General features: G+C 34.1%; 16 protein-coding genes, 1 long non-coding RNA gene and 4 pseudogenes across 31 annotated transcripts in view; 14 read left to right on the forward strand and 7 right to left on the reverse strand.

Moving 5' to 3' along the window:
• Window positions 1-2,369, reverse strand: part of LOC144573327 (uncharacterized) — a 3,090-nt gene extending 721 nt beyond the window's left edge. The window contains exons 1-7 of the mRNA XM_078323077.1: window positions 2,071-2,369; window positions 1,792-1,888; window positions 1,457-1,587; window positions 1,230-1,311; window positions 891-1,023; window positions 639-796; window positions 50-454 (exon numbers count right to left, since the gene is read on the reverse strand). Of these exons, the coding sequence (XP_078179203.1) occupies window positions 791-796; window positions 891-1,023; window positions 1,230-1,311; window positions 1,457-1,587; window positions 1,792-1,888; window positions 2,071-2,200 (579 nt within the window). The 5' untranslated portion in view covers window positions 2,201-2,369 and the 3' untranslated portion in view covers window positions 50-454; window positions 639-790. The remainder of the gene's footprint in view (window positions 1-49; window positions 455-638; window positions 797-890; window positions 1,024-1,229; window positions 1,312-1,456; window positions 1,588-1,791; window positions 1,889-2,070) is intronic.
• A 19,292-nt stretch (window positions 2,370-21,661) lies between these two features.
• On the forward strand, window positions 21,662-23,201 carry LOC144573592 (AT-hook motif nuclear-localized protein 23 pseudogene; annotated as a pseudogene). Its single transcript, XR_013518039.1, has one exon. The product of XR_013518039.1 is annotated as an AT-hook motif nuclear-localized protein 23 pseudogene (transcript).
• Window positions 23,202-29,566: 6,365 nt separating this feature from the next.
• Window positions 29,567-30,435, forward strand: LOC144573295 (uncharacterized). The gene is made up of 2 exons (XR_013517924.1): window positions 29,567-29,790; window positions 29,838-30,435. It is a non-coding gene; the product is annotated as an uncharacterized LOC144573295 (long non-coding RNA).
• LOL1 (lsd one like 1) lies at window positions 29,866-32,479 on the reverse strand. 2 transcript variants are annotated; one of them, XM_078323038.1, is made up of 6 exons: window positions 32,226-32,479; window positions 31,844-31,976; window positions 31,461-31,574; window positions 30,826-30,939; window positions 30,625-30,734; window positions 29,866-30,250 (listed from the first exon to the last, which is right to left on the reverse strand). In XM_078323038.1, the coding sequence occupies exons 2-6, from the start codon at window positions 31,899-31,901 to the stop codon at window positions 30,215-30,217; spliced, it is 432 nt and encodes a 143-aa protein (XP_078179164.1). In that variant the 5' UTR covers window positions 31,902-31,976; window positions 32,226-32,479; the 3' UTR covers window positions 29,866-30,214. The 2 variants fall into 2 exon arrangements, with proteins under 2 accessions (XP_078179164.1, XP_078179165.1); XM_078323039.1 differs by having other exon boundaries at window positions 31,844-31,997; window positions 32,226-32,451.
• An 11,853-nt stretch (window positions 32,480-44,332) lies between these two features.
• On the reverse strand, window positions 44,333-93,538 carry LOC144572974 (ubiquitin family protein). Of its 2 annotated transcripts, none has more exons than XM_078322616.1 (8): window positions 93,535-93,538; window positions 46,748-46,863; window positions 46,108-46,249; window positions 45,781-45,863; window positions 45,396-45,474; window positions 45,170-45,279; window positions 44,903-44,967; window positions 44,333-44,564 (listed from the first exon to the last, which is right to left on the reverse strand). In XM_078322616.1, the coding sequence occupies exons 2-8, from the start codon at window positions 46,835-46,837 to the stop codon at window positions 44,471-44,473; spliced, it is 663 nt and encodes a 220-aa protein (XP_078178742.1). In that variant the 5' UTR covers window positions 46,838-46,863; window positions 93,535-93,538; the 3' UTR covers window positions 44,333-44,470. The 2 variants fall into 2 exon arrangements, with proteins under 2 accessions (XP_078178742.1, XP_078178743.1); XM_078322617.1 differs by having other exon boundaries at window positions 45,777-45,863.
• Window positions 62,922-66,771, forward strand: IP5PII (myo-inositol polyphosphate 5-phosphatase 2). 4 transcript variants are annotated; one of them, XM_078323168.1, is made up of 10 exons: window positions 62,922-63,111; window positions 63,279-63,381; window positions 63,475-63,525; window positions 63,718-63,805; window positions 64,146-64,250; window positions 64,625-65,276; window positions 65,542-65,726; window positions 65,977-66,085; window positions 66,176-66,324; window positions 66,493-66,771. In XM_078323168.1, exons 1-10 carry the CDS (start codon window positions 63,082-63,084, stop codon window positions 66,668-66,670), a joined length of 1,650 nt encoding a protein of 549 aa, XP_078179294.1. In that variant the 5' UTR covers window positions 62,922-63,081; the 3' UTR covers window positions 66,671-66,771. The 4 variants fall into 4 exon arrangements, with proteins under 4 accessions (XP_078179294.1, XP_078179293.1, XP_078179295.1 ...); XM_078323167.1 differs by having other exon boundaries at window positions 62,938-63,111; window positions 63,276-63,381; XM_078323169.1 differs by lacking the exon at window positions 63,475-63,525 and having other exon boundaries at window positions 62,938-63,111; window positions 63,276-63,381.
• PIP (proline iminopeptidase) lies at window positions 69,490-72,371 on the forward strand. Its single transcript, XM_078322615.1, has 11 exons — window positions 69,490-69,643; window positions 69,826-70,007; window positions 70,322-70,420; window positions 70,687-70,797; window positions 70,889-70,951; window positions 71,046-71,139; window positions 71,233-71,330; window positions 71,417-71,518; window positions 71,630-71,743; window positions 71,846-71,920; window positions 72,072-72,371. The coding sequence occupies exons 1-11, from the start codon at window positions 69,550-69,552 to the stop codon at window positions 72,174-72,176; spliced, it is 1,137 nt and encodes a 378-aa protein (XP_078178741.1). The 5' UTR covers window positions 69,490-69,549; the 3' UTR covers window positions 72,177-72,371.
• GL2 (HD-ZIP IV family of homeobox-leucine zipper protein with lipid-binding START domain-containing protein) lies at window positions 72,574-77,306 on the reverse strand. The gene is made up of 11 exons (XM_078322613.1): window positions 77,136-77,306; window positions 76,186-76,436; window positions 75,679-75,796; window positions 75,363-75,557; window positions 74,743-75,123; window positions 74,508-74,609; window positions 74,202-74,411; window positions 73,919-74,093; window positions 73,418-73,686; window positions 73,232-73,318; window positions 72,574-73,076 (listed from the first exon to the last, which is right to left on the reverse strand). The coding sequence occupies exons 1-11, from the start codon at window positions 77,238-77,240 to the stop codon at window positions 72,690-72,692; spliced, it is 2,280 nt and encodes a 759-aa protein (XP_078178739.1). The 5' UTR covers window positions 77,241-77,306; the 3' UTR covers window positions 72,574-72,689.
• On the reverse strand, window positions 80,290-82,758 carry LOC144573455 (tobamovirus multiplication protein 2A-like). Its single transcript, XM_078323238.1, has 6 exons — window positions 82,119-82,758; window positions 81,680-81,779; window positions 81,224-81,304; window positions 81,011-81,115; window positions 80,674-80,889; window positions 80,290-80,388 (listed from the first exon to the last, which is right to left on the reverse strand). Exons 1-6 carry the CDS (start codon window positions 82,319-82,321, stop codon window positions 80,308-80,310), a joined length of 786 nt encoding a protein of 261 aa, XP_078179364.1. The 5' UTR covers window positions 82,322-82,758; the 3' UTR covers window positions 80,290-80,307.
• On the reverse strand, window positions 88,790-90,310 carry LOC144573635 (cytochrome P450 89A2 pseudogene; annotated as a pseudogene).
• A 21,272-nt stretch (window positions 93,539-114,810) lies between the features above and the next one.
• On the forward strand, window positions 114,811-116,570 carry LOC144573405 (cytochrome P450 89A2 pseudogene; annotated as a pseudogene).
• A 1,595-nt stretch (window positions 116,571-118,165) lies between these two features.
• On the forward strand, window positions 118,166-124,159 carry LOC144573000 (phragmoplastin DRP1E-like). The gene is made up of 16 exons (XM_078322652.1): window positions 118,166-118,487; window positions 119,982-120,045; window positions 120,356-120,463; window positions 120,547-120,648; window positions 120,913-120,963; window positions 121,060-121,121; window positions 121,216-121,306; window positions 121,421-121,485; window positions 121,567-121,761; window positions 121,895-122,014; window positions 122,098-122,168; window positions 122,273-122,498; window positions 122,793-122,843; window positions 123,172-123,422; window positions 123,557-123,704; window positions 123,857-124,159. The coding sequence occupies exons 1-16, from the start codon at window positions 118,350-118,352 to the stop codon at window positions 123,980-123,982; spliced, it is 1,869 nt and encodes a 622-aa protein (XP_078178778.1). The 5' UTR covers window positions 118,166-118,349; the 3' UTR covers window positions 123,983-124,159.
• Window positions 124,160-126,742: 2,583 nt separating this feature from the next.
• On the forward strand, window positions 126,743-129,687 carry MAMYB (Duplicated homeodomain-like superfamily protein). Of its 2 annotated transcripts, none has more exons than XM_078323051.1 (3): window positions 126,743-127,216; window positions 127,616-127,938; window positions 129,184-129,687. In XM_078323051.1, the coding sequence occupies exons 1-3, from the start codon at window positions 126,783-126,785 to the stop codon at window positions 129,393-129,395; spliced, it is 969 nt and encodes a 322-aa protein (XP_078179177.1). In that variant the 5' UTR covers window positions 126,743-126,782; the 3' UTR covers window positions 129,396-129,687. The 2 variants fall into 2 exon arrangements, with proteins under 2 accessions (XP_078179177.1, XP_078179176.1); XM_078323050.1 differs by having other exon boundaries at window positions 126,744-127,216; window positions 127,616-127,946; window positions 129,189-129,687.
• Window positions 129,688-131,534: 1,847 nt separating this feature from the next.
• LOC144573567 (uncharacterized) lies at window positions 131,535-139,978 on the forward strand (annotated as a pseudogene). Its single transcript, XR_013518035.1, has 8 exons — window positions 131,535-131,554; window positions 131,652-131,768; window positions 131,964-132,046; window positions 132,145-132,231; window positions 132,576-132,693; window positions 138,584-138,623; window positions 139,155-139,286; window positions 139,586-139,978. The product of XR_013518035.1 is annotated as an uncharacterized LOC144573567 (transcript).
• Window positions 139,979-147,060: 7,082 nt separating this feature from the next.
• On the forward strand, window positions 147,061-152,825 carry LOC144573049 (Aldolase superfamily protein). Its single transcript, XM_078322729.1, has 13 exons — window positions 147,061-147,195; window positions 147,296-147,407; window positions 147,653-147,731; window positions 147,833-147,908; window positions 148,029-148,112; window positions 148,211-148,315; window positions 148,538-148,618; window positions 149,098-149,162; window positions 149,258-149,327; window positions 150,464-150,541; window positions 151,631-151,728; window positions 151,818-151,953; window positions 152,455-152,825. Exons 1-13 carry the CDS (start codon window positions 147,133-147,135, stop codon window positions 152,599-152,601), a joined length of 1,194 nt encoding a protein of 397 aa, XP_078178855.1. The 5' UTR covers window positions 147,061-147,132; the 3' UTR covers window positions 152,602-152,825.
• Window positions 152,826-156,849: 4,024 nt separating this feature from the next.
• LOC144573383 (monocopper oxidase-like protein SKS1) lies at window positions 156,850-161,087 on the forward strand. Its single transcript, XM_078323161.1, has 9 exons — window positions 156,850-157,021; window positions 157,524-157,633; window positions 158,024-158,294; window positions 158,380-158,512; window positions 158,915-159,290; window positions 159,382-159,747; window positions 159,855-159,933; window positions 160,048-160,247; window positions 160,854-161,087. The coding sequence occupies exons 1-9, from the start codon at window positions 156,866-156,868 to the stop codon at window positions 160,960-160,962; spliced, it is 1,800 nt and encodes a 599-aa protein (XP_078179287.1). The 5' UTR covers window positions 156,850-156,865; the 3' UTR covers window positions 160,963-161,087.
• Window positions 161,088-188,459: 27,372 nt separating this feature from the next.
• LOC144573127 (transcription factor efuD-like) lies at window positions 188,460-195,342 on the forward strand. 7 transcript variants are annotated; one of them, XR_013517885.1, is made up of 12 exons: window positions 188,575-188,700; window positions 189,016-189,091; window positions 189,195-189,317; window positions 190,233-190,353; window positions 190,705-190,836; window positions 190,929-191,038; window positions 191,241-191,421; window positions 191,908-192,130; window positions 192,544-192,734; window positions 193,063-193,276; window positions 194,268-194,447; window positions 194,588-195,342. XR_013517885.1 is itself a non-coding variant. In XM_078322820.1 (11 exons), exons 2-11 carry the CDS (start codon window positions 189,069-189,071, stop codon window positions 194,372-194,374), a joined length of 1,422 nt encoding a protein of 473 aa, XP_078178946.1. In that variant the 5' UTR covers window positions 188,460-188,695; window positions 189,010-189,068; the 3' UTR covers window positions 194,375-195,342. The 7 variants fall into 7 exon arrangements, 6 of the variants coding, with proteins under 6 accessions (XP_078178946.1, XP_078178945.1, XP_078178944.1 ...); XM_078322820.1 differs by having other exon boundaries at window positions 188,460-188,695; window positions 189,010-189,091; window positions 191,908-192,105; window positions 192,522-192,734; window positions 194,268-195,342; XM_078322819.1 differs by having other exon boundaries at window positions 188,538-188,700; window positions 191,908-192,105; window positions 192,522-192,734; window positions 194,268-195,342.
• A 19,867-nt stretch (window positions 195,343-215,209) lies between these two features.
• On the forward strand, window positions 215,210-220,760 carry LOC144573142 (putative 1-deoxy-D-xylulose-5-phosphate synthase, chloroplastic). Its single transcript, XM_078322841.1, has 10 exons — window positions 215,210-215,537; window positions 215,699-215,824; window positions 215,902-216,066; window positions 216,412-216,562; window positions 217,292-217,563; window positions 217,657-217,930; window positions 218,393-218,700; window positions 219,299-219,580; window positions 219,999-220,283; window positions 220,422-220,760. The coding sequence occupies exons 1-10, from the start codon at window positions 215,397-215,399 to the stop codon at window positions 220,569-220,571; spliced, it is 2,154 nt and encodes a 717-aa protein (XP_078178967.1). The 5' UTR covers window positions 215,210-215,396; the 3' UTR covers window positions 220,572-220,760.
• A 479-nt stretch (window positions 220,761-221,239) lies between these two features.
• On the reverse strand, window positions 221,240-222,515 carry SGR9 (RING/U-box superfamily protein). The gene has a single exon (XM_078322842.1). The coding sequence runs from the start codon at window positions 222,215-222,217 to the stop codon at window positions 221,417-221,419; it is 801 nt and encodes a 266-aa protein (XP_078178968.1). The 5' UTR covers window positions 222,218-222,515; the 3' UTR covers window positions 221,240-221,416.
• Window positions 222,516-236,665: 14,150 nt separating this feature from the next.
• Window positions 236,666-240,129, forward strand: LOC144573144 (uncharacterized). Its single transcript, XM_078322843.1, has 8 exons — window positions 236,666-237,072; window positions 237,398-237,492; window positions 237,778-237,881; window positions 238,327-238,427; window positions 238,593-238,693; window positions 238,774-239,211; window positions 239,335-239,466; window positions 239,937-240,129. Exons 1-8 carry the CDS (start codon window positions 236,815-236,817, stop codon window positions 240,094-240,096), a joined length of 1,389 nt encoding a protein of 462 aa, XP_078178969.1. The 5' UTR covers window positions 236,666-236,814; the 3' UTR covers window positions 240,097-240,129.
• Window positions 240,130-262,293: 22,164 nt separating this feature from the next.
• On the forward strand, window positions 262,294-268,585 carry SPL7 (squamosa promoter binding protein-like 7). The gene is made up of 10 exons (XM_078322844.1): window positions 262,294-263,070; window positions 263,970-264,142; window positions 264,297-264,544; window positions 264,655-264,729; window positions 264,813-264,920; window positions 265,704-265,821; window positions 266,028-266,163; window positions 266,270-266,444; window positions 267,145-267,669; window positions 268,074-268,585. The coding sequence occupies exons 1-10, from the start codon at window positions 262,526-262,528 to the stop codon at window positions 268,368-268,370; spliced, it is 2,400 nt and encodes a 799-aa protein (XP_078178970.1). The 5' UTR covers window positions 262,294-262,525; the 3' UTR covers window positions 268,371-268,585.
• Window positions 268,586-288,358: the final 19,773 nt, after the last annotated feature.

Consider the following 288,358-nt stretch of genomic DNA (forward strand, 5'->3'; position numbering starts at 1 on the left):
ATAAAGAAATGGTAGAGATAATTGAAGTTAGATATCATGGTGTACATACTCAATATATAAATGAGCAGTTTGTGGAGAGAGTCCTGTGTGAGCCGCTTTTCTCTTTGGCGTAGATATACGTGACTCAGATGGTGTACAGAAGTGGTCCTCATGAATGTTGGAAAGCGTTGGGTGAGTTTGTGGAGGCTGGGGGAGTGCTGCTGGTACAGCTTCCACTTTGTTCACATCATATGTTAAACGTTGTTTATGTAGCTGAGATATGTTGATCTCGACGATAAAGAGAAAACGTTTTCCATAGATGTTCTCAAGAAATGGGGGTACCATTTTCCCAATACGTCTTGATTCTGCGAATACCATATCAACCTTTTTGTTGATGATATTTTCTGCTGATTTCCCTATCACAGTGAATTCTGCTATAGTCTCTCCATCAGTAACTCGCAAGATTAGACGATACCTATAACATGTAACAAAGTATTATTATATTTGACGGATGAAATTGGAGTACTATATAATTACAGATGTGTATAGGGTCAATAGTTGTGTATTGTAGATAGGTATATGTGCAGAGTGTAGAGAAGGTTATTATTAGTGCATTGATGATACATTTTACAGATTTGAAATAGGTAATCTATTAGTACCATTGAATTGTTGCTGTAACAATTGTTTGACAGTTGTGGCAGGTTGTAGAACTTCCATTGTAATAGGTGGAGACTTTGCATTCAGGACATGCAGAGTAGGACCAGCTGTCTTGGTTCACAATTCCCTCAATTTCTGCTATACAAGAGAATTGTTAGTCCTGCATAAGTTGGTGGAGAATTTGGGTGAAGTTGACATTAGAATAATTGGTAATTTGTATAACATATGTTATATATAGTAAAAATGCAACTTACTTTGTTACTGTATGGTTCGAGGGTGATTAAGTCCTTTAAAGCTATGTTTATTGGAGTTGTCATCTTTGATGGTTTCGAAGGTTGGAAGACCCTTGGTTGAAGTACATTGACAGGAGAATTTCTTTCACCGAATCTGGAAATAAAAGTTACGAAATAATGTGGTATTCATTCATAATTCAATTTTGTTCATCAGCTTTTAAGTAGTGATTATGTCAGTTATGCAGAAAATAATGAAGATCATAATGAAATGTGAAATGGGAATTGTGATGAGGAGAGAATTATATTATATTGTCACGTTAATATGGGGGAGCAATGTGACGTGTGTAAGTGCAAACTTACACCTCCAAGTATTGAGCAATATGGGGATGTATCTGGTCTGTGTATATCTTTGTTGCACTGTAAGTCTTGAGGAATGGCTCTCCTAAATCAAAACATGAAGTATAATAATATGTAAGTTATTGACAGAAGAGAAAAACAAATCAAATGAAAAGCAAGTCAAATGAGAAGGGAAGGTGATATCAATTATTGTTCATGAATAGGTAAAAGTAGAAGGTAAACAAGGTTACTGTTGTAAGATTTAAGTTCGAGAGAACTGAAAGCAAAGAAAACTAGAGAGTGTTTTGATATTTTTAAAATTGTTGTTTCGTTGATCAGGGGCAGGAAAGTAGGCCACACTGTAATTCTCAAAGTTTTGCCCCTGCAAGGAAAAATGAAATGGAAGCAGTTAAAATATGATGGAAGTAGAGTCATCTCCACTACAGATGATATTTTGAGGAAGAAAGTAGTGTAAGAGAAATTGTTTAATAATTTATTATTATAACCATGAGGCGATGTAGGCGGTGAAAATCTCAACAATTAAGGAAAGCATGTTGGAAATTTCTTATAGTAGTGAGTAGTGTACCTTATATTTTCAATTAAGATATCTCTGATATCTATCAGACCAGTTTGTATATTAATCTGTTCAATAGGTCCTATGGAAGAAATTCGACCGATTACATCTGAAAAAGAAAGAAAGAGAAAAATGATGTGCATTTTTTTATTTGGAAGAGAAGAAATTTTTGTTTAGATAGAAGCACGTTAAATATGAAATTGTTACAAACATGACAACAATTACAGAAGTTGAATTGTATATACTGAAAGTGAGAAGAATAAATAGAAAATGATTGTAGAAAGAACTTACCAATGACCACTCGAGACCCTCTAATTGTTGTACCAATATCTTCAAACTCTTTGAAGTTGAAATAAAAAAGAGGTGGTTGAACTGCAAGATTATTGATTCGGCGAGCTTTCGTCCACTTGGTCATACGCATGATGAAATTGTGACCCGTTGCATTATAACCATTGGTTGGAGTTTCAACACAAAACTGTCGGAATAAGTAGACATTACCATCATCTGGTTTAACCGGCAGAAGGCTTTGGTCGGCTTTAGTAATTTCAGCTTCAATGCCAGTTCCTTATTAAGAAGGGAGTGAAAATTAAAGTTAATCTTTAATTTCTTTAGTGCCCTCAAATTTTTCATCTATTTGTTATTTATCTTTGTAGAGTTCAGTAATTTCTATTTGTCTGCCAACTGAACGAAAATTTTCTCATATACCCTTTACTTAATAAGTTAACTATGGATGCAGTAATGAGCTGCTACAGAGGGAGTAGTAAGCAATGAATGTTGCATTGTATCTGTGGAGGACTACTATCAGCCAAAAATTATTTCATTTGATAAGGTACGGTAAGAAACAACAATAAATACCTCAGTGTCAACCAGAAGATAACGCATATGTCGACTACGTCCGCTACTCGGATATATAATATCCCATGTTTTGATGACGCGACAAATAACAGATGGGTTGTTAGTTTTGTCTGTTAGATGTTGTAGCATTATTGTTGATTCCATATGTAAAGGAAAATCAAAGAATGTAAGTGTCTATGCTATAAGAGATACATGATTCAGCGCAATAAAAAATAAAGATGATGAGGGAAGAAAATACTGATGTATGAGACCATAGAAGTAGAAATTTGTATATTACTGTTATTGCTATATTCGCAGTTGATGACCAGTTAATGATTTTGTGAAGATTGGTGGAATTGGGTTAAAAAAGTAAGAGTTAGGGTAGGTAATGTAAGGTAGTAATTTTTAGAACATGTGTTAGTACAGTTAGTGAAACAGTTTCTAGAACATGCGTTAGTATAGTTAGTCAAAGAGGTGTCAGTTGATGATACTATGGAGTTGACAGCTGTAAAATTTGTCAGAGTTAGGTGGGATAGGTGTCTGTGTGGGTAGAAACCTCAGAAATTGAGTAAAATTTGTATCATACGCTAAAATGGGTTACTATTTATTACATTTGAGTAATGGGCCTCATATTTTAATTGGGCTGCCACAATATGATGGGTTGATAATACAATACTTATTGATATGGCTGTGAAAACAATATTGTTGATATTAAAGGTTTGTTTAGGAAAATAAATTTAATGGATATCTATTTTTCTTGAAGAACAAATTAATGATTTAGTTATATCTAAGTTGCTTGAGTTGTTCCATGTTAAATAATACAACATAGAAAATAGAGAATGGAAATAATATATCATATTATTGACGATTATATTTGATAATATTACAACATTTAAAATAGAAGCAAAAAATAATGTGAACCACTTTATTTGATGGACTTATTTTTAAAAACTCGAAATAATTCATACATCAAGTTGAATAATATACAAATATTGAAAGTTTAAGTACCAACTTTACAATTTTGCTCAACTAATTACTTTTGTTTACATTGCAACATAGGTGCATATACGAAAGGAAATGTATGTTTCTAAATTTTTTGTGGAATTTTTACTAGGGAAGTTATCCAGGAAAATAAGATATTTTTATCAGGATAGCTTTGTTCTAAACCTAAATATAGTGAAACAAATATTTGCAATTTGTAAATGTTAGAAAGAAATTCACTTTTTAAGTAGACAAAAATGCATGTTACCAAGTAAGAATGCAAACCTTAGAAAAGAATAAGACAAGCAGCAACTTTTATTAGGAGAGCAATGATACCAGTCTGCAATGTAATATAAGCCGTGAAATCCTACATTGCATGATAACAATTTGTACATCTTACCAGCTGAATTTAAAAACAAATAGGAAAAATGGCAATTAAAATTAAAATTCACTTTGAATTTATTAGGGTATAGCTTATGGTAGGCATGCATTTTTGGCAGTTTCAAAAATTTGTGTAATATGTTGCAGATGCATTTAATGCGCTAGTGTAATCACTTTTGCAGTTTGATCCATGTATCATTCTAGACTTGCTGATTTACCAACAGAGGTCAAATTTGATGTTTTTAGTGCATTGCACTATACTAGTGGCCTTTGCTTAGTACTTGGCTACTGAGTTTGGACTTGGTACCATACCAGAGGTCAGTCTAAGGTGCTTTATGCATGGACATAGATCTAATTTGAGGTTTGAACTACTGTTTAGTACCAGAAATTCATAAAAGAAGATCAAAACTCCAAGACATCATTTAATCAAATTTTTTGAAATATCAACAAGCTGTTAGAGCTTGAAAATTTTTGAATTATTATTTTCTGCACGAATCTTGATTTAAATCGAATAACTTGGTCTGATGTCCATTAAACTGCCTTTGCGGTGTATCTTTTTTTTTTTTGGCATAGTGCATATCATCAATTCAGCACATTACCAATTTAAAAAATAAAAAATAAAAATTAAGTACATTACAATGTTCATATAATAGAGAAAAGCACACAACACATGAAAAAGCAAACAGTGACAGAGAGAAGCACACAATACATGAAAAGGCAAAATAACAAGAAGTCAAGAACACTGTTACATGCTGGCGCCACAATACTATGGAAGAGGGAAAGTGCAATTATCAGGGGAAATTTTTATTTATAGAAATTATTATTAAATAATAAAGAGAAACAAAAAGAACATCTGAATTTTTACATATTATAGATAGATTTGAAATTTTTAGGATCCAAACTTTGGAACCAATTTTTATTTGCCGGAACCAAAGTATTTTATTCTGTTTCAAAAAAGTTTCAGTACTTTTGTATTTAGAAAATTTTACAACTACTCTATTTCTTTCAAAAAAGAAAATCTCAGCTATTGTTTCAAAAAGAAAAGTTTCTTTTTTTGTCTTAAAAAAACTTAGCCATGTTTTCTAAAAATAAATAAATAAACAATTTGGATCCAAATTTGTTTTTCATTTCCAAAGTTTGGAACTGATTTTTTTTTTTCAGATCCATATATTGCATCTAAAAATAAGGTACTTTTTTTTTCACATATTATTTAATAATAATTGCTATAAGTAAAAAAGTTCCCAATTATCCTACTACAAAGATAGGCGTCTCATCCGAATAGCAAGTAGGTGGACCTCTGCATTACTATCCCTCTGAAGATACATACAAGTTTGTCTATGGTACATTTGGCTGATATCGTATCCCCTAAACCCTAGACCCCCATATGTTGTTAGTTGTTACTGTCTCCGTCTCTGATGTAATATGATGTCATAAAAAAAAGATTGTAAGTGGTCATAATATAAAAGTCTGATTCTGTTCTGCCTCTAGAGTCTAGACACACGATCATTTTCTAATTCCTGCATGTAGCAGGTTCGAATTTGAAGATCTCTCTCATATGAATTATGAAGGCATATTTCTTGGCAACTGCACTGCGCCATGCAGTGCTGGGCCGAATTCTGTTTGATGGAAGCAACAGCGACTGATATTATTCATTTCCTCGAAGAAATCCTTCCAGTCCTCAACCCAGTGATAGACCAAAAGAAATAAAATATTTGAATACCCATCCAGGCCCAAATATTTACCTCAATCAAATCAAGTCTCTGTGACTCTAGCTAAGACCAGGCCCATTTACTTTTCATACCGCTTCCGCCCACGGATTACAAGAGACCTTTCACTCTCTCCGTGTAGTGAACGACGATTCAAACCATTACATACTTGTAAAGTAACTCGCTACATAAAAATTACATAGAATTGATCACAAAGAACTGAAATGAAATTGGTGGCGTTTCTGTTTCAACTGTTGAAGCGGCGCTTTGAAGGGACTGATGGTGGAGCCGGAGTACCACGTGTCAATTTCCTAGTGGAAAGTGGAAACCTGATCAGAGGACGGATCTGACTTTGGAAAGCGGGAGAGTTTGCAAATGGTCGGGTCCTGTGTTGACAGCTTAGCTTGAGTCACTCTTACAATTAGACCCCGCAAAAGACTAAAATCATAAATTGTATAATTTCAGAAATATTTAATGGCCGTTTTGCCAGGAGTCAAGGAGCAGTTCAACTAATGAGCTTTCATGCTAAAAAACAAATAATGAGGAGCTTTATTTGATTTAGTAAAGTAATGGGCCACGATTCTATATATTATAGGCGCATTTTTTCGAAATCAAACTGTATGTACGTCATCTCATTCCTAATTGTACAGTACAGAGACGAATACATAATCAATGAATGAGAGTCAATGACCCCATTCATTTTTAATTCTTTTGTATTTAGATCCTATTTTAAATATAATTTAAACTAAAATATTATGAAGAGTATGAAATTGACCTCATTTAGAGTAGAAAAATTGTTATATACTTGACCCCATTCGAGTTCAATCCCATTGTCTGAAAGCCTGACTCCGCTCTGAAACAGTACAACTGAGTATTATTAATGAACATAAAATGATACATTGTATTAGACTTTGTCACGAAACGATACAATACGAGAAGGATAAGTTACATCATTAATTGTTGCATCACACGACATAATTTGCACGTCGTGTGACATTTTTCTTTTTGATAAAAAATAATATATCACAGTACATCATATGAATTAGTTTTAACAAATCATGACACGTCATGTGATATGACAATGAACGATACAATTGGCACGTTTCGGAATGCCACTTCATCATGTATAGACAAGTAGTAACATCATGACACATTTTTGACCCGTCACAATTTTATTAAGATTTTTTTAATTTTCAATTTAAAAAATAAAATTCAAACGAAAGATTAAACTATTGTTTCAACATAAAAATTTTGCAACAATCTTTTTATTATTTACAATATTTTTTTTTACAGTTTTTCATATTTTTTGACATTTTTTGCTTCTATTTTTAATGAGTGATTTAAAATTTGTTAAAAAAAGATAATTAAACATGTCTCTCACTTTACAGACTAACGCATCACTCCATTTCACAGCATGATTAAACATGACGTGTTTTCTCTCCACCATTATTGATACATTACGTGAAAGAATTATTTTTGTCATATCACATAAAAATAATATTTGTGTCACGTCGCGTCATGTCACGTGCATGAATTATAATATATTTCATAAAGTTACGTCACAACACATCATGTACTTACCACTAGAATTGTTTAAAAAAAAAAAACTCACTAAGAGCTTGGTAGCGAGTTTGACTTCAACTATCAATTTGATTTAAAAAAACGAACTAAAACTATTGAGACTAGTATCCACCACTAATGAATGTGGTCAATTAATTATCCTTATTTATTTTCGAAAATTTTGTACTTGGGACATAATTTTGCAGTATGATTTAGAATAAAATGTTATGAATAATATAAAATTGATCCCCATTCTTTTGTGAAAATTTTATATGATTGATCCCCATATGAAATTTCTGAAATTTAATCCTCATAACTTGAAAGTCTAGCTTTGTCTCTCGTTGAAACCAATTTATTTGATGAAAGATGCGTTGACATTCAAAATTTATAATTTTCAAATTAGTTAAATATAAAATCACACTGTCAAGAGACAAGGTTTATAAGTTAATGCATTCATTTTTCATCGTGTTTTATCGTATGACGTTATAATAAATTAATTTATAAATTTTGCATATAAATACATAACTCGTAAAAGAAATCAATCTCATCAATAAATTTTAAAACTAAACTCACAAAATAAAAATAACTTAATAAGCGTAAGATAAAGATACTCAAGAATTATTTACTGCATAACAATAATTTAAATAATTGTCTTGGTGGTATTAAATGTTACTCTTCCTGTGGGCCTAATCTGCAACAAATGGTAAAACAAATAGGCCTGAGGGGACAATAATTCGGGAAATGATTGGCCGATTGGGTGAGTGGTGAGTGGTGACCAAATTCGGTGGCTGGTGCCATTTGCAACTGATCAGCACGAATCTCAAAGCATGGGGTGCCCGGGTTTTGCGGGAAGCACCTTGAGTCCAGTCACAATTTCCGATGAACACAATACCTTTGTATTAATTTGGAAAAATCTTCTGTTACCTTCATCATGTTTACATCCTGTAGCGGGTTGAATTGAATAATATTTTCAACTCGCTTTACAGTTTGTCCAGACGCCTTATAGTAAGTGATCTCAATCTCCACGACTCCACCTCATGGCCGACATTGCCCACTGTGCCCTGGCATTTTGACTCCCATGCCGCACGTGGAATTCTAACAGCCTCTTCGTTTCAATAAAACTGGAGAGAGCTGTTTCTCCAAGCAAAGTAATCAAGTACCATCTCTTAATTTTAAAGAACTGGAGAGGATTTGTAGATTCTGAAATGCCGGGCGGTTCTCCCGGCTGGAGCGGCTCGGTGTTCCATGTCATTGCCGGCTCCTGCCACTGCGGGTCCGGTCCGTTAGAAGCTGCTCCGCCTTCTCTAAAATACTACCCCTAGAATTTCATACAATTATATTACATTTTCACTATTTGCAAATTTGCAATTGCAATCTGTTATAATTGATGTACGTCACTTACATTTAGATCAGGGGCGGATATGGAATTTTCGTTGGGGACAAAAAATTATCAAATTAGATTTAAACTCATTAACTAATTGGACAACTGCCTCTCCTGTTACATACTGGGTCCGCCCTAATTTTGATTATCAAAACGCTTGACATGCTATACGCATATGGGAATATTTAATAAATAATGTAGATAGTTTACAACGAATGTCAACTAGCAATTCAAACAATTTGTTCTTTTTAAATAAATTACCTTCATTTTAAATTAGTGGATGACTGTTTTAGTAAAACAACTTGCCATCCGAATTAGGTTTACACTAAAATAAAGATAATTGAACTGTTATTTGGAGCGATTTCAACTTGTCACGCCCTTCTATTTTTTTTTTTCAAGTATCAATTTTGTATTAGGGCCTGCCAATTCCCTTGATTTTCTTAGGCAAATTACATTTGCCCTTGATTCTTTCCATGAACCGTTTGGAGCATTGTTTTATTTCTTATTTTAATACCTAAGGGATCTTTGTTGTCATTCTTTATGTTGCTTTTTTGTACAAAATATACAACCTAGTTGAACTTCCGTTTATTTTTCCCAAGAGCTAAAAGCTAAATTATACAAGACAAATAACATATATTTTGACAACAAGCTACATAGTTGTTTATAATTGATCAAATAGAAACTAAAAATAATTAAAAGAGAAATTATACTAATCAATACTTTTTTAATTAATTAAAATAAAATTAACTTGTACAATCAAGCACTTAATTAAACAAACACAATTTGTATAATTGTCATCATCATTATTCATTTTCCATTGAAGAAAATGATCCATTATTTTGCTATAAAGGATGCGAAGAAGCATTTACTGCAATAGCTCTACATATAAACAATTTAGATTTTTTTTAAAAATTAAAGTGGTCATGATCACTCCTTTGTCACTCTATAATGTATGGACGTCAATTATGATATTATTTTTCAGTGTATGGCCGGTTCACTCATTTATCACTTTACAGTGTGTAGTCAGTTCACTCGTTTATTACTTTGCAGTGTGTGATCAGTTCACTCTGATATCACTTTGCAGTGTATAGTCATTCCTCATTTAACTTTTTTTAGAATCTGATATATACAATTATATTGTTCATAATCAATGATTAGTATTAATACACTTAGTATAGTTTAATTCTAATATTACATCTCCTATAAAAAGAAAAACAAACCAACATCCTAACAAATTTGCCGAACACCTATATTCTAAAATTTTCCATGAGTTGAATAACTTTGGTTTTGACAAATTAAAATTCTCACTCTCATATTAAAAATTCCTATTCCCACAAAATTCCCATGTTACCGAACATGCCCTTAATTTTCTTTAAACTTGTATATGGTTAATTCATTGTTTTATACAAAGTTTAAACTTGTCACATTAAATTTAGTAAGCTAAACCCACAACGAAATTGTTTTGGATCAAATAAATTCATCTCATGTAATAAATAATAATAGAAAGTATTTAGTCTAGTGGTAAAGACACACGGCTTTTATGTAAGAGGTTATGAGTTCGAAACTCATAAAGTGAGAAAAATCCTTTATATTAATACATAGAATGTGAAATATGTTTGATAACTTGAACCTTAAACTCGATCATATTTAAAAAAGAAAAATAAAGTATATATACAAGTATATGTGAAAATTCAATTAACTATAGTAAAGACTAGATACAATATGGAAAAACTTATGACCGACTGCTTAAATTTTGATTTTGTACTTCTGACCAATTAGTTAATGAGGCATATTTAATTGAGAAAAGGTTCTTGTCCACACTATTTTGTTCACCATCTGTTCACAATGTTAATCTAATGAACTGCCAAATGTATTCAATCTTCCTTTTATAAAAGGGACGCTAATCTCTCTCTTCACAGAAGCTTTCTCTCTCTCTCTTCACAAAAGGTTCTCCTCTCCTCAACCCCTTCCCTCCGATGACCTCTCCTTTGACAGTCTCCTCTTCGACGGGTTCTTGATCGTGCAGATCTGAATGACCTCCTCTCCTACAGTTCATTTTTCAACGGCAACACTGTTGGGTTTTGACGGTTCAAACCCATTGATTAAGTCTGTTGGGGTTTTGACTGTTCAAACTCATTTATTTGCTTAAGATGCGGAAATAACGTAAAACAAAATTTTACTTCTAACTTAAGCCAAGGATTAAACGGGATATGTCAGGAAACTTTTCAAGGCGGTCCACCTTCAGTATTCCTTTGGCATCAAAACCCAATTTAATCCTTTTACAGATCTACTCCATGATTGATTTCTAAAACTTTAATCTACTTACCAATTAAATAGATTAATATAACATATTTATACCTTGATTCCAAATTCTAATTAGAATGCAGCAGAGCGAGAAGAGCGACATCTGGGAATGACTCATCTCGGAGTATCAGACGTCTGATACCTCAATCGGTTATCCACCAGGACTAACCGGAGAGCGGTTTATTTCTTTTGCCAGAAATACTATAAACTGCGGAATTATGCAAAAACACTATTCACAGAGAAAAAGATGAAAACCCGTAAACACTAATTTTCAGTTACTCAGTTTCATCAATGAGCAAAATTGAAATACCGCGAAATTCGGGAAAACACTATTCATCGATCCCGTAAATATACTTCACAACAACCCACAAGATTATACGTCAACTACGTATAACTTTCTTTTCTCAACTGAAACACTATTTGAGAGAGAAACCGAGAAAGAGAGAAAATACCGATTCGTTTCGACACGAAACGATACGAGTGAATTAGTATTTTAATCTCTTCATGCACCCCTCTATTTATAGCCTCTAAAATGGTGTGAAAAGACCAAAATACCCCTATGACAAGGCATGCCACCTAAGGGGGTGAGGTGTTATGTGGATAGGATTGATGACGTGTCATCTGGATAGGATCGATGACATGTCATGCGGATAAGGACGAATCTGAAAAGACCTGAATTCCCTTGGCCCGAATACAATTAATATCCGTATAATTATTCTGAACAATTATATTTCTTACGGTTGTTGTTTCGATAACTTTTATACAACGTAACGTGTACGTTTATAAATTAACCGTTGTTTCTGCTTGTCATTTTTATATGAAATTTATAATTTAATTATATCACGTATAATTAATTATAAGCATCTTAATATTAATTATAATCAATTTATAATTAATCAGTAAGATTCTCCGAATAGCTCCTATATGGTGTGACCCAATAGGATCTGTGTTATGTTGGTAAATAGAGTTAAAACTGTTTTAACTTCTATAATCATGAGAGGCATCTGGCAGAATTCATCATGACCATCCAATTACACAGATGATGCTGTACTGTACAATATCACGATCCAGTAAACAATTTACTTGTGTCAGTTCTTTTGTCACATAGCTATCAGATTAGTTTCAAGGTAGGTGTGTGTGTCATCCTTGTTAACTTAATCTTTTCTTGATCTTGAGTAGATTATCAAATATAATTACTCTTATAATTATACCGCATGCAGATAATCTAACTCTACCAAGGGGCCCAGTGATGCTATAGCTCGTACAAAATACGAGGGACAATAGTACTTTTGGTAAACCATCACTTCCTCAGCTAAGCTATACATACGGAAGTGCTACCGTTATGACTGCTTTTTACAGACAGCGTTGGATAACTGTTCGCTTACAAAGGTAGGCTACAAAGTCTCAGGTACAGCAAGCTATACCAGTTTAAACCTTGAATCTACTCTCGTCTAGGGTTGCAAGTGCACAACCCTATCCGTATAGTATATTAAGGTATCGATCCTCAGGGACGGTTTAATTCAATTCTAAATTCCTACAAATCCGAGTTAGGTACTAGAAGTGTGAAGAGTTGGGTTTGGTTTGTCTATATTTCCTAATTTCAAGTAGCAATTCGATTAATAGTGAATGAAAACAATTAAAGGTTTTAGTTTTGAACAATGATAAAAGGGGCGCTCCCAGGGTTTCAGGTTTCATCTCAAACTTTGCCTCCTTTGGACCTATCATTCGACTCGCATCATCTCTGATGCGGGTCGCATGGCCCTCGAGCAGAGCTGACATGTGTTTGTATCTAAGTTGATTTCTTGTGCGAGGCTTCGACCTGTGGCTCTCACCTACTGGTATCTAACCTAAATTGATTGTCTGGTTTGCTAGAAGTATCCACAACCTTTCAATTATGGAAAATTCACCTCTCGGCTACTATTGATCATAAATCTACTTCAAATACTAAATCTCAATTGCAAGAAACATCAAGGTCAAATTACTAGAAGAGATGCTATAGACATCTAACAGTAGACAATCAAGAATCAATCAAGCAATCAAAATCAAGCAATCAATGAATACTCAAACAAAGAATCACACAAGTTCAAACTTAGATCAAATCAACATGCAACTCAAAGACAAAGTTATGAGACTACATCCTAACCCTAAGAACTAAAGATCTACTCAGTCATGATGAAACAAAGCATAAAAGAGAGATAGAATAGGCAGATCATGATGAAGCTCGAAGATCCAAGGTGGATTGGAGAGGATCTTGCAATCTTCTCTTCTCCTCTTTTTCAAGTAAGCTCCAATCTCCTTCTTCTCTCTTGATATCTGCTCTCTAAGTGTTCTGGAATGTAAAGGGGGAAAAAACTCCCGAAATTCTGGCATAGGACCTCCTTATATAGGCAACAGATCTGACTTGGGCTTGTCAGGTTTAATTTGAACTGGGCGGCAACAGTTGATGCGACTTGTATCAGGTGGATGCGACTCGCATCATATGGTCTTCAAGTGAGGGTCGCATCGCAGGTCGCCTTGGGCTTTAATGCGACTCGCATCAGGTGAATGCGACTCGCATCTAATCTTCCTGAAGTCTGCCATTTGCTTGCTTTTACCCGATTTCGCCTGATTCCTGCAGAGTAAGAACCAAAACATAGCAGTACCACATTCTATGGATATTCAATGTAAAAGGCACTATTTGTTGGTTCAAAAGATAGATTTTTGTATGGAAACAAGTCGAAATAATAGGTCTAATAATGTGATATCAATAACACTTACACATACACATCTCTTAGTAGGGACGAGGAATACCTCATACTGTAGAACTTGACACTGAATGAAAATATTAATGACACGAACACAATTCTATTTAATGTTTCATTCGGGGTCTGTCTAATATCATGTTCCTAGAACATATATCTGTGTGATTAAAATGACATATCTTGTCAATGGTATGTAAAACTTGACCATCTTTTAATCCACATACTAACCTTGTAGCGGTAATTAGTGTTCCTGCTAATTACCTCGGTCAGAGACTTTTTAAGAGTATATATCATCCGTATTATGAAGTTTCACAATTCCAGTCATGAACTCGGAATGATTCATAAATGCAATAATACTCAAGGCAACAAAATGATATTTTAAACATTCAATTCATGAACAAAGCTTTATGATAATTTATCATATTATTGACTTCTAGATTATTACACTAACAAACACCACTACTCGCCGCTCGCCGGCGCCACTACTCATTGGTGCTTTCTTCTCTCCGATGGACTTCTCCGGCATCTCTCTTAGATTCTAATGGTGAGAGACGATCTAAGACAGGCGATCTGGAGGAGCGATCTAGTGGAGAGAGATGAGAGCAAGGCGATCTGGAGAAGAGAGATAAGAGCGAGGCGATATGGAGTATAATCGGGTTATTTTACAGTATTCACTTTGTAGTTTTACAATATACATCTTGTGATTTTATAGTATTCAAAACAACTTGTTTATTTACTAATCTATTTAAGTTTCGTTCCTTCTATTGATTTGAATTGATAATCATGATTTCCTTGCTTCTATTGAAGTTTCATTTGAATTGATGTAGCCTCAGGTGTGTATGCATTATATGAACATTTATTTGAATTTGAATTGTATAATTTACTATTCAATAACGGATCTCGCATTATCTGATGGTCTGATTTGAAATGCATAGTTCGTTTTCTTTATGTCGTTGTTTTGAATTGTCTGATGTACGAAATTACATGATTCTATATTTTGTTTTACAGTATTTGATTTCACCTTCGAAAAAAGAACACGACGGAATTTTGTCGTCTCTGAAGTAGTCAATTAACATATACCACTTCAGATCTGGTGAAATATGTAGAGTATTTTTACAGGATATAATTCACATTTTTACATGATATATGCACTATTTTATAGTATTCATTATTATTGATGTTTACAGGTTTACATTATATTGTTCACAATTTTACATGATATAGTTCACTGTTTTAGATGATACATAAAGTGTTTTATAGAATATAGTTCATAGTTTTACAGTACCTACATGTAATAAATCCAATTTGTTACATTGTTTATTTTATTTGTATGCAGGATGATATCTCGAAAGAACGTGTGGTTCTTGTGACGAGGCTTCTTGCTCATCCCAACAATGTTCACAGGAGGTTGTTAATGTAGAAGTTTTATTTTTCCATAGTTTGTTTGATGCTATTTTGGATGTGGAATGATATACTTATGTTTGATATTGTGTTGTGAATATTATGGATGTGTTGAACAAATGTTGTTGAACTGATGTGTTTTGTTGAGCAATTGTGTATTATAGTTTGAAATTGTTATATTTGTAGTTAAGATGTGTCATTTTGCAGTATTGAGCTATTGTTGTTTTTATTTTTTGACTTTTTTATTTTGAATGTTCTGGATGTTGTATACATGGAACTGATTTATAGTTTAGATATAGCAATTTTACAGTATTGGTTTTTGTAGGTTGTATGTTTTATTTTTATAGTTTAAATTGACAATTTTATAGAATTGAAATTTTGTATTTTTTTATATTTTGTTTTATCGTTTTCATCTACTTATTTTACATTATTGAAAATTTATAGTTTTTACGTTTTGTTTTCACAGTTTAAGTTGACAATTTTACAGTATTAAAAATTGATACTTTTTAAATTTTATTTAATCATTTTCATTTGCTAATTTTATAGTGTTAAACATTTATAGTTTTTACGTATTGTTTTTACAGTTTAACTTGATATTTTTACAGCATTGAAAATTGATATTCTTTAACATTATATTTTATCATTTTCATCTGTGAATTTTGCATGTTTGTAATTTTATAGTTTGTACATTTTATTTTTATAGGTAAAGTGGTCAATTTTACAGTATTCAATATTTTGATGATTTATTTGTGTGTTCATTAAATCGAGAAAAAAGAATTAAAAAAATTAATTGGAAAATTTAATCTTGCCTTTTTATCACTTTTTTTTTATCAAAATAACTGCTAATAACTAACATTAACTGCCAATAACTTCATATAACTGCAATATCTGAAAGTACCGTTTGAAAGTACAATTTTTTTGTCCTGTAGTGTGTTCACACAGAAGTATGCACAAAGTTTCAGTACAGCAAGCTGTACTTTTTAACCTTGTTTGCACCTTTCGAATTGGATAGCAAGTGTACAATACTATCGGGCAGTATATTTAGGTATCGATCCACAGGACGGTTCAAATATAAACTGGACTCTACTTAAATTAATTAGGTACTAGAAGTGAGAAAATGTTGATTTGGTTTGTTTAAGTTCCTAAATTTGATTGCAATAATTAAATGACAGTAATTAAAATTTTGGTTTTTATCAATTGTAAAAAGGCATTTTCAGGGTTTCTGATTTCATCTTCCACTCTGCCTCTCAGCACCATTCATGCGACCCGCTTCCTTTCAGAAGCGACCCATGTGATGCGAGTTGCGTCAGGTATGACGCGGCCCGCGTGGGCATCAAGTGAATACAGCATGTTCAGTTTTCTGTGCCGGTTCTTTGTGTAAGGCTCTACTGACCATACCTAATGTTCCTAAACCCCAACTCTCATTTATTGGCTTAATAAACTTGGTAACAGAAATGCAATTTCACCTTCTTGGGTTTCCAACCCCTCAACTCGCGTTTATTGGTATTCAACCTAAGTTACTTGTTCGGTTTCCTAAAGGCATCCATTATCTTATGATAAATAGAAAAGTTCACCTTACAGTTACTATTTGATCTCGATGACCTACCTCAAATACTTGGTCTGGTTGAAAGAAACATCAAGGCCAAATTACTAGAAGAGATGCTATAGACATCTAACAGTAGACAATCAAGAATCATTCAATCAATTTCAACCAAGCAATAGAAATAATACTCAAACAAATAAACACAAATATCAACTCAGATCCAAATAACATGCATATTAAAACAGAGTTTCATACTACATCATAACCCTAGAAACTAAAGAAACTACTCAGACATGATCAAAAAGCAAATAAAACAAATGAGAGAATAAGAAATCATGATAAAACCCGAAGAAGATAAGTTCCAAGCCGAGCCTCCTCTCCAAAGATTGCTTCCCAAAAGGAGAGATATCTTCTTCCTGCTGTCTCCCCCTTATTTATAGCTATTTTGTGACTTGGGGAGCAAGCAACCAAGGATGGAAGGTGAATCAATCGAGATTTCATGAGATATGACAATAAATTCAGCTGATTCCTTTCTAAAATGATTTATGTGATTTTCACATTATAAATTCTGATTTATAACCTTCATAGAATTGTAGATCTCGTTGTCTTCTTTCTAGCAAGCTTTTATTTGCCTAAAACGGAGTTCGTATGACCAAGATATGGTCAAAATACGAAAAGATGTTGAAAGTTGGAATTTCCATATTTTCTCTGTCGGCTTCCTGCGCGACCCACATCACAACTGAGGCGACCCGCTTGGAGTCTGCGCGGTCCGCGTCCTGCCTCTGTTTATGCTATGAGCCAAACTTCAAATGGGCATAACTCATTATCCGTAACTCCGTTTTCAGTGTTCTACTACTTTTCGGAAAGCTTGCGAGAAGATCTATAATTTGCTCCATTTCCTGTAATTTAAATAGACTTCAGAAGTAACTTGATTCTTGATATAATTCAAAACTAAATTAAATTAAATTAACCTAATTGCATGAAAATTGGTCAAGTTATTGATATTAAATCCTAGGCAAAAGTATACATATTTCAGGGTCATCATAGTGCAAGTTGCAATCTGTTTTTAACTACCATGAGACTACTTCAAATAGTTGCTGGATGTTTTGTGATTAACTGATATATTTTATGTGATATATTGTATAATTATACAGCATGTAGAAGTAGTTTTACAGTATTCGCGCAAGTCAAAACTGTGGACAAATGGTGGACAAAAGTCTGTGAACAATTAGACGCTTCCCAGGCCAGAAATACACTTACTAATTAATAATGTTAGGGGAGGATTCTGATCATCAGACTCCAAGCGTTTTAGATTTCTTGCTCTACAAATTTTCATAATATATGTGACATTAATATTTCGGATCTAAAATCCAAACAATCAATTCATCTGGCCAATTCAAAAATCCAAGAACCTAGCTACAAAATGAACGAACTTACCAATTTAGGCAACTAAAATTGAAAATTTTAATTAGTGCACTTAATGTGACCTTTTAATCTTATTAAGGAACAAGCTCACAAATTTTTTTTTTCATATATATCAATAGAAGGAATCATTAAACTTATTTTTAAAATCAAAGAAAAATTTACGCAATAACATATGAATTTTTGAAATAACAGTGACGTTATTAAGGTGCGATACACTAGGTTATTATTTGTAGAAACAATGTTTTAAATGTAGTTCATATGCTGCTTAATTAATTAATTAATTATGCCGTCTGCATCATATACTTATGCAGTATAAAAATGCATGCATATATAAGAATATATATGCACTGCATGTTCAATATCATATTATTTATATATAGTTTTCAATCTCTTTTGGTATATATCTTATTAATGTGTTTTCTTACTTTAATTTGTTGACTAATTTTTAAAAGAATTATATATATTTTAGTTTTGATCCTACTTATCAAAATACACTTTTTATACACTATCCATATATCTTACCACATGTACAATCATATATCGGATATGCGCTATATATATACGATGTATGTTTCGATTGCTAGAGAATAATAGCATTGTTTCGAAAACAACATTTTTCTTCTTCTGAGGTACGTATGTTCACCTGTATCAAATTAAGATTAGATGTCAAGTCATCAAAATTATTTAATATTTACAAAAAAAATTCATTCAAGTTTTGAACATGCGGCCTCAAAGCACTTGTTATAGTTGGAGATAAAAGTAAACTTGATACATTTTATTGTCATATTAACCTTGCAATACAAGGGTAATTTATTTAATTACCACTCAAGAATTTATTCACATATTTACTTAGAATATAAGATCATCAAGTGGCCCCTTAATGAATCATTTGAAACGAGAGTTCAGTTATTAGAATTATTTGTCGAGTAATTAATTACAAAATATATCTTATATATATTCCGATATATCATTTGTGGAGAAAGAAAGAATAAATAAAGACAATTTATTATTTTGTAATATATATATTCTGTCCACTGTGGCAATCTGTTTCCTTTCCCACTTCTTGTTTCTGTACAGACGGCGCGCCAAATTATAAAAAAAGAAAGATAAACAACTCAAACAAAGAATTGATTCGTTCTTTAAATATGAATTCATTTATGCCACGGAATCCATGCTTTTAGTACCATAATTAAGTTAATGCATTTTTGTTATAGAATAGAACTCAATCATTAATTTATGGTATTTGGGATTACTTTTGGTGTGTACTCAGACCTTTAATGATCGTCGTTGTTCTCAGAAGAGCTGTACATGACTTCTTAATTATGATATATATAGCGCATGCATGCATGTACAAAGAAATAAAAGAGACTTAGGAACCATGCACAGTTGTATTACAAATTAAGTTGTAATATATATAACAGTTAATTATTTGTGACACATAAATCGTCTTCATATAATGATATGTATATATCTACATAAATGGAAGAGTATTCGCGAGAAAAAGAGTGACTATCTGTGAGGGTATACTGACAAAAATGTGATTTTTCTATTAGCGACGGTAGTATTCGCGAGGGTATACCGACAATATCAGTCGTGGATACAGTCCCATTCTTGTATATTATTTATTATATTATCCAAATGCCAATTGATGTCATTTTTCTTCTTCATGACACATTTAGCTCAAAAAATGTCAAAATGAATGATTTCGGATTAAATTAATCAAGTGAAACAAAAGATTAATAATTACACAAAAATATTGAATGACTACATTTTCTGGCTCATATGGATGTGTATATATATAATATCAATATGAAATAATAACGGACTTAATTGCATACTCCAAATAATATAATACAAAAAATCAAATGAATTGAATAAAAAATTTATCAAATCATGAACAGTTCCATATCCGTATTCTATGCCAAGCTAACTAATAGGTTAAAGACACATTCCATTCTTACTAAAATGGAGATGAGGTTACAATTGATATCAAAGATATTTTTATGTTATTGTTGGCGCAGATTTTCTTAATTAGATGAACGACGACATTGCAAAGTTACGTGCATACAATATCAAAGATTGCCCTCTTGGGAACATTGACCAAAAAAATGTCGCATTCCCTCTTAATTTGTATTTGCAAATGGATACCCCATTGTGCACCACAAAAAATGACCTTTCATTTTAATTTGTCTATACGGATGCAATTTAGTTTTCATTAATTGTGCTCAATGTTTTCGACTAATATATTTGGCATAAACAAGATGTCTCTCTCCCTCTCCCTCTCCCTCTCCCTCTCTCTCTCTCTCTCTCTCTCTCTCTCTCTCTCTCTCTCTCTATATATATATATATATATATATATATATATATATATATCATATGATAGGACCAATTTATCAATTTGCAGCTGCTATCAAACTGGCCATTTTGTATATATTTCTTTAATTGTACTTGCTCCACAAAAGGAGCTATTTTACAACAACCGAGGCATTCATAAAACATACTAATTTGGGTGTGAGATGAACTTGCCATCCATTATATATATATATATATATATATATATATATATATATAGTTAAGAGTATAGATACACTATGCATGGGAATTATATATTTTTCACATATATACGACTGAACTAGCTAGAACTTTATGTTCAATCCCTAGCTATATGATTCATTGTAGATTAATTAATCCAACATTTCACACATTTATCTAATTCTATAGATTTGGTATATATAATAATTTTATATAATTAATGAACCATAGTATATTTTTTAACTTAAAAAAGTTATAACATATACTATTTGATCATATATCTAATCGACGTACATCATATGTGAATTAATTATGTATCTTCAAATACTTATTATTTAGTATTCTGTTGCGAATTTGGATGTATTAATTGCACATGCATGTAGAATTAATTAATTTGTATAAGTTTAGATGACTGTGTGCAATAAATAATTTATGTGCACATGAAATGATTATTATCGTCGTTCTGACTATATATGTGTGTGTGTATCTAGCTAGCTAGCTAGATTGCTGAATGGGAATACTACTTTGCGCCACTTATCAGCCCATGCATTATAAAAATGCAACTAACGTCTAACAACTGGCTATTAATTAATTAATTATCTTGAACCAGGGTTAAGGGTTAGGTTAAGGGTTAAGACAAGGGTTAAGGATATTAAGTGGGGTGCATGTGAGCCTTAAGATGTAGGGTTTTCACTTTGCAGCGCCTGCTACTAGGTCTTAAATCTTATTAATGCTGTTGGTCGGATTCGGATCTGATTACAATCAGTACTGTACCCATTAGGTTAATTTTTTCTTTGTTTAATTTGCTTGTTCATCTATATATGATCAAGAAAAAACAAAAATGCACAATACCAAGGTCAAAAAGCTACCATATTTACGGGTTAGTTGCACTCCTAGACTTCTATATATAATAGGAATAGGAAGCATAAACCATTAACTTTATCGGATTCGGGTCATGATCAGATACGGGGTCAAAGGTGAACCCTAATGTCTCTAATTGTCCTTATCTTCTCTAGCTATTCTATTCATTCGCCTATTCTTCACTAATATTTTATGTATTCTATCAACTTCAAGGCATCACCAGCACTCTCTCTCTAGATCTGTTTCTCTCTCTAGCTGTGAAGAAGCAAGCAAGCAAGCTCTCAAACTCTCCCTTTCCTCTACAATCCCATCCTTTCTTTCTTAATTTCTTTCCTTCTCCCTACATCCGCCTCCCTTGTGCTCTTTCCTGCTTCACCTCTCATCTCCTTATTTATTCCTCCACAAATTCTTTTAATATAACCAACCCTTTTTCTTTATTTTTTTCCTTTTCCTTTCCCAAACCCACAAGCTCCCACCTTCCTATCCTTTCTTTATTCAATCCCACAACATAATAACCAAAAAAAAAACATAATAAGAAAAAAGAAAAAAAAAATATATATATATATATAAAGCACATCGCCACCAATCCAATCCTCATCTTTTGATTATAGTTCTATTTCCTCCATTTACTGTTTGCTAATCATTATTATTTTCCTTAATTTATTACCACCACTACTTCTTGTTCAATATTAATTTTTGCTCCCATATAGAAAAATGGCTGGCTTAGATCTTGGCCCCTCCTCTCACTTCTTCCACCACCAACTCTCTCAAGATGCCAACAATCACCCCACTTCCTCCGGCGATGCCGACCCCTCTTCTGGCGGAGGCCCCGGGAATGAACTCATCGTGCGCCGGCCCCGTGGCAGACCTCCCGGATCTAAGAACAAACCTAAACCGCCTGTCATCATCACACGGGAGAGTGCCAACGCTCTCCGGGCTCACATCCTCGAGGTAGCTGCAGGGTGCGATGTGTTTTCAGCCCTTTCGGCATACGCCAGACGGCGCCAACGAGGCGTATGTGTCTTATCAGCTGCTGGATCGGTGACTGACGTCACAATTAGGCAGCCGACATCTGCTGCCTCGCCTGCTCCTGTGGCAGCGTTACAGGGTAGGTTTGAGATCCTGTCTCTCTCAGGATCTTTCCTACCTCCACCTGCTCCACCGGGTGCGACTAGTCTGGCAGCCTTTCTAGCAGGAGGACAAGGTCAAGTGGTTGGTGGGGCCATAGCAGGACCTTTGATCGCTGCTGGTCCAGTAGTCATAGTTGCAGCTTCGTTCACTAACGTGGCCTATGAAAGACTACCACTTGAAGAAGGTGAGGAGGAGGTGCAACCTCCACCTGGAATGGGTCGGAATATTCCCGGAGAAAATGACAACGAAAACAATGGAAATGGCAATAGCAATGTGCCGTTTGATCAGAGCGGGAGCTTGCCTTTCTTCAACATGCCATTAGGGATGATGCCGCAGATGCAGTCGGACGGTCATGGAGGCTCCGCATGGCCACCGGGTAGGCCCTTCTAGTTTGCGCATGCATGCATGGATCGATGGAGAGATCTATTGTATCCAATCCAACTATTCATGAGGCTTAACTAGAGAGGTTAGGGATTTTTATTATTTGAAGTGGTTCTTGTACAAGTCGTTAGTGTCTCACTTTTGTTTTCTCTCCATGTCTTCTCTTTTTAATTCTCTCATTTTGTTTTTGATCCGTGGATGTGAATTGTGCACTGCTGGGATTTCTTTTTGTTTAATTAGTAAGATAAACTGTCATTTGGGTGAGTTCAAGTTCTTATTTTAGTGTTTGTATTATTTTATGTTGGTGACAGTACTGTTACTAGTGGGTTTGGGAATTATCACCTTTGTGCCCCATTATTAATTTAACACTAGATGTCTAATCTTATGGTTCTTCAGTTGTTCTTTTATTTTTTTCTCCCCATTTTTTAATTGTTCAGTCAAGAATGCACTGTTATATGCTCTTTTCTTTTCTTATTAGATTTTACTTTTCTTTTCTCTCTCTCTTTTTTTATTGGCACAGCTTCTACTTCACTTGTGAAAGAATTATTTGCACAAGCTATTAAATTTTTGTCGCTTATTAGCTCATATGTTTGTATTTTGTGAACAACATGAATGTCAACAAAAATTGAACAGGATAATATTGAGAGAAACTTAAGGACCAATAATTGGAATGCTGGGTACTGTTACATTTCCTTCACAGGTTACGCTCAAGGATATATGATCTATATATATGCCTGAATGATTGAAGATTGTTAAAATACAAAATGGGGATTAATTAAGACTAGTTACAGAGTGAACTATATATATATATAGAATGATTTACTTCTAGTATGAAAAAAATAAAACACAGATATTTAGAGTGATCTTCTAATTATTAATGTGTGCTGGAGTCCATATATAATACTAGAACACAAAAATGGATATATGCATGCTTGTAAGAAAATATTATTTGCCTTGGATATTTTTTTTATCTACAAATAATTAAATATATATATTTTCAAGATATATATACCTTCTATCTGATACTATAAATTTCAATTTTGTCATTAAATGTGATGCATATTATATATATTAAGATGCATGGCTGCATATTTAAAATTCCTTTTCACTATTTAAAATTGAATTTCATCCATTTCCTTTTGTTTGCTTTAGTTAGTTTTGCTTCTGATTTCTATGATAAATGGAAATGATTGATCAGCACATCTTTGTATTACAATACTTATTATGGCATGTGTCCCGGGCCATATGCCAATGGAAATATGCACTTTCACTGTTCACTAGCGTGCACTTGTTTTCATGGCATTGTCTCCTTGATTTGACTACATAAATATTATTACACTATTTTGTAGATGGTTATTCAAATTTTAATCAATTAATTAATTACGCCATGTACATATATACTAGGTAGTTTCTGATAATTTTTTTACACTCCAAAAGCAACTTTTTTTTTTGTCAATTATAGTATATTAATGATATATAGTCCAATAGAATATCTTAATTTTGGTTTATGTATTCCTTCAATAACCTCTTAGAGATGCATAAATTAATAGGTGCATATAAAAAATAATTTGGATGTCAATATACATTTATTTTTATCAATACCAGTAAAAGAGGATATTTATAATTGATTATATATATATTGCAACATGTAATTCATGCTCAGAAACTATTAGAAAATATAAGCAGCTGAACACATCTTCAATATTAATATTGTTTTGTTCATGACAGTGGATACTGAATCCAAAACATTTTTCAATTACCAAAAAAAAGTTTTGTCAAGTTATTTTCGGTTTCTCTTATAATAAGTTATATATCTAGCCAAAAAGTTTTTCTTGAATAATTTCCTGTCTTGCTTTTTTTTATTATTTCGTTTTCCACAACATGGCTAAAAAAATATAATATATAAAGAAATGCATGTATTTTGGATTGGCACCGGTACATTGTTGGAACTCATTAGTTAATTGGTACACCATCAACTTGAATATGCTCATGCATGCCGTGATTTTTTGTGGAATCAACTTAAGAACAATTTCTTCTTAATTATATATTCTGCAATTGCATGAAACCATGCATTTGTGTGACTAATAAGATGAAATATATATATATATATATATATATAGAAAAAGAGTATTATAAATTTGGATAATGATCTAACAATTGATGGTGTACCAATTAACTAATGAGTTCCAACTTCCAACAAACGTACCGGTGCCAATCCAAAATGCATTTATTTCTTTATATATTATAATTTTTTTAGCCATGTTGTGGAAAACGAAATAATAAAAAAGTTGACGATGGATGGAAAGCTAAGGTTTCATATATAATTAAACTCTAGCTTGCCATAAATTTATCCAATCAATCTCTTCACTAAAGAAAATCATTGCAACTTTAATTACCGTTGCAGCCCTTTTTGGTTAATTTTCCAAAAGCATTGCAGCAATAATTGAGCAAATATAGAGCGCTAGCTACTCAAATGCCGATCATTTGATATTGTCATTCATTTTAAAATGGATGTAGAATTATAACATGAATCTGATTAAGTTTTTTGAACCTGGCTGAACCCATTGTATTGAAACACTAACTAATTAACCTAGCTACATGTATATATGGGGAAGTACAAACTTTAATTTTCTCTGAAGCTTTACAAGAATTCAATAGAATTGTAAATGCATCATTTGATTAAGAGTTTAAGACCAGTGAGTTTCTTGTAATCGGCATTAATTGGAGATCACAAAAAGTTTTTTTTAACCTTTCACAACTTTGCCAGAATAAATGCTTCAATTAAAAGAAGATTGATTATTGTTTCATATCTCATTTTCACAATCTAAACCTGCTTGGATATATAATATCATCCTTTCTAATCCAAGTTTTGTCAATTGTTGTGATTTTGAGATCCTCATTAATTATTCATCTTGTTCTTCTTACTATCTTGCATTTTCTGGTGTCTAAATTTTCGATAACTTATATTTTCTAAAGAGATGTAAAACCATAATATACTTAATTTCTCGCTTTATATATATACACTTTGCTTTGAATCTTTTCCTCTAGTTTTACCTTCTATATATATTTCCATTAAGCTAATCAGACAAAATGTTTTATAGTTAAGGGATGATGAAGAAATTAACCCATTGAAGATGATTCTAGCTAGATTACATATTTCTAATTCCTATAACCTACAGAAAAGATACAAAGTAAAAAGAGGGGTTTAATTAACTACATTACAGTAGAAAAGGATTGCACAGTTTGAATCCTGATCAGGTTGACCATCCTAATGTGAAAGTTATTGATATATTGAAAGTTCTTTTTCTTTTCTTTTTTTTACTAATTCAATTCTGGTGTAAATTTAGCTGCAATTAAGAAGACATTGAGCAAAACATCATCTTTATTTATTTTTGTTTGAAAAAGGCATGAAATGCCCATTTAATTAGCATGAAACAGTAAATTACAGATTAGCTTATTATCTTAACTTCTATCTTCCTTCAGAAATCCAAAAGGGATTGATTGGTCTCAGCACACGCCCACCCGCTTCATCGATAGAACATGCAACTTCTCACAACACCTAGAGCAATTCTAGAGAGCAAAATGTCAAATGATCAAATCTCAAACTTTTCCCTAGCCTTTTGGATCCTTGACCATATACCTTGAGCAAACATCATTTATTTAAAAGAAGTTCTATCTACAGATATGCTTTACATACCAATTCCTCTAACCACAGTAGCCTACCATGACATCGCTGTCCTAGTGAACAACATATATAGAATTTGACTACAAAATTAATTATGATGAATTTTCTCAAAAGTTGGTTTGAAATACAATGACTAGACCAACCTCTTGACCTCATCTTGGTTGCTTAATGTGATATCCTTTGAAATTTTCTTTGGAAGTTGCAAGAAGGCCTGAACAGCAGGAAATAAACACACGTATGCATGTATACAACAAATAACAAAAAAAAGGGCCTAAAGTGGCTCAAGGAAGTGCAATTTAGTAAGGCGCTTGTTGTAACATTTGATCTCTCCTTTCCCAGGCTTTAATATAAAGATAAATGGGCCAGTGGCCTAGCTAGAAACCTAAGATTTTATTTATGCCACAAAAGGCTAATTTATTTAATTATTTATTTATGCCACAAAAGAAAAATTGGGCTTGTTGATGGTATGGTCTAATAGCCTAAAAAGGCTAATTTTAATTGGGCTTCCCCATGAAAGTTCAGACTAGTAAGTAGAAACCCAGGCCCAGATTATTATGCAATTTGATTTTAAAACCTTTTTTTTTTCATAACCAAATATACTGATTGAGTTGAGAAATAAATAACAAAGTTTAACTTGATGAACAATTTATAGAAATTGATAAAATTTTGATTCATATTTCATCATTAATAACATTATATATATTTGACATTTTGAACAATTTCAACGTTTTAAAATTTAACTTGATGTGGGAAAATAATAGAGAGCCCTTTTCAATATATATACCAATTTTACTGTCCATAATTCGAACTATTATTGCTTCTATATATACAGTGCTTATAACTAGCAGTTACAAAGGGTGTTAAACTGTTAATTAAACTGTTATCATCCATCATTGAAATATAACAATGAACACAAAAATAATGTGGGACCTAAGAAATAGTGACTTGTCTTGTTTTGACCTAACATGAACCACTTTAGCTGACAATTTTTAATTATCTGGCTAATTAAATGCTAGTTACGTGTATTCCCACCTGAAAATATATAGGGGGTCCGGATCCCCCTAAAGTAACCCCAGTTTTTGAGTTTAAATCCGAACTGTCCGATTCAAATCTGAACTAATCTGATATGAGGTGAAGCGCACTGAGCCCCTTTAATCTGACGGCACGATTCGAATTTGACGGTTCGAATCTAAACTAAAAAAAATGTGTTAATTTAGAAAATCCGAACTCGAAAATAGATATGGGTCGTCTATATTAGAGACGCAATTAGTTGTAACAGAATTAGCGTTGTAACAGGATTATCCTGTTACAACTAATTGCGTCTCTAATAGTCTACTACAGCTGTCTAAAACAGTAAACCATCTCATGCAGTTGCACTTGCAAGCAATAGCAGCCTACCAGCCCTTAATCAATGACCTTATCCATGGAAGTAGTCAAGCAAGTCAAAACTCTGGTTCACAAAAAGAAAAGAAAAGGGAAAAAAAGTTGATATGATTCAAGTTGATTATCTTCACCAATTGATTTGTAATGATAAATTCGATTTGATTATAGTCTTTTGTGTTCCGTTCGATTCGAATATAATCCATTTGAATTTTGAGGACAAAATTATTTTTAAGGGGGAGAATTTGTAAGACCTGGAAAATTTTCATATTATTTTTGAAATTATTATGGACTTATTTGCAATTTTTAGAATTAGAAGGTTACTTGTATAAAAATGTTGAACTAAAAAAAATGATCCAACGTGGCATTCTTCCACGTGTCTCCCATGCATATATCCCTTTTGACCACCATTAAAAATCTATTTATATGGAGTTATTTTCTTTCGGGTTAGGCTTTAAAAAAAAAAAAAAAAAAAAAGAGGGAAAGGGGAAATATGAAGAAAATTTGGGGAAAATAAAAGAAAAGTTTTGATAAATACAATGATGTTTGATTTCAAGTCTGATTGAAATTCTGATTACGTCGCGTTGATTCTGAATAGTTGTTATAGATTGATTTGGATTCTGGATTGATGACTATCAGGTAACCGGACTTCTCTATAATCTGTGTTTTCGATTTGTTTGGTTGAATTTGATGTTTTGAATCGGGTATTGGATTATGATGCTTATTTAACAGGTATTGGTTGAATTTGGTCTAAAGTTCAAATTTAATTTGTGAAATAATACGATCGTGTGTTTTGAGAATTCGTGAAATGAAATGATAAGGATATTGTGTGACTTGTTTTACTGATAACTCAGACCCAGGTGCTATCGCCGGTTAAATATGTATTTATAATTTGATTGAAATTTGTGTGGATTAATTTAGTATGTTTGAATGGTTGTTTAATTAACTCAATTATAGAGAAGTGCGTCGTTAAATAACCAGTTACTGAGCTTTATAGCTGACTCTATATTGTTTCTTGTTTGTTATTTTTGTTGCGACGTAGGTTAACGGGACGAAGGATGGATGCATAAATGCCTCTCTTGTCACGATACCTGGCCCGGCGGCAGGATCGTGACAACATCAAATTTTATTAATTTTTTTTACTATTTTTTGGATTTTTGAAAGAAGTCACTAAAATTGTAATGATACATATATTTGCATATCAAATAGGGCCAATTTTCAAAATTCTGAAAGAAAATGGTATATAAATTTTTTAAAACAGTGAAACTTGGTATCATATAAGATTTTGAAATTTATATCACATTGAACAACTGGAATCATCCATTCTGTAATGTTAAGGTGGTGATAACATATGAAATCTATAAGATACTGGTACTGTAATCCCCCTCTTCTCTAACTTATTGATGCTGTCGTTTGTTTGAAGTCTCCATTTATAGTCTAAGCTGTATTAAGCTGATTGTGTTTGCTACTACTGGAGATGCAGAGATGCAAGGTGGAGTCACTCAGTGTATCTAGAAAGAGAACCGCGTTGTCCTTATGCATTGATATTTAGTGTGTGTGTGTGTGTGGGTGGGTGGGTGTCTGTTTGGCTTGGTTAATGGCAAGCCTAATCTGGTATATTGGTAACTCAATTCTAATTCCAATTCTAGACGAGGCTGATCAGAACTCTCTATCACCTTGATTCCTCCATCAGGTTAGGTGCTGGATTGAGGGGTCCACAGCTAATTGGACTTTACCAATGTAAAATGTAAGGAAAACCAGAAGAAAATAGTTACCAGAGAATAGTATAAAATGTAAGGAAAACCAGAAGAAAATAGTTACCAGAGAATAGTATAAAATGCAAGGAAAACATTAACTTGCTTTTAAAACCCAAAATTAGATGACTGGAATGAGAACCTTCATTACAGGATACATACAAGGGAAACAGCCAGGCAGTGTTAATTTATTCCATACATTATATATTGAGAATTACTTGATAAGACTGCAAAAAGAAAGCAAACTACAGTCTATCAGAAAACAGCAAACACACCTCAGCAGTCTGAATTAACAACAACAAAAAAAAAAAAAATTACAGAAAGAAACTGGTGTATTCGGCAAGTTGAAGAGAATTTGATCTCTCCCAGAGGAGAAGTCTCTATACAAATTCTCTGTAGGTATGCGTAGTCTCCTCTGATACAAAAAAAATTTAGCAAAATTTCCAGTGGAAATTTAACTGCTAGTCTTCTGTTCTGAGCTTGGTGATGCCTGTAGGATGGTCATTAAATCAATTAGTTGTGGTACAGATTCTGAGATAAACTTCAAGAAATATTAGTGTGAGGATTACACATTCTGCAAGAATGCAATACCCCTTGCTTGGCTATCTACTGGAAAATTTGAATGTTCAGTTTTTGGTATAACGATCACCATCTTATGTTGTACTGGTACCCATCAGCATGCAACGAGTACAGGCACACTTGGTTGGCAGGGTACCAGACCAGCACAATACCCAAACCAGTTGTAGTTCTAACCTTCTTTGACGGATAATTTTGTACTTAAGGAATCAAGGTTTTCATATATTTAACATTATATCTAGTAAGATTTGAAAATTTAAATGTCAAATGTGCAAAATGTAGACCAACCCCAATAGAAGTAACAAAGTTGCAAACAGCGCACTTGACAGATCGGGCTCCATACTGGTACATGAGCAGCATATGGCAATTACCACAGTTCACATGTGCTACCTGATTTGCTGAATATACACCACCAGAATAACAGGAGAGAGATTAATAATTTCAGATCAAACATAATTAGTTGTGAAGATATGAATTAATGGGATGTACCTTCAAGGGCAAGGTTAACAGTATGACAGCATGAACATTGCACACTTGTTGCTCCGCGTATATACATTAGGAGAGTGTGGCAGCCTCCACATACCAACTGTGCCATCTCTGTTCCTGCTCTCAGAAAAATAGAATTGGCAAAATTGTAATGTGTCATAATCTTTCTGAGAAAATATGAATCCCCATGAGCTCTTTAGTTTTGTTGGTTTCATTGAGAAAATGTGTCTCTGGATAATTTTTTTTCTCGTGAACACGCAATTTTAAGTATGTTATGGTTTAGGTTCAGTTTGATGCACATATATGGTGCTTTTATTGTTTCCTTTGCTTTCGGTATTTAGCTCCATCATTTCTTCTCCTTTTCCTACATGAAAGCTAAGTTTTTTTTTTGTGTTCTTCAGTCATAAAGAAAATTTAAATATAATTTATTCCCAAAATGCATTTCATTAGTTATTTTTTCTCTTAATTTGCAGAATCCCAAGTACTTGCTATGCTCCTATATGACATGTTTTGCTAATTCAACGAATGCTCTAAGTTTCTTTTCTTTTAAGTGATCTGGCTATAATCCATTAATTTGTCATAATTTAAACAGGAAACAGTGAAACCACTTAAGCTGACTCATCTTGAGAAATGTTTACCTGGTGGGGGAACTGACGTAACGGCACTACACACAGCACAACAAACAGAGGCTGCACCAATTGGATATAGAAGTAGGTTTCTGCAACCCGAACAAACTAGTTGGCTTTGTGCTCCTAAATTTAGAAAAGTAACTTCACTTAAAATCATTGCTTCATTGCAAAAACTTAAGAACTCTAGAAACATCACAGGATATATTCAAACATACTATATATATATACTGTGTTGGTTTCAGAAAATTATCTGAAGAAATCAAGCTTATCAAGTAACTAAGAGGATAATAATTTATAAAAGAAAAATAAACAAAGTCTTATCCAAAATATATACAAGGAAAATTGAAGTTAGATTTCTCAATGTTTATAAAAAGAGAGAGAATAGAATATACCAGTTGCTGGTGGGGTAAGAGGAACTGGAGCAGGATATGGGGCCAATGGAACTGGCATTGCCTTTTAATCTGATTTTCACTTCAGCTCTTAAATTTTTTTGATAATTACCTCAAGCTAAATTGGAACCAGGATCTGCCAATTGTTCATACAACTCTGCATAAGAATATAAAGGGAGAAAAGTAATAAAAGAAAACAAAGAACAAGAAGTGGAAAATAATATATATACTGATACTTTCATGCTAAAAAACATACTGATAGTAAAAAACTGATAACACAAGCAGCATTTTCACCTTCCTTGTTCATAAGAAACAAAAAGTATCATACAGAATTTAAATCCAGACTTGATAGATCCAACAAAGAGGGTATAGTGTAATCAATCACCTTTTCACATACTATGCTGGTAAGATTAAGTGCTAAAAAGCACTGAGAGATCCAACAAATGAGCTCATTTAGAATCAGATTTGTTCATCTAATTCTCTGGTCCTCTTTCCTTTTCCTTTTCCTTCTTTCTTTCTTTCTTTCTTCCCTTTCAGTTGTTTTCCCTTTTCTTCTCCTTGTTTTTGACTTGAAAGAAAGCAGAGAAAAGAATAGGTTGAGCTCTCAGCCTCAGCCTCAGCTTTGCTTTGTGTATATATAGAAATAGCAAGCATTTATTTGTTTACTCAGCCAGAGTTTTGCTTTATTAGAAAGTTACTAATTACCAAATAAAAACAAAGGCCATTTATTCGTTTGTTTTTATTTCAGAATTACATTGCTTAGCTCCTACTATATGAGGGAGGGACATACATATTAAAAACATAAATAGAAACAAATTTTGTGTATTTTTCCATTTATTTCCACAATAATAAAAATTAACTTGTGATTTCGAAATCCAACAACTGAAATATGTGTATATTTTATGCATGTCATAAGTATTAAAAATGATAATATCATATATCCATGACTTAAAATTGATAGCGATATATATTAATTAAGTGGTTTTTGCTGGAATATAAAAAAAAAAACAAATTTTATGAAATTGATATAAAATTAATATCTAATTATAACAATATATAAATAATTAATTGTGTTTATTTTTTATTTTTGGACTTTTACTTGAAAAATATTGTCAAAAATCTCAAATTAATTTGTTTAAATCCCATTTATTTAAATAAGAATTGGTAAAATCAACAATCCCTTTCATCATCAAGATTGTTATACCTTTAGGCCATCTGAAGAAAGCGTTGGGAAAACTGTGCACAATTATCCATCAGAGATTTATCATACGAAAAGTAATGTATAAAATAATTTTTAATCGAATTCCCTTTTCCAAATGTCAACTAATATCTCTAATAGTTATTAATGAGAGTTATTAATTGAAATTTTAATTGGATCAGGACTTATTGATGATAGTCTGTTATCAAATTGCAATATAGACTTGATCTAGTATAGTAACTTTATTTAGTTTACAACTTTACATAAACTAAAAAGCAGGAGAGAAAAACAAAGGAACTGACCTGAGAAGTAAAAGCAAGAGGAGATGAATTTATTTAACCTTTAGATATCTCTGTTGAATTTAGATCCTCTCCAATTTGATTTTCGCTTTCCTCCGTGTCTCCACCAAAGATATATTAATTAATACTACCACTATTGCCCATTGTTTTTGACAAAACAATTTTCTAAAATACAACCAAGGCTTTTGCAAGACTAGACTTCTTGAAATGTCTTATTCTCAAATAAAAACACCAGCTACCATAAGAAAAAGATGTAAGTGGATCCCTCCTCTATATATATATATATATATACAGAGAGAGAGAGTGTGTGCCTAATGTGCATTCGTATGCGTAGAGCTCGATATGTATATGGTTCAAATTTGAAATTTCAAAATCTAAAATATTGATCCGAACCGTTCATTTTGTTCTCCATATTAACATGTGTTTGGAGACCAAATTTTACATTTTTCTGAATTTTTTTACTATTTAGTAACCCACTTTGAAAATTGCTAATCCAACGGTGACTGCTGATTTTATTATTTTGTTAAGCCACCGTTGGATCAACAATTTTCAAAGTGACTTAATAAATAGTAAAATAATTCAGAAAAATATAAAATTTGGTCTCCAGGCACATATTAATATGGAGAACAAGATGAACGGTTCAGATCAACGTTTTGGATTTTAAAATTTCAAATTTGAACCATATGCATATCGGGCCATATGCATACGAATGCACATTAGTCACTCTATATATATATATATATATTCCTAAAAAAAAAAAAATTCTCTGTGTATATATATATATATATATATATTGATGCTGTTGGCCTGCTGTATAATAATTTTACGGAGCCTTATCTGAAAAGAAAATATTGATGCACGTGAGCGGCCGGCGTACTAAAGCCCAAGGTGGGAAATAGAGGTTCTGGCACAGCCACGTGTACAAAAACGACTGGCCTAAAATGAGCTTCGTCGTACAATTAATACAATGTAATAAACTAATCAATTGACTCCATGGTGGGGGCCCACACACAGGAGCATCGTCCTCGATTCCTCACTTGCATTTTCTCTCAAGTCTTACCTCACCTATTTGTCACTTCTTTTGTTTTCTTCCTCCTCTGCCCTGTGCCAAACATAGGGTATTAATGGTCGGGCGGGTACGGGTACGGGTAAGTCTCGGGTACGGATAGGACGGGTACAAGGGTATTCGGGTACGGGTATGGTCGGGTATATTTTTCAAAAACCATGCCCTACCCGTCCTATACCCGTACCCGTGTACCCTTGACGGGTAGGGCGGGTACGGGTATTTTTTTTTTTTTTTGCTGTTTTTTTTTTTCCGGGTATGGGTCGGGTCCGGATGGGATGGCACCGGGTGGGCGGGTGGGAGGGAACTGGTTTTTTTAATTTTGAATTAAAGTGAACAGTACTCGGGTATAAGGTATCGGGTAGGGGTAGTCGGGTACTCGGGTACAGGTATAGTCGGGTACGGGTAAGGTCGGGTAGGGTAAGGTCGGGTATGGGTCCAAAAATGTAAGTCCGGTCCGGTTTTTGCCCCTACCCGCGTATCCGACCCATACCCGGGCTCGGGCACGGATACCCTGGGCGGCGGGCACGGGCGGGTAGGGTAGGGTATACCCGTTAAGGGTATTGTTAATACTCTAGCCAAACATACGAGTTATACTTTTATATGAGGAGGGTTCAAATGCCTCCATGGAATTGGATTTGATTTTTTTTTTTTTTCTGGTTTCGGCTTTTATCTATATTTGGATTTTGAGTACAACTAGGGTGTTCTTAAGTGTACCAACTTTATTTAGTTCTAAAATTTATTTGATTGACTTCAAACGATAAATTTAAAATGTTCAAATTCATTTTCTTTACGAGTGGTGCGTCTACATACGAAAATTTTAAATATTCGAATTAATTTTGTATATAGGCAAGTGATAAAAAAATGTTTAAAAAATGAATATGTTAAAATTAATTTATGAATCTTCTAATTTTGACCGTTTGATTTTATACTAAATTAACACATTACTCGTAAGATAGATGAGTTTCAACAGTTCGGATTTAAGCCAATCTGACAACTTTTAGAGTTAATTACAAAGAAACTTAGTGAACTTAAGAACACCCTTGTTACACTCTTAGATTTTAAGATTTAGTTTGAAATTTTCAGTTATCTTTTATTTCTATTTGACTCCGGTTACTCTATTTGGATCACTTTAATTTGAACTGTCTGCATGATGGAATTAGAAAATTAAAATTGTAAGTGATTTTTTTTTTTTTTCAAGGTTGAAGGTCAAGCTATATTTAACTATTTATATACCCACAAAAAATTTCTCCATTTGATTTTTGACATCGTTATGTAATCTTATTTTAAAAGGAGACTATAACGTATAAGTTTTAGATTTGTCACTGATTGTTTGGGTTTCGTACTTAAGATTGTGCTTCAAAAGTCGATCATTAAAGAAAAGAGAAGAGAAAGAAGGTGAGAAGCGACCAAACCGAACCAGTTCTATAAGAGAAAAATCAGAGAGAGACATGAGGGGAGTCGGGAGAAAACAAAAGTTGTACAAAATCTATTAATTATCGGTTAATTCCTTCTTTTTTTCGTTCCGTCCCTCTACATTGTAGTTTTATGAAGCACAACGTAAAAGAGTAAAGCTAAACCCTAACACATGAATTATCTTGTGTTTTATACCAGTGTTGTAAAACACGTCCGTTTAAGCTGATTAATTGATTGATTAGTCGTTAGCGGTGACCAAACCGATATGGATTTTTCTTATTAATCGACCGATTATTGCCGATTATAGTTAATTATTCTCGATTATTCCCGATTAATCGCTTAGCAGTACTCTGTCCGTCCGATAACAGCATACTGTTATTTACAACACTATTTTATACTTCAATTGTGTAGTGTTTGAATTGTTAGAGTTTAAAGTTATATAGTCTAGTTCTTATGCTAGAATTTTCCGGTATATAAAGTCGTATAACTAAGTGTTTAAATTTGAACTATAGTCGTCTAAATTTTCATAATCAGGAATTTATACTTACATAGTCGTATTTAAGTTTTTTGGTATTTAAAATTGAATCGTACAATGTTTTAGCGTGCATATTAGATGTGTGTACAACAAATATATGAACATCTTTATAAATAAATTCTCATTATAATTGTATCGCATGAACATTAATTATCAATATATGAGAAAATATCTCAATAAGTGAAGTAAAACACAAGTTGTGGTTTTAGAATTTTTTCAAAAAATGAAATAAAAAAAAGGCCGAAAAGGATATTTGCTAAAAATAAAGTACATGGAAATCGATATATAAAAGTAAAAAGGAAAAGGACTAAATGAAACCGTCCTTGAAGATGACACAGAAGAAAGAGACAATATCCTAAGAATAGATTTAAAATATTTCTTCTTAATTTTGTGCTTCAATCATACTCCATATTGTATCTCTGTTTTTAAAGTTTCAACAATAGATACAAATTATTATATCTTTATTTTAAAATGTGATTGAAGATCAAATTTTATATTTTTAGATTTTATTTAGATAGATACAAAATCACTACAATTGGTGCTGGACCATCCAATACAATGATTTCATACTTAACTAAAATAACAGTTAAAAAAATATTCAAAAAAATATATAAAATTTGTGTCTCCAACCATATTTTAATATGAATATAATGTTAAGCAGTTTGGATAAATGTTCGGACTTTGAAAAACGAGATAAGAATGTGGGGCATGATTGAAGTAGAAAAATAATAGTGATTTTAACCATACTCCAGAGAGGCTGTGGGAGGCCTCTTGGAGCCGGTACAAGGTGGTGGTTGGTGAGTCTAAATGGGTATGGTTGACCCAAATTATGGCGGTTCTGTGGGGTGTGTAGAAACAAAGGAATGCTCGTATTTTTGGTCGTCCGTCCAAATCCTCTTGGTTGCTGGCACAGGAAATTAAGGAAGAGACCGAAATGTGATTGAAGTGTTGTCGAAGATCTATTGGAATTGGTTGAGAGAAGAGATTTGATGTTTTGTTTTATTTTATTTTTCTGAAGTTGTAAGCACATCTATTTTTCCTTGTACTCATGGTAGTCGCTACCTGGTTATAAAAAAAAAAAAAAAAATTAACCATACTCTTTTCTCAAATATAACGAGTAAAAGAAACTCATATTATTTCATATTAATTAAAGATCTTATATAAAGATGATGCATGAGTTTTCAAAATTCTCTCTAAGAATTTATCTTTGATTTATAAATTAAGATAATTCTTTCCATGTCAGTAATTTAGCCATTTTATTGACATTTATTTCAGAACTTGCTATTTCGTTTCCACTGACGTGATAAAAAGAATTAATTTTTAGAATTAACATAGAAAATAATATTTAACCATTTTCTTCACATTTACTTCACTTCAATCTCATCTCAAAGAAAATATCATTTCACCTCAAAACTTTTGCAAAGGTTTTTAACTACATTTTCTATCTACATTTATACAAACTGGATTGTACAGGTTTGAGTATTTTATTAAGCAGGTTGGGTTTCTGAAATTTTTCATTTCAATTAAAGTTTAATACAATTTTTTTATAAAAATCACAAACTTATTCCATGTCCATATATAGTGTTTTTTTTAATAACACCATCCTCTGAAAAATAACAAAAATCTGAATCCAAAATTGGACCATATGGGGATGTCAAGCTCATGCATGAATACAAAACTGACAATTATGTGTGCAAACCATATTCCATAGCCCCTTCAATTTTGCACTTGCCTTTTTTTTTGGCCGACTAGTGTCTGAATAATTCATTTGAGCATATATTGGCATGCAAATCCGTACTTATTATTATTTACAAAAAAAAAATACGTAATTAATAAAAAAGAGAGATCTCATTACCACAATTTTGAGTTACCACAACTATTTTCCACATTTTCAAATTCCAATTCGTTGATCCAAACCGTTCAACATGATCTCCACAATAAAATGTGCTTCCATATCAAATTATATTTTTTTTTTGAATTTTTTACTATTTATTAAGATGTGTACAAAATTCAATGGTCTTAATTTGACTAGTTTTTGTAAAATACTTAATAAATAGTAAAAAAAAAAAATTTAAATGTAAAATTTGATCTGCAGGCACATTTTATTGTGGAGATCATGTTAAACGGTTTGGATCGACAAATTGGAATTTGAAAATATAGAAAATAGTTGTGATAATTTTATGGTAACTCAAAATTATGGTAATCAATCGAGTAAATTTCAATACCTAGGAATCCATAGCCGCTTAATTTGCTCTTTCCTCCCAAGTGAAAAAAAGAGAGGAAAAAACCCTAGCTGCCACCATTGTCGTCGCTCCTCACTTTTTTACACTTCTTCATTTCGTCTCTCTCACCTCTTCTAGTTCCTACCTCCGATATAGCGATACCTTCCCTCTCTCTCGTTTTCATCTCCTTGAATGGAGAGAAGAATGAGAGAGAAGGGAGGAAGTCGAGCGGAGCCAACCGGAGCTAAGAGTGTGGTATCATCGAAATTCGAAGCTTAGAGCCTTTACTATCATCATCTCGATCAGAGCACGGTGGTAAGCAAATCCAGTTGTCGGAGCGCGGTGGCCGGACGAAAGCGAATTCAGTTGTGGAAAGAGATAAAGAAAGAGACAATAGGGTGTTTAAGAGTAGATATGTAGGATTAGGTGATTAGAGTAATTTACGAGATTTCATGAGAATAAATGAGTTTGGATTGAAGAAGGAGAGTCAATTGACTTGTTGTAAGTACATTTTTTTATCAATAAAATTGTTAGTTGTCATTTAAAGCCACTAATTCTAAAAAAAATAAAATTGTGATAATTGAATCCCTCCTGATTAATATATACACTATTAGATATTTGAATTGTCCAATATAATGATTTATACAATAAATTGTAACTGTTGAAAGTTCATTTTTTCATTGTTAACAATTGAAAGGTCATTTGATGTCGTAAAGGAACAAACACGATTAAGTCATATTTAAAAATAAAATGAATACGGAATTTTGATCATTTAAATAAGAAAATTAAATTAATTTTGTCATGTAGTATCTCTGCCTACAAATTTTGATCAAAGTATATATGTCATCAGTTGTGTGATTTCTTGTGCAAAATATCAATCTTACCAAGTGATTAGCATTCTCTTTTGTGATTGATATATCTTATATGGAGTAGAAACAGAGTGTTTTTAAGTTCATCAAACTCTTTTATAAACTCAGCTCTAAAATCCATCGGATTGATTTAAAATTATAAATCTGAATTGTTGAAACTTATCTACCTTACGAGTGATGCTTCTACATGTGAAAATTTTTAACTTTGAAATTAATTTAGTATAAAGTTAGAAGGTTTATAAATTAATTTTAATGTATTAATTTTTTAACGTTGTTTTACTACTTGACTCTATATAAAATAAAATTAATTCCAAAATTTAAAATTTTCCAATGTAGACTCATCAATCGTAAAGTAGATGGATTTTAACAGTTTGAATTAGTCGTATGAATTCAATCCAATAGATTTTAGAATTGAGTTCACATATAATTCGGTGTACTTAGAACACCCTAGTTCTACTCAATCTTATATGATCTCATTTTGTTGACATTTTGGCGGCATGACAAAAATGAATTATGAATAGCATAAGTCAATTATAACAATTAATGAACTTAGGATTCTCTAATTATCGGAGTCCTTAAACGTAGCTTTTGAATAAATTACCGTAATTATCCGATCAATTAAATTAAATTAGTTTGGAAATTAAAAAAAGAAAGAAAAAAAAAAGCAATATTATCCGTGACCACTCAGTTCAAGATATCCATGATAGACTGAATAACTTGTGATAGGGACTTTCTTGTTACTTTTCAAGCATTTGAAACGACCTCCAAATTACGTCATTTTCTGTACATATATGTGGTGCGGCATCCTTAATTTGGTTTTGAATCCATTGACTAGTTGATTTTGCAATACAAATTAATTTATTGATATGAAATTATTAATTACTACAACGATCGAGCTTCAAGAAGATATATGAAAATGATCAATGTGGGTTCGTTTTCAACGAAAGAGAAGCAGATGAGATCTCCATGGATAACAAGAAAACAACTGCTTCAAAAATCAAAACCAATATATTCAGCTTGAACGGTTTAAAACTTTAAATATCTTTATTGCCAAGTCCATTTATGTGGCCCCACATATTCCTTGGGTGACCCCACTTGATCCACAGTAAACCAGATTAGCTGCGGAGGGTACTGATGCTCATAATGGTGTGGCACATCCAAACAGTTCATAAGAATTTTTTTTTTAGGAAAAATAAGGATCTAATCCATATTTAATTGATAATTGCGGTTACAAGAGTTTATAGTTGTAATCGAAAATAAACACAAGTTGCTCAAATAAGGTTGAGCTAAATCAAAAGCAAAGTAAATATGAAATGTAAAGAAAAAAGTTTAAAAATACAATAAAAGAAAAAAAAAAACTAAATGTTATTAGATAGTCAGACTTCTTTCGGCGGATCATCGTGGCGATGCAATATTTGTGCCACTTCTATTAAATCTATGCATGACTTGTTAGTGTTTCTGAATATGCGTGCACATCTTTCTTTTCATATGACAAACATTGTCACTAGTAAAGTATCTTTTGCCCTTTTATTGTTGTCCATCCGTAGTATGACTTCTATCAGTTGTGTTCTCATTTGTATCACAATCTTCATTCTTTCATACATCTCCGTTGCAAATGGGCACTGGCCAATCATATGTTTTATGTTAGACAATGGAAGCAAAAACAACATAATTCAATCAAATCAAATCAAATCAACATAGGAGCATCTCCATTTTACTTTTAAAAAATAAATGTTGATGTGGCAATTATAATTCTAATTAGAGAAATATGAAGTAATTGTTAATTTAACAACGTTGATAATTTGAAAAAAAAATATAACTTATTATAATTACAAGCATCAAGATGTTTCAAAACATAAATTTAGATTAAGTTCAAATCAAACCTACAATTCTTATAACTACGTATGAATATTCAAAATTAGAAGAACCAATGCAATTGTTCTTATCATTTGACAGAATTGCATGTAACAATGCCTACAATAAACATAACATTGATTAAGAGAATCATGTGGTAGCATGCAATCCACAATTTCTACTAAATATATATGCTGGCAAGTTTTAAGAATTTCTTTTATTTAAAAAAAAACAAATATGTTCAAATAGAAGCAACAATTTAAAAAAAAAAAAAATACTGTCAGTTTTAAAACAAAAAATAAAAATTACGCCAAAATATTAAAATTAAAATAGATTTGAAACAAGACTCTCTCTCTTAGCAGAATGACATCCACGGCCTATCCTCTTGCGCAGTGTATTCTCTTAAAATATGTAATGATAATTACTCACGTCACGTCATGTCACGTCACGTAATCAAATTACGACGTATTTGTCACGTTAAATACGTTATGTTACGTCACATATTGGATTTGTCTAGAGAAAAGAGACCAAAGAAAAATGAAAAAATGAAAAAATAAAAATAATAAAAAAGAACAAGCTCCATTTCATCTTTCGGTAGCCCCTCAGCAGGAAGACAAAACAAATAAAGGGAAAAAAAAATGAGGAGCACCAAAATTGGTTTAAAGGGACCACGATTTTGTATGAAGGCGAGAGACATTTCTCCCCGCATTTTTAAATGGTCCATCTATTTGTTCCAAGTCTCTAGAATCCTCTGGAATTTAAATTCTTTGTTATTTTTTTTTATACAAGATTATATGCATTCCCACTTGGTTTTCACACTTCAATCTGTTCTTCGATGGATTTAATTTCTAAATATTTATAGAAAACTATGTTACTGTATGCTCTCGAACTTCAGGTGCTTTTTGGTTTAATCAATTTATAATTTATTTTTAATGTACTAAGCGATGCATATTATATCATTATGCTATATTTCTATATTGGTAAACGAATATATTTACATTTTTTTTCTTTTGGCTTTATGATTATATTTACAGCTCAGTATTTCAACGTAGAAGAAAATATAAAAATAGTTATAATGGGAAATAGTTAGGGGTGCAAATGAATCCGGATAATTCTCTCCGTATTCACTCTGTATCCGGAGATAATTCAAACCCGGATTAAACATATGCGAATAATTGGGAATACGAATTCGGATATTTTTTTTTGCATATGGTGAAATAATGGTGGATTGTTGTAAATAACGGTATGCGGTCGTCAGACGGACAGGGTACCGCCAAGCGATTAATCGGGAATAATCGTCCATAATCGGGAATAATCAATTAATTAGTCAAAAAATTCATAACGATTTGATCACCGCCAACGACTAATCGGCCTAAACATATGTTTTTTACAACACTGGTGGATACAGATACTGATAGTTTCATGAAGGTGTAAACGGAGCGGATATCCGGATGTATCCATATTCGAATTTTCTCCCAACCGACTCCGACTTTACTGTTTTAGATAGAAGTTGTTATATAATTATCTCATATTCATTTCAATCATAATTGTCGGATAAATAATAATACGATCCGGTTTCTAATTTATTATCTTTTTTGCTGGCAATGGCGCTACAACAAAGCTATTTTTTTTTCTTTTTACCTTCATTTCTTCACTCTTCATCATTCTCCATTCAAGACTTTATCCCATGACTGTAGTCTACTTGTAGCCTCTGTTATAATTTAATTATATTCTAATCATTACAATAATGATTATCTGCTTTTAGCCTCTCTTATGATTATCTGCGTAGGCCAAAATATTCTAATATCATTACAATAATGGCACTACACAAATTCATTGTTTGCAAAAATACAAAGGTTAAAATATTGAATATTATTTTCTTTTTTGAAAGCTTCACAGAAGCTGCATAGCTGTGAATATTATTTTCTATTGTGTGATTTTCAAAACTGCGATTTGTATGACGTTTAGCATACTAATAGTGCAATTGTTAAAAAGAAAGAAAAAGAAAGAAGAGAGAGATGAGGATAGACACACTGCATAAACTTTTAAATTAAGAAATTAAGAGAAATTGTAAATTGAGAGGATTGCAGAAGAGTGGGAGCTTTGCATGAACCGCATCCACAAAAGGGATATTCCGACGGGGTCCAGTTTTCACCGAGTCTCGGATCTAAAATCACGACCACACATTAATCTTTCGCGGCTCCCATCACGCTCTCACATATCGCCAAGCATTGCTTTTAGATCTTCAAGTTCAATTATTTATACGAATCGTGATAATGATTTGCAGTACATGTGAAAAACACACAGATATATACCAGGTACAAGAAAAATTAAGAAATTAAATCTAGATTTTTTTATTGCATGCCGTAAAAATGGCACATAACTGGAAGAGGCAAACCCCAGAAACTAAGCACTGTGATACGAATAGTACGTACCGTACAAAACCAAATACAGATTTGTGGACTCTATTCAACCATACACGCCTTTGAATGAGAGAAAAATTATCACCATATGCAGACTCATTTTGAATTTTTTGTGGCAGACTGAGCTTTATTATATGAGATCGAATCGTCTGCCCCCAGAGTCATTGTTTGTGGACCCCCTAAATCCTAAATCCTAAACTCTAAACCTTAAATTCTAAACCCGGCCCTACCCTGCAGTGACTGAGGGGGCAGAATTTTCCTGCACCCGGGGGGCAGGTGATCTACTTCCTTATTATATACGGAAATATAATTTGCTGAGCATTCAATAAAGTCAATCAGTCTGATTCCACACTTGAGATTTAGCCTTTAGAAAAGAATTAATCTGAGACGTTAAAAAACAGTAAGAGCCTAAGAGGTGACCGGCTTTTAAGTTTTAACTGCCATTTACTGTTTGTGGGTCCGTCCATGCATTAAAATTTCCAAAAGATGGGCCAGCGACTATACCTTTTACAGAACTTTAGTCTAACATGTAATGCTTCTATTTGTACTGGCTACCTATAGCCAGCAAAGCTTCTCTCACTATTTTAGTAATCTGGTTCTGGTGCATTTTAGTTAATTAGTGCTTCACAAGAAACCATTATTGTCTTTTAAACTTCTAAAGTACATATCCACAGCACTCTACACAAAATTGTTTTATTTTATATACATATTTTAATTTATTTCTCTTTTTTTTTTGGTTGGGGGTGGAGGATTACAATTGACCTGCACGAATATCTCTATCCAAACGTTCTGCATTCAGCGTGCCAGGAAGTTCTCTGAAATCTTCATTAAATATTGAATATGCGCTGAAAAAATAACACCAAATCAAACTATTAAAGTAGCACTCTGATTAATATTCTGCTTTTAAGTGCAAACTGGGATACCAGACAAACAATTTTCTTTTATTTCAAGCTTCTGTTTTTCTTCCAGCATTTTGAATAGGATTCTTAATAGGCAACTATGCTGGTACAAAACAAATGCACTAGTAACAAGCAGAGAGGTGCATCTCATGCGGAGTTGACAGAGGCAGGGCAACAGAGGCAATATACTCTTACAAAAGAAATACCCAGAATTTCATAAACTTGTGTTGCACATGCAGGTGTAGATAAAAAGTATATAAGAACATACTAAATGGAGCACATACCTAAGCTCACCCTGTTGTCTCCTCCCAAGATTCAAAAGTATCAGAAGAAAGCCAGTACCTATTATCTGCATTTAATATATACTTAGTCAAGTTAATTTTGAGTTCATTTTATTCTATGAACTCATTACAAAAAGATGACTATTAGCACATCGACAGAATGTGTAGTTGATGATACAATTAATCAGCATCTAACAGGCTGGTAAATGTATGCCGTACATTCATACACCAATTAAAATAGAAAACTGGTAAATGATGGAGGTCACTTACATAAATAGGCCCAAGATCCAATTTCTGAGCAATAGGCGCTAATAAAAACCAAAGAATGATGAATGCCCATGCCTTCAGGCCCATAGAGAACATTACCATCAGCACTATATCTATTCATATAAAAATTCAGCACAAAATTATTCAAATACAACTAATTTCCAATCATATGCTTTTTTTTACTCTCCTTAGAATGAGTAATACAGATTAACATGTGTGTGTGACGTACCTGGAATTCTCAATTTGTGGCTGAGAAATGTGAAAACTTTCCTTTTCCACGGACCTGCTGTTTGAGGAACTACAAATTTCTATAAAATTTAACAAAGTTTAAAAGTTCATCCCTCTGACTGAAATAAGAAAGGCAAACTACAAAGCCAGCCATTAGTATGTCTAATATTAAATTCATCCCTCAAAGTTTAATAATTGTACAATTTTATGGTTTTTTTTTGTTGCAAAACCTCGTGGATATATCTAGCTTTATCCTGAACTTTTCCTTTCCAGAAGAGCATATATTGATATATAGCACTCAAAGAGTAGGATGCAAACTTAAAAAAATCAGGGATGAATTTGAATATTAGGTCGAAACACATGGACCAAATTGAAAATTTACCCACCAATTCTTCATCTTCATCATCAGAATGGTCATCGTGTAGATGCTTAGCAGGTCGAGTGGGCATGACAGCTACCATCAAACAGTCTTAACTCCAAAGAGAAAAAGATAAATCAATAAAGAATAAGTGTAAATAAATAGTTTAACAAACCAGAAAAAGGAGATGTACTCAGCTAAAAGCTGATAAGATTCATTTTATTTTAATCACTGGGGTACATATAGCCGAATCGTTCATAGCAAGCCTTTATTACACAACCACCTCTAATAAGTTGGTCAATCTTATGCATTGTTATGTATCGACAACAGTAAAAGAAAAGCTACTTTTCCATACCACCATGGGAGAGCCTAACAGTGGCATCTTCAACGCTATCAACACTCTGTTTATCATGCAGAGTCTTTCCACAAAGAACCAACTTTAACCGATCAGATGGTAAATCTCTTGATAATGCTATCCTTCTCCTCAATTCTCCCACCTGTGTCATACGACAGATTATTAAGAGTGCCCATTCTTATCCGACAATCTCAGACCTTTTGCATCTGGGTCTATTACGGGTTTCTTATAGTTGGTACGGGGTGTACCGGTATTCCACATTTCTAGATTTAACCCCAACATATTATACAGTAATTAGAACTCTGTTGCCGTCATTTAGATAAAAATTACATATTTACTCCAAATAAACACAATGTTAGGTACATTGTTAATTTCCAGTTGATTTTAAGTAAATCTGTGTCTCCATTCTGACTGAACAAGTAATCACTCAGCAGTGAAACCCAACCTGAACCACACATTCAGTTCTCTAAATGCTTTAACTAGGCTTTCCGGCAAGAATACAAGTAAATTCACCTCAAATGCTCCATAGGCCCAGGCATTGTTACCCAATTGAACAGTTCGCTATGGAATCTTTCTTAAATTGAGGTATATTTTATCAAAAAAGTGTGCAAAACAAATACTGATCGAGTTAAAGAGAGACCTTCATGACAGGAGGAAGGGGAAGAGAGGCGGGGCGGTAGGGACCGACGAATCGGACGGTCACCACCACTTCGTCTCCTTCCGAAGCCATCTGCCACCTCTTTGCTTTACTGATCGAATCGAAGAAGAAGAGTATTAGCCCCGATTTGAGATCGAAGAACGCACGCAGAGTATTCGTCCAATATATCATTGTAGTAAGGCCCATGGGTCAGTAATGGGCTTTTCTGGCACCCTAGAAACTAAATCTACACAGTGAGATTTACAAGGCCCATGGGTCAGTAATGGGCTTTTCTGGCACCCTAGAAACTAAATCTACACAGTGAGATTTACAAGGCCCATGGGTCAGTAATGGGCTTTTCTGGCACCCTAGAAACTAAATCTACACAGTGAGATTTACAAGGCCCATGTGTCCTCCGCGGGAAGCAGTCAGATTTAATCTGTGTTGAGTCATTAATTTAGAGATCCGAACTCAGTGATAAATAAATAATTCGAATTTAATTTAGAAATGATTCAAAATTGTACATCGAGTTCGGACTGGAGATGATCGAACGGTTCAGACCCAAACTCAAAATTTGGGTTACTTTAGGGATCCAAACTCATGCCAAGCATGGGCTGTCATGTGAAGATGCTCTAGGGCCATTTGAGTTTGAATCAAAACTTAAAAAGTTCAAATCAAATCTATCTGAGTTCTTATCGCTTCAGTTCAAAGTTTAAACCAAAACTTTTAGTGAAAACCAGGTGTTGCCTTCACAAAGGACAAGAGACTAACCCCACTATATATGTGTATTAGGCTGGGAAGTGAGAAGTGGAAACCACACGTTGCCTCCACAGCTCTTGACAGGTGATTTTTGCGATGAAAACGTCAATAAAAACAATAAATTTCTTGTCAAATATATGTCCAACATCTGTCAAGTGGGGCCCAGTTGGAGCAGTGACCCTTGGGCTGATTTAGACAGACTAATGGATAGCTTGGTGTTACTTACACAGTGAAGTACCCCAAGAAAGTGACTAGCACTAATGTGCCAAAGTTGGCATTGGATTCATTTATAAGCGGGGACATTGTCACAAGTCATAACCAATAAGGTAATAATAAGTGATTAGACCCGGGTCTAATCACTCCTAATCGGGGGTCATGCTTTTCTCAGCGCCACATATTGCAATAATAACGGTGTAATTTAACAAAAATATATTAAAGTGTATATCCAGTAAAAATAAGGAGAGGCTACTTAGGGGTGCAAACGAGTCGGATATTATCCGACCGTATCCGTATCTGTATCCGAAAATTAGATACAGATATCTGATATCCGAATATTCATACGGATACATATATGATTTTGAATTTTAATTATCCGTATCCGAATAATAGGTATATAGCATATAGTTTATCATAAATTATGAAAATATTTATGTATATATCTACGGATATCTGATATCCGATCCGTATCTATATGTATCCGTCTAATATCCGATTCTTATCCGTATCCGAAAATTAAAAGCGGATACGGATATGATTTTACTACTATCCGATCCGTATCCGATTCGTTTGCACCCCTAGGCTACATGAAAACATGTTCCCCTTGATACTGTCAAACATTTCAGGAAGGTCCAGCACAATTTTTGCTCTATACTACATGTTTAGTTTGAAGATATTTTCAATGTCTCTATTATTTATATTTCATAGAAAAGTAGTCTTCTCTAATAACAAACACAAATATCTCTTATACGAAAAATCTTAGAGTTCAAAATCTGCATAGAAATCCTATAGAAATATTTAAATTATTTAGATAACTTTACCTCCAATTTTAAATATCCTCATGATAAAAAAATATAAAATTACTTAACAAAATATAGCTGTGAGGTAATTGGGTCCGGATCCCCCAAAGTAACCCAATTTTTGGGTTTTGGATCGGGATAGTCCGATTTGAATCCGTCGCTTGAGATTGCTTCGTGATTTGAATTCATCTCTCGGGATGTGTGCACTCTACTTCGAATAGATTATCTCAGATTCAAATCAGACAGTTCTGATTTTAAACCCCATCTTTGAGTTACTTCATTGGATCTGAACTCTGTGTAATTCAGGTCATATTTTCGACATGAATGTAATAATGTAAACATAACAATATTTTAATTTTGGAGAAAGGGGAGGTAGCACAATTGGCTAGGAAAATGTCCTAGAATTGTTATATCCAAAGATCGAGAGTTCGATTCCTCCTCACGAACCTTGGTAGCTACTACCAAGTTTGAAAAAACAATATTTTAATTTTGTTAAAAGCATAATAAATAGGAGATCAATGCATGAAGTTAGGGCTGTAAACGGATATGGATTATCGGATAGATATCCACTCTGAATCCATTTATAATTTGAATCTGAATTTAAACAGATACGGATAATTTAGATACAAATCCGGATATTTACTCAATAAGAAGAGAATACTAGGATTTGAATATAGATATGTTTTTTACTAAATAAACAAAGCGGATATCCGTATACATCCGTTTTATCAAAGACCCATTATTTGAGCAATTTGAGGGGATCCGCACAAGTCACGAACCCGCACTTGCTCAATACGATTATCCGTCTGCATCCCAACCTATATTTATCTTTTTTTTTTTTTTTTTTTAGAAAAACCCTTAGGTGTATTTTATTGAAAGCCAAAGTACTTGAAACCTTGCATTGTAGAAAGCGAAAAAGAAAAAAAAAATCTGCCACTACATTGCCTCTACCGAAAACTAAAAGTGAAGAGTAAATATTACTTTAAAATTAAAAGAACCTACCTAAACTTAAATGTAAAGTTATTAAACTACCGCCCTTTTCTTTTTTTTGTGAAAAGCGAAGAGCATGAGGGGAATTTTGTAAGAAAACCCATCCCTTCTTCCGACAGTCTGGTATTCTATTACCAGTTTTGTTCTATGCTGCCCTGTACTGTACCCTCCAATGGAGCCCAACCTATATTTATCTGCCCTGGGTGTTCAGACATTTTGTTTTTTACATGTGGAATTAAACAACGACAATATTATAAATCGGACAAGCATATGGTCGAAATTTTTTTACTTGACACCCCATTAAATCTGAATTAAACAATTACCACCCAATCAGTCATATTTAAAATCATACCACCAATGCATACCCAATCAACGCATCAAATTAAATTAGGGAAGCAGCTAATAGTCCCCCAAAAATTTCCGAATATTTTCAACTAATTCTTTAAACATCAATATTAAATCTTGTAAACATCAATACTAAATTCTGTAAACTAATTCAACAAATCATGTCAACATAAAAACACGTGAAAGCTGTTAAAAACGCGTGACAGCTGTTGGAGACCACCTTCTGTGAACATACACATAGTATCCTGTGAACATACACATATTATCATGTAAATATACACATATTATCCTATAAACATAAACATATTATCTTGTAAACATATATATTGTACTTAAAATTATAACAGTTGTGGCAGTTGAAAGCGTGTTAGAACTAAGCTAAAAAGAGAAGAATTTTATATACGAGAATTTTTGAGAGACTGTAATCCGTGCACCAATTCAATGTTAATACTGAATATGCGCAGCGTTTTGCAATTCGTTCAGTACATATGTCAGCAGGTGACACAATTCAAATTGTTTTTAGTTTAATAGTTTTTGTCACCTTTTGACCCTTTTTGTAGTGGAGGAGCACGTGATATATACTTAATTCCTACTTGCTCGGTGAACTTGGTGGTAATTGGTGCGCATATATACGAAGAGTTGGATCAAGTTACAACAAGTTATTACAATTTTTTTTTATATTTTTAAAGTCTAAATCGTCGATCCAAATCGTTAGATGTGATCTCTATAATAAAATGTGCTTGGAGACCAAATTTTACATTTTTTTGGAATTGTTTTATTATTTATTAAGATGGATACAAAAACTAGTCAAATTCAGACTATTGAATTTTGTACCCATCTTAATAAATAGTAAACAAATTTCAAAAAATATAAAATTTGGTCTCTAAGCACATTTTATTGTAGAGATCACATCTAACGGTTTAGATCTACGATTTGAACTTTTAAAATGTAAAAAATAGTTATGGTAACTTGTTGTAATTCAAAAATTATTGTAACTTGATCCCTCCTCATATATGAATAAATTACTTGACACCTCTATTTTTTTTATCTGTTGAACTTGATGTGCATATTTAGTCGGCGCATCAAATCTAATTGATGCGCATCTCCAGTCTCCACACCAATTCAATTTGATGTGCCGACTCACTATACGTGGATTGTAACAATTAAAATCTAACTAAAACAGTAGTAATTGTTTAATTCTAATTCATTAGAGTGCTAAGTGCTGCCTAAAAAAATTTCGGAGCATATGAATTATGAACAGCTTGCTTTGGGCCAAATTGGGCTCCTACGTATATTATAAGAAATTACATGACAATTTTGTTGATCTTATGTGTCTACTCTCTGTGTAGATACTCATATAGCAATTTCTTATTTTATCTTATTTGATTTTAAACATTTCAACTTCTATTTTGAATTGGTCTCAAACTTTTCACTCCCAAATCTGCATATGACTCGATTATACGACAATTATTCGTTTGATCCGTGACCTAAGAGTCAGATGCTGATTGACAAAATGTAAACTTTGGTCTCCAAGTACATTTTAATATATATTGAACATTTAACAGTTTGGATCGACTGTTTGGACTTTGAAAAAAAAAAAAAAAAAACTACATCATTTGTTTCCGAAGCTAAGAAAAAACATTTTGAGCTTAGCCATTCTCTCTCTCTCTCTCTCTCTCTATATATATATATATATATTAGAAGGATTCAAATGCCTCCATTTTTTGTACCTCCATCATGCCTCCATTTTTGAAAACTTAAATAACTCGAAGGTTAAAACTTAAACGTCAAAATAAAACTGTTAGATGTGATCTATGTTATTCTCTCTATGTATTCATAAAAAATTATTACATTTGATTTTGCTTTTATATGAATCAATAAGTTGAAAAATCAACGTCTATAAATTATCCACATTAGTATACATTTTTACAAGCTCAAGATGACATCCAAAACAAAGTTGAAATGTCATAATTTTTGACACGTGCATGGATAAAATGATGTAGTTCATATCTAACGGTTTTATTTTGAATTTTAAGATTTAAATTTGAGTCATTAAAGTTTTTAAAAATAGAGATATTTAAACCCTCTTCTATATATATATATATATTATGAGAGTAGAACTAGGGTGCTCTTAAGCTCACCAAAGTTTTGGTGAGCTTAACTCTAAAACTTATCAAATCGATTTCAAATGACGAATCCAAACCGTTGAAACCCGCCTACCTTATGTGTGATGCATCTACATGTGAAATTTTTAAACATTCGAATTAATTTAGTATAAAGTCAAGCGGTCAAAAAACGTTCAAAAAATGAATGCACTAAAATTAATTTATTAACCTTCTAATTTTGACCGCTTGACTTTATACTAAATTAATTCGAATATTTAAAATTTTTGCATGTCGATGCATCACACGTAAGGTAGACGGGTTTCAACGGTTCGGATTCATAATTTGAAATTGATTTAATGAGTTTTAGAGTTAAGCTCACCAAAACTTTGGTGAGTTTAAGAGCACCCTAGTTCTACTCATATAATTTTTTAAAACAGGTCAAACTTAACATGATTGATTTTAGGTGTGAAGATCCAATCAGCATCTGACTCACGGGTCACGGGTCAAACCGACTATAGCCGTGTAACCTTACATTATGTTGAATATATTTCATACTATCATTAATCCAATAAATACGAAATATCTCTAGTCTAGTGGTAAAAAACGTTAATTAAATATTAAAAACAAATTGAACTTTAAAATTAGTTGGATCGGATTAAAGAAGTCATGACCCAATTAGGATTGCTGCTTTTCCGATTCTAACCATTCAAAATTTTTTATTCACGTATCTCTATAAAAAAACTTTTTTATACACAAATTTCAACAAATTTGAATGGTTGAGATCCGAAAAACAGCCTGCTACTTTTCTTATAGAAAAGCAGCAGAGTTCATTCCGACCCAATTAACCAGACCTTCTTGTATCGAACTTGAGAATATCGGATCCAATTATCCAACCCACTAACCTATTAAATCGGATCGGATCCAAGTCGGTGATTCACGTTCGTTGTCAAGAGCTGCATATTACTTTGTTACATATAGAGCGTAGGTAGTCTAAGATTTTTAATTATGAATAAGCAAAACAAAATACTTATACAACTAGAGAGTTACGAACTACTGTGAATTAATTAATTTGATATGTTTTGAGGTAGATAATTAATTTTTTCTTTAAAAATATATAACAATTCGATTATACATAAATACATATCTGATTTTTAAAATTCAGAAGTAGACAATTATTTATCCCTAATTCAATATAGCTTTCCATTGCTGATTATATACCTTGTAGTTTGTTTGCCCGATCATTTCTTCTTTCTAGATTTAATACAAAAATAAAGATATTAATAATGCTTCTTTTTAAAAAAAAATTTAAATAGCATGCAGAATTATATGTTATTTTATTTTAATTTTATTATTTGTGCGTTTAATGAAGTTCATATATTTACTATCCGATTTAGAAGTCCGTTTCATGATTGGCTTCTTAGTTATGGAAAGATCCTTTTTTACTTTTTTGCCCTTTGTAGTTTGTAGGAACTTTCCTTTGATATGACTTGTGTTGGAAAATTTAAGGAGTTGGATTTATGGACTCATTTAGTTTTAAGCTGAAAAGTTAATAATATAATCTACGGGAAATTTCAGCTATACCCCTAAAAAAATACAAAATTACATATATTTCCCTCTAAAATTCATAGTATCATATTTACTCTTCTAAACTTCAAAAACTCATAAATTTACCCATTTAAATGTCTTTTTTGTATTAAATCTTATTTTAAATTTTATAAAGTACCCATTTTATCTTTCATTAAATAAAAAAATATATATGGCATGTTTTAGAAAAATATGTCATTTTTATACTTCTTACGCTTACATAATGTATTAGCATTGTTGGAAATTAAAATGGAGAGATAATGTGATGAGGGTCTTGTTCAATCTATTCTACTTATCTTATTTAATTTATTTTATTTTTCTTTTTACCTTTTCTTATTTTACTTTTTCATGCTCAACTGTTTTGAGCAATTTTCTTTTCTTTATTTCAATTTTAGTTACAAACCCAATGTGACATCACACCGATGTCATAATTAAATAAGGGCATGGCCATTATTTTATTTGTTTTAAAACAATTTGTAAAGATATATACTTGATCAGTATCAAGATAACTCAAATAAAATCGGCAAGGAATTTTTTTTTTTTTTTTTTTTGACAAAATACTAAGATCGATATTTTTCAAAAGATATATATTTAGAACCATTACAACGGTCTCAGAGATACCTCTTTGCATTCAACCCTCGTTATTTTAACAAATATTAATATCAATATTTTTCAAAAATTGACAAAATGTTGCTAAGTTTGTAGACTCATGTATCTTATTACTGAATGCATGCATGTGTTTAGAGCATGACAATTAATATAAATTTCTCAAAATTTTAAACCTCCGTATGATTGATTGATTGATTCCTTGAATTTGACACATCGAGTTCTCTATTCGTTTCTTTTATTTCCCATTCAGGGACTTAAACAAGAATATGCTTATTAAAAGGACAGTGAAGACTGAAGATAGTTGTTTTATCTTTTTCTTTTTCTCATTTGTTTTGGTATCTTATGAAAGCTTGACAGGACTGGTCATGAAATGTTTATTTTTCAAATAACCCTTTTTTTTGGTATTATATATAAATTCAGGATCATGGGGTTCCTTTACTGCTAATTAGTAATTTTATGATCACAAAAACATTATAAAGGGGAGAATAAATTTGAAAATCTACACTTGGCACAAAGTTTACAAGTGATGTATTTAATAGCTAATATAAAAAGATATATTGTGAATATTGCAATATAAAAGATATATTATGAATATTGTACTAGTTATTTACTAAACAATCCCAATATTTCAATGCACTCTTGTTGCACTAACAATTAGTAGCGAGCTTGAATCAAATACTTGATTGAAAACATCAAAATTTAAAATTTAATGCTTGATTTAGGAATTAAGGATATAAGGAATGTTAATTAAACTAATAGCCTTTAAATCTTGTCCCATATTAGTACATACTTTTTTTGCGTACAAAATCCGAAAATTTTTTAGTTAGCACTAAAAAATTTGAAATTAAACAACCACCATCCAAAATCTCAAATTTGAGTTTTTACCATCCACGCATATCCAGTCTGTGCACCAATTTTTTTTGTGCGCAGATCGGGTATGCGTACCAAATTAATTTCTTTTTATTATTTATTATTATTATTATTATTTTGGTGCGCACCCTCAGTATGAATACCATTTTTTTTAGTTCTGTTCTAAATTGTTTGAAAATTTTGGCCTAATTTTTTTTTCTGTTCTATTCTATTTCGTTATGTAGTATTTGGAATTATATGTACACATAAAATTTGACGGTGAAATTGTAGAAAATAAAACGCACTTATTTAACAAACAAAATTTTGAACTAAATTTGAACTAAAAATTACTACAACAAAACCTGCTCAATAGAAGAAAAAAATTGAATTGCGGGCTGTTGAAAAACGGTGAGTTCTCAACCATGGTTTCAAAAATCATAATTGTAAGTGGAGTTGGCAAATTGATCAAGGAATCAGAATTAGATAAATATGTGAGAATCAATTGAATTGAATAAGAAGAATTTTTTAACAGTTTGTTTTGTATTAAAAAATAGGGAAATTTTTAATAAAATTAATTTGTTGAATAACATTAAAAAATTATGTAAAATAGTAATTTTTTTAGAATATTTATTTAGAAATTAGTGTAATAGAAATTGCTTTAATTAAATACAAAAATTAAATTAAAAATTTTAATTGAAACACACAAAATAAGTTTTGACTCGAATTAAATTTAAATTAGAACTTACTACGCACGCTATCGTGTCATACATTGTGATGAGAATATATTATAGATTAAAATTAATTCTTATATAAAATGATATATTATGAAAAAAATAATTATTCTACCATATATATCCATAAATGATGTTAAAATAGATTGGTTCTAAATCCAATCTTGGATGAATAGATTGGGTATTTCTGTTTATGGATTTCTAATTTAGAAAATCTCAACAATGTTTAAGATTAAAGAATTTGATGAACTTGAGAATAGTGTTGTCAATAATGGTATGTGGTCGTCGGACAGATGGAGTACCATCAAGTGATTAATCGGTATACGGCCGATTATTCGGAATTATACAGACAATTTAATATTTTTATTAAATTTATGTATATATATCATAATTTATTTAACTCATTAAATTGATCAAATAAACTTAATTTAACTTAGTTCTATTATTATAACATGACACTACGCTTATTTTTTTTCTTAACACATAAGCACTTTGCATGTATAAGTAACACATTTATATAATGAAAAAATAAATTCTAGAATTAAGCTTTTTCAAATACTAATAACATATTATTTGAAAGAAATGAAACTTTAAAATATAAAATCACTAAATTTAGTTTATGATAACAACTTTGTTTCATAAATGAACATGTCGCACTAATTGAAAAAATTACATCGGTAAGTAAGAAAAATATATAGTATATAAATAACAGAAGAATTAATCAATTTCAAAGTAAGTAAGAAGAAAAAACATATATAAAAAATATTGGATGTATGTCCAAGCACAAATAAAACTACAATACATGATTTATAAAACTTATTATCACGCACTATAAAAAAAAATCAATGTGAAAATAATTATTCACTGGAATAAATTGAAATAAACGAAAATAAATAGAAATAAACGGAAATAAATAAACGATTAAACAGTAAAACAACCGATTAATCATTTTCATTTGCAAATAGATATTTGTTAAGTATATTTGCAACGGTTTAACTACCATCAACGATTAAACAGGAGTTTAATCGGCTCTTAAAACTGTTTTTTATAACACTGCTTGAGAACACACTAGTTCTACTTGCATCTTTGATATTTGATTTTTGGTCAAACTTTGGTTTTAATGAGATTTTTTTTATCCTTGAAAACGGGAGCTAATTAATACTGATGCAAACTTTTTTGAAGGTGGAGAAAATATATTTTCAAAGCTTCTAGATAGGTTGAACATCTCTCGAACCAATATACTTATGAATTACATCCGGGGAAGGAGAGCTAGCGCAGGTAATTAATCTCTCGAACGGACGTCATATATAGTTGATGACGTTTTGCTTAAAATTCAAAAAAAAAAAAAAAATTGATTTTTAAACTTTTTATTTTTTTTAATGAAAAATTCAGCACGTTATAACTTATGTTACATATTACTTGTAACACATAAATTCTATTATAAGTTCCTATATAACACAAAAGCGACTGGCGGTGACTAATTAATTGTCCAAGGACTAAGGAGTCTAAGGAGTAAGGATTTATGACGTGTACGTAAAAGTTGCGTATATACCATGGCTTTGATTTATTCGGTCTTAATTTATGTTCCCTTCATCTCTTTGTAATCACTCAGTTCAATTCAATGTATCAAAGATTTCATCATATCTTGCCGATGAATGATTTGTGGCCAAAATCTAGTCTTTAAAAGTACTTGGACTTTTCAATGTCCCACCTCAGACAAATTAAACACTGATGTTCATTAATCCACACACTGTCATTTCAATGTTCTTTTCATGATTAGTGAGAAAATGTCACCTCAGAGTTCATCTCAGCGCACGTTTAATTAATATCATTTTTTTAATATATTACATATAAACATTTTACTCATTAATTGTTTTATATTAAGAGAAATGTTTATGTACCCCGAGTCATCAAACCCGAGCCCGTCCCCGAACTGGTTTAACTGGGTTTAACCGTCCGCTAATAACGCTAATTTATTAATTTGCCATTAATTAACGAATATCTGTTTTAACGCATTGCATATTTAATTTGATTGTTTTAAACGTTAGCTTTGCATGCTTTTGTACTGTGTTTTAATTTTGTGGACAGTTTGTTAGGAACAGTTGTAATCACCAATCTCCGAATTAGTCCCCCAGATTGTTAACAGTCATGTAATCATTAATTAACTACTTACTTGAACGTATTTTAAAGTACTTTAAAGTACAATTTAAACCCAGTTAGCTCGGGGACGCGATGGGGGATTGGTTCTAATTTTAATTATGCAAATTAACAGCTTTTGATATTTAATAACTAAAAATACAGTCTCCATTTTGAACAAGTAATCCATTAAATGAAGATTTTTCAATGTTTGTAAACACAAGTTTATATGCTTTAAAATGTGTTTGAAGAATAAATTTTAAAATGTGTTTGTAAACACATGTTTATATGTTTGTAAACACAGATTTTTCAATGTTTGTAAACACATATTTATATGTTTGTAACAAATTTTTCAATGTTTGTAAACACATGTTTATAAGTACAAATTTTCATTGCTTTGTTTATGTTGTTTTCTTGCTAATATATATTGGTTTACTTGTTTTACACACATGTTTATATGCTTTAAAATGTGTTTGAAGAATAAGCTTTAAAATATGTTTGTAAACACAGGTTTATATGTTTGTAAACACAGATTTTTCAATGTTTGTAAACACATGTTTATATGCTTTAAAATGTGTTTGTAAACACATGTTTATATGTTTGTAACAAATTTTTCAATGTTTGTAAACACAGGTTTATATGCACAAATTTTTATTGCTTTGTTTATGTTGTTTTCTTGCTAGTATATATTGGTTTACTTATTTTACACACATGTTTATATGCTTTAAAATGTGTTTGAAGAATAAGCTTTAAAATGTGTTTGTAAACACAAGTTTATATGTTTGTAACAAATTTTTCAATGCTTGTAAACACATGCTTATATGCTTTAAAATGTGTTTGTAAACACAGGTTTATATGCACAATTTTTCATTGCTTTGTTTATGTTGTTTTCTTGCCAGTATATATTGGTTTACTTGCTTTACACACAAGTTTATATGCTTTAAAATATGTTTGAAGAATAGGCTTTAAAATGTGTTTGTAAACACAGGTTTATATGTTTGTAAACACAGGTTTATATGCTTTAAAATGTGTTTGTAAACACAGGTTTATATGCACAAATTTTCAATGCTTTGTTTATGTTGTTTGCTTGCCAGTACATATTGGTTTACATGTTCACATGTACTGTTCCTGGCACATTCTACACAAATGAAGAAAATTTGTGTTGGGGGACGCCCTCGGGGATTAGTACAAATTTAGAGGTGTAAATTTTGTGCTCGAGGACGCACTTGGGGATTGGTTCCAGTTTAGATCTGTAAATTTTTGCTCGGGGACGAATTCGGGGGTTCGTTTTTGTTTTTAAAAATGAAAATTTAACTCATTTACAATGAAAATTAAACACTTGAACGCAACAGATTAAACGTTTTCTTTTATATGTTTAAATTATACGATTGTTTCACTGCATTTGGCGGTGCTTTTGTTAAATTTGTTTAACAGAGCATTTTTCTCTTCATGCAGCGAAATTCTATACAATAAAGAAAGATTGGGTACTATTATTATGCTGTATGAAGTAAAACCTAATTTTTTTGTCGCCGATATTCTAGAAAGTTGGGGGACGCGCACGGGTACTTTTTTTGAGGTACAATTATCAGTTTCCTTATATTAAATAGTTATTTTTAAACAAATATTGTACTTGTAAATACTTATCAACTTTCTTTTAGCATGCATCTTCATTCCGTTTAACGCTTTTTATATTTGCAATTCTCAGGATGTGTCAGACAATAGTATGAGATGCAATTAATGATGACCATCTACGTGACTTCCGTAATTAATTAACCTCATCACACATATTTTGAGAATTCTAGCTAACTACATGTATTAAAAGAAAACTAGCCAAGTTTTTTTTTTAAAAAAATACACAACCAAGTGGTCATATTTTTAGTATTATATGTTAAAAACAATTAATTCTGTGAAACTAATTAACAAAAAAATTCAACCAAAAACTTTGAATTAAATACGTCCAAAAATAATTAAACACAATATGCATAAACGCTTAGTGTATGTCTGGATGGGATCTAGAATAACTAGAATAGCAAAATTTAAGAATAGTAAATGACAATAGAGAAAAAATAGTGATTTTTAGATTAGTATGAATATGGTGCTATTCGGATTAGTAAAAATGTTGTTTGGATTGTACATTTGGAATAATGAATAGCTGTAACCAATAAATAATAGTGTTAACAAGGTGCTAATTAAAATGAAATATAGGCAAATGAGGTCTTCAACGAATTGTCACGACGTGGAAATAACATAAAATAGTATCAATTTTGTCATTTCGAGACTGTATTGACGAAAATCCGAGAAAGAAGCATATTTTTCGAACAGTAGCTATTTCAACTTTTACAAGGAATAGAGAATAGTAGCTATTTTAGCTATTCCGAATAACAAAAATATTGTTTGAATGCACATTGCTATTCTGAATAACCTCTATTCTATTCTAGAATACCTACTATTCTTCAGCCATCCAAACATACCAAATATTGATCAGTCCAGGACTAACTAAAACATTCAACGGATACAGACAAGAAAGAATGCATGGAGAAAAATGTGCTAAGCATTTTCAATAATAAATTTTGTACTCTGTATTATTTAAAATTTGCAATTTTTAAAAATTTATGACTAGTAGCCTCCCCATAAATTAAAATTATATGATATATTTTTTTTATAAGAAAGTTGGAGGTCTAGTTTACCATTCTATTTAATGTTCATGAGTAGAACTAGGGTGTTATTAAGTTCACCAAGTTTCTTGGTGAACTCAAGTTTAAAATCCATTAAATCGGCTTCAAATGACTAATCTGAATCTTTGAAATCCGCCTACCTTACGAGTGATGTGTCTACGTGTGAAAATTTAAAACATTCAAATTAATTTAGTATAAATTAAGTCAAGCGGTCAAAATTAGAGTGTTAATAAATTAATTTTAATGCATTCATTTTTTGAATTTTTTTTTTTGACCACTTGACTCTATGCAAAATTAATTTCATAATTAAATTTTTTTACATGTAGATGCATCCCTCATAAGATAGGCGGATTTCAACGGTTTAGATTCGTCGTTTGAGGCCGATTATTCGATTAGTTTAAATTTGAGTTCACCAAAAAAACTTGGTAAACTTAAGAACACCTTAGTTCTACTCAATGTTTATATATAGAAAGTCATATTAAAATTTCAAATTCATAAACTCTGACACAGAAGGGTGTTGTTTTGAGCGCATATATAGTAAGTTTGATAGACTTTGGACCTTCTTTTGAGTCTGATGGACACTGGAGCCGTCTGATACGATTTAAATATAGCATATCGGACCAGATCCAATATCCATCTAACCTAAAATAGATCCAAAATCCATTACACCTACACTTTTCTCATTATCTTAATTTCTTCTAGATTAAATATCGATTCTTAAAATTACATAAATTTAAAGCACATCGTCGATCAGATGATTCCGGTGTCTATATATCGAACCTAAAATAGATCCAAATTAAGTCCATCAAACTGACACCTTTCTTGTTATCTTTTGCTCCTAGATTAAATATTAATTCTTAAATTAAATAATATCTATTCATCCAATTCTCAATCTCAATTTTCAATTCCGCTCGTAGTCGTAGATATAAACTGTGAAAAGTGACGTTCATGCTCAGCCTGGCTGGCACTGTAGCTACTAGCTAGCTAGCTCGTTTCATGATTACATTTCACAAAATTAATTTATAGTTTGTACTTATATATATAAATAATAATTAGATTTGATTCTACTTGGATTGGAAGGACCTTCTATTGATGAATATATAGTTTAATTCCATGCATAGTCGGCTATACGTTCAAAACAAAACCACATGTTCCCAATCTAAAGTTGAAAACTTTGATTCCTTTTCCTTCTATAAATATATCTATTAATTTCTCTCTTGAAGTCTTAATAGAGTGGGGGGGCTAGCGAAGGATCTAGATATCAAAACATGGCTCCCCACAAAAAGGTACCAAATCAAAACATGAGAAGGAGAAAAGAGGTTGAGGCCAGTTGGTAACTTAATTACCACTATATATACTGTGCCAAACTGGATTTTGCATCTCGGTACCACAGGCTATATGCCTATATCTTCTTCACTCCTTTCTCAAAGCACTTTTTTCTTATTTGACCTTGTAAATTAGTCTTCCTTGCTTTTTGTTAGTGTAATTTGGGACCCACCAAAACAGGACCATTTACAATTTGGTCTTTTATAATTGTCCTCTGTTGGTACTTTTTCGGTTATTTGGTGCCTGGACCACCCATCACATATATTATATTATAATTGTAAAAAAATTAAATTAAATTATAAACTATCTTTGTTTTCTCTTGGTTAAGAAATTTTCTTTTCCGACCACTAACTGTTCTGTGATGGTGAACTTTGACTCAGCTATACTTACCTGTTTTGGCTCACAGCCGCTATTTGTATTTTCAAATACTAACATCTGCTTTCAAAATTATGCACATCTAATTAAAAAGCAAATTATAGGTGCATTTTTTGTGTAGGTATGACGTCGGTGCATGGTGGATAAGGCCATAAGGGGATGATATATATATATATATATCTTATCTTGGAGTTGTTATATATGTTGTTAGTTAGTCATATTTATTAACTTGATTTCTTTCTTTTGATAGGCACTGTTTGTCTACTTACCCAATCGGGTTCTGACACATGTATTTCACAAGAAAAGGAAGTTTCTTGTTTTGACAAAGAAAGGACTACACAAGTTTCTGATTTGACATTTCATTTAAGGTGCTTTCCTATCAAGAATTTTATCATACTGGTACCAGACCAAATTTAATTTATCACCTTATAACATCAAAAAGTTATAGGTGTATAAGGTATGATTTACCTGTTTAGGAACTACTGGTAAAGGTCAGGGTAGTGCACCAGTAGATGTTGGATTGAGACCTGACCGGTATGGTATTAAGATATTGCATTATAATGTGCATAATGTGGACATAATTAATTTTTTAGAATGTCTATTCAAAGGAATATTTTATTTGTTTAACTTGGATAAAGTCTATTCATAGGGAACCTTTATTTCATCAACTTGGATCCTTTTTCCTTTTGGGAAGGTACCATTCTTTACTCAAAACCACAGGTGTTTCTTTCTTCCTTTCTATAAGATTCGACTAGCCCATTTAATACAAGTACTTTCCTTCATCCATAACTGTTCTAAGCAAAGCAGCAGTGATCAGTTAATTTCTTAGCTTAGCCCATGAAACAACATAAAGCAAAGCTCTCTGAGGTAGGTCCAGAACCAATATCTTTTTTCTTTTTTTTTTTCTTTTTTTTTTCTTTAAAATAAAGAGTCAATTAGTTTACACAGTTCCTATTAATTATATATATGTTGACATGGATGATGGCTTTATCAATACTTATTTTCTGTTCTTTCTTTTCTTTTTGAACTAGAAGCCCTTTTGGCCATCCATTGTTATGAAGAAATGGTTGAACATCAGACCAAAGTTGCATGATTTCAGTGAAGATGAGATTGAAACCGACACCGATAGTGATGATGGTATTGTCAAAATCATTGAAGTTCATTGTTTCTTATGTTTTCAATATGTATTCTAGTGAAAGTAACATAGGTTACATTTTTTTCTTCTCTAAGATGCAAGTGATAGGACAGAGCATCCCTTTTTTGATTTAGTCCAGAGAAGTGGTATTTCTTTCATCTTCTTTTTCTCTTTATTTGATTGACTCTTTGTACTTTTTATTTTTATTTTTTTATTTTGGAGTTTATATGTGTTTTGAGTTGAATACAATGCAGTTAAAACTTTATTTTTCTTGGATTTGATTGACCAATCTCAATTCATATATTCATTGTCTTTATTCAATGTCAAAATTCTGTTAGGTATTGAACCAAAACCTTCTTCGACAAGGCTCCGGAGAAGAAAATCAGAAACTTTGCGAGTTACTTATATAACTAAAAAGGATGTCAGGTTTGTCTCCTTAAAAAGATCTTTAATGAATTTTATTAGCCTTTAAATAATTAAGACTCTTTTGACTGTTGTCTGGCTTCTTCGAGTTTGTTCCGGTACAGTACCTAAAATTTGGTATGCTATAAAATTTCCATTTTTGGAATTCCTTCTTTTCATTTTTTTTTTCAAAAATATCATAGTATTTTTTAAGGTTTCATGGTCAATGGAGTCGGTAAGATTTGGCCACTAAATTAAAAAAAAAAGGGAAAAATGTATAATAAGTTTGCAGAGTAGGCCATAGACTATTCTGCATTACATATTTGCAATAATGAATTTTTTAATTCTATCTTTCTTTAATTAGGTTGATGATTGGAACGTATAACGTTGCGGGTAAAAGCCCATCGAGTGAAATTGACCTTAGTGAATGGCTTTGCACAGAAGAACCAGCAGACATGTACATTCTGGGGTGAGTAAATGCTTTGCCTCTTGCCAAAAGAAAAACAAAAAACAAAAAGGAAAAATCCTTTGCCTCTATTATGTCACAAATTGTGTAATCAATGAACCTTTGATCAAAGAAAACAAGGCACACTTGACCTTAAACAGCAAGTTCAAATGACAAAAGAAACAGGAACAAAACCTACTGGAACTGGTATATAGCCTAGGTGTCACCTTACTTTGTTGATTACAGGTGTATATAGGCACAGACTTCTATTGATATTTTGTTACTCTTGCTTGTAATTATATATCTCCAGATTAGCACATTTAGTGCTTTTAAGGTACTTATTTATTTTAACTTATCTAGTCTGCACCAATTATTAAAAATATTGTAACTGCATGCAGGTTCCAAGAAGTTGTCCCTTTAAATGCCTCAAATGTGCTTGGGACAGAGGATAGAAGGCCAATTCTTAAATGGGAATCTCTTATTCGTTCAACACTCAACAAATCTCACCAAATAAGATCCATTTATAAGAGTTATAGCGTCCCTCCTTCCCCGCCTCTCCCCCCTTCACCCTCTAACAACATAGAAACAAGCACAAAAAGTGAGCACAAATGGCACTTAAATGACTTGTTAGAATGGCCTGAGTACTCACTTGAAAAACTAGTACAACCCAAGGTGACTGGTACCAAACTGAGACGAGTCGCAACAAGTGGTAATTTATCACTAAAGGGTGGAATGAAAAGGGTGTATCACAGCTCGGGAAACCTCGGCATGTTATGGTCTGAGCAGGAGGAAAAAATAGACATGCTTAATTCTATTGATGATCTTTCTGACAAGGTGTCGGATGAGGGGGTGAATGCGGTTGAAAAAAGTGAAAAAGGAGGCATCGAAAGAGAGATGAAAAAATCATGTAGCAAATTTGTGAGGATTGTCAGTAAACAGATGGTGGGGGTATATATTTCAGTTTGGGTTTGTCGAAGGCTGAGGCGGCATGTGAATAATCTGGAGGTGGTGCCGGTCGGAGTTGGACTTATGGGCTATATGGGCAACAAGGTAACATATTCTTGTCCCAAAAATATCCTTAATTAGTGCCCCTTAAAAATGAAATTCTATCTTTATTCCCCCACAAAATTGTTGATCATGTACCAATTGCGGCATATTAAGCAAGAAAAAATCATCCTCACAAAAGGTTGCAAGACTAGAATTATTATGTATAGTTTACAATTAATGCCAATAATTAATACCTCCCTTCATGACCAGTACAAAATGTTCATTAACAGTATCATATTGATTTCATTTAACCTTATACCTGGAGCAGGGCTCAGTATCCATCAGCATGTCTTTGTTCCAGACCCGATTATGTTTTGTTTGCTCTCACCTCACTTCAGGCCATAAGGTTGGGTCCCAGCAAAGAAGAAATTCTGACGTGTACGAGATTTTACAACGTACCCATTTCTCTTCTTTACTAGATCCAGAGGAACCTCAATTGATCCCTTCCCATGAGTAAGTCATCTCTATTTCTTAAACAATGCCAATTATTTTCTTTTAGTACTCTTTTATCAAATGCAGAAAAACAAATGCTATATCCATTAATATGTTAATTGCAATCGATTTATGCGTACATGATGAGATCGCACTGCAGTTCCAGTATCCACAGTAATAATGAATCATTGACACTATATTAATTATAATTAAATATATTGCCACACAACTTTGGGTGTTAAATGTAATATCTGTGGTTCACTTTGAACAGTCGTATTTTTTGGTTTGGAGATTTGAATTATCGGTTAGAGATGCCGGATTCTCTAGTTAGAGATCATATTTCAACGAGAAAGTGGGATCAGCTCTTGGAATTTGATCAGGTAATTCCATACTATGAATCCATCTAATCACTTCTAATTATTTGTGAATATGTCAATTAAGAATGATTTGTTAAATACTACTGATGAAAGCTAAGGAAAGAACTGACGAGCGGAAACACATTTGATGGATGGAAGGAAGGAAAAATTAATTTCGCACCTACATACAAGTTCGAACCCAACTCCGATACCTATGTCGGAGAAGTGCCCGGGGAAGGCGAAAAAAGGAGGACCCCTGCATGGTACACTATGTTTCTCTGCTTTTAAAAACTGTACCGGTTTGCATTGTATGGTACCAAAATAATAATACCACACTAGTATTATTGCTATCTGTGCTGGTTTTGATACTTGTCAAGTTTTTCAATTTTGGGAGATAATATTTAGTCATTATATATGTTGAATGAATTCAGGTGTGACAGGATACTTTGTTTAGGGAAGGGAATTAGGCAGCTTTCTTATTGGAGCTCTGATTTGAAGCTCTCAGATCATAGACCCGTTAGTGCTCTTTTTTCAGTTGAGGTGGAGGTGCTTGATCAGAGGAAACTTGAAAGAGTTCTCAATTTCACAAGCGCAGGATTCTCCCCTTGAAATTAAATTAATTTATAAGAATGTCAAATGTCAAATGTGAAATGGATTCTTGTATAATAGGACGATTTTTTGCCAAGGGTTATAAATTATATTATATACTATTACCTAATATTTTTTTACTTCGTTCCGAAATTAAAAAATGTATTGGAGAAAAAAAAAATTTAATTAAGACAAATACTATCAACTATCAACTATATATCAAGTAATATGCAACATCCACAAAAATATATAAATTTTTGATAAAAGATTACATAATTATAAATAATTAATTCGTATATTGTATTAGATAAACTTCAATTATTGATTAACATTTATTAATAAAATATAAAATAATTTTCAGTCATAAAGTTACATTTGACAACCACTATTAGAAAATATAATGTAAAAAAAAAATATTGTTTTGCGCTATTTATAAAATTCTTAAAGAAAATACTTGATGATTGGATATATCTTAAAATTTCTAAAACTCAATTATTAGTATGCAGAATCGTAACTGATTCATAATAGGTATTATAGAGTCTATGTCAGACACACGTGTATCCGCTGCTTTTCTAGTAAAAAAAACAACTTCCTGCTATTCTTTTCTATCTATATCTCTCTTCAAAGAAGAGGAGAGAGAGAACCACGTGGAAGAGAGAGAGGAGAGAGATACAGAGAATAACAAGGATGGAGAGAAATTGATGGAGAGAGATGGAGACACAAAAACATGGAGGCATTCGAACCCTCCTCTAGTAATATGTGTTATAAATTTTTTGTTGTTCTAGAACTATAAAAAAATTATTTTGAAAAATTCTGTTGAGCTTCATGAGTAGTATCACACTGTACGTGCGAAGACACGAAGTTTGAATTGTCTTTCTAATCGAACTTTAACTTTAAAGATCTCAAAAGTTTCATAATTTTCATGGCGTGTTTTTAGGAGGGAATATATACATGTTTCATAATTTTCATAAGTTTCAAAATCTAATGACTAGTTTTGGTTTCATTGACAAGGAATTGGTCTGTTTATTTTATTCCCAGGACACCATAATCATTATAACTTGTGTGAACATTTATATGTTAACATATAATTGTTATAAGTTATAGAAAATGTTAGAACATATTATTTTTGGCAATCCTGACGACATTTCTCAAATTAAATTAAAACATAATAAAAATTGTAGACTTGTAATCAGTGATATAAATGAGTTTTATGTCAAATTTCATCTAATTGTATCTTATTTGATATTTTAATCAAAAGTCATGCAAGATTTCAAATTATTTGATCAAATTTCATAAAATAATTACAAGCATGTTATGCATTAAAAATATAAATCAATTTTGAACACTCAAATTATAAAATTATAAATATAGATCATCAAGTTAATTTGTTATAAATTATCTAAGGATTGTGTCATAATTAATCTACTTGTTTGTTTGATTATATTTGCAAAACATATATTTGTTGAATTTTACAGTTTTCTTGTCTTGAGATATTTATTGTGCAAGTTTATGACAAGATAAAATGCAACATATACATCAATGATGGATGATCAATTGCAACATTTATCAAAGATGCAGTCATGGAGCACTTGGCATTGGATATGGAAGCATCATCTCAAGATTATGATTAGATATCTGTAAAATTGATAAAATATGCTTGAGAATGTGTCAATTTATGGTTAATCGTTGTAATGGATTAATTAAATCGCATAAAGGTATCTAAATTGTTTTGCAACAGTCATTTGTGACCATTGCACAACAGATTAAATCAAAATGACACCTCCAAACTTCCAGAGATAACCGTTGTGACCACCGTTACAACGGTTCACTAACCGTTAGGGTTTATTGGCAACCAAACTTAAGTAAATTGGCTAACCGTTGTAACGTTTCAAGCGGTTTAGGCCAACTTACCTTATTAGGTTTCTCTTTCTATAAATAGAAGCAAAATCTAGGTTTGGATTATCACTCTACCCACTTCCAACTGCTATAATTCAAATTATCATATCTAGAAAAAATCATTGTTACTTGTGCACTAAAATTTCAATACTCATACACAATCTCAAGCATATTCAACCAATACTAAATCTCTCTGTAAGATTTAGAGTGATCCTGTGTCATCAATTAACTTCCTTCAAACGCTAGAGCCTTTGTTGCTCATCTTGTTCAACCTTGAACCTTCAGTACTCGTGAGCTATTTCCGTGCTCGACTCGTGTGATTTCTCAGAAGTTTTGTAAGGACTCACCGGTTCCACCTTGTACTTTCTTTCTCATTAGGTAAAGAAAGACGCACCATCTCGAAGGTCGCGAGCCCCCAGAGACATAGGTGTTAGTGCTAAACTCCATAAACAACTCTCGTGTTAAGTGTCTCTAAACTCTACTATTTACTTTTTATATACTTGTTTAGTTTAAAATTATTTTTGTTTCCGCTAAAAATAACACATACGCATGTTAGTTAAAAGTAAATTTTAAATTTTAAAAAACCCATATTCACCACTCTAGATGCCTTTGAACCAACACTAAGCTCAAATATAAATAATTAAATGTGAAGACTAATCAACGTCAGATTAGTATTGTAAAAGACAACTATTTAAATTCGATTAATTCGGTCGATTGATTATTAGTAGTGACTAAACTGGATTATTTTTTTATTATAACTGATTATTATCATTTAAACTTTAATTAATCGTCTGACTACATCAGAAATTGAATGCAATTATTGCCTGCTGAACTGTAAAGCTCGGGTGGCTTTCGTCTTGTATGTGTAGCGGGTTGAAAAGTACCTATAATATGACCCACTAAAGTTTTAACTCGTTTAGAAGTCGATGCATGGAATCCGAAATTGGCAAAGTCGGGCAGAGCTGGAATCGTGCTTACAGTTTTTGTTGCTAGTAGTAAGGCCGATGACTTCAATCGCGCCGCGCACCATCACCTCGATCGTGTCGACCCGTTTCGTCTCTCTCTCTCCCTCCTCTCTAAGCCTCAAACCTCTATCAGGTTCTCTTTCCATCTTTCCTCCCTTTCCCCATTTATTGTTTAGTAGTTCTCTCCCATTTACTTGTCAGAATTGGGGAAATTATTTTACTAAAATTAGACAATGAAATGAAAGTAGGAGGATTGTAAATTGAATAATAGCTAGACGATTAGAGATGATTTCGCAATTTGCATTGTTTTTGTAGAAAAATACAAGTTATTTGGTCACTCTAAGGGTCTTGGTTCAACTTCAGCTCAACCAATCAAAGCAGTAATGGAGGTCAACAGAAACCTGTATCCGCAAATAGAACCATACAGTTCAGGCTTCTTAAAGGTGTCAGATATCCATACGATATACTGGGAGCAATCTGGGAAGCCAGATGGCCATGTCAGTATGCTTCATTCTTTTTTGCCATTTTTGTTTACTAGACTCTACTTTACACATTCATACTCTCTAATTCCAGTATTTATGGGTTTCTAGGTACTAGCTTCTATATTCTGTTGGTGTTAGCTTGAAATTTCTGTTATGGGCATTTTACTGTTTCGGTACCAAGTCAGTTAGCTATCATTGTGCATTTATTTGCATAAACATCATGCACAAATCAAATAGAACCAGATTAGGGTTTGTTTTCTTTAATTTTTGTGATATGAAGCTTTTTTTACCCTTTGCAACTATAATTTAGAAGTGATGTTTGTTGGCAGCCGGTGGTGTTTTTGCATGGTGGTCCAGGAGCTGGTACATCACCCGGTAACAGAAAATTTTTTGATCCCACCTTCTACCGTATCATTTTGTTCGATCAGGTGTGCTCCCTCATTTATTACTTTTATTCCTCTATTAGACTTAATTCTTCAATTCACGTGAAATACACAGAGACCAGGAGTAGTATATTTCTAATCCTGATAGTTGTGATGCTAGATGCTACATATTTGATAGTTTCTATATGCTTATTTTGTTATATCAATGATTAAAGCCTAAATAAGCCTTGACTATTATATCTTTAGCTTTTACGTTTCACAAACCCTTAGATAGTTTTTAATATTTGCTTCGCACACAAAAAATACCTCAGAGAGGTGCAGGTAAAAGCACACCTCATGCATGCTTAGAGCAAAATACAACATGGGACTTGGTGGAGGATATAGAGAAGCTCAGGAAGCATCTCGAGATCCCAGAGTGGCAGGTGTCATATTTTCTCCATTTCTTGTTGGTTTCTATTTAATCAGTTCTTATACACAATGACATTTTCTCAGGAATATAATATGTATATATAGGTGTTTGGTGGCTCCTGGGGAAGCACCTTAGCCCTTGCCTATAGTCAGTCTCATCCTGACAAGGTTACTGTGATATTTAATTGCACTTTAATTGAACATTTTTGTTGATAGGAATATGCTGTTTTCATGGAGTTAATTTTGTTATGCTATGTATTAGGTCACCGGTCTCATTCTTAGAGGCATTTTCATGCTCAGAAAGAAGGAGCTCGACTGGTTCTATCAGGGTGGTGCTTCTGCTATCTATCCAGACGGTAACTGTCCTTTTACTGTACTTAAATGCTTTCTTCTGAATGAACTATAGACTGTTGGAATTTATTATTTTATGAAAAAATTATGAAATTCAGCATGGGAGATGTTTAGAGATTTCATTCCAGAGGACGAAAGGGATGATTTCATTGTTGCCTATCACAAGAGGCTAACATCTCCTGACATAAGTGTCCAGGTACACTATACTGTTACTTTGATATGTTGATTATGTTGTTACTTTGCAATTTTGCTTTATTAATTTCCAGGTACAACTTAATGTAGGTAGCAGCAGCTAAAATTTGGACAAAATGGGAGATGATGACAGCACAACTTGTACAAAATAAAGACAACATCTTGAGAGGAGAAGATGACAAATTTTCTCTTGTAAGCATCTCATTGTAATTATCTGTGTATTTGGGGCTTATCATTTCTTAGATGTCTTAATTGAGACTAACAATACCATATTAATAATAATAATAATTTTTTTGGTTTCAGGCATTTGCAAGAATAGAAAACCATTATTTTTTGAACAAGGGTTTTCTATCTACTGATTCTTACCTCTTGGAAAATGTGGATAAGATCCGTCATATTAAAGCAGTTATTGTACAGGTTCTCAATAATTTCTATATCATATGACACTTGTTGTAGAAAATTACAATTAGTTTGATTTATTTTCTCTTAAATATAATCTAAATCTGGGTGACGTTGCAGGGGAGATATGATGTATGTTGCCCAATGATGTCCGCTTGGGATCTTCATAAAGCTTGGCCTGAGGCAGAACTGAAGGTATGTTTCATCATTTTTTTTTTTCCTGTTTTGTTTTTGGTCTAAGTCTTCTGGTGTATTAGCTCTCTTTCGGGTTTGCTAAATTTTCTTAACTGGTACATGACTAGTCCTTATTATTATTGCTATTTAATTTATTTTTAATGGAGTACAGATAATCCAAGATGCGGGCCACTCAGCCAATGAAGTTGGCACAAGTGCTGAGCTAGTGGCGGCTAACGAGAAGTTTAAACACCTTGTACTAAATGGAGTTGCATGATGGCCCATATTTACCAAACACTTTCAAGGGTTTGTTGAAATAAAATTTTGGAAACTTGCTCACTGTGAGGTAGTTGTGATTTCTGAGTGGTGTTTTCAACTTGTGTTGTTGTTGCTCGAGTCAGATATGTATGCTCGAGTTTCTTTGGAAATATGCATTATCTGGTTAAGATGGTAACACATGATATGTTCTTTATTTTTCGTCTTCATTAATCAATGTTGGTGGCAAGACTAGAACTATTCATCTATTGGCGACTTCTGACATCTGGCACAATAAACTATTCATCTATTGTCACAATATAGAACTAATGACAGCACAATAAACCTATCACCACAACACAACGCGACTTCTAGCTTTTCAGTGTGAGACATAATTTTTCATGATATGCTTAGATAAATTTAAGCAAGGTCAGCTGCACAGAAATGCAGTACCATATGATTTGCACAATTGAATCTGATAATGACGTTAACAGACAAAGTCGGATACTGGTTTAGAATTAGAAACATTCACTCATCAATCCTCACATTGCATGGCTTTCTTTATGTTATGCAACGTGCACGAGACGAGACTCGTCACTGCCTCGATCTTCTCTGCTGTTAAGTTTGCTGTAGGTGAAGGGTTTGCCAGAATTTGGAATCCAATGGTGAGTAGTGACCCACCTTCCATGCCTCCTTTTTCATCCTTGTTCCTAGTTGTAATCACTATAGGTTTCGATTCGAGTCCATCTGGTAGAATTGCAAAACCAGAGGCTAGAACTGGCACACTGCTTGAATCGCATCCGGTCATTACAGATTGCAGGCTGTCAGCTTCCACTTGAGCAAAAGCTATCGCCGACTCGTATGAATTTGTACTGCTATCTTGTAAGATGAGTCTGTTGGATTTATCCTGGGATTTCGGGGCCTGCAACTCAGGCCAAGAGATCACATGACTTATTATTGGTTAAGAACAACACTTGATGACTCGAGTATCAGCTACAACAGATACAAACTAAGCTGTACTAGTTGTATATACTGTCATTGAACCTTATTTTTAAAAAGAAAAATAAAAAAGCTTACATGAACCGTTGCGCAATTACCACGATCCTGACCCTTGGCTAAGCTCACAATTGTTTGTGTAGGCCCTCCTGAGAGCATGATATCCCACTGAAATTTTTATTACAAAAAGGATACAAATCATCAGCAATGCAAAGTTATCTTGTGTTTTTCTTTTAAGTTACTCGATATTTGTGTGAAAAAACATACATCACATCTTCTTGATTCGTCTCTCAGAAATTCAAATAAAGTGAGTGGTGAGATGGGCAAAGCAGTCGACAATACAGCGCAGGCAATCAACCCTTGAGGCTCTCCTAGTTCATTTACATTTTTACGAGACATGAATCGAATCTCCTCATTTCCCTTCGACAACTTTTGCCACGAGCGGTGGTGGTAACTAGAAACACAACTAAAGAAACCTGTAGTCAGCCTGTCTGCTAGCTTCAACATGCTTTTTCTTCCTGCTAGTGTAGATATCCCTATCAAATGAATGAATAAATAAATAAATGAGAATAATAAGAAGCAATCAAGCTATTAATTTTCTAAGAACAAGTCCTATTTTGTAGCAAGACCTCAAGGCATTCCCTGTACATAGCCTGAGTCCTGAGAGAGCAAGAAACCATCTATTGGCCTCCATTAATTCTTCAAAAGATGTCCAAACAAAAAACCTTTCTTTTGTAAATATTGTATTAAATGGGGGAGAATTATCACCGTTAGAGTCCTTGGTTGGAACATTGGTGGCCATGCAAAAGACAATACGCTCGCATTGTTGTTGAAGAGTAGCCATCCAATGCCTAGCACCAAATGCTTGGCCACCAAGAACAACCGATCGATACATGGCTGGAATTGTTCTCTTCTGCCATTCTGTATGCTCTACCCATGTAACCTATAATGTCACAAAATGTAATTGTAATTGAAGTTCACTTCCATATACAATTAAATGTTTAATCATCAGTCCCTCCCTGACCTACCCCCCACCCCTATTTAGACTTACCTTGCAGTGGCCATTAGCCTGGTCCTCTATAATGCAGCCAGAGGGATTCTTCCTGCACTTGACAAGTGAAGTATCAATGCTTTGTTCGATTTTGTCGACAGACACATCTAAGATGGCCCACTTCTCTGCGCTTAGCTTCTTGCTGTACCTAATGAAGTACAACTCCCTTGTTGGTACTAGTGGTGTTAGCATTTGTAGCTCTGCAAACATCTAAGTTAAACCATATCCGCAATCAGTATCAGTAAGTTACAATTTATTGTGAATTATAGCATGTATTTGCTGATGTTTTGGATCAAATAAGAGTACCAATTGAACGATTCCATCTTTGGTTTCAGAGTCACCAGCATGGATAACATCCAGAGTAATTGCCTTGGCAACCATACTTGGGAGTAGTGACTTCCATTGTTTCTGCACCGGTATAAGGACTATGTTAGGCACTTTACTGACATATCAATTATGGAAAAACATAATGTAACTATTAGAAAATTCCGACAAACAAATATTGAGGACCATATTAAATGAAACCCAATCATAATAGTACCACATCCAAGAAAGCTTGCACAAGGTGATTCATTTCAAGAAACACTACTCCACTCTCCCTTGATGCCTCAACAGCTTTCCAGAGCAAGCAATCTTTGCGAGTGCCTCTGGGGAATTCGCGCAGATATTCATCATAATTTAGTATGTCCCTCCCTGTTTCGATGCTTCGAACCCAGAGTGGTTCTCCAGAGGAAGCCATTTTAATGAGCTCATCCATTGCTGTTTCAGCAATCTCTAAGATTCTAGACTTATCAAGACCAAAGAGTCCCTTATAATTCTCTGGGGCCCCACTAGTCTTGTTGTTTGATACCACAGAGCATGAGGAACTCGGGGAGGCAGTTCCTTGGGCTGTTTTTCCCTGAATTCCTCTCAACTTCTCTATCTGCAAATTTGGACAAAGAATAATTTGGATTTGATTCATATATATAATATGTTTGTTCAATTTTTGAAATAGTTTACCAACTAGACTACGGGTGGCATTCTAGTTGATAAAACCAAAGTAATAGTAAAAGTCGATCTCAGGACGATCGTAAGATAGCACTGACTGTTGCATTCATCTGAGGTATGAAATGGAATATTAGATATCCAAAGATAAGTTAATGATGTCATTTATTGTACAACCTCAGCTCTTAGGCTGGCGTTCTCAATCCGCAGCTGCTGCTCCTCTGTGGTAACCCCACCATCCTTGCTTGTAGTTGCAAGACCACAACTGGGGCAACAGGCCTTATTGATTGCCTCCCTCATGGCTCGGTTCTCCTCCTGCAGCTTCTCCAGCTCAGATTTGAGTAGTGAGTTTTCATGCCTCTCTTGAATTGCCTAATGATATATATAATCAGTCATCAGTTTTAATTAAAGGATTATTTCATTTGAACAAAACATGGAAAAAAAAACTATATATTTACCTTCTTGTTTATTTGAGGAAAAGATGATATCATACCTTGATCTGTGTACGTCGGTTTTGAAACCAGAACTTGACTTGGCGGGCAGAAAGGCCCAACTGCCTGCTCAGTTGCTGTCTCTGCTTCTCATCAGGGTGCGGTGATTCTTTGAATAATCTATTCATGCAGGATTTAAAGAAGAAGAAAATGTTTTAACTATCTTGTAATTACATTCATGAGTGGTGTAGAAAAGAAAAGCAAGCAGGCCGATATTATATTGACAATCAAGGATACAAATATTGCAAAATTAATGAACATAAGTAAAAAAAATATAAGCATCCTAAAAAGATGTAATTACCGTCAAAATCAAGCAAGACACCATCAAGGAACTAAAATTCAGGCTAAAACCACAAGAAATCATATGATTTTTTTCTTTTCTTCCAATTTATAGTAATTTGAGCTGATTTATATAATGTTGTGTATTCAGTGGTCAAGAGGTTATCCAACCCTATTTTAGTTTTGCAAAAGTCACATGCTCAAAACCTAAATGCAAATATCACACTTACGCTTCCATGACCCTTATCTGCTCGGTGGTGTGTCTATGGTAATTCTTTTTCCTTTTCTTTTTGTTACCACCATCAATTGCATCCTCGTCACCGGATCCATTTGCCACCTCAGCTTCATCAGACTGATATCTGGGCCCGGTGTTCTCACTGCTTATCTCTGCCGGCTCCCCTTCATACCCACCACCTCCTGTCCCCTCATCCCCTGCTTCCAGCTCCTCTCTTGGCTTTGGTGCATTCCGGAACACACCCGCCTTTTGATTTGTAAAAGAGTTAATAGCTTGGAAACCATACGAATCTAACTACTAGTCATTGCATGCAAAGACTTATTGTTACATTAGAGAATGCCATCCCTTTATTTCTAGATTTTTACTAAATGAAACCAGAGTGGTAATTTTTGTTCTTAATATATATATAGAGAGAGAGAGAGTGAGGCTACGGTGCTATTGGTTGCATAGAGGGCTATGGTGCTACGGCTCAATATTCGAGTTTTCAAAATCCTAACGGTTGATCCGAACCGTTTATCTTGTTCTCCATATTAATATGTGTTTGGAGACCAAATTTTACATTTTTTGAAATTTTTTTACTATTTTTTATTATATATATATATGCTGGTCTACTTTTCTGATAATGTTGTTAGAATGCCGATTATTTATAAGAAAACTTCATATCTGCACCTATTGTCCATTTTCTCATATCAGGCAGTTGACGTAATGACTTATAAGATTGAAATTTTATTTCAAGGCACCAATCATTAAGAAAATAAGAGAAGTTACAATACTAACAAATGAAAGAAGAAATTAGCCCAGCCAACTTTTGCAATGCAAATAAGCTGTCATGTACATATACTAAATGCTTTACAGTATCCACATGCACAATATTACAACTTTTTTTATCATCTAAAAGATGTTTAATTTATATTGTCATAATTAAAAAAATGATATTCAACTTACAAGAGAAAGAGAGAGAGCCGGGGATGCAAAGAAGTCCTTGGTTTGGGGATCATTGGCATCCATGCCTAAATGAGAGAACTGTAATAAAGGATGATTGATGTACATTAAATATTAGATTAGGAAAAGAAAGGGAGAAGGTAGAAATATGGAGGTAAGGTGATATAAAGAGGAAAAAACAAGAGATATTATTCAGAGAAAAAGGTAGTTAATAGCAAAAGGGCTGTTAGGATTGAATGTTAGTTATGACTCTAGCTAATAGCCCTGTATTGCTTGACTTTACCTATAATGATCACGGACACCTTGGAGAAATTCCATTTCATTCTTTGGCAGATACTGTTTCATCCCTGTTCGATATCGAAACTCTTAAAATTTTACTTTGGCAGATACTGTCCCTGTTCGACAAGTCAATATTTTGATGATCCTGTACTTGACTCATCTCCAAAAATCCTAACTGGTTGTTCAACCAAAGTTTTAAGAGTCTCGATAGGAAAATAAACCTTAATTTTGTGCCGTAAATATGGTGCTGGAGTATAAAGGCCACATTTGGATTAAAAAAAATACAAGATCGACGTAAGGTTATCATGTCCTAAAAAATTAATGTCTAGTACTCTTAATATGGATCAATTTTATGTAATTACATATCGGAATCTATAGATTTATGAACCCCCTCAAAATCCCCTCAAATATGGAACTCGGTTACTTGGAGTTTACAAACACTTCCACCCTCCCCAACAAAACCCATAGTCGAAAAAATCATTTGATTTAGTTAATCCTTTAATTACATTGTCAGCTGTAAAACTAAATTAAACAAAATCCCTTTTCTTTTCTTTTTTGAAGTAAAATTTAAATAAAGATATATTCAGAGCAACATTGATGTCCCTTCAATGTTGTTGATCATAGGTCAAACCTAATCAGGCAATCTAAAATTAACTTTCATACGTGAAACTTGGACAGGCAGCATCATGCGATAGCACTGGTTTTGCTATCATAATTCTATACATCTTGTAAAAGAAATAAGAACTTAAAGATGTACCTATTCAGTCGCTCTTTCGAACAGAGAATGAGGCGAGGAGCAAACAACAATGAAGAAATAAATTTAAGTTCCTATTGTGGCAGTAGTTAGATTGATCCTAGGCGATCATCACAAGAAATGTTAATATAGTTCGTCTAAATATATATGATTATAAGGCATTTGGTAATGATGGATATGCCTTAACATTTAGCATTTAACACATGCGACAAAAGAAAAATATTTGCTAAACTGCCATTCTCACAAGATTAGTACGCATCATTGAAAGCACACTGACAAAGTTACCAGTTCTGGTAAAAAGCAGTAAGAAACTGTCATGTATTTTGTTTTCCTTCAATGTTTTCTCTTTCTAGTGGCAATGTCTGTTGTCCAGATGGCAACATAACGGCTGTGTTGGTGGTGAAAAAGGACAAGGCTTCAAAAACTTCCATCAAAATTCTTAGAAAGATAATGAATAGTACATCAAATTTAATTTGCAAAAATGTACACGCAAGTGGTAAATTAATACCCAAGTCCGATCCCTCAAACTTTTTTTTTTTTTTTTTTTTTTTTTGCAAAACAGAAGGAAGGAGTGAACAAAGCATAAGGTTGTGTATAATAAATAAAAAAGTTTGAACTGTAATACACGTTACTGCACAAGAAAATAAAATTATAATATGTGTGTAGATATTTGAGTTACATAGCCATAGCTGCTAATTATAGATACTTCCAAATCCAATCTGAGGAAGGTCTGAATGGTAGTTGGGTTGGGAACTTGGGGATAAAATCTGGTGAAGGACGGAATAATAATTCATGCACAGTCTGATGAAGTTAATTAATGGACATATCTAAAGGGGTCTCATAATTGTACGCATCCTTGTTTTCTCTCAGTAAATGAGTTTCACGCCTTGCGTTATTATTTATCAAAACATAGCTGCCAAATTAAGTTTAATCAAATATTGTAAAGAGCTTACCTCATTATCCATTGGACTCATTTTCTGAGCGCTAGCGAGTTGGGCCCTTTTCTTTTAAGTCATGGAGGCCTAACACCAACGTTTATCTTTCTTTCTTTTTTTTTTTCTTTTTTTTTTGAAGATGACTTGGAAAAGCATTCCAGCTAGGGGTGAAAACGGAGCCGGATTATCCGATCCGAATCCGGTTACTATCCATATCCGAATTATGCGGGTCGGATAATAGACAGATACGGATCCGGATAATTTCTTAGTATTCACAATATATCCGGATATGAATTCGGATAAATTCCAATACCCGTAAACGGAACGGATATCCGAATAAATCCGAATTTAACCAAACATGGAAACCCACTTTTATTTGAAAATATTCAAAAACTGCAGCTGGCGTGAATCGAGCCCAAGACCTCATGTTTAAGAACCATAGCACATAGCCACTGCACTAAACACCCTTTTGTGTAATTGAAGCATGTCTTGAATATTTAATATTGGCTATTCTTTTATTTTTCCATTCCCTACAATTTCTTCTATTCTCCCTTTTCCATTTCAAACCTTTTATTTCTTTTCTGATTTGTTTTTCATTTTTTTCTGTTATTATCTAATATAGAAAATCTTGTATCTTTATATTATTTTTGTATTCCCCACATTATTTGTATATAAAGTTTATGTGACTCAATTATCCGATCATTATTCGTTTTATATCCGTATTCGAATCCGTATCCGTGGACTATCCGTTCCGTATCTGTATCCGTTTAAGGCGGATTTGGTTTTAAATTTTGATATCCGTTTACTATCCGTATCCGTATTCGTATCCGCTCATTATCCGACGGATGCGGATATGGTATCAGCATTATCCGCTCCGTATCCGCTCCGTTTTCACCCCTAATTCCAGCACATGTGAGCCAATTTTTCATTGTCTAGCAAGAAAATTAAGAGCAAACTAATCACGGTACCTAGCTCAACTTGAAGTTGGTTTGCATGTTATATTCTGACGTGTGGTGTCTTGAATTTGGCACTTTACGAGCTCCATGGGTACATCAATGGTACAAAAAAAAAAAATAAATAAACTTCTATCAGCAAGTCATTGCTCTTTACATACATCGTAGAACATCCACAGTCTGATTAACATTTGAATTGTTTTACATTGTAACTGTAATTAAGGGCTAAAGAAACTCCAACTTTTCTTCAATTCTCAGAGTACAGTGCATCTTCCCTTTTGTTCCCTCGCATTCTCTGATTGGTTGTATGAAAAGTTCAATACGTCAATCCCATACTGCAAAGTTCGCCAAAAAAAAAAAAAACAATTATAAAATATTTCCTCAGGGTAAAAGAATCAAAAATATAATTCCTCTCAACATTCCTACAGTACTGTTTGCTTCACTAAACACAACCAGTCATTAAATTCCTCAATAATTAGGAAAATAGTAATAAATTTATAAATTCTGAGACAGAAAATAGGAACCAATGGAACTGCTCAATAACTGAAACAAACCTCTTTGCATGAAATCTGATCCACTTGAGAATTTCTCAAAGAAATTTGTTGTATATAATTCAATACCTTGTTTCTCATCCTTTGGCTCCAGGCATCATTTCTGATTGGTCGAGGCTCGAGAGTGGGCACTCCAGATGAAGGCTGGGGATTCTGTCTGTTACTAATCAACGGCTGTCGAGCCCCATCTCTTTGCCTCCCAATTATGTACTCTTCATCATCTTCATCCTCATCAAATTGTTGATTCGATAATCGCACTGCCAGAGCTAGCATGAAAGCTATTGCCTACAAATATTTTATATAGAAGTACATATTTAATTTAAAAACAAGGCAGTATATACATATTTATTTGTGGATGTACCATTGCTTCTTAAATTTTTTTTTTTTTTTTTTTAGAAAATAGTACCTCCAAAACAACAGCGCCAAGTGCAACCCACTTAGCAATTTTCCAGTGTTTCCCCAAGAAGTTATAAATTATTTCAAAATTCCCTGTTTTGTCTGCTGGAATCACCTGTAAAGTGCATAAGATACAATTAAATTCACAGCAGTTACTAGAAAATTTAATAAATTATAAACCAAAATAAATCTATTAAACCAGAAAAATTTGAAAAATGATTACATCTTTCCAGTTGTGGTCCAAGAAGATAAATGCTACTGCAACGAGCTCAACAACTATCAACACTATAATCAAGAAGGAATACTTTTGTTTGATATTAAGGAAAATTATGCTAGTAAAGAAAATCAACATCTCAAAAGTTGTAGATACAACATTTTGTATTTCACGCACAAGAAATGTAAATGAGGTAGTGCTGCATAGCTAACAATAGGATACCTCATGTTTGCTAAGCACAAGTCAATGATAAGTCTTAATAAAACCATAAAGCCTAAATAAACACCTAAACAGAAAAAAAAAATAATGAAAAACTTTGTGATTGAACCAGAGCACTACTGGTACCGGTACTGGTACTGGTACTGGTACTGATCCAGGATAGGCTAACACTTATGTCCCTAAATATTAAACAAATACAACAAATAAAGAAACAGATGTGTTTATAGAGGGTAACGATAAGGATACAAAAGACAAGCAGCATCCATTCCTTGTTACTGCTCCAATGCACCCAAAGCAAGACATAATTAACAGTAGAAGTCCGATTCCTATAAAAGCATATATGAACCTGCAGAAATAAACAAATAAAATAAATGAATTTTACATAAGCAAAAAATTATAAAATCTCGATCTCATACCAGCAAGGCCCGGTCTGCAGTATCTTACTGAAATTGTTTGTTACTATTTTTTTTTTTTTGGTAAGATGAATTTTACAAACCAGTCATTTAAAAAAAAAAAATTATACTAAAATAAAGTCAGGTTTAAAGGCCCTAATGGGCAACCATGAATTGAAAAACACAGTAAACATTGTAAGCTAATAAAAATATAATGACATGGTAATTGTATCATACGAACATCCCGAATAAGGATTCATAACTAGCAATCGAAAATCAGATATAACACGTACCAAGCTTTCTCAAGTTCCTTCAGGGTATCGTTTGATACAAAAAGAAGTAAAGGATGAGAAACTAAGTCAGAATTAGTATCAGAAGAGAGCTTTATCCATTTCACTAGCATATAAGTTCCGTAGCCAATCATGCCCAATCCAAGTATCCCAAGCACGAGATTGAGAAGCTTCAACAAGAAATCAAATAGCACTCGGCAAACCATGGCTGTTTAAATTAAGAACTGAAATACCGACTACAGGATTTACGGATATTCAAACAGAAATCAGAGCAACGGAAGCAATTGGGATCGGAATTTATCAGAATGAGACAGGATCGAGAACCAATACCAAGAAATTCTTCGTGGGAGGGAAATTGGTATAGAATTGGGTATTGTTTGAGATATTTTAACAATAACAAAGCAAAACTTGCAGGGAAAAGATCAAAAACTTTAACAAATTCAACAAGTAATTGATCAATGTTGGAAAATTGAGAAGAATCGGGGATGGGAGTTACAGTGCACCAGAGGGAGATGAAGTGGTTTGGCTGGATCCAAAATGATAGGTTAGATGCTCGCAAGCTTTCAAGACCTGCTTGATCTCCTGTAGCAAAAGTTGTGCATTCGTTCGTGCGTGGATCGTTAAAGGAGCCAGCATAATTAACCATAGTTAACCATAGTGACAAATGAATTATTCGGGTTCGGTTCGGCGAGGTCAAAAATTCGTGATTCGAAAATAATTCGGGTATAATTCGGAAATGATTCGAAATTATCTGGATCAGATATCTCAATTCTGCAAGAAAGAAAAAAAGAAAAAAAAAATGTTCTAGGAAAAATTCGGGAAAAATTTGTAAAATTCGCAAATTATTAGAGTTTAATTCGGTCAAAGTTTGGTCAATCGAAAAATTCTGCATTCGGTTCGGTATCACCAAAACAATGAATTATTCAAATTTAATTCGCAAATCTTGTGACTATGATGAACAATGGACCAGAGTTCACATAGCAGTAGATAAATTGTCATAAAAGATCATGGTCGATGATTGAGCTGTGGTCATACTAAATCCTATCCCTCACTGTGAAAATTCTCCATTCCACGGTTTCTTTTATTATGTTTCAACCTTAATTTGCTTGATTGAGTGCCTATAAATAAGAATTCGCATCCTCTCCAATACCTGATAAGGGAATCTTTCACAATTACTAGACCTGGACCGTTCTTTTTAATTTGGCACCAATCTCAAGGCCCAAAAATACTGCCTTCTATGGTGATCCGAATCCCAAACTAGTTGAAATTTAATCTCAAACCGTAAAGTGAGAGTAATCCTTTACAGTACCTGAGAGGATACAGATTCTATAAATAAAGGATAGAGTAAGTCAAAGGCAGGGTGCAAACGTATTGGATATTATCCATATGAAATCAGATTTGTATTTGAATTTTTTGCATATTTGAATGTTAGAATAATTTACGAATACAGATACAAATACATATGTGTGTGTGGATACTGATACAAAAACGAATATAATTTTAGTTTTAGAAGCGAATATAGATACAAATACAGATAATTATATATATATATATATATATATATATATATAGAGTTAGGCTAGGGTGCTATGGATAGCATAGTGGCCTCTATGCTACGGCTCAATATTCGAGTTTTCAAAATCCAAACGGTTGATCCGAACCGTTCATCTTATTCTCCATATTAATATATGCTTGGAGACCAAATTTTATAATTTTCTGAATTGTTTTACTATTTATTAAGCCACTTTGAAAATCGCTAATCCAACGGTTTTACTGTTTTGTGCAGCCACCGTTGGATCAACAATTTTGTAAAATACTTAATAAATAGTAAAAAAATTCAGAAAAATGTAAAATTTGGTCTCCAAGCAGATATTAATATGGAGAATGAGATGAACGGTTCGGATCGACCGTTTGGATTTTGAAAACTCGAATATTGAGCCGTAGCATAGAGGCCACTATGCTATCCATAGCACCCCAGCCTAACTCATATATATATATATATATAGAGAGAGAGAGAGAGAGAGATGGGCTATGGTGCATTGCAATGCATAGGCCATGGTGTGCATTGGACCATAAATCACCGATTCAAAGTCCAAATGACCGATCCAAACCGTTCATCTTGTTCTCCATATTAATATGTGCTTGGAGACCAAATTTTACATTTTTTGGAATTTTTTTACTATTTATTAAGCCACTTTGAAAATCGCTGATCCAACGGTGGCTTCTGATTTTACTGTTCGAAACAGTCACCGTTGGATCAGCGATTTTCAAAGTGGCTTAATAAATAGTAAAAAAATTCCAAAAAATGTAAAATTTGGTCTCCAAGCACATATTAATATGGAGAACAAGATGAACGGTTTGGATCGGTCATTTGGACTTTGAATCGGTGATTTATGGTCCAATGCACACCATGGCCTATGCATTGCAATGCACCATAACCCATCTCTATATATATATATATGTATATGTAGAGTACGGCTAACGCGCTTCCTCTAGCATATGGGCCGAAATGCTTCCGGTGGAAATTTGAAATTTCAAAATCTAAAAAGTCGATCTGAACCGTTCATCTTCTTCTCCATATTAATATCTGCTTGGAGACCAAATTTTACATTTTTCTGAAATTTTTTACTATTTATTAAGCCACTTTGAAAATCGCTGATCCAACGGTAGCTTCTGATTTTTACTGTTTGGTAAGCCACCGTTGGATCAGCAATTTTCAAAGTGGCTTAATAAATAGTAAAAAAATTCAGAAAAATATAAAATTTGGTCTCCAAGCAGATATTAATATGGAGAAGAAGATGAACGGTTCAGATCGACTTTTTGGATTTTGAAATTTCAAATTTCCACCAGAAGCATTTCGGCCCATATGCTAGAGGAAGCGCGTTAGCCGTACTCTGTATATGTATATATATATATATATTCATATTTAAACAAAAAAAAATCAATTATCCGTCTGTATAGATAAATAGGCGAAACCAAAATGTTGAGATTGGGGGATTGACCTTAGCTTAGCTTAGCAGTTAGCAGTCACTGCAAAGCATTTCAAAAAAGAGATTTGGAGATAAAATAAATAAGTATTGCATAATTTTATTTTGTAAGGACGACATAAAATATTATATTTAAAAAAAATAAGAAATTTTCACTATAAAATGAAAATTCTTATTTATAGAAGGTGCTTAGGGTTCAGGGAATAGCTACTGTTGAGAATAGTAAGTTAAGAATAGCTAGAATAGTTACTATTTAAGAATAGCGCTAATTCAAAGCTATTCGGAATGTTGTTTGGATTGAACATTTAGAATAGCTACTGTAGGAATTGAACATTTGAGAGTACGTTTGCTATTCCATGTTTTTGTAGGAATAGCGAGAACATCGCTATTCTCGCTGTTCCTGAGTATGTTTGGATGGATCAGAACAGCACTATTCTCGCTGTTCTCGCTATTCTCGCTACATCCAAACATACCCCGGTACGTTTGGATCGTGCAAGGATTAGTACAAGAATAGCGATTTTTGGATTAGTGGTTGAGAATAGTGCTAACCCAAGGGATCCAAGAATAACACTAACTTTGACAATTTCGGATTAGTAGAAATGTTGTTTGGATTGTATGTTTGGAATAGCCGTTTTTTTTTTCCTACCACCCTCAAAAATCAAAATTAAATGACTACCACCCGAATAATCAGATTTCAGATTCCGCCACGTTCGCACTGTGGATCTGCGGACGGATCGCCAACCCGTTCGTGAAATGGATCTGCGGACTGACCCGCTCGCGTGACCCGTTTGCACCGTGGATCTGCGCACCGACCCGTGGATCTGTGCACTCACACGCTCGCTTTGACCCGCTTGCGTCATGACCCGCTCGAGTGACCCGTTCGCACTGTGGATCTGCGCACCGACCTGTTCGCACCGTGGATCTGCGGACGGGTCAACCCGTTCGCAGATCCACGGTGCGAACGTGGCGGAATCTGAATTTCGATTTTTCGGATGGTATTCATTTAATTCTGATTTTTGAGGGTGGTAGGAAAAAAAAAACGGTTGGAATAGCAATGGAGGGAAATAATATAATAATGATTTATTTGTTTTTATCTTTTCAACTAACTTTATATTTATAATGACTTGTTAAATATATATGAAGCATCATATTTTTCAATAATACTTCAATCTAATCACAATTAAAATTTAATTAAACAATATCACACAAATCACACAAATTTAATTTTGAAATATATTTTTTACTATTTAATAATAAATTTCAAAATACTAATTTGTTTACTATTTAATAAAATTTTTACTATTGTTCTGTCGAGAATGAATAAAAAAAGGTGAAGAAGGTATTTTTTATTAATATCACTATTCTTGGTTTCTCTCAAATTTGCTAATCCACCTTTTCACCGGAATAGCAGAATAACAATATTTCCATGCTATTCTTAATTTCTATTTGGCATTTGGATGGCAGGAAATCTGGAACAGCGGAGCTATTCTTGGGTTAGAGGTATTATTAGAGGTGCTACTTTTACCCGATTACCCGGATCCGATCTGGAACCGAACCGGATCCGACCCGGATCTAATTAATTTAGATAAGGTATGGTTTAAAAAATATAACCGATTAAATTATGGGTATGGTTACAAAATTAATAATTTAATATCCGACCCGGATCCGAACCGGAATCGATACTGTAATGGGTAGGATATGGGTTTCATTTAATTATCCGACCCATAACCGAACCTAACCCGATACCCGTATAAATACCTGATAAAACATATATTAATTTTTTTACACATATTCGCTATGTTTATACACATAGATGGATGCCAAATTTATTCCTTCTATAACAGTCGCATTAATTTTTTAAATAAAATTTATTACTATAGATATATCATTCAATATTTGCCTTGATATTCTCTGCATAATAATGGAAATTTATTGCTTTCATTGATATGTCATTTCTACAAATTATTAGTATTTAATTCATATATTTTTTGAACCATAGAAAATGAAATCATCATCTCTAATATTTTACTTTTTAAAAATTATATCTCTTCTTCAATATTTTTTTTTCTAAAGTTATTTTTCTCTCCATCCTCCTGATTTTTTTGTGACATATACCCGCTCCGGATCCTGAACCGCCCCGTATCCGAACCGGACCGGATAATCTACAAACAAGTTATGGGTATATATTTACCCGGAACCGAAAGACTGGACCCGAAATATCTACGGGTAGATAGGTACCTGGATCCGGACCCGACCCGAATTGAAACAGATAAGTGTATGGATCGAAATTTGGACCCGAACACTTTTAGGGTACGAGTCCAAATATAATAGTATCCGGACCCGACCCGACCCGACCTGATAGCACCTCTAGGTATTATGCCCCCATCCAAACGCACCCTTAAATAAATTTAAAGAGAAGAAGAATAAGAAGCATTACCAAATTAAACAGACTAACCGTTAATGAGAACGATGGTGCTATTTTCATTTTCTACATGCATCATGATTGTAGGATCGGACGGTCCGGAAGCTCCTGATTCCATCAAAAAATTGTGCGCATCTGTCGGACTCTTTGACGTTCATCTGGGCCGTTAATTGTATCCATAAGATGAGATAAGAGGCCATCGGCCAATCTTCGAAAGGATGATTCGACATTTGGTTGATACGAAAACAACAATTGTTCTTCGATCTTTTACGGGCCAGGCCATAAATGATCCGTAGAACCCGTAGGAGGTATTGCTCACATGTTCTGCAAGCTTGGCCCATTAACATCTTGTCTAATTAATTCTGTGTTATTGCCATTCGTTATGGGTCCCAAAATCGGATTTGACCAAGAGAATGAATATTTTTCAAATTTACATAATGGTTTTAATAAAAATGAACGATTTTAATTAATAAAAAAAATTTACATTTTTTTTAAAATCTTTTAGATTGGTGGAAAATCACGACTTTTGGTTGGTCTAGAATTTTTAGATTAAGTGATTTTCTATCTATCTAAAAGATAATAAAAAAATAATAAAATTTGATTTTCAAGTATATTTTCATATGACAATCATATTTAATAGTTTGGATAGACTATTTAAATTTTGAAAATGAGGATATGAATTTATAGATGGATCTATCCGTAATATGTATATTATCTTCTTTTTCTAAGGTTAGATGGATTTATGCCGCTAACAATTTCATTAATTAAGAAAAATATTTACAGAGTAATATGGATATTATCATAGTTAGCCTCACTCTTAAGAAAATTAGTTTGCAACTGAAAACAAAATTAATCATGAAGATATGGATTCATACACACGGTCGTTTCTTTTCGAGGTTTGAATTGGAAGGAAACAAAATTTGCAATATACGTACTACGAGCCGTTCAGATAAAGCCATGCTCATATTTTCCTTTAAACAGAAAATTAATTTATATATTTTACAACATATATAAAAGCCTACCCGTGGCTTTCATAAAAATAAAATATATAAAAGCCTACCCGCGGCAATTAAGTTCATACCTTTTAGTTACCTAGCTAATGTTTACAAACAATAAAGGACCTCAAATTATGACGAGCAATAATTAAGCATATATATATATACCTTGGAGCTGCCTAAAGTTCACAATAACTGCACACAATTACACAACTTACATATAAAGGCACCATTACAAGCATAGATCTGCAGAAGGCCTCCACATGCTATTACCATTATCAGTACTTAATTTGTTCTAGAAACGAGAGATGTTTGGAGCGGATGTTTCATTGTGACAGTAAGCCCCGGAAGCTCCGTCATGTCAAGCTCCGCATTTTCTATTCTCTTCCAATGAAACCTCCATACGAGATTCGCAATGAAGTACTCGAGCACCAACATGGCCACCCCTTCACCTGGACAAGCCCTCCGGCCAGCACCAAATGACATCATCTTCATCTTCTCTTTATCAGTCATATTTCTTTCATAATTACCATCCATGAATCTTTCTGGCATGAAACTTAGAGGCTCCTCCCAGACCATCCCATCTCGCGCAATTTCTGCTACTGCATAGTTAATAATTGCACCTCCCGGTATGATGTAGCCATCCAAATTGATGTCTTTGTCGACAGTGTGCGGCAATAGAAAGTGCGCTGGTGGGTGTCGCCGGAGCCCTTCTAGAACTACTGCCTTCAAATATGGTATATGTTTTAGATTCTCCATCTCAATATGTTGATCACCCTTTTTGGTAAATTGTCTCATGCTGTCAAATAGCTTTTCTTGTATGGCTTCATGCTTGACGAGGTTGGCCATGATCGACTCAAGAGCAGTTGACGTGGTCTCGGTGGCAACATTTATGAACTCTGAACACAGGTTGACAATTTCTTCATCTGTCAGTCGCCTACCATTTTCTTTGGCGCTAAGAGCAAGAAGGCTATCTACATATGAATAAGGACTTCTGCTATTTTCTTTGTTGCGATATTGTCGACGCGCCGTAATGATGGGAACAATGATCTCTTCTTGCCTTTTGCGGAAACTCGATAGCTTCCACAACCTCGGCAAGAACACAAGCATCAGAACCTTAGGTAAAAGATTAAAAACACTAAGCTTTACTGCTAAACCTAGTATGCCTAGTTGAACCGCTCTAAGATCTTTCAGCTGTTCTATGTCTAGTATCTCGCCAAAGCACAAATAGGTGTAAAATTGGAAGAGTGCAAACTGAATGTCTCCAGAAGGCACAACGATATTTCCTTCACTTGCTGCCTGATGATTCAGTTGCTGAACGAGCATGTCAAGTGATCGACTAAGTGCAACAGAGGAGGAAAATGAAGCGGTAGTCATAAAGGAGGAAATGTTATGGCGAAGGAGCTGCCATTGGGGGTTATAACTAGTCAAGTTTATGGTGTGGTGGTTGGATGAGAGAGAACGAAATGTGCCAAATGGAGGTGGCCGGAATGCAAAGGCTTGGCCCTTGCGAACTAAGGTCTGATAAACCAGGTCACCGCTGGAGATAAAAATGGCAGGGGTAGAACCTACATGGAGGGTAAATACAGGTCCATATTTGTTGCGCAAGTGCTGAAGGGCTGGAGCAAGGGAAGAGAAAGAAGGAATGAACCAGAAGAGGTTACCCAAATGGGAGATTGAAGGAGGTCCCGGGGGCAATGCATGCAGCTTAGACTTGTTTTGTGCGGTGAAGGGTAATAGGAATATTAAACGAACAACAATTAAGAGGATTAGCTGGAAGAGTATTGCCATATGCATGATGACTGATTCAAAAATATATATGTTACTTCGTTTTTCATACTGCATATATATGTGTGTGTGTGTGTGTGTGTGTGTGTGATAGTTCTTCTTATATAGTTATTGTTGCTTGTATGGAGGCCATCACTGTTAGAATCTGGACTAAATATGTGGCTGTCAAAAGACCTACCTCATAGAGATATTTACTAAATTGAAAATAAAATATTAGTTTTTGTTGGAGAAGAAAAAAAAAGTCGCATAGGGTTTAATGTTATAAAATTGTTACCAGCTGTAAATATGGATATATTGTTTACATCATACAAAAATAGTATTTAATATTGCGTGATAGGGTAAAAAAAATTTCTTGCACTGAATTTTTTTACGGTGCAAACAATATGTCTTGGAATACACCGTAACAATTTTTTGATGTTATTTTTTTTAAAAGCTATCTGACTAATTTTTTTTCAGCATAAAATAATATATTATTTCTAAATAGAAATATACACCGCCATATTGATATGGAGCTCGTGTAAGCAAGCGAAATTGAAAAAAATAGAAACAAACAAACAAACAAACAAATTAAAACAGACACATATATTTGAATAAGCTAATATAAGTTGGTTCATGAGTAAAATTATTCGGATAATATGCATGTTGAAGGGTAGCTGCATGTTGTTATATGATTTCAAGAAATAACGAAAATATCATATATTTATTATTAGTGAATATTGACTATGACTAATACTTAATCCTTTTTTTTAGTAAAACTAGGAGGTAGTTAAGCTCATCTAGTTTCTTAATGAGTTTAACTTCATATCTATATCTATGGGATTAACTTTAAATGATGAATTCAAAATTCTTAAAAGTTAACTGTTTTACTTCATGAGTGACGAGTTCATCACATGATAAATTTTAAAATTAATTTATTATAAAGACAAACAGTTAAAAAAAATGAGAAATGAAATGCAAAAATATTAAATTAATTCGAAGATTTATAATAAATTTACCAAGAGAAATTAAGAATAGTCTATTTCTACTCCACTAATTTGTGGGAAATTAGTAGTATCAAGGTTTTAAATAGCGATTATCGCGTCATAGCGAAAAGGCTAAAAAAAAAAAAAACTATTGCGAATAGCGTAAATATAGTGAAAGCTATGCTACATAGCGTTTTTTGTTTAAAAAATTACATTTTATATTTCTACTAATTATAAACATTATCTAAAGTCGCATATAGCAATAAGTAATACAAAATTGATTAAGGAATTAAAATATTCATATTGAACCAGTATAAAGTCCAAATTGCTATTCAAAATATCCATAATAATATCATAAATTATATATCTTTTTTTCATTCAAAATAACCTAAGTATCATGGCATAAACTATATATTTTTTTCTATTACAAAAAAATAGGCATCATGGAATAAACTATATTTTTTCTATTTAGAAGCAAAATAAATATGGACCTTAAAAAAAATGATCTTTAAAATTAATTTTCAGTTTGGGTTTTAATATAAAGCCTATGTAGCATACCGTGCGCTACAGCGCGTAGCATGTAGTGCAGATAGCGAACCGCTATTACCGCTATAGCGGTAAGTCTTAGTTGAAATAGCACACTTTTATCCCATAGCGTAGCGTTTAAGGTCCGAAAATGCTATAACGCCGCTATTGCAGTATATAAGGTTAAATTATATGTGTACTTTCTATAATTTCAAAAACTCTAAATAAAAAATGACATGTTGTAATTGAAGTTTTCATGATAAATTTCAAATAAGTGAATATTAGATAAATAATATTGTAGCTCGAGAGTATAATACGGAACAAATTAAGATTTAGTGGTTGTGTAATTAATTGTATATCGTTGGAAATATACAATACATCAAAAAAAAAATTTCTGATGCGTCTCAAGACACATCTTCCTTGGAGGACAATTGCAAAATTAGGTTGATTTTTGGATTTCGCTTCGAAAAGAGAAATATTTATTGAAGAAAGCACAAATTTTTTTAAAAGATAATTAATTTTATAGAAATTATTATGCATTCATAAAATTTTGAAAATATTTAAAATATATAATAATAAATAACCTGATTAATTAACCGTAAAATAATATAACAATAATAATAAAATACATATATTTTAAATAAAAAAAAATAAGTATATATGACATAAGAGTCATATTTGTTTGATAAGAGAAAGCTGAATCACATGAATACAAAAATAAAGAATGTGACATTACTATCCAACAGTGCGTCGATAAAATTAAGATTGAATTAGCGATGTTAATTAGTAGTTACGTATGTACTTAATTAGTCTCTGAAGTGTCTCCATCAGACCATCACCACTCTTAATGGATGCAATTACGCCAAAAAGGTAAAAAAGATAACATAATTATTAGGAGGCGGAATCTATTTGTTTGGCTGGTGTTCACACGCAAGCGTATACACAAAGTTTCAGGTACATCTAGCTTTACCTTTTTAAACCGTGATTTAGTTTTCGAATTATGTTGCAAGTGCACAACCCTTCTCTAATAGTATAATTAGGTATCGATCCACAGGGACGGTACGGTTCAACTCTGGACCTTTACTTATCTCAGTTAGGTACTAGAAGTGAGAAAAGATTGATTTTATTTGTTTAAATTTCCTAAATTCAATGATAGAAATTGACAACAATTAAACATTTGGTTTTACTCGATTTTAAAATGAAGTTTCCAGGGTTTCAGATTTCATCCTCAACTCTGCCTCTCTGAACCCTCACGTGACTCGCATGCTTTTGCACGCGACCCTTGTGACGCGACCCGCGTGGTCCTCGAGTGAATGCAACATGTAGCCTGTTTCTGAGTTATTCACTTGTGTAAGGATCTATTGACCGTACCTAATGTTCCTAAACCTCAACTCTCGTTTATTGGCTTAATGAACCTGGTAAGGAAATGCAACTTCATCTTCTTAGATCTCCAACCTCAAACTCTCGTTTACTGGTGTTCAACCTAAGTCATTTGTCTGGTTTGCTAAAGGTATCCACTATCTCTCAATAGATGGAAAATTCACCTCTCAGTTACTATTGATCTCACATCTCGGATCTAAGATCTACCTCAAATACTTGATCTAATTGCAAGAAATATCAAGGCCAAAGTACTAGAAAAGATGCAAGAAACATTCAACAGTAGACAACAAGAATCATTCAAACAATCTCAATCAAGCAATGGAAAAATAATACTCAGGCAAATAAACACAAGAAAAACTCAGATTCAAACTTAATGCATTACAAACAGAATTTCAGACTACATCAACCCTAGAAACAAGAATGATCTACTCAAGCATCATAAATGAAGAGATAAGAGAAGAAATCATGATAAAACCGAAAGAGGAAATGGATCTATGAAGAATCTTCAAATATTCCCTCCTCAGCTCTCTTTCTTGAGTGACACTTCAAATAGCCAGTTAGTTTGAATTTCTTGAATTTTCTGAATCACTTCGTTGGTGGCAGAGAGTGGTCTTTATATAGCTTTCCCAAATGACCCATCCAATTTGGGCCTTTACTAGGCTTTATTGGGCCTCCGCCTTCTGCTCTGGGAAACTTCGATACGAGTCGCGTCAACAGTGATGCGACCCGCGTCAGAATTTGTCTGATGCGCCTCGCATTGGTTGACAGTGCGACCTGCTTGATGCGTCTCGCGTCTTGTGGTAGCGTCAGGGTGTGATGCGACTCGCGTTGGCCATGATGCGGGTCGCGTCAGAATCTCAGAATGTCATAAACTTCCCTGATTTCGCCAGTTTTTTTGCAAAATAAGAATGAAAGCGCAGCAGTACCACATTCTATAGATATTCAATGTAATAGATGCTATTTGATGGTTTAAAATGCATGTTTTGGTACGGGAATTGGTCAGAACAATAGATTAAATATGCCAATATCAAATTCCCCCAAGCTGACCTTTTGCTTGTCCTCAAGCAAAGAGATCTTATACTCTGGTACCAGGTTGGACTCTAAATGCAAATTAAATTCCTAAATGCAAAAACTTACATGAGTTGTTATTATCAAGAATTTCGAGAATCATTTTGACAATAATTTAGATTTTTCTTGAACCAATTTTAATTCACTCCACAAACCAACCACTTAAACTTCTCATTCTGAGATGTTTTGATATTTGAAAAGACTAATAACTCGAATTTATCAATATTCATTCTTTATCTGAAGCTATACCCTCGTTTTGTGGTGATTTTTACAAATTTTGTTTCCCCCAAGCTTGAAACAAGCTTAGGTCAGAAAGTTGTCTCTGATGTATTTTTTCATGAATAATTTTTCAACTTAAAAACACTAATTTCATAGTTCATACCGGTAAAAGGAAGCCATGTGAATTTTGTTCCGCGAGAAAAAATTAATGTATAAACTACCGGTATAACTAGCGCTGCTAAAAAATAATTTAGTTTGTGATTCGATTCAGGTTCGATTCGAAAAATGTGTAGTTCGCAATTAATTTGATTCGAAATGGGTTCGGTTCGAAATGAATCAAACCAGGTTCGGTTCAAAATTAATTCAAATCAAACTCAAACCTAAGGTAAGTTCGGTTCGGTTCGGTTCGGTTCGGTTCGGTTCGTTGCCACTCCTACCCATAACGAATGGCAATAACTCAGAATTAATTAGACAAGATGTTAATGGGCCAAGCTTGCAGAACATGTGAGCAATACCTCCTACGGGCTCTACGGATCATTTATGGCCTGGCCCATAAAAGATCGAAGACCAATGACTTAAATGATATCAGTTGTGACGCTCTTTTGAAAGCCGCCAGAAGAAATGACCAAAGGCACAGATACTTGTAAGATATCATGATAAATAAACTCTTTTCAAATAAAATATTGATTGAATGAACAATAAAATTAACAAACAGACGTCGCTGGCAGTCCTTGTCTTAACTCACTAAATTATAAGGTAAACGGAGTTGGTTTTGTTCCCAAGTTTCTCTCGTAGGGTCTGTTCGGATGCAAACTATTTGATGGGAATCAATGGGTTTCGGGCAGAATCCATCAATCTATCCTAAAATCCATTCGGCAGCCTTTCTTTTATCCAAATTTTTTACAATCCATTTGTTCCCTTTCTCATTGTAAAATTTTGGATTCAAAAGCAACACCTCCAATTCCATTTTTTTATTCTTTTTTCCAATCATTTTCTCTCCTCTACTTTTTCATGCTGGGACCCACTCTTCTTTGTGCTTTTCTGCCTCCCTAGTCCCTACACCACGTGGCTCTCTCTTTCACCCTCTTTTTCTCTTATCCTTATGCAGGGTTTGGATCACGGGCGGGCCGGGCATATCCGGGGACGGGCACGGATACGGTGAGTATACAAGTACTACGGGCCGGACATCACGGGTTTTTTTTTTCAAAAACCCTGTCCTGCTCGTCTTTATACCCGTGCCCGTTGTACTTGCGGGGGGCCGGGCGATCCAACCGGGGGGCCGGGCGATCCAACATGTTTTTTTTCTGTTTTTTTTACGGTGTTGTACGAATATTATTACATGTTTATAATTCGACTTTTAAAATCTGAATAGTTCAATATCAAATAGTGTATATATAAATAAAATTTGTAACTTATATATAAAAATTATTCGTGCAAAAAATTTGTATATTTATTCGGCTAAGTATAAATCTATTTATTTATTTCTTTACACGTGTTTATAATTTATTTATATCTTGAAATTTTTAGTTTACATTTTAAATTGATAATATATTTTCTAAACGTTCATTTTAAATTGATAATATATTTTTAAAACGTTCATTTATTTTTAATATGTTAAATAAAATATAAATCAAAAATATATTAAAACAATATAAACGGGTGGGGGGAGAATTTGAAAAATTTTGAAATTTTGAATATAAACGGGTACGGGTACACGGGTATAGGGTATAAGGGCACGGGTACACTCCAGTTGAAGGTGTTTACAACCCTAATACAACACTATAGTTGAAAGTGTTTAGAGCACTCTAGTAGTGTCTCTATATGGCAAAATAATATGGCATTTACAACCGTAATACAAACACACCAATTGTAGGTGTTTGGAGAACTCTAGTAGTGTCTCTAGATTGCATGATAATCGGGCATTTGCAACCCTAATACAACACTCTAAGTGAAGGTGTTTGGAGCACACTAGTAGTGTCTCTATATGACAATAAAAGATGGTAGTTGTAACCCTAATACAACACTCCATTTGAAAGTGTTTGGGGCCCTCTAGTAGTGTCTCCAGATGGCAAGATAATATGGCATTTACAATCCTAATACAACACCCCAATTGAAGGTGTTTGGAGCACTCGAGTAGTGTCTGTAGATGGCAAGATAACAGGGTATTTACAACCCAAATATAGCACTCCAATTAAAGGTGTTTGGAGCACTCTAGTAGTGTCTCTATACGGCAAGATAATATGACATTCACAACCCTAATTCAACACTCCAATTGAAGGAGTTTGGAGCACTCTAGTAGTGTCTCTATATGGAAAGAGAAGAGGGTAGTTGCAACCCTAATACCAGTGTTTTAAAATGCGGTTTTGTTCATGCATGCGGAAGGCCACTGCATACCGCATATGCGGATTTATATATGTGAATTTTAAAATAAAAATTCACGTATATATATATGAGGGTTCAAATGCCTTCATTTTTTGTGCCTCCATCATGCCTCCATTTTTTAAAACTTTAATAATTCAAAATTTAAAACATAAAAGTCAAAATAAAACCGTTAGATATGATCTACATCATTTTATCTATACATGTGTAAAAAATTATGGCATTTCAATTTTATTTTAGTTGTCATCAAGAGCTTATAAAAAACGTACTAATGTAGATAATTTTAGACGTTGATTTTTTAACTTATTGATTCACATTAAAAACAAAATTGAAATGTGATAATTTTTATGACTACGTAGAGAAAATAACATAGATCACATCTAACGGTTTTATTTTAACTTTTAAGTTTTAAAATTTTAGTTATTAAAGCTTTTAAAAATGGAGGCATGGTGGAGGCACAAAAAATGAAGGCATTTGAACCCTCCTCTCTATATATATTTATATTCATATATTTGAATTTATTTTCACATAATGACATAACGAACAATAGTTTTTCATATAAATTCTAATTAAAATATAATCAAATTAATCAAGCATATGCCGCATATTCGGACCGCATGATCGTTTTCAGTCCGCATGGCCGCATATTCAGACAGCATATGCGGCCGCATGCTCAAAACCGCATGGGAGGACCGCATGGTCATTCTGAGCACGGCTGCCGATTGCATAGGCATATACGGCCGCATATGCGGCCCATGCGATCGCATTTTAAAACAATGGCTTCATCAATGTTATTAAAAAAACTGTAAAGAATGTGTATTGATTATAGACAATTGAGTGACTCCAATCATCAAAAATAAGTTTTCTTTCTCTACAATAGATGATACCCAGGATGAACTAAAATATTATAATTTTTATTTATAAAAAGGTATTTAAAAATAATATAGAAAAATAGATGACCTAAATGAAGATTTTGATTTTTTTTAGAAGGAACCAAATAATTAATTTAGTTCTTTTAGACAATTCTAAAAGTGAATTAGTAACTTTAATGTCACACCATACCACACAACTATACAAAAACAACGCGGCCATTTTTATTAATATCCCTAAAACAAATATAAATTTTAAATATGCCCCTGCCCCCAATTTTTTTTTAAACATGCCCTGACCGCCTGGGCTTCGAGCGGCCCAAAATACCCTCTGAGGCGCCAGTCCCTAGGGCGCCCCATAAGGCCAGTGAGGCGCCAGCCCCCCGGGCACCCCATGTGGATTTTGTTTTTTTGTTTTTTGAGAGAAATCTTAGTATTTGATTTGAATAATTTTGTGAAAAAAAAAATTTAGGGTTTAGGGTTTATGTATATGTGTATGTGTATGTCAAAAAATAAAATATTTGATATATTTACAGAGTGATGTCGTAAATTTTTATAACTTTGATTTTTTATATTTTTATTTTTTTGGTGAACTATATGTATAATATACACACATACACATACACATACACATATACACATACACACATACACATACACATACACACACACACATACACATATACACATATACATACACATACACATACATATATACACATACACATACACATACACATACATATATACACATACACATACACATACATGTATAAGGTGGTTCACACTTCTTAATCATCCATGCTTCCCCTGAACTCGCAGGGGTTGCAAAAAGGCGGAACTCACAGCGCGGGTGAGTTTTACACAACACAACTAACATTGTTCGGTCCCTTTTGTGTATTATACATTCCCAGTTTCCGTGAACATGAGTCTCATTGATTTTCTTTACAAGTTCATCTATGTTGGTATAAATTTGCCCTGCGGCAAGTTCGTGATTGTATACAACACGAGGACCAAAGAAACTAATGTTTGCCTCTTCGAAAGCTGTGGTGTCGTTGAATGTGGCAACCGGATGCTTATTCTCCCGACCTCTAATCGGGAATTTTTCTGCCCTGGACAACCCTGGTACATTTGCATCACCATCTGATAAGTCATCAGCTTCCCAAACCCCTTGGTATTCATCCCCCGTTTTCATTTCCCTTTCTGGTATGGCATCAATAGCATCAACATCAATATCAATATCATTTTGATTAACGGGTACCGGTCCTGACTCTGGCATAGTTGGAAATCTAGGGATTATGGGTGTCTGTCTGGGTGGTCGTGGTAACTCTTCAGTATTTTCTGGGGAGTTGTGGTACCCCTGGTTGTCATAACCGGGGCTGTGGTACCTCTGGCTGTCATAAGGGGAGTGCTAGTGATATCCCTGGTTGTCATAAGGGGATTGCTGGTGGTACTCCTGGTGGTCATAAGGGGAGTGCCGGTGGTACCCTTGGTTGTCATAAGGGGAGTGCTGATGGTACCCCTGGTTGTCACAAGGGGAATGCTGGTGGTACCTCTGGTTGTCATAACCCGAATTGTCATAACCTGAAGGTCCAGCCCCAGTCGAACTTGAAGGTCCAGCCCTCGTTCGGGGAACCCTCTTCGAATATATGTCCATTACCGGGACCCCACAAGCTACAAATTGAGTATACACAACTCTCCACAAATTGGCATCTGTTATTAGAAACTTAACAAAGTAAGGTCTACCCCCCACGTGAGTTGTCAATCTGTGTAGCCAATTCTATTTCATACCTGTTGGGGTTTACAGATGTCTTTTCGTATATTAGCTGCTTCAGTTCCTCAAATGTGGTATTTTCATTAATCTCGAAGCCAAATGCGACTTCTTTCGTGTAATGCACGCCATCTTCATCCATTTCTAGCTTGCCGCCGACATACAGTGCAACTAACATCTCTTCTTTAACAAACTATATTTAAAAAAAAAAAATTGCAAGTATTACATGACATAATAATGGGTACAGTAATAAATAACTAATTGAAAAATAATTAAAAAAAAGTTAAAAAAATTACAATTTTTCTATAGTAGGTGTACAGCAATTGCTACAATAAATGTACGGTACGCTACAGTGCGTGCAACAGTACATTTCTACAGTAAATGTACAGTATGCTACAGTACTTGCAACATTAAAATTTAGCTACAGTAAATTTGCAACAGTAATGACTAATTATTATAATTAAAAAAAATACCTATTCACTCAGCTTCTCGCCTCGAGAGAAGTTCTCAAATCGGGAAGTGACAGAGGCAGAAAACGAATGGGTTTATATCATATTACATATGGGACACCTGGGGGGGTGGCGCTTCACAGGACCAATGGGGCGCCCCAGGAGCTGGCGCCTCACTAGCCTTATGGGCTGGCGCCTCACAAGGTATTTTGGGCCGCTCGAAGCCCAGGCGGTCATGGCATGTTTAAAAAAAAATTGGAGACAGAGGCATATTTAAAATTTATATTTGTTTTAGGGATATTAATAAAAATGACCGAAAACAACGCAACAAATTCTAAACTCTTTAATTTCATACACACCACTAAATTACAACTATAAAAAAATTAAGTAGTTAAAGAAATTAAATTAATAATTCTGTTAAAAGATGCTAAATACTCCTCTATAATTGCGGCAACTTCAGATTGCAGTCAGATACAATAAATAAATAAAATTTCATAATTATGATTATTCAAGGACTGCCAATAAAAAAATTGAAAGCCTGATAGGGCATGTATTAAAAGCCTTGTAAAATCCATCACAAGAAGAGTACCAATGTCATATGACTTCAAAATATATTTGAAAACCGTAATGCATAATTTTTGGTTTATATGCTAAGTGAAGTCATATGGTTATATTACTTTGATGTTAATTATGTTATAGTTATGAGTTGAATGTACATAAATTAATGTTGATTAATTAAAAGTTGATGAATGCGTACCATTCAAGTTGCAGTATCACTCGTAATTAGATGAGATTTCTTCATTTTTTATTATCTAATTTAAAGATGGTTAGGTAATAATTAATATTACATCATGTGCTTAATTCCATATGAATTGTTTACAAGTACATTAGTCGCAATCTATATACATTTTTATTTGTCATTCATATCATATTAATTTTAGATGCAACTATATGCTAACTATATCATACAAATAAGTATTATCTTATTAATAATTACACCTTTGTTTTTTTTTTTTTTTATTTCGGCCAAAGCCTAAACACACATTTTAGTTAACTAAATTAAATTTTTTGGTCTACTACATCTCAATTAGTTTGCCCAATCAATTAAAATTAAAATTCTTATTTGATTCGATCCAAATCAGAGAACAATCCCATTTTCTTTTTATTATTTTCTTTTGTCTATTTTTATAATAGATTAGGTGTATTAATTATATTAGTTTAGCGATAATTACACAATAAATAATACAACTGTTATTTTCATTTTAATTTTGTTTACAATTTGAGTTACTTAAGTATCTACTTATTTATCAATACTTGATCACTTGTATTCTCATTTCTAAAAAACTACTGTGCTCACAATTTATCAAATAAACTTCAAAATAATCCTTTCTTTTATTCAAATTTATGTTTGAAAATATTACTTAAGTTTTATACATTTTGCAACTAGTATTTTTATGAAATTCCCATTAGAAAAGACTTATCATACAACTTTTTACATCCTGTCACAAAGAGATCCCTAGTCAGGGACTGTTTCTAAACAAATTAATTTTTCTGTCACAGTTCAGTCCCTGAACCCTGTCAGACCCGAAATTTACACTACAAACCCTGTCATATACCAGAATTGACCCAGAGCTGTTCAGAATACTGAAAATTTACAGAACAGACCCTGGAATGTTGCAGAATTACTCTACAATGCTGCAGAAAGCTGGAAGCTTACAAAACAGCCCCTAACGGTACCAGAATCAGAAAATACTGGTACCGAATTGGTACCAGTTACAATTTATATCAATAGAGGCGCATGGTACAAACATTAAAACAAAGAAGGGTTGTCACGAAGATCATTTCCTAACCCGCATACGAAAAACAGGAAATTTCTCAATTAAAATCAGATTTGAATCGTGTTAAACAACCACAAGCAATTAACACAAATTCTTAGAAATTTCACATTTAAAAGAAGCAACTAAGTAATTTAGAACATTACCGAAAGAAATTTCAGATTCGATTCGTGCTACCAACTCACGTCGTCTCCTCCTTTGCTCTCGGCCTTGCCTCAAGCTTCGCGCATAAGGCAGCAGCAAGGAGGTTGAGTCTGGGGGCAAGCTCCGAAATAAATTGCAACAAGAAAATCCTAATCGGATTGGAAGAGATGAAAAACAGTGGAGAGAAAAAGAGAGAATGAGATAGTGAAAGAAAATCATCAACCAAAAGAACAAGGTTTTTATACACCCGGGAGAGAGAAATTCGAATCTAGAGAGAGAGAGCGGATGGGATGGAGGCGTGCGCGTGGGTGGGCGTTAAGGCAAGCGTACGTCGGGACGACTTTGTCAATTTTGGCGTGGGTGCATTGAAGCCGACGGAACAGGAGGTGAGAGTCTGAGAGAGAGAGAGAGGGGGCCGTGCGTCTTTCCTTCTCCAGGAAGGAACGAGAGGGTGAGGGAGGTGGGGTCCTATAGTAAGAGAGAGAGAGAAATGGATTTGATTTGAGGGATTTGGGGTCCACATGTAAGGGAGAAGGGGAAGCCAATCACCGTAGGGTACAAAAGGAATAAAATCAAGAGAGAAGAATGGTAGAAACTGTGTGATTTTTCGTGTGCTGGATCATTCTATTTCTTTGTTGCATCAAATTCTAGATTTATAAATTTATAATAAAGTTTCTAAAATCCGAATCGAAGTTTCCTAAAATTTCACAATTAAATTTGTATGTATATTTCGGACGTTTACTTCTCAATTTAAGATCCGAATAATTCGATATCAAATAATATATAATTATATATATTCGATTAAATCTCTAAAATTCCTAAATGAACGAGTTTTATAAATTCCATAATTTATTTGTACGAATAATTTCGTATAATTATACTCTTAATTAGAATTCAATTATTTATTTATTCACACGACTCTAATTAAATCAATTTCTTCTTTTTCTAAAATTCAAAGGATCTTGTAATAAATTTTCTAAGTTACGAATTTACTGAACAGTTATAATTTATCTATAGTGCTACATTTTATTTTATTTTATTTTTAAACTCTAAACTTTAATATACATAATTTCATAATTCATCTATATTTCAAAATTTTAGATTCGTTTTAATCAATCAGATAAAATCTGAATGATTGTTAATTTAATTAAAAAATTTATAAAGTGATATGATCAATTTAGCAAATTAATTCGTTTTAAAATTTCGGAATATAACACAATTGATTTCAATTCGATTCAAAAAAAAAAACCTTAATTAATTGGTTCGATTGAAGTTCATTATGAAACAAATCAATTCAGTTTGGTTCGAATCAATTTCAAACTAAAACTAAAACTCAGACTAGAGTAAGTTTGATTTGATTCGATTCGTTTGCAGCCCCATTAGTTCCTTTCCGAATGAGAAGACTAGAGGAAAGGGAACTACTGTACGGAGAACATTGAGAAGCAGAATGTAGCCAGCCAAACAAATTAATATCTTATCTTTTTTGCCTTTCTGGTGTAATTGCAATATTGCATCCATTAAGAGTGGTGGGATGGAGATAGTGTACATTCTGGTGTTATTCAGACATATTAAGAAGCTAATGGCTCTAAACAATCCTTAAAAAGATCCTTAATGACCTCAGCCGAACAACCTCAAAATGTTTTTGCAGAACCAAAAGTGTTACCATGGATCCAAAAGAGAAATTGACCATCAAATGATGTTAAAACTTGATATCAAACCAACTAATTAATATCAGGCCATATAGTATCAGATCATATTTCCATAAACTTGAAGTAGAAAAAATAATTAAGGAACTGTTAAAAAAAACTATCAGTCTTTGGTTTAGTGGTAAAAATAATGTTCTATATGTGAAATGTTGCATGTTCGAAATCCGAAAAAGATATTTTTTGTGGATTTAAATAATTGGGTGGCTTAATCTCCAATCTTTACCAAAAAAATAATCATTTATCATACTATCTTCATGCGATTCCTTTGCTTCATCAATGTTATTATAAAAATGTAAAGAATGTGCATTGATTATAGACAATTGAGTGACTACAATCATCAAAAATAAGTTTTGTATCGCTACAATAGATGATACGCAGGATAAACTAAAATATTAGAATTTTTATTTATAAAAAGTATTTTAAAATAATATAGAAAAATGAATGACTTAAATGAGAATTCTTATTTTTTTTTTTTAAGGAACCGAATAATTAATTTAGATCTTTAAGACAATTTTAAAATTGAATTATTACTTTTAGTTGTCACATCATGCCACACAACTACATAAAAGACGGTGTAACAAATTTTATACTCTTTAATTTCATACAGACCAGTAAATTACAACTATAAAAAATTTAAGTAGTTAAAGAAGCTAAATCAATAATTCTGTTAAAAGATGCTAAATACTCTTCTGTAATTGCGGCAACTTTAGAATACAGTCAGATACAATAAATAAATAAAATTTCATAATTATGATTATTCAAGGACTGTCAATAAAAAAATTGGAAGCCATCAGTAGGGTTGCACAAAAAGTTCGTAGTTCGTAATTTGATTTGAGTTTGATTCGGAATTTTTTGTAATTTTTCGATTAAAAATTAGTTTGTTTTGAAACAAATCAAACTAGCTCGGTTCGAATATTATTCAAACTCAAACTGAGTATAGTTCGTTCGAAATTGGTTCGTGAACTATTTAGATTTGAATCTCAAATAATACAACTAATGGCTTCAACCATCAATATTTAATAATGCAGGAACCAAACTTATATCAGAGCTAAAAATTGTTAATATAATAGTAACTTATAATAGAAAAATACTTCAGCAGCATAACAAATTAATAATGGAGATAAGTTCCATTAATTTGACTAGATCCATACTGTGATTTTAATAAATTCAGCAGTGTAAAAGGTAAGCGAATTTGAGTTGGCCCATAATTTATCAGTGTAAATTCGTGAAAGGTAAAAGGAAACTGTGTGAATTTTGTTCAGTGTAAAGAAAACTAATGCATAAACTACTTGTAGTTGCCAAAAAAATTCCTTAGTTCATGATTTAATTGATTTTAATTCGATTAAAAAAAAAATCATAATTAATTCATTCGATTGAAGTTTGTTCTGAAATAAATCAATTCAGTTTGATTCGAATCAATTTCAAACTAAAACTAAAACTCAGACTAGAATAAGTTTGATTTGGTTCGATTCGTTTGCAGCCCCCATCAGTTCCTCTCCGAATGAGAAGGCTAGAGGAACATCAGTTCCTTTCCGAATGAGAAGGCTAGAGGAAAGGGAACTGCTGTACAGACAAAATTTAGATGCAGAATCTAGCCAGCCAAACAAATAAAGAAAAGGGAACTACTGTACCCTGTACGGAGAAAATTGAGAAGCAGAATGTAGCCAGCCAAACAAATTAATATCTTATCTTTTTTGCCTTTCTGGCGTAATTGCATCCATTAAGAGGGGTGGGATGGAGACACTTCAGTGTTCAGAGACTAATTAGTAGTAATGTCACGTTTTTAATTTTTGTATTCATGTGGTCCAGCTTTCCCCCGAGATTTTTATTTTTACTCCAAAAATAATTGACTTTAATAATTATAACCACAGTTGAGCTGAATTTATAAAAATACCCCACCCGTGGAATTTTTTCACGGATCGAAATAATACCCTCTCCCCGTAGAAATTTTCCACGGTCCGGAATTTCTTATTCCCCCCGTGGAATTTATTCACGGGCCGAACCTTTTAATTCAAACCGACGCTCCCCTCTTCTCCCTCTGTCTCCGTGATCTCTCTCTTCTCGTTCTGTCTCCGTGAAGCCCACACAACACAGCCCCTCTCCCCACCGACGCCCCCCTTTTCCGGCTCCCCACCCCCGCGCGCCTCACTGCAGCAGCGCCGCCCGCCTCCATCCGCCACTCCCTGCCCTACTCCCTGCACTACTCCGGCCCTACTCCGAGCGGCGAGGTGTAGAGACTCAGTACCGGTCGTTCTATCAAAGCCGCCTCTTGGATTCCATTGTTAATCGGGTAAGTAAGCACCTTAGAAATTCATTGATTCATTTGATTAGTTGTATCGCGTTGACCGCCTCTTGGATTCCATTGTTATCGGGTTTTATGGGTTGATTTGGGCATTTATAATTTGTCTAGCGCGGGTTGTTGATTTTCCCGGTTGGACCTGTGTTGACTACGTTGCTTGTCTAAATTTATCGCTATTTTTTACAATTGGTCGGGGGCTTTGATATCGAAGTGATAAATTTTGTTGTTGATGATCTTTCGTGTGGGGCTTTGATATCGAAGTGAAAATCTTCACTTGGGAATTTACTATAAATCATTGATTTGACGAATCAATTTCGGTTGTTAATACCAACCTTGTACCAATGAGATTAAATCAGTACCAGACCTAGAACCAGCATAAATATATGTTGTTGCATTCAGTTCCAGCCTAGCACCAATTAAATAAAGATCAGTACCAATATAAATATACGATGTTGCATTGATACTCTTATAATAAAATATAGTAAAAGATCAATTGACATGTATTTCTATCGAAGCTCGGCTTGGCCAGAAAATCGTGCCTCGAGCCAGGATTCTTATCACATATCCCGATAAGCAATAGTTTCATAAAGTTGTATGACTTTTCCCAACTCCCAAACTGACGGGCAACTGCTATCTCATGACCTCTCCAAAGTTTGTTGTACTTCGGGGTTATACTGCCAAGCCTAACCCTCACACAATGTGCCACACTCCGGATGCTCATAGTGGGGTCTTCCTTAATGCTGCTCTCGATGATATATGTGATTATTGATGCCGTCAGTTGTGCATGGTCGGTCCTGGTGTACTCAGATGTGCATGTGTGAGGCGTGTCTTGCTCGGTTATCATCCATGTATCTCCTGCATTTGTTGCTCTTGCCTTTAGTTTGAAACGACAACCCGAAGTGCTACATCTAATTTCCAGCCGGGATGTGTCACTTCTCTTTGTATATGTCTCCTTGTTCTTGTCAACATGGTACTCTCTGATCTTTTTGGTCAGTTGTTTTTTGTTAGGAAAGTATTGGCCTTTTGCGAGCTCACTCCTGTATTCAATCCGACAACCGTAGTAAGAAACATCTGCTTCTCGAAAAGCAGATGAGTCATTGAAGTTTACAAACGGGTGAGTCTCAGAACGGCCACTTAATGGCATATTCTCTCTATTTTGCCTCACAGTGGGCTGTGTGTATTCTTCTTCATCTCCTTCATCATTAATGTCCCAATCTCCTTCCCCCCCATTCATCCACAGTTTGCAGATTTTCCTCCGGTACCTTGTTCATAAATTCAAATTCTGACTTATTTGGATCTTCATGTACTGGTGCCGGTCTGGGGTGAGGACTTGGTTCAGGCCCAGGTAAGGATGAAGGACCTCCATGCACAGATATGGGTGGGATAAAAGGTGGAGATTGTACTCGTGGTGGGATAAAAGGTGGAGATAGAGGTGAATTACTGTATATTTCTGGTTCCGGTTCTGCTACTGGCATTAGGATAAAAGGAGTGTGTGGTTCATAATTTGGTTGATAATTTTCTGCAACTGAATTTTGGCCTGAACTCCCAGCCACTGACTCTCCGCGAATTCTACATGCAAAAACTTTCAATAATGGGTCACCGGATCGCACAACCTGCGCGATCAGGCCTCTCAATGCCCCGTCATCACCCAATGCGATTCTGACATACTTTCCTACATGGACCATTCGGGCCTGAATCTGTAATTCCCAACGATTCCTATTATAGCCGCTCACTTCATAAATAAGCGATTGCAACTGCTCAAATGAGAAATTTTCATTGACCCAATACGTATTTACTGGAGGTTTGGAGTAACTGTTGGGGTTCACGCGGTGCTAACCAGAAACCCGTTTAGGCTTAAGTTGCGGAATGACCGTAGAACAAAAATTTCTACAGCCAACTTAAGCTCAGGATTAAACGGGGTATGTCAGGAAACTTTCCAAGGCGGTCCACCTTCAGTATTCCTTTGGCATCAAAACCCAATTTAATCCTTTTACAGATCTACTCCATGATTGATTTCTAAAACTTTAATCTACTTACAAATTAAATAGATTAATATAACATATTTATACCTTGTTTCCAAATCACAGTTGGAATGCAGACCGAGCGAGTAGAGCCTCACCAGGGAAGGAATCGACTCGGAGTATCACACGTGTGATACCTCTATCGGTTATCCACCAGGACTAACCGGAGAGCGGTTTATTTCTTCTACCAGAAATACCATAAACCGCGGAATTCTGCAAAAACACTATTCACGAGAATAAGACGAAAACTCGTAAACACGAATTTTCGGTTGCTCAGTTTCATCAATATGCAAAACTGACATACCGCGAAATTCGGTAAAACACTATTCATCAATCCCGTAAATATTCTCCACAACAACCCGCAAGATTATACGTCAACTACGTATAACTTTCTTTTCTCAACCGAAACACTATTTGGGAGAGAAACCGAGAAAGAGAGAAAATACCGATTCGTTTCTGCACGAAAAGATACATGTGAATGTGCATATATATATCTTTTTCTCTCTACCCCTCCACCCCTATTTATAGTGTTTAGATTTGGTTGCAAAAGACCAAAATGCCCTCCAAGTTCGGCCTATTTACAAGATATGCCATTGACACCTCATCCTTTTATATGTGAAATGACCAAAATACCCCTTCCACACCCTTCCACATTCTTCTCCATGCTTCTACACATGCAAGGTGGCATAGGTGTGAAATGACCATTTTTCCCTTGTGGATAGGATTGATGACATGTCATCTGGATAGGATCAATGACGTGTCATGCGGATAAGGTCGAATCTGAAAAGACCCGAATGCCCTCGGCCCTAACACAAATAATATTCGTATAATTATTCTGAACAATTATATATATATTTTTATTTCGGTTATTTGTTTCGGTGTCGATGACGTGTCATCTGGATAGGATCGATGACATGTCATGCGGATAAGGACGAATCTGAAAAGATCCGAATGCCCTCGGCCCGAACACAAATAATATTCGTATAATTATTATGAATAATTATATATATTTTTCTTGCGGTTGTTGTTTCGGTAATTTATACAATGTGTCCTGCACATTTATAAATTAACCGGTTAACTTTTATACAACGTGTCATACACGTTTATAAATTAACCAATGTTTTTGCTTGTTATTTTTACATAACATTTATAATTTAATTATAACATGTATAATTAATTATAACCATCTTATCATTGATCATAACCAATTTATAATCAATCAAAATAAGATTCTCCGATTAACTCCTATATGGTGTGACCCAATAGGATCTGTGTTATGTTGGTAAATAGAGTTAAAACCGTTTTAACTTCTATAATCATGGGTGGCGTCTGGCAACACATCATGACCATCCAATTACACAGATGATGCTGTACTGTACAATATCACGATCCAGTAAACAATTTACTTGTGTCTGTTCTTCTGTCTCATAGCTATCATATTAGTTTCAAGGTAGATGTGTGTCATCCTTGCTAACTTAATCTTTTCTTGATCTTGAGCAGATTATCAAATATAATTACTCTTGTAATTATACCGCTAGCAGATAATCTTACTCTATCAAGGGGCCCAGTGATGCTATAGCTCGTATAGAGATACGAGGGACAAATAGTATTCTTGGTAAACTATCACTTCCTCAGCTAAGCTATACATATGGAAAAACTACCGTTATGACTGCTTTTTACGGACAGCGGTAGATAGCAATCACACATACATATTTCTTAGTGGGAACGATAAATACCTCATACTTTAGAACGTGACACTGAATGAAAAACATTAATGACACGAACACAATTCTATTTAATGTTTCATTCGGGGTCTGTCAAATACCATGTTCCTAGAACATGTATCTATGTGATTAAAATGACATCTCGTGTCAGGTGGTTTGTAAAACTTAACCATCTTTTAATCCACATACTAACCTTATAGCGGTAATTAGTGTTCCTGCTAATTACCTTGGTCAGTGACCTTTTAAGAGTATATATCATCTATATTATGGAGTTTCACAATTTCAGTCATGAACTCGAAATGATCCATAAATTCAATAATACTCAAGGCAACAAAATGATATTAATCATCCAATTCATGAACAAAGCTTTATGATAAATTATCGTATTATTGACTTCTAGATTATTACACTAACAGTAACGTGCCCCATTCTGGTCAAAAATGAATTTCCCTCCAAAATGTATTGAAATTCCAATAGGCATGGCCAATAAACTACATTCGTAAATGGTAAATATTTTGTAAGTTTACTGATTTCAATTGTGAACAGTAAGGACGTATATGTACAGTATATGAACAATACAGACATATATGCATAGTAAATGAACAGTGACGACTTATATGCACAGTATATGAACAGTAAAAACGTATATGCACAGTACACGAGTAGTGATGAACAGTACATACGTATATGCACAGTAAATATGTACATCCACAGTAAATGAATAGTAAACAACAATACGTAAATGAACAGTACATACGAATATAAATAGTAAATACGTAAATGAATAAAAATACCTGATTTAGCAGCTGAACAGTAACTCCTTTCTCTTCCTCCTTCCTCTCTTTCTCTTTCTCTTTCTCTCTTTCTCTCTTTTAGAGTGAATCTCTCTCTCTCGTAGCTGAAATTTATAATGAAAAAAGCGCAAAAAAAAAGGTCTGGGCCGTGGATATTTTCCACGGGCCCAATTTTTAATCCCGTCTGTGGATTTTTTCCACGTATTTCCACCCGTGGAATTTTTTCACGGGCTGGGTATTTTTATAAATCTATCCGAAAGGTGGTCATTATTATTAAAATCAATTATTTTTTGGGTAAAAATAAAAATCTCGGAGCTTTCCCTTATCAAACAAATATGACTCTTATGTAATATATTTATTTTTATTTAAAATGTATATATTTTATTATTATTGTTATATTATTATTTTTTATTCAAAATTTTATGAATGCATAATAATTTCTATGAAATTATCTTTAAAAAAAATTAGTGTTTTCTTCAATAAATAGTTCTCTTTTCGAAACGAAATCCAAAAATCAACCTAATTTTGTAATTGTCCTCCAAGGAAGATTTGTCTTGAGACCAAAGGTTTAAATAGCGTTTGTCGCATCATAGCGGACTGATTAAAAAAAACAGCACTATACTCAAATAGCGCTGCTATAGCGCATAATAGCGCGCTATAGCACTGATAGCGTCATAGTTTTTATAGTCTGAAAATGCTATAGCGCGCTATTTAGAACCTTGCTTGCGACGCATCAGAAAAAAAAATTGATGTATTGTATATTTTCAACGATAATTAATTACACAAACACTAAATCTCCAATAATTTGTTCCGTATTATACTCTCGAGCTCCAATATTTTTTATCTAATCTTCACTTATTTGAAATTTATCATGAAAACTTCAATTACAATATGTCATTTTTTATTTAGAGCTTTTGAAATTATAGAAAGTACACATATAATTTAACCTTATATATTGTTAATTTTCCACAAATTAGTGGAATAGAACTAGACTATTCGTAACTTCTCCTGAAAAATTTATAAATCTTCGAATTAATTTAATATTTTTTTTGTATTCATTTCTCAGTATTTTTTTTAACTATTTGTCTTTATACTAAATTAATTCGAATTTTTTTAAATTTATCATGTGGCCAACTCGTCAGTCATGAAGTAGAACAGTTTTAAAAAATTTGAATTCATCATTTAAAGTTAATCCGATAGATATTGAAGTTAAACTCATTAAGAAATTTGATGAGCTTAACTACCTCCTAGTTTTACTAAAAAAAGGATTAAATATTAGTCATAGTCAATATTCACTAATAATAAATATATGATATCTATTTCATTCTTTCTTGAAACCATATAACAACAGCCACCCTTCAACGAGCATATTATCCAAATAATTTACTCATGAACCAACTTATAGCTTATTCAAATATATGTGTCTATTTAAATTTGTTTGCTTGTTTCTATTTTTTTCAATTTTGGCTTGCTTACACGAGCTCCATATCAATAAGGCGGTTTATATTTTTATTTGGAAATAATATATTATTTTATGCTGAAAAGAAAATTAGTCAGATAGGTTTTAAAAAAATAAATTACATCAAAAAATTGTTTTGGTGTATTTAAAGCCGAAATCTTTATTGTTACCATATTAAAAATAAATAAACCAAAACATCTCAAATTTTGGGGAATTCGAGTTTTTACTAGATTGCAAATTGTCTCTACAGCCCCATTTTTTTTTTTCTTTTTACAGAAAATTTAATAATAAAAAAAATCCACTATATGTAATGAGACGGAATCCAGATTGGTTTGATGTAACATTGCTTTCATGGATTCTGGATTCTCTGTGCAAGTGTATGTGTTAATTTCTTATTGCACTTTAATCTGAATGATAAAGTTAGATTTGATTGTTTCTCAATAAAAGAAAATTTAAATTTCTTACTTTTAATTAAGATGACTAGAGTTATGTATATATAATCCGAAAATAAATAAGTAAAGTTATTGTTAATATTAAAAGTTCATTCTAATTAAAATTCTCTTTGTATAATTATATATGTGACGATCTTTCCTTATAAAAGAGAGCATATTGACAAAAGACTTATTTGGATTCGGTTCGGCAAGGTCAAAAGTCCGTGATTCGGGAATAATTCAGGTATAATTCGGTAATAATTCGGAACTATCCGAATCAGAGATCTTAGTCTTTTAAGAGAGCAAAAAATAAAAAAAACAATGTTATGGGAAAAATTCGCGAATAATTCGTAAAATTCAAGAAAAGTTCGTAAAATTCGCGAATTATTCGGGTTTAATTCGGTCAAAGTTCGGTCAACCGAATAATTTGGCGTTCGATTTGGCATTACAAAAGAACGAATTATTCGAGTATAATTCGGGTATAATTCGCGAATCTTGTTACTATGAAAGAGAGCAATCTTGGTACCAACTTATTATAATTGAAGCCCTAAATATTAAGCCACATAAGATCAATTTATTTTTTATTTTTGAGAATCTATATTATGAGGTTCAAAGACTCCGTGTTATTTGGTGAGAATCTACATTATATAAAATTTATATTGAAGTTCAAAGAATGTATGGCATGCAATGGAATGAAATAGGACTCTCTTCTTTTTTTGTGTTTATCTCTCTCCCTGTTATTTCTCTCTCTTCTTTCTTTCTCTCTTAGAAGAGGAGGGTCCTCCTATTCTTTGAGAATAGGAGCAGATTTTGATCCGGCATGCAATCTTCCTCTTATTTGAAAGTGAGAATAAATATATTATTTTATAATGAGCTCAAAGAATGTGTGGCTGCGGATTTTTTCGATCAATGTCATATTAAAAATCATGAAATTTTATTTTTTAGTTATAAAATTTTCAAAAAAAAAAGAAAGTTGGGGCAGCAGAGCCAATCTACGGACTCAAGTTTGAAGTCGTAGATTGATTCTGTAGACCTCATTAATTGGGGCTGCATATTCAATTTACGGTCTGAATAAATCTCGAATTCCCTAAAATATGAGGTGTTTTGATTTATTTATTTTTAATATGATAACAATAAAAATTTCGGTATTTAAAGACATTATTTGCACCGTAAAAATATTCAGTGCAAGAAATTTTTTCTACCCGATCACGCAATATTAAATTCTATTTTTACAAATAAATAGTGTAAACATGAGCATATTGCTTGCACCAAATATTTTTGTATGATGTAAACAATATATCCATATTTACACGTAACAATTTTATAACATTAAACCCTATTCGACTTTTCTTTTTCCAACAAAAACTAATATTTTATTAGAGCTTGATAATTGATCTCCAAATAAATCACCGAGCGCATCTCCAAATAGTTTAACAAAAAAAGCTTTTAATGTTGTATAATTTTCATTTTCAGTACTAATATTTAAACATTTAAAGCTCTGATTATAACATTTTAAAATATTACTTGCAAACATTTAAACCTCTATCTGAAATCATTTAAATTCTAATTCTAGATAGTTTTAACTTCTAACTACTTTTGTCTTCAAGCCAAAAGAGAAAAGATTCCATTCACCCATCTTTTTTTTTCCTCTGATCATTCTCGTCCATTTTTCCGACGATCCATGATGAATTTTGTGAATCTAAAAATACAAATGTTTTTTACTTGATTTTCTTTTTCAAATAAGATCCATAAAGAATAATTTTTGAGTTATATTTGTGTTGTTTTTTTTCTTTTTTACCACTTTAAATCTTTGTGACTTCCAGTTTTTTATTTTTATTTTGCTTCAAAATAAGTTAAATTTCTGTTTACAAGCCTTCAAATCTTTCGTATATATCTCATTAAAAACACTTCAAATCTCTAGAATAAAGTGCATAAATCTCATGTACAAAGAATTTAAACCTCAACAATAACATTGCATGTACAAAGCATATATAAATATCATGTACAAAGCCTTGAAAATTGTAATAGTTGTAGACTGAGATTTAGAAACATGAAAATTTTACTTTAAGAAAAATAATTGACTTCAAAATTACTCAAAAGTATTTCTTCATGGATCTTATTTGAAAGATAAAATCGAATAGATAACGTTTGTATTTTTAGATTCGTAAAATTCATCACAGGTCATCGAGAAAATAGATTAGAATGATCACAGAAAAAATAAAAAAGAATGGGTCAAAATAATCTTTCTTTTTTTTATTTGAAAACAATAATAGTTAAGAGTTAAAAACTATTTAAAAATACTTTCAGATAGAAATTTAAATGCTTGCGAGTAACATTTTAAAATTAAGGTTATACACATAACTTTAAATGTTTGAATATTAGTGTTGGAAATAAAAGTTATACAATATTGAAAGATTTTTCTGTTAAATTATTTGAAAAATGCGCACGGATATGATAGCTCAGGACCAAAATATTTCTCTATTTTATTTTTAATTAAGTAATTAAATGTCTTTTGACAACCACATATTTAATCTATGATTCTAACAGTGATGACCTCCATACAAGCAACAACTATATAAGAAGAACTATATATGACACATGCAGTATGAAAAACGAAGTAACATATTTTTGAAATCAATCACCATGGCAATAATACTCTTCCTGCTAATCCTCTTAATTGTTGTTCGTTTAATATTCCTATTACCCTTCACCGCACAAAACAAGTCTAAGCTGCATGCATTGCCCCCGGGACCTCCTTCAATCTCCCATTTGGGTAACATCTTCTGGTTCATTCCTTCTTTCTCTTCACTTGCTCCAGCCATTCGGCACTTGCGCAACAAATATGGACCTATATTCACCCTCCATGTAGGTTCTACCCCTGCCATTTTTATCTCGAGCGGTGACCTGGCTTATCGGACCTTAGTTCGCAAGGGCCAAGCCTTTGCATTCCGGCCACCCCCATTTGGCACAATTCGTTTTCTCTCATACAACCACCACACCATAAACTTGACTAATTATAACTCCGAATGGCAGCTCCTTCGCCATAACATTTCCTCCTTTCTGACTACCGCATCATTATCCTCCTCTGTTGCACTTAGTCGATCACTTGACATGCTCGTTCAGCAGCTGAATCATCAGGCAGCAAGTGAAGGAAATATTGTTGTGCCTTCTGAAGACATTCAGTTTGCACTCTTCCAATTTTTCACCTATTTGTGCTTTGGCGAGATACTAGACACAGAACAGCTCAAAGATCTTAGAGAGGTTCAACTAGGCATAGTAGGTTTAATAGTAAAGCTTAGTGTTTTTAATCTTTTACCTAAGGTCCTGATGCTTCTGTTCTTGCCGAGGTTGTGGAAGCTATTGAGTTTCCGCAAAAGGCAAAAAGAGCTCATTGTTCCCATCATTACGGTGCATCGACAATATCGCGACAAAGAAAATAACACAAGTCGTTATTCATATCTAGATAGCCTTCTTGCTCTTAGCGCCAAAGAAAATGGTAGGAGACTGACAGATGAAGAAATTGTCAACCTGTGTTCAGAGTTCATAAATGCTGCCACCGAGACCACGTCAACTGCTCTTGAGTGGATCATGGCCAACCTCGTCAAGCATGAAGCCATACAAGAAAAGCTATTTGACAGCATGAGACAATTTACCAAAAAGAGTGATCAACATATTGAGATGGAGAGTCTAAAACATATACCATATTTGAAGGCAGTAGTTCTAGAAGGGCTCCGGCGACACCCACCAGCGCACTTTCTATTGCCGCACACTGTCGACAAAGACATCAATTTGGATGGCTACATCATACCGAGAGGTGCAATTATTAACTACGCAGTAGCAGAAATTGCGCGAGATGGGATGGTCTGGGAGGAGCCTCTAAGTTTCATGCCAGAAAGATTCATGGATGGTAATTATGAAAGAAATATGACCGATAAAGAGAAGATGAAGATGATGTCATTTGGTGCTCGAGTACTTCATTGCGAATCTCGTATGGAGGTTTCATTGGAAGAAAATAGAAAATGCGGAGCTTGACATGACGGAGCTTCCGGGGCTTACTGTCACAATGAAACATCCGCTCCAAACATGTCTCGTTTCTAGAACAAATTAAGTACTGATAATGGTAATAGCATGCAGAGGCCTTCTGCAGATCTATGCTTGTAATGGTGCCTTTATATGTAAGTTGTGTAATTGTGTGCAGTTATTGTGAACTTTAGGCAGCTCCAAGGTATATATATATATGCTTAATTATTGCTCGTCATAATTTGAGGTCCGTTATTGTTTGTAAACATTAGGTAACTAAAAGGTATGAACTTCATTGCCGCGGGTAGGCTTTTATATATGTTGTAAAATATATAAATTAATTTTCCGTTGTTAAAGGAAAATATGAGAATGGCTTTATGTGAATGGCTCGTAGTACGTATATTGCAAATTTTGTTTCCTTCCAATTCAAACCTCAAAAAGAAACGACCGTGTGTATGAATCCATATCTTCATCATTAATTTTGTTTTCAGTTGCAAACTAATTTTCTTAAGAGTGAGGCTAGCTATGATAATATGCATATTACTCTGTAAATATTTTTCTTAATTAATGAAATTGTTAGCGGCATAAATATATCCATCTAACTTTAGAAAAAGAAGATAATATACACATTACGGATAGATCCATCTATAAATTCATATCCTCATTTTCAAAATTTAAATAGTCTATCCAAACTATTAAATATGATTGTCATATGAAAATATATATACTTGAAAATCAAATTTTATAATTATTTATTATTTTTTAGATAGATAGAAAATCACTTAATCTAAAAATCCTGGACCAACCGAAAGTCGTGATTTTCCACCAATCCAAAAGATTTAAAAAAAATGTAAAATTTTGTTATTAATTAAAATCGTTCATTTTTATTAAAACCATTATGTAAATTTCAAAAATATTCATTCTCTTGGTCAAATCCGATTTTGGGACCCATAACGAATGGCAATAACACAGAATTAATTAGACAAGATAAGATGTTAATGGGCCAAGCTTGCAGAACATGTGAACAATACCTTCTACGGGCTCTACGGATCATTTATGGCCTGGCCCATAAAAGATCGAAGACCAAGAACTTAAATGATATCAGTTGTGACGCAATTTTGAATGCCGACAGAAGAAATGACCAAAGGCACAGATACTTGTAAGATATCATGATAAATAAACTTTTTCAAATAAATATTGATTGAATGAACAATAAAATTAACAAACAGACGATGCTGGCAGTCACTGTCTTAACTCTTAACCCACTAAATTATAAGGTAAACGGAATTGGTTTTGTTCCCAAGTTTCTCTCTTATACTATTGAAAAATGGAAAAAGCCTAGAAGAAATATTTTGTAGCTTGTAGATAATTAATTAAGCTTTTCTATCCAATTAAAAGTTCTTTATAAGAGATTCGAAAACACCAACTACAAAGCGTAATAATTATTTTTATCTTTTGGCAAAAAAAGCATAATAATTCTTCCTATCCAATTATCCAAATATAATAACTGTAAAAAAATTTGGATAAAAGGCGTTAAGCCCGTTTCATATTAATGAAACCAAAAGGTATAACTGTAGCTGTAAAAAATATATATACATAGAGATATATAATAGCATCCAATTTTGAAAAGTCAAAATAAGAGACTTCTATTCTCTGAACCTGTCAAACAAAGAAAATTTTCAGGTGAGCTCGGTGCATAATTTATTCAGTACATAGGAGGCGAGGATTGGTATCAATAGTTTTATACCTCTATAAGTGCTAGCATTAAATGATGAACCGACTCAACTAAAATCTTGGAATTCTAGAACTAAAGAGAACCAAGACCAAGAAAGTGAGGGAACTTCCACGTAACCCCGCCTTTTCTTCTTCTCCTTCGTGATTTCCTCCTCCACCTCCTCTGCTTAGCTGATTTTGATTTTGATTTTGATTTTAATTCCTGGAAAAAATTTGTTACTGTTATTTTTGCGAGAGAAACTAGAAAAGAGAGATGGCGACTATGGATAGTTTGATAGGGTTGATGAACCGAATCCAGAGAGCATGTACTGTTCTTGGTGACTTCGGTGGTAACAGAGATCTGCCGACTCTTTGGGAATCGCTTCCTTCAATAGCTGTTGTTGGAGGCCAGGTACTCTTTTGATTTTCTTTTTTTATTTTAATTTTTCCTCGCAGAATTAGGTGCTTAGTGGAGGTGTTAAGCTTGAAAACACAAGGGTTCTTTTGACAAGCTAACTATTATGAAAGCCCCTTAGGCCTTGTGTAATTACTTTTTTATATATATATATTCATATCCTCTGCTTTTTGCTTTGGGGAAGGAGCAGATACTATGGTAGTCAAGGCCAATCATGACACTAGAATTAATTTGATGGTTTTTTGCAAGGTTTTAAATAGCGCACAATAGCGTTTTCAGACCATAAAAGTTATGGCTCTATCGGCGCTATAGCATGTTATGTCATGCTATAGCGACTATTTGGACATAGCGTTGTTTTTTTTTAGCCAGTCCGCTATAACGTGATAAACGTTATTTAAACCTTTGATTTTTTGCAAGGACATTGAAAAGGAAACCACAGGATAGAGGTGGAGATTTTGATTTTCATCCCCTGTTTGTTTGGTGAGGAAACAGAAGAGGGAAATAAATCTGCTGTGATTCCAATGGAATAACAGTGTCCTGTTATTCCAATCTCAACCATATAACTTTGTTGAGATTCGTGTATGAAAAAGTTCCTCATTGAGATTCGCACATAGAAAACTTTGAATGGTTGAGATTGGAATAACATGACCCTGTTATTCCATTGGAATCACAGCAGAGACCAGGTCAATATGATCCTTGGAATAGGATTACTTCAAAGGGAAATGTGTTGAGTCTATTTTAAATGTCCATCTTATTGTCTCTTTCTAGATACATCCAATGCCTAAATTATTTTAATAGATACACATGTAAATTAACATTAAGTTAGTTGCTTAAATCATATAATAATAAAAAAAATAACCGGATGACTATGTGATTTTAATATTAAATTAGTTACTTGTAATAAATATATTGTTCTTATATATAGAAAATTAGCTACTTTTATTAACATATTTTTTTTGTTCTGTTTTATCTATATATTTATAATTTTTAAGGCATGTCTGGTGATGATATGGAAGTTCAATAATGATCATTCATGTGACTTTCGTATCATCACTCGATGAATCTTGAGATCAAAATGAATTAGATGATGTTAGAAGGAACTAATTCAATAAGAATATTTTTGCTACAAGTAACTCGTTCAATATATTTTGAAATATACTGTCACATTTTTCATTATTATATGTAAGAAGAAACTAGCTTCGTGTTAAGGATAACCACCTAATTGTTTACTGGTACAATATTTCTGTTAAATCAAATTTAAACTGGATACATTCAGGGTGGACACAAAACACTTAAAAGATGGACTCCTCTCATGATCTACTTCAAAAGAATTGTTTCCAAACTGTAAATGACCTAATTATACCGTTCAACTTATACCAGACTTCCTTTTTTTATAGGAGTTATAAAAAAACAGGAAAGGAAAGATGAAGAAGCATTATTTTTATTTATCTCACCTCTCTTACTTCATCTTTTGAAATAATTTTATGTCAGAGCTCAGGGAAGTCGTCAGTTTTAGAAAGCATTGTTGGGAGAGATTTCCTCCCCCGTGGTTCAGGTCTGATCTTCCTTTATAATTTTATCTATTATATCTCTCTTGCACATTTTTTTAAAGGGAAATGATCTTGCTCGTCCAGAGTAATTTTTCCATGGATTTACCCACCAACAACCTATTCTATCAAGCACAAAATGAGGTGTAAATCATGTATAAATTTCTGTATGCGTGAATCATGTATAAATTAAAAAATTTGCAAAGCACACACCTACGGACGACTACATGGAATAACATGACCCGCTCTGAGTGGTGAGTGAGCTCGAGACAATATATGACCCGCTCTGTTTAACCTCATTTCGTATTAATTCTACAGGTATTGTGACAAGGAGGCCACTGGTATTGCAGTTGCAGCAGACACAAGAACACGAAGCAGACTATGCCGAGTTCCTTCATCTGCCAAAACGAAAATTTACAGATTTTAGTCAGTTTTGTTTCCTTCCTATTATATTTCATAGTCTTAGCATTCGTTTCAAGGAAAATTTTTAATATAATCTATTTTTTCAGACCTTGTCAGAAAGGAAATACAAGATGAAACCGATAGAATTACTGGGAAGTCGAAGCAGATATCCCCTATTCCCATTCAACTCAGCATTTATTCCCCGAAAAGTATGTACCAGATTATACTGGCTGAGTTGTTTCTTCTCTTTTTCTGTTTTCCCTGGACCTTATATTTTTTTTCTCCATTTGGGCATCAGAGACTAATTTAAACTCAAATCCTGAACCACAAGGGCCCAAAAGCAATTCTGTAGTAGTAAGAGTTGCGTAAACCAAAATCTGGTTAAAGTACCCACTGGATATGTTAGAGTAAATCAATGAATACAATACTAAATTGAAAATTGGTATTAAGCTTGTTAGTTGTTTTCTTAACAGTTGTGAACTTAACACTGATTGATCTACCCGGGTTGACAAAGGTTGCTGTCGGTATGCATCTTCTCCCCTTTTATGTTTTTATATTTATTATTTTTATTATTAGTCTTATATTAGTATTGGTAATGTATTAAATTCAATCTACTACAGAGGGACAACCTGAGAGTATTGTTGATGATATTGAAGATATGGTGCGCTCATATATCGGGAAGGTATATCTCATATAAGAAAATTTGTAAATAAGGAAACCTGTACTCTTTTTTTTTTTGTGGAGAAAATGACAAGGTGGAAAATATTTTGGTACAGCCAAATTGCATTATATTGGCAATATCACCAGCCAATCAAGATATCGCTACCTCTGATGCAATCAAGATTGCGAGGGAAGTCGATCCCACAGGTATGCCAATAAAAATCTATCACCATTTCTTGTCTTTGTAATAGGGCTGTATTATGTTTTTTATACATTCTAATAATGATTTTTATTATTGCACCTTTTATTTACTTTTGACAGGGGAAAGAACATTTGGTGTATTGACAAAGCTGGACCTCATGGATCAGGGGACAGATGCACTTGATGTAAAAATCTTATGTTCTCATTCATTATACCATGAAACTATTGTGTAAATAAGTGTGATGACTGATAAATTTTGTAAGTAGGTCCTTGAAGGAAGAGCATATCGGCTACTAAACCCTTGGGTGGGAATTGTTAACCGGTCACAACAAGAGATAAATAGAAATGTCGACATGATTCTCGCAAGGCAGAAGGAAAGGGAATATTTTCAATATAGCCCTGACTACTCACATCTTGCTAATCGGATGGGTTCTGAATATCTTGCAAAATTACTTTCTCAGGTAAGAAGGGGGAAAATTTTAGTATCAATATCACTTCCTATCTAACTATATTCTAATGAACTCTGGGTAAGTAAATTCTCTTATAAGTAAAGGCCCTTATATATTATTCTAATATGTTTTGTTTCTGCTGCAGCATCTAGAGTCAGTTATTAAAGCACAGATACCAAGCATTACGTCTACCATCAATAAAAGTATTGAAGAGCTTGATAAGGAGTTGGATAGTCTGGGAAGACCTGTGGCTGTCGATGCAGGGGTATAATTCTTTCTCATTTATTTTCATATTTCTTAATTAACTTCCCTGTTTCATTTTCAATATAATTTTGTTGGTAATTTCAGGCAAAACTATATACCATCTTGGAACTATGCCGTTTGGTTGATCGAATTTTCAAGGAGCATCTGGAAGGAGGGTCAGCATTATTTTTTATTTTTTTTCTCTTTTCTTTTGAAGTGCATTTTGTATCCACACCCTTCTCAATCACGACAAGCTTAACAAAATTATATACTCTGATAGGCGACCTGGTGGTGATAGGATATATGGGGTTTTTGACAAGAATTTCCCAGCTGCTTTAAATAAATTACCGTTCGATAAGCATCTATCGATACAAAATGTGAAGAGAGTGGTAGCGCAGGCTGATGGTTATCAACCCCACTTGATTGCACCTGAGCAGGGTTACCGCCGTCTTATAGAGTCTGCTTTGGCTTTCTTCCGTGGTCCTGCTGAGAAAACTGTTGATGCTGTAAGCATCTTCTTTTACTTTCACCAAACATGATGGCTAAGAGTATTATTTTCTTTTTGGTTTTTTTCTTTTGTGATACACTAATACTTGGTACTGTTGAGTAATCTCATGTATTCCAATACAGCACATTATTACTGAATGATAAATAGTTTTGGCTGTATGTTTACTGTATCATGAAAACATCATTCGAATATTTTTACTTGCTCGTTGAATTGTCGGTTAGATTACAATCAATTTTTTTATGGCCATTAGCAATTTCCTTTATGAAATTCTTAATTGTTTTTTACCCTCCAGATTCACTTCATCTTAAAGGACCTGTTGAGGATGTCTATTGGAGAGTGTCAGGTAACCTTTCTATGAAATTGAATATGATCATTTACCTTGATTTGCAAAACTGGTGTGTACAGTGTAACTTGTAATTTTTTTTTTATGTTATACCAACATGAATGACAATCATAGATCTGGCATCATATAAATCATATACAAGGTTGTCATGTAAGCAGCAGTGTCATGCCTGGTGCTTGATTAATGTAATTACAGATTTACGGCCAAAAGCACAATGATTTGCAACCAACTGATACTAAAAAAAGTAGTCAGAATGGTTTTCAATTTGTTTTGTAATTGTTGCATAATAAATACATATTAAGCAAGCTACTTTAACTATTACAAATAGGAGCTTAAAAGGTTCCCGAGATTACAATCTGAGCTGGCAGCTGCGTGTTATGAGGCACTGGAGAGGTTTAAGGAGGAGAGCAGGAAGACTACTCTAAGGCTGGTTGACATGGAAGCAGCTTATTTGACAGTGGAGTTCTTCCGGAAGCTTCCTCAGGACGGTGAGATAAGACCCAGTGGCACTGGCAAAAAAGGAGGCAATGCACCGCCTGAGCCTCAAGAAGTGGACCGGTACGGTGAAGGGCATTACAGGTATGGCTCAAAATACTTCATACTCTTTATATTGCTCATTACTTATTTGTACTAATTAAGCTAACACAGTTCAGTCCGAATTGACATCTATACTCTATACAACCTTAAATTAACTTCAGGCCACCATTTTTCAGGACAATTGCATCAAATGTGACATCATACATATCAATGGTGTCTGACACGCTTAAAGACACGGTACCAAAGGCAGTGGTCCACTGTCAGGTCAAAGAAGCCAAGCGATCCCTGTTCACTAATTTCTACAACCGAATTGCCAGTAGAGCGGTACAATCTACCTCAACACTTCTGTTTAGTTTCTTTCTAAGAATCATATTTGGAAAATGCAGTAATTAATACTCTGGTTCTCTTCTATAAAATGGAAAAAAAATATTACTAGCTTATGTTTTACCAGTTCTTTTAAACTTTTGTTTTTACAGACAAATGACCTTGGTGAGATGTTGGATGAAGACCCATCGCTGATGGGGAGGCGACAAGAATTGGCAAAGAGGCTTGAATTATACCAGAAGGCTCGAGATGAGATTAATTCTGTCTATACTCGATGAAATATCGCTGAATTTTTTTTGTTCCCCTGTTACATTCATTGTATTCTTGTTTGTATGAGGCAGTTTGTACATATACTATCTTGCGTTGTTGATTTCCATGGCAAGTAAAGATAAAGGCATCATTTTACATTGTTATTGTAATGGAAATATGCTGACCTGATAACATTTGACAGAGCATGAGCATTGTGCTTCCCTTCTCTTCCTTGGAAAGTTGAATATTGTGTATTCAGTAAATCTGATTAAATGTATACATTTAAGAGTGTTAAAAAAAATACTAGGTATGAGATGAAGCAGATGTGAACAATAATGCATCCAACATGGCCTGAATCACGGGTCAGGATACCCTAAAGTAACCCAAATTTTGAGTTTAGATCCGGACTGTCTGATCAGAATTCGGGTCAATCTTGTCTGAGATGGAATGCACAGCTCTAGGGGCAGAGCCATGTGTGCTGAATGGGGTCAATTGACCTCCATTAATTTTCAATTGTTTTATTTCTATATAATTTTCAATATATTTTAGAGTAAAATGCTACGGGTACCGTAAAATTGACTCTCATTCAGAATGAAAAAAATTTATATAATTGACCTCCACCCGTGCAAAGCCCCTTTAATATTCGTGCCAGAGACCGGATCTAAACTCAAAACTTGGGTTACTGTAGGGATTTAAATTCGCGAATCACATGAGTTGATGTTTAAACTTGTCAACGCACAACGTCCTACATTTACTTCAACCTATTTATGTACGCTTCCATATAGTCTTAGATGCATGCATTTTGATTCGGTTCCTCATTTTATGTTTGTATTTTTATTTTTAAACAATTGGATGTATGAGTTGAGTCAAAATTGCTAAAAGTGTAAATTTTCCCAAAACTTAAACGGTGAGTATTGCAGAGGATCCGGACTAAGCAGGCTAGCATCTTATCGGTTGTGTTGGATTTAGTCTAAATTACAAGAAAAAAGCTCGGATTTGATGCTCAAATTTATATAACAATAAAATCAAATTAATCTTTGAACTTTCATTTAAACTAACTTAATTCTTGAACTTTTAAAACAAAACGAAATTAATCCATATACTTTTCAAAACATATTTAGTTAATTCTCTCATCAATTTTTTTACTGATGTGAATTAATTTATTTTGACACTTACATATGACCCAATTGTAAATTATTATTAATTTTCATTTTTCATACAAACTCGGCATATTCGTATATTTTGATATACTTCTTATCGACTCTGTATATTTTCTTAGTATAAAATGATTGCAATAATACTAAATAATTATTTTGTTTTACGTTGAGCATAGGGTTGCACAAAAAGTTTGTAGTTCATGATTCAATTCGAGTTCGAAAAAGTTCGTAAAAAATTCAATTCAAAATAGTTTGAAATTAATTCAAACCAAATTCAAATTAGGCCTGGTTCGTTCTAAATAGGTTCGCGAACTATTCTAGTTCGAAATTCAAAGTAACGTGAACCATTAATTTCCGCTAATGACTTATGTCACTGATGACTTAAAAGTTAAAATATAAAGCCGCCCAGCCATAAGTCATAACTTGTAAGTCGTAACCCTCGCTCTCAGCTCTAAAATCCTAGACGACTTTCACCTCTCACTTTCAGAGACTACAATCACTCTTCCTTGTCATAAAAGATTCGAAATTAAGTTCATAAAAAATTCGATTCGAAATTAATTCAAACCAAACTTAGTTCGAAATTAATTCAAACCAAGCTTAGTTCGAAATTAATTCAATCCAAGCTTAGTTCGAAATTAATTCAAACCAAACTCAAACTGGAGTAAGTTCGATTCGGTTTGATTCATTTGCAACCCTAGTTGAGCAACACATTGTATAGCAAAATGTCATTGGAAATCCTCATTGTAATTATTTATATATAATAAAATATAGAGTTAGGTTATGGCACTATGCATAGTGCATATTAGTTCGTACTATAAATTTATATTTTTTGTTTTCAAAATCCTAACGGTTTGATTCAAACCTTTTAATATGATCTATAAATATGTAACTTGTAAACTAAATTTTACATTTTATAGAAACTTATTATTATGTTTTTTATATGAGTAGAAAATCACTTGATTTGAAAATTCTGGACGGTGCAAAATATTTTTATTATTTTTATACATAGTAAACAGATTCTAAAAAGACAAATTTTATCATGTTAAACATTTCGAATCAACCAACTTTCAAATCAAAAGATTTTAGTCCCTTGCATGAGCCATATGCGTTATGCATAATTCTATAACGTCGCTCTAAAATATGACTCCATAAAATTATAGCACAAGAAACTTCATGATAAATTAAAAAAAAAGAAAAATTGTTTGCACTTGATTATTGTTCAGATGGGAAATTAAAAATACAAATATCAAATTAATTCACGTAAGCAAACAATTTGATGAGAACACTAATCTAAATTCTTTTAAAAAGTCAAGAAATTAATTTGATTTTTCTTAAAAAAAAAGTTAGGAATTAAATCGGTGTAAATGATAATTTAAATGTTTTGAAAAGTTCGAGGAACCTGAATTTTCTGAATTCGTATCCTCTGCGTTAACTCAAAAAGGAATCTTTTGAGTTAGTGAATCTTAACCATTCAATCTGTTTTACGATTCGTACAGAATAAATCCGTACAAATATTAAAGAATCCCTATATCATAAGCAGGGCGGATTGACTCCGTTTAAAATCAGACGGTTGACATTCATTAACTCAAAAGATTCCTTTTTGAGTTAATGCAGAGGATACGCATTCGAATTTTCTCGTATTAAAACAGGACAGAGCTCGGCCTTTTCCGCCATGGATTACCTCGACGAATACGATGACGCGCGGCCGCGCTACCAGTTTCGCGGCGGCGGCGGTCGTGCCTCCAGCTCGGACCCTTCCTCCGACTCCTCCGCCTTGTCCAAGACTCATCTCGCCGCCTGCTTCTCAGGTTGCCTGCTCCTCTCTCTCTGTGCGTTCTACGCTTTCCAACTCTCATACGACATCCTTTTCTCTCTCCTTCTCTGGTTCTCGCTCTCTCTTCTTCTTGCTCCATTCGCCCCCTCCTCTGCCACGGGTGGAGTCGTGTATGTCGGCGGTGGCCCTGATTTACCCGAGCCAGTCCCCTCAATCTCAATCTCTGATCCCGTTGATTCATCTAACAACAACAACCGACGGTCCAGATCCCGTAAGCAGGTTGATAGATCCTCAGTTGAGACTGCCACTGCCAGATCTTCTAATGATAAAAGGTATCTTGAAATTTCATAATTTTGTTATGACAATATTTAATAATTCTTCCAGTTCCATGGTTATATGATAGTAATCTGAGTTCAACATGGATTTATATAGTAATAGTACCATGTGACACTGGTGCTGGATCTGATCAGTGCAGCTTGAAAGCAAAATTATACCACCTTGCTAGTTTTGACTCAATTGACTGAATTTTCCAGTAATTAACCAATTTTCCAGCAATTAGCCAAGGGAAAGAAGAAACAGGAACAGAACCTTGTGATTCTCAGTTGTAATTGTTTTACTTACCGGTGTTACCTGTAAATACAGTCATTTTTCTTGAGTAATACTAATTGGAACTTTTAACACAATACTGATAACCCCCTGAACACATTAAAACATATTTGATGAAAAATCAGCTTGGACCAGAAAAGATTGGAACAGAAAGCTGCAGAAGAAAAGAGAAGAGGAGAAGAAGAAGAGAAAAGGGAAAAAGAAGAAGAGAAGGATTGGACAGAGGAGGATCTGGATCTGCTAAGAAAACAGATGGCTAAATATCCTGTGGCTGGAGATCCAAATCGGTGGGAGAAGATTGCGTCTTCATTTAAAGGGAGACATGGCCTGGAGAGCGTGATCCGTACTGCAAAATTGGTGCAGGAGATGAAGGCGAGAGGAGAGAACCCATTCGAGCAGTTTTTGAAGAAAAGGAAACCTATGGACCCTAGATCAGAAGCAGCTAATAGTGAGTTCGTTTATTTAATATTCTGGTACCTAGAATTATCCTTGTCTGGTGATGTTTGGTATATTAAATGGAAATTACACTCAGATTGGTACCAACTCCGAAGAGAGTTTATTTCATTACAATATAAAAAAGTAGAGTTTGAAATTTAAATCACATGATGGGAAATCACCACTTGCTGATGAGAATTTATTAGCAAGGAGTTAGAAAAGGTCCAAAGAAAATTCCTCATTTATAAATTTTGCCACTCAAACCTAGTTAGGGTTTTGATCCAAATTGAGATTTCGAGAGTTGAAATACTAGAACTGATTAGAGGAGATGAATGGCAATAGATAAGAGAAAGAAAACAGTTACCTTGGAGTTGGGAAGCATCCCTTCTGATTGGGTGTTGGACTTCTAGCATCCGAGTCTTTTAGTCATTTGTAGTGGTAATAAATGGGCGGATTGGGTCAACTACTCAAATGGGTTCAGGTCAGTTTAGCTTTAAGTTGGTCCGGTTGCAATTAGCCATACAGGGTGTTATATATGGTGCAAATTAGACTTGTAGCATCTAGTCCTTGTCACTTAATTTTTTTTTTAAAAACGAAAATATAGTAACCCAATGTGGACACCTAAAATTTCGTTACAACGACAAAAACATCTTTCTTCTTTCTAATTTACAAAATTCAACATTATGCCCACTATTACTGTTTTCAAACCCCTGATGAGACGAAAAGCTAGTGTACTTGCCTAGTAAAGATAAAAAGAAGCAAACACAAGCATTCATGACAGGTGCACCTCATATAAATGCAATCCCAATTCTACCTCTTATAATGGTACAGGACCCTGGCCATAGTAACCTTGCTTCAGGTTGGTGTAGGTTCTGTCGACCTGGGGGTTGAAATTTTTCAGCTCTAGTTACTTCTAGAACAAAAAGATCATTAGTTGAACACAAGTGCATTCCTGTAGTTTACCCTACCATCAATTTCCAGTCTCTTTTTATGGATCAACAGTAGGAGTCTTGTTTTCTTTTTCTTTTCTTTTTTTCCTTTTGGTGGAAACTTTTTAATTGTCTTGATTGACTGCATAAGAACAATGAGATCCAAACTGAATACTGCCCAGCCGTCTTGGGCTTGTTCTAGTGTGCGTTCCAGGATGTGGGATCCATACAGAAGATCTGGTAATGGAAGTGGTATCTTATATGATTATTCTTCTTGATTGGTATAGGATTAAACTGATAACTGACATATCTGTTTTGGTTTTCAAAAGGTGAGGTGGAGTCAAAAGCTGATTTGAAGGAGGTTTGGAGTTCAGGTGATGATCTGGCACTGCTTAATGCTTTAAAAGCATTTCCAAAGGATGTGCCCATGCGCTGGGAGAAAATAGCGGCAGCTGTACCAGGCAAGTCAAAAGCTGGTTGCATGAGGAGAGTCGTAGAGTTAAAGAAAGATTTCCGTAGCATGAAGGCACCCGAAACATAGTTAAAAATTATTTTACTTTCTAAGATGAACCTCCAAAAATGAGCTTTATCTTTGTCCCATTTTTCTGTTTTGCAAAGTTGCTTCTATTATTTTCACAGGGGTGGCATCTAATTATGAAATCAATATTTTAGTGTTTACAATCCAGGGGGTAAATCTTTAGAATTTTGTTGAAAACAAACTAATTCATTGTTCAAAAGAACCGATAGACATAAATAGACCATTTCTATGGTGGCATACAATATACAACTCTGTTATGAAACGGAAATGTCAATTAAAATTATCTTATTTGAATGTTTATGATGTTTATTGTTTTTTTAAGCTAATGCTGTTTGTAGCGTCAGCTGATCACTATCAAGATTGAATCTGATTTGAATATGTAACATTCTGTCGGAGTGAACCGTGTAAAACAAGGTATTTTGCTTCTTTCTTTAAAATCTGTTTGGGCCGCTTTGTGCTGCCCTATACACAAAATGAGGTCCCTCGTGAATTCTGACGAGTTCGGATCTTCTGAAGTAACTCAAATGAGTTTAGATCATGACCGTATGATCAAAATTTGGGCTAATCCGGTTCGAGGTGAAATGCACAGGGTTCCTTTACTATCCGTGCCAATCGGATTGTCCGGATCTAAACTCAAAATTTGAGTTACTTTAGGTGATATGAATTCTGACCCCCTTTGCAGAAGAAAATAGAAATAAGATTCTGACAACATACTTTTACAAGTAAGGACTTCGGCTGCAGATTTTTTTTTTTTTTAATAGAACTGTTTTTAAAAAATTTAACAGAACAAGCACTATATGTGAGAAAGCTATAAAAAAAAAAATCCACCGATTATAGAAATTGGTGGAGGCAAAAAACCATTTTCTCCAAACTTCACATTTATCACTATCAATAGTCTGAAAATCAGATCAGTGGAGAAAATGTTTTTTTTTTCCCTCCTTTTTTTGTAATTTTAATGCAAACAGTTCTTTTTTTTTGTTAAGAAGATTAAAAACATTTCTATTTAAAAAAAAATCCCCTGCTGCACTTAGACTTTAAAATACATTGATATATAAATAAAACGAATTTGCATTATGCATTTCTATCAAAAACATGTGATTTATAGAGTTTTATAATTGTAAACTCATGTAATGTGTTATAAATGTATTACCGTCATATACATGTATCGAAAAATGAGGTATTACTTAAAATTATATCAAATAAGTTATTTTAGCATATAGTTGACAAGTTTTGGAGAATAATTGTCAATTGTGATTAGTTTTATGACTTCAATAAGGAGATTAATTACAAATGCTAATAGCCTAATAGATGCATGTAATGTACTATAAATGCATTTTGTAGCATAAATGTGCAGAAAACTGAATGTATCATTTAGAATTATCACAAATTTAAGAATAACTATCAGATTTTGATTATTTTATTTTGGAATGAGACCATTGAAAGGCATCAATAGATGCACGCCGTATGATGTAAATGCATTCACGTATAGTCCGTTTGTAAAAATTGATTTAAAATTAGCACAAATAAATTGATTTGACATATAATTGACGGCATTTGGAGAATAATTGTTACTTTTCGTGAATTTATGACTTGTACCAATGCTTAAATTGATCGAAAGCATCAATAGACATGCAAAATGTTGATCAAGTTCATTGGTCATTGTGAGAGGAACAATCAATCTTTAATATAATTGTAATATTTATAAGTTGGGAATACAGAGGTGCACTATTTTAATCATTGGGAGAGATTTGAATTGATTGAATTTTTATTATCAATTTAAATCATATTTTAAGTACAATTAAGTTTCGAAAATGCATTATAATTTCTGCTCGTAAATTAATTTGTGCACAAATCAAAGAGTACGTACTTCAAGAATGCCCGTTACAAAAGAGTTGCTTTTTCCATCAAACAATCGGATCCCACCCACAGACTCTTTTCTTCCTCCGAATCAGTTGCTATTCCAAATCTCTCTTCCCATCATAAACCGCATTTAACCTTTTGAAGAAAATGGTAAAAAATTCCAATCTGAGGAGACAGTCAGTCGCAAACAGTCTAGAAGAAAGAATTGGCGTAACTCGGACGTAAGGTGAAGCTCTTTAAGATCACGGTATAGCAATTCTTCAATTTGTAAGACAATGCTTTTGAATTGGCCAATTTGGACAGTAAGGCATTTTTTAGGGTTTGTGACTTGGTAACCGAGATTACAATAGCTAACCTGATTCTAGGGTTTATGATTTTGTAAATTTTATGACATTTCAGGCATGGAATTGAAGCAGTTGGTAAATCAAACGAAGCAATGGATTAGTGAACAGCCGGTTGAACAGATATACGCTGCTGTAGCTGTTCTTCTTGTAACTTTTGCCTTTTTCCTCATCTGTAAGTTATTTCTACCATTATTATAGGTTCTTAACATGTTTTTCCATGCTAATTAAAATGGTAAATTTAGACCGAACTGTAATCACAGCGCTAGTAGTCATTTTACTTATTTAATTCTTAAGTCGAGGAATTTCATAAGAAGATTTTGGATATGATTTCTTGGGTATTAATTCGTTGTCACTAATTGTATTGCAGTGTCTTTCTTAAGGACTTCCAAATCGAACACTATACTTCTAGCTGGCCTCAGTGGCAGTGGAAAAACTGTTCTTTTCTACCAGGTAAATTTTAACTTAATGCGTGGTCATTTTACTTGTTAAATTTGGATAGAATCCACATCGACTATATAAGAGTCAAATTTATTTTCTCATTTTTGTAGCTTCGTGATGGGTCCCCGCCCCAAGGCACAGTAACTTCAATGGAGCCAAATGATGATACCTTTGTGTTGCATTCCGACTTATCTGAGGTAACATTATTGTAATTTTCTATTAATTATGAGCTCAAGTGCCCATTTTTGTTTGTGCTGTTAGCTAAGTGTACTTGATGCTGTACACTCCAATAGTGTAACTTATACTGTGTACTTCCAGAATTCTCGATGTAATTATTTTTTTTTTTTCTAAATGCTTTCTTGGGAGCTTTATTTGGGTGTCTACATTGTAAAGCTTAAATGGATCAAAATGTACCCAAAATAAACACATGTCAAGCTTAAACAAAGAATTATGAGATCCTTTTTGCAAGTTTGGCACTGAAGGCATTTATTGGGATTTATATTGCGACTTGTTTTCTTTTGGTTTTTTCTTGGTGAGACAGGAAAAGCAAAAGAAAAAGGCGGTACCAGTGCACTTGATAGATGTACCAGGCCATCCAAGGCTGAAGCCAAAGCTTGACGAGTACCTTCCTCAAGCTGCCGGCCTTGTTTTCACTGTTGATGCGTGCAACGATCTTAGATAGTCGAAGCAGGTAGAATCAATAAAGTTTGATCCTGTTAACTAATTTTGAGGTAATTTTGTATAGAAATGAAGAAATGATATTATTTCCAACAACGAAGAGCAAACAGCAATTCGTGAAGTTCAGTACATTTTTTGCATAATCCCTCTCCACAGGAGTATTAGCCTTATAAAGGCGATCTAAAATGTAAAAGAAAGTAATTAAAATGGATGCATAAAACATTAGATTTATTCTAGGCTGAACACGTCAGCAAAAGAAACTGACGTGGAATAACAAACTTCAGCGGAGGTGGATGAATCGTTATAACAACTCTGGAAATGTCAGTGCCTTTGTCTATTGGTTCCCCTCCAGTTCTCCCTCCTCTCCAATCGTCTCTGTTGTAGGTATTGGACCCATATTGTCAGACTCAGAGACCAACACTGCCCCCTTTTTGCTATCAACTGACAAGGGTCCACTCGCAGAGTCATCGTCAATAAAAGACCCTTGCCCGAACTTCCTGACCCGGCTGCCCTGAGTTCCTTCTTCATTTAAATTGTTCTTCCCAACGGTAACCCCCAAATTCATTCCTGTCCGTTGCACTCCCTCTCCCTTCAGAATATTCATGTCCTCATGAATAAAATTAGGAAATTTGTGATCAATCCACTCATAATCCTCCCAAGTGGCATCCTCATGAGTCTGATTACGCCAGTGGATCAGCAATTGCACTTGTGCAGCATTCCTCTTCTTCACTATGCGCCTTGCTAGGATCGACAAAGGTTCAAGCTTGTCCTTAGTGTGAGGACCGAGTATGGGTAAAGAAGGTGAAGGTATCTGTCTTTCACCCAATTTCTTTTTGAGCCGTGAGACATGAAACACAGGGTGAATTTGGTGGTAGGTTTAGTTTATATGCCGATTCCCCAAACTTCTGAATTACCTCAAAGGGTCCATAGAACCTTGAACTGAGTTTCTGGTTCTTCATGCCACTTACTGTAATTTGGCGGTAAGGTTGTAATTTCAGATATACCCAGTCTCCTACCAGTCTCCTACAGCAAAGGTTCTTTCACTCCTGTGTCGATTCTCAACCTTCCTCATTCTGTCTTGAGCTTTTTTCAAGTTGTTTTTCAGCAATGACAGTGCTGATTGCCTGTCTCTCATGACAATGTTTACGGCCTCTACCTGACTTTTGGGTATACTGCCTAGAGCTAACTGGGGAGGGGAATACCCATATAGTGCCTCAAAAGGAGTACTCTTAATAGCACTATGCCAATTTGAGTTGTACCACCACTCAGCCAATGCCAAGTAATCCTTCCACTTTGACTGTTTATCAAAAACCATCCCTCTCAGGTACTGTTCCAGGCATTGGTTCACCTTTTCAGTCTGGCCATCCGATTGAGGATGATAGGCAGTACTCATATTCAGTTTAACCCCCAACTTTCCCATCAATTCTCCCCAAAACTTGCTGGTAAATGCAGGATCCCTATCTGATACAATATCAGTAGGCAAACCATGCAACCTGTACACTTGTTCCATGAACTCCTGAGCCACACTTGCAGCTGTGTATGGATGCTTAATGGGTATAAAATGTGAGTACTTGGTAAGCCTATCCACAACAACTAGTATGACTTCATAACCCTTGGACTTAGGTAGACCGGTAATAAAGTCCATACCTATGCTGCACCATGCTTCCCTTGGTATAGGTAGTGGTTGAATGAGTCCAGGATTTGGCACATGCTCCCCCTTGTTGACCTGACAGTTATGGCATTGCTGTACATGGGTATGCACTGTCTCCTTCATCAAGGGCCAATAGAATGACCTTTTTGCCCTTTGATAAGTAGCCGTAATTCCTGAATGGCCACCCAAACTAGAACCATGCAATTCTTGCAAAATTTTATGCCTCCAATTCTCACCAGAACCCACACAAATCCTGCCTTTATATCTTATCAGTCCTTGAAACTCAGTGTAAGGGAATGTTGCCTCCATAGAACTACTATTCTTCAGCTTTGTTCTCACCTCTTGTATCCATTCATCTCCCTCATAACTCTCCTTCAATTCCTCCACCCACCTAGGTATTAGTACACTAACTACCTTTACCTCTCCTGGTGACACCACAACCTCTCCATCTCCTTCTCTCCTTGAAAGAGCATCAGCAACCTTATTTTCAACACCCTTCTTGTACTCAATTCTGTAATTTAGACCCAGCAACTTACTCAAACCTTTGTGTTGCATTGGAGTATTAACCCTTTGTTCCAACAGGTACTTGAGGGCAATTTGGTCAGTTTTGATGATAAATTCTCCTCCCATCACGTAATGCCTCCATTTCTGTACAGCTGTGAATAGGGCCAATAGTTATTTCTCATAAGTGGATAAGGCTTGACTTTTTACCCCTAACTTCTTACTCAGGAAAGCTACTGGTCTATTGGACTGCATGAGGACAGCACCAATACCATCTTGGCTTGCATCAGTTTCTACCACAAATGGTAGAGTGAAATCTGGAAGCTTGAGAACAGGTGCTTGTACCATAGCTATTTTCAATTGTTCAAAAGCTTGTTGTGCTGCATTGTCCCATTTAAAAGCATTTTTTTTCAAAAGGTTTGTCAAAGGTTTAGAAATAATTCCATAACCTTGAATGAATTTTCTATAGTAGCCAGTCAATCCCAAAAAACCTCTCAGCCCTTTGATATTTTTTGGAATTGGCCAACTAACCATAGTGGCAATTTTGTTTGGATCAGTTGCTACCCCCTCTTTGGAAATGATGTGACCCAAATATTCAATTTTGTGTACCCCAAACTCACATTTATTTCTCTTAACAAACAATTGCTGATCCTTCAATGTTTGTAAGACAGTTTGCAAATGGTGAATGTGAGTATCTAAATCTTTGCTATACACCAAGATATCATCAAAGAAAACTAACACAAACTTTCTGAGAAATGGTTTGAAAATGCTATTCATTAAAGCTTGAAATGTGGCTGGAGCATTAGTTAGCCCAAAGGGCATAACTGTAAACTCATATAACCCCTCATGAGTTTGAAAAGCTGTTTTATGAATATCATTTTCATCCATTCTAATTTGATGGTAACCAGATCTCAAATCTAATTTTGAGAAATAATCAGCACCATGCAACTCATCAAGTAGATCTTCAATGATTGGAATGGGGAATTTGTTTTTAATGGTGTTCTCATTGAGTTTTCTGTAGTCTACGCACATCCTCCAGCTGTTATCCTTCTTCTTGACTAGGAGTATGGGTGAAGAGTAAGAACTGATGCTAGGTTGGATGAAAGAATTTTGCAGCAGGTCCTGCACAATTTTCTCAACCTCTCCCTTTTGGTGGTATGAAAGTCGGTAAGGTCTTTGGTTGACAGGTTTGGTGTTAGGAAGAAGGGTAATTTTGTGGTCCACTGGCCTTGTTGGAGGGAGTTGTTTTGGTTCAGCAAAGACTTCATGAAACTGGTTCAATAATGTGTTGATTTTTGGGTTCACTTGCAAGGTTTTGTCTTCTTCTCCTTCCTCAATTCTGAATATGTGAGCTAGAAACACTTGGTTACCACTCTTATTCTCCTTCTCCACATTTATAACTCCCTCACAAATTTTTACATCTGCACCCTTGTTACCTGCCAGGAGATTCACCTTTTTACCCTCATACTCCACAACAAAATGCCCTTTCATCAGATTCATTCTAATATCACCTAGACTGGCAATCCAATCGACCCCTAGAATCAACTCATAACCTTGAACCTCCAGAATTCTGAAGTCAGCACAAAAAGGATGACCCTGTATGGTAAAATCAACATTCTTGCACAAACTGTTAGTAACCAACTTCTCTCCAGTAGCACTTCTTACCAGTAGGGTAGTGGTAGTGCTTGTGTCCAGTTTCAGCTCATCAACAACCATGGGATGTATAAAGGAATGAGTAGCACCTGTGTCCACCAATATGCATACTGAAATGTTCCCAATTTGCCCTTTATACTTGGGAGTCCTTCCCCCTCCAGCTTTACTGTCACTGCTCAATGTTGCAATCTCTTCTTCTTCCTCTACATTTTCAGGATTTCCATATTTCACTATTTGCCCTTCTCCTTCGAATTCCCTCTCTTCTTCCTCTTCTTCTTCTTCTCCTTCTAGAGTATGAATCCCTTTATTACATTTGTGCCCTTGCCCCCACTTCTCATTACACTTAAAACACAAGCCTAGAGCCCTTTTCTGGTCTAAGGTCATAGAATTCTGGTTTTTAACAGGAGGTTTGTAATTGGTGTAAGTTTCAGGGGGTTTTCTGTAATTTCCTTCAATAGCCTTGATAGGTTTATTAGGTGCATTGATTTGAGGTCGGAAGTTTGACTGAGTCTGAGGTTTTAAGAAAGTGTACTTCTTTTCAGGAGGGCTTATGGCCACCTCTAATTCCAAGGCCAAGTTGAAAGCTTCATTCAGTGTTTGAGGCTTAAACAGGTTCATGGAATTCTGTATTTCCTCTTTCAATCCACAAACGAAACTCCATACAAAGAAGTATTCGTTTCTTATCCCCGTTTCAATGAGCAATCTAGATTTAGCCCTTTGAAATTCCCTTATGAATTCATCTACTGAATGAGTTTGTTTTACCTTTTTAAACTGCACCACAGGATTCAAATGACTCCTCCTCTTGAATCGCTCAAAAACAGCATTCACTAATGCCTGCCAATTCGAGTTTGGAAACTCAACCCGATAACACTCATACCATTCCTCAGCATCTCCTGTGAAATGTCTGGTTGCCATACCCACCTTGTACACTTCTGCTGTCTGGCAGTAATTAAAATAGAAATTACTTTGTTCTAACCACTCACTTGCTTTGCTCCCATCAAAAACAGGCAAATCGATGTGTGGCATGAAACCTCTTGTCATCTGACCATTCTCTACAGTTCGATTCTGCCTTCTATTGTCACTATGCCCCTCACCTTCATCGTCAGGATGTGGATCAGGTCCCTCCTTCTCGTTAACACGAAAGAACCGATCAGTTCGGTGTGCCTGATTGCTGTGCTGCCCATTATCACTACTCCTATCCAATACCAGTGATCTGATCATACCCGTTAACTCTCTGAACTCGGTACGCAACCCATTCAGCTGATTTGCTTGATCTTGGAACTGAGCTTGAATCTGATCATCGCGGTTTTGCTGAGATATCTGAATATCTCTAGTGTACTGTGTCAATCGATCGTTCAAGGCTATCAGATCTAACGAGATCTCTTCGGGTGGTTCGTTAGTACGCTGTTTTGGCGGCATCGTCTTCTATAGCTGACACTCCCCAGATGTGGCCAACTTGGCTCTGATACCAGAACTGCAACGATCTTAGATAGTCGAAGCAGGGAATCAATAAAGTTTGATCCTGTTAACTAATTTTGAGGTAATTTTGTATAGAAATGAAGAAATGATATTATTTCCAACAACGAAGAGCAAACAGCAATTCGTGAAGTTCAGTACATTTTTTGCATAATCCCTCTCCACAGGAGTATTAGCCTTATAAAGGCGATCTAAAATGTAAAAGAAAGTAATTAAAATGGATGCATAAAACATTAGATTTATTCTAGGCTGAACACGTCAGCAAAAGAAACTGACGTGGAATAACAAACTTCAGCGGAGGTGGATGAATCGTTATAACAACTCTGGAAATGTCAGTGCCTTTGTCTATTGGTTCCCCTCCAGTTCTCCCTCCTCTCCAATCGTCTCTGTTGTAGGTATTGGACCCATATTGTCAGACTCAGAGACCAACACTGCCCCCTTTTTGCTATCAACTGACAAGGGTCCACTCGCAGAGTCATCGTCAATAAAAGACCCTTGCCCGAACTTCCTGACCCGGCTGCCCTGAGTTCCTTCTTCATTTAAATTGTTCTTCCCAACGGTAACCCCCAAATTCATTCCTGTCCGTTGCAATGCGCAAGATTTCTTGTACAATTACCAAGCTGCTGCAGAGTAATTCCCCCATCTTTCTTTATCTAATTTTCCACCTTATTCAATTGTGGGAATTATTGTACTTTTCTTGTGCCTGTGTATTGCAACATCTACCTTCTCCATGCGTAGTTCCTTTTGTCGGTTACTGGACATTTTATACCATTCTTGTGCCTATTGGTTTAGTTATGTATCGTGGACATCTATTTATCAAACCACTATCTTGATTTCTTTATTTGTTGTTCTTGCTGTTGATTTTGATGTTACATGTTTCCTCCCAAAGCCTTTATCCAAACATATCAACTAAACAGTAAATAATGCAACTGTGTCTTATGCTGGACCTTTTTTAGTCCTTTCTTTGGTGGTAGGAAGGGTTTGAGGTTTTCAATTAAGTTTAGATGTTGGTTAAGCAGCATAATTTGGCCCCTAAAGTTACAGAAGTATTGAATTGATATAGGTAAGGTAATAGATGGTTTTATCTGGTAATGCAGTCAAGGTTTCTTCTGGTTTACTATAGAACTTACCTTTTGTCCCTGTTCTCTGTATTTTTCGAAGGTACCTATATGACATACTGACAAAGGCAATTGTGGTGAAAAAGAAGATACCTCTGCTGATACTATGCAACAAGACTGATAAAGTGACAGCACACTCTAAGGAGTTCATTAAGAAGCAGCTTGAGAAGGAAATGTATATTTCTCCTCCCTTTCCTACTTTAGCTCAATATTTTGCTCAGCCTTTTTCTTTTTCTTTTATTTAGACTATACACATGTTATAAAAGTAGCTTTAATAACTGCTGCATCAGAGTGGTTTGATTCAAGGGTGCAATATCAGAGTTTTTTTGTTGTGGATAGGATAGGTAATTTACCTACTGGTGGAGTACCATTTCTCGTGTTGTTCATGTAATAAATGTTAGTAATTTGTCGAGTATAACAGAATAGTATGAAAATCTTTTTTTTTTTTTTTATTCCTCTTATTGTTAATTTTAGCGATAAGCTGAGGGCATCCAGAATGCTATATCAACTGCTGATGTCACTGATGAGGTTGTGCTTGGCACACATGGCACTCCCTTCTCATTTTCACAGTGCCAGAACAGGGTTACTCTGGCTGAGTCATCTGGTCTGAGTGGCAACGTCTCTCAGGTCGAGCAATTTATCAAAGAGAATGTTAGAAGCTGACATTGGGGTTTGAATTTTTACGGATTCTTAACTGCTGCATCAGGAGCGTAGGTCTAACCCATTGGGTTCTTATTTTGAAAAACCTAGTTATTTGTTGGAGCTATATTTTAGTTGTGCAGAGATTTTTGGAGCATCTTCTTATTTTAGTTCTTATTTTTTTTTATGGGTTTTAATATGTTTTGGATTGTTGAAACCCGAGCACTATTTGTCAGGAATTGTAGTTATGTTTCTGATTATGGTTCTTTTCTCTTGTCTTTTTAGTTGTGTCAACTTCTTTCAAGAGGTAGTATAGTTGTGTCATTGGTTGATTTGATTCGGATGAGGTGAATTTTGAGATTCTTTCTTGTAACCTTGAAAACATTTTTTTCATGAAATGCAACCAGCAAAAGCGGCCCAAAGGGAATCTTTGCGGTAGGATTAAAAAAAAAAAACAATTCTTTAGCATAGGTGGCCTAGATTTGCAAAATGTAGTACAGGCGTTAGAACAGCTTTGCATTTTTTTGCATTTTTTTATTTTTATTTCACAGGATACTAATTTTTTTATATATAAAAATACTACCATTCATGATTATATTATTACGTAAAGGCCCAGCTACTAGTGTTCAATAGTTTTTAATTTAATATATATTTTTTAATTTCTCATTAATTTGATATATATTATTTTTGTTTCTCATTAATTTGATATATATTTTATTGATTTATTTATTTTTTTTGCTTCTCATGCATTAATTTGAAATGTGGAATTGTTAATTATAAGAGAATAAATACAAGGTCTTCAAATGCCAAATTACTGAAATCAATCTACTTTCAAGTGATATGTTTATGTATAAAATTTATAAATTTTTGAATTAATTTAGTATAGAGTCAAGCAATTAAAAGAAAGAAGGTTTATCAGTTAAATTTAATGCATTCATTTATTATTATTTTTATCACTTTGCTCAAATTATATCCAAAAAAAATATATATTTAGTATGGTGGCATTCTCTTTTAATGCATTCTCTATCAAATTACATAAGTATTGGAAAAAATATAACCCCCACAAACACCGTGACTTAATTACATCTCAGCAATACCGTAACCAGAAGCTTCTCTCTTTAAGGATTCTTCCAAGTTTCAACTAGCAACCACGGTGACATTCTCTTTTCTCGAAAAACACGTTCATGTCGCTACTTTCAAATGACCCATGTAAATCATACAAACCACAAAATTACTCATGAAATATATAAGTTTGAAGTTTCAATAGTTTGAATTTGTTGATTAAAACTAAGTTGATAGCATTTGAATTTAAACTCACAAAAGTACTTAGTGAGCTTAACTTAAAAACACTTTAATTTTACTTAGTATATACAATATAATTTATGAATGTACTAAAAACTCTTTTATTTTTGCATCAATTTTAAAAATTCGCTTCGTTTTGTACATGACATCTTATTTTTGCACAATATTACAACTTTATTTTAGTAGTGCTACTCAAAGGTCATGATAATCATCTACATTAATTCGAAAAAAATTATCGGTACAAAAATTATATATCAATACATAAACCGTTGAATACGTAATTGGAACCTTTTAAAATAACAATAATAAGTTCAAGGGCTCCGTGAGTAAATTTTAAAGACTTTGGTGAAACATTATATAAAATAAAAGAATTATGAATGATTTTAATTCTACATATAAAAAAAGAAGAATTTTTTTAGAAACAATAAATTAAAAAATAGATTTTACCAAACCAACTTGATTGCTTTGTTTTTTACAAAAATCATAAGAACCGAGATGCCATTTCGGTCCCTTTTTTTGACCGAATTGTCATTTCGGTCCCATCCGTTTTCATAGATTTCGAGAAAAAAATATGTTGAAAATTGTGAAAATATTTCGGATCGAATTGTCATTTCGGTCAAAAAATATTCGGACCAAAATGACATTTTAGTTCTTATAATTTTTGTAAAAGAAAATAATCATATTGATTTCATAAAAAAATAAGAAGAAGCTAGTGTCCTGTGAAATGAAAAAAAAATGCAAATGATGCTGCACTTTTGGCCGTGATTTTTATATTTACCCCCAAAAAAATATTTTATTATAAATAACTACGGTTTAGCAAAATTTATAAAAATGCTCAAACCGCACAGAATATATGTGGTCCGGATTTAAAATTCCGAACCGCATAGAATATATGTGGTCCGTTTTTTTTTTTGATTTATATGCACTCCTTCAGCAGTTCGGGCAATTTTTGAGAGCCAATATCTTACGATCTGTTTTGAGATTTTTTATGAAACTCTACAGTCTTGTTCTATGAAGTCAAGATGGTATGTCGGTAAATTTTCATAATTTTTGAAGGTGTTTTGATATGTTAACCAGAGGTGTAAAGTTGGACTCAGAAGCACTCCTTCAGCAGTTCGGGCAATTGTTGAGAGCCGATATCTCACGATCTGTTTTAAGATTTTGTATGAAACTTCACAGTCTTGTTCTATGAAGTCAAGACTGAATGTCAGTAAATTTTCATGATTTTTTAAGGTGTTTTGTTATGTTAACCAGAGGTGCAAAGTTGGACTCAGAATGAAAATTTAAATGAAACCAGAGGTGTTTTGATATGTTAACCAGAATGACATATCTGATGATGATTTTGTATAAAACCCCTACGGCTATGGATTGAGAAAAAAAAATTGACGTAGAGACGCCTAAGGCTAAGACTAAGGCTAGCATGTTGTCTGTTGTTACTGACCCGAATTCATCAACCTCGGACGATGACTTTGTTCTATGTACGTTCAAGGCAGATTGTAAGAAATAGTATGTTGTTCAGTTTGTTTGAAATTTAGATTAGTTCGAATTTTTAAGTTTGAGGTTTGTATGAACTTTATTTGCATGCGTTGACAGCTCACAGTTTCATTCTGAGCCCAACTTTACACCTCTGGTTAACATATCAGAACACCTTCAAAATCATAAAAATTTACCGACATGCAGTCTTGACTTCGTAGAACAAGACTGTGAAGTTTCATACAAAATCTCAAAACAGATCGTGAGATATCGGCTCTCAAAAATTGTCCGAACTGCTGAAGAAGTGCTTCTGAGTCCAACTTTGCACCTCTGATTAACATATCAAAACACCTTCAAAAATCATGAAAATTTACCGACATGCCTTCTTGACTTCATAGAACAAGACTGTGAAGTTTCATATAAAATCTCAAAACAGATCGTGAGATATCGGTTCTCAAAAATTGTCCGAACTGCGGAAGGAGTGCATATAAATCCAAAAAAAAAAAAAAGCCGGACCGCATATATTCTATGCAGTAAGAAATTTTAAATCCGGACCACATATATTCTGTGCAGTTTGGACATTTTTATAAATTTTGTTAAACCGTGGTTATTTATAATAAAATATAGTTTTTTAAGTACAAATAAAAATCACGGCACTTTTGACTTACGGAGTAATCGCGGCCATTTTTATTAATATCCCTAAAAAAAATGAAAATTTTAAAAATAACCATGTGTACCATTTTTTTTTATTTCTGCCCTGACCGCCAGACTCTGGGGCGCCCCGTAAGGCTAGTGAGGCGCCAGCCCCCCGGGCGCCCCACGGTTCTTCTATTTTATTTTATTTTATTTTTTATTTTTATTTTTATTTTTATTTTTTTTAGAGATCTTAGTATTTTGATTTAAATAATTTTGTGAAGAAAAAATTTTATTGTTTAGAGTGTATGCCAAAAAAAAAGACAATAGTTGATTTGAAGTATATTTTAAAGAACTAAATTATTGATTTGATTCCTTAAAATTTATATGCATACCAAAATCATTAACCATAGACAATAGTTGATATGCAATATAAACTCAAAAGGATCGAATCAATTAGAAGCAAGCTTCTAAATAGCTAGCTATAGCGGTTTTGGACCCAGAAAGCTAAGCTACGGGCTAAAACTGCGTTAATCAAGCTACGACCGCTATAGCGGTAATAGCGGTCCGCTATAGCGCGTAGCGGCAATAGCGGTCCGCTATGCTACATGGGTTATGATTTTGCAATTTTTTTTTTCTGAAAACATGATTTTGCAATTTTAATGGGCCTTAATATCTAGATTAGTTTTTTTTTACTTTATTAAGCTATATCAATACAATGGAACATGTGCGGGCTATACCGCTATATCAATTAAATTTTGTATCATGCATTAATATATGGTAGTGGTATATTTTGAATATAAAATATATCGATAGTTTTTGAATTAGGGATATTTTGAATGACAATTTGAACTTTGTATTGGTTTAATATGAATAATATTAGAACTTATTAATTAATTTGATATTTTTTTTCTTGATGAGACATTTTTACTAGGCAAAGCGGACATAAGGACCTATTTGTAAAATGAACATATTTTTATTTTTAAAGTTCAAACAGTCGATCCGAACCGTTCATCTTGTTCTCCATATTAATATGTGCTTGGAGACCAAATTTTACATTTTTCTGATTTTTTTTTACTATTTATTAAGATGGGTACAAAATTCAATGGTCTGAATTTGATATTTTTTATACCCATCTTAATAAATAGTAAATAAATTCAGAAAAATGTAAAATTTGGTCTCCAAAGATATATTAATATGGAGAACAAGATGAACGGTTCGGATCGGCTGTTTGAACTTTGAAAATAAAAATATATTCATTTTACAAATAGGCCCTTATGTCCATAGAAGCATCACTCTTTTTACTATTAGTAGAAATATAAAATATAATTTTTGAAATAAAAAATGCTATTTATAATAGCTTTCGCTATAGCTCCGCTATTCGCTAAAGCTTTTTTTTTGTCTCCCCGTTACATCGCTATAAACGCTATTTAGAAGCTTGATTAGAAGAATGTTATATTATGGTTTCCACTAATTTTATGGCCTTCTTTTTCAGTCACTGCATTAGTTTATGCGTCAACTTTCATAGGTATAAATACTTGAGAAATAAGAGATTAATACTTGCAAAGAAAGATATTAATATTTTCATGCGTAACTTGATATGATGATCCTCTCTTTACAGTCCTCCAATAGTCTCCTCGTCAATATTCCTCTAATGAAGTAGTGGGGATTGATACAGGGACTAAAATGTAAAAGTGATTGCACCAGCATGTAGAGCATTCAAAAATACACAGAATTGATATAAATTTCAAACTTATTTGGATTTTTCTACAGTTAGTTATGAATTTTCAAAGTTTAATTTTCGAAAAAACTTTAAACAGCCATAACTTTGGCTAGGAAAGTCGGATTTACGCGTATGAGCACTTTTCGGAAAGGGGAGGACGAGACGAATCCAATTGCCCCGGTGGTCCACCAGGCATCATTGTATCGGAAGCATCAGAATTTCAAAAAAATATCGTTTAGTGCCTCAAAAATCCAGTTTAAGTTTCGTTCGATGGTAGGAAGCATCGTTTAGTGCCTCAAAAATCCAGTTTAGTTCCTCAAAAATGTCGTTTAGTGCCTCAAAAATTCAGTTTAAGTTTCAAAAAAATGTCGTTTAGTGCCTCAAAAATCGTTGTATCGGAAGCATCGTTGTATCGAAAGCACATTAGCCTATCTCATGTATATATGTATATATGTATATGTGTATATGTGTATATGTATATGTGTATGTGTGTGTATATATGTGTATGTGTGTGTATGTGTATATATGTGTATGTATGTGTATGTGTGTGTGTATATACGTGTATGTGTGTGTATGTGTATATATGTGTATGTGTATATGTGTATATGTGTATATATTATACATATATTATAAAAATTAAAAAAAAAAAAAGATCAACAAGTTGTTAAAATTAAATTTTTTTGAATAAAAGCAAAGTCCTTAATTAGTATTATATTTAGACTTGTGATATCCAATTGACAAATAAAATCAAAGTTCACAAAAAAAATAAAAAATAAAAATCATAGTTATAAAGAGTTACGACATTATTTCATAAAAATACAACTATTGTCTTATTTTTTGGCATACAATCTAAACAAGAAAATTTTTTCTTCACAAAATTATTTAATTCAAAATATTAAGATCTCTAAAAAAAAAATAAAAAAAATAGAAGAACCGTGGGGTGCCCCAGGGTCTGGCGGTCAGGGCAGAAATAAAAAAAAATGGTACACAGAGTTATTTTTAAAATTTTCATTTTTTTTAGGGATATTAATAAAAATGGCCGGAGTAATCGCATCTTCCAGTCTGGCGCTTTGCCACCGCTCATGCCACATTTTATAATGCTACCGAAAAAAATATTCGGTGGCTTAATTATTATTCTTAGCTATTAATAATTTAAATTATTGCTGTTAATCATCAAAATCAAAATTGACTCTAGTGGACGTGGGACACAAATTTGTATTTGAATTAGAAACTTTTAACTTTACGATTCTTTAATCAATGTTAAATTAAGATAAATGCATTGTGTTTCATACATTATTTTATAATAAAATTTAATTTCTGTCCGGTCAACTCCGCCTGTTCGAATGGAGTTTACACAAAAGGAGAGCTTATAAGATTAAACCTTATCTTATCTTATCTTATCCGGAGATTTTTTATTGGTAGTAATTAATAGAAAAAAAAGAGAAATAGAAAAAATACAGTTATTTTTCAATTAATAGTAAAATTGATATGAACAGTACTGATTTTAACTTTGATATGTTTTAATTAAGTTGCAAAAATAAAAAAAAAATTAGATCAATATGAACAACACTGATCCAAACTTTGATCTACTTTAATTAAGCTGCAAAAAAAAATAATTAAATCAATATGAACAATACCGATATTATTATCCATAAAAAACAACTGTCCTCTTTGTATTTCTCTCTCTTCTTTTTTTATTAATTAATACCAATAAAAAATCCAGTCTTATCCGCACCTTCCTTCAGAAATTAGAATTTGCGCTGCCACTTACCTGCTTTAAATTATGTAGCAGTTGTATTGTATCCCAGTAAATCTGTCATTCCGTAACTCCCTCTATATCACTCGCGACACACATTTCTTGTACTCAACTTTAGTTGATAATCTGTTTACATGCAAACTATCATGTCTACACTAGTGCAGTGCTAGTCCGTGTCCCCGCAGGTACCTGAGGTGAAATTGAAACAAATGGACGGCCTAAATTAATTTTATTCAGGCCAAACTCAATCCGGTGGCTGTTGAAGCTGTATTGGGTTTGCTTTAAAATTCGTGCCAAGTGAATGAACGGTTGAAATTCACAACTTGAACTTCAGGTACCTGAGGGAAATAGGATTCAGTGCAGTAGTGCTTAAAGAATTAATTAATATATCTATGTACAATAAAAAATATTTCTATCTAATACATAGTATTCTCCGCCTTCTCTTATTCTTTTCTACTCTGACTCTCACTCCATCTCTCTCTCTCTCTGTGTTGAATGATCGCAAAAATGTCACCGACTCTCTCTCCGACTTCCTCCTCTCTCTGTGCTTCTCCAAAGGCACTTCACCATCTATCTAACTTGACTCTGCAACTTTTTATCACTTCTTTTTGTAAATCACCTTATTAACTTGATTATTTTTGGTATGACTGATCAATAGCTAAATAGATCAAGCCCTCGGCTCGGATCTTCCCAATTTGTCTACTTCAGCTGCAAGCGGAGCTTTCCGATATGCTGTGTGACAGGTGGCAATGCCTCTTCCGTTGATACTGGTAAATTTTTCATTTATTTCTTTCCCAATTGTATCAAATTAATCCAGTTGAGAGAGAATTAGGTTGCGTTTGTGTAGCTTGGAGGAGATGTTATTTGATTGAGATATGCTGATTTATGTCATTCAAAATCTCATTCCTTAATTGAAGTGTATCCTGGTATGATATGCATGATATTGTCAAGTCTCTAAGATATCTGTGCCGCTCTACAGCTGTATATGTTTATTATTTTATTATTTTTTGTGTAGAACTAAGGACTGAGCTAGATGCGGTGTCTAGCTTCAGTGAGATCGTACCAGATACTGTTATCTTCGACGATTTTGATAGGTACCTTTTCTCATACTTATTTTCAGTTTTCTTTTGATAATGCTGACAGTTGACAGCTAACATGACACCTTTTGACACTACTAATTTTTATGAGATTTTAGATTCCCCCCTACAGCTGCCACTGTTAGCTCCTCCCTTCTTTTGGGCATTTGTAGTCTTCCTGACACCAAGTTCAAGGTACCAATTCATAGTTCTACCTACAATTAATACAATTCATCTTCTTTCTTTTTGATGACTTCGGATTAATGCTTACTTGTTCAAAGTTTGATTATAAACTTAAATTGCTCTTTTTGATAGAGTGCTATAGAGACTGCATTGGCAGATGGTGAATGCATTGAGCTAGAAAAGCCCAAGGAACGCTTGTCTTGTTTCTCTAACAAGGTTTACTTGCCTTATATTCTGCTATTTTCTATGCATACGCAGTAGCATGCTGATGAAAAATTAAAAAATAATGTAAACTGATTAGTCTGCGGTTTCAGGCTTTGGTGAATGTTGGTGCTGATTTGGCAAAGTTGGTTCCTGGACGTGTCTCAACCGAAATTGATGCTCGCTTGGCCTATGATACCCGAGGAATTATTCACAAGGTATGGATGTGACTCCTCTGTGTATTAGGGAACTTTTTTTCTTGAAAGATGTGTATTAGGGAGCTACCTGGCCACTAAATAATTAATCGTACATAACATTTTAGCCTTGTTTGAGTGCTGAACATTTATGCTACCGGAAGGGTACCCCAGCAAAGAACCGATGAGGCTAAAAACCATATATACTGAAACAAACTACTTGAGCATGCCTAATTGTTATTACAGGTGCATGAACTATTGAAGCTGTATGATGAACACGATGTCTCAACACAGCGCCTCCTCTTCAAAATCCCTTCTACTTGGCAAGTATGGCCTTTTCTGGTTTATGTTTGACAATTACAAGCTTCTTCTTGCAGAATTAAGTTGCTTTCAATGATTAAACAGATTAGTGTTGGTAAAACCCTGTTTATACTAGTATTAAACCATTTCACTACTAGTGGGTGGCTGTTTTTTTTTTTTTTTTCTCTTTTGTTTTCTTTGCCAGAACTGACACTAGTATCAAACTCTTATCACCAATGCCCTGGTACGCAGCTGGAATTGTATCCCAAGTCAATCAGTATGTTGGTATATGATGTAGAGTCACCTCTAGAATTTTAGACGTTCATTTAATCTAATAAACTACGAACTCAAAAAATGGATGGCTAAATTCTTAGCCTTTCCGAGAAAGGAGGGGGTGGTAATGACCATCTTGTTGGTGACATAATTATTGTCATCGGGCTAAACCATGTTTTTATTGATTAATTCATGTGGCTAATAGAGTTTTTTTTTTTTCCTTTCTGTTGAAGGGTATTGAGGCTTCTAGGCTGCTAGAGTCTGAAGGCATCCAGACACACCTCACATTTGTTTATAGGTTCTCTTACTTGTTACATTATCTTCCCATCTTTAGTACTTACCAACTTTCTTTCCTGATCTTGTAACACGTTGGGAATGAACTTTGTAATACAGTTTTGCACAAGCAGCAGCAGCAGCTCAGGCGGGTGCATCTGTCATCCAGATTTTTGTTGGCCGCATCAGGGTAACTGCCCATTTGACTCCCTTTCTGTTCATTTAACTTGGTACACTTTGTTTTTAGTTTGGTTACCCCCATTCGACTACATTCTGTTCATTCAGTTTGAGGAACTTTGTTTTTAGTTTAGTATACGATGTTGTAAATTAGACATTATTAATGACAGCCATTCTTCTAATCTCAGTTAGAAGCCAATCTTTTGAGTAATTTGCAAATTAAATAAAATAGATTTTTTGATTTATGCAAAATCTGACTACAGAACCCTTGAATATAGATGATTTATTCAAATTCCCAATGGTTAATTACTTCATGCAATTTTATTCAACGAACTTAAAGTTAATTTCGCAATTTTGGTAAACTTGGGCTTCAGATAAAAAAATGAGACTTGCTAGGGATGATGGTAAAATTGTGTTACTGTAGGGTTGGGATCTCCTGATAATGGTTATCTCGACAATCTTGACAACATATTTTTAAATCAACCTATAAAAGTTTCTGGAAAAAAAAAAAGAATCATAGACATGTTGTTGGCCTTATGATTGGTTGTGTATCAGATTTCATGTAGTTTTGAGTGTTATTTGATATATCATCACAGGCGATTAAATGTATATTTTTTTTTTTTTGAGTAAAGCTTGGAGGTCAAGCCACCCAACTATTTAATATCCTTGTTATTACAACAAAGATTTCCCCCATCCGGGTTTTGGACCATGGCCTCCCACATCAGAGACCATGTGTGTTTACTACTAGACCAAAGGCTAGTTCTTACAGGCCATTAATTGTAGACCGTTGCAAATTTCAAGTCATTTGTTGAATGATAAAAGTTGCATCAAATTCCATTATTTTGCATTCACACGATATGAATATGGTATATATCTCATTGCAATGGTTGGGTTCCAAAATTCCAATTTTTTTTTTACAATTATTAAAATTTCTTTAGTTAATCCATTGTCAGTGGATCCCACAACTTTAACGGTAAGTAATCCAATGAGTGGGTAAGTAATCATAGAAACATTGGGTGTATTTCTTCCTTGAAATCACAAGAACTGTCAAGTATTTTCTCCAAATATGAAGCATTTGTGCCTTTTGAAAAGATTCTTTTATTTAAGAAAATACCATTAATTCTTTTATTTTCTCCAAACGCTATGCAGGATTGGGCACGCAACCACTCTGGTGATCCTGAGATAGAAGCTGCCCTCAAAAGAGGAGAGGATCCTGGAATAGCTCTGGTTTGTTAATCCTTGTCATCCTTAAATAAATATCACTCTAAGGACAAATTCTTCTCATGCCTCTACAACACCAAAGAATATAATATATACCCTTACAAAATGAGTAACATGAAATGTATGCCCTCTATTAGGGGAAATTATCACATACATCCCCCACTTCTGTTTCTTTAAAAAAAAGGAATTCAAATTTCCTTTCCTTTCTCCCAACTATTTGTGTGCATCTGACATGTATTCGAGCACTTCCCTTCGCAGAGGTAGTTCCACTTCTTTCATTCATTCCACAACCGAATTTTGGAGAACACCCTTATAGATGAAAGTAACAACTATGGACCTTAGTTGTGGTATCTTTAAAACAGTTTTTCTTTGGGACATGGGGTTGTGATTTAGAACGGTAAATTACAGCTAATTTTCGTTTATTTTTTGTAGTGTTTGACATGATGATCTGTTATTTTGTGAGGTATAGTGGTAGGGTACATATAGATGTGGCGAACTTCAGGTTGGATCTATTCATTCAGGTCCAACAGAATTTAGATTATTGTGGGTTTCGGTCAAATTTTGTTCAAAGCTATTTTCAGGTTTGGGTCATTTGCATCTGAGATTGTTCGGGTCAGGTAATCTTCAGTTTAAGGAACAGTTCCAATATTGGGCTCTTTGGGAGCTCGGCTTCCATTGACTCTCTGATTTGGTTTGGTTGGTTGCAAGATATGTTTGTTTTTAGATATTTCAGTCAAAATTGTTTTGGAGTACGCATTGGCCTTTTTTCTGGTTAGACACGACATACAATTAGATTATCAGGTTTTGGTGTTAGTAATTGTTGGTTTTGGGTTGGATCAGGTTTGGACCGAAAGGAGTATGCTTTAATCTGTTAGGTCAGATCATAATTTGTTTCTTGTCCTCACAGAAAAATGGGCTCATTTTTTGTTGAGACAAGACAGGTAGCTCTTGGGAATTTGATCTCATTTTTTTTTCCCCAGCTCTTGTGCCCATAATATTTCATGATTTTAATACCATGAATAATGTGAAATTCACCCTTATATCCACATGAAAACATACTTGTGTTCTTGTTAAACCATAAAAATGTGTCTGCAGGTTAAGAAAGCTTACAACTATATTCACAAATGCAACCTGAAGACCAAAGTAATGGCTGCTGCTGTTCGCAACAAGCAGGACTTGTTTAGCCTTCTTGGGTACAATTACAATAAATTTAAAAATGTTTGTCTATTACAATGATGGATGAAGAACTTATTTGATTGACTCTCTTTTGTTGTCCAAATAGGATTGATTACATTATTGCCCCTATAAAGGTACTCCAAACTATGAAGGAATCAGTGAATCATCCCGATGAGAAGTATTCCTTTGTCAGTCAGTTGTCTCCTGCTTCAGCCAAGATGTATCAGTTGACCGATGAAGAGGTATATACTCCAATACACAATTTTGTTTAGATGGTTCATATTCATTTGATCAGATGACTATGTCGATGGTTCCTAAAACCAACGACAAGGGTATAAATTTTTTTTTATTATCAACATTTATATTGAATATTTCCTTACTAAAAGTAGGAAGTAGTCTTAAAAGCAAATTAAGTATTCCCTACTCACCATTATTTGATGATAGGTTCAAATTACTTTCTGAATTTCTTTTTTCTTAAAATGTAGTGTAGTTTCACTCCCGTGTATATTATGAAATATGATTTACAATGATTACACAGAACTTATACAGTAAGACTATTTAGACCTTATTTGACTGGTTTAAGATCCATGTTTGTTAGGTCAAGTATCTAGTCTATAATAATACCACTAATAAAAAGGAAATATAAATTAAATGAAAAGCTTGTCATTCAACTTCAGATATTCTCAGTATGCATCAACTTCAAGTACAAAAAATAAATGCATGTATTTCCAATGATAATGCAGCTGATGAAGTGGGACCAGCTGAGTCTTGCTGCATCTATGGGGCCTGCTGCTGAGGAACTACTTGCAGCTGGGCTGGAGGGGTATTCGGCCCAATCACAGCGTCTTGAAGAGTTTTTCGGAAAGATATGGCCTCCACCTAATGTTTAAAACTTTTTTGCATTCTCCTTTTACCTCTTTGAAAATGGAACAATGACTACTTTTTTGCTTTGTTCTCATTCCATACCGGCATAAAATAATCCATGTTTACTTTGGCTAGAGTTCTTTAATATCTGTTCATTGTATTATCTTCATGCATCTCTTATTTCTTTTTGGGCAATTTGTAGAATTTGTGTGAACATTTTGTGGGTTCAGTGTTTCTTGTTCTTCGTCAACTTATGCTTCTTCATGATGGTATACTATACATGTTTATCATCTCTTTTAAGTTACAAAAAAATACTGTAAAGAATGACAGTATTGATTGGCTCTCAAATATTCATTTGTAGTCTAAATTATGCTATCGTTCTTAGGTGCTACCTTGCTATTCAAAACCCTTTGTTTGGTTCAATCTGCCTCAACTATCACACCTGGTCAAGTCCATTCTTTCATCACTATGTAGTATGTGAAGATTTGGCACGAGCGATCACTTCATGTTAGCTGCTCTCATAATGAGACCCATGCCATTACTATACTAGGTCTTCACCTTGGGGCCTGTTCGGTCGGAGCAGTACCCATGGGAATTTTTGAAAAAGTTGGAATCTTAGGAATTTTTCTATGAGACTTGTTCAGAGGTTAAGTATAAATTCCTATTCTATATGGGTTTTCTTCCTACTTTTTGCCTTTTATTTCATGGGGAAAAAACCATTAGCTAGCTTAGATCTCTGTTTCTTTTTTCCCAAATTTTTATACGTACTTCATGAGATTTTTTTTTTATCATATACGAAACATTAAACATAATTAAATTAGCAACACTTAATTTGAGATAGATCAAGTTAATTTTGAGTTAAGTTCCTTAATGATGTGCACAAGTATATTAATCTGAATTAGTGATTATTATTAACACACTTAATATAGTTTGATTTTAGCATTCTATCTATAAAAATAAAATTCCCGACAAATTTCTCATGTATTTTAAATTTTCTATGGGTTGAAACTTGAAAGTCTTTGAGGATTCACAAATTGATATTCTCATTTTCATATTAAACCAAACAGACCAGACCCTTAAACAGATAATAAATTAGCTACACTACCTTACTAAACTATAGACTATAGTATTAGTATACATAGAATTAAATAGAAAATAAAGTGGCAATGAAGGAACTGAATTTCCTCACATGATTAAGCCACCGCGAAGCCGTTACTCTAATTGGAGCTCACTCAATAGTCAATACTTGTCCCAGTCTTTCTTTGGTTGCTGCTTAATTTGGATCCTCATTTCAACCGGAAACTCCTGCAATGAGGCTGAAGAAATATTTGACCAACTTAGCAATTCCTTTCAGTTTTGTTAAATTTTTAGTAGGAACTAGGAACGAGAAAAAAAACATTATTTTTTTTATTATTGATGGAGATTGTTTTTTTAATATGTTTGCCTGCTGCTGGTTTGCAGGTACCTCTCATAGTATTTTGTAGTATCCTTACAAGCCTTTAAAGTTGTAGTGCTTAATTTTTTATTTGGACATAAAAACATATTTGATCTTGTCAATATATTTCTAAAGAAAGGTCAAACAAGTTCGAGAAAAGATATGTGCAGTGCAGAGAGACTTGTAGTTAGATATGAAGATAGCTTACTTGACCAATTTTTTTTTATAGTGTTGTGATTATCTGAAAATGCATAAAAAAATCGTTAAAATTCAGACAGCAGTGGAAAATTTCAAAATTTTCAATGTACTGTACATTAGTGGTTCCATATCTTGTCATTCATGCTTCAGATATATGTACCGCATTTAAATATGTGATCACCAAATATATTGGATTTGAATTGTAAGTTTAATTTGGTTAGGACGATATGTAGATAAGATCATTACCGACTAATCTTACATGATATCTTCATAACTTTATTCTTATATTAACTACGTAGAGATCCTTATTCGCTAACAACTGTAATTAAAAGATGAAATTTCAGATTGAATATCAGCCCTCCAATCAAATAGTCTGTTTTCTTTTGATTCTATACATCTTTTTGATTTGTCCTCATTCTTCCCATTTCTTAAATATCATTTAAAGAATTTTAGATTGATTGATAATTGATTGATTATGTCTTCATTTTTTTTTTTTATGTCATTTAAGAAATGTTATTTGTCATTTAATATGTCATTTTATATGAGATTTGTATGAAAACATGTTAAAAAAAGATAAAATATATATATATGTCATTTATTGAAATATGTTATTTTCGTGTAAATGTCATTTAGTAATGCTATTTGTTATTTAGTTTAATTTTTTTTTTAAATATATCATTTTATATGAGATTTTTTTTTTATATTCTCTTATAATATATGTTGCAACGTATGGGCACAATACTAGTTTACTTATTAAAAACCTGACGATTATGTGGTTTGTAAGAGAATTGAAAACCAGTGCAATATCTGACTGAGTGCAATTAAATCTGAGTTGTCAATTTTAACTTGGCACGAATGTCAAAACGAACCTCCTATATCTACATATAGGCACTAAATTTCAATCGAATCAAACCGAATTGAATTTATTTTAGTTTGAGTTTGAGTTTGAATAAGATTCGAACCAAACTGTTTTGATTTGTTTCAGAACGAACTAATTTCTAATCGAATTAATTGCAAACTACAAATTTTTCAAGTCGAAGTCAATCGAATTACGAACTATAATTTATTTTGGTAGCCCTAGTTATACCCGTACTTTATGCATTCATTTTCTTCTCGCGGAACAAAATAATTCACACGGATTCCTTTTACCTTTCACGAATTCACACTGATGAATTATGGGTCAGCTCAAGATTCCCTTACCTTTTAAGCTCCTGGATTGATTAAAATCACGGCATAGATATAGTCAAATGAAACTTATTCCATTGTTAATTTTTTACGCTGTTGAAACATTTTTCTATTATAAGTTACTATTATATTAACAATTTTGAGCTTTGAAAGATTGATGCTTGAATCCATTAGTTGCATTATTTGAGATTCGAACCTAAATAGTTCACGAATCAATTTTGAACGAATTATATCCAGTTTGAGTTTGATTTGAATAAGATTTGAACCGAACTGATTTGATTTGTTTCAGAACGAACTAATTTTAAATCAAATTAATTGCAACCTTTTTTCAAATCAAACTCAAATCAAATCACGAACTACGAACTTTTTGTGCAGCCCTAACCCCATGTACCTGACTAAAGAAAATTACAAATGAACGATCCAGATTTTTTTTTTTATATCCTCCGTATTATTAAACGCATACCGTGTCAACTCACAGAAGTAATTTGCTTTTCTTTCCTTACTACAAAATATAATGCACCGCATTGGGCATTTGTTCTTCGTTCGTCTTTTCTGTAATTGTGGGATTTTTGTTCTAGTTCCCAAATCCCAATTCTCAATTGCAATAAAAAAGAAGAAGAAGATTGTATAGGACTCTGAAATGCAAAATATTTATGTGACATGTCCATTAGATACCGCTCCGTTTTCATGTTTGCTGTTCTTCATCTCGTAACCTAATTTCTGAATCTAATTTAAATCAGTCGATGCAGTTACAACTTCTTTGGCGTTACTTTTATCTCAAAAAAAAAAAAAAAAAATTTCCGTTTCAAATAAAGTTCGAATGCACCTGGACTATATCGGGGAGAGAAGATCCTTGGCATTTTCTCAGATTCCGGGTGCTTGGATTTTGTAGACCGGGTCTATTCAAGAAAAAGACTGACAGCCTTCAACAAAAACGGCAACAAAACGATCGGACGGCCAAAATCTCTTCTCTTAATCCAACAATCAGAGATATGAATAGGCAATAAGAGAAAGTGATTATTATTGTTCTTACCTCATTGATTATTGCCTTAATAGAGCGGATCCTTTTTGGGATTTCTTGCCTTAATCGGAGAAATTAGAACAGGAGATCAGCATTCCTGGACTTGGAGCACAGTAGTAAATGTAGATTATGCAACAACAACAAAACAGAACAATTACAATAATAACAACAGATTTATTTCCATATTATCGAGGATCCAAAATTCTAAATCTCTCACTCTAGTATTATTTTGGTCTATGATAGACCGAGCTCATGAAGGAACAATCGCGTGATCCCTTTCCATTTAAAACGGTTACAAGTGGCTCCATTCGTCTTGTTTGGAGTTCTCGAGTCACGACAAAACACAAGGCAGAGAAGGAAGAGAATAGAAACCAGAAACAGAGCATATTTGAGACCAGGCTGCCGCCATTCGTCTTTCTTTTACGAATAATCGTGCGCCGATACCACTAACATGCGCCTATCCAGGCTGCCGCCGGCTGTGCTACTGTGCGCCGCTTCAGTCTTCGTTTCGTTCTCTCTCTCTTTCTCTCTTTCTGGGAATACCACGGGGTATTACTACTTAGAGGTCTATTACAAGGTTCTAAGCCCACTGGGAGTGCCTCAAAAGGTGTTTAAAGAACCCTATTTTTTGTAATCTTTTCACATTTGTATGCATTCCCGAAAATGCTGAGATCTCTTTTTTTTATTATTTTGTTGCTTTCTCTGAGAAGAAATCTCAAATGCTGCATTTCTAAGTGTTCATAGATTTTCTATGTCAAATTAATATTTCTGAGACTGAAAAGTTCTAAATTTTGTGTGTCAATTGGTGTTTATTCCGAGTTTTATGTAAACTAAGAACGCTTGTCACAATCTAGAGCTTCTTTTTCCCTTTTCTACTTGTTCATACCTCTTCCGTGCTTGCTAGAAGGTTTATAATTTCATAAATAATTTACAGATTTGAGCCGGTTTATTGCATTGAAAATATGAATTAAACTTTCATGATGGCATTATATTGCACTTGTTTAAAAAAATAGAACTGCGTTTTTTTTTTCTCTATTTTTGTTTTTGTTTCTGAAAATATTGTGACTTTTTTATGGGAACTTAAGATTGCTATTGTGGAAATTTTGTAGGTAATTACAGTTAATGGGACCATTCCAGGGCCTTTAATTAACACCACCACCAATTGGAATGCGGTCGTCAATGTTTTAAATGGCTTGGACGAGCCGCTCTTACTCACCTGGTACCCAATTTCTCCAGCATTTATCCTTTATAATTTTATAATTTGATGTGAAAACTTATTTTTATTCGATTATCTAAGCTTCATCTGATCATATGATAATCCCTAAACTTCCAATATTTTTGTTTAACACCCTTCTTTCTTATGTGCGCTCACGGTTATATATGCAGAATGAATAGTTCAAGCACCATAAGCCTTATTTATGGTTATCCAAAAATTCATTTTTCAATTTGAAATTGAAACACACTTAGTTTGCTAGATTGTCCATGCCTCACTCCAAGGAAAAGAAAAAGAAAAGTTGTTTGTTGTTGTAATGAAGAATTTTGAAAGTTCTATAGTTAGAAGTTGAAAACGAGGAAAATTTAGGTGCCACCTTTCTGCATCTTATTGTAGGGATGGATTACAACACAGAAGGAACAGTTGGCAAGATGGAGTGCTTGGTACCAACTGCCCGATACCACCAGGCTGGAACTGGACGTACCAGTTCCAGGTCAAGGACCAGATTGGAAGCTTCTTCTACTTCCCTTCCTTGGGCCTCCAACGGACTGCTGGTGGATTCGGGCCTGTCACAGTTAACAACCGCAATACTATACCAGCTCCATTTGCCCAGCCTGATGGCGATTTCACAATTTTTATCGGAGACTGGTACACCCAAAATCACACAGTAAGTTCAGCTTTTAGAGTCTGGTATTTGTCTCTCTTTGTTTGGTATGAGATAATTTAGGAAACTGTTCATATTTTTTTTGTAGGATTTGAGAAAGCTGCTAGATGAAGGAAAAGAACTGGGGATACCTGATGGAGTTCTGATTAATGGCAAGGGACCATATAATCCCACACTGGCACCAAAGACTTTTGATCATGAAACTATAAATGTTGAATCAGGTGAGAAGTTGCATTATTGCTAGTGTCTTATTGTACTCTAGTCATGTCAATATACATATTGCACTGTTAAATTATATATGGCACCTGAATAAATTTCAAATTTGGGTTTCAGTTTTGATTTGGATTATGGGTCGGTTGGGTTCATGATTAATGATTATGCTTGTTTCGGAGTACAGCACTAATGGCTTGAAACTTCAGTTGATCTTTTTGTAATTGTATCGGGATTTTTTTATGGGGGTTTATTTTTGGGTCGGTTTCAGATCTTTTTGGTTTTTGATGGGGGTTTATTTTGGGTCAGTTAAGGTCAGGTCTGAAATTCAGATCCTTGTCCATTGGACTGGAAACCAGATTTCTGAGGCTGCATGGCACAATAGCACTAACCTAATTTTTAATTGTACACAGGAAAGACATACCGGATCCGGGTTCACAACATTGGCACCTCCACTAGTTTGAACTTTAGGATCCAAAGCCACAATCTACTACTAGTGGAAGCTGAAGGCACCTACACAATCCAACAGAACTACACCAACTTAGACATACATGTGGGTCAGTCATACTCCTTTTTAGTTACAATGGATCAAGATGCAAGCTCCGACTATTACATTGTGGCCAGTGCGAGATTTGTCAATGAGTCGGCTGAGCCAGCTTGGGCTAGGGTTACTGGTGTTGCGGTTTTACATTATTCAAATTCACAAGGGGCTGCATCAGGCTCACTCCCTGACCCTCCAAATGACATTTATTACCGGTCCTATTCCATGGATCAAGCTAAAACAATCAAGTAAGTCTTTTATTTTAATGGTATATATATGTACTTTGAAATCAAAATGATATATCTAAATAATGCTCTATATCGGGTGAACAATTTTCAGGATGAACACAAGTGCTGGTGCCGCCCGGCCAAATCGTCAGGGCTCGTTCCACTATGGTTCAATAAACATAACTCATACATACTTGATAAGAAGCGTGCCACCACTTTACATAAATGAAAAGAGGCGTTCAACACTTAATGGAATCTCGTACACACCACCTGACACTCCTTTGAGACTAGCAGATCTACATGAGTTGGAAGGGGTTTATACACTAGACTTCCCTGCTAGGCCAAAGAATAGGCAGCCTCGGCTGGGTAGATCTGCTATTAATGCTTCTTATAAGGGGTTTATTGAGATTGTTTTTGAGAATAATGATACCACAATTCGCACCTTCCACTTGGATGGATATGCATTTTTTGTTGTTGGGTATATGATCTTTATTCTCTCTTTTTCCTTTTCTTTTTAATCAATGTCATCTCTCATCATATGGTCTTGATATTCAATCTTCTGATGAAGATATTTATGGATTTTAGGATGGATTACGGGGAGTGGTCAAAGAATAGCAGAGCTATATACAATAAATGGGATGCTGTTTCTCGCACAACAACTCAGGTTCTAAGCCAAATACAATTTTCTGAATTTTTTTATTGCCAAATAGGCTTTGCTGATCCTCTATATTTTGCATTTTCTGCTTTATTTAATTTTTTGTTTTTATTGTAACAATAGGTCTTTCCTGGAGCATGGACAGCAGTATTAGTGTCTCTAGACAATGTTGGATTCTGGAATCTGCGATCGGAGAATCTTGACAAATGGTATCTAGGCGAAGAGGTTTATGTCAGAGTAGCCGACCCAGGTGGCTATAACAAAACAGAGATGATGGTGCCACATAATGTTTTGTACTGTGGTCTTCTAAGCAAACTCCAACGGTAATTTTTTTTTTTTTTTTTTCCATCAATGGGTGTTAGGCTAACCCTAGTCTAGCTACCAAGTTCCATTGGTTCAGTTAGCTGATCCTACCAGTGTGCATCAGTAGACACCAATATGAACTATTCAGAATACTAGACTAGGATTTTAGCAAAGAGAAGGCTTAGGTGCTATGGATAGCATATATAAGCCCTTCCGTGCTACGGTCTAAAAGATCTATCGTATAAACTTTAAACTTCGATCTACTCAGTAAATTAGTTATATAATGTACTTGTAGAATACTAATTTTTACTATTTTTTATGATTTATAAAAGATGACAAAAAATAACTTCAAAATAAAAGAAAATTGTCAATATTTTAGACCATTTTTTGTCATATATGATAAATCATAAAAATAGTAAAATTTGATATTCTATAAATTGATTATATAACTAATTTATTGAACTACTTAAATTGAAATTTAAAATTTATATGATAGATTTTTGAAGCCGTAGCACAAATGACCTTATGCTATTCATAGCACCCAAGCCTTACTCTCTAGCAAACTAAGCTTGTTCCTTCCACAATTTTGTGAATTTATTTATGTTAATGCTAATTTCCTTTTCCAGGCCACAAACACCTCATGCAATTAAGTCAAGTACTTCATCTCTGGGAGTAGTGATACTCAACCTAGCTACCATGTTAGTACTGGTGATGTTAGCCATTATTATACCTTAATTATGCTATATACCAAAGATAATTATCCTATTTTTCTTGGGATTGAAGTTGTGTTTTTAACTGAATAGTGAGTTCTGTTGGATGAAGACACTTGCTGGACATGTAAAATTTAATTAATTTCTTTTCATATCCATAATTAGATTTCCTATATAGATAAATATTGTGACTTTTACTTTCTCTTTTTGCTATTTTTTGAAAGCATGAAAGAACTCCAATATACTGAAATAATTTTTTCCTCTTTTGTATGTCCTCAATAAATTCTTCTTTCAATATTTATTTTAGATTAAATTATTATTATAAGGAAACAATTGAGGTATTAGCAATTAATGCAAATGGCAGATCTATATTTATGGAATCATAAATAAAGAATTCAATCATTTTGATTTGCACCTGTATGATCATAATTACAATATAAATTAAGTTACTTTATCCAAAATTAATATATTAGCATTAAAATACGATAAATAATCTCCACAAAAATAAAATTATCTATGATTTCTACTATATTTCGAAAGATACTTAATTACTAAGCGGTCATTTGATGTCCATACATGTGCATTTAACATGCATATTGCAAACAAACAAACAAAAAAAATTAGCAGTGCTTTGACGATATGTTACAAATTCATAACAAACTTTTTATTTTGAAGATTACCGAATTTAAGTACGTAGATTAATAAATAATTTAATCTACAGAAAAACAATATGGTAGTTGATTTTTTTTTTTAGGTCTTGAATTTGTAAGGCATATTCCGTTATTTAGAGTCTATAACTGCTATTATTTGCTCTTAAAATCAGATCGTCCTTTTTTTGGATTTTGATCAGTATCTAAAAAAAGATTACTTATACAACTTATTTAATATTTAGCATATTATTTCACAAAAAAAATATTTTATCTGTAATTTAATATCAACATAATTATCATGTTAAAACTATTTACTTTTGAACATTTAATTAAAGAATAGTCTAGTTAACATACATATTTTTGTTTTTGAAAGCTTCGCAGAGAGGCTACCAAGCATAGTAACAATATATGCGAATTAATTCGTATTTTATTTGTTTGTTTTTTTTACGTTTTTGAACTGAATTCCAAATAAAACGCAAAAAAGTATATAATACGTTTTATTTGCGAATAAAATACGAGTCGCGAATTATTCGCGATAAAAATGCGAAAAAATTGTTTAAATTTTTTTTGTCTAAAAAGAAAAAAAAAATTGGATTTTTTTTCTTCTTTATTGTACCGAATCCCAAATTTATTATGAGTGTTCTAATAAATTAATACAATTAACAATTGTCGTGAATATGATGCAATATACTTTGGATTTTCTTAAGGAATAATGAGTAGGGTTATAATCCGACATTTTTATTAATATTCAACTTTAATTAGAAATTATCAAATATGTCTCCAAAACCTAATTTTTTTCACGACAATAAAGATTTAAACAAAAAAGAAGAAAAAAAAGTTTTAAACCTAATTTTATTAGAACACTCATAATATAATTACTAGTAATCGTGCCCGTGCACAGCAACGGAAACAAATTATGTAGTAGAAAACCTAATTTACTAAAGTATTTTTTTCATAAAAAATAGAGAAAATAAATATCACTGAATGTAAACCAAATATATTATTTCTGAATTGAATATAGGAATTAAAAAACATAGCATTCTCTAATAAAAACCATCAACATACAAAGCTAAAACAAAACAAACAACCTAAAAGCTACTGAAGTAAGTAATTTCAATACGTTGACACCATATTTTGTAGCACCTCACGGCATGTTGAGTCTGCACATAGTAAACAAACTGTTTTAATCAAGGAACTTCAAGTTGATTAATATTTATTAATTTAAGACAAAGAGTATTTTGATATTTTAATTTTAGACAAAGAGAATTAAAAAACACGGCATGTTGATTAATGGACAGTGGAAATATCTGTGGCGAGCAAATGTTATATGTGCTTTGTTAATTATCTCACATGTGCACTGTTTTTTCTCACATCTTTTCTTGTGTTAATCGTGACACAATGTCCCAATTAAATTTAACAAAGGAATTACATAAATAAATATTAAATGTAATTACATAAATAAATCAGGAGAGAGTAAAAAATCTGTAAGTTTTTTTTTTTTTTTTTTGCATTCAAATGACTGTAAGCTATACATCTATTTTGGGATACACATGTTTGATTGTAAATATAAAAGATTTCCTAAAATTAATTTAAAAGCTATCCTTAGATTTGTTGCCAGTATATAATTAAGGAGCACTGATATCCTTGTTCTCAACATCTTGAAGATAACATGCAGCTCCACCAGACCTAACTGTTGTGAATTCAATATCCTTCGGATCAATTTATGTCAATTTCAATCTATGAAATCTAAAAGTCATTTTGGAGTCTGTGTTTAGGCCAGCTACTTGTCAAATTAGGAAAAGCAATTCAAAAAATTAAAATTGAGAGAGTGAAGTGGACCTCAACATGACCAGCATGGAATAGATCAATGCACCTGGAGAGTTGGAAATAACAACACAGAAACAAAAAGAAGAGCAAAAGAAAAAAAAATCACTTTTTCTTTTAGCAACCGTTAAAGAAAAGAAGTTGCCTCCACAGAGAGTAAAAAAATCACTCATTGCTATATGAAAAAAAAAACAATCAAAATTCAAATTATTAGATTTATTTTGTTCGTGTGTTTATGTCAAATTTTACTTTAAGTAGGCATATTTTTGCAAATCACACTATATCTTATCGTAATGTGAAAAGAACATTGGTAACTGTATATCATATTTTGCAACAAAGAAGCAACATTTTGGGATGCTTTGCAGCAGGCATGATCATTATCTCAATTATATGGTATAAGAAGTAGCTTCAATCAAATTTTGGGATTCTACCAGAAAGTACCATAAACCAAATTTAAAGCTCGGCAGAAATAAAGTAGGAACACATTAATTTGCCAAGTTGATATGAAAGGATACTTTAGTCACTTATGTATGCACCTAATGGTTGGTTGAATAACACAAAATTTGTTGGTAAAATACAATAGTAGGTAGGTAAGCATGCTACCCACATGAATACAGACCTAAACATATGGAACTCTACATATATATAAATAAACCAAAATTCGACCAAACTAACCTTGGTGGCAGTACTTCTCATATTGATAGCATCATGCCCATCTCCAAGGAGTATCTTTGCAGCCTCGTCTAGTGATATTGTATCAGCATAAACATAATGTGCAATAAATTAAACAATAGAGAACAATAATTCAGAAGAGCAATTATTTGCTAAGCTTTGCAACGTGATTAATTGGATAGTATGATTTGTTAAACTTCTTATGCTATGACAAAAGGAAATAGGTTTCCTTTGGTCTGCTAGGAAAAATTGAGGCATCCCAAATGGAGTTTTAAGTTGCTCTGCTTGTTTGATGGGTTGCTACTTGTTTCTTGAATTTATTTTTTGCTACCTAGCTTTTTAACATTTTTTTTGGTCAAAAATCTTGTATTAACTTTTAAGTTTATTTGGTTTGGTTGGCAATCTGGTTCGTTGGTTCTTATGTTTTGAAGTTGAAATAAATTTTTATTTTGACCACCTTTAGTATTGTTTGCATGGGCCAACCAATCTCTGATCCAAAATTTATGGCAAGTGAATGAGCTTTATCATACGTGCCATCAGTTTTAACACAAGAAAAATAAAAATTTCTCCGAATATAAACATGCAAAATCTGAGTTTAACAACTTACATATGTTGTGATGAAAAGCTTGACAAAGTTCTGAGTAAGGAGGCCAAGGGACTTCTCTCTCCTTTGATCCAAAGCTGAAAACAAAAAAGAATATATCTTTAGAATTAATTTGTTCAACATAAAAAAATGAGAACATATAACAACTATAAACTGAGAAAATATTTGGTTTTTCCAAAAATTGACCAGCAACACCAGGCTTTGGTCCAAAGCCAGCACAGTTGATGGGAGAGGAATCAAGTAAACCAGTTCATTTCTCTCTCTCAAAATTCGTGCATTGATTCAGTATTCATCTTCTTCAAAAACATTTATTCAAGATCAAAATTTAGAATAATGAATTGAAATCAAATGTTAAGCCTTTATTCATGACTGTGATTTCTGAAAAGTTTTATTTTGCCCTTGCTTTCATTTAAATTTTCCATTGAAATATAACATTGTAAATCAATGCAAATATGAACTGTAATTTTAGCCAAGAAAATTATTTGGCAAGAAAAGTGCACATCAAATATGCAAGACCAGAATCTTAAATAGAAAAAAGAAAGAGATAATAGCGAACTTACTTTAATCGGTTTGTCCAGTGCATTTGGTAAAAGAGGATCCTGTATTGCGCTATCCTAATGACAGGGACATAAGAACATTTTTATCTCGTTTTAATCTCAAAAACTATATACAATACATTAAATTTTACCTTAATTTTTTAATGAAAAAGGAAAATAGGCACAAACCTTGAGAACTTGCAGGGCTTTTGGAATTCCAGAAAACCCAATCCATGAATATTGATTCTTCCCCTTTCTTACAAGAACCTAAAAGAAAACAATTACAGTTGTCACAAACACAAATCTGGATTTCTTGTTTTACATATAGAACCCTGCAATTTGTGATTTTACATATCTTCTCTATACATTTTTTTAAGGAAAAATTAACTTACCGCATACCCTGAAATGGTAAAGAACGATACCAAGGTCGTGGTGCTACCCTACGACCTCACCTCTAGGTCCTGCTTCCAATCCACGAGCACAAGTGACACCGAGGCACATAAGCAAAAGAAAACCCCTAACAAGTTGAGTGTTGAGCGACTCAAAAACCTAGGGCCAAGGAGGCGGAAGCCGGAGATACGGATCGCGGAGAGCACTGTGTGCAGCGCGTCTGGGGGGGCTGGTCACTTCGCTGTCTCGCTGGTGGGGATTAGGTTAGGGGTTATAACTTAGGTTAGAGAAGGCGGGGATGGGATCGCGGAGAGCAATGGAAAGAAAAGGAAGAAGGGCAGAGATGGGATCGTTGTCTTGCGACTGAAGGAAGAAAAGCCAGCGACTGAGGAGATGAAGAGAAAAAAGGAAAGAGTGAGAGGATCCCAAGAGAGAAAAGAGGGAGGAGATGAAGACAGAGAAAGAGAAATCGATCTGCTTTTCTGCCAGTGACTGAGGGGAGAAAGAAAAATTCGTGTAGCTATACATGTAGCGGGTCCAATTTAAACTAAATTTAGACTTCTACATAGAGAAAAGGGTGCATTTAATCAGAGGAATACAGATTATTTGTTTAAATGGTTCAGATTCAATCAACAAAAAAAACAGTAAATCAGGACCCTTACAGGATCTAGACATTAAGCTCCTTAATAAAGAGGAGAGATAATGATCGATTTAAATCTACCATCAAATTATTTTTATACTATAAAATGATTTGAATCTCGAGGAATCGCTCTTGAAATTCTTGCGGCAATACTCTTCTTGTGAATGGTTAAAGATTTGAAATTCAGATGTAAAATATCGTTAATATAGAGGTTTGAAATTTAGATAAAAAATATCCAGTTAATATAGAGGAGGGATCCACTTACAACATTTGAAAGTTACAACATCTTACAACAATTTTATTTTGTAATTTTTAAAGTCTAAATAGTCAATCAAAACCATTAAACATGATATCTATATCAAAATGTACTTGGAGATCAAATTTTATATTTTATATATTTTTTTACTATTTATTAAGTATTTTACAAAACTATTATTTTTCAGTAATTCAAAATTGTATAAAAACAATAATTTTGTCAAATCTTAATAAATAGTAAAAAAAATGTAAAATTTGATCTTAAAATACATTTTAATATAGAGATCAGATTTAATGGTTTGGATTGATTATTTGCACTTCGAGAATCGCAAAATTAAATTATTGTAAGATATTTTAAGTTTTAAGTGTTGTAAGTGGATCTCTCTTCAAATATTAAAAATAGTTAGATGATTTTATTTAACTCCGTAAAAAAAAAGCGCTTGCGGAAAGCTCGACATGATTCTTGATGTTATAAAATAAAGATAAATAAGCATAAAGAAGAATAAACAAGATAGAGAGAAAAGATGGCAATCTCTTTATTCATACATTTCTCATATATATACAATACAAGATTACAATGCCTCTATTTATAGGCTACAAATTGTAAATGAAAACCAAACAAATAATAAATGGAGAAATGAATTCCAATAGTAGTGGGCATCAATATGCATGGAGTAGTGGGAAAATAAATTGAGGGTTAATATGGGAGTTACAATATGAATGACATCCACACATTTAATATTTATTCATAACACTCCCCCTTAGATGTCAATTATATAAGAATATGCCTCATTAAAACCTTACTAGGAAAAACCCTATGGGATAAAAACCTAGTGAAGGAAAAAGAGTACAATATTCTTCTAAATACGCAACTACATCCTTACCAGAAAAACCCAGTGGGAAAAATCATGGTTAAGGAAAATATAGTGCATATTAACTCCCCCTCATGACAGCATCAATCAAGATCTTTAAGTCGGCGAACTCCAATATTACGAACTAGCTTTTCGAATATTGCAGTAGGGAGTGCCTTAGTGAATAAATCTGCTGGATTTTTCACTTGAACGGATTTGCTGAACATTAATAACATTATTCTTTTGGAGATCATATGTGAAAAAGAATTTTGGTGAAATATGTTTTGTTTTATCTCCTTTAATGTATCATTCCTTTCATTGAGCAATACATATAAAATTATATTCATATATGATCTTCGGGATCATTTCTTTAAAAGACAATCTACATGTCTGACGAATGTGTTGAATTACACATCTTAACCAAACACATACTTGACTTGCTTTTGTGTATTGCTAAATTTTCTCATAGGTAGATAAATATATGTTTATTTATATGTCAATATCTTCGCATAATAGAAGAACTATATCTTGCTAATAAATTTTATTATAAATGATATATCATGTATTGTATGCCTATCAAGATAAGTGCTCATATTGCACTAAGATATGGTACTTTAGGACCAAATAGTTCTTCATCATTTTCTCGAGGTCTAAATGATTTTTATTCACATCTAATTATTTTACAACCATCAGAGTGCTTAATGAATGTTATTTATCCATATAAAATTATTTCAGCACTCTTGCAATATAATTTTCTTGATGCATAAAAATATCATTTTTAAATGTTCAATTTGCAATCTAATGCAAAATTTTGTTCTTCCAAGATCTTTCATCTCAAATTCTTCCTTTAAATAATTTATTCTTTTAGAAGCTCTTCAGGAGTTCCAATGATACTTAGATCGTCAACATAAACTGCAATTATAACAAAATCATTTCTATATCTTTTTTAAGAAAATACATAGACAGGTCGTATCATTCTTATATCCATGTTTCAATAAATATTCACTTAAACGATTATAGCATATGCGTCCATATTGCTTTAATCGATATAAATATTTATTCAATTTAACTGAATAATGTTCTCGAGAACCTAAATTACATGCTTCATGCATCTTAAATCTTTTAGAGATTTTCATATAAATATCATCATCAAGCGAGCCATTTAAATATGCTGTAACTATATCCATTAGGTGCAAATTAAGTCCTTCATGGACTGCCAGACTAATTATATATCAAAAAGTTGTTGCATCCACCACAGGTGAGTATATCTCAAAATTTCACCTTTTCCATTTTATTTTCTCATAAATATTCATTTATATCCTACTGGTTTTATACCTCGAGGTACAAGGACTACATGTCCAAAAACTTTTCGTTTTTCAAGAGAGTTTAACTCTACCTCAATTGCACCTTTCTATTTTGGCCAATCATTTCTTTGTCGACATTCTTTAATAGACTTCTAGTCATGATCCTCAATATTTATTATGTTTAGCGCTATATTATATACAAAAATATTATTGATATCAATTTCATCTCGGTTCCATCTTATTTCATTCATGATATAATTTATCGAGATCTCATTATTTTCATGAATTTCAGATACTTGAGTTTCTGCTGGAACTCCAATATTACTTATAATTTTATTATCTTCTGGAGTTTTATTTGAAATTATCATATCCTCGACTTGACCATTTTCATTCTTTGCTCCTTTTATTTTTCGAGGATTTTTATATTTTTAATCTTTGGAACCGATTGCTTTTCCACGCTTCATGCGTGTTATAATTAGTCTATCCAACAGGGACACCGACTTTAATTGGAGCATTAGCAGCTGGTACATGTGATTTGGTCACTTTCTTTGAGTCTGTGAATGTGTATGGCAGTTGATTCACTAACCTTTTCAAATGAATTATCTTTGAACATTTAGTTCACATTCTTTAGTACGAGGATCAAAATAAAACAAATTCATACTAATATATTTTTTTCCAGCTGATAGTTTTCTCTCCCTAAGGTTGGGAATTTTTATTTATCAAAATCACAACCGGCAAAATTAGCCATTAATTAATCTCCCATCAATGGTTCTAGATACTCTATTATATATGGAGATTCAAATTCAATATAAATTCACAACTTTCTTTGATATCCCATTTTAGTGCATTGTGGTAGAGCAATTATAACATATACCGCACATTCAAAAATTCTTATACGGGAAATATTAGGTATGTGACCAAAAACCAATTATAAGGGAAAGCTTTATAATAGCTAGTTGGCATGATGCGAATTAATTTTGTTGTATGTAAAATATCATATCTTCTTTTTATATACGAACATCTACAGGATGTTCAACATTAATTTCGATATTGTCTAGACGTATTTTCATAATTGAATAATCATAAAATTATGCTCTTTAATTAAATCTATTGAGCAAGTAATTTCGCAAACACCAGATTGCGATTTGATAATAAACATACATGTGACAATCTTGTTGATGCATCAATTAAAATCATAATATTTTCAAATAGTTCACATGTTGGATATAATGTTCCACAAATATCATATTGTATACGCTCTAGAAATAAAACCAACACAAAAAAAATCATCAGATTAAAGAATCTTCTAGTTCTTTGATGAATGTTCTATTATTTTTCGCATCACTATTGATCCGGAATGGTCCAACCGGTCATGCCAAACTATAAATATATTCTTGTATGTAAACTTCTGGTTTATAATAACATGTGTTTCAATTGCACTAATATATGTGTAGTACAAGTCAGAGAAAAAACATATGCAATTTATTTCCAATATGCATTGTTTTTCATATATTCAATATTTTTTCATTAGTTGTCTCAATATGATATCCATTTCGGCGGATATTCTTAAAACTTAACAAATTTATTTGAGACTTACAAAAATATAATACATCATCATTAATATAAATTTGTATTCCTCCATGTAACAACAAAATAGCTTTTCTGGAGCTTTCAATCAATTCTTTTTTTATAAAAATAATTAAATATCATTTCAACAATAATCAATAATAAAAAGAATAAATAAGTAGTCTTTAAAAAAATTAAACATAAATAAGCAAATTTTATCTTACATTTATATTTTTTATGCACTACAATCAATATAAATAATAAATAAGTATTAATTCATTTTTCAAAATAAAGAATGAACAACTATTCATTTTTTTTTATCTTACAATTTTCCGTAACAACATAAAAGATTAAAATTAAAATTCCACCTTATAATGTAATACCTCTAATGAAATAGATAAGCTTCTTTAAGGCATTGTATTAATAGAAACAAACAAGCTTCTTTTAGGGCATTGTATGAATAGAAAATTAAATGATTTATGAAAGTAAATCATCTCTTTTCAAATAATTTTGTATAAGTTTGATATACTATTTTTTTTTTCAAACAGTGAGGGCTCAATTTTTCATAAATGTCACCTATTTTATATATCTATTTTTCATCATTCAAATAATGTCAAATCATTTGACTAAATTGAGTTTGTCCATAATAGCTCAATATAATGTTTTGACGTACTACAAGTACGTTGGCGTACGACAGGTACATGACTAATAATAGCATGAATTTTCTTATTTGTCATTGTTATCACATTATTAGACCTATCATTTCGACTTGTTTCCATACGAAAATCTATGTTTTGAACCAACAAAGGGTGCCTTTTACATTGAACATCCATAGAATGTGGTACTGCTAAGTTTTGGTTCTTACTTTGCAGGAATCAGGCGAAATTGGGCAAAATCAGGCAATTGGCAGACTTCAGGAAGCTCCGATGCGAGTCGCATCCAAGCCCAAAGCGACCTGCGATGCGACCCTCACTGCTCTCTCTTGAAGACCATCTGATGCGAGTCGCATCCACCTGATGCGAGTCGCATCAACTGTTGCCGCCCAGTTCAAATTAAATCTGACAAGCCCAAAGTCAACTCGGTTGCCTATATAAGGAGGTCCTGTGCCAGAATTCGGGGAGCTTTTTCCCCCTCTACATTCCAGAACACAAAAAGAGCGAAGATCAAGAGAGAAGAAGGAGATTGGAGCTTGATTGAAGAAGAAGAGAAGGGAAGATTTCAAGATCCTCTCCAATATACTTTGGATCTTCGAGCTCCATCATGATTTGCTTATTCTCTCTCTCTTTCATGTTTACTTTTGTTATGCTTGAGTAGATCCCTGTTTCTTAGGGTTAAGATGTAATCTCCAAACCTTTTCTTTGAGTTGAATGATGTTTTGATCTAATGTTGAACTTGTGTGATTGTTGTTTGAGTATTCATTGTTTGCTTGATTGTGATTTCTTGATTGATTCTTGATTGTCTACTGTTAGATGTCTATAGCATCTCTTCTAGTAATTTGGCCTTGATGTATCTTGTAATTGTAATTGAGCACTTGAAGTAGATCTAAGATCAATAGTAACCGAGAGGTGAAATTTCTATTATCGAGAGGTTATAGATACTTCTAGTTAACCAGACAATCAATCTAGGTTAGATACCAGTAGGCGAGAGCCACAGGTCGAAGCCTCGCACAAGAAATCAACTTAGATACGAACTCATGTCAGCTCTGCTCGAGGGCCATGCGACCCGCATCAGAGATGATGCGAGTCGCATCACACAGGTCGCATCAGAGATGATGCGAGTTGTATGATAGGTCCAGAGAAGGGAAAGTTTGGAGATGAAGTCTGAAACCCTAAGAACACCTTTTATAATTGATTCAAAACCAAACCTTTTAATCACTTTCATTTACCTTTAATTGAATTGTCTTTTGAAATTTAGAAATTGAAACGAATCAAACCCAATTCTTCAAACTTCTAGTACCTAACTTGGATTTGTGAAAGTCTAGAATTGAGTTTAACCGTCCCTGAGGATCGATACCTTATTTTACTACACGGATAGGATTGTACACTTGCAATCCTAGACGTGAGTAGATTCAAGGTTTAAAACAAGTACAATTAGTTGTATTTGGAACTTTGTAAGCACACTCTGAGAAGCGAACAAGTTTTGGTGCCGTTGCCGGGGACGGCTATCAATTCCTCTCTAGATTTACACTTTTCTTAGTTAATCTAGATTTTAGTTTGTATCTTTTCTTTTGCTTTACTTCTTTATTACTAAAAAAAACTGGCTTTCATTCCCCCTCCTGCAGGTAAATACAAGCTGACTTACCAACTGAGGAGCAGAGGACCACTCTTCGACGAAACACCTCCAGAAGACACAGTTTCTGCTCAGACATCAACTGAAGCGACCCGCACAGAGGTTGGCGCGACTCGCATCACAACCGAAACGACTCGCATCACTACTGAGGCGACTCGCATCACAGAGACAATGTCAGAACATCCGAGCAGGGAGGACAGGGATGCAGAAAGAAATAGAGAGCGAGAAGACTTGACTGACCAGTCTGACGACGACATGGATGTCTTCATGCCAAGGACCTTGCGAGAGTTCAATGTACCAAGGGCTGGAGATGTGAGAGGCGCAATCCGGCTGCCGCGCATTCCAGGACAACAACCCAACTTCAATCCGGGAGTTGTCAACATGGTGCAGCAGAACACCTTTCATGGACTCGACCACGAGGACCCGCACTCTCATCTCCAAACATTCCTTGAGTGCATCACGACCATCAAAACCAACGGTGAGAATGCTGATTACACCAAACTTGCTCTATTTCCTTTCACTCTTAGGGACAAAGCAAAGAAATGGTTAGGATCTTTACCTAGGGACTCAGTTTTGACTTGGATGGAATTGTCCAAATTGTTTCTGACCAGATTTTTCCCTCATAAACGAACTGCCAAGGTAAGACATGACCTGACCAGCTTTAGTCAAATTTTTGATGAACCCCTGAATGAGGCATGGGAAAGGTTTAGAGAATTGCAATACTCTTGCCCACACCACGGTATACCAGACTGGCTCTTGATCCAAACATTTTATGACGGCTTGAACGAAAGCACTCGTGCTTACGTCGACGCTGTTGCTGGAGGCGTGCTGATGTCGAGGGAGCCTTTAGAGGCTATGAACTTGATAGACAGCATGGCGCAGAACCAGCAATGGTCCGGCCGTGACAATTCAAGACGAAGAGGAGGCCAAGGAGGTAGCCAAGGAGGTGGCAAGTACGAGGTGGATCACATCACAGCTCTCACCGCTAAGATGGACGCCATGCAGAGAGCGATGGACAAGCTCAGCGTCAAAGCAGTTGAACAGCAACCTCAAGCATGCGTCATGTGTGGTGATGAGAGACATGCTTACGAGCAATGTCCGTTGGTGCAAGCTGACGAGGAGAGCGAGCAGGTCAATTCCATCAACAATGAACCTTCCTTTTTTCCAAAACCTCCCTTCAACCGATCCTACTCCAAGGATCCAATGGAACAACAGAATTGGAATAGGAATCAAAACAACCCTGCGCCTTTCAACAATGCTCCCAGGCCCCCTTTCACCAACCCCACCAACAACAATAACTCCTTCATCAATCCATCATCCGGCAACAACTGGAACAATTCTTCTGGAGGAGGCAACAGCAGAAACTTCTACCAAAACGCCTCCTTCCCCAATCAGAACAACCGAGCACCTCAAGCTGGCCCTTCCAGACCGTATGTGCCTCCCTATGCGACGAACTTCACACACGAGCAAGGGAAGATGAACCAGATGATGTGGGAGCAAATGCAATCAATGGCAACTCAAATGGCCACCCAAAGCAAATTGTTGGAGCAACTGAGTCATATCGTCACTTCTAGCCAACCTCAACCTGGCAAACTGCCAGCGCAGCCAGAACCAAACCCCAGAGGAGAAGCTAAGGCGATCACACTGAGGAGTGGGACCCAGTACGATGAACCAGCTTTCCCAACTGATCAGATTCTAACTGATGCGACTGGCATCAACCCTGATGCGACTGGCATCAACCCTGATGCGACCTGCACCACCACAGTGCGACTCGCATCGACTCCAGAAGAACCTCTGGATGCGACTCGCATTGGTACAGTGCGACCCGCATCAAAGGAATCTGACAAGTCTGACAGAGAGAAAGGGAAAGGAGTTGAAAAACCTTACAGACCACCTGTGCCCTTTCCCCGACGATTAGCTGAGAACAAGTTGAACGCACAATTCGCGAAATTCACTGAGGTGATCAAAGGCATGCAAATCACAATCCCGTTCACCGATGCCTTGACTCAAATGCCCTCCTATGCCAAGTTCCTGAAGGATATTCTATCCAATAAGCGAAGCTTGGGGGGAAATGAAACGGTGAAGTTGACAGAACAATGCAGTGCCATTCTGAAGAACGACCTACCTCCCAAATTGGACGATCCAGGTAAGTTCTCCATTCCTTGCATCATAGGAAAAGCGACAATCAGGAAAGCTCTCTGCGATCTAGGAGCAAGCGTGAGTCTCATGCCACGCACGATCTACGAGCGAATGGGGGTAGGTGAGCTCAGACCAACGCGAATGTCATTACAACTAGCAGACTCCTCGGTACGACTACCACTTGGCATTGTGGAAGACGTACCAGTTCAAGTCGGTAAGTATTTCGTACCTGTCGATTTTGTTGTCATGGAGATGGAAGAGGATAAGGAAGTCCCCATCATCTTGGGACGACCTTTCCTCAGAACGGCAGGTGCAATCATCGACGTCTCTCAGGGAACGCTGACCATGAACTTTGGAGGAGAGAAAGTGTGTTTTCAAATCGACCGTGCCATGAAGTATCCTTCAACCGAATCTTGTTTCCGAGTAGATGTGATCGAAGAATGTTTAACGGATTTGGTAGAAGACTACCTTCTTGAGCGGACCAATGAGAGTATGAACGAGCACTTCGAATTTCTGTCTGAAATGCAAGTTGAAATAACGAATTCGGAAGTATGTGGAGCAGATGTGAAAGCAGCTGACTTTGGTGAGACTGGATGCGACCCGCATCAACCCCATGCGAGTCGCATCCTAAGGTCTGGAGAATTTGGAGCTAATGGAGGCGACTCAAGTACACCTGATGCGACTCGCAAGGAGTGTGATGCGACTCGCAAGGAGCATGATGCGACTTGCATCAAAGCCCAGGCAGAGAAATCCACTCTTGAGCTCAAGCCTCTACCGGCCAACCTCAGGTATGAGTACCTTGGACCAGATCAATCTCTCCCCGTTATAGTAAACGCCGAATTGAATCCCGAACAAACCGCCAAGCTTTTGGAGAAATTGACACTTCATCGAGGGGCGATTGGGTATTCGATCAACGACTTGAAGGGGATCAGCCCGTCCATCTGCTCACATCGAATCTTCTTGGAGGATGATCACAAGCCATCTGTTGAGCACCAAAGACGGCTCAATCCGAACCTGAAAGAGGTAGTCAAGAAAGAAATTCTCAAGCTTCTAGACGCCGGTATTATATACCCTATCTCTGACAGTAGGTGGGTGAGCCCAGTCCACGTGGTGCCAAAGAAAGGTGGGGCAACGGTGGTGAGAAATGCGAAGAATGAACTGGTCCAAACCCGTGTGGTGACGGGACATCGCATGTGCATCGACTACAGGAAGCTGAACGCAGCCACACGCAAGGACCATTTCCCTCTGCCATTCGTTGACCAACTCCTCGAACGACTTGCAGATCACTCCTACTTCTGCTATCTGGACGGTTACTCTGGTTTCTTCCAGATACCGATTCACCCACAAGACCAAGAAATGACCACTTTTACCTGTCCCTACGGTACGTACGCGTACCGTAGGATGCCATTTGGTCTGTGCAATGCACCAGCAACCTTTCAAAGAGCCATGATGGCCATCTTTTCAGACTTCATTGAGAAAGAGGTTGAAATTTTCATGGATGACTTCTCAGTGTATGGAACATGTTTCGACACTTGTCTGACCAACCTGTGCAAGATCTTGCAGAGATGTGAGGAAGTCCATCTCATTCTGAACTGGGAGAAATGCCACTTCATGGTCCAGTCAGGAGTCGTCCTTGGACATGTCGTGACCTCAAAAGGCATAGAAGTCGACAAGGCCAAGATCGAAGTGATCGAGAAACTAGAGATTCCGACGAGCGTCAAAGGAGTTCGAAGCTTTCTTGGACATGCTGGATTTTACCGTCGGTTCATCAAGGATTTTTCCAAGATTGCTAAGCCATTGACCAATCTGCTCATCAAGGAGTCTGACTTTGTCTTCACTGAAGAATGCGTCAAATCTTTTCACAGCTTGAAGGAGGCTCTCATCTCAGCACCTATCCTGCAACCACCTGACTGGTCTCTTCCCTTTGAGATCATGTGCGATGCGAGCGACTACGCAGTAGGAGCTGTTCTTGGGCAGAGGAAGGGAACGATGCCATGTGCCATCTACTACGCTAGCAAGGTGCTAGACCCTGCCCAGATGAATTACACGACTACCGAGAAAGAACTTCTTGCTGTTGTGTTTGCTCTTGACAAGTTCAGGTCGCATCTGGTTGGTTCAAAGATCATCATCTACACCGACCATGCCGCGCTCAGGTACTTGTTGAAAAAACAGGACGCAAAGCCTCGACTGATAAGATGGATTCTTCTCCTGCAAGAATTCGATCTTGAAATCAGAGACAAGAAAGGGGTCGAAAACACCGTAGCCGACCATCTCTCCAGACTCCGTTTGGATGACGAGAGTTCTGCCGACTTGCCAATCGATGATTCCTTTCCCGACGAGCAGCTCTTCTCCGCTTCAACTCTGGCTCACCTTGATGCGACTCGCATGGAGTGTCTTGCGACTCGCATCCTTCATGATGAGACTCGCATGGGAGTCAATGCGACCCGCCTGAGCAGGTATCCAGACCCTTGGTATGCAGACATGGCCAATTACCTTGCCTCTGGGATCCTACCAAACGCCATGACTTACCAGCAGAGGAAAAAGCTAAAATCTGACACAAAATTCTATTTCTGGGACGATCCCTTTCTCTTCAAGTTAGGGATCGACAGCCTCCTCCGACGCTGTGTACCACATGAAGAGACACGTTCCATTCTCGAGCACTGCCATTCATCCGCCTATGGCGGACATGCCTCGTTCTCCAAAACGGCCGCCAAGGTTTTACAATGTGGTTTCTTCTGGCCATCTATCTTTAAGGATGCGAAAACCTTGGTGATGTCATGTGACAAGTGTCAACGCACTGGGAACATCACTAATCGCAATGAGATGCCTCTCAACTCCATTCTTGAGGTCGAAGTCTTCGACGTGTGGGGCATAGATTTCATGGGACCATTTCCAGCTTCATGTGGAAATGAGTACATTCTAGTTGCGGTTGACTACGTTTCAAAATGGGTCGAGGCGGTGGCCTGTCGAAGAGCTGACTCAGACGCAGTGAAGCGATTATTCAATGATGTCATCTTTCCTCGCTTTGGAGTGCCAAGAGCTGTCATCAGCGATGGAGGGAAACATTTCATAAACCGTCAATTCAACAATCTCCTGCAGCGACATGGAGTGACGCACAAGGTCTCCACCTCTTACCATCCTCAATCGAACGGCCAAGCTGAAATCTCCAACAGGGAAATCAAATCTATCTTGGAGAAGACCGTGGCAAGAACAAGGAAGGATTGGTCTTTGAAATTGAGTGACGCACTCTGGGCCTACCGTACAGCATTCAAAACACCGATTGGGATGAGCCCTTTCAAGCTGGTGTATGGAAAGCCGTGTCATCTGCCAGTTGAGATTGAGCACAAAGCGTTCTGGGCCACTCGTGCTATCAACATGGACTTGTTAGCAGCTGGAGAGAAGCGTATCCTCGATTTGCACGAATTGGAAGAGATGCGTCAGCACTCATACGAGAATGCGAGGATCTACAAAGACAAAACCAAACGAATTCATGACAAACGCATCATGTCTCGCGACTTCAAGGAAGGCGATCTGGTCCTCTTGTTCAATTCCAGGTTGCGACTCTTTCCTGGGAAATTGAAAACCAGATGGTCAGGTCCGTTTGTGGTACGAAAGGTGCACCATTTCGGCGCGATTGAAATTGGGAATGACACATGTGGGGATTTCAAAGTGAACGGTCAGCGTCTCAAGCACTATGTGGCAGATCATGATTATCAGGAGCGGGTTGTTCAAGACCTCTCTGACCCCGACTCACCGGAGGATTAGCACAGAGAAGGTCGAGCTTGAGACCTGAAACAAGCGCTTCTTGGGAGGCAACCCAAGCCTTTTCAGTTTACTTTTAGTTAGATTAGTTAGCTATTTTTCCTTTTTATCGAAAAGAATTACCAACTTCCACTTGATGCGACTCGCATCATCTCAGATGCGACTCGCATCACTCGATGCGACTCGCATCCCACATGATGCGACTCGCATCAATGCGAACCGACGCAGCATCAAAAGGGTGCGCCCAAACGACGCGAGTCTCACCATATAACCCTCACCCGCACATCTCCTGTTCCTTTCTTCTTCCTCTGCCCAGCGAGCCCCACCTCTCCTGTTCCTCGTTCTTCTTCGTTGCGACTCGAATCAACTCCGTGCGAGCCTCAACCGACCCCTCAACCCAAAACCCTAGCCTCTCCCTTCTCCATCCGCCGGCCTTCACCTCCTCTCCATCCATCACACCCATCTCCATCTCTCCCTGCCGAAACCTCCTTCTCACTTCCCTTTTCTTCATTGCCACGATCACAACCCTCTCATTCTCTCTTCTTCCGCCTCTGCTAGATCGCCCCTTCCACCAGATACCAGACAGTGCGACTCGCATCGCTACCCAGTGCGACTCGCATCGCCACCCAGTGTGACTCACATCGCTTACAAGGCGACTCGCATCAACAGTCAGGCGACTCGCATCACAGCCATCATGAGTGATCCAGAATCACCCATGAACCGCGAGCTCCGATCCAAGCACAACCAAGAGCGCCGACAACGCGAGATTCGCCGACAGAGGGATCTCCGTATCCAACAGGGGATACCGGACCCTACTCCCTCCCCTTCAGAGTCTGAGGACCAAGACTGGTCTCAGCTAGGCGCCAGTTCAGCTCGCACCAGTGGTAACTCCTCTCACTCTTCTTCTTCTCATTCTTCTCAGTCTTCCTATCACCCTTCTCCCGCACAGGCAGGGGCAGGGTTGGGCACTATAGAGTACAACTCTGATGACTCTGACCCCATCTCGGGTAGGGAAACCCCCCGAGCAGCAGACTACCCAGCCCCTCACTTCACTCTCTCCAGCCATGGTATGCTGGAACGCTTTCTCTACCTCAGGCAGCGCACTTATGAGAACACGCGCCGAGTCGATTTCGACACTTTGGATGCCTTTGGGGTTCGCGAGGAATTCCTTCGTCTCACTGGAAGGATCGGGTTCACTCCCGCCTTCTGGGCAATCGAGCGTAACTGCTACACCGAGCTTACCCTCGAATTCCTCTCCTCTCTCAAGCTGCGTCAGGATGTGCATGGCTACTACTACATCAAGTTCCAGATGCTCAACCAGACGCACCGGCTCACTCTGGTCCGACTCCGTGAGTGGTTCGGATTTGACAGCAACCCCGATACCGATTTCCTTGACCATCGCGTGGGGTTCGACAAGGCTCATTTCTGGCGTCTGATCTCTGGGATGATGAGTGCCACCAGTGCCCAGTACCGCAGCATTGCCATCTCTCACCCGGTACTGCGGTGCATCCAGCGCACCATCGGCTGCTCTATCTTCGCACGCGGGGAGACTGCAGCCCGAGTCAATGAGGAGGACCTTTGCCTTATGGACCACATGCTCCGTCCTGAGGCTGAGTTGGTGCGACCGGACCTGATGTTGTTCATGGTCCGTCACTGGGTGGATCTCCAGCGCAATACGAAGGTGGGTGGCGCTGTTCGCATTGGCGCCTATGTCACCCTGATCGCTGACAGGCTTGGCGTCTCGACCGCAGGCCTCACTGTCACACCCCAAATCCCGCGGGTCTGACAGCTTGCCGCGTGTATAAATCAAGCGTCACATATACACGCAAGGCAGTGGATCTTTTATATGCATTACCAATATCCTCACTCGCTGCATCCGTAAAATAAACCTGAAAATAATCGGGAAGGTGGGGGGTGAGAATAAATCCTCAGTGCGAAATTTGCCACAGTTTAGATTATTGGACTTGCAATCAAACTCTATATTCAACAATGAAACCCAAACAATAACAATGCAAACAGATATACATATAATCATAAATAACAGAATGCCGCTACTCGACAACAGTTTAATCAACCTGAAACACAGTTTACGGAATTTCCAAGATGGTTTTCAAAACACAACATATATTCTGGCTTAACTCATTTCAATATGACTGGTAGCAACCACAGATGTTCTTTCGAGCTGAACCGTTATCAAACCCACATCTGTAGGGTTACAGACGCCTACAGATGGCCAACCAAGCTGGACCCTTTATCAGACACCCATCTGCAATTGCTGTTTGGCTTAACCATTTCCTAAGGTCTGGTTACAAGTCACCAATACAGGTCAACTTGACACAAATGCAAACACACGGAATCAAAGTTAGCCATACCGCTCAACTTTGCAATTTCATTAAAATAGAATCACAATCAGCTATCAGCCTTGCACAATCCACTAAACTGGTCAACGGATAGGTCACCGTTACCTTATCCAGCCACCTTAACAGGTCGGTCTGGCAAATCCATAACAGGTCAAACGCATAAGTCAGCAGCGTCACCCTATCCAGCCACCTAAACAGGTCGGTCTGGCAAATTCTAACAGGTCAAACGCATAAGTCAGCAGCGTCACCCTATCCAGCCACCTAAACAGGTCAGCCTGGCAAATTCATAAACACCGGTCAACGGATAGGTCACCGTTACCTTATCCAGCCACCTAAACAGGTCGGCCTGGCAGATTCATTCACAACAAGCACAATTCATAGAACTAAACAATTAATAACCATACCAACATGCCAATCAACCTTAACTAAAATAATTCAATCATTCTCATTTATGCAAGAATCAATATGCAGTATGAATTCCAAAATATGCAACAATTAATCATTCAACATGACAAACGAATAAACAGTTTAATTCCTGAAAATAAAGTATCAAACAAGTCCAAGAATCCCGCACCTTATTATGACGAGCGTACCGCTTAATTTAAAGATCAGGCGTCTCGAATTGCCTCGCGAAATCTGGCTCGACTGAGCCTACACCTATATTATACGATTACTTGGTTTAGTTCGGTTACATTCTCAAAACTTAAATTCCAAAAGTCGTCTTTCAATTCGTCAATTCTTTTATACCTTTCGGCTCATTTATAATCATTTCAATTCAATTCCAATTCCAAATTTACATATACACATCATGTCATATTCAAATCAATTTATAGGCCTATTTATACAATTCAACTCAAGGCCTACTACAAATACTTCAATTCAAGCCCATGTCACAACAATTTATTTCAAAGGCCCATAACAAAATTATACATATGCATAGCCGGCCTACATCTCAAAATAAATCACATCACGCAATTTGGTCCATTTATTCCTAACAATCACATAAGGCCTTTTAATTATTTTATATTTTATTTTCGGCCTAAACCGAAGGCTAAATCAGATTCTATTTCAAATTCTTATTTAATTTAACACAAATCAGAGAAGACACATTTTCATTTTTTTTTATTTCCTTTCATTCCTGTCAATACTCAAACTGATCGCTGTAATTTAAATTCTCCAAAATTTACACCCAACTCTCCATAGTAAGGGAAATTACTAAGGATCTACAAAATTATGATTTGGTACCACTACTTAATTAATTTACATAATTCTACAATACACCCCTCAATATCATTAAAATTTGCCACAACCTACGACAGAGGGGTCTCAAAGAAAATAATTCAAGCAATTCGATCGAGTCGGGAAAATCAACAACCAAACTCGATAATTAGCCAATTCAAGTTCTACGACATTAATCGATTCATCAATACACACAATTCACAAATTTTAGAAATTAACCGCAAGAGACAATGTCGAAAGAAAGTGGCATGTTCCGAGGGTTTCGCCGTGCCTTGTGGCCACCACAATCGAGCACTATCAAGCATCATAATAGCACCAATCACGCACCGAGACAGCACCAATCAAGCACCAGTGCAGCCCCAAACCAACACCATCACGGCACCAAGCACACACCGGGGCAGCACCAGCCACCACTAGCACGGCACCAAGGCAGCACCAAAACACCACCAAGCCGAACCAGCACGGCATCCAGCGAGCACCGGGTCAGCACCGAGCCAACCCCTCAACCCTAATTTCTAGGGTTTCAAGAGAGGGGAGGGGAGGCAGAAAAGAGAGAGAGAGAGGGGCGGCCTGGGGTTGTCCGAACCGAGAAGGAGAGAGAGGAGAGGGTGGCCGTGGGGCGTGGGCGGCTCGCCGGCGACGGGACGGGGCGGAGGGGCGGAACCCCCTTTGGGTTTGGCGTAGACAGAGGGAGGGACGGGCTTGGGGGGGGTTCTGTTTCTGTCACAGTTTGGGAAGGAGAGGAGAGAAAGAGAGAAGGGGAGAGTAAATAGGGCTGCTTTGAGATTCGTGCTGGGTTGAGATGAATGGTTGATAAAATTCCACAATTTAAGTTACAACATTTAAGATCCGTTTTAGATTAAATCCAAAGGTCCAAACAAATCCAGAATTTCAACAAGGTTATTTAATTGGTTTAAGAAATCTGTTTCTACTCTAATTCGAATCGAAAGTTCATAATATTTTTTTGTAACTATATTGGTACATAGAATTCGTATTTTTATTCTCTTATTTAGAATTAAATTATTTATTTATTTACACGGATCTAATTAAATAAATTTATTCCTTTCTAAAATTTCAAAGGAAATTCTTTTAACGGGTTTTCTGAGTTGTTATTTTTACCGAGTAATTATAATTTTATTCATATTGCTATATTTTATTTTATTTCTAAATCTCTAAATTTTATTATACATAATTTCATAAATTATTTATATTACGAAATTTTAGTTTCGTTTTAGTTGGTCAGAAAATTTCTGAACGATCGTTAAGTTAATTAAACTTTTTATTTAAGTCAATTGATCGTTTTATCCATTTAATCATGTTTTAAAATTTCGGAATGTAACACTCACTCTCTCTACTGGCCATCTCACCCTGGATGCCAGGGCATACGAGCGGGCGACTTTTCTAAAGATTGAGCGCGGTCCTGCTGGCCACCGTTCTCGGTACTTCTGGGCTCTGAAGGGTCATGGCTTGCATCTGATGCCTCTCCGCCTTGCACCCTTGTCTTTCGATGATGAGAGCACCTGGTTTTTCACCGAGCCCCTGCCAGACGAGCCGGCGCCACCTTCTCCTCCTATCCAGCCCACTTCTCCAGTCCATGATGACGTCGCCATGCCAGATGTCCTTCTCTCTCCTGCCCACCCTTACACTTTTCCTATGCACTTCCATGATTCCACATTCCAGGCAGCCACATCTCCCTTCCAGGCAGGCACATCTACCTATCATGCTGGCCCCTCCACTTCATATGCTGGTCCTTCCTATCCACCACCAGTTCCCTCACCCACTATCCAGGATATCTACAGCCTCGTCTATGACATGAGGTCTGAGCAGGGTGCCATTCTCTACGACTTACAGCGCAGCGTGGGTGACATTGAGGATGTTTTGCGCGATTGGAGGTTCGACCCCTCCGATGACTGAGCAGGTTTGTTTTTCTTCTCCCCTTCCCTTTGCTTTATCCTAGAGTCTTGAAGCATTGAGGGCAATGCTCAGACAAAGCTTGGGGGGTGACTTTAGGATTTTTAGGATTTATTCGTTCTTACTTAGGCCATGTTTACTTGTTTATTGCATTTTTAGGTAGGAATTTGTGTGATTGTGTAAATTGGAAACTTTAAAACATAATTGTTGGTGTTGATCAGGATGACCCTAGGAGATTCGAACTATCCCATAATTAACCAACAAACTGATGAGGACGAATGTTTTGACCATTTGTAATGATGAAAACTTGAAATGCATTGAGAAACTCATTTAGAAATTGACCTGTGCTTTCTCAAATAGGGAAATGGGGGTTATTGATAAAGAAAGTTTGGGATATCATTTGGTATGAATGAATATCAAAGGATGTGTGTATTCATGATATGTGCAAAAGAATAAAAATATAATAATAGATGGAGAAACCAAGAGTACTGGCAATAAGTCCTTTTTAGGGCGCCTTTGAGCTCATCTCCTAAATAAAACAAAAAAATATATATATAAAAAAAAAAAAAAGAAACGAAAAGACGGAGAACATAAGAGTACTAGCAGTAAGTCCTTTTTAGGGCGCCTTTGAGCTCGTCTCCCACTTAAAAAAAAAAAGAAAGAAAATTTTGCACATATCAACACGCGAAGTCTGCAACTTTCTGACCTAAGCTTGTTCCAAGCTTGGGGGGGTTAAAAAGGGAAAATCTCCACAAATGAGGACAATAGTTAAATAGATAAATGATAACTTGATTGATTCAAGTGCTCAGCTTTACAAGTATTCAAATATTTCAGAATTTGAAGTTTGGTTGGTCGATTTGTGTGGAGAATCAAGGTTAAATAGGAAAGTCCAAGTTATACCAACATGATTTTTAAAGTTCCCAATTGAAACAACTCATATAAATTCTTACATTTAGGAAACTCGCATTTAGAATTTAGATTGGTACCAATGTTTAGATTTCTGCTTGAGGACAAGCAAAGGTTAAGCTTGGGGGAGTTTGTTATCACATTATTAGACCTATCATTTCGACTTGTTTCCATACGAAAATCTATGTTTTGAACCAACAAAGGGTGCCTTTTACATTGAACATCCATAGAATGTGGTACTGCTAAGTTTTGGTTCTTACTTTGCAGGAATCAGGCGAAATTGGGCAAAATCAGGCAATTGGCAGACTTCAGGAAGCTCCGATGCGAGTCGCATTCATCTGGTGCGAGTCGCATCCAAGCCCAAAGCGACCTGCGATGCGACCCTCACTGCTCTCTCTTGAAGACCATCTGATGCGAGTCGCATCCACCTGATGCGAGTCGCATCAACTGTTGCCGCCCAGTTCAAATTAAATCTGACAAGCCCAAAGTCAACTCGGTTGCCTATATAAGGAGGTCCTGTGCCAGAATTCGGGGAGCTTTTTCCCCCTCTACATTCCAGAACACAAAAGAGCGAAGATCAAGAGAGAAGAAGGAGATTGGAGCTTGATTGAAGAAGAAGAGAAGGGAAGATTTCAAGATCCTCTCCAATATACTTTGGATCTTCGAGCTCCATCATGATTTGCTTATTCTCTCTCTCTTTCATGTTTACTTTTGTTATGCTTGAGTAGATCCCTGTTTCTTAGGGTTAAGATGTAATCTCCAAACCTTTTCTTTGAGTTGAATGATGTTTTGATCTAATGTTGAACTTGTGTGATTGTTGTTTGAGTATTCATTGTTTGCTTGATTGTGATTTCTTGATTGATTCTTGATTGTCTACTGTTAGATGTCTATAGCATCTCTTCTAGTAATTTGGCCTTGATGTATCTTGTAATTGTAATTGAGCACTTGAAGTAGATCTAAGATCAATAGTAACCGAGAGGTGAAATTTCTATTATCGAGAGGTTATAGATACTTCTAGTTAACCAGACAATCAATCTAGGTTAGATACCAGTAGGCGAGAGCCACAGGTCGAAGCCTCGCACAAGAAATCAACTTAGATACGAACTCATGTCAGCTCTGCTCGAGGGCCATGCGACCCGCATCAGAGATGATGCGAGTCGCATCACACAGGTCGCATCAGAGATGATGCGAGTTGTATGATAGGTCCAGAGAAGGGAAAGTTTGGAGATGAAGTCTGAAACCGTAAGAACACCTTTTATAATTGATTCAAAACTAAACCTTTTAATCACTTTCATTTACCTTTAATTGAATTGTCTTTTGAAATTTAGAAATTGAAACGAATCAAACCCAATTCTTCAAACTTCTAGTACCTAACTTGGATTTGTGAAAGTCTAGAATTGAGTTTAACCGTCCCTGAGGATCGATACCTTATTTTACTACACGGATAGGATTGTACACTTGCAATCCTAGACGTGAGTGGATTCAAGGTTTAAAACAAGTACAATTAGTTGTATTTGGAACTTTGTAAGCACACTCTGAGAAGCGAACATATCTTCACTTTCTAATTATTTCTCCACTTCTAGTGGTAATTCTTTTTGTTCATTTATTTTTCCACTTCTAGTGGAATGATGCGTTTTTTCTTCATTACCATGTCTATATAACAATAATTTATATTCATATGGCTTCGGGCCATTAACAATATAATTAGATGGCTTCGGGCCATTTTATTAACATAATGTAATGTAAAAGATAGTATATGAACTCGGAATATTTCTTGAATCTTCTTCGGGAAGATTACATCATCATATAAACTTTATTGAAATCTTCTCATATTATTATTTTTTTTTTTGAGTCACATAAATCTTCTTCAGGAAGATTACTTGAATTTTTTTTTTCTAAAATCTTCTTCCTTGAAATTTTCTTCAGGAAAATTTCTTAAAATCTTCTTGAACAAATTATATTTCTTGAAATCTTCTTCATAAAGATTAAAATTTAAAAAAATATGAACATCACATGAACTTTTATTTTAATTTTCTTCAGGAAAATTTCTTAAAATCTTATTCGGGAAGATCAAAATTATAGAATTGTTTTGAAAATCTTCTTCCGAAAAATTGAATTATTGAAAAAAAAATTATATGAACATTTAAAAGTTGAATTATGGTGACAGAATGGCTGCGGGCCAATTTTTAATAAATTCAATTTCTTATTAATCAATTTAAAATTGAAATCAATACTATGATAGAATGGCTTCAGGCCAATTTTCAATAAATGTTAAAATTCAATAATATGATATTCAGTTAAATTGAATTCCTTAGAGATGAATTGACTTCGTGCCAATAATATGAATTGAAAAAGTTGATAAAATGGCTACAATGGCTTCGGGCCAATTGCTCGGTGCATTTTATAAAATTGAGAATTTTCGTAATATCTCTTGAAATTCTCTTCAAGAAGATTCAATTATTGAAGAAAAAAAATATGAAGCACTATACAATATTTATACATCATATAAATCTTCTTCAAGAAGATTTTCCTTTTAAATCTTCTTCGGGAAGATTAAATTAAAAAATGCACTTCATATAAAATTCTATGAATCATACTAAACATCTCAAAATAAATATAAATAAATTGATAACTTATTTCATTTAGCAATTAGTAGGAAGTATTATTTATATAAATAAAATTGAAATAAAAGTTATTAAAATTACCTCAAATCTTTAACTAGTTGAGCTCTCGTGCTGTTAACGTGTTATAAAATAAAGATAAATAAGCATAAATGAAGAAATTTAAAATAAAAGTTCATGTGATGTTCATATATATATATATAGGGTCTGTCTAAATTGCTGCTGGCAGCATTTCGGCAGAGGTGCTGCCGGGGCTATATTTAGCCGTGTGATGTCCAAACAACAAATCCAAACCGTTAGATGTTTAATCTATATTATAATCTACTTGGAGACCAAATTTTACATTTTTTGGAATTTTTTTACTATATATTAAGCTGGTTTGAAAACCGCTGATTTCAGTAAATTTCTGCAGCATTGAAATCAGCGGTTTTCAAACCAGCTTAATATATAGTAAAAAAATTCCAAAAAATGTAAAATTTGGTCTCCAAGTAGATTATAATATAGATTAAACATCTAACGGTTTAGATTTGTCGTTTGAACATCAAAAAATGGAAAAAACAGTGGCAGCACCACCGGCAGAAATGCTGCCGGCAGCAAATTAGCCACAGCCATATATATATATATATATATATATATATATATATATATATATATATATATATTTTAACGCAAGAATTAAACTATTTGTTATCAAATAAAGATAAACAAGCATAAAGAAGAATAAACAAGATAGAGAGAAAAGATGGCAATCTCTTTATTCATACATTTCTCATATATATATATACAATACAATATTACAATGCCTCTATTTATAGGCTACAAATTGTAAATGAAAACCAAACAAATAATAAATGGAGAAATGAATTCCAATAATAGTGGGCATCAATATACATGAAGTAGTGAAAAAATAAATTGAGAATTAATATGGAAGTTACAATATGAATAATATGAATAAATATGAATGACATCCGCACATTTAATATTTATTCATAACACTTGATTCATTTTTAGAAAGCGGCTTCCAATTTCCAAATGATCGCTAAGCAATTCTGAAAAAGTTAGGGGGCTATTTTTAGAAAGCGGCTTTGAACAAATCCCAATTTCTCTCTCAATTACTTCTTTTACTTCCCCTCTTCCATTTATCTCGCTCAGCTTAACCAGACATCAAACGAAAAGAAAGAAAAACACGAAACAGAACAGTTCTTCGCATCATCAATGGTTTCTCCTACCTGCTTGAAGGTCCGGTTAGGGTTTCTCTCTCCTCTCCTCCACCTATATCTTGAAATTTCGCTTTTCTCCCTCTCGGTAACTTTCGCTATCGATTTGTCGCCCGATGGCGGCCAGAACCCTAATCTAGATGTATGAATTGATGGTTTTACGAGCCTTTGCCCCTATGTTCTCTCTATTTTGTTTATATTTTCCTATATGATATTTCTTGCTTATTTCGTACTGAGCAGCCCCTAACAATCTTAGGGTTTACGCAAGAGCAATGTATGAAACCTCCATTTTACGATACTTATCTACGATCTGATTGATTTTGACTTTAATTTCAGCGCTAGTGAAACCCACCTGAAAGACTCCCAAGTCTGAGATTTATCTCTTTCCTTTTACTATGAGTCTTGAGCCGTTCAATAGGTATGCAATTTTTATCTTTGCTTCAGTTTCCATTTCATTTTACTTAATAAATAAAATTCTACACCTGACTTTGCATTATTTGGATTAACTCATGGTGATGCAGATTGGTGAAGCTCGCTGCTCGAGCATTCTATGATGACATTACCATGAAAGGTGATAACCAACCAAAGACTGGTAGAAGCGACAACAGAGGAATTGCTGTCGTGGTCCTTGATGCTCTCACAAGGTTAGCTAATAGCCATCAGTTTGATAGTTTTATTCGATAATGGCATGGCAATTTGTTTGAAGTCAAGTTGGTAGTTTGTATGCTATTGAGATTTTAATGCTCAAAATGCTTGCCTTTTTTTTTTGAGCATGTTTTCCTCTTTTAACTGCAGTATTTGGGTTCTCTCTGGACTCTAGCAATTTAACTGATTCATTACAATAATGTTGACAGATTCTATTTCTAGCAAAGCAATATCTTGAATCATTACAAACCAGTTTATTAATTCGATGCTTCTGATTTTGGTGAACTTTTTACAAGTCAAGCCTCACTGTTATCAAGAAGTTAAAACTTTTCGGATGCTTATACTTTGCATAAGTTGTTGTAATAACTTTTCATAATATAGGGAAAAAAAATTAGGAATTTAAGCTGTACCAAACAATGTTTCAGTCAGGTGGCAGTTCTTAGCCTAACCAAGTTAAGGCAGATTCAGGTGGACTCCGCAGACCTTATCTCTTAATTAGCTGATTCTGTTCAATATGACCAGTTTAGCAGTTGATTGTATCTCTTTCTTTTGGTTAAAATAGGAGGTTGAGATTCAAACTATCCCAACTTTGTATGTTGAGAATTGTATATGAAAAGAAGAAAATCTAGTATTAACCCAGAAGCAAAAGAATCTAACCATTTCAGTTCCTGGCACTGTCAGGCCAACAAAAAATGAGTTCTCAATAGTGACAGGTTAACTGTTAACATATGTTGGGTACTGGTCAACATACTTTGCCTGCTGGTCAAGATCAGTTGGGTTGGATTTGACCTGATGTTATTTTTGAACAAGAAATTTCGACTCAACATGAATCAGACCTGATTCTTCCTGATACTTTGCAATCCGTAGCATTTCTGTTGCCTTTGTTTGTTTGACAGACTTAACTTTTTCAACAGGCGTCAATGGGTTAGAGAGGAAGATTTGGCGAAGGCATTGAAGCTGCATTCAAAACAACTCCGTCGTATTTTGAGGTTTTTTGAGGAAGAGAAGTTTGTCACTAGAGACCATCGTAAAGAGGTATCTAACATCCCTTTGTCACATATATGAAAATAGTGTATGGTACTCACATAAATTTGCTTGTTTATGAAAACATGACTGGTATTACCATGTTTTACAAGACTTGTCATTTTTTTATGAAAAATTGATCAGTGCAACACCATGTTTAACAGTAAGTGTCCTCATTTACATCATTGTTTAAACTCAAAATGTGACCTCTCTGTTTCTCGTTGTCTGATAGTCAGTTTTTTATTTTATTTTAGGAATATAGAATGAAACTCTTCTTAGGAGTTTTGAAGCAACCTTTTGATGTGATTTTGCTCCATCTTTTTTTTTAAATCTCGCACTTTTGTATATGTTTTCCACTTCCAGTCAGCAAAAGGCGCAAAAATATTTAGTGCAGCTGTTGCTGCAGCGACTGGCGATGGCCGTCAATCAGGTAAGGAAGGTGAAGAGAAGGTCAAAATGCATACTCATTCGTACTGTTGTTTGGACTATGCACAGGTAATATTCATCATTAAGGTTCTGTTCTGAAGCTTTATCTTCAATATCTTAAACAGTATTGTTCTTATTTGCTTTTCTTTAATTATGAGCAGATCTATGACGTTGTTAGATATAGGATACACAAAATGAAGAAAAAGTTGAAAGATGAATTGGATAGCAGGAACACTGTTCAGACGTACATCTGTCCTAATTGTGCAAAAAGGTAATAGAATTGAAAAAAAAAATTGTAGGGTCTTTTTGATTGCTCATAAAAGCACAAACTTGCTTTAATTTTTGCATATGCTGCTGCTAGGTGGCATTTGTCACACTCATTTCTATTGCCACATCATAATTAAGCAGAGTTATCCCCTAGAATATTAATGGATGATGGAAATGTTGCTCAATGTCACACGTGTTGATTGCAGATACTCAGCTTTTGATGCCCTTCAACTTATTAGTTATACCGATGATATGTTTCACTGTGAAAAATGTGATGGTGAACTTGTTGCTGAGAGTGACAAACTTGCAGCTGATGAAATGGGAGAAGGAGATGACAATAGGAGTCGGCGGCGGGAGAAATTGAAAGATCTTCTTCAGAGGATTGAGGTTTTTCTTTACTTCCTATTTTCCAATTTACATTTGCTTTCTGGGATCACTGTTGCTTTACATGGGAAAGGATGGAAATAGTACATTTGGAGCTGAGATGCAGTTATTGCCAAGACTGATATTGATAAATTAGTGCGGATATTGTAATTTTTTTAGTTATGCTGGTCATGCTATATTTCTCTGAGTTCTAGGAGCTTTTTATAGCAATTGTATCGGACATTTAATGTCATCTATTAGTAGTGGGATAGATGCACTTGTTCCACCAAGCAGCATTGAGGACCAGCCTACTCTTTTTTCAAGCAAGCAGCATTTTAGTATATCAGGTCTATGTTCCTTTTGTGTTCCATGCTTTGGCAGGGTCTTTTTTTTCGGAATAGATATGAAATTGAAGTCGTGTTATACTGATATTACTTGGGCTGTGTCTCTACTATCTACTTGTTGCTTTACTCATAATTGTATTGTTTCTTTGAATATATGTTAATGCAGGAGCAACTGAAGCCATTGACCATTCAACTGGCAAGGGTAAAAGACTTGCCGGTGCCTGATTTTGGGACACTTCAACAATGGGAGACCAGAGCAAGGGCAGCTGGAATGGCGTATGGTGACATTGATCCTAATGATGCTAATAAATCTCAGGTTCCAGGATATGGTGGCACACCAATGCCTTCTCTTGGGGATACAAAGGTATATTTCGATGCGATATTGTTTTGTTCTTCTTAATTTTATTTTAGAAGTTAATGTTCATGATTTCCATCATATACAAAGTCTTAAGTATCAAAACTGGTGCTTGCCTGGGTATTGCTGTTGTGTACTGCATTAACTACTCACGTTTTACTTAAGAACGTGATACTTTCTTCTGTTGTGATTTTGGTTTATAAAATTCTAGCGGAATAATGAATATACTGTGTATGAATAATGAATAAAATCTGGTTGTCTGTGTTAGATTATTTCAGGTTTTACTAATCTCTTTCTTTGGGACATCAGTTGCTATGGAAATATCAAACAATAGGAATTACATGTAGCTTTTGGCAACTTATAATTCTCAAAAGTTTCTAATACCCATGTGCAACTTGATAAATCTGTGTTTTGTGTTTTATCAGGTTGAGGTTGATCTAGGTGGAGTGAGAGAGGAGGTACTGCCCGAAGGTAAACCTACCAAGGCCAAGGTTTTGCCACCATGGATGATCAAACAAGGAATGGTTCTTACAAAAGAACAAAGGGGTGAGACTAGTCTTGAGGCAGAGGCCACTCAAGAAGCAGCCATTGATGACAAGAAACAAGCAGATTTGAAGGAAGATGACAAGAGCTTAATGGTCAGTAATTCTTAGCTTAATATGTGGTCTACTTCAAACTTCCCATTAAAAGATACAGGAGGAACATACGGTTTACATTGCAGTGTATGTTTGGAATCAGATTGGATTGGCTGATTTGATACGGTTTAGCTGTAGATGGATTGTGCTTTAATTTTTTTAGCCCTTCATTAGTCTGCTTTTGTAGCAGTCTAGCTGTTAATGCAACACCCTAGACTTATATTTGTACAACATTATCTCTGTATAAAGTCGGTGAAGCCCTGAAAAGCTGCTAAACATTTTGTCTACGGATATATTAAGGTTCTTTTGTTTCCCTTGTTTCTAATATTAGGATGAGTACACAAAGGCATATTTGGCTGCCTACTATGCAAAGATGCAAGCAGCAGCAGGAAGCCAATCAGAAAAGCAAGAAGAATTTGGGGTTTCTGCATCAGACCAGTCATTTGGCACTCCAGAAACATCAAGTCATCGGCAAGTGGGAATGAAATCAAAACGAAGTGATGAGGACAATGATGACGTTGAGTGGGAAGAAGCTGAACCTACAGGTACAATAATAGTGGCCGTGCCATTACCAACACTATAATGATAAATAAATAAGAGTGAGTCTATGGTACTATGCATATCATGGGTTGTTACCGTGCTACGGCTCTATATTCGAGTTTTCAAATCCTAATTGTCGATCCGAACCATTCATCTTGTTCTCCATATTAATATGTGTTTGGAGACCAAATTTTACATTTTTTGAAAAAATTTTACTATTTTTTTAGATATTTAGAAAATCACTTGATTTAGAAAATTCTGGACCATCCAAAAACAGTGATTTTCAATAAATCTAAAAAAATAGTAAAAAAATTTCAAAAAATGTAAAATTTGGTCTCCAAACACATATTAATATGGAGAAGAAGATGAACGGTTCGGATCGACCGTTAGAATTTGAAAACTCGAATATAGAGCCGTAGCACGGTGCCAAATCGTAATATGCATAGTACCATAGACTCAATAAATAATTAGAATAAAAAGTTAAAGAAAAAGATGATTCTAAGATGCTCCCCCCCCTTCTCAAATCTGTCAATTTGTATATCAAAAAGAACTCTCTATCTTGTTCTCCGGTCAACAGAACCTTTTGACATCAGCAATTTCAATTTTAACCTTATTTTGCTGCTCAAAACAGGGGCAGCAAAGGGTCAGAATTGATATTGTGCCGAGTCAAACTGTATACATTACACAATTGTGTGATCAATGGGGATTATGGGGTTATGTCGGAGCCTCGGAGGCACAAGTAGAGGGTATTCTTTCAAATGACAGGCGAACAATAACTGGTTTATGGTGTAAAGAAGGAATCAGGAAGGTGTGAAGGATATATACTGAAAAAGCTTGCTTCGTCTTAATTACTTCTACAAGCTAGTATAGGATCTGTGATGCATTTATATTGCTATCTCTTTAACTACATATTTGTCCCGCTATGGTGTTTAATCTGACCCTTTCTGAACTATTTACAGCCAGAAAATGGCAACTTATTCTGTTTTTTCTGCCCAGGTGACACAGGAAATGCAGAGGCGTCATATAAGCTGGCAGCAGATTTGAATGTGGAGGCCAAGGAATCTGACGAAGAGGAAGATGATATCGATTGGGAGGATGGGTGATAAGGAGTTGTTCAATGCCATATCCTCTATGTTGTATCAACGTGCTTTTATGGAGTTTGTTTTGATGTTAAAGGTGATTGCACTTGGTGCAAGCACAAAAAAAATATGTTCAACAGAAGTTCTGGGTAGTGGAGTTCTTTTTATTGCTCTATTATTTTTGCTATTATTTGTTGACTTGTTCTTAATAGCTCGACACTAATTGCCTTTTTATAGCTTGGAGAAGTCTTTCTGAAGCTTATGTGAATATGTGATTTTCTGCTTGGTCCTTGCTTCTAGTGGAAGTTATCTTAATCCCCCCCTATAATCATTATTACTTATTTTTGTTGTTTTTACTCGCGTCTTTTCTTTTTTCTCTCCAGGCACATACATGAAGTCTTCTTGTTCTAGAAAGTTGTTGCCTGCTTTAGTGTCACATATGCAGGAAGGGAGGAATTTGTTGTCAATTGGTTTTATTTTTATTTTTTGATCATATGCAAGGTACTGGCCGGCCATTTTTAATATCTGGTTTGAGTACTTGGTCGGTTTTGAGCTCCCATCTTATCACATCACATGAAGAGATGTTTGGTTGGATTGAGAATAGGTTATTCTTAAGAACAAGCTATTTGGTGTTTGGTTATATTAAAATAGTAAGAATAGGGAATTAAACTTGTTCGTTTTATTAGAACAAGTTATTTTCACAAAATGTTGGAACAAGTTATTCTATTAAGACATGTCAATTTCACTATTCCTGCTATTTTAAGATTGCAACCAAACATAACTTAATTTTAGATAATTGAGCTAGGTGTGGTTCTCTTGTTAGGATGTTGTCTATAGTGAAACACTTGAGGTTGTCACATACAATCTTACCACTTACCACAATTGTTGATTATTAAAGTTTAAATAGCTTGACATCGTAATTGTTTAGTTTCGTTGTAGCATTTGACTGTCTTAAGAAAAATATAGTTATTACTGCTGTAGCTGCCACTAAAGTTATTATTAAGTATATGTTGTATTTATTCATTACTTTCGATGGTCAATTTGATTAGTAGGTCTAGAAAAGACTAATTAAAAAGTAGCTAAGAAATATAATATATGAGAATTTGGCAAATACTTTATTGGTTCCTCGTGAAACTTAAATTAATCAGCTACGACACGAAGGCAGCGAGCACATTTAGTAACTGATTTTGGGTTATATATAGAGAGAGAGAGAGTAAGGCTGTGCTACTTCGTGAATTAATGAGGTGTTTTAATTTGCACTCATATTTCTAGTTTTAAAGTTCAAAATAGTTGATTCAAATCACTAGATGTTTAATCTATATTAAAATGTACTTGAAGACTAAATTTTATATTTTTAAATTTTTTTTACTATTTATTAAGATGGGTACAATTTTTTTACTATTTTTTCACGAATTGAGCAGTATATTCGTGATAGGCTTGGCGAGTAGTGGTAAAAAAAAAAAAAAAACCTCTTTATAGAAATGAAATCCTCAAGAATTGGACAGGAATAGTACTAGGATGGGTGACCTCCTGGAAAGTCCCTTTGTTGTTGATTCTGATTGGATTTCATTTCATGTATGTTTGGATCGTGCAAGGAATAGTGCAAGAATAGTGTTTTTTAAGTTAGTGATTGAGAATAGTGCTAATTCGAGTGGTTTGAGAATAGCACTAACTTTAGACTATTCGGATTAGTAAAAATGTCGTTTATATTGTATATTTGGAATAGCGATAGAGAGTGAATAAAATAGTTATTAAACTAATCTAATATTTAAAGTCATATTATATTATATTTAATATTTAGACTAATATTATATTACATTTGAAAGTTTTAAACTAATATTTTTTTAATACTAATCTAATATTTTATTTAATAGTAATCTAATTTATTTGATATTATATTTATTTAATGTTAACTTAATATTTTATTTAATACTAATCTAATATTTAAAGTAATATTATATTATATTTAATATTTAAATTAATATTATATTATATTAAAATTAAAATTAATATTATATTATATTAATATTTAAACTAATATTATTTTATTTTTAAATTAATATTTAATTTAATAGTAATCTAATATTTAAAGTAATATTATATTACATTTAATATTTAAAAAATATTATATTATATTTATTTAATACCAATATAATATTTAAATTAATATTATATCATATTAAATATTTAAATTAATATTTTATTTAATATTAATCTAATTTGATATTATGATCATTTAATACTAATTTAATATTAAATTAATATTATATTACATTTAATATTTAAACTAATATTATATTATATTTAATCTAATATTTTATTTAATATTAATCTAATATGATATTATATTTAATCTAATATTTTATTTAATATTAATCTGATATGGTATTATATTTATTTAATATTAATATAATATTTAAACTAATATTATATTATATTTATTATTTAAATGACTACAATATGATATTTAATGTAACATTTTATTTAATATTAATCTAATTTAATATTATATTTATTTAATATTAATATAATATTATATTGTATTTAGTACTAGAGAAGGGATCAGATGACACTCTTTTTTGGTGACATCGGATGACACCGTGTATTTTCAAAATCCAAACAGTCGATCCAAACCGTTCAACTTGATGGATATATTAAAATGTGCTTGCAGATCAAATTTTACATTTTTCTGAAATTTTTTTACTATTTATTAAGATGGGTACAAAAATTCAACGGTCTAAATATAGCGATTTTGTTAAATACTTAATAAATAGTAAAAAAAATTCCAAAAAATGTAAAATTGGATCTGCAAGCACATTTTAACATATCCATTATGTTGAACGGTTTGGATCGACTGTTTGGACTTTGAAAACTTTGAAAATGCACGATATTATCTGATGTCACCAAAAAAGGGTGTAATCCGATCCCTCCTCGATTCGGTTTCAATTCGTCTGACCTTTATGATAATATATATGTGATAACAATAATGCAGTGGGTAGCCAAAAAACCACTATTATTGCGAACATTTCTATTACTTTTAATGTGTGGTATTATATGTTACATAGATTGAACAAAATTTATTGTCACAATCTTATCTTGTTTTACCGAGCAAAGGATATGAGCTTCGTTCTATGTTTGAATTAAATTCCCTAAATTACTTTGATTCACAACATTTCATTAGTTGAAAGTCTAAAACGTAAGCCTAAAATATATTTCTTCTACTGTTATGTAAACTCTTTTTATTTGTTAATTAATTAAAATTTATAGTTATTTTTTACTACAAATAAAAGAAAATTCCAAATTTGCTTAGAATTATTTAATTGTCTTCTACTTGTTAATGTCGCAGATTTTTCTCTTCTTTTGATGGAATCTCATCTGTTTTGTTCAAGGTTCTAAATAGCGATTATAGCGGCATAGTGGGGAGACAAAAAAAAAAAAGCTATTGCGAATAGCGTAGCTATAGCGGAAGCTATCACACATAGCGATTTTTCCTTTTCAAACTTTATATTCTATATTTCTACTAATTATCAACATAATCAATATTAGAGAATTGATGTAACAACTAAATGACAACTAATCTAAGTCTACATACTTTTTATCAATTACGCAAATAAAAATGAAAAAAAAAATCTAAAAAGTAACATTATTTAATAGTTTATACTTCATGGTATTACATATTATAATAGACAAAAAACAATTAATTTTATAAGGTAAATGAAGTCAATATACATATTTAAACATTTTATAATTATAATAATAATCAAAATCAGCTTTCAATTGAAACGAACGATAATAATTTTACAAACGAATACTATAAAAAGAGTAATCAAAATGAATAATTAGTATTTGAATATTTCTCGATATAGAATGATAGAATAAATCACAAATAAAAATAAAAGCATATAGTTTGGTTTAGTATACTTATCGTAGAAGACCATGTAGCATTTGAAATAAGAATAGAAGTACAGAAGTCCATATAAATTGCAAAAAAAAAAACTATGTAGCATAGCGGTAGCTATAGCGGGTCTCATATAGCGGTAATAGCGGTCAGCTATTATAGCTATAGCGGTCGTAGCTGAGTTAGCGCAATTTTATCTCATAGCTCAGCGTTTATGGTCCGAAAAAGCTATAGCGTAGCTATAGCGCCGCTATAGCTAGCTATTTAGAAGCCTGGTTTTGTTTATAATCTTGGAGTCAGTAGTGAGTTTCTTTTTTCCACCTTTTTTTCGGAACATTTAATTTAGCTGTAATAATTTGTGAAACTTCATGGGTTGAACGAGAAAAAGTACAGACATAAATTCTGAACCCTCGAGTCCATATCCTCTGCTCCGAGGTAACAGAATATTTCGATTTAGAGAAGCATTCTGATGTCACCGATAAGCACACAATCTCTTTCCCCTCTCTATTGTCGTTAGTTTATATAATCTTTTTTCAATATTAACCAGTGAATTTCTCAATCTGACACAAACCTTAAGATGTGGCATTCATTATAAATAGAGTCAATTTTATGACTATTTTTTTTTTTTTTCAATTGGATTATTTCTCATCCCAAATGTCAAGACAAAAAAAATATGATCTTATCGGGTTTGTTGGAATGCAACCAGTTTTCAATTTACTTACTGTTGAAAACCTTTGAATATGGTATTTGTTGTGATCTCTAAGTTTGCTAAGTCATTTTTCTTTCTAATGTTCTATTTTGTATGTAATCAGGAGAATTTTAGTAGGTTACATGAGAGAAATAAGGAAATTCCTAAGACGATGAAGCATCTCAATCGCCTTTTCTCTAATAAAATCACCATTAGAAATGTATTAACGGTCCATAATATTTTAGGCCTATATTAATAATTAAGTCTTATTGGACTGCATCAGTAATGGACCCGAAATTCTGATCTCTCTAATCTGACATTATATGATCCATCTGAATAGATCTCTTTGATTGGGTGCAAATTGAATTGGTGTGAACTGAATGGGTGCGATCTGATAGGTGCAATGTATTATATATATACATGTACTGTTGATTTTTGGATTAGACATATCAATTATATTTTCGGACTAGAAAGTACAAATAGAAAAAGATAGAGAAAAACAGAGAAGCAGATTTTCAGTTTTAGATAAAAACTGAAAATCTGATGCCTGAATTCACACGAATTCAGAAATCGAGAGAAAAAAAGTAGAAAGACAAGAGGGACTGTCAGTTGGTGCTAGCATTCCGATTTGCAGTTGTTTGTCAATCTGTTCGTATGGATACTAGTAGAGATGTAGCTACGATTGTTGTTGTCGCACAAGGTGTACGAAGTAAAGAAAGTTACTGCTAGGGCTTGAAGTTTTCATTGTGCATCTAATGATAAATTATATATTAATCTTAAAATTAGTTTTATGCATAAATTATGGTTTTTAAATAATGAACAAATTTTGAACTAATTCGAATTATTACACATATAACCTATCCTATCCGAATCTCTTGAATTACCTGAGGTAACCTTTTGCACTCCTCTTTTAGAAACTTTTTTTGTTCTTGGCATATGAAATTCTTAGTTTCGCAACATTTGAATTGAGATTGTCGGCTGACAATGGATTGGGTCAAACAGGTCATCAGTCAAAAGTCTAAACGATTGTTAGATTGTTTTTGGATTTGTTTGGCCTTGCTCGGTTTTCTTTAGGATTTTGTTGTGTTGTAATGAACCACGAATTGTTATTTAGAAATTAATTAGAACTTTGAAATTCATATGTTTGGAAAATGATGTTCACCTTTTCTATTATGATGGCCGACACTGGGGCATACTTGTTTATTAGCTTATGCCTTATGGGGACATTTCAAGATGCTAATGAACCTCCACGACACACCACACCGTTATCATGGGCGGTGCAAAATATACATTTTGAGTTACATTAACTCAAAAGATTCCCTGCAGATAATACGAGTTCTATATCTATGGGGAAAAATAAGTATTGTGTTTTCTTTGGTTTTCTTATTTCTAAAATTAATAAAAAAATTGCAAGATATAGAACGCGTCATTGGTATTCGTGGGAGTAGACTGCCACTGCATCATTTAGTTTCGGTCAAGTGATTGAGAAATGGCGCCGCCAGAAGAGAAGGTTGTCAGTAATTCATTGGACCGACCGACCGACCGACCGACCGGATCCCACACGCAATAACAAGTCTCCCATCGATCCAATAATCATAATAATTTATTTCCCCTAGCCTTGTGGAAGCCGCGTGGCACCATCCCACCCAGATTCCGGACCTGGTCTCATGGCTTAATTGGTCTTTTTTTTGAAAACCCGACAGAAGCTATCAGGGTCTCATGGCTTAATTGGTCGGTGGACTCCGTGTCCGTGTCCCCCAGTTAGGCCAAATTCAATCCGGAGCAAGTTAATTGGAACTGGACTACTGGAGGGGGTCTGCTTTCAGATTCGTGCCACATACAAAAAAAGACGCCATAAACTAAAATAATTAAAACTGAACGTCCCGATTTACAGCTCCTGACTTCAATTCAAAATTTCCCACTTAATTAATTTTAATTAAGAGATGTGTATAATACATAAATACTTATAAAAATATATATATACAAGTGATGTTTCTGTCATGATACTGTTATGTCGCAACACGGTTCTATCATAACATGTTTTAGATGTCATGATTTCATCACGACAAGATACACACATGACTTGTGTGTTTCATATTGTGACCATCCCTTAGAACTTTGGCACGGCATGCGAAATGGTCTAATAACGGCATGCAATTATGCGTAATCAGAACCGTTAGATCTTAATCTTATGATAAAATAAAATAACTTAAATAATTAAAAATCGGATCAATTGGAAAAAAAAAATTGAAGAACGAGAATTAAAATTTATTTCATCATGATCACATATGACTACGTGCCAATATTGTGACCAGACCATTCGCATGCCATATTGATTTTTCGAAATATGATCACAACAACAAACACCTAAGTCATGGCATGTGAATTGAATTATGTGTCATGACAGAACCATAATGTTTGAATAGTGGTGTCTGACCAGTAGCATCACATGTCGTGACAAAACTTTATCGTGACAAAATGTGACTTGTATCTAAATTTTTATAAGTATTTAATTATTTATGTATTATACACATAATTTTGAATTAGAGTCTAGAGGCCATAAACTTATGGCGTCCATTTTTTTTTTTTTTTTTTTTTTTTTTTTTCCGCTGCTTGGTTGAAGCCATAAACTTCAAGGACGCCATAGTCTAAGATCGTTTTCTATGTTTCAATTTATTTTATTTTTTTAATTTTTCAGTAGTTCGCATATCACTAATTTCTTTTTCTTTTTACTTATTTTGGTTATTTAAAAGTATATATATGTATTATTTGTCATTGAAGAAGTTACGTACGTATTAATATTTGCAATTGTTAGTCATTCAAAACTAGGGTAAGGCTAAGGTGCTATGGGTTACATAGAGAGCCATGGTGCTACGATTTAATATTCGAGTTTTTAAAATCCAAATGGTTGATCCGAACCGTTCATCTTGTTCTCCATATTAATATGTGTTTGGAGACCAAATTTTATATTTTTTGAAAAAAAATTACTTTTTTTTAGATAGGTTAAAAATCAATTGATCTAAAAAATTCTGCACCATTCAGATATTTGATTTTCTACCTATCTAAAAAAATAGTAAAAATTTCCAAACAAAATGTAAAATTTGGTATCTAAACGCATATTAATATGGAGAACAAGATGAATGGTTTGGATCGACCGTTTGAATTTTGAAAACTCGAATATTGAGCCGTAGCACCATAGCCCTCTATGCAACCCATAGCACCTTAGCCTTACCCATATATATATATATAGGAGGGATCCAATTACACCCTTTTTTGGTGACACCGAATTACACTCTCTATTTTTAAAGTTTCAAATTTCAAACAGTCGATCCAAACCATTCAACATAATGGATACGTTAAAATGTGCTTGCAGACCAAATTTTATATTTTTTGAAATTTTTTTACTATTTATTAAGTATTTAACAAAATTGCTATATTCAAACCGTTAAATTTTTGTCTCCATCTTAATAAATAGTAAAAAAAATTCAGAAAAATGTAAATTTGATTTACAAGCACATTTTAACATATCCATCATGTTGAACGATTTGGTCGACTGTTTGGACTTTGTAAGCATATGGTGTAATCCGGTGTCACCAAAAAATAGTGTAATTGGATCCCTCTCTCTCTCTCTCTATATATATATATATATATATATATATATATATGAGTTAGGCTGGGTGCTATGGATAGCATAGTGGCCTCTATGCTACGGCTCAATATTCGAGTTTTCAAAATCCAAACGGTCGATCCGAACCGTTCATCTTATTCTCCATATTAATATCTGCTTGGAGACCAAATTTTACATTTTTCTGAATTGTTTTACTATTTATTAAGTATTTTACAAAATTGTTGATCCAACGGTGGCTGCACAAAACAGTAAAACCGTTGGATTAGCGATTTTCAAAGTGGCTTAATAAATAGTAAAAAAATTTAGAAAATTATAAAATTTGGTCTCCAAGCAGATATTAATATGGAGAATAAGATGAACGGTTCGGATCGACCGTTTGGATTTTGAAAACTCGAATATTGAACCGTAGCATAGAGGCCACTATGCTATCCATAGCACCCCAGCCTAACTCTATATATATATATATATATATATATATATATATATATATATATATATATATATATGAGGAGAGTTCAAATGCATCCAAATTTTTGTGCACCCAAATGCACCCTATCCTTCAAATCCTTTTTCTCTGTTTTCAAAGTCCGAATAGTCAATCCGAACCGTTAGATGCGATCTATATATTAAGATGTGCTTGGAGACCAAATCTTACATTTTTTTGAAATTTTTTTACTATTTATTAAGCCACTTTGAAAATCGTTGATTTTACATTTCTGGAGCATTGGATGAACGATTTTTCAAAGTGGCTTAATAAATAGTAAAAAAATTCCAAAAAATATAAAATTTGGTCTCCAAGCACATCTTAATATATAGATCGCATCTAATGGTTCAGATTGACTATTTGGACTTTAAAAACGGAGAAAAAGGATAGGGTGCATTTGGGTGCACAAAAATTTGGATACATTTGAACCCTCCTCTATATATATAGAGAGAGGTTGGTTAAGCTCAAATTGTTTGTTCCTAGACTTAGGAACAAACGACTCGGTTCTCCGATTTTCGAAGTTCAAACGGCCGATCCAAACCGTTAGATATTTAATCTATATTAAAATGTGCTTGGAGACAAAATTTTATATTTTTTGGAATTTTTTTACTATTTATTAAGATGTTTTGAAAGTCGCTATTTTTTTATAGTGCAGAATTTTAATAAAAACAGAATTTTCAAACCATCTTAATAGTTAGTTGGGAGATGAAATGGGGGATGGATAGGTGGAGGAAATTATAATTATCCATTTTTATATCATAACTTTTATAGAAAAATTAAGGAAATATACTTGTGCTTAATATAATTAGGCAATTATATCTTATTCTAAAAAAAACAAATGTCTCATCCTATTTTATATTGTTATATATGTATGAGCTCTGTTTTTATTTCCAATAGAAGTGGTTATTCTAAGATACCACTATGAATAAAAATTGTAAATGCTCACACAAAATTGAAGTATGATAAAAATATTTGTTAAGCTTTTTTTTCTCTCGGTGTAATGTGGTGCGATGATGACACCCGTCAGTCCATCCATGACCGTCTTTAATTTATTTATTGAGTGCGTCAAAATTACCCTACCCGTCTTTTGGGGTTTTTAAGATACAATTTCCGTCGCCATCTCTCTAATACGTGTCACCTTGTGGGCTGTGGCTTCTTCCCTAACATCACACAACTAGTACTCGCCACTTAATTTATGTTAGGTTGGTTGACAATGGCCCCTCACATTTATTTTCCCTTTTCACAATGCATGCACCACCGCCCCGGATATCAATTTCAAGATGTTTGGCTAGAGAGGGAAATCAGTCACGTCACGTCACGTTTATTGATTACATGATGTGATTCGCATGTTCCATAACATAACTGTATTCGAGCAAAAATTACACATCACATCACAATATGAAACATAGAGTATTCAACTTTTTTAGTACCCATAGAATATTTTAGTTTCTCTTTTAGTGTAGGTTCAGTGATATTAGTACTCATGAAGTATTAGTTTTTATTTTCTCTAGTTTAGTCTAATGAATATTTGTAATTTGAATTTTTTAAAGTAATATTAGATGTCCAACTGTCTTTTCTCAAAAAAAAATTGCAACATTATTTATTTATTTAAGAATTTTCATATTTTTATAACTTTTTTATGTACTTTCAACAATTTAAATTAAAATATAAAAGAAAAAGTTTGACGTGACTAATTTACGTCACGTCACGTATGGTTACGGCGTGACTACACGTGATGTGACCATTGGCATGACATGGCCGTCCGCCACCATTTTGATCACATCACGTGAGCAAATCATGGCGTGTTTGTCATGCCACGTCACGACATGTCATGTATTTCCTTCTCTATGTGTGGTCATATGTCCATATGTGTCTTGAATAAATAAAAAAGTCATGAAAAAATAAATATGCCTTGTGACATGTTTAAACTGTTTCGTCTGTTAGATTGATAGAGAATAGGAGTAAACCCCTTACTCCTATTCAAGACATGTTTAAGAGGTGGAGTAAACCCCTCTTAAGCTTGAATAAATATGCCTTGTGACATGTTTAAGAGGTGGAGTAAACTCCTTACTCCGTGCTTAAGGAGTCAAACGAGGAGAAAAATAAGAGTAAGATGGAGTAAGAGATGAGCTAATCCGAAGTAAGTTACTCCACCTCTCTAAGTTAATTAACTTACTCTACCTGCAGAGCCCACTATCTTGGATTCATTTCTCAATATCTTAATCCTTCATGTGGATTAATTTAATTCATAATATAAATTATCAAACAAGGTGTAAAATAAAATATAAGGAGTACGATAGAACAAGTAATTTAATCTTCATTAACTTTACTCCACAATCAAATATGACCTAAGTGATTATATAACAGTTTGTTCAGATTTGGTCATTGTCGCGTCTGAGATAAATTATTTGGATCTTTCTCGTTTTTTCCCTTCAGAATATAACCCGAAAAAATATGTGTAAATATTATAATTTTGTGGTATATATGCATTTGCTTTCCACGAATTTTCATTTATTGGAAAGCAGTACTCGAAACCTAGAATTTGTATGCCTCACTTATTCACTTTTAAGGTTGTGTTTCGTTACTATTCTTGGAGTTAGACTATTCAAAATAATATATTCCGTGTTTGTTTAGATTAAAATAGCTAAAATAGTAAATCCAAACTTTTTGTCTTATTAAAATAGATTATTTCTAAAAATTTTGAGATTTGACTATTTTTAATTTAGTTATTCTAACTATTCTTATTTTGCAACTAAACATGCTCATATAGAGCATTAGAAGATGGAGAGGGGAGGGTTCAAATGAGCTCATACTTTTTATATCTCTTTGTACTTTATATTTTATATTTTTATTTTCAAAATCTAAACTGTCGATTTGTCACACTCCAGATTTTGACCATCCGGAGCGTGATTATAACATCGTCATCGTACTTTTTCTTGGCCCGTCAACCTACATCGCCAACAGAAATGAGAACAACATAAAAAAATGGAGTTAGCTACAAAGCTCAGTAACCGGTTATTTAACAACGCGCTTCTCTATAATTGGCTTAATTTAACAACCATTCAAATAGACCGGATTAATCCACACAAATTCACATCAAATTATGCATGCATATTTAACCAGTAATAGCACGTCAGTCTAAGTTATCCATAAAACAAGTCACATCATTTTCAATCATCAAACCCGACTGCGACTAGCATTCTCCGCATATCGGTTCCGACCAAAACTAGCAACCCCCGTGTATCGGACAAATAAAATTCCAACCTCAGACCCGCTATCCCGTTAAATATGCCATCATAATCCAATATACAATACCAATATTCAAATCAACCATACAAAACAAAAACACATATTATAGAGAAGTCCGGTTACCTAATAACGAGAAATTCAAAATTTCAAGTCAGATTGCAACGATAGTTCATAGTCACGGCGAGAGATTCAAAATTCAACTCAGATATACAAATTTTTCTTGATCGGATGTGCAAGGAAAAGAGGAGCGAAAGATATAGTGCCACAGAGAATTCATGTTTGATTTTTAGCAATGTTTTATTGTTTATTTTATTCTTTAATTGATATATAGAGAGGATATGGGCGGTTCTGAGACAAAATGGAAAAAAAATCAATTATTGCTTTGTATACGATGATATATTTAATTGGCTTTGCATTTGAGACAAATCAGAGTTGGCGTTCTCATAAAATAAACTGAAGGGATTCGGTATTTAAATAGAGTGATGCTTCTATGGACATAAGGATTTATTTGTAAAATGAACATATTTTTATTTTCAAAGTTCAAACAGTCGATCCGAATCATTCATCTTGTTCTCCCTATTAATATGTGCTTGGAGACCAAATTTTACATTTTTCTAAACTTTTTTACTATTTATTAAGATGGGTACAAAAAATATCATATTCAGACCATTGAATTTTGTACCCATCTTAATAAATAGTAAACAAATTCAGAAAAATGTAAAATTTGGTCTCCAAGCACATATTAATATGGAGAACAAGATGAACGGTTCGGATCAACTGTTTGAACTTTGAAAATAAAAATATGTTCATTTTACAAATAGATCCTTATGTCCATAGAAGCCTTTGCAATAAAAGACGGAAGGCCGAGTTTTACCATTCATGCAGATGTCACGAATGGCCGCATGGTAAGGGATGCCATTTTAATTTTAATTTTATTTTATTTTAAAATGGATATGAATGAAAATAAATTCTATTATTATAATTTCTTGTCGGCTATCATTTGTTACTTAAAACGCTAAAATAGAAAACCTAACATATAATATAAATATGAGGAGGGTTCAAATGCCTCCATGTTTTTGTGCCTCCATCATGCCTCCATCTCTCTCCATCATTTTCAAAGTTCAAATAGTCGATCCGAACCGCTCAACCTAACCTCCATACTAAAATATGTTTGGAGACCAAATTTTATATTTTTAGGAATTTTTTTACTATTTTTTTAGATAGGTACAAAATCAGTAAATCTGAACCATCTAAAAACAGTATTTTTGTACCTATCTAAAAAAATAGTAAAAAATTCCTAAAAATATAAAATTTGGTCTCCAAACATATTTTAGTATGGAGGTTAGGTTGAGCGGTTCGGATCGACTGTTTGAACTTTGAAAATGATGGAGAGAGATGGAGGCATGATGGAGGCACAAAAACATGGAGGCATTTGAACCCTCCTCTATAAATATATATATATATATATATATATTTCTTCACTTAATATATTATATCTTAATTATTATTTTTTTAATAGAGACATATAGTATATTAAACAGTATAAATAAAACCTTGTAACTACAAATAATAAAAATTCAATTTTTTGGGATGTTACACGATTAGAACCGTTCAATATGATCTTTGTATTGAAATGTACTTGGAGACTAAAATTTATATTATTTTTCGGAAAACTTTTTAATATTTTTTATTTAGATACAAAATCATTGAATTTGGATCATTCAAAAAATAGTAATTTTGTACATATCTAATAAAATAATAAATTCTTTTCAAAAAATATATAATTTGGCCTTCAAATACATTTAATATAGATATTATATTAAGTGATTCAAATTGACCATTTGAACTTCAAAAATAAAGATATAAAATACGAGACATGATAAGACATGAAAGACATAAAAGACATGAGACAATTAAATCCTCTTCATATGCTAGCTAGATAGAGACGAAAATAGTTGGAATTAATTTAATTATGACGTAGACAAAGAATTTGCTGAAGTGTTTTAGGTTTACCATGTCATAGGACAAGCCAAAGCCATATAAGCACAATTAAATATAACATAATAATACAAGGGTCAGTTGGAACCAAATGAGATTGTTCAAAAGCTCGATTAACAGAAAAAAAAAAAAAAAAAAAAAAAATCAAAGACTAAGAGTTCACGGACTAAAAACACATTTTCTCTCCTTAAATTTTTTGGAAAAAAAAAATCCGGAATAGAAAGGATTGGCCCCTTTCTAATTTATTTTTTTTGTCTTATTTATTTGTGATGTTTGTGCTGCATATCAGCATATGTAATTATAGGGGTGCTAACGGATTGGATATTATCTCTCCGTATCCGGATCCATATCCGAAATTTTGCGAATTCAGATATGGATAATTTGCGTTTGTAGATACGGATATAAATGATACTATTACGGATACGGATACAGATAATTATCCGTAATTATCCGTATGCGTATTTTTTTATTTTTGGGATATCGCGGAACAATGAAAAATTGTAGTGCATATCTGCCGACATTTTTATTTTTACCCCATTAAAATATTATTTTAATAATAATAACCAAAGTTTAACAAAAATTTAAAAAATACCCCACCCGTGGAATTTTTATTCCATTTTTTTTTTATAAAACAGAAATTTATTTTTATTTTTTGTATTAAAATATTAGAAATGTTCGATATATTTCTTTGCAAATAGATGGAATACAATATAATTTAATTTATTAGAAAGACGGTAACAAATAACCCGGATCAATATTTTTCAGGCCGGATTTTTCGCGGCTGTAAGAAAAATTAATATATTTCTTTATGTGTTATTGGAAAAAAATAAAAATGCTTAGATTCTGAGTTATTGATCCCGGTTCAAAAGTCACTTCTATGTAATCTAGAAAATATTGTGATCCTTCTAGGACATTTAATTTATGAAAAGTTGTATCTATTCTTGAAAAAAAAACAAAAACTTTAAGTTATTTAATAATTATTATTCAAAAAGAATTCTCAAAATAGATACAACTTTTTATAAATTAAATGTCCCAGAAGGATCACAATATTTTCTAGATTACATAGAAGTGACTTTTGAACCGAGATCAATAACTCAAATCTAAGCATTTTTATTTTTTTTCAATAACACATAAAGAAATATATTAATTTTTCTTACAGCCGCGAAAAATCCGGCCTGAAAAATATTGATCCGGGTTATTTGTTACCGTCTTTCTAATAAATTAAATTATATTGTATTCCATTTTATTTTCAAAGAAATATATTGAACATTTCTAATATTTTAATACAAAAAATAAAAATAAAAATAAATTTCTGTTTTATAAAAAAAAAATGAAATAAAAATTCCAGCCCGTGGAAAAATTCTACGGGTGGGGTATATTTTAAATTTTTGTTAAACTTTGGTTATTATTATTAAAATAATATTTTAATGGGGTAAAAATAAAAATGCCGGGCATATCTGCTAGTCGCTACCGATTGATCAATATATTTTATTCCCTTTACTGCCTGACACTCTGACTACTCTTCCTTTTAAATGATTCCGCTAAAACCGGCTTTCAAAATAAAATGATTCCGCCAAAACAATGATGTTGTACTTTATAATATTTTAAAGAAGGTTGTTACATCTGATGATCTGAATCAGAAATATATATATAAAAAAAAATCAACGACTTAAAACAGGATCAATTGTGATTAGAGAACGCCAAAAAATGTGAATAATCAAGGATCAATTGATCAAAAGACTAGTGCTTTTGTACTGATGTAACACGTTTACTATGAGAAAAAATATTTTAATCACCAGTTGATCGAATATTTGAATTATACCTGTATTTCATGTTATTTGTGTTTTCTAATATGAAAAATAATTTGTTGAATAATATATTAATTTTATTACAATATCGAAATTATGTATCCGAATTATATCCGTATTCGTATTCGTATTTGTTTAATATCCGATCCATATCCGTATCAGTATAATATCCGATCCGTATCCGTATCCGAAAAATAAAAATGAATACGGATATGGTTTTACTACTATCCGATCCGTATCCGATACGTTTGCATGCACCCCTATGTAATTATCACTAAATGTTCATTAATTATTCTTGAATCAACAATAATTTCTTTAAATTAGCATTCATGTGAATTGAAAATTTTCACTTTTGTTTTTCAGAAATTCTAACTATTATAAAAACTAATACTATTTAGTTCTCTTTATAAAATGAAATCACATGATATTTACTTTGAAAATTGTTGATCCAACGGTAGCTTTTGATTTTACTGTTTGGTTAAGCCACCGTTGGATCAGCGATTTTCAAAGTGACTTAATAAATAGTAAAAAAATTCCAAAAAATGTAAAATTTGGTCTCCTAGTACGTTTTAATATGGAGATCACATCTAACGGTTTGGATCGATCATTTGGACTTTAAAAATCAGAAAATGACTTGATTGTACGGGAGGCTAGGAACAATTGATTGTATATTAGCCTACCTCATATATATATGAGTGTGGCTAATTTGCTACCGGAAGCACTTCGGCCGAGGTGCTTCCGAGGTTATATTTTAGTGTGTGATGATCAAACAACAAATCTACACCGTTAGATGTTCAATCTATTATAAAATCTACTTGGAGACCAAATTTTACATTTTTTGGAATTTTTTTTACTATTTATTAAGATGGTTTCAAAATCGTTGTTTTTATTAAAATTCTGCACCATTAAAAAACAGTGATTTCAAACCATCTTAATAAATAGTAAAAAAATTCCAAAAAATGTAAAATTTGGTCTCCAAGCAGATTTTATAATAGATTGAACATCTAACGGTTTAGATTTGTTGTTTGATCATCACACACTAAAATATAACCCCGGAAGCACCTCGGCCGAAGTGTTTCCGGTAGCAAATTAGCCACACTCTATATATATATATATATATATATATACACACACAGAGACTAATATGCATTCGAATGTATATGAGCCAAAATACATACGGTCCAAATTCGACTTTTTAAAATCCAAACGGTCGATCTAAACCGTTCATCTTGTTTTCCATATTAATATATGCTTGGAGACCAAATTTTACATTTTTCTGAATTTTTTTACTATTTATTAAGTATTTTACAAAATTGTTGATCCAACGGTGGCTGCTGATTTTACTGTTTTGTTAAGTCACCGTTGGATCAACAATTTTGTAAAATACTTAATAAATAGTAAAAAAATTCAGAAAAATGTAAAATTTGGATTTTGAAAAGTCAAATTTGGACCGTATGTATTTCGGCCCATATACATTCGAATGCACATTAGTCACTCTCTATATATATATGAGTATGGCTAAATTGCTACCGATAGCACTTCGACCTAAGTACTTACGAGGTCATATCTTCGTATTTGATGTTCAAACAATAAATTCAAACCGTTAGATGTTCAATCTATATTAAAATGTGCTTGGAGACCAAATTTTATATTTTTTGAAATTTTTTACTATTTATTAAGATGGTTTGAAATCGCTGTTTTTTAATGGTGCATAATTTTAATAAAAACAGCGATTTTCAAACCATCTTAATAAATAGTAAAAAAATTTCAAAAATTGTAAAATTTGGTCTCCAACCACATTTTAATATAGATTGAACATCTAATGGTTTGAATTTGTCGTTTGAACATCAAATACTAAGATATGATCTCGTAAGCACTTAGGTCAAAGTGCTACCAGTAGCAATTTAGCCATACTCTCTCTCTCTCTCTCTATATATATATAGAGAGAGAGATGATATTGCAATGCATAGATATATATATATATATAGAGGATGGCTAAGCTCAAATCGTTTGTTCCTGGACTCAGGAACAAACGATTCAGTTCTCTGATTTCCGAAGTTCAAATGGCCGATCCAAACCGTTAGATGTTTAATCTATATTAAAATGTGTTTGGAGACAAAATTTTATATTTTTTGGAATTTTTTTACTATTTATTAAGAGGGTTTGAAGGTCGCTGTTTTTATTAAAATTCTGCACCATAAAAAAACAGCGACTTTCAAACCCTCTTAATAAATAGTAAAAAAATTCCAAAAAATATAAAATTTTGTCCCCAAGCACATTTTAATATAGATTAAACATCTAACGGTTTGGATCGGCCATTTGAACTTCGAAAATCAGAGAACTGAATTGTTTGTTCCTGAGTCCAGGAACAAATGATTTGAGCTTAGCCATCCTCTATATATATAGAGGTTGGCTAAGATCAAAGTGGTAGTTCCTGAGCTTTGGTGCTACCAATTCGTTTTTTTAATTTTTAAGGTTCAAAACTTCGATCCGAACCGTTCAAGTTGTTCTCCATATTAAATTGTGCTTGGAGACCAAATTTTATATTTTTCTGAATTTTTTTACTATTTATTAAGCCACTTTGAAAATCGCTGATCCAACGGTGACTTAACAAAACAGTAAAATCAGAAGCCACCGTTGGATCAGCTGTTTTCAAAGTGGCTTAATAAATAGTGAAAAAATTCAGAAAAATGTAAAATTTGGTCTCCAATCACAATTTAATATGGAGAACAACTTGAACGGTTCGGATCGACGTTTTGAACTTTAAAAATTAAAAAAAGAATTGGTAGCACCAAAGCTCAGGAACTACCACTTTGATCTTAGCCAACCTCTATATATATATATATATATATATATAGAGAGAGAGAGAGAGAGAGAGAGAGAGAGAGAGAGAGAAATGGTATTGCAATGCATAGGCATCTTTGTGCATTGGACGATGAATCACCGATTCAAAGTCCAAATGACCGATCCAAACCGTTCATCTTGTTCTCCATATTAATATGTACTTGGAGACCAAATTTTACATTTTTTGGAATTTTTTTACTATTTATTAAGCCACTTTGAAAATCCCCGATCTAGTGGTCCAGAAAATTTTACTGTTCACCCAGATTTTTAGATTTTCAAAGTGGCTTAATAAATAGTAAAAAAAATTCAAAAAATATAAAATTTGGTCTCCAAGTACATATTAATATGGAGAACAAGATGAACGGTTTGAATTGGTCATTTAGACTTTGAATCGGTGATTTATGGTCCAATGCACAATGATGCCTATGCATTGCAATGCACCATAACCCATCTCTCTCTCTATATATAAAAGTTGGGACTTTATTTGAGGGGAGGGAAGAAGTGAAGTATGTGTGCCTACATAATTTTATTAGAAAAAATTAACACTACAATTAATTTTTAAATATATTTTTTACCACTTGATTTGATCTTAAATAAATTTTTAAATGTTGTAAGTAAGACATTACTTATGAAGTAGATCAATTTAAGTTTGTTGTTTGAAATCCATTTAATATGTTTAGAATGTCGTTGGTACTCAAGTTGAAGTGGCCGATTTCTTTTTTAGGGATTATAAAATCAAATTATCAAGAACAAGATGAATTACTTTTTTTTTATCACATAGATAATTTGGTTCCATTGAGATATCTACTGAGACCAAATCAATCATTCGATCCAAGTAATTTTTATAAGTTATAGCTTGTTTTCGTCACAAAAAATTTAAAACTACTAGAATCAAATCATGGATTCAGTTCTAGTAAGAGTTGCCCTCTCCTGTCCTTCCTTTTCTCTCTTTCACTCGGGTTCCTTATTGGGAGAATGAGTCAAAGGAATGATTCAGTCTTATTGATTTTTCACACTGTGTGATTATTAGTGTAATGGTTTGATATTATTGGTTGATCCCATCTATTTATCGAGGAAAAACATAATTCATCAGATTCCCAATAATTTGATTTTTTTAATTTAGAAAAATAAAAAATTGTGAAATGACAGCGTAATCAACTATAGAACTTTTAATAAATATTTATGACATCTACTTTCAAATTGAAAAAAATAAATAAAGAGATTCTAAATCAATAATCAATAATACTAAATTGCTGGGATATTTTCATCATGTATTAACACAAATTCGTAATGTTAATTGAATTTTACAGTCGGATTAATAGTCATAAATCTGAAGTTGGAAGGATAATTATTCAAATAAAAAATTTATGATGTGATTATAACAAATTTAATGTTTTGAATGATGAGGTGATTATAATAAACTGCTTGTTTTAAATTAAAGCATTAAGATTTTATTATCTTGTGGACATGACCAAAATGTAAAGTCTTTATGATTCGATTGTGCAAGGAGAAAATAGGGGTAAAGATTTTAACAGAGCATTTTGACTTCATGCGGTGCATAAACTATACAATCAATATAGTCCTGCATACTATTTTTACGCTGCATATAGTCAAACTTACTCTGTTAAAATACTTACCGGAAAATAGATAAGACCAACGAGCAATTCTAAGATAATAAATAATTCTGTATATAAAAACCAAACGGTCACCTTGATTTCAAAACCTATTCTTTGTCATGTTCAATGAATTCAATAGGATAATGTTTATCTTTCCTCAGTTACAAAAAAAATAAGATATGCTTATCATTAAAAAAAGTAGAAGAAAAAAATGAAAAATATATAACGCTTATCTTATTTCGGTTAAAGCAGTAGTACCGTTACTAATTTTCTTTGTAAGAGTGTTAAATTAAAATTGATTTTTCTACAATATTTTTTGTAACTCTTCAAGAAAGAAAAATTCTTGTGGCCTGAAAGGTATGGCCCACCCATCAGATGAGATTTGTTTGACTTATCTAGCGCACTTTATCCTCTCTCTCGATATCTGCTGAGGTGGCCCAATGAATAGACACAGAGGTGGCGCGTCCTACGTTGGTCCAGTGACGGTCGACCGTCCGATGTGGCAAGATGCAGATTGAAAATATATAGTGAGATTGCGACAGTACAGTGCACACTCCACTCCGTAGAGAGAGAGAGAGAGAGTGTGGCGACACTGGCGAGTGGGGTCTCAAGTTTGAACGCAGCAAAGATAAATTCCAACCACAAACTCAGTGCTTGTTCGTCTCCATCCCACGCTATAAGCGCTAGACCCCCTCACCTCCCCTGTCTCTTCTCCCTCCTCTCTCCTCTTCTCTTCTCTTCTCTTACAATTGCTCGACAACTTACACATAACAAGTTATTTTACTTCTCTTCTACTTGGCGCTTCAACAGGGAGAGGTGTCAGCTTAGTTTCCATGGCTCTAGCCAGCTTCTCCGTTCCTACGCATTCGCTCGTAGTGCTACCTTCAGATTTCCATAAGAGTAACGCTCTCGCCTCCGTTTTGCTTGCTCCAATCCATCTCCATTGCAATAGGAGCTACAATAAGCTATGCAAGGTTTGTTTTTCGGATCTCCCTTTCCAATTTTATTTTCTCTTTCTCAAAATTTTCTGATTCCTTGACGAGTCTTCTTCTCAAATTGTGCTCGCTGTAGTTTTGATTACTGTTCTCAAGTTGGTTTTATTGGTAGTTTTATTTTTATTTTTTTTGTTACACAGCCTAGGAGAAGAGCATGTGTCTCTGCTTCCTTGTCAGACCAAGGGGAGTACTATAAACAGAGGCCACCAACTCCGCTGCTAGACACCGTGAACTATCCAATCCACATGAAGAATCTCTCAATGAAGGTTGATTCGCAATCTTAAAAATATACCCTTAACGTGTTTGATGAAATGCTTACAAGAGTTATTGACTTTTAGTACAGGAGCTTAAACAGCTGGCAGATGAGCTCCGATCAGATGTAATTTTTCATGTTTCAAAGACTGGAGGCCATCTCGGCTCAAGTCTAGGTGTGGTAGAATTAACAGTGGCACTCCATTACGTTTTCAATTGCCCCCAAGATAAGATATTGTGGGATGTTGGCCATCAGGTTACTATCTCTTTCTTTCTTTCTTTCTTTTTTATTCTGTTCTCATCATCAAATTTTGCTATTAAATTGATAACTTCTTTTATTATATTACACTATATAATGAAGTCAACATGAATATATTCTTTTATGATTAATTGCTAACACGGCATGTGATTTGGCACATGATGTTATTTTCAGAATTATTGGCTTATTTACAGATTGGTCCTTTATAAAATGAGTTATTGCATATTTTGAATATAAAAGTGTATATAAATTTTTTTGACCATGGGAGCTCTTCAGTAAATGAACAAAATTATTCTTAGATTTATTGAATAACATTGATATGTAATTAATAATAATTTGCAGTCATATCCACACAAAATCTTGACTGGGAGGAGGGACCAGATGCCTACTCTGAGGCAAACTAATGGTTTATCGGGATTCACCAAGCGATCTGAGAGTGAATATGACTGCTTTGGCACTGGGCACAGCTCCACCAGTATCTCAGCCGCTCTAGGTAATTGTTTAGCTCTATTTTTATGCTAATTTTAATTTATTGAATTTTAATTTTAAATTTTGTTATTCAAATATATTAATAAAAATTGATGTATAAAAATAGTTGTTAATTGTATAAAATCTTCTAAAAGCTAATTTGTAATTGAGCTTCTAAATTGTTTCCGATAACATTCTATAATTAAGCAAAACTAGAATAACTATCATCATCGAAGTTTCAATATGCAATACCTTTTTTTAGAAAAAGGGAGTTTTCACCTACTGACTTCCATTAACAAATTAAAACGAGCTTTAGAAAATACAATATTTTTTAATTTATATAAAATGACCAAGAAATATAATTGCCCTGTTACTTATACTGGTATACTATATCAGCATGCCTCAGGAGTCAACCACTCATTTTACTTATACTGGTATACTATATCAGCATGCCTCAGGAGTCAACCACTCATTTTAAATATCTACACTAGCATCCTGATATGGCCACCCCCAATGCTTGTATGCACAAACTGCCTGTAACTAGCAAACTTTTCCAAAAGACTCCTCAAAGAAAATAAAAGTAAAAAACCACACCCAACAAAGAATGCTAAGTGGGTCCACACCGTCAGTCTTCCAGGGAAACTGCCCGTGGTAATGTACAATTACTTGTGCAGACATGGTTATTTCAGTTCACAACTTTCTCATGATGGACTGATATATTTTTTTTTTCTTTTTTTTTTGGAAAAATGAGCAGGCATGGCAATTGGGAGGGACCTGAAGGAAAAAAACAACAAGGTAATAGCAGTAATAGGAGATGGTGCCATGACTGCTGGCCAAGCATACGAGGCCATGAACAATGCTGGCTATCTAGACTCTGACATGATTGTCATATTAAATGACAACAAACAAGTTTCTCTACCAACTGCCAGCCTTGATGGACCTATTCCACCAGTTGGAGCCCTGAGCAGTGCCCTTAGCAGACTACAGTCTAGCCGGCCTTTAAGAGAACTCAGGGAAGTTGCAAAGGTACAAAATAAATCTCTGTAGAAGACTTTAGTGTGACATGTTGTCAAGTACTGATCGAACCGGAATTTAATCTCATGCTTGCAATTATTTCAGGGAATGACAAAGCAGATTGGTGGATCAGTGCATGAACTTGCGGCAAAAGTTGACGAGTACGCGAGAGGGATGATAAGTGGGTCCCGTTCAACTCTGTTTGAGGAGCTTGGTCTTTATTACATTGGACCAGTCGATGGGCACAACATGGACGATCTAATTATGATTCTTAATGAAGTGAAGAGCACAAAGATAACTGGCCCAGTGCTCATCCACGTTATTACTGAGAAAGGCCGTGGATATCCATATGCAGAGAAGGCAGCTGATAAATATCATGGTATAACTATTAGAAGCACTATGAATTGCACGATTTAGAATATTTGAGCCTTCTCCATTTTAAATAGTTTACAAGTTTTTCATTTGAAGGTATAATTTATGGAGTGTAATGTTAAGTCAATGTAGTTTTGGGAGATATGCATTTCTAAGTTAAAGCGTGATTTATTTTTATTATTTTTTATAATATATTAGTTATAGCCTTATTCCTGCTTCCTCTCTCTCTCTCTATCTCTTGTTTTTATTTGAACAACCAACAAACAGTCCAATAATTGCTAGTCTTGGCAGATTATCTGTAAATAAGGTAATGTATTATGAAGTTATTGCTTTTAAGAAAGTAAAAAAGTTCCATGAATTTGAAGCCACGCTTTGCAAATCATAGCCACCTGAGAAAAAAGGTTTTATAATCGAACATTTACTAAATAGCATATGACATTAATTCATTGTAGTGCCTTTTTGCATGCAGGTGTCGCAAAATTTGATCCCGCAACTGGAAAGCAATTCAAGTCAAGTGCCAGCACCAAATCCTACACCAACTACTTTGCGGAAGCATTGATAGCGGAGGCAGAGGCTGATAAGGATATAGTTGCAATCCATGCCGCTATGGGGGGTGGCACTGGCCTTAACTACTTCCTTCGCCGGTTCCCTGAACGGTGCTTTGATGTCGGCATTGCTGAGCAACATGCTGTAACTTTTGCAGCTGGCATGGCATGTGAGGGTATCAAACCATTCTGTGCAATTTACTCATCCTTCTTACAAAGAGCTTATGATCAGGTATGTCCATTCTCTTCATACATTGTTCTAGCATGCTTCTTTCATATATTTGCTACTAATGTGTAAAGCTGTCTTTTGGCATCATAATTATCTGCCTTTCTTTGCTAATAGTTTAGTCCTCTTTATTTTTTTAAATGATTTTTTGTTTTCCTGCTTATGGACTTAAGATTGATTGAAGTTTTGAGTGTGGTAAGCTTTCAGTTCGATGATTAGGGTCCGTAAGACTAAGTGTCAATCTTAAATTTCAAGGTGCTAAACCCATGAACTTGGGGCTCAGAGATTAAGATGCCATGTTATTACTATGTTTAATAATACAATGAACCATGGAGTTTGTTCCCGTGGCATATGGAAGCTATTATGTTAACAACCATTTAAATATATGAATTATTTTGCGTTATATGAATTTTGGAAGTTCTTAACAGGGCAAAAATTGGAAAATAAATAAATAAATAAATAAAAAGGAAAAATGGGAGCCACATCTAACAGGCACTGATAAGAATTCCTTATTCTATTGTAGTAAATCACCATTTATGCTGTGTAAACAACTCAAATGTTTAATGATCTTTTGGTTAACCATTACCTGGTGTTTGGTGCGCAGGTTATACATGACGTGGATCTGCAAAAGTTGCCAGTGAGGTTTGCAATGGACCGGGCTGGGCTGGTTGGTGCAGATGGGCCAACTCACTGTGGGGCCTTTGACGTGACATTCATGGCATGTCTCCCCAACATGGTCGTAATGGCACCTTCTGATGAGGCTGAACTGTTTCACATGGTCGCAACTGCTGCTGCAATAGATGATAGGCCTTCCTGCTTCCGCTACCCTAGAGGAAATGGTATTGGTGTCCCTCTTCCCCCCGGAAATAAAGGTGTCCCACTTGAGGTAATAGCATTGTAGCTATGCTTATGGTTTTTATTCACTCAGAAGTGTATATATTATGTTGAGTCTGTCAAGCACCGGAGTCCTGGATTTCAGTGCCTTATTCCGAGATAAATGGATTTAGATCAATCATTCTTTATGGTCTCCTTCAATACCGGCATCAGCTATTGTCGAATTCAGCAACTGGGGGTACAGGTACCTCTAGCAGATCAGTTGAGTTGTGCCTCACCTGAGGTTGTCTCAGGCTGTGTCTCCATACCCAACATCACTGGTTGTCTCAGAAATTCCTTCCTTTATTAAGTCCTGGTAGAAGATGATGATTCTATTCTTGTCCAAGATAGTCTTACCACTGCACCTATGAATACTTTACATAATGCTTCCCTCGACATATATGACAATTTAACAGTGTAGTTATTTACAGGTTGGTAAAGGGAGGATAGTTTTGGAAGGAGAGAGGGTGGCTCTTCTTGGTTATGGATCTGCTGTTCAAAACTGCTTGGCTGCTGCATCTCTTGTGGAGATGCATGGTCTTAAAATTACAGTTGCTGATGCAAGGTTTTGTAAGCCGTTGGATCGGTCTCTTATCAGGAGCCTTGCCAAGTGTCATGAGGTTCTGATCACAGTTGAAGAGGGTTCAATAGGTGGTTTTGGTTCCCATGTGGCTCAGTTCATGGCTCTAGATGGCCTACTTGATGGTGGTTTAAAGGTAGAAACTTCCTCACTTGCTACAGTTCTCAGCACTCACTATAGTAAATTTTACTGACATGAAATTTTAAGAAAGTACTTTCAACTATTGAAATTTTACTGACATTCTAACCTTGCCATCTTAATTTTGCTTGTACAGTGGAGACCCTTGGTGCTTCCTGACAGGTACATTGAACATGGGGCACCGGCCGATCAGATAGCCGAGGCTGGCTTGACAGCATCTCACATTGCGGCAACTGTGTTCAACATCATCGGACAGACAAGGGAGGCTCTGGAAATAATGTCATAGTAAATTTGTGCTGATTTAGCTCGAGTTCTATTTTCATTGAGGAGATTGTGTTCTGCAGTCTACTTGAGGAAGATGTGATGTATGTACATCTGTAGAAATATCGCTAGTTAATTGAATCCTGATGTAATTCGTGGATTGAAGCTGATTTGGTAGTTAAATTAATAATGACAGAAAGGTATTTCCTGGAAATTTTCTCCAAGAAAAGAGGCAATTCCTTGAAGGAATGTATCAATGAGAGAAAGAGGTGCAAAATTAACGAGTTGAGTTAGGACGCAGGCCAGACCATAGGTCACAAAACCTCTGCTCAAAAGTCTTAACGAATTGTGGCTGCTATTATTAATTTTAAATTTTAGATTCGGCTTTAGATCTATTATATGTTTTTGTCCTGTGAAATACTGTTCATCAACCCTCCCCTTTTCTCAGTCCAAACTGTCAAATAAGGTGTATTAATCAGTGTTCCTATTCTTTTTCATTTTTATTTTCTCAAGTAGCTAGATCGATCGGTGTTCCTTTTCTGAAGTAGATCCAACAATTCAAATAATCTTTTTGCAAGAACACAATTAATAACATATATTAATTAGTTACCAAAGCTAGTGCTTAGCTACACTATTCCAAATTTGCTTTATTCATTTTATCTTAATTAATATCAGCCTTTACTTTCGGCATAGAGAACAACTTATTCCACTTTCCTTTATCTCTCCACTTAAAAAAACCTCCCCTCCTAACACATTGCCACTCGCTATCAAGTATGGACACTACAATAATCCAACCAAATCTAAACAAAAGTTAACAAATCAAACATGAAACTTCCCCATCCATGTAATTCTCTCGTGAATTCCGACCTCTTACCCACCACCCATCCTCATCAGCTTTCTCCACAGCCTCCCCATCTCACCGTACACATCCTCCGTCGGTAACTCAAACCGGCAACACGGGCACGTATTCTTCCTTCCTAACCACTGCAATGCACAGCTCCAGTGGAACCGATGCCCACACGGCAATTCACACACATCTCGACCTGTTTCCATTTCTTCCTTGCACACCACACAGTCGCCGCTCTCTCCTTGGCTCTCCACCGAGGGCAGTGATACCACTGCTGCTGATGAAGTGGCCATTTCACCGACAGATTTCACGGTGCCACCAGATACAACATGTAGAAATCTCCTGCACTTGGCAGCAGTGTCAACATAGTGACTGACAACGGGCCATGAGGTGGATCCAAGACCAGAAGGGCTGAGAAGAGAGCTTAAAAGGTGAGTGGTTATGATTGAATGCCAGTTAACAGGAGAAGGAGAGGTATTTGGAGAGTAAGAATCACACATGGCCATGAGGAGAATGGCAGCATCGAAATCAAGGAGGCGAAGGCGATGAGAGGGAGAAGGGGAAAGGAGGAGAAGGTTGAGGTAATGAAGGAGGAGGCGAGCGAGAAGGAGAGATTTCTGACAGAGAGAGAGGGAATGGAGGCGAGCTAGAGCGAATGAGAAATGCGGCGGTGAGAGGAGGAGGAAGGCAAGACGGGAGCGAATGAAGCGGTGGTCGGTGGAGAGGGAGGAGATGAGAGAAGAGAAGGAGCGAGGTGGATGAGAGAGAATGGCAGCCATTAGGTTGTCAGAGGGAGAAGAGGAGGTGGTGGAATGATGATCCATTGATCAGTGTGGAGTTGGGATTGAAAGAGAGAGCGGTTGAGTGGGATTGGCGCGAGCTAGCCCTTTTATGGTGATCTGATTCTCGTTTTCTCTCGTTTTTCAGAAAATGGTCTGGATCTTATACAATTTTGAAGGGTTCGTTGGATGGTCCTAGACAGATCTAGACCATGCACTTTCGATCGAGCGCTAAAATTCTCTACTCAATCTGACAGGTGTACCTGCATTATGGAGTTGTCCAGGCAGGAGTAATTTGGACCGGCTGATGTAACAGAACGTCTAGAAAGAAATGGAAGAGGATCTAATTTGATTAATTAGTGTTTAATTATTTTGAACATTACTTTGAACTCTGAAATACATATATATAACCTAGCTAGCTAGCTATGTAATTTGGATAAGCTTTATTTTCAGGATATTTAACAAGATTAGGTTAGGTTGGATAAGCTGGCCAAGTCGCTGATTAGAGAACAGAGAATAGAGGAGAAGACGATCGAAGCATATGCAATTATGCATAGTGGACTAGTGGTACAGTACTTGAAGTGGATCTGTTGATGGGGATGTGTGGCCCACATGTCGGCGTCGTATTTGGAAGGAGGACAGGAAGGAGACTTTGAAATCGTCGTTTTGTTCTCTGTTTCACCCCATGCATTCTATTCCGTAATGGGGGGTAATGGCGACCGCATGTGCGCTCGTCCCTGCTCATCGGTGCCAGATCCCAGGTCTACTCTTTCCTAGGTGAATATATATATATGTGTACCAATAAACCCTCTCTTCTTCCAAAAAGCTTAGTAGTGGCATGTGTTATACGTACTAAAGACTAATTAATTCATTAATTAAACAACCGCATGTAACCAATTATCAATTATGATTAATATAAAGACGAGGGTTCAAAACTTCAAGTGCATCATATATAAAGACAGTTGCCTGCTTCTAAAGGCTGTTGCTCTGCCACTTATTGAATACTACACAAATAAATATGTTTTGATTCGTGAACCATTTGACTTTATAAAACGAGAACTAACACAGATAAAATGAAAAAGTACACGATTAGTGCGTTGTTTGTAGTCAAAATAACTATGATGATATTTATACTATTACCATGTTACGATGGACTCGGATTGGATTTAAATCGCAATATATTTTCTTGGAACTAGTGGAGAAATTAAGGTCAATTGAAAAGCTACTGATATTAGACCATTGTTATACCTTGATCAAGTTGAATTGAGTTAATTTAGCTCACAAGCTGTTCAACCAATCATTCTTCATCTTCTAATTAGTTCTTAGAAGAAAGGTGGCAGTTAGTCAGTTACAGTAGTCAGTAGCAGACTAGCAGAGGCAGAGAATTATAATTGGAATAAAATAAACAGTAAACGGTGAGAGATTGCTCAAGTGAGATTCAGGTGAGCGTACCCATGCAGCCTTGCACTTGCACTTGCACTTGCACACATCAATAATAATCGGATAGCACAACGTGCTAATCAGTAGCTTTTTACTGTACTATGTGGGGCCCACCGAACCATACTTCCAACCTGATCTCCTCCTATTTTTATTCCTTAATTAATTATTTAATCATTCCTTGTTGTATTGTAGCAACAGTGAATGTGAAATGTGAATGGCCTCCTCATCCTGTTCTCGTCACAGTTGCATGACTTGGAGTTGGAATCATTCATTATTCATTCATTCTATTCTCTCTCTTCTTTGGGTCATAATCCTAATCCAGCTGCATTTTGGGAAGTGCAAAGAAGGAACGAAATCTATAAATGTATTATCCCAAAGCGTATGAGATATCACATGCATATCAAATCAGTGACGGGACTAGGATAATTAGTAGGATATATAGGACAACAAATTTATAATTATTTTAAATATTAAGTATATTTGTATGATTTTTTTCTCAGATAAAAACATACGTTCAGTAAAAAGTTGTGCAGTACTAGACAAACAAATTTAATATTTTGAAGCTCAGATTAATTTTATATTTTTCTTTTTAGAAAAGCATAAAAATATAAGCATGATTTTGAAAAAAAAAATAAAAAATTTGAGCCAGTATCTACTTTTGACTTCACTTGACTCCACGCCTGTATGAAGTGAATATGTGTTCGTACTTGTGTGTACATAATGTACATTACCATTTTTTCTTTTATTTTTTGAATGAATTCGTTCCATTTTTATAAAGGTATATATAGCCACAGAACAAATTGTTTAATCACGACAGTCACTGTCATTCTGGCAATTATTCCAGTTCTTTCAAACATTTTTTCTTTAATTTGTTGGTTGAGACTCCAACGTAAAAGCATAGTATGGACCTTCATGATTCAGAATTATCCGGGTCAAAGATCTCAATCATGAATTATTCGGATTTCATTCTGTCATAGTTCGGTTAACCAAATAATTAGTGTCTGGTTTAATAATGGTTGGTTTAAATGATCTGGTATATAAATATTTTGGGAATGAACTTGTCAGAAAATAAGAGCCAGCTAGAGATCATCAAGTTCAGGCCAGTATCTAGCTAGTTGACCATCATGTTAAGGTTACAATAATTTTTTTAGAACTATAATTATCATATATACACTAGCAATTATTCTTGTGTTCCGTTGTGACTGTTGTTGATTGAAATTATAAAAGAACAATATATGAACAAAAAAATGATCAATAAAAATATATGTTAAGATCTCCCGCTTTTTATTTGTGATTTTAAAAAATATATTTGTCAAAGTTCTCCCACTTTTTTAAACATTAGAATAAGACCGTTTGAAAGGAATTTTGTTGCTCCTTAACTGAAAATTTTAGTAGGTCAAAGTGTTATCATTTCATTATATTAACCAAATGTCAAGGCCATGACCTGATAAAAATCAGATATATTTTCTACTACGATGGCTCAAAATCATATTCTGGCATAAAAGTAGATTGAAACTTTAATTGGAGAAGTGTGAACGGGCCCGCCTTGTTATTAGGCTCAATATTATTGGGCCTAGGTTGTACTTAAAAAGAGCTCCAAATCACAAGAATATTTTGCTAACGGGCTTAATTTTAATAAAAACAAAACTAGTTAGACTTAGACCTACCTTGCTGGTTGTAAATTTGTAATGCGGAATTTGCCTATCTAAATTTGCTTCCAAAGAAAAAAAGAAAAAAAAAGAAAAAAAAAGAAAGAAAAGTAGAATACACAGCTTGAAAATCACCTTACAGAAAAGTAAAGAATAAATTAATATGAAAATTGAGGCAAATCCGACGGGCATCGGTTCAATGTCAAGTCAGAGTCGTCTGATCCACGTTAAGATGTACAAGATGTTCACAGTTTATTTTAATAGTTGTGTCGACACGATTCTGGCCAAGTATCAACATCTTGTCCAGCCCGTACAACATCTAGAATTTTACAGGAATTAAGCGAAATCGAGGAGAATCTAGAATTTGAGAAGTTTCTACACGGTCCGTACAACATCTTGTCCAGCCCGTATCTGTAGGGATTTCATGACAGTGAGATGGATGAAAAACAAAATTTTCATCCTTTTTAATCATCTAAAACGGAACGTCTCTTTTATGCTAACTCTACTCAAACATTTATTTATACATTTTGCATACAAGACTAAAAACAATAATCTACATTTATGCAAATATATATAAATCAGCATTCAAGATTTAGATCTCATACCTCACGTTAAATGTCAATTTAACGGTGAGAGAAAGTCGATTTTCTCTGTCTCTTGGAAACCTTCACACCATTGCCTCTAAGTGTTCACCTTGAACTAAACAAGGATTAATTCTAGATCTTGCTAGAGATCCACTAATCTAAACTTAGTATAAAGTTAGTAACTCCTTGTTAGCCTCCAAAATTAATTTCTTAATTAAATTGCTAACCTAATTAATAGATCTAGAATTAATGCAAAAGAGGAAGGAGAGCTCTTTCGCTCTTTTGTGTAGCCGCCACAAAGTGAGAAGAGAGAAAGATGGATGAGAGTCCTTCCTCTTTTGCTCTTTTGTGTAGCCACCACAAAGTGAGAAGAGAGAAAGATGGATGAGAGTCCTTCCTCTTTTGCTCTTTTGTGTAGCCACCACAAAGTGAGAAGAGAGAAAGATGGATGAGAGTCACATATGGAGTGCTCTTTATATAGAGAAAAGTTATGGCAACTTTGGAGTGAATAAGACCAAATTGTCTCTCCTTTTGTCACATGCAATCATATATCATCTTTGTGTGGCCAATCACACCATAGCCAATCATGCCTCATGATGTGCCTCTCAATTGCACATTTAATTCTAAATTAATTAATGTTTAGGTTATAATAATAATGTAATGTACATTATTATATTTATGTAACACAATATTATACTATATAATATATATTACATTTTACCAAGTAATATTTTTCACATATCTAATATAATTTACACTAAGCTGTTACGACATGTAACATTTTATTTAAATATTTTATCATATGTATTTATTTCATATCATATGAAATATCACACACCATATAAATATAAAATAGCTTTCTTGTTTCTTGTTCAGTTGGTGTGACCTTTAACGAGGATCTATGTTAAATTATTGGTAATGGTATAAATCATTTTATTACCATAAACTATAAGCGGTGTTCTAGTTATACATTTTAGTCACCCAATTAATATAGATGTAATGTTGAAACCTAGGGTTAGGATGTAAATTAAGCCAAGTTTTGATAAAATTAGGTTTAATTAGGTTAGAAATGTCCAAAAGTTCAAGTTACTGCCCTAGTTATGTTTGTTTTACAGGTAATCAAGTGTTTGGAGCTTAACGAAGCAAAACGGGTGAGTTAACACGAAGATTGGAGCAACTGCCAACATCTATTGCGGCCCGAAATGGAGTTATTGCGGCCCGCAACCAAACAAGTCAAAGCTCTCATTTATGCACAATCATTGTGGCCCGCAAGGACCTTTATTGCGGCCCACAATGACCTCTCCATATTTTTCTGCGCAGTCTGTTAACTGCCTCCACTCATTGCGGCCCGCAATGAATGTATTGCAGCCCGCAATTAGGTCGGTTCAGAGTCCGAATTTGCTATTTTTGGTTGGTTATTTCTAGGTTTTAGAGGGGGGGTATAAATGGGGACCTGTAGAACAGATTAAGGACGGTTTTTTAGGCAGAATTTCTAGTTTTGAACAAGGAAAAACAAGGAAAAGCAAGGAAGAGAGAAGAAGGAAGGAGAGAACACCATTGATCAACTGGTTTTATTATTTTATTTCCTTTGCAACTCTTTTACTCTTTTTGATTTCATTTGTGTCTTAGCCATGACTGGCTAAGGGCTTTTTTAGGGTTGATTAGGGTTGTACTTGAAACTTTTGTTATGATTTAGTTGGTTTTATTTTATATATTATTGTTCTTTGTTATGATCTATTCTTTATTTTTATTGATTGTGAAGACTTAATTGAAATCGCATGAAATCTTAGGATTTGGTATTTGAAATTGAGAAATTGAATATTAGGTCCAGACCATAAGGAATAGGGTATTTGATAGGCTAAGTACCGAGAGGTGACGCTTGTCTTATACGGGCTTTACCCAATAGTTTAGATAAATTGTGCCAAGTACCGAGAGGTGACGTTTATTCTAATTTAAAGATGGTATTAATATAGAGATATCACTTTGTACCTACAACATCCAACTGTGCCTTCATAAATATAAGAACAAAGTTTACAAACCAATTAGTCATAACATTAGTGGATAGGAACCCTAAGAAACCCTAATTTCTCATTCTTGTTAAAAACCTAATTTTGCTTTAAAGACTTTAGTTTAATTCATTTTAATCGAAACCAAACCACTTGAACAAACACAAAATCTTTTTACTTTCTTTTACTAAATTAAATTGTTAGGTTAGAGTTAATATTCCAACTTGTCCCTGTGGAGACGATCCCTAAGTACTACTTGACAAGGTTGTACACTTGCAACCGAATTGAGTATCAACTAGGATTTATTACTTGTATTGTAATAATCACATCAAATGTAACCAATTTACAAAACACAATCCTATAGTAATTTTATGAATAACATTACTTGTGTTCATCCTCATGATATTATGAATAATATACAAAGTAGGGCGATGTCATCTTTGTAATATATTTGTTTCATGATCTCTTGAGTAAATTATAAATATATAGTTGACAGTGCTTCAACTATACTGCATGCATTTATAATTCTACTCTATCAAGGGGCCCAACAATATCATCACTCATTATAAATGAGGAGCAATGATATTATTGACATATATCTTTTTCCTGCACAAGCCATATACAAAGAACTACTATTTTTATCATTACTTGCAATAAGCAACTTTTAATAGTAATTACATCATACATTTCTCATGTGAAAAAGATACAGTCTCATATCTTAGAATCCGTAGACATAATGAAAACATTAATGACACAAACACAATTCATATAATGTTTCATTTGTTAGGTCTTGTTCAATGTATGGAACCTTTCATACACTCGTGTTATCAAATGATAATCTTTTATCAACATTCATAGAACTACAATGTACTTTAACTAACACGATAATCCTTTTGCGATATATTAGTGTTCCATGCTAATTATCAAGATTGTGAACATTTTAGAGTTATATGTTTATTATGATTTAAAGTTCTATGATTCAAGACTAAGATCATCTTTTTGAACACTTCTAAAGTCAAACATTAAACTCAAGGAACAAAATGTATATAACATCCAATTTATAAACTCAATATATAAAAGTAATCAACAAAAGATAACTTTTAGAACACAAAACTAACAGTATCAACCTCGACTCGACCACAGACTCGACCACAGAAGAAACACAGGCACACGGCCCGGACAGGATCTTGTACAGGCCGTGTGAGGCAAATTCGGAAACAGATCCAGAATTTGGAAACAAGGCCTAGTGAAAGAAGGTCGGTCAGAAAAGCATATAAGCAAGATTTCTTGCACCAGAAAGCGCATTCTGGAGCACAGAGAAATATTTTCTAGGGTTTAAATTGGCGGCTATTACTTGGAGGCAAAGTTGAGAAGCAAGATACGCGAGTTTTGTTGTGGATATTCTTCTTCTTTGGGGTTTTATCATGATTTCTCATACTCTTATCTGTTTTATTTGCTTTAGAACTATGCTTGAGTAGATTTCTTTGTTTCTAGGGTTAAGACGTAATCGAATGTTTTGTTTTGCATAATAGTTATTGGATTTTTGTGTTGGAATTTGTGTTTGCTTGATTGTGTTTAATTTTAATTGCTTATATTAAATTGTTTGATTTTTATTGGTTTGTCACTAGATGCATGATCAAATCTAAAGCGCATTTCACCCTTTATAATCTCTTAACCAAAACTAAGTACATGAGGTAAGTTTAGTGATCCAAAAGGTGAAACCAAATAGTAACCGAAAGGTGAACATTTCCTCTTATCGACAGATAAGATGTTACCTTTAGAATACCAAAGAAGCAACTAGGTAATTTGGACCAATATGAAAGTTGAGGTCTAGAATCCGATGAGGGTAAATATTGCAACTCCATACCAAGTTTTATGAACCAATATACGAGAGTTGAGGTTTAGGAACATTAGGTCTGGTCAGTAGAACCCTACACAAAGAATAACACAAAGAAACAGTAACTGATGCATTAACTTGAAGTCCACACGGACCGTGTCAGGGACTGAGAGGCAGAACTGAGATGAGTCTGAAACCCTGATCAAAACGTCTTTTTATTATTGATTTAACCAAGTTTATTTTCTTCCTTGCAGTTAATTACTGTTGTTGAACTATTTAGGAAATATAAATATCCAAACCAACTTTTCTCACTTCTAGTCTTTTAATTAACTTAAGTAGAATCTGATTATTACTTGAACCGTCCCTTTGATCGATACCTGAATATACTGATCGATAGGATTGTGCACTTGCAATCTGACTCGAAATGTGTAACCAAGGTTTAAAAGGTATAGTTTACTGTACTGAAACTTTGTGCACACATTTTTGTGTGAACAATATTCATGCCAAAACATATCATATGGTCCGGATCCAAAGTCATAATTTGAGTTGAGGGATCCGAATTCTGCTCTCCCTCCCTCCAATTAATACTGGTAGAGTGGTAGTCACAGCTGTTCAGGAAAGGAAGGAACAAAATATAGCAGCAGTCAACCAACCAAAATTAGCTGTCCGGATAAGCTAGCAGAGCTGTTGTAAGTTGGGGGTTTGCGCCTATGAGCCTCTGACCTGTCTCTCTCCATACCCAATAAAACCAACCATGCATGCAATCCATGAATCCAACACCTCACACCGTGTAAAACAAGCCTTCAATCTATACTAACAGATGTTACAGATATATGTAATTACTTTAGCACATATTTGTACAGTTAGGCGTTGAAAGCAACCCCATGTCATCTTGATTTTGAAGCATTAATACATCAATCAAATTCATCATCTCTTGGTAACGTGGTTATATATACAAGTTGCAGGAATTTCCAAGAAGAAATATTCACTATTCACTGTTCAGGATTTTCTGCTAAATTGTTTATTCTTTTGAATCAGATCTAGTGTGTTGGCTACGAATTAATACATACATGAGGGACAAGCTTCAACAGATTTATATTATTTTAGAACCCATTTAGATGATAATAGGATTTAATTCAAAATAATATGTTACAGTTAGGTACGGATTCAGAATTTCTGTTAAAGGGGTAAAAGAATAACAAATCGGATTCAAACTCATTAACTAATTAAGTACTAGATAAATACACAATGCTCTGATTTTAATTTCCAATACTCTGACTTTTTAATTGTAATTATCAATCTAAATTTAATCCAACTGGCATATCAGAATTCCAAAAGAAAACTCTATAAAGAAAAAGTTAATTTAGACCTATAAATCTCCATAAATTAAAAAATAAAAATAAATACCCATAGCTCTACCTGGATTTGTCTCTGATTACAACGACAAAACATAAATTTAATAAACTCTCCAAAAGAGGTTAACCAATATTATTTTTATGAACTTCAATTTAATCCGAACACCACTGGAGCCCCTTGACAATTTACATAATGTTCCATATTTTATTTTATTCATACTCTCGCTGTCTCGCACCATCGACCAAAGTCAAATGCAATCACTGAAAAAAAGAGTTGAATTTTAGATATTATCTGTTGTTCTTCGTTCTACCAGGGAGTCAGGACCATGAATCTGTCTTAAATGCGTAACTATAACATGCATGTTACAATGTTACATGTGTCATCTATGACCTATTTATTTTATACTTTTATGACTATATGACTATTGAATTTACAAAAATATTTAACATCTAAACATGACATGTATAAACATGTATGGACACGACACGTGTTTTGGACTTGATGTCTCGACATGTCACCTGTCGTAGTGTTCAAATTACGTGTACATACACCACTTATAGGACACGGACGGATTCGCTTTTACAGTTTTAGTGAAAGAGGAATTATTTTGAAATTTTTTATTTAATTTAGAACAAAATGTTACATATACTGTAAAATTAATCTCTAGTTACGTTGTAAATTTTTTATATAATTGACTTCTGATACATATAATTTAAAAGTCTAATCCGTCTTATATAAGATATATACATGACATAAAATAAATTTTAGACGTGACGTGACGTGAAGTACATATCCGAACACCGATCATAGGACATGACACGTTAAAAATGTACTTCGTTTCTTTTCTTTTCTTTTTGTATTAATCCATTCCTTATCTTTTATTAAGAAAAAGAAAAATAATTTAACTGGAAAGGAGAGGAAACATAGCGGGAAGCAGCTTGATTGAAAAGAGGATTACAATTCGTATTTCCTTCCCTCAATTTACACCGGGAATGATGTTTTAATCGCTCAAACTTAAGTCGGAACAAATATTTGCAGAATCCTGCAAGCATGTGAAGACACTTCGTATCGGTTCGTGTTGTGTTTTTACAAATATGATGTCTAATTTTCAGTTTTTTTATTTCATTTTATAAGAGTACAATTTAGGTGTTCGAAACTCAAATTTATAAATTATGTTAACATATTCAAGTGACAGCACAAAAATCATGAAGTCTAAAATTATTTTATGGCATCGTCTCAATTGTTTTGAGACCCTTTTACTTTATCATATCATCTTGTTCTCCATATTAATATGTGCTTGGAGATCAAATTTTACATTTTTTGAAATTTTTTTACTATTTATTAAGCCACTTTGAAAATCGCTGATCCAACGGTGACTGTTTGGAACAGTAAAATCAGAAGCCACCGTTGGATCAGCGATTTTCAAAGTAGCTTAATAAATAGTAAAAAAATTTCAAAAAATGTAAAATTTGGTCTCCAAGCACATATTAATATGGAGAACAAGATGAACGGTTTGGATCAGTCATTTGAACTTTGAATCGGTGATTTATGATCCAATGCACACCATGACCTATGCATTGCAATGCACCATAGCCCATCTCTCTCTCTATATATATATATATAGAGTTAGGCTGGGGTGCTATGGATAGCATAGTGGCCTCCCGTGCTACGGCTCAATATTTGAGTTTTCAAAATCCAAACGGTCGATCCGAACCGTTCATCTTATTCTCCATATTAATATCTGCTTGGAGACCAAATTTTATAATTTTCTGAATTTTTTTACTATTTATTAAGCCACTTTGAAAATCGCTAATCCAACGGTTTTACTGTTTTGTGCAGCCACCGTTGGATCAACAATTTTGTAAAATACTTAATAAATAGTAAAAAAATTCAGAAAAATGTAAAATTTGGTCTCCAAGCAGATATTAATATGGAGAATAAGATAAACGGTTCGGATCGACCGTTTGGATTTTGAAAACTCGAATATTGAGCCGTAGCATAGAGGCCTCTATGCTATCCATAGCACCCCAGCCTAACTCTATATATATATATTTTTTTTTTTTTTTGAAGAAGAAATGCAGAGGTCGATGCCTCTATATTTCATTGATTAAAATGACACCAGTGGTGTCCAGTATTACAAATAAAAGGTTCCAAAGGAAAATGTCAAAGTAAATAAAACATAATGGAAAAAAGAATAAGAAAATTAAATTTAAATGACAGTCTATTGTTGCGGCACTTGCTACTGTACTTGTTGTTGTCTGAACCACGCGTCAAATTCCTGTATGATCTGTGCAGAAATCTGCCTTGTTGTCTGATTTTGTTGTCTAAAAACTCTAGCACACCTTTCTCTCCATAGCACAAAACAAATTGTGATTTGCACTTGTCTAAGAATGAGATCTGGTTCTTTTGTCAACACTATATATATATATATATATATATATATATTGAGACCGGATGGCTCCTCCGGTCTTGAGAAAAGAAAAAAAGTTAGACCGGAGGAGCCCTCCGGTCTTTGTGATTTTTGAAAAAAAAAACAATCATGCTGGATTAGTAAAAATAATTTTTTTAATTATGGTTTATCAAAAAAATTCGAGAAAGACAAATGAAGCTCCAATTATATTATATTTTCCTTATCCCCATTCCCCGGACCCCGTTTCTTTACGAAAGCGAAGCCGCAAAGGCGGACAATCCCATGTGACATCTCCATTTGTTTAAACTTTAAAATGAATAAGGATAATTGCTCCAAATTAGAATTTCAGGACGGAAAATACACACACAACACACATATTATATCTAGAGGAGGGTTCAAATGCCTCCATGTTTTTGTGTCTCCATCATGCCTCCATCTCTCTCTATTATTTTCAAAGTTCAAACAGTCGATCCGAACCGCTCAACTTAACATCCATACTAAAATATATTTGGAGACCAAATTTTATATTTTTAGGAATTTTTTTACTATTTTTTTAGATAGGTACAAAATCAGTAAATCTGAACCATTCAAAAACAGTATTTTTGTACCTATCTAAAAAAATAGTAAAAAAATTCCTAAAAATATAAAATTTGGTCTCCAAACATATTTTAGTATGGAGGTTAGGTTGAGCGGTTCAGATCGACGGTTTGAACTTTGAAAATAATAAAGAGAGATGGAGGCATGATGGAGACACAAAAACATGGAGGCATTTGAACCCTCCTCTTATATCTATGTATAACTTGATAATTGCGCTCTTCTGGAATCTTGTCCGGTTGTTACCAACAATGATATATTAATTGCAGTGTTATTGATAACTTTAAGCTATTGTTCAATGATTACCCAATTTCAAGGCACGTTGCAACGTGTCATGCTAGGTTACGTACTATTTATTACCAGTTCAATTATTTGCAGGACCTGCTGTTAAGTGATGGCGAAACGAGACCTCCATTTCTATCCAAAAGGAAAGGAGTCAGATATCTTTAGTTTAACTTGTCAACCCTCTTTGATATGGATCTAAAGTAATTCAAAGAAAGAGTTTGGATTCGAACCAAGACCATCTTATTAATTTATTTATTTTTATTAGTCATCTTAATAAAATCCTGACCAATTCTACTTAAGTAAAAATTTACAAAGCCTCTTTGATATTTATGTAAATTAGAGTGGAAAAATGACACGGCAGAGCCAGCTCGATCACGGAACGGCACGATACGTGTGTTGGTTACGTGTCGTGACTCACGTATTTCGTGACATGACTATTTTTTGAAAACTTGACACGACATATCACGAGAAAAATTTAATCACAACATGGCACGTGAAAAATTAACTTAATCACAATACGGCACAATAATTTTTTTTCCCTCTATTGTAAATTCTAATCGGTCTGGATTTAAACTCAAAATTCGACGGTTGCGTTTGGATCAACCAAGAATAGAGCTAATCTTGGGTTAGCTCCACTATTCTCAATTCTTGTTGATCCAAACATAAATTAGCAATTTGGGTTAGCTCAAGAATAGCTCTATTCTACTAACCCATAAAAATGTTGGGTTAGCAATAATAGAGTTTGTGGGGTTAGTGATATTAATAAAATATTTGATTCATCTCAATTAGAGTTAGTTTAAATATTAAATTAGTATTAAATAAAACATCTGATTAGTATTAAATATAATATAATATTATATTAGATTAGTATTAAATAAACTATTAGTTTAAATATTAAATTAAATATAATATTATTTTAAAATGTAGATTAGTATTAAATAAATATAATATTAAATTAGATTAATATTAAATAAAATGTTAGATTAAATGTAATATAATATTAGTTTAAATGTTAAATGTAATATAATATAATATTAATTTAAATAATAAATGTAATATAATATTAATTTAAATATTAAATTAGTATTAAATAACTATAATATAAAATTAGATTAATATTAAATATAATATAATATTAATTTAAATATTTAATATAATATAATATTAGTTTAAATATTAGATTAGTATTAAATAAATATAATATATGATAAGATTAGATTATTATTAAATAAAATATTATGAAATATAATATAATATTAGTTTAAATATTTAATGTATCAGCCAACCTTCAAAAAAATATATTAAATGTAATATAATATTACTTTAAATATTAAATTAGTATTAAATAAAATATAAAATATAATATTACTTTAAATATTAATATAAATAAAATATCATATTACTTTAAATTTTATTTTAATATAATATTAATTTAAATATTAAATGTAATATAATATTAATGTAAATATTAAATGTAATATAATATTAATTTAAATATTAAATGTAATATAATATTAATTTAAATATTAAATGTAATATAATATTAATTTAAATATTAAATATAATATAATATTAGTTTAAATATTAAATGTAATATAATATTAATTTAAATATTAAATGTAATATAATATTAATTTAAATATTAAATGTAATATAATATTACTTTAAATTTTAGTTTATTATTAAATAAAATATTAGATTAAATATAATATAATATTAATTTAAATGATAAATGTAATATAATATTAGTTCAAATATTAGATTAGTATTAAATAAAATATTAAATTAGCAATAAATAAATATAATATAATATTTAAATAGATTAGTATTAAATAAAATATTCGATTAGTATTAAAAATATTAGTTTAAATGTAATATAATATTAGTCTAAATATTAGTTTAGATATTAAATGTAATATAATATTAGTTTAAATATTAGATTAGATTAATCACTATTTTATTTTATTTTTCCATCGCTATTTCAAACATACAATTCAAACGACATTTTTACTAATCCGAATAGTCCGAAGTTAGTGTTATTCTCAAACCATTCGAATTAGCACTATTCTCAACCACTAACTCAAAAATCACTGTTCTTACACTAATCCTAGCTCGATCCAAACGTACAGGGATCAAAATTCCCTCCAACTCCCACCTAACTTCGTTTTTGTTAACATAAATAGAAGCAACAAACAAATCCATCTCCATTTACTTCCTCGTCTTTCCCTTTTGAAAAAGAAAGGAAACTGCCACGCTGTGCTACACATAAATACAAACAAAGAAATTTCAAAAACAGGATAAGAAGGCCACAGAATCACCGTCTCTTTCATTTCGTGCTCATTGCTCCCTCTTTTTTCATTCTCCCTCTCTCCAAACTGTTCATTCAAAGAGAGAAGAGAGAGAAAGAGGGGGGAATCCCCCCAAATTAAAAGGAAAAAGAAAGAAAAATTAAATTCGGGGAGGAAGGATACGGTCGTAGCAATGGCGAGGTTGATTCTGGGATTGATGGAGCTTTTTATGAGCTCAATGGTGCATATGCTTTTTGGGTTGTACATTTTTAGCACAGCCGTTGCATCGGACCTATCTCAGGTGGCGACACATTGTCTCACGCCTAACATTTTCAATCTTACGGCGAGAGAAGAGGAAGATAAAAGAGGGAAGGTTGTGGTCTTGGATGGTTCGCCGGAGCTGCCTCCGCCGATCGTCTTGGTTCATGGCATTTTTGGGTTTGGCAAAGGGGTAAGAATGTCATTTCATCTGATGACTTGAATTTGGTTTTCTTTTCTCCTTGAATTTTGTTTGTCCCACATGAAATGTTGAAATTTACATATGAAACCTTCGGACTGCTTCCTAAGCATAGTTTTGGGATAATAAGCTGCCATTGTTATGCTATAAATTGAGGCTATCTATAGAAAGACGGGAACTTTGAAGGACAATTTGGTTAAAATCAAGCTTGCAAGGGTATATACTCACGAAAAATAATACCTCAGGGTTTTATTAAATCAGTAGGCTGAATGGAGATGATTTAATTGATACCATTGCTTTTGTAATTATATGTATGCAGAGGCTTGGGGGACTTTCATACTTTGCCGGAGCCGAGAAGAAGGACGATCGTGTTTTGGTTCCGGATTTGGGGTCACTAACCAGCATTCACGACAGGTAGATTTGCTCCGCTCCCTTTTTTTTTTGTTTTTGGTTACTCTTTGATTTTCTACCATTAATTGAGGTTTGGAAAAGGGCAAAGAGGGTAAATTGGTTCATCACTGGCTTGGTTCCAGGCCTTATGCTCTCCAGTAATTAAAATTGATTCAGAATCAAAAGAGAAAGTCAAATTTGTGGCAATTGAGCTGGCTTGTTCCAAGTTTTCTCCCCCTGAGAAACTTAAATTTTTTTTTACTATACAAAAAGTGAGAAATAAGGCAATTGATCAGGTTTTTGTGCCAGGGCTCGGGAGCTGTTCTACTATTTGAAAGGGGGACAGGTTGATTATGGCGAAGAGCATAGCAACGCCTGTGGACATGCTCGATATGGAAAGATTTATGATACAGGTAGCAGATTAAGACAAAGTTCCTATTAAGGGTAGTATTTGCCTCAAAAATTTTGCACTTATAAATTTGAATGTTGTCATGGTGGTGCCACTTGTAAGTTTGTTGGATGAAATGCTGACCACCTTGACAACACCAGTTATGTGTGGGGAAAAATGTAACAGTTCCTTTTTTATTTCCCTTTTTAATGATCCTTTGTGCAATATCAAATATCTAATGTACATATATTTTTTATCTCTTTAGTGCTCCATGTTCTGAGCTGTCAATAGGTAGATGATTTTGTCATGAAGCCATCTTCAGTAAACTTGGCATATTTTTAAGCAAAAAATAAATAGAGAAGCACAAAGTTAACGTTGGGGCAATTGATTACTAAAGAAAAGAGCAATGGGGATTTCTCACAAGATTACAAATTTCTCAAATTAGTTTTTTCTGTGTGATTGAAATTCAGGGCATTATCCAGCATGGGATGAGCATCATCCAATTCATTTTGTTGGTCATTCAGCTGGGGTACAAGTTGTTAGAGTGATGCAGCAAATGCTAGCTGACAAGGTACCCTACTCGCATTCAATTATCTCATCTTCTGTATTTAAGTTTAACTTTACCACAAAGAGCAAGTAAAACTGTAACACCTTCATTTTCTACCAAACTGTCCTCCTTTTCATTCAAAGTTTATTACCTAGCAATAATTGCACCATATTTGATGATACAACCTAGGAATTTAGTGGCCATAAAACTTCAGAAGACTGGGTGATGAGCCTAACCTCCCTGTCAGGCGCACTCAATGGCACTACTAGAACCTACTATGACGGAATGCAGTAAGTATGACTATTCTCTTTTTATAACCACCCAAATTTACTTATTTGCAAGCTACAAAAGATTGACAGCTGACTTTTAGGCCTGATGACGGGAGGAGCATGAAATCGATTTCGCTGCTGCAGCTGTGCCGAATAGGAGTGATACTGTATGACTGGATTGACATCCCCTGGCTCAAAAACTACTACAACTTTGGTTTCGACCACTTTGAGATGTCCTGGCGAAAAACTGGCATATTGGGTCTAATTGATCTTCTTTTAGGCAACTCTGGCCCGTTTGCCTCAGGAGATTGGATACTACCTGATCTCACACTGCAAGGGTCACTCAAAATGAACTCTAAACTGCACACATTTCCCAGTACGCATTACTTTAGTTATGCAACCAAGAAAACCAGAAAAATTTTAGGGACAACATTGCCCTCGAGCATACTGGGGATCCATCCGATGCTCTTTGTTAGAGTTCTGCAGATGTGCCTGTGGCGCCACCCTTCAAGTGCACCATTACCATATAAGGGTTACAGGTGTGTAAGATATGGTTCTGTTCTTATTGTATGCAATATTCCTTTTGGCTTCTTTGTTAATTAAGTTGAAATGTTCAAAGTAAATTTCAACAAATATATTTCATTGTTATGTGCTTGCAACAGAGATGAAGACTGGGAGGATAATGATGGAGCACTCAACACAATATCCATGACGCACCCTCGCATACCTATGGAGCACCCAAACCATTTTGTGCTTGATGATTCCGAATGCCATCCTCTGAAACCTGGAATTTGGTCAGTATTCTTGCTGAAATATTATAATCTCAATCAGCCTTTGTAGCTAGTACTAGTAGGAACTTATTATTACCTGGGTTATATGGCTGAAGTGGGGCCCATTTAGTAAAGCTTGTTGGTAGGAGTTGGTGGAATCTTTGTCCAGTAACACAATGCCAACACATACGGTCTGGAATAGTTTTTTGATGTAATATCATACTGCCAAACTTAGTTAATCCAGAGAGCATTGGGCCTAAATTTAGTGAAAATCAAGACTTGCGGTGATTGGTTATGTTATGACAGAGTTTTCTTAGCTGCAACTTATCTAGCTGGCATTGTTTCCTTGTAAAAATTTTACATAGCACAGAGTAGTAGTTGTGTGTTGCACATATTGATATAGTTAGAATATTCTAATTATATTACTTCATGGATATGAAGTTATGAACTATCAGTTGAATTTTTTTGTGTGGCGCTTCCTTCACATTATGCAGGTATTACAAGATTATGGAAGCAGATCATATATTTTTCATTGTGAATAGAAAAAGAGCAGGAGTGCAATTTGATTTATTGTATGATGGCATCTTCGAACGGTGCAGAAAACATGTACTTCGAAATATCCACCAACCTGTACTTCCAAACCAAGACCAATAGCAGCTCTATTTTTTATCATAAAGAAAATTTTCACATTTGGAGTACTGCAACTTAGATTTTTTTTCTTTGGTTTCTTTTGGCCATACAAATCGTGTTGCCAAATCAAGTTAGAGTCTAAAATGCAGCTTGTCCTTCTTGTACCATTAGAAAATCTAGAACTTCCAGAGTTTTACTTAGAGATGTACAGGGAGACTGAATAGTAGATTGAACCAAAAAAAAAAAATTCAAGGAAGACAAAATATGGAGCGTTAAGACTTAAGAATTGTCGAATTGGCCTCTTTGCAATTGATGAGAAAATAAATGGTGCGCACAACAAATTTGTCATGAAATAAATTCCTTTCCGATCAAAGCCGAATGCAATCCATTGTAGAAATATTCTCAGACAATTTAAAATTTTTTTTAATAAAACCATTGGTTCAGTTGCCGCTGTTAGCCTTGGAAGTTGGAATTGATATTGGACGAGCCAGAATGATTTTCTTCGAGGTTTGTTAAACAATCACAATCAGCTAATATAGTTCAGAAGTAATACAAATTTTAGAATAAGAGCTTTGCTCCAGCATAATGAATATTCAAAAGAAAGATTATAGTTATAACAAACTTATATGATAATCATTATAAAAGTGAGGCTATGGAAATACGCATTACACGATTGGTCAGAAATTCAGAATTACAGATTAATAGTTTCGTTTTAAATATTTAAACAGTGAACCGTTGAATGTGATTTCTATATGAAAAGGTACTTGCAAACTAATTTTATATTATTTATAACTTTTCATTATTCTTTTAGAATAATACAAAATCACTATTTTTTTTTTGACAGACCTAATACCACCGCTATCAGGTTAACAGTAAATAAAAATAAGAAGGAAAAAAAACAACAAACTTCAAAACCAGAAAACAATCAAGCTACGCAGTGGCTGCACTTCTTCCTTCTCCCCCATCTTCTTTGTTTCTCATGCCACACTTGAGCCAAAGCTCTGTTTCTTCTTTGATATTTGCTGCTAGTATCTGTGGTGACATTCGCTTATCTCTGAAAATTTTCATATTTCGTTGCTTCCAAATTCCCCATAGCACACCCATAAACCGAGTTGCCCATACTCTTTTACCTTCCTGTGAGTATCTCTTGGTAACGAAACCAGGACCTATCCCATGTTTCAAGTATCGTATCAGCCTCAGAAATAATCACACGAAAACAGTCCCAAACTTCGGCCACGTACTGACAACCGAATAGAACATGGAAGCTTGTCTCCAAAGTACATTCCAAACACATAGCACACAGAGCTTCAACCCGCATACCCCTTTTGAGCATGTTGTGGTGGGTTAGGACTCTATTATGGAGCAATTGAAAGATGAAAAACTTGACCTTTAAAGGAGCATATAGTAATAAAATCTTTAGATCCAGTGATTTTTTAGGCATATAGTAATAAAAATCTAAAAAATGTAAAATTAGTTGCAAGTATTTTTTTCATATCAAGATCATGTTGAACGGCTCAGATCGATTATTTGAACTTTGAAAATGAAGATATTAATTCATTATACGGAATATATTGTTTCATAGTACGTACCAATATGCACTATGCCTCACTGTCAGAATAATCCATTTTTATATAATTTTGTAGTGCTCTGGGCCATCTGTCATCCGCGGCACTCCACATCCAAAATGAAGAGCCTACCCGACCTCTTTCGGTCGTGCAAGCGCGAAATTTCACAGTCTGCATTATCTAATTTGTTGTCAGAGGAAGAAGATGAAAGAATAAAGGCCATTCAATCTTGAGCTCACAAGAATCTTAACTTGATCAATCCAATACTCACCTGGCTTTACGTAATAAATATTATGTTTCGCACAATAATCTTATGATTTTTGGAATTGAACTCTGAATTTTTCAGTTTGATCTTGTTTACTTTCTAGCTTGCATGCTTTGAGAATTGGTCTTGGCAACATCACTCGATTTAAATCATATGTTGTTGCTTGGGGTATTTTTCCTATACCAATCAGACCGACTGTTTTCTTAAGCTTAATTTCGTTGTGTGGTTTCATACCACTATGTGTTTAAATTAGTAAATTTGATTTGGATATTTTGAGGTGAAATTGCTTGACAGATTACCCTCCATTTTACACACCAAAAAGAAGGGGAAAAAAAACATAACAAAAACCAACAAACAAACAATAATATATCTTGGTAGAATAATTAGGCCGTAGATTCAAAATGAAAAATATAAAGCCCCCCTACTGTAAACTTACAAAGCACAGTGAACAACATAAACTTACAAATCTATAGGCCCAGTAACATTTTAGTCTGTATTAATAAACCTATGGACCTTAAACGGCTTTCTTTCAGCCCATTTCTTTGACCCAGTAACGTTCCCATTGGCGATGGACCGGAAAGCACAAAAGATAGGCTTTAAAGTTATGTAAGATTTTTGTTTCCGTATTAGAAACAAAAAACAGAGAGAGAGAGAGAGAGAGAGAATAGTGTGCATAACTGGACTCAAAAGATAGGCTTTAATATGGTAGAGATGGTATAAATATTACCGATATAATCAAGTTGAATTTACTTGTGTAAGATCTTTTGTATATACAACTGCAATTTCTATATATTTTTGTTTTTTTAATAATTGTGTATCTATTGCAAAGAACTGTGCTGTTGTGAAAGAGAGTGGGAGTTGTTGCAATAGCAACTATATATTGCAATGAATAATGATTGCATTAGGAATGTAGGATGCGGCAGCAATTTAAATAAGTGTTGTTGTCACGAATGACACTTTACAATACTATAGATTTGCAACGAATGAAGGGGATGCAATAGGAATTAATTTTATGGACAAAGTGTGAGTAGATGTTTTTCGTACTCAACTACTTACACACAATCATTATCATGAATACAACTAATTATCTTTAAAGTTTCGATAGCGGAATTAAAAATCGTCAAAAACAAATCAAAGATCTTAGAAATCAAAATCTCCACGTGTAAATCAATCAATTAGATTACATACCTTTTTTCCATAGTGATATGTAGAACAACACTTGAATCGTTCTTCGCAAACCATCAGAAGAACTGCAAAACGATTTCTCTCCTCTTTCTCTTTCTAAGCAATGACAACTTGTTCTTTATGAAATATCGATGAAGAGAGGATCGACCTTACTATTAGAATACACGTTTTTTATGTCCGTTATTAAAGCAATCATTTAGAGGGGCTGTTATCAGATGGATAGCGCAGGACGTCAAAGGATGGATAATAGGGGAAATGTATCTGGCCTGTACTAATTATCGCACCCTTTAATCATGCCTGTTATAAATCGCATCCTATCATGATCCCTTTAATCAAAGAATAATTATTTCAATCCCCACACTCCTGTATCCACATTATACCCCCATCTCTTAAACAGATTTTAACTTCTCACAAACTAACTTAACTAACTAATTTAATTAAATTTATTCAAAACACTAGTATAAATACTTGGAAGATAATAAATTAATGCTTGCAAATTAAGATATTAATACTTGCATGTATAACTATATGGAGAGACCACTCAAACTACACAGGGAGAAGAATCATACACGTTTTTAGAGGTGAGTTTTTTTTTTTCAATATCTTCCACATTTCTCACGTTTTATGAGGAATTTTGCGAATCTAAAACCACGAATGTATTCTACACAATTTTATTTTTCAAATGAGATCCATGATGACGTACTTTCGGATTCATCGTCACACAAGTATTTATACCTCATTGTGCAAGTATTTATACCGCATCGTACAAGTATTTATACCTGTACTTGTAAGTATTTATCCCCAATCGTGGACCCCGCATCTCCGTATCACATTTCCCTAATCGTCCCTGCGTCAACCGTTCTCTAACAAAAATAGTTGACCACATAGGTATAAATATTTCAGTGAATAGATATAAATACTTGTAATACTTCATATTAATACTTTTAAATGTCAGCAGTGTCATATGTGAAAAATACCATGTATAAATACTTAAATGACGAGGTATAAATACTTGTGTGATGACGAGCTCGAAAGTATGTCATCATGTATCTCATTTGAAAGATAAAATTGTGTAGAAGACGTTCGTGATTTTAGATTCACAAATTCCTTATAGATCATGAAAAATATGGACGAGATTGAACAAATAAAATTGGGGGATAATGGGGGATGAGAGTGCGGGTACTCATATCATCTCCCTTAATCAAATGTGAATACATACTGGATGCGCTTTAATCAGAGATTTGTCATTATGCAATGAATCCAAAGATCTGTCAGTCAACGCACCCTTTTAATCAAAGCTATATGATATATGTTAACAACGCCTTTTATGATATCTGTTATTTAATAGCACTTTTTAATAATTGCGCCCTTTAATCAAGTCAGTATGCATCTGTTAACAACGCATCTTTAATTAAGCTCTTTAAATCACACCTCATAATCAGTCCATTTAAACCAGTCCATTAATGTTTTATTTTGGGCCACATAATTTTTCTTACACAAAGTTTATGTAATTAAATTGATAACGCAAAGATGAATTTCATTGCTTCCGAAGAAACTGCAACGACATAAATTTGTTAGGGAAAATTTTTAGTATACCATAGAAACGTTTGAAATAGCCAATTCTATTCTTAAAAACAGTTTAATATCCAATATCTCATAAAAACTTCAAATCTATTTTTCTATCCCCATTCTATTACTTAATTTTCTTTTTAATTACTTTAAAAATATAATTGACCAATATACCATTTAATTTTAAATTTTAAATTTCTCTCGCTCTTGTGTGCTTTTTCACGAGCTCTAACCAAAAATATGACAAAATAAACATCAATATAAATTGTCCTTCAACCCAATTGTACTCGTCCATCTCTCTCTCCCTCTGGACCCTTCTATCGTAAATCCTCTCCTTCACGACTGATATAATTTTTAAATAGATGAGACAGATAAGTAAACAGTATGTGGATGTCATTTTTGTTTATGTAAACACAATCTCAATATCAATGAGTTATTCATTTTTTTGTTGGTATTATATTTAAATTAATTTTTAAAATGTTTGTAGAATAAGTTCGTATACAGAAAGAACATAATGCAGTGTTTTTACAATTTTTAAGAAAAAAATATTTTTTTTAGTGAATATCTACCTCCAAAATGGTTAAAATTCATATAAATAACCATATAAAGTACATGCCATATAACTGTTATAATTTTTCAACTACTGTGAATTTGGTTTAACACATATTGAAGAAAAATTGGCATCCCTCGTTGAAATGTATTCAAACAAAAAATTTGAAGTTTGTATGGATTATTAGATATTATAATGTTTTAATGGACAAACGGGCTATTTCAAAAATTTCGGACACTAAAAGTTTTTTTTTTCCAATTTATTATGTCAAATAATTAATGCAACAATATGAGGAGACTTGCAATGAGATATATCTTTGTTTAATGGCAAGTATCAGAAGCAGTGTACTTTTGCCAATATTATATCACGGATCTGATCCACGTGGCACTCATACAAGGCGGAACGAATGGCGATCACGGCCGATAGAATATTACGATAATATCATAAATAAAATAAATAAAAGTTGGCATCACGTCTTGTGGTGTTTCTGTGACCGATTCTAATTCGTTGGGTATCTCCAACATTCTGAGAATCAAAGACTAAAAACTTTCGTTTCTATATGATTTTCATTTATTTTGCGCTGAAAAAGTATGTATTCTGACATGCATAGATTATAGATAGAAAAAATGCCTCAAAAAAGAAAGAGAAAAAAAATCTGTGTCGTGAAAATGCTCCTACAATTGGTCCGTCGACCTTGCAAGTCTAAAAGAGGCTTGGCGCTTTCCACAGAATCCTTTTAGATATTTTCTTTTCTTTTTTCCCAAAAAGAAAAATCCGGTAGAAAGTAGGATGATGAGCAATTTCTTTTCCTGTTTGGCCAATGGCCATGCTTCACGCTTCGCAATAAACCAGGGGTCTCTCTCTGTAACAGCAGGAGATTATTACAGCACGATTTGATATGAATGTCGACATTATGTTATGGCTGCGGCTGCTCGTTCCTCCTCTGTGGAACGAATGCGTATCCTCTGCGTTAACTCAAAAAGAAATCTTTTGAGTTAATGAATTTCAACCGTCTGATTTTAAGCGGAGTTAATTCGGTCTCTGTTTATGATATAAGATTAGTGCGGATTTAATCTGCACGAGTTTTAAAACAGATCGGATGATCAAGATTCATCAATTCAAAAGATTCACTTTTGAGTTAACGCAGAGGATACGAATTCCTGTGGAACCAGTCTCCTCCATGCCCGCTACTTCAAGAGAAATAGAGAATTCATTGGCTGTTTGCTGTTTGGGGTCAACCAGCTGATGCTTTCATCTTTTGTCGTCCCTTTTCGCTATGTCGAAAGCTGGTGATCCGGGCTCCAACATCACCAACCCTGTTGTGTGGTTTTGCTTCCTGGACCTGGTCTAAATGATCAAGTATGCCCCACACCCAATCTAAAATTGTAATTGTTGGTCTAAAATCTAAATGATCAAGTATAATATTTCCCTTGAAGTCAAACACCTCCCCGGTTCATTGTTCTTCAATTTTAATAAAAAAAATAGCATTGCACAAGGTCGCATCGCATTCATATCCGAGTAGAACAAGATAATATTTTAAATTAATTATTATATTTGTGTTATTAGAGATAGATTTACTTTATTCATAGTAGAACAAGATAATCTTTTAAATTAATTATTATATTTGTGTTATTAGAGATACATTTACTTTATTCATTTCAACGGAGGGACATGAAAGAGATTGCATGATTGGATGGATTTAATTTATCGAGAGAATATACCGGACAACCTTTGAAAATTGATATCAACAAAAATAAATGTAACAGATCTCAACTCAATTTTCAATTTCTCCACTAGTTTGATTTACCATTATTTTTTTAGTACGCCAAATTTTAAAGTATTAGCTGTACATATGTCATTCTATATCGATAATAAGATATTAGTTTTGTACCACAAATTTTGATGTCATAAAATATTACAACTTTACCTTTCCATTTATATTTTAAAAGTTAAAATTAAAATACCAAATCTAAGCTATCCATCTTATTCATTTTTCACGAAGAATTCATCCAAATAAATTTTATAATTTTCAGAGTACATTGTTTTGTACTTAAGCAATCTTTGTTTTCGATTTCTTGCATTAAGAGATTGCTAGTTTTCAAGTTTAACAGCGTGCGATGATGACAATCTAACATCGTGATACTAAATAATAGCATCAGATCAAATAATTTATAAAAAAAATGGCTAAACACAATGACGATTGACACGAATGATTCTCGTCTATTAAATAAAAAATGAAAGTTTTATTGCTAATGCTCAAATTATTACGTCATATGGCAATACAAAATCTCCTTTTATATAGGTTAGGATTATGTAGAGATTCAATATATTACAATTTCACCGAGTGTTATCTAATTATTGTGAAATATTATGTTTTTTCATAACTAAACTATGAGTAAAACTAGGGTGTTCTTAAGTTCACCAAGTCTCTTGGTGAAAACTCATCGAATCAGCTTCAAATGACGAATTCGAACCGTTGAAACTTGCATACCTTACAAGTGATGCGTCTACATGTGAAATTTTAAATATTTGAATTAATTTAGTATAAAGTCAAACGGTCAAAATTAGAAGGTTAATAAAGTAATTTTAATGCATTCATTTTTTAAATCTTTTTTGACCGCTTGACTCTATACTAAATAAATTTAAAATTAAAATTGTTTACATGTAAACACATCACTCGCAAGGTAGGCGGATTTCAATCATTCAGATTCGTCATTTAAAGCCAATTCGATGGATTTTAGACTTGAGTTCACCAAGAAGCTTGATGAATTTAAGAACACTCTGGTTTTACTCCTAAACTATAATATTAGTAATAGGAAACAAGGAAAAGGATCTCCCATTGATATTTCAAGCTCCCATTAATTCTTTTAAATTATTCCGAATTTGTATTTTTTTTTTTAATTCTAACTTCTAGGTGTGGAAGGATTGTTGGATCATATAATTGAACGTTGAGCATATATATAATATAATTATGAATTGTACATTGTCATATATGATTGTCACAATAAAGTGATATAATATGAAATTAAGATATTAGACAATTTATATATTTAATAGAGTATGGTCTATAAATGTATAGGACAATTTAGGCAAATTTCAAATCATTGCTGGACTGATTCTGAAATTTGCAATTCAGAAAATCACTTTTACAGAGGTCAGAAAACTGCCTTTATAGAGGTTTGTGCAAACCACGCGGATATCAATGTGGTTGCACAACTTTTGATCTGACAGCACGATTTTTGATGCAACAGAACATTATACATTTTTCAAATTAGCAGATAACCATAAAGGTTAATCTATACAAGGATTGGTCCCCAAGGCACAAGGTAACAAAAAAAACACAGAAACTGAATATATGGTTTTCTCTTTAGAAAAATATAGATCTGTGTGTCTTCTCTTCTTTTTTCACCATCAAAGAATAGAAGAGAAATTCATTAGAAAAATTGGAGATGATTTCTTAAGAGTCATATCTTGTTGTCTTGGAAGACTTGATCAATGGCCATATGACATAAAGACGAGAAGGGCTTCTTGCCATTGAAGACTTGTCTCGTGCTCACAGAGACAGTTGTTGCTATACAAAAGCTTTGGATATTTCATGACAAACGACATATAATCAGGTATTATGTTCCGCACTTATAATTTATGTTTTGAATCTCTTTGGCATATGACTGTCCTTAGGTTAAGGTAGATAATTGTTTCTCCTTTCTTGGAGTGTAAGTGTTTGACCCCTAAATGAGATGTAATTGTTTGATCTCTAGATAAGACATAAGTGTTTGATCTTTATGATTCTCCAACAATGATTTCTAAACCACACTATACAATTATTGAATCTCTTGATATTACAAAAAAATATATCGCAAATATTTGATACTTCAAATAAAAATTAAAAGTGTAAAGTTAATTTGATACTATGTACAAATAAGTTTACAAACTTTCTTAATAAACTAAACTCGGCATTACTTAAATTTATTGACTAAGGACGATAAGTATAGAAACTAAGAGTATGAATGAATTTGTATTACTTTCATTATTACAATACACAACCTATATATAGGCATCGGATACAGAAGCTACATGTATGTTTTACATCATAACAGAATAACAGAAATATAACATAATCATCCTATATCTAATATACTGTCTAGATACAACGTATCTTGGAGCATAGAAATTGAAGTCTAGAGGAAGAGAGGACATTGGTGAGAAGATCGGCAAGTTGGTATTTGGAGCAAATGAACCGAACTGTTAATTCTTTGGAAGTAACCCGTTTCCTCACGAAGTGATAACCTATTTCTATGTATTTTGTGCGGGCATGGAACACGTGATTAGATGCTAAAAAGGTGGCACCTAAATTGACACACGATAGGATCGGTTGCTTGATCAATGCAAACTTTAATTCGCATAGAAGTTGTTGAAGCCAAATCAACTCGACACATGCGATGGCCATACTTCTATATTCTGCTTCGGTGCTATATCGAGAGACGGTGTTTTGCTTTTTAGAACCCCACGAAAGTAAATTCGACCCAAGAAAAACACAAAAACTGGTGATAGAACGTCTATCATCGGGACATCCTGCCCAATCAACATCAGAGTAGGCATGAAGATCAAAGGTCGAAGAAGCGTGAATATGGAGGCCATGATGAATTTTACCGCTCCCCAATGCTCATCGATTGGTGCATGCATAAATTGTGATGCTTTGTTCACCGCAAAGGTGATGTCCAGTCGTGTAATTGTTGCATATTGGAGAGCCCCAACTATGCTACGGTATAGATGTGGTTCGGCCATGAGAGAGCCATCGAACTTGGAAAGTACATGACCGGCTATGCAAGTGAGGAGCAAGGCTTTGAACTATCCATCTTAGAGCGCACAAGAAGGTCTCGAATGTACTTGGGTTGTGATAGATGAAGGCCATGGGAGATGGGAGTTACTTGGATGCCTAAGAAATAATGGAGAGGTCCAAGATCTTTTAGAGAAAAGCGAGAAGCAAGGTCACCTATGAGTGTGGTAACTTGGTTGAAGTGAGAACCCGTAACTATGATGTCATCCACATAAACAAGAACAAGGAGAAGTGAGTTCTTGAAAAGGCGAATGAATAGAGAGGGATCAGATTGAGCCTTGAAACCAAATTCGGAAATAGCGGAAGCTAGTTTGTGAAACCATACACGTGGAGCTTGTTTAAGACCATAAAGCACTTTCTTTGAAAGACACACATGAGAGGGTCGAAGAGGATCAATGAATCTGGAAGGCTGTGCCATGAAAACTTGTTCTTGAAGGTCACTATGAAGAAAGGCACTGTTGACATCCAATTGGCGTAAGGTCCATTTGTGAGAAATGGCAAGAGAGAGGTCAAGTCAAATCCTGGTTGGTTTGACAACCGAACTAAAAGTCTCATTATAATTAATGCCTTCTTCTTGACTAAAATCTTTGACAACAAGTCTCGCTTTGTAACGTTCAATGGAGCCATCGGATTTGCGCTTGATTTTATAAATCCATTTCAACCTATAACATGTTGATCGGGAGATGAGGTACTAGAATCCACGTGTTGTTATGAGCAAGGGCATTTAATTCGGTTGCCATAGCTGTTTGCCAATCGGAAGATTTGTTTACACTAGTGAAAGAGGTTGGCTCATCAATGGTTGAAATAGAAAGATGATGCTTAGTCGTGGGATAGGTGACATGATCCAAAAATTATTTGGGTCGACGAGATCGAGTTTGTTGACGAATGACCATAGAATGAGTGGGGGTTTGACTGGAAGGAATAGTAGGCCGAGTAGGTGCTATAGGGGTTGCTTGGTGTTGTGATTCGATTGGAGCAGCAATAGAGTCAACATGATTTGAACTTAGAATTGGCGGCATGGAAAAGGGGTTCATGAGAGATAGAAGCGGCATGGGAAGGAATTGCTTGTGGCTGTTGAATAGCCGAAATTAAATTGGCTGGAGCGGGCCTGTTGTGGGAAGAAGAAATGGGCCCAGTATGTATTAAAGAGAGGAAATAGAAGAAGACTCTTGAGGACCCGAATTGGGTTGTTGAATAGCCGAAATGGGCTTGTGAGATGTAGATGGCACAAGAGAGGAAAAAGGCAGAGAACTGTGCTGTATGATTGGAGGTTGCGCAATAAAGGAAAACCCATCCAGAGAAGCAGGTGGTTGAGCAGAAGAGGCAGAATTTTGATAGGCATAAATTATATACACATTTGATCTGATTTTTATCATAAAACAACACCAATATCTTGTATTTTGAATATAAAGTGAATAAAATATACCTAGAATCAAGTTACTGCGTTTGCTTGGTTTTAATTTACTAAGAAATGAAGAAAAATAAAGAAAAACGAAAAAAATGCCCAGTGCAGATGCACTGAGTACTTAGACAAATTTCCAGTACTTTATAGAAAAGTCTGAGTCCAGTGCGGACGCACTGTAGTGCTGGGTTTTCGGATACCACTTTTGGGGTTTCGCGGTAACCAAAACTCGTTTAGGCTTAAGCTGCGGAAAGAACGTAAAACAAAAATTTTTACTTCTAACTCAAGCCGTGAATTAAAAGGGATATGCCGGAAAGACCAAAGCAGAGTTCCTTCTGAAGTCTTTCATTGCAAGGACCCTTTTAATCCTTTTTACAGATCTACTCCATGATTGATTTCTAAAACTTTAATCTACTTACAAATTAAATAGATTAATATAACATATTTATACCTTGTTTCCAAATCACAGTTGGAATGCAGACCGAGCGAGTAGTGCCTCACCAGGGAAGGAATCGACTCGGAGTATCACACGTGTGATACCTCTATCGGTAATCCACCAGGACTAACCGGAGAGCGGTTTATTTCTTCTGCCAGAAATACCGTAAATCGCGGAATTATGCAAAAACACTATTCACGGGAATAAGACAAAAACCCGTAATCACGAATTTTCGGTTGCTCAGTTTCATCAATATGCAAAACTGACATACCGCGAAATTTGGTAAAATACTATTCATCAATCCCATAAATATTCTCCACAACAACCCGCAAGATTATACGTCAACTACGTATAACTTTCTTTTCTCAACCGAAACACTATTTGGGAGAGAAACCGGGAAAGAGAGAAAATACCGATTCGTTTCTGCACGAAAAGATACATGTGAATGTGCATATGTATATATGTGAATATATCTTTCTCTCTCTACCCCTCCACCCCTATTTATAGTGTTTAGATTTGGTTGCAAAAGACCAAAATGCCCTCCAAGTTCGGCCTATTTACAAGATATGCCATTGACACCTCATCCTTTTATATGTGAAATGACCAAAATACCCCTTCCACACCCTTCCACATCCTTCTCCATGCTTCTACACATGCAAGGTGGCATAGGTGTGAAATGACCATTTTGCCCTTGTGGATAGGATTGATGACATGTCATCTGGATAGGATCAATGACGTGTCATGCGGATAAGCTCGAATCTGAAAAGACCCGAATGCCCTCGGCCCGAACACAAATAATATTCGTATAATTATTCTGAACAATTATATATATATTTTTCTTTCGGTTATTTGTTTCGGTATCGATGACGTGTCATCTGGATAGGATCGATGACATGTCATGCGGATAAGGACGAATCTGAAAAGACTCGAATGCCCTCGGCCCGAACACAAATAATATTCGTATAATTATTCTGAACAATTATATATATATTTTTCTTTCGGTTATTTGTTTCGGTATCGATGACGTGTCATCTGGATAGGATCGATGACATGTCATGCGGATAAGGACGAATCTGAAAAGACTCGAATGCCCTCGGCCCGAACACAAATAATATTCGTATAATTATTCTGAATAATTATATATATTTTTCTTGCGGTTGTTGTTTCGATAATTTATATAATGTGTCCTGCACATTTATAAATTAACCGGTTAACTTTTATACAACGTGTCATACACGTTTATAAATTAACCAATGTTTTTGCTTGTTATTTTTACATAACATTTATAATTTAATTATAACACGTATAATTAATTATAACCATCTTATCATTGATCATAACCAATTTATAATCAATCAAAATAAGATTCTCCGATTAACTCCTATATGGTGTGACCCAATAGGATCTGTGTTATGTTGGTAAATAGAGTTAAAACCGTTTTAACTTCTATAATCATGGGTGGCGTCTGGCAACACATCATGACCATCCAATTACACAGATGATGCTGTACTGTACAATATCACGATCCAGTAAACAATTTACTTGTGTCTGTTCTTCTGTCTCATAGCTATCAGATCAGTTTCAAGGTAGATGTGTGTCATCCTTGCTAACTGAATCTTTTCTTGATCTTGAGCAGATTATCAAATATAATTACTCTTGTAATTATACCGCGCGCTGATAATCTTACTCTATCAAGGGGCCCAGTGATGCTATAACTCGTATAGAGATACGAGGGACAAGTAGTATTCTTGGTAGACTATCACTTCCTCAGCTAAGCTATATATATCGAAATGCTACCTTTATGACTGCTTTTTACGGACAGTGTTAGATAACACTCACACATATATATTTCTTAGTGGGAACGATAAATACCTCATACTTTAGAATGTGACACTGAATGAGAAACATTAATCACACGAACACAATTCTATTTAATGTCTCATTCGGGGTCTGTCAAATACCATGTTCCTAGAACATGTATCTATGTGATTAAAATGACATCTCGTGTCAAATGGTTTGTAAAACTTAACCATCTTTTAATCCACATACTAACCTTATAGCGGTAATTAGTGTTCCTGCTAATTACCTTGGTTAGTGACCTTTTAAGATTAAGAGTATATATCATCTATATTATGGAGTTTCACAATTTCAGTCATGAACTCGAAATGATCCATAAATTCAATAATACTCAAGGCAACAAAATGATATTAATCATCCAATTCATGAACAAAGTTTTATGATAAATTATCGTATTATTGACTTCTAGATTATTACAAACTAACATGTAGCACTCTAGCAGTCGGCAAAAATGACGCCTGAACTTAAAACAGTCATAACTTTTGACTCGTAACTCTGTTTTGGGCATATGACCACTTTTCGGAAAGCTAGCGAGAAGATCTACAATATGAGAAACTAAAAAACAAAATTTGGGAACTAATGCGGACGCACTCAGTACTTAGATGAATTTTCAGCATCTTAGCACTTCATAGAAAAAAAAGTCCGAGCCTAGTGCGAATGCACTCACCACGAGTGCGGCCCAGAGCATCCGCATTGGACTTGCAGACAGCCAAAATCACACGTTTTGACAGTTTTTCTATTTCTGGCCCACCAAGGACGCGTTTTAACAATCAAATTTAGACATGACAGTCTGGGAAACAATCCAAAGATAACACCCACTAATCTCACATTCTAGCCTCTAAATTGTGCATGGTCTTTAGCTATAAAAGAGGGGGTTCATTCCTATTCAAGGACAACTCTCATCTCTCTCCTCACCCCTTGGTGCATGTCCATTTCCATAAAATACAGCGATAAATCTGCAGCAATTCTCGGAGTTCCAGAAGTTTTTTTATGAAGGAGAAGGAGAAAATATTTCCAAGATTGAGGTTTATAATTTGATAAAGAGTGTAATCATTTCTTTATTCTATTTCTTCTTATTTTTGTCAATTTTTGTAATGGATCTCTCTCTAGGGGTCAAGGTCAATGCATGAACTTGTTTAATTCTATTTTATTCAGATATTTATTTTTATTATGATTGTTTTATGGGATTTGATTGTTAATTTATGTGATTTATAATTTGTGTTAACTACATAGTTGGTATTGGAAATCGATGTAGTCCCGTATTGGATTCGAAAGAACCAATATTGCTAGGATGAGAGAAGAATACCAAATTATGAATGCAAATACCTTAGGTTTGGATTAGGATCTAACCAATTTGTAATCTAAGCCGGAACTATAGAAATTAAGGTTAGGGAGTTGGTGAAGGACCTACCGTGAAGTCAAATCCTAATTATGACATCTCAAATCGAATCGGATATTGGTATGATGGACTTAATCGTGAAGTACCAATATTTTAGGAGATGAGAGACTAACAAGAGCTTATGGTATAGGTAGCTAGGGTGAATGACCTAACCGTAAAGTCCGAATTACTTAGACGCGTTATTAATTCACGAAAGTGACCCTTAATGATATATTAGGTTAGAAACCTCATCAAATCATACATGAATTTAAACAATACTGAATGGATAGAATTATCAAGGGATTGTAGACCGAATATCCCTAGATCTCCTCAACTTGAAAGCAAACCAATCTTTCTTTTCTTTATTTTATTTTCATTTATTGTTTAAAACTCATTTCTTCCAGATATTAAACCCAAGTCTATGATCATTAAACAACCCCCCCCCCCATTTTAATTTACTTTATTTTATTTTCTGAAATTAATTGTTAAAGTTTAAAGCTAAGTATCTAAATGTACTCCTTGCGGTTCGACACCCTAAGTACTGCATTGATAAGTTATGCACTTGCAATTAACCTTTCTTTGGGTATTGAAGGTAATAAACTTAAAGGCAAAAAAAGAGTATACACCAAGCACAATTCAATAACCCCAAAATACTCATCAAATTTGAAAAAGGAAAAATCGATTCGTCAAAACAAACATTTTGGCTCACATAGATCTCGTTAGTTGGTATAGGAAGACATTTATAGCCTTTTTGGTTTTAACAATACCCCAAGAATACACAACGGCACGGAGCAAAATTGAAGTTTGTGAGAATTGTAGGGGCATAAAAGGGGATAACATAAGCATCCAAGAACTCGAAGAAAGGTGTAGTCGGGTTTCTTGTTGAAGAGAATGGTAAAAGGAGGTGTATGTGGAGAGGTCGTTGGAGGTAATCATTTGATGAGAAACACCACGCATTGAAAAATGTGATCCCAAAAAGGTGATGGTACAGAGGCTTGAGACATAATGGCTAGACTAAGCTCGATAATGTGACGATGTTTTCGTTTCGCTAAGCCATTTTGTTGTGGAGTGTAGGGGCATGAAATTTGGTGGATGATATGTGGAAAGCGCTTGGTAATCGATTTATACTCTGTTCCACTATCCGTTTGAAGCCTCTTAATGGTAGTGCCAAATAAATTCTCAACTTGAGACTTAAACAAAGCAAATGTGTGAACTACCTCATCTTTAATTCTAAGAAAATAAATCCAAGAGAACCTCGAATACTCATCAATAAAATGTATATAGTAACAAAATCCATTACATGACATAATTGGAGAATGACCCCATAAATCCGAATGAACAATATCTAATGGTCAAGATACAAGAGAAGTAGAAGATCTAAAAGGCAAAATAGAGGCCTTAGCCTTACAACAATCACTACATAGATGCAATTTATTTGAAGAAAAAGAAAGATTATTTAAATTTATTACAAAACGGGTTGTGTTAGGAAATGGATGTCCCAACCTAGAATGCCAAAGCATGACCGAGGCACGCTATCCTATAAATGCTTGAGGTGAGGGATTAACATTGTAAAGGCCATTATTGAGCTTGGCTTAAAGTAGAGGAGTCTTGGTACGACGATCCTTCACAATGCAAAAGAATGGATGAAATTCAATTAGTACATCGTTCTCCAAAGTAAATTTCGATATACTAATTAAATTTTTAGTTATAGAGGGCACATGAAGAACATTGGTCAATTTTAAGTCACCACTATTACTAAGAATAGAGCAATTGCCAAGATGTTGATAACGTCAAAACATATAGTGAAAATCACTACTCTTTAGTACAGAAAATGGTGGAAAAGTGTATGCAAAGTATCCATTTTCACGAATTATTCAATGCAAACGTGTTTTTTTAGCTATTTTGGCAAGTTTTGAAGAAAGTTGCGAATTTAGGCCGAAAACAGAGCAAAAATGTCATATTTAGGTCAATTCTGAAGGAAACGTCAAAATAGGGCATCACATGGAGTATGCAAACACCTCACACGAAGTGCACAACATGCAACATGGTGAAATTCACTGAAATTTGGCTAAGTACAGAGCCCTATGGCCTCAAGTATGTCGCATGCAGCATAAATGCCTATGCCACAGGGGCACACAGATTGGATCTGTGGACTGTCTAGTTTGGATTAAATCTCAGCCGTGGGACAACAACCTTCTAGAAGGACGAATCTCCAGATGTGGCAGGCCTTGCCTTGCTTTGAAGTCTATTTTTAGCGCTCCAAATATAGCATTTTATGCTATATTTGGCACCCATGATCTCCATGTTCTCCATGACTCCTCACCCTTAGGATATGCTATATAAACCCCTCTTGTAATAGGAATTAATGTGCATGTTTTAGTTGTGTAAGTCCATAGTTTAGAGTAGAATATTACGTGAAATATTTGGAGTTGTGGAGAAGAAGAGGCGCTCGAAGTCCAAGGCGGAAGAAGAAGACGTCATCCAAGGAAGAGATCTCCATTTTTGTAAAGGTTGTGGTTATGTCTTTCTTTTATTACTTCTTTTATTTTGTCATGGCTTTGAGTAGCTAAGCTCCTCTCCTCTAGGGATGGATGTAATGAATTCTAATTTCTCTTGATTTATTTTTCTTTTATGTCTATTTGAGATTTCGTTATACTTAAAATGCTATCGAAATATGTCCTTGCATACATAGTTCTGTTTATAGATTGTCCAATGTCCTCCACATACCAATAGGAATTAAGTCATTGTACCTCGGTCATTACTTGTAATAAATAGGGTTTAGGGTTATTACTTAGCAAGTAATAGGAGAATATAATTAATTAGATTGGTGTGAGTGGTTTAATTACATTATATCATTAATAGGGTTTATGGCATCAGTTCATTACTTGTAATAAATAGGGTTTAGGGTTATTACTTAGCAAGTAATATGAGAATATAATTAATTAGATTGGTGTGAGTGGTTTAATTACATTATATCATGTGATAATATGAATTGTCCCCCACAAGCCGACTTAAAGTCGGAGAACCTTTCAAATACGCATAGAACCGAACCCAAGTAATATGTGGGAATAATAGTACCAGTATGCAACTCTGCTGCTGCTGCTATACACGTGTACTAAATAAACCCGAAGAACCTAGAATAGTGTTAACGTTGTTAAATAACTTAGATCTATCCCTGTGGATTGACACCCGACACTACTATACGGTAGGATTATGCGCTTGTAATTCGACAGAGTAGCATTAGGGTAACTAAGTATATATATTTATATATACATATTTATATATACTAAAAGTTAGTAGTACTCATTTAGAGTCATCAGATGTCTAATAGGTAACATAACCATTACCAACTTGGAGTTGATCATTCCCGGTGTAAGGCACGAAAGAATTGAGGTTGCTTATGTCAGATGTGACATGATTGGTGGCCCCAGAATCAAGGAACCAACCCTCATGAGGTAGATTAGTAGTGGTATTGACTAAGGATTGAAGTTGAGGTGGCGGTTGTGCGGTGTAAGTAAGGTTGAACCGGTGATAGCACTCAAGTGCGGTATGACCGTATTTGAAGCAAATTTGGCATGTGGGGCGATCAGCCGAAGGTTGAGAAGATGATGCATAGCCTCTACCAGAATTATGTTGCTGGAAATTATGAACAGAACCTCTGGAAAAAGAATTTGAATGAACTGTAAGGATTTCATGTGTATGCCTATGTGGTGAGAATTTAAAATTTTTCCTATCACCACTTGGCTCAATACACAAAGGACGTTATTTATATGACAATTGCAAACAAGAAACTTCTTAATAGTTTCATTAAGCACCTAATGTGTACTAAATAAAATTTTAATAAATTTATTCATTTCTTATACAAGAGGAGATAATAATTTATACCTAAAGAGATTGTCAAATCTCTTGATTAGAGGGAAGTCGATTTTCCTTCTAGATCTCTTGGAAACAACCTCTTCGATTGAAGCACCTCTCCACCTCTTGGTTCACCTTGAACCTAAACAACAAACTAGCACACATCTTAGATAGATGGATGTGAAGTTTAGAGCTTAGATCCAACCACCTAGCAAGAAGAGATGAAAGATGAGAACCTCCTTCAAAGTTTCGGCAAAGAGAAAGGAAAAACGTGGCTGCTCAAAGGGGCTGATTTTGGCAAGTGTTATAGGCAGAAAATTAGCTTGTTTTTCTCCCAAATGAGCCCCCTTAAATAGGCAAGGGTTAGGGCAACCCTTTGTGTAAGGTTTGAATCAATTACACAAATGCCACTAGCCTTGTTTAGCCATCTCATGATCTCTTTAATCTCATCTTATGGTTGGTTCAATAAATTAATTTATGAACAAATAATATTATTCATATTATTCTATTATACAATATTTATATTATTCTTATAATGTATTCAAACATTATACCAAATAATATTTGCATAACTTCATAAATTTATTTATGGTCTAAGCATGTCATATTATGACATTTTATTTTAGCATTTCATCACATGTATTTTATCTTATACATCATTATGAAATGTAAAATACTTGTTGTTTCTTTTCAGTTGGTGTGACCGTATAGAGGATCTATGTCATCTTGACAATAATATAAAACTTTATATTATTGACTATAAGAGGTTCTATCATTACATTATAGTTATCCAAACGACATAGTAATCATTTACTCAATCCACTAATTTTGTGTCTATCCTTGTCACATGATATTATGAATAATATGCAAAATATGATCGTGTCATTTTTGCATTATATTCGTTTTCTTGGTCTCTCAAGTGAATTATAATTATAACTACATCAGTTATATTGCATGCGATATAATTCCACTTTACCAAGGGCCACTCAAATTGAGGGACAATGATAATATTAACATATAGATTTCTCCCGCACAAGTTGTACACAACGAACTGCTATTTTATTCTTATCATAAGATAGTATTTAAATAGCAATCACATTATATGCTTCTCATGTGAAAAACCTACACATCTCATATCTAAGATTCTACAGACACAATGGAAACATTAATGACACAAAACACAATCCATATAATGTTCCATTCATTTAGGTCATGTTCAATATATAAAATACACATTTTATATATTCATGTAATTAAATGATAATCATTTATCAACATTTATAGAACTTCAATGTACTTTAATCTACATGACAATCTTCCTCGGTAATTAATGTTCCTCCTTAATTACCACGATTGTGAACTTATTTAGTGATTAAATATTTCTCATCCTAGGAGTTCTATGATTCAAGACCAAGAGCATCTTCTTGAATACTTCCAAAGATATAACATATAAATCTCAAGGAACAAGAATAATAATATTCGTAATAAAATCATGAACAACACATAAATTATTATTAAAATATAAATTTCAAAACACACATCCTTCATGAACTAGGCCTCTAGCTCCATGGCCCAGAGAGGGATTAAAGGCTGGTGTAGGTAAAAGACCTATTGTGTTAACGGGTTCGTCTTTTCCACTTGAGGATCAGCGATTATAGTGTCTCCCAGATCCGCAACCTCTTCTTCCATTACCGTAATTTGTCTGAGCCGAGTACAACGCCTATGGATCAGAGGAGAAAGAAGATGGTTGAGCCTGAGTAAAGAGGATATTCTCATGGGCGAGAAAGAAAGAATGAAGCTCCGGCAACGAAACTGGAGTAGACTTTGTCGTCAAGGTAACCACAAAAGAGTTATACTCAAGGCCCAACCTGGTTAGGATATAGTTAACCATATCCGAATTAGGAATCGGAGAGCGGGCTATCGCTAGTTGATCTACAATGCCGAGCAAGTGAGTGTAGTAATCGGAACGGGAATGGCCATCGCAGGTGCTTGATTGAAGAGAATGGCGTAAATCCATCACACGAGCGGCAGACACAGCCGCATATACACGGTGAAGAGCGGACCAGAGATGGGCTACCGTCTTGTTGGAGATGTACTGAGCAAGAATTAAGGAAGAAATTGTCGAGCAAATCTAGCCGAGCAAAAGCTGATCTTGCTTGTTCCAAGAAAAAGAGCGGGGATTGACTCGAGTAACTCCAGTCTTAGAGAGGTGATCTGATAAGCCGTAGTCGAGGACAATCGGTTCAATTTGGGACTTCCAAGTCAAAAAATTGTCACAATCCAATTTGGTAGAAACCAGTATGGAAATGTGCACAATTGGCTTAATCAGATGAGTTGTGAGCGAAGAGGAATCAGCAGGGGAAGTAGTAGAAGAAAGGACAGCCATAACTGAAAAAGGGAAGCAAGAACTCAAAAAAGAGAGAATAGAGGGAGAAGAACCCAGTCTGATACCATATAGAAACCAAAAGTATGAATGATTTGTATTACTTTCATTAAACTTTCATTGTTACAATACACAACCTATATATAGGCATCAGATACAAAAGCTACATGCATAGTGACAAGAAATCCGAATTATAGCCGAATAATTCGCAAATTTTACAAAAAAATTTCCAAAATTTACGAATTATTCACGAATTTTTCCCAAATATTTCCAAGAACAATTATTTTTTTATTTTTTGCTCCCTTGCATGACTGAGATTTCTGATCCGGATAATTCTGAATCATTCCCGAATTAACTTGAATTATTCCCAAATGACAAATTTTTGATCTCGTCGAACCGAATCCGAATAATTTGAATAATTTATTTGTTAATATGGCTACATGTACGTTTTACATCATAAGAGAATCATCATATATCTAATCTAATGTCTAGATACAACGTATCTTGTCTAATAGTAAGACATACCGGAATGAACTCTGAAAAGGAGGACCCTCCTATTCTCCAATCCGAACCATTCAAAATCGATCAAATGGCTTCAATTACATCTGATTTGTTTTAATAGATTATATTGATATAAAAGAAAAATATAATTGAAGCCGTTTGATCGATTTTGAACGTTTCGGATTGGAGAATAGGAAGGTCCTCCTTTTCTCAAGAAAATGAGCAGATTGGCTTCCAGACATACCCGGGCAAGCCTAAGTCAACAGGACAATACAACATCACATGATAGTTGGAAAACAGATTTTTAATACGTACGCCAAATCTGCTCAGTTTTCAGGCTCACGCAGCCAAGAGAAACGCCGGGTGTAGGCTCCAAACTCTCTGGAATGCTGGGGCCCACTTTCACCAAGTCACCAACACTAGTTTCCTTTTGTTCGTCAATTCATCATCTGACGGGAAGCAGCTAACCCCAACCGCCGTCTCTCTCTCTCTCTCTCTCTCATTTCCTACTACTTCGCCAACCACCTCACCTCCACCAAAAGTATCTGTTGCTTCTAGAATAAGAAATAATCATTGGCTCTTAATTGGCGCTTGTTTTGTAGGCTTCGACCAATCACCTCCGAAGTTCCAACTACTAGGGTTAGGATCAGGGTTTTCTGACTTTTCTCCAATGGAAGATCCTTCCTGCCCCGCCGCTGACGATCCAGCCTCTCCCTGGGACTGGGATAATATTCTTAATTTTCCATTAAATCCGGAAGAATTCACTGACGAACCTTTGGTTCTTCCCTGGAATGCCACCGATGCTGATGTCCTCCAGTCCGGGGATCATCTGTCTCAACCAATCGAAGAAGAAGCTCCGGCGCCACATCTGCCTCCATCTCCGGTGGATGGATTGGGTCGGGTGAGGAAAAGGGATCCGAGGTTGATCTGTCCGAACTATTTGGCTGGGAGGGTACCCTGCGCGTGTCCTGAATTGGATGCGAAGGCGGCAGAGGAGGAGGAGGCGGCAGAGATAGCTTCTGGAGTGAGGAAACGGGTCAGGAAAAGTGGGTCAGGTGTTCAGGTTGAGATCCGGTGCCAGGTGCCAGGGTGTGAGGCGGATATAAAGGAGCTGAAAGGGTACCACCGCCGGCACCGGGTATGTTTACGTTGTGCCACTGCGACTTGTGTCGTGCTCGAAGGGGAACAGAAGCGGTATTGTCAGCAGTGTGGCAAGTGAGTCTGTTTCTGTGTTCAATCCTATTGTTTAGTTGCTTCATAGCTTATGGTTTCAAAAAGGATATACTAAATGAGGGATAAAAAAATCACCAAATGAATGAAAGACACCTCTGGTCCATATATTTGTATTGGCATTGCTGTTGGTGATAACCATATTGATTCTGACCAATTTATGCCCATACTTGACTCTTTGCTATGTAGATAGAAGTGAATTGTTTTCTCATTTGATTGTGATTTCTATATTCTTTGATGTCGCTCCCAATTAGCCAGGGAGAGAGTTCATCTAGCAGTTCTCGATTAGCCAATCTGGTTTAATTGAATATCAATATATCTCAATTTATAAAATCGATGAAGATTATAATTTTGTGAATCCATCAACCAAGACATTTGGTATTTGTCTTCCTCAGATTAACAAAAGATAACTTCCATCATTTACTGGACTTATTTGTATTGGCATTGCTGTTGGTGATAACCATATTGATTCTGACCAATTTATGCCCATACTTGACTCTTTGCTATGTAGATAGAAGTGAATTGTTTTCTCATTTGATTGTGATTTCTAGATTCTTTGATGTCGCTCCCAATTAGCCAGGGAGAGAGTTCATCTAGCAGTTCTCGATTAGCCAATCTGGTTTAATTGAATATCAATATATCTCAATTTATAAAATCGATGAAGATTATAATTTTGTGAATCCATCAACCAAGACATTTGGTATTTGTCTTCCTCAGATTAACAAAAGATAACTTCCATCATGTACTGGACTTGTTCAGTTGAGAAACCACAAAAGGGAGACGCAACTAACTGCTGACTACTTGAGATTTTTTATTACCTTTCTCAACTGAATGCTGGAAACCTGATGAAGGAATTTACGTAATAATATAAATTTGTCCTGTAGGTTTCATGTGCTACCAGATTTCGATGAAGGTAAGCGTAGTTGTAGGAGAAAACTAGAGAGACACAACAAGAGAAGGCGTAGGAGACCTGACTCTAAGAATGACCCCGAGAAAGAAATGGAAGATCAAGTAGATTTCTTGGTCGATTTGACATGCGAAGGGCAACCAGGGGGAGGTACAATTATATTACTGTTGGGATCTTTTTGGACAATGACCTATTAAAGAGAAGTGCTTTTTTGAAATTTCACTTGTGTTGTTATAGAACTTCAAATTATCTTCTTTCAATTGTTCACTGAACTTTTTTTCTCTGTACGTTGTATTCTGTTCAGAGACCTCAAATGGAGTTGTCTCTGAAACAGGGGTTAGTAGCAAAAGCTTGGAGAAAGAAACATCAACAGGATCCGATGAGGGCACTGCTTCTCCCAATTGCACCTTACCTAACATGCCTAACGAACAGAACAACAGTATCACGTCTTTCGTTGCAAATGCTGAGGTGTCAGAAGAACAAAAGTTGGATAACACAAAACCTTTGCATTCCTCCTTAGCTTATGATAACAGGAGCACGTATTCATCTTCGGTAGGGTTGGTTTCTATTTGATTTCTTCTTCTGGCACATTTTTGTTTCTTATATGCTTTGCTATCCAGATTTGACTTCTTATCGACCATTTATTTTTATTTAATATGTAGTGCCCTACAGGGCGCATATCATTTAAGCTGTATGATTGGAACCCTGCAGAGTTTCCTAGACGGTTGCGCCACCAAGTATGCACATCAACTATTCTTTACAATCTCATGTCATTTTTAGGTGATAATAAATTAAAGCCTTTTCATTTGGAAACCTTCAGATATTTGAATGGTTATCTAGCATGCCCGTTGAATTGGAGGGTTACATTCGGCCTGGATGCACAATCCTGACTCTCTTTATTGCAATGCCGCAGTCTATGTGGGATAAGGTACGTAGGATATTTTTTTAATAAGGGCAAATGATTGGAATCTTCATCACTATCCAATCCATCACCAAGGCTAAACTTGCATACCTTGTTAAATCATGACGATGCACAAAGACAATTTCACTAATTTATATTTGAGGTGGGTTCAAATGCCTCCATCATGCTTTCATTATTTAAATCTTTAAATAGTAAAACACAGCACAAATAACAAAATGAAGCTGTCCAATGCAATCTATTCTATATTATTATGTGTGCGAAAATTTGGTGTCATTTCAGTCATTTTGATAGGAGAGCATGGAAAATAAAAATAAAAAAAATTGTCCGATCAGTTGAAATTTGCAAACCTCTTGACACCCGTCTAAATGAAGCCGGAATGACATAAAATTTTTACATGCATGCGAAGAAAGGGCTATAGATCACATATAATGGTTATATCCTTTTCTTTTTGAGTTTTAATTTGTGTATCATTAAGGAAATAAAAGGTGGAGGCATAATGCAGGCATGGACGGTGGAGACATTTAAGCTTGCCTCTGTTTTTCTCGAACTTACCAAATTAGGGACTGTTAATATTGGTTTGTGCGTAGTTGATGATATGTAGGATTAGTTGCAGGATCTTTGTAATTTACAGTTTCATGTTGAAATGAAAAGGGCTCTTGCCTTTTTTCGAAAGAAACAAAAAATTGTTTGTGCAAATGGAAAATAAAATAACTCCGAAGTTCTCCTTTTATATTAAATCAAAACTTTAATCATTCAATCTCGCTATTTCCTCTGAATCGGTCTCAACAGCTATCCAGAGATTCTGCTTCTCTTGTTAAAGACCTGGTTAATGCACCTGATAGCATGTTGGTTGGGAGGGGGACATTCTTTATCCAGCTTGACAATACGATTATTCAAATTCTGAAAGGTTTGTTTCTAAATTTATGAGTTCCCGTGGTCTTATAGAAGCTTACTGCTATAAATATGCCCAGTTAATATCATACTTGGTTATGGTTGCTCACAGACCTGATAATACACTAAACTTCTATTAGCGTTGTTCAAGATAGAATGTATGTTTTAGAAATGTTAACCGGAGCTATAGTTAACTTGAGATACATTGCAATGTGAATTCAGATGGTAGTTCATTGATGAACATCAAGATGGAGGTACATGCACCTAGGATTCATTGTGTGCATCCGACGTATTTTGAAGTTGGGAAACCGGTCGATTTTGTTGTTTGTGGCAGTTACCTCAACCAACCCAAGTTTAGGTAGTTTAGTTCATTGATCTCCTTTTTTTTCTTTTTGTGTGCACAAGAAATTTCTGTACTGAATCTTCTATGATTTTCAATGTCAAATTGTTATTTATTATGATAGATCACTGGTGTCATTTAATGGAAAATATGTGGAGCATCAGTGCAGCCGAGTTAAGAGCACTGACAGTCAAACTCATGGAAATACAGAAGATTATTTCTCCGGTTCAAATCATGAAATGCTGAAGATGAGTATAACCCAAACCGATACCAAAGTTCATGGCCCTGCTTTTATTGAGGTTACAATACTTATCATTGTGATATTTGATTTTGAAGATTCTGGTCATAACCCCTCTCTTGCGTGACAAAAAAGAACTTGGTCCTTGAAGTTTCAGAAAAAAAAGGTTGGCGTTTGAATTTGGGAATATTAAAGGCATTGCTCACGAAACTTTCATCTGCATGTAGTCAGTCCATTTACATTCAGAAAAGAAACTAAAATATAAATCCTGAAACCTTTTCTCAAATATAGAAATAAGTCCTTTCTGAGATGATGAGAGTGGTGTGCCACATTGCATGTGGGATGGTTCAGTTAAGAAAAGAAAATCCCTGTAAAGCATAAAATATGCAATTTGAACTGTTTGATTTGAACAAGCAGCTCATGGAACTTGTAGAAGCAAGATGCCATCGCTTTTATGGCAGCTGATGCGATTAAAAAAACTAGGTTATTTTGAGAAAGTTCAAGGACTAATTTAGGCTTTTTTGAAGGTTTAGAGACCAATCTTTTTTTTGTTGGAAAGTCTAGAACAGTTCAGTGCAAATGAAAATTTTGAATCAATTGTTTTCTTTGTCCAAAGTTCAAGGACAAATTTGGTACAAATTAAAGTTCAGGAACCATGTTTGCAGTTGGTTTCTTTTGCAGAAGTTAATGGACCAAAGCCTGACTTTTTGTACTACTGTTATTAGATATGTATACAAAATTTATTGGTTCTTTTCTTGCAGGTCGAGAATGCATCAGGGCTGTCCAATTTTGTACCCATCCTTTTTGGTAGCAAACAGATTTGTACCGAGCTAGCAGAAATCCAAGAAAAGGCACTTAGTACAAGCCTGTTTTCTCACAGCGTCTCGTGCAAGTATTTTGTTTCAAAACAAAATGCCATCTCTCAACTACTGTTAGACATCGCGTGGTTACAGAGGAAGCCTAATTTAGATGAATATAAAAATGAGCTGCACACAGCTAATATTCAGAGATTGACGTGCTTATTGAGGTTCTTAGTTGGTAACAATTTAGTTAATCTTCTTGAAATAGTGTTGTGCTCTTTGGACAATGTATTTGGCAGGGAGGTGTTGTTTAACTTGGAGAAACACAAGCATGATACTGATGTAGCACAGTTTCTTGATCTGGTGAGTCATGCGAAAGAGTGCTTACTATGTACAACTAGTCGCCATTTGAAGCCCGACCCAGGCTTGTCGAAATATACCTATTCCAATGATGATTTCATATTGTCAACCGCATGCACAGATCAGGTAAATTGCCATATATTTTATGAACTGTGGGACATGTATTGTTTTTCTTAGTAGTGTTACATGCCAGAGATTTGTTTTGTTGTGTAATAGTGATTACCATAGCATTGTCCTCTAATGTCACTGAGCACTAACAATTATTTATGCATGATAATCCAATGATATATTAGTGTTGACTCTAACAACCTTTTCTCGGTTTCTCTGCTCTGAAGCTTCTGATAATGAGAGGAACTTAGAAACATATTCATAGTTCCAAGTTGTATATATCGCTGTAACTAAATTCTGTTTAGCATTTTAGTGCCTAAACAATTATTTATCGTTCACTTTAGAAAATGCCCTTCTGTTGCTAACGCACTCAAAACAACGAACTAATTTTGTAAAATATGGAATCTGTGAATCCATTTCAGGAGAACGGTGCCAGCAGAGAAGATGAACAATGCTCATCTAGTACTGCACAGACAGAGGATGAAGGGGCTGCACTACTGCAAAGAGAAATTGCGCACAGAGAGTGTTGCAATCCGCAAGTGGGACACACTTGGTCTTTTGCTTACCCTGGTGGGTCCGCTAGGGCCCGGTTTGCAGCAGTTGTTATGGTAGGTGTTCTCGTATGTTTAACTGCGTGTATTGTGCTATTTCACCCCCACAAGGGCAGTTTGTTGGCCGTTCCGGTGAGGCGGTGCATGTATTGGGACTCATCATCTTAGGCAATTTAGCTCGAGCTGATAATTTGTTTGTAATTGCTCCTTTTTATGTACTGTTTGTTTATATAGGAATGTGCTAGAACTTTGATTTTTGAGCAGTTTCAACAGCGGGACTATATAACTAGGATATGTGAGATTTTGAAGCAGGATGAAATAGTGTTGCTAAATGGTAATAAAATAATTAGCATAAAACCAAGTTGCCGTTGTTGTATAGCTAATTTGGTGTACTAACGCTATGTAAGAGAATGATCAAGTTCATTGCTTGAGTTGGTCCAGTGAATTAATTGCTTCCTTCCATGTTATGCTGATTTAGCTGCTAATCTTGTTTTGCTACGGCCTATAGAGATGTTAGGTTCAGTAAGCATAAAGTCGATTATTATATCTTATTTTTGTTTTTATTGAAAATAAGGAAAAGGAAAGAGGTCGAACCGCAAGCCCAGAAAAGTCCTGTGAGCTTCGGAGCGGTCCGATCAAAATCAGATGATATGGAACTAATGCCACTGGATGGGATGGAATGGGATGGAATGGGATGGGACCCTCAATAGGTCCAATAAGAGATAAAAATAAACACAAATTGTATAGAGAAGGGAAGCAAGCAACCCAATACCTCCTCTTATGTTTTAAGGGGCCATGTGGAGGTCCTAAGGGAATAATAATGCTTGTTCACAGTAGCATCTAATTTGTCGATACACTTGTCAAGTTCCCGTTAAATTAATTAAATTAATTGAACAATTATAGTAGGTTGGCATAATGCTGTAATCTGTACTCTATGGAAGTTTCCTGCGGCCTTTCTTACAGGACCTTTCCTTTTCTTTTTCTTTTTAGCACACAAGGTTAATGACGATTCTCTCTCTTTGCCTTAAAATAACCGATCTCTCGTCTATTCCTTATTTATTTTTATTTTTTTTACATAGAGACTTGACCTTACATTTGACCTCAAGTAACCCATCGTGAAATTGATCCACTGTTTTCCTCCAAAGGGAGAAAAAAAAAAAAAAAAAACTGAAATTTTTAATCGTGTGTATATCTGCTCCTTGCTCTAAATTATTAATTTACAACATAATTGGTACACCAGCGGTCATAAACTAAGTAGAGAGGTGAGGAAGAGAAGAAAAGAAAGGCCAATGGAGGCACATGCATCCCTCAAAATATGAAACGTGGGGAGAGGTAGCGTGGTTGGTGGGTTGGTCGGTGAACCTTCTCTTTATTTATTGATTTCTCAGGTATGGACCGTATGGTATTGGTACCTCTTCTAGTTATACACTGTTCAAAACTCTCTCTCTCTCTCTCTCTCTCCCCATTTATTTTGTCTGTACCGGTAGTCCGGTACCTAATTACACTGACATTTTAATCATTTCTTTCAGCTTCAAGTTGAATAGAATCATAAACTATACTGTGGGAACTTTTTTAACCTTTATCTCCTATATTTTGCCTTTATATAATTAGTTAAACTATCAGATTTTTAATCATTTCCTCCAAAATAAACAAAAAACAAAATTATAAATTATCTAGCTAGATGATATGAATTCATTGACCTACTACGAATCAATAATCTGTTTCATAAAAATAGATTCCTTATTCCATTTTGATTAATCCCTGGATTCACCAAACATTGAATATTTATAAGGAGACCATTCATTTGTTTGTTCCCTACCGTAAGATATCACCGCTCTTTCTCTCAAAAAAAAAAAATATATATATATATCACCGCTCTCTTTTTTTTTCTTTTTTTGAGAGAGAAATATCACCGCTCCTATTGCGTAGGATACCATGCATAGCACGATGCACAATCTTCTTTTTTTTTTTTTTCAACATTTCGTCAAAACGTGTCAGTTAGTTAGGCGAATCACCACAATAGAAATTTTTTTTTTTTAAAGGCTTGGTAGCAATATAAACATTATTATAACCAAGAAAATAGGGGGGATTTCACGTATACCCCTCAAAAACTTCAAAATTACATATTTCTCCTCTAAATTTTGAAATTACATATTCTCCCTCTAAACTTCAAAAACTCACATATTTACCCTTTATTTATCTTTTACATTAAAATTCATTCTAAATTTATTAAATACCTATTTTACCCTTCATTAAAAGTATAAAATGCCCCATCAAACTCAAATTTGAATCTGAAGAGTTCCTCTACCGTCCGATCTGCGCGCATCGCAATAGGATTATTGTGTGTTCGCTTCAAGGTTCATGCTAATCTAGCGCGCACTAATCACAAAGCAATTTTGCAGATCCGCTTGCATTACATTAAGATATGTGCACATTGCTTCAATTTTCTTGTGTGTTCACTTCAAGATTCATGTTAATCTAGCGCACATGGATCTTAAAGCAATTTGGAGGTAGAGAAACCTTCATATTTAAATTGGAGTCGAGCATTTTATGTTTTTTAATATAAAAGGGTAAAATAAGTATTTTATAAATTTAGAATGTGTTATAATATAAAAGACAATAAAATGGGTAAATATGTGAGTTTTTAAAGTTTAGAGAGGGAAATATGTAATTTTAAAATTTATAGGGGGGAATACATAATTTTGAAGTTTTTGAGGGGCATATGTGAAATCCCCCAGAAAATAAGATGAGAAAATAATTGCTTAGCCTGCTTTGATGCTTGCATTTAACTCATTGGTGCAGTTAATATTTAGAATAAAGATTTATTTCTCCCAGTTTATTTTCCCCATCCATTCTTCAATCATTAATTATATGAGGGGACCACAATTTCCAGCACAAAAAAGACAAAAGAAAACGTGTATCAGTCATTAATAATGTGGGGGACTGCTAATTAACTGGGGAACCACTTATATTTAGGGGTGTCAATGGGTACGATACGGGGAGGGTGGAACCATTTTCATACCCATACCCACTAAGAATTGACCTTACCCATACCCTACCCATACCCGTTAAGAATTTGTCTTACCCTACCCTACCCATACCCGTTATGATTAACGGGTAACGAAACGGTAGTGGGCGAATAACGAAAATACCAATATAATGGTTCGGACAGCATATGGTAAATTTTGTCATTTGTTACATTCTTTCTTCTAACATTTCATTCCATCTCATTCAATTATTAAATATATATATTCATAGAATAACCTTGAGAAAGCTGACATGTAATGCAAAATTCAGACACTAACACCTGAGCATTAATGGATTACTTATTTAGACCAAACAATACATTATTGCCAGAAAATAAGGTGATGATATATTTTCTTTGAAACATGAAATATTTCCATTTGTAGAATTGAGAAAAGGACAATAACGATGAATAAGGAAGAAAACAAGGAAATGAATTCGTTGATATATATGTCTCTAGCGTTGATACAGGCATACAACAATATAAAAAGAAGAAAAATAAATAAATTGGATATAATATTGATATATTTATATATAATATATTTCATATAATTACCCATTACCCAACGGGTACGAAATAACCTTTACCCGTACCCATACCCGTTTATCTAACGAAAAAAAATCTTTACCCATACCCATACCCATACCCAATAAACTAACGAAAAAAAAAACCTTACCCATACCCGTCTTATCAAATACGATACGGGTAGGGTAAATGGGTGTCATTGACACCCCTACTTATATTTGAAAAGCTTTACAAGTGATGCCCATAAATATGTATACTTATACACGCAAGTATTAACATCTAATATAGTAAGTATTCATATGTAAGATATCAAGTATTTATTTAAACAATCTTTCTTATCACATACTCATTTTTTACATATTTTATGGGTTTTTTTTTCTTACTTCAATATCTCTCATATTTCTAACAATCTGTAAATTTTTTTGTGAATATAAAGTCACAGACGTTTTCTACGTAATTTTCTCTTTCAAATGAGATCCATGATGAAGTACTTTTGAGTTGTCCACCGTGCAAGTATTCATACTTGATATATTATATATTAACACATGCGCGCATATGCATCCATATTTACACGTGACAGTTGTAAAATCTATCAAATATTAGGTGGTTACCTAAGTAGTTAGTGATCCCCCACTTAATTAGCAGTCCTCACAGGTAATGCATTACGAGGTATGAATACTTGCTCAATAAGATATGAATACTTACACGACAATGTATGAATACTTGCATGACAGGGTATTAATACTTGCACGACGGACAACCCGAAAGTATGTCATCATGGATCTTATTTGAAAGAGAAAATTACGTAGAAGACGTCCATAGTTTTAGATTTACAAATTTTCGCACATATCGTCATAAATATTGATGAAATTGAACGGAGAAAAAAAAACCAACTCTAAAAACGTCTAAAAGATGTGTGTGTGATGTGTCCAGTTTTTTTTTTCGAAATACTTGGTATTTTAGATATGAATACTTGATATATTATATAGGAAAAATTTCTAGTGTATCCATCAAAACTTTCAAAATAGCCAATTTCCCCATCAAAACATCTAAATATCCAATTTACCCATAAAAATTTAACATCTTTTCTTCTATCCCCTTTTACTCTTTAAATCTAGTATTTAGTTATTTTAAATATTAAAGCGACAAATATACCCCCTTCTTCTTAAATGGAGGAGATGTCCCTAAAGAGTTAAGATCAGGTCGGTGGTTATTCAATAAGAACAACGGTGATCTCTGATTTTATTAAGATTAATGGTGCTCTCAACTTTTAAGGGACTCTAATTAAGAGGAAGGGGGTATATTTGTCAATTTAATATTTAAAATAACTAAATACTAGATTTAATGAGTAAAAGGGGATAGAAAAAATGATGTTAAATTTCTATGGGGAAATTAGCTATTTTGAAAATTTTGATGGGTACACCAGAAATTTTTCCTATTATATATTAACACTTGTGTGCATAGGTATCCATATTTGCACGCGTCAGTTATAAAATCTATTAAATATTAGGTGGTCTCTAAGTAATTAATGAAGTTCAGTTAGTTAATGGTCCCCACAAGTAGTTATTGACTGAGGGATGAATGGGTGCAGATTAATTAAGTCGGTAACTTCCGTTGATTTTTATATGATATATATATTTTTTAAAGAAGACATCAGATGATGCATGTTATATGATAAAATGTCTTGTTAAGAAAACGACGGAGCTGATTTCTACATGGCAAAAAATTTAAAAAAATTGCACTTTTGAATGAATTTATTATGAATACTCCTTCCTGGGAAAACAAAACGATAAAATTTAATCTGAAAGAAAAATGAATTATAGGCATGTTTTATGTGGTTGTAAACGTTTACAAATAAGATTTAATGCAATTTGATTATTTTTTTGAATGTTTACTAAAAAATGATGAATTTACCAACATAAAAAAAAAGCCTTCATTTTTTAATCAAATAATAAATTAGCGCAGTTTAAAATTCTTGATTTGGATATAATGCAGTCAAATAAAGCAAATAGTTTGACCTTTTATAATTTCAAATAAAATACCATTATACTGTTATTTTAAAATAAAAAAAGACATCCAGTCCAGACTCCAGAACAAACAACAAGTGTAGATAGTTGCATTGCATGCAGTGTACAGACTACAGAGTATAGAAAAGGAGAGGGAGAGAGGGGACCTGAGGCCTGAGGGGATGTGTTTGTTTGTTTTAACATTTAAACGGAGAGATAGAAAAAGACAAAAGACAATAAAAGAGAGCCAGAGGCAAGTGAAGTAAAGAAGCGCGAGCATCCGAATTAGTGCACTGCTGACTGCTGAGAAGCACAAAACGACAAAATAACCCGGCCGTCTTTATTTAACAGCGCATAGTGCTCCTCTAGTCCTCTCAAGCCCCAACTTGCCGACATTTTTATTAATATTCAAATTAAAATATATTTTATCACAGTTGTTAATATTCAACTTACCGATGTTTCTTTTTAAACTGATCATATATCCCCTTAAGTTTTTATTAGCCCATAAACTGATTATATATCGATTTGGATTTGAGATTCAATGGCTACGGTAAATGATGTGTATTTTTATGTGATTTCATAAAATATGTGGCATCAATTGAGAAAACTGAGCTCAAGTGAAAACAAGACAAAAAAAAACTCATCTTTGGTAATAGTGAGCAAACTTTGGATTTGCTTGTTCAGCAAAGGTAAAAATAATTCTCAACACATATAAATTGTTAGGTTCTCAAACTTCAAATAAAAATAGTTCGCAAACCTTCATCTAAATAAATAAGTTCAGAAGTAGCATGCAAGTTAATTTCTACTACGCCTAAAATACATTCTGAAGAACTGACCAATTCCCATTGATGATGTACTTCTTCTTGTTGGTTGCTCTGCTTGCGCCTGGTTGGGTACCGTATTGTCTGTACCTGATGGCCCTGCTTGCGCCCTACTTGTACCTGATGGCCTGGCTGGGTTGCAATGTGCCTCTCCTCCCCCCCAAGGCCACGAACTCTAGTTGACCTCATTGACTGCGTACTAGAGGACGGTGCTTGCAGCCCAACTGTCTCTCCTCCTGCTAGTACTTCTCTCACTGCCTCTGCAAACATCTAATTTGCATTTTCACGAAATGTGTGGCTTCTAGCTGTGCTTCGCCACGAGCCAACTCCCAATTGCCTCTCCTCCTGAAGTTGTATGAAGTCTCCCAACTCTCAAATTGCCGGGTTATTGCAAGCTCACGACCCCTCCAACAAAGTCGGTTGTACTTTGTGGTAATACTGCCATACCTAGTCCTTACACAGTTTGCCACACCTTGAATGCTCATACATGGGTCTCTCTTAATCCCATCCTTGATGATATCTGCGATCAAAACGGCCACTTAACGGCAAATTTCTATCTTGTCTAGGAATAGATTGTGTGTCATCTTCTGCATCAAAATCATCTTCTTCAGTAGGGTCTCAGCTTCCTTCTACCCATTCATCCCCAGTTTGCAGAGTTTCCTCCGAAATATCATTGATAAATTCAAAATCCAACTCGGTTGGATCTTCCTGTACTGGTGCTGGTATGGGGTGAGAATTTGGTTCAGGCATAGGTAACGATGAAAGAGCCCCATACATGGATATAGGTGAAATAAAAGGTGGAGATTGTGGTTGGGGTGAATTACTGTATATTTCAGGTTCTAGTACTGGTTCTTGTACTAGTTCGGGTACGAATACAAAAGTCTGTAGTTCATAATTTGGTTGATAATTTTTTGCAACCGAATTTTGAGCTGAACTTCCAATCCCCGACTCTCTATGACTTTTGCAGGCAAAAACTTTGAAGTAATTATCGCCGGACCTCACAACCCGCGCGATCATGCCTCTCATTGCCGTTTCATCTCCCAATGTGAGTCGGATATACCTTCCATTTTGGATTATTCGGCTTATTATTTCTAAGTCCCAATGATTCCTATTGTAACCGCTCGCTTCATAAATAAGTAATTTCAACTCCTCAAATGAGTAATCTTCCTCAACAAAATAGGTATTGTATGGTTCTTTGGAGTAATGAACCCCATACTGGTAGTTATGAACTTTCCTCCAAAATGTACTGAAATGATAATAGACATGGCCAATAAACTACATTCATAAATAGTAAATATTTTATCAATTTATTGATTTTAATTGTAACAGTTGCAGAAAAAAATAATAATAATAAAACAATGAAAATAAAATAAAATAAAAATACCTGAAAATCGCCTCAGATATCGTCCTTTTTCACCTCTGAAATCGCCTTCTCCTTCTCTCTTTGATTTCTGATGAGTTTGTGAGGGAGGAGAGAGAAACGAGGTATTTATATAACAAAAAACAAATCGCCAATTTAATTGACAATTTGGGTATTTTTAATAAAAGTTTGAAATCCTGGGTAAATGTGATAAAATATATTTTAACTTGGATATTAATAAAAATGTCGCCCCAACTTGGTAAGTTGTTTTCTCTCTTTTTTGTATTATTTATTCGTATACGTCAAGAACGTTCTTGGACCCTCTCCAGCAGCAGAAGTATGGATATCATTGGACCGTCCGAAATTAATGATCTTGATTTCAGATCAGATCGCGGCCATTGCGTCTGAAAGATGTGTCTTTGACAAAATGAACGTAGATACTTTGAAGAGTTATATGTATTATATGATCTATACTAAATGATTTCGATCTGCAAATGGAGAGGTGATAGTAGCGGAATTTTTTTTTAAATAGAAATGACTGATTTCAATTTCAAGGGAACAAATCTCTATTGTGTTGGATTTCAAAAGAAACACCTCCACACTGAACCACTACCTCAGTACAGAGAGAACTGTATTTTGTCCACCGAAACAGTGCTTCGTCAGAGCAATTTTCTGACCCGCCTATTCATACCGCGACAAAAAATTCCTACCTAATCTTCCACCGAACCACTGCCTCAGTAGAAGTGTGATTTTAGAATTTTCGAATCCAGATTCTTTCCTTCTTCCTTCCAAATTGTGGAGAAAATTCCTGCACTAACGTACCCTTTAAACTTGTTTACCTGATGTTTTGTTTTAGTAGTTTTAATTTTGCACAAATGTGCCATTTAAGCTTAGTTGATGTCATATGTTTTATGTTATGCTATGCTTATTTGAATGTGCTATACCTGTTGTTGATTGTCATCTCTATTATTTTTTTTTATGTTTGTTGAATTTGTTGAAATTCTTTAAAATGAACTGATTCAGATTCTTAAAGTAAATTTGTTGTTGAATTGAAAGAATCATATTTATCATAAGTAATATTGATTAGTGGCACTTTTGTTTGCTACGTTTAATCAAAATTATGTGTGACCAAATGGTGGTATTAGATGTGGCCGGGTCAGAAAGTGCCTTCCATCTTTCACTGACCCATTGTTTCAACGGAGATTGTTTTTAAAATCTAAAGTAATAGATGTTTTTTTCTTCAAATCAGTTTATTTATTTCTATCAAGCCACCAACTCTTTTCTTCTTTTTCTTTTTGTTGGTGTGTATAGAGTCTTTCTCTTCTTTCAATTTTTTTTTTTTTTTTTTGTAGCATTGAAACGGTCCGGATGTGTTAAATTTTGTTTCTTTTCAGTGAAGTTCATAGTGATATAGTTTCTCTCATTAGATATTTACAATCAAACTTCAGTAAGAAATGCTAGAATTAAGAACTAGCATTTAGTCTAGTGATAAATGCACATGGTCTTTATGAAGGAGGTTATGAGTTCAAAATTCGGATAAGAGAAATCTTTTATTGTATTACAGGAATATTAAATAATTTGATGACTTGATCTCTCACCTTTATTAAAAAAAAAACAGAGAAATGCTGAAATTTAACGTTGCCGGAAGTAAAAATCAATATAGAAATTCCACCAACGATTAAAAGAGCTGAGTAACTCAAATTTATTAAAAATTAAATGAGGCGATAAATGTAATAATGTAATTTTGTCAGTTTCTAGTGCGGCGCCTGTACATGGTGAATTGGTGATGGAGCTAAATGTGAAGAAAACAAATTAACTAAAGGTGAGCACCCATGTGCGTTAAAAATCGCCATTTTCTACCCCACCATTTGTTTTTATTATACCAATGGTGGTGGACTGGTGGGGTGCCATGCAAATACAAATTTCTTTGTCCATTTCTTCTAAAAGAAAATAAAACACACAAAAATATAACAAAAGGTCTGATTGCGAGTGCACATCAATATTTGCTTGGCGTTCAAATTACCTCAATTGAGAAGGAACAGGCACTATTTTATACCACATTGTATAATTTTTTCAAAACAAAAAAAAAAAAAAAAACTTTTTGTCTAACCAAATTTCACCGAATCTAATCGTCATGATGGCTCCGGTATTGCCTTTTTCTTGAAAAGAGTCAAAAATGATTGTTTTTGGTGTGTTTTGAAGTGCTGAGAGAGTATAATTACAAATGGCATCAATTTTGCAACAACTGGATGCTCCAACAATAAGTTATTTTGGGCTTTTGTCTCCCTCCAAATTGCAAAAAACAGCCCCCACACTGTAAGAAACGTTTGTTGGATTTAAAAATAAAAAATAGAAATGGGGACCTCAATCACTATGCCGACATTTTTATTTATATTCATTTTTTAATATATTTTACTACAAATAATCAAAATTTTGAACATTTTTAAAAACATCCAAACCGCAATAATTTCTTGCAGTTTGGGATTTAAATTTTTTTTTTTGGCACCATAAAAACCCCGTTGCACTATATCTCCTTGAATTTTGAAAAAATAATAATAATCGTGTAAAGGACATATATTGAACAATCATAGATAATTTTAATGATCTTTGAATAACAAATAAAACTGTAATACATTAAAAAAAATAAGCAAACACACACAATAAGTAGTAAGTGCATTCTAAAATAATTATATGGGTAATTCTTGAATAATCTCTTAGGCTTTTGAAAAAATTAATACCGGTCATTGTATTTCTACCATTGATAGAAAACTTAAATTGAATTTTTGAGGCATTAAACGACGTTTTTTTGCAATTCCGATTCTGTCGGTGTCCGGGATGCTCCCTGGAAGACGCTCCCTAGGGCAAAATCTGGATCCGTCTCATCCCTCCCCCTTTCCGAATTGTGGTCATACGTGCAAATCCGACTTCCCTAGCCAAAGTTATGATTGTTTAAAGTTTTTTTTAACAATGCTTCCGTGCAAAAACACCGATAACGCACCAATGCTTCATGCCCAGCTTAACGACGGCAGAAGTGCATCGATGTTTCATTGCCAAAACATCAATGACGCACGCATGCTCTCTAAACGGCCATAATTTTATTATTGCAAAAACACCGATAACGAACTGATGTTTTATGCCCTGCTTAACGACGGCAGAAGTGCATCGATGTTTCATTGCCAAAACATCGATGACGCACCTATGCTCTCTAAATGACCATAACTTTATTATTGTCAAAACATCGATGACGCACCAATGCTCTCTAAACGACCATAACTTTATTATTGTCAAAACATTGATGACGCACCCATGCTCTCTAAACGGCCATAACTTTATTATTGTCAAAACATCGATGACGCACCCATACAGATTGGCCATAATCGTAGACATACAACGATCGAGTTTAGTTTTTTTCAAAAGCCTAGGAGATTATTCAAGAATTACACATATAATTATTTTAAAATGCATTTACTATTTATTGTGTGTGTTTGATTATGTTTTAATGGATTACGGTTTCATTTATTATTCAAAGATCATTAAAAGTATCTATGATTGTTCAATATATGTCATTTACACGATAATTATTATTTTTTTCAAAATTCAAGGAGCTATAGTGCAACAGGGTTTTTATGGTGCAAAAAAAAAAAAAAATCTCAAACCGCAAGAATTTCTTGCAGACATTTTTAAAAAAAAATTCAAAATCTTAGTTATTTGTGGTAAAATATATTAAAAATTGGATGTAAATAAAAATGTTGGATCACTGTGTCTAGACACTTCAGTATTATGGAATTCGGATATGCTAAAGTAACTCAATGTTTAAATTTACATACGAACTGTTCGATCGATGAGAATCTATATGAATATTAAAGTGAACATACAGGTATAATAAGAGTAAATGTTAAAATGGAGTCAATTGACTCGATTTTTTTTTTAAAAAAAACTTGCATATAATTTTTGTTTATAATTTAGCATAAAACTATGAATATTGTCAAATTAGCCACTATATATTTTTGAAAATTTTATATATCAATATGTGTTTCATTCCCATAATCTGATAGAATGGCTTCGCATCTGGCCCTGTGAATTTTCCTCGGACCAGAATGTCCGGATCCAAACTTAAATTTTGAATTAATTTACGAGACAAGTAATTTAGAATGAATATATCAACAATTTTGTCTTAAAATAATGTTTATTCTTTTAAAATATTGTCTTTTTGTTTCGTCAATATTTAGCCAAGAAGATATTGGCTTAGGTCAAGCATATGAGTCTGGCTAGTATAACATCAGTCTCATTTCAGTCTATATAACACAAACTCCAAAATCTATCGAATCGATTTTAAACGGTGAATTCAAACCGATCTACATCATTAGTTGTATGTTTACATCAAAATTTATATATTTTTTAATTTATTAATTATCAAGACAAGCGGTCAAATATGTGAGTTTTTGAGTTAATTTTAATTCATTTATTTTTCAACATTTTTACCACTTGATTTGATACTAAAATTGTCACATACATTATAAATAACAAAATCAAACAAGCCACTTAATTGAATATCAAAACGAGTTTATAACATAGAAATGATCAGAACGGACATTGCTAGTAAACCAACTACTGTCATGCATGTTCAATGTATCAATTTTTCAAGTACAAAAGTAAAAAACAAATAGTGGCTATTTGTATTCTTCCGCTTGACCTCACTCGCGACCTTACTTGAGCCTTTCTTCGTCATTACCTGGAACCCACATAAAAGTGGAACGGGTGAGAGATCGAACCTTCTCTTAGTGCGAGATTTGGTTCCAGCCCGGAGTTTTACAAAACCTTTGCTTTTAATGAAAAACATGCATAACTTTGGTTTGCAACATATAAGAGTTTAACAGTAAATCATATTCAAAATTTGATTTCAATTTTTAGAAATTCCCCACTCTGGATCTGCCACTAGGACAATCCGGCGAGGCGCCACACAAGGATGACCCCAATTTAAAACAACTTCAAATCAGTTTTTGAAATTCCACACTCTGAATCTGTCACAAGGACAGTCCGGCGAGTTGCCACACAAGGACGACCTGAATTATTCCCACTCTGGATCTGTTACACAAGGACAGTGCGGCGAGTTCCCACACAAGGACGACCCGAATTCAAAACAATTTCCAATTAGTTTTCAAAATTCCACACTCTGGATCTGTCACAAGGACAGTCCGGCGAGTCGCCACACAAGGACGACCCGAATGATCATAATTCCTCACATTCAAGATCAGACAAATTGAGAGGGAACATTTCACTTTTATCATAATTTATTTTAAGTCCAGAAACATTTTCAAAGATAAGAAGAAGCTATTTAATATGCAATAGAATATCCTTATCAGCTTTAAGAAAAAAGTAAAGTATCATATGCAAAATGCAGATTCATAATATTGATTATATTACGGAAATCACCTAACCCATCAACATATCCTCCTAATCTAGCTCGTTGTAAAATTTTGTTAAGTACATCAGTAACTAGAATAAAAAGAAAATGAGGGAGTGGGTCACCTTGTCGAACCCCTCTCTTACAAGAAAAATATTGACTTAAAGTACCATTTAAATTAACACATGTTCTACTTCCTTCTAAAGTTAATCAGATCCATGTAATAAATCTTTGTCCAAAGCCCCTAGCATGCATTACTTCTAAAAGAAAATCCCAATTAACATGATTAAAAACCTTCTCAAAATCTAATTTAAACAAAATACCATTATGTTTTTTAATCTTAACTTGATGCAAAACTTCATATGCACTAACTACATTATCAAGGATAATGTATGCGGTCTGAGATGGATCAATAATAGAATCCATAACTAAGGCTAATCTATTAGCTAGTAAGTTAGTAATGATCTTATAACTACAATTAATTAAACTAATAGGCCTAAAATTCTGTACAGTAATTGCATCATCCTTTTTTGAAATTAAACAAAGAGAAGCTAGATTAAATTTAGATACATCTAACTCATAATTATAGAAACCAGTGAATATTCTAAGTAAATCATTTTTAATGACTTCCCAAAAAGATTGATAAAATTGAAAAGACATGCCATCCGGGCCAGGTGCTTTAGAGGGATTACATTCAAAAACTACATGTTTAATCTCTTCTAATGTAAAGGGAGTTTCTAAAGAGATACGTTGTTCCAAAGTTAAATTATCAGAAGCTGGCCATAAATCCGTTTGTAAAGAAACTATCCTAGTGGAAGAAGATCCCATGAGGCTTTTATAATATTCTGTAATATGTCGTAAAAGTATAGATTGATCATATATCATAACACCATTAATTTCTAAACAACTAATAGTATTTTTTTTTTCGAGAAGAAGCAGTTACATGAAAAAATTTAGTATTAAGATCTCCTTGAAGAAATAATTTCAACCGAGATCGTTATTGCCAATATTGCCCTTCTTCCAAATACATTTTATGTAACTCAGATTGACAGAAACGCCAATCATCAAGATCAAAATCTGAAATGGTATTATCATCTACTTTATGTTCATAATTATCTATTTTATAAAGTCGCCTTTTTTCATCTCTAATATTTGAACTCCAACCTCTTAATTTTCTCTTTAAAAATTGCATTTTAAATTTTCAACTTAAACCAAGATCATTTGTCAAAGGGCTATCGAACCACCAAGAAGAGAGTAATTCATAAAAACCCTCATGGTCTAACCAAGACTTATCAAATCTAATTATTTTTGAAGGAGGAAATAATATAGCTTGTGTATCTAGAATGATAGGATTATGATCGGAATATGTTATAGGTAAAGAAGAAAGTCTAGTTGAATTAAAATGAGAATTCCAAGAAGTAGAGCACAATACTCTATCTAATAAGGCTTGGGATGTTGAATTTAAAGACCATGCCCAAGTAAATTTTCTATCTGATAAAGACAGCTCCATTAATTGATTATGTCTAATAAAAAAATTAAATCTACTACTAATTATATGATTAAAAGTGGAACCAGTTCTTTCAGACATTCTTCTAATCATGTTAAAGTCTCCCATAATAAGCTAAGCATCAATACCTAAATTACCTGTCTTGCAATTCCAACAAAAAATCTCGTCTAGATGCAGAATTTAGAGGACCATAAACTGTAGTAAAACACCATTCAAAATTATCTAGTTTATTCTTAACATGCAAAGTAATAGAAAATTGTATAACATGAGAGGCAATCAAAGAGAATAAATTATCATTATATCAAAAAAGCAAACCCCCCAGATGCTTCCTCAGATGGCTTAAATTCTCATTTATTTATAGAGGTACTCAAAGCTCTCAAAATTCGATCGTAAAAATTGTCTTTCTTAGTTTCCTGAATACTTACAAGTTTATTATATAACTAATTTATTGAACCACTTAAATTGAAATTTGAAGTTTATACAATAAATTTTTAAAACCGTAATACAAAAATCCTTATACTATTCATAGCACCAAGTAGGACTGGCAAAAAAGCTCGTGGCTCGTGGCTCGCTTGGTATTCGCTCGTGACTCGATCGGTAACAGCTCGTTCGTTAGTGGATCGAGTTAAAATTAGCTCGCTCGCTACATACTCGAGCCATAATTAATGAGTTTGAGTTTGGCCTGGCTCGGCACGAGCCAGCTCAGTCGTTAACGAGCTATTTAATATACATAGTTTAATAGTTTAATCGGATCCGTTCACTTCAGATTGGGGATATTATGGTCTATGGATGTTATAGACAGTGTTATGACAATTGCACTTTAGACTGTGTTTAAGTTGATTGGTAATTTTATATAGAATATGTGTGAATTAATTATAAGCAATGAAGTTAATTTGTATGAATTTGTTTGATTTGGTATGCATGAATTTATTCTGTGAATATATTTGTATGAATTTAGGATTTTGATATATTTGTATGTATGAATTTAGCTGTAAACTTAATTTATAGTAGTTGATTTACTTAATTACAATTGAATTAAGAGCATTCCTCAGTAATTAGTCATATAAATATTATTTTGTTTTAGTCATAATTAATAAGATGTGATATGAAAATTTAAGATATAGCAGGAAAGAAAATATATAAATTTATATATCTGCCAAGCTACTAACGAGCTAGCTCGGCTCGCTCGGACAAGCCACGAGTCGGTCTTGAGCAATAGTTTTAGCTCGGGACCTAAAATCTAAACTCGCTCGCTCAGCTTAAGCCGAGTACGAGTGTGGCCTAGCTCGCTCGTTAACAGCTCGTTGCCACCCCTAGCACCAAGCATTACTCAACTCAACACATAATAAGATTTTCTTTATGGACAATATTTTTTCTTCAATTTTACTTTTGCTTACAGTCTACGGCTAGCTAGGCTACCACTAGAGCAGGACTCGTACTATTTTGTTCCTTCCCATTTTCTAAATTTTGACATCCGTACTTGGCTTTTTCAAAAATTGCAGTGACAAGAAGCCGTGTCAGAAAGAGAAAGACACGTTTCGATCTGCGATAGAAGCACTCGCCCTTTTGTCAAAATTCAAGCGGTTGATTTGATTGATTCAACTATGATCGAAGAAAAACAATTGTATTCTATTATAACCAACTAGAATTGCAGAGTTGAAGCTGTAAGGCGACAAATTATAGATATCCTCGGCTCCTACATGCAAACTCAGATCCTCTGTGAACTCCATCCAAATATAAAAGTATATCCGTCATCAAACTAATTGGAATGATTCGCTACACGTAAAATCATCTGTGAATTAGCCACTGATAATCCACTGAATATTTTAAAGCTGCACTGAGCGTCTGATCTGAAGATAGATGGTTTTTCTCTGAGACGGACATGACCGTCTCTGCCTCTGCCCTCTGGTAGAGAAAAAACTGGGATTGGTGTGTGTCTTGTGTTTCCTGGTCAATCTTTAGGTTCCAAGAGATGTTTTTTCAATCACTTCACAATAAATACAATTGCACATGTATAATATACCTTTTGGTTTGGCACGTATTTCAGTTTCAAAAATTAAAAAAAATTAAAATCGTGATTGGATGTGAGAGAATTCATGACATGGGATCTATAGCAGGATCCTATGTTTTCTTTCTCTCCATTCTTTTTTTGAGCCTGGTTGAATGGAGATACTGATGCGCACACGTGGCAGCACCCTGTTCTTCCACCTAGCAATCGCACAAATAGATGCTCTCTGTTTTGCGGTTGAAGCAAACAAATGTGGATGTCTGCCGTTACGGCGTAACGTGATTCAGTCAAGGGTTGTCCCACCCGTTTTGTGTTGTCTCCTGATTTGGTTAGCTCGGATCTAACGGGCTACAATCCGTTTGCTTTTGTTTTGTCTCATGGATCAACGGTATAGTGTCTCGCATCATCTCTAGTGCTGGGACAGTTAAAATGATTGAACATTCAGTGCGCTGATTTGACTAAGATTTCTTTTGTTTTAGTAGAATAACTCGCAGGTATATTTGAACGGGATTTCAACTACACAGGAGGGAATTTTTTTAAAAACCATAAATTAAAAAAAATAATATTTTTATCAAACCAAATTGATTCATTTGGTTTTTACATAAACCATAAGAATCAAAATACCATTTCGGTCTGAATTATTTTTTTTGAACCGAAATATCATTTTGATCCGAGGTGTTTTCACAAGTTTTATCATTATTTTTTTTATCGAAATATGTGAAAATGACATTTCGATTCTCAAAAAAAGAGAAATTTAAGTTCTTATGATTTTTGTAAAAATCAAAGCAATGAAGTTCGTTTGGTAAAATATTTTTTTATTTATGGTTTTTAAAAAAAAATTGCACAGGAGGGAAACTTGTTTGAAGAGAATTTTTCATTTTCGAAATTATTATTAAATAATATAAGAAACTAAATGAACTAGCTTAGAATTTGTGTTTATTAGAAGGCCCAAGATCAATGTCTCGGACCAAAAATTGGGACCGGGATCACTGGCTCGAATCCAAGTAGCAATATGATGAATATGTTAATTAGTTGCAAAAAATCTGACCTAAAAATGTTTGCTTCGGGACTATTGATACCTATTCAAACTCTGAATCCGAGTCATTGGTCACGGTCCTTCCTGTAGCAAGTAGCATGTCATAGTTTCTTTATTTTTATCTACCCGCTACACGTAGACTACAAATAATATGCATGCAACCGAAAAAGTGTTTCCGTTTGAGGAAGTAATGGCAAGCGGAGATATTAAGCTAATCATTTAAAAGTATTTCTCCACTTGTACCCCCTTATTAGACCAATTTTGATGGCAACAGCAGAAAAAAAATAATATAGAAAAGGAATTGAGCACTACCAAACAAAAAAGAAAAGACATCCATACCTGGTTTGGTTTATTAGGGAGAAATAAATTAGACGCGTTTTTAACGAGAAAACAAAAGCCCAAAAGAACACGCTAAAAGTAAGAAAAAGGTCTAAAGTAGATGAGGTGGACACCTCCTGACCATTGAATGCGATAAATATTTCTCCATTCGTTAATATCATAACATCTCCATTTCCTGAAAAGTTCCTTAAACATGGAAATGGACATCTCCCGGTAAGAATGACTGGAGGGGAAACGATCACGAATTAAGGACCTTTTGTTGCCGAGCGCGAGTGCTGGCGTCCGCCTCACGCAGCAATCTTTTGTCCTTTTCTCTGGATTTTATGTGGCTGAATCTGTGTGTGTCTTATTGTATCGTATATCGATTAATGGTTGATGCATATAGGTGGCACGTGCCTTTCAGATCCGGTAGCAAACTAGCAACGCTAGTTTGTGCGGTGGGGTCGTGGGAAAAAATAGTACCTGCCTACCTGGCAATGAGATTAGACCCCGGTACAGAACTGGTACAGTCGAGCGCTACAAATGAACAAAAGTACTGTTAGATGGGCATCGTTTGTCCTTTGCTCTCTGTTTTCTATCACTTTTCTATTTTATTTTCTTTCTCTTCTTGCCAGATTTTCCATGTCCGCCCCGGTTAGAAATTAGGATAGGCAACCTACCTTGGCATTAGAGAAATTAATGAAAATTGTTATTTACCTCTGTTCTGCGTAAAGTATGACCTAAAAATAAAGTTACCTTAATATTACTTTTACCTTTGAGTCTTTCACTTATTTACCTCTGATTCGGAAAGAGAAATCTCAATGACACAATGGTAAAAAAATTGCAAATCCAAACATCAATTTAAAATTACATAAACACCTAAAACATTTAATCTTAATTAACACCAATGATCATGTAAACTGTCCAAGTATAGCTTCAATAATTGTCAATTGTGTACGAGGACGCTTGGATGCTGACACGGGCACGAGACGTGAGAATAAAACACGCGATAAATTTGTTGCTGACGTGAGTCACGCAGGCACGTGCTTCTTTTGTTTTATTTTAGAAAGTGCGGAAACGAATTTTTGCTTTAAATAATAAAAATTGTTCAAAGGGATGAGAACTAGAAAAAAATGTCGGTCTAATGGACAATAATGTCGTCTGGTACCTTTTAATATTGACGCGTTCTTGCTATGAGATATATGCACGTGAATTTTAAAGCAAATCAAGCAGCTCTGTTGTCCATTAATTATTTTTTTTTTGCGCTCTAAAAATAAAGTACAAATTAGTTGTATAAAATTTACATAGAGATTGTAATTGAAAATCAAAACAAAACAAAAAGGTTAGAAAAAATAAATAGATGTATTAATATGAAATTACACCGTCGGTTGCTTTCTATTAAGAGATTAAAGTTTAAAGTTAACCTTTTAAAATGGTGCACGATGAAATAGTCGAAGATGAGAGCAAGTTGCACCCTTAGTCGGCACTAATTTTATATATAAACCAATCTTTTTGCTTTTGTTTTTACCTTTAACAATTGACTTAGCTAATCTGACGTGTTCAGCACATGCTTATTTAAACATGTAGATTTTATTGGTCCTTCAAAAATATTTTATTCGCTTTGATTTCTTCCTTTCTAATTAAGAAGACAATGAGATAATTACTAGGTAGCTACCAGCCTACCAATTTGATTATTTGCAAAAATATATTTCTTTTTCTTGCCGATTTTATCAAGGTCCAAATATAGTATGTGGCCATGATAATATTGGCCTTTGTATAACAAGTCGACAAGTATAGTCCATGTCAGATAGTTTGATCCCTAGCACAGTTTCTGATTCTAATTTTGCCTTATTTCACTAAGCAAACCAATCATTGATTTCCTTTTCTTTTTTGCTTTGCCAAGTTAGGTGCATCTTAACGACATTTCTTAATTTCTCATTTTCTTTTTTCTTTTTATGCTGATTTGATGTACCACATGTCAATATAACCTAAAATTGTCTGGTTATTACACTTGGTATCAGGGGTCGATTCGTTTTGCTCCGAAATTTTTATTAGTATTATTTAAAAAAAAATCGAAACACTTGAAATTGAAGAATTTGAAAAATACCAAAGCCTCCAGTTCAATCTAAAATCTAAATATCAGTAT

Source organism: Carex rostrata, chromosome 21 (assembly GCF_964058835.1).
Source record: "Carex rostrata chromosome 21, lpCarRost1.2, whole genome shotgun sequence".
Taxonomy (NCBI): Eukaryota; Viridiplantae; Streptophyta; class Magnoliopsida; order Poales; family Cyperaceae; genus Carex; species Carex rostrata.

Bases quoted from the DNA above. Each gene is read 5' to 3' on its own strand.
- LOC144573049 (XM_078322729.1), top strand. From the start codon at position 147,133: ATGATCGCAAAAATGTCACCGACTCTCTCTCCGACTTCCTCCTCTCTC. The intron at 148,619-149,097 runs GTATGGCCTTTT...TTTCTGTTGAAG, and splicing joins AAATCCCTTCTACTTGGCAA to GGTATTGAGGCTTCTAGGCT. The intron at 149,328-150,463 runs GTAACTGCCCAT...AACGCTATGCAG, and splicing joins TTTTTGTTGGCCGCATCAGG to GATTGGGCACGCAACCACTC.
- LOC144573000 (XM_078322652.1), top strand. From the start codon at position 118,350: ATGGCGACTATGGATAGTTTGATAGGGTTGATGAACCGAATCCAGAGA. The intron at 118,488-119,981 runs GTACTCTTTTGA...ATTTTATGTCAG, and splicing joins TAGCTGTTGTTGGAGGCCAG to AGCTCAGGGAAGTCGTCAGT. The intron at 120,964-121,059 runs GTATGCATCTTC...AATCTACTACAG, and splicing joins GTTGACAAAGGTTGCTGTCG to AGGGACAACCTGAGAGTATT.
- LOC144573127 (XM_078322818.1), top strand. From the start codon at position 189,069: ATGAGTCTTGAGCCGTTCAATAG. The intron at 191,039-191,240 runs GTAATAGAATTG...TGTTGATTGCAG, and splicing joins TGTCCTAATTGTGCAAAAAG to ATACTCAGCTTTTGATGCCC. The intron at 192,735-193,062 runs GTCAGTAATTCT...TTCTAATATTAG, and splicing joins AAGATGACAAGAGCTTAATG to GATGAGTACACAAAGGCATA.
- LOC144573144 (XM_078322843.1), top strand. From the start codon at position 236,815: ATGGCGAGGTTGATTCTGGGATTGATGGAGCTTTTTATGAGCTCAATG. The intron at 238,694-238,773 runs GTAAGTATGACT...GCTGACTTTTAG, and splicing joins ACCTACTATGACGGAATGCA to GCCTGATGACGGGAGGAGCA. The intron at 239,212-239,334 runs GTGTGTAAGATA...TGCTTGCAACAG, and splicing joins TTACCATATAAGGGTTACAG to AGATGAAGACTGGGAGGATA.
- IP5PII (XM_078323167.1), top strand. From the start codon at position 63,082: ATGAAACAACATAAAGCAAAGCTCTCTGAG. The intron at 63,112-63,275 runs GTAGGTCCAGAA...TTTTTGAACTAG, and splicing joins ATAAAGCAAAGCTCTCTGAG to AAGCCCTTTTGGCCATCCAT. The intron at 64,251-64,624 runs GTGAGTAAATGC...AACTGCATGCAG, and splicing joins GCAGACATGTACATTCTGGG to GTTCCAAGAAGTTGTCCCTT.
- SPL7 (XM_078322844.1), top strand. From the start codon at position 262,526: ATGGAAGATCCTTCCTGCCCCGCCGCTGACGATCCAGCCTCTCCCTGG. The intron at 265,822-266,027 runs GTTTGTTTCTAA...ATGTGAATTCAG, and splicing joins GATTATTCAAATTCTGAAAG to ATGGTAGTTCATTGATGAAC. The intron at 267,670-268,073 runs GTAAATTGCCAT...AATCCATTTCAG, and splicing joins CAACCGCATGCACAGATCAG to GAGAACGGTGCCAGCAGAGA.
- SGR9 (XM_078322842.1), bottom strand. From the start codon at position 222,217: ATGGATCATCATTCCACCACCTCCTCTTCTCCCTCTGACAACCTAATG.
- GL2 (XM_078322613.1), bottom strand. From the start codon at position 77,240: ATGTACATCAATCATCCTTTATTACAGTTCTCTCATTTAGGCATGGAT. The intron at 75,124-75,362 runs GTTGTACAATAA...CCAAATTTGCAG, and splicing joins ACGCCAGCCTAAGAGCTGAG to ATAGAGAAGTTGAGAGGAAT. The intron at 74,094-74,201 runs GTAAGTCTAAAT...GTGACATTATAG, and splicing joins AGGCTAATGGCCACTGCAAG to GTTACATGGGTAGAGCATAC.
- LOC144572974 (XM_078322616.1), bottom strand. From the start codon at position 46,837: ATGGCTTCGGAAGGAGACGAAGTGGTGGTGACCGTCCGATTCGTCGGT. The intron at 45,280-45,395 runs GTACGTCACACA...TTATATGAATAG, and splicing joins CCACAAATTGAGAATTCCAG to ATATAGTGCTGATGGTAATG. The intron at 44,565-44,902 runs GTATGTGCTCCA...TTATTTTTTCAG, and splicing joins AGACAACAGGGTGAGCTTAG to CGCATATTCAATATTTAATG.
- LOC144573455 (XM_078323238.1), bottom strand. From the start codon at position 82,321: ATGGTTTGCCGAGTGCTATTTGATTTCTTGTTGAAGCTTCTCAATCTC. The intron at 81,780-82,118 runs GTACGTGTTATA...TTATTTCTGCAG, and splicing joins AAGGAACTTGAGAAAGCTTG to GTTCATATATGCTTTTATAG. The intron at 80,389-80,673 runs GTATTGAATTAT...CGAACTTTGCAG, and splicing joins GCCAAAGGATGAGAAACAAG to TATGGGATTGACGTATTGAA.
- LOC144573142 (XM_078322841.1), top strand. From the start codon at position 215,397: ATGGCTCTAGCCAGCTTCTCCGTTCCTACGCATTCGCTCGTAGTGCTA. The intron at 217,931-218,392 runs GTATAACTATTA...TTTTGCATGCAG, and splicing joins GGCAGCTGATAAATATCATG to GTGTCGCAAAATTTGATCCC. The intron at 218,701-219,298 runs GTATGTCCATTC...TTTGGTGCGCAG, and splicing joins TACAAAGAGCTTATGATCAG to GTTATACATGACGTGGATCT.
- LOC144573383 (XM_078323161.1), top strand. From the start codon at position 156,866: ATGCGCCTATCCAGGCTGCCGCCGGCTGTGCTACTGTGCGCCGCTTCA. The intron at 158,295-158,379 runs GTAAGTTCAGCT...TTTTTTTTGTAG, and splicing joins GGTACACCCAAAATCACACA to GATTTGAGAAAGCTGCTAGA. The intron at 158,513-158,914 runs GTGAGAAGTTGC...AATTGTACACAG, and splicing joins AACTATAAATGTTGAATCAG to GAAAGACATACCGGATCCGG.
- MAMYB (XM_078323050.1), top strand. From the start codon at position 126,783: ATGGATTACCTCGACGAATACGATGACGCGCGGCCGCGCTACCAGTTT. The intron at 127,217-127,615 runs GTATCTTGAAAT...ATGAAAAATCAG, and splicing joins AGATCTTCTAATGATAAAAG to CTTGGACCAGAAAAGATTGG. The intron at 127,947-129,188 runs GTTTATTTAATA...TCAAAAGGTGAG, and splicing joins AAGCAGCTAATAGTGAGTTC to GTGGAGTCAAAAGCTGATTT.
- PIP (XM_078322615.1), top strand. From the start codon at position 69,550: ATGACTTCAATCGCGCCGCGCACCATCACCTCGATCGTGTCGACCCGT. The intron at 70,008-70,321 runs GTCAGTATGCTT...GTTTGTTGGCAG, and splicing joins CTGGGAAGCCAGATGGCCAT to CCGGTGGTGTTTTTGCATGG. The intron at 71,744-71,845 runs GTTCTCAATAAT...GTGACGTTGCAG, and splicing joins TTAAAGCAGTTATTGTACAG to GGGAGATATGATGTATGTTG.
- LOL1 (XM_078323038.1), bottom strand. From the start codon at position 31,901: ATGCCAGTTCCATTGGCCCCATATCCTGCTCCAGTTCCTCTTACCCCA. The intron at 31,575-31,843 runs GTATATTCTATT...TTCTAAATTTAG, and splicing joins TCTTACCCCACCAGCAACTG to GAGCACAAAGCCAACTAGTT. The intron at 30,940-31,460 runs GTAAACATTTCT...TTCTGAGAGCAG, and splicing joins TACGTCAGTTCCCCCACCAG to GAACAGAGATGGCACAGTTG.